Source organism: Neofelis nebulosa, chromosome 1, assembly GCF_028018385.1.
Source record: "Neofelis nebulosa isolate mNeoNeb1 chromosome 1, mNeoNeb1.pri, whole genome shotgun sequence".
NCBI lineage: Eukaryota > Metazoa > Chordata > Mammalia > Carnivora > Felidae > Neofelis > Neofelis nebulosa.
In genome coordinates, this window is record NC_080782.1 from 131,576,029 (window position 1) to 131,864,386 (window position 288,358).

At 36.6% G+C, this 288,358-nt stretch overlaps 2 protein-coding genes across 19 annotated transcripts in view; both read left to right on the forward strand.

The window, feature by feature from the left end:
- Positions 1-1,907: 1,907 nt before the first annotated feature.
- FNIP1 (folliculin interacting protein 1) lies at positions 1,908-157,145 on the forward strand. 4 transcript variants are annotated; one of them, XM_058716846.1, is made up of 18 exons: positions 2,563-2,759; positions 69,287-69,413; positions 89,838-89,972; positions 94,465-94,565; positions 94,820-94,894; positions 101,084-101,175; positions 106,733-106,816; positions 107,973-108,044; positions 113,493-113,628; positions 115,466-115,667; positions 119,429-119,514; positions 127,317-127,463; positions 128,637-128,806; positions 131,926-133,354; positions 134,146-134,314; positions 146,970-147,167; positions 151,850-151,965; positions 154,347-157,145. In XM_058716846.1, the coding sequence occupies exons 1-18, from the start codon at positions 2,668-2,670 to the stop codon at positions 154,423-154,425; spliced, it is 3,510 nt and encodes a 1,169-aa protein (XP_058572829.1). In that variant the 5' UTR covers positions 2,563-2,667; the 3' UTR covers positions 154,426-157,145. The 4 variants fall into 4 exon arrangements, with proteins under 4 accessions (XP_058573067.1, XP_058572829.1, XP_058572908.1 ...); XM_058717084.1 differs by lacking the exons at positions 2,563-2,759; positions 89,838-89,972 and adding an exon at positions 1,908-2,136; XM_058716925.1 differs by lacking the exon at positions 106,733-106,816.
- Positions 157,146-162,486: 5,341 nt separating this feature from the next.
- Positions 162,487-288,358, forward strand: part of RAPGEF6 (Rap guanine nucleotide exchange factor 6) — a 191,051-nt gene continuing 65,179 nt past the window's right edge. For 3 of the 15 annotated variants that reach the window (XR_009257722.1, XR_009257730.1, XM_058715760.1), the window contains exons 1-15: positions 162,695-163,177; positions 181,786-181,856; positions 183,797-183,853; positions 188,167-188,250; positions 209,512-209,581; positions 230,053-230,196; positions 255,340-255,471; positions 267,202-267,379; positions 269,528-269,664; positions 271,770-271,928; positions 272,519-272,671; positions 277,181-277,345; positions 280,799-280,906; positions 282,987-283,190; positions 285,883-285,991. Coding sequence is in view for 13 of the 15 variants with exons in the window: in XM_058715760.1 (XP_058571743.1) it covers positions 163,109-163,177; positions 181,786-181,856; positions 183,797-183,853; positions 188,167-188,250; positions 209,512-209,581; positions 230,053-230,196; positions 255,340-255,471; positions 267,202-267,379; positions 269,528-269,664; positions 271,770-271,928; positions 272,519-272,671; positions 277,181-277,345; positions 280,799-280,906; positions 282,987-283,190; positions 285,883-285,991 (1,840 nt within the window). In the remaining 2 variants the exon portion in view is untranslated. The other 12 variants (XM_058716000.1, XM_058715931.1, XM_058716073.1 and 9 more) reach the window with 10 other exon arrangements.

Below are 288,358 nucleotides of genomic sequence, written 5' to 3' on the forward strand. Positions count from 1 at the left end.
GTTATTTTCAATTTAATCTGCATAATTAAGTATAGTTATGTGTCATAACAAACCTTGTGTCATTTCATTGCTTTCTTATTATGTAATTTGAATATTACACTGCAACATAAAGGAAATGTGATGAATGATAGCAAGTTAATTTAGTTTTTTCTGTACCTTTTAAGCATAAATCTAAATGAGACTACAGAAATGAAGTTATTACATGATTAGAGAATACTAAAACAAAGTATCTCTTATGCAAGCAGTCATGTTCTTTCCCTTATTAATATCTATAATTATCCATGAAGTAACTTTTTCCCAAGATGAAAGCACACAAGGTTATTGCATTTAGAAACTTGCTTCTGAGAGGACAAGGAAATACTCTTCTCTCTGCCAGTCATGGACCAGCCACGAGTCCTATGTGTCATTGGTTCTATATACACAGGTTTGGGTCTGTTTCTACTCTAACTAATTTAGTGTAACTTACTAATATAAAAGCAAAATAATATACCCCCAAATGAATGATTAATTGACTTATAGGATGTGCATATTCTCACTTCTAAATATTGCATTGATTTCATTTTTTGTTTACAAAAATTGTATTCCATATTCACATTTCTTTTCTCTCTTTTTTTTTGGAGAAAAATACAGTTAATTCTGAGCAACACAAGTGTGAATCTTATCTGTAGATTTTTACAGTTTAGTATTATAAATGTATTTCCCTTATGATTTTAATATTTTCTTTAACTTACTTTATCATAAGAATACAGTATATAATATATATAAAATACAAAAATATGTGTTAATCAACTGTTTATGTTATTGATAGGGCTTCTGGTCAACATTAGGCTATTAGTTAAGTTTTTGGAGAGTCAAAAGTTATACTTGGATTTTTGAGGTTGCAGTGGTTGGGGCCCCATGCCCCCTGCTCACTTGTTCAGAGGTCAACTCTTTACATAGTTCATTTTGCCTTATTAGAAATCTTTCTGTTTTGGTGCCAGAATCTCAAGGATTATCTTTATACATGTACTGTCCTGATGTTTTGAGCCTGTATTGCCCAATAAACTATGGGGCTTGGTAAATGAATCTTAACCCCAGAATGCTGTATGTCACCTTCTCAGAAAGACCTTCCCCACTTCCCTCGTTTCATTACTTAGTTCTCATTCAGAAGCTAGTCTAAAATTACCTTACTTATTGTCTCCTCATAAAGAAAGTTAGACATGCTTTCTTTGTTTACTTTGGATCCCCAGTACCCAGACCAAGGACACTTAAGCATTTGTGGAATTAATAAATTAGTTTCTTAATCATCTATAGTGCTTTAAAAAAAAATCTTGCAACAGTGAAACTCATGGTAACCGCTGAAATTGTCAGTCTGCCTACTTGTTTTCTTTTTTCTACAGAAGACCACTTGTTTTAGAGTTTAAACTCTAGCTGTAAATTAGTGGGAGTTGGTAGCCACTCAAGGAAAAGACTATTTTATTTTTCTGCCTAATTAAATAAATTTTCAAAAGGGTTTTTAAAATCTAGCCTTCCAACCACATACCGGTCATTTACTGACATCCATATTTGTCGGAGAATTTCGTCCCATGGTACAAAAATTTCTATTATGGAGGGGGAGTGGGGGAATTAATGCAGGTACTGAAAATTTATTTAGACCAGTTTGATCGGAACCCTGATAAATTTTGGCGTCCTGGGTTTAATAAGACTGTAAGGTCATTTTCAAGCCATGTATTTTTCTTTGGGAAGTGGTTTTCCTCCCATCAAATCCATTTGTGTACAATTCCACTGTAGAATTCCTCTCTCCCTTACGTAATAGACGTTAAGATAAAGCTTAAATCCTTAAATCTTGAGCTTCCCATCATTAGCTCTCACAAAAGGCTAATTCCCGGTGTCTGGGTTCGAGGGTTCAAGGAGCCTGTGGTAAACCCTGAAGGTGGCTGCCCAGAGCCCCTGGCCGAGGTCTTCTCTGCTGGAGGTCATGGCTGTGGAGGGTGTCTTGGGCAGGATTCTCCACCAGCCACGCGCTGTCAAGCTTTGAGCCCACACACCTCGCGGCCTGGCGCGGGCAGGCCCGTGGCTCCGCACTCAAAGTCTAGCCTAGGTCGAACACCTTCCCCGCTGAGGGGGCGACCGAACCCAGGCAGGCGCCGGATGGAGGTACAAAACCTTGGAGGCTGAAGAGGGAAGGGCAGGGAAGGGTCGATTGCCCGTGGAGCTCTAAGCATCCCGCTTTGTCGTGGGTGCAGGGAGCCGAAGCCTTCCGCATCGCAAAGTCCCGGGCATCGTAGCCTCAGATAGCAGCAGCCAACGTCACGGAGAAGGACCGTGACCCGAGCGCGTTCCCCCTTCACTTCCCCAACCACCTCTATTCCCCGCCCCTCCCCTCCTTTCCGCGCACACCCCGCCCCGTGAGCTGCCACGTGAGGGAATCCACTCGTTAGCCTATGGGGGCCAGCTCCGCCCCACGCCCCCGCCTTGCCCCCTGCTCTGCGCGCCGCCACGTGATGCGGCTCACCGCCAGCCAATGGACGCCGGTCTTGCCTCGCGCCCCGCCCCGCGCGCCGTGGCCGTTTGAAGTGACTAATTTCTGTCATATGACTGAGGCGCTCATGGGGGTGGCGGGGCGGCTCTAGGAGCGGGGGCCTAGCAATCGCCCTAAGGAACAACCCTGATCTGGCCGTGGTCAGCATGGCCCCTACGCTGTTCCAGAAGCTCTTCAGCAAGAGGAGCGGGCTGGGCGCGCCCGGTCGGGACGCTCGGGACCCAGATTGCGCGTTCAGGTAGGGCGCTGCGGGGCGGGGGGGCGCGGAGACGATGGCCTTGTGGGCTTGGGGCTCCAGATGTGCAGGGGCCTTCGGTGTTCGTGTCCGCGCGGCATTGCTGCGCGGGTGCTTGGACCTGGGCCTCAGTGAGGTGGGGCTGGGCAGCTGGGGACTTGTGCTAGAGGGCTAGAGCGAGGTCCTGCCTCCCCACCACCCCTATCCCTCTACTGGCCCCTTCCCCCTCCTCCCGATCTGTTTGTTTATATCCTGCCCGACTTCCACGCGCGGCTGTGCCTTCCCCACCGACCACCGCGGCCTGAGCGTAGGGTCCACACTCCTTCCTGGAAGCGAGTAGAGTTGGGAGCGGGCTGGGTTGGATCTCAGCCTCCGTCCTCTGGGCCGAGAAGTTCTCCCCTCCTCCTAGCGACCAAGTCGCCCTCTGGGTGTTCCATTCCCCTTGCTTGCTGTTGTGGAGAGAGCTGCACGTTTTGGGCAACCTTCTGAGGGTAGAAGACTAGAGGAGCAAGTAGGCAAGGTGCCATTCTTTCAGGTTTCTTGGAAACGAATACTGGAGGTGTGCAGTTGCCGGAACGAGCGATCTTAGTGTTATCGAAGGAGAAAGATGAAACCTAAGAGGTTATGGTTACTACTGACTGGACTGATCCAGATGAAGCACGGTCTTAGAATTGACCATCGAATCATCCCGTTAGAATTTACCAAAAATAAGTCTAAAAATTGAAAACGATAGCAAAATCTTTTGTGGTATTACAGGCTTTGTTCATTTTTGGTTGCACTACCTGTTGCTGGCAGAAAAAACTTCGTAGAATTGTAAGATTTAATGTAATAGAAACGTGAATTCAAGGTAAAATTTAGTCTCCAAACCTCATTTGAAGAAGAGGTTATGTCTTTCACATAGCCTTCATGCTTGCTGCGGTGTGGAAACTTGTAAATATAACTGGGCTAAATGTCACGTATCACTCAAACCTGGTAGGACAGCAGAGAGCCCAGTTGTTCAGTAGTAGTAGGAAAAAATGAGAGTCTGTTAAATTTTGCAACAGGCAAAAGTTTGAAATGACTGTACCACACTGGTACAAGGTTTTGATATTCTTAAAATTATTCACTCTCTTTGTAATGCAGGTCACATTATTAAACATTGAGTAATACATGTGGAATTGTAGTATTAAATGGAAAGAAATTCACTGACTTTTAGAGGAAGAAAAATCTCAGCATAGACATTTTGGAAAGGTGTTTATTTAGTAAAAGATGTTTTTCTAGGTTTGGGTCTTTTGCACTTGGAAATAAATGCCTTGCCATGCTCATCTAATAACTTTTAAAAAACATTTCTTTCCTGATTTTCTTTTGAAAGATGAAAGTGTAGTCTAGTTAATACTCCATTGAGACATCCAGTAAATCAGGAGTCAGTAGAAAGCAGGTTGAGAATATTATAAAGGTGACACTTGATTAGGCTTTCCATTTCTGGGCAAAGATTGACTTTGGGGTACTCAGGTTTCCAAAGGTCTCAAGTCACTCACTTGTGAAAAAAAATTTTCATGTCTATTTTTAAAAAATGTAAAGCCTACTATATAGTTGTGTAATAGTATTTTAGAGTTGCCAAAGCACTTTCTCATTAGTTATCTCATGTGATATTTCACAACAACCTTGTGAGATAGAACAAGTAGCAATATAGATAACTATGTGATCCTTTTTCCAGTGGAAGTAAGAATTATGTGTAAGCCCAATAAGTGCAGTACAATTTAGAAATGATTGCTTTTAAAAATAAAATGTGTACAAGTGTAAATGTGAGAAAATGAAAACTAGTTAACATTCACACAGCTAGTAACTTGTAGATCTAGTTAGCCCAGGTATTTTTTTTTAAACAACTTCACTGGGCTATAATTTACATGCAATGAAATTGAGCCACTCTAAGAGCACAGTTCTGTGAATTTTGTTATATGTACACAGTTTTGTACTCACTACCCCAGTGAAGTTTTAGAATACTTCCATCCCCAGAAAGTTCCCTTAAGCCTCTTTGCAGTCCATTCTTAAACTATTGTCACTCAAGGCAGTCCCTTATCTGCTCTAATGACAAAAGGTTTGACTTTTCTAAAATTTCCTATAAATGTGATCATATTGTTTATAGCCTTTTCTGTCTGGCTTGTTTTAAATCAGAGTGATGATTTTGAGATTCATCTAAGTTGCACTTATCAGTAGTTCTTTCTATTTTGTTGCTGAGTAGTATTCCATTGTATGGATGTACCAAAATATGTTTATCCATTCACTACCAACTGGCAAACATTTGGGTTGTTTCCAGATTTGGGTTGTGATGAACAATGCTGCTATGAACATTTGTGTACAAATCTTTATGCAGATATATGTTTTCATATCTCTTGGATGGTTACCTAGGAGTGGGATTGCTGGGTCACATGCTAGGTATACGCTTAACTTTTTAAAAACTTGGGGTGCCTGGGTCGCTTGGTTAGTTGGTCGTCCAACTCTCGATCTTGGCTCAGGTCATGGTCTCAGGGTCATGAGATCCAGCCCTGCATCCATCTCTGTCCCAACAGCGTGGAGCCTGCTTGGGAGATTCTCTGTCCTTTTTCTCTCTGCCACTCCCCCGCTTGTGCCTATGCACTCTCTCTCTCTCTCGAAATAAATAAGTGACCTTCAAAAAGGAAAGAAATTTTTTTAAAAAATTGCTAAACTTTTCTGAAGTAATTGTACCATTTTATTTTCCCACCGGCAGTGTGTGAAGGTTACAGTTTCTCTATCCTCTCCAAAAGCTGATATTGCTGGTCTTTCAAAGTTTTTTTTTTTTTTTGTATTGTAAAAAACACCAACAATATTTACCGTGTTGACCATTTTTGAGTCTTTCTGATTATAGCCATTTTAGTGGATGTAGTGGAATCTTATTGTGGTTTTGATTTGCATTTCCCTAATAACAAATGATGTAACTCAGATTTTAGAGTAGATTAAAATTTCATTCCAGTATATCATGCTTTCCTTTCTAGAATCCTTTTTTGGTTTTGTTTTGTTTCAGTCAGCTTAAGTTGTTAAATCTGACTTGGACACTGTTAGCCATTGGCAACTAACCACAGTTCAGCGTCTAAGAGTCAGTTTCTAGAGTTAACAATATACAAGGCTACTGTGGTAATAAGTCACAGTAGGGCTCTAGGATAGGAGAAACTTGTGATGTGAAGCGTTAGGAGCCTTAAAATATTGTGTGCTTATCTAAGCTTCTTGAGCTGGAGATGAGTGTGAAAAATATCACAGGGATATTATTTCAGTAATTTGTAGAATTAAAACAATAACTTGTTTCATAGTTTGGAGAATTTGGGGAAGAAGTTTCTTTTAGGAAAATGAATAATTTTATGTTTTCTCCATCACACCACTTTGCAATGGAAGAATTAAGTGTAAGTCCAATAACTATAGTGCATATGAAATGATTGCTTTAATTTAAAAATAAAATTTCTGGGAAGAAGTCTAATTTGGAGAAGAAGTTTGTTTCAGAGCTAAATGTCTGTAGGACATAATTAATGTTTAGTTAAAAAATTCTGTATTTTTGTTTTATTCTTAATACGTGAACTTTTGCTCTTCCTGTCTGTATCAGAAATTCTTACCCTGTTGTAACAATCTCTTAATTGTTCTTTTTTCTGTTCCTCTTGCCTTTCTCCAGACTATTCTCAACACTTCATCCTTTACAAATGCTAATTCTGATTATGATCAGCATGCAAAGTGTTATAGAATTTAATATCTGCATTACAGAGTTATTTTAAGGATTCAAAGAGATAAGTCATGGTTAAGTACTTAATGCAGTGCTTATTAGCACATGACATTCAGAAACCAGAAGTTGTTGTGGTATGATGATTCCATGTTTATGTGTAAAACCATTCTGTTTGGGCCCAAACTCCTTAAAGTGGCCGTATATTGTGTGGCTTTTGCAAAGTTTCTAGCCTTGACCTTGTTTTTAAATTAACTTAAGGTCATTTTTAAAAACATAGCCATTATTCTATTATTGTAGATATTTCTTAATATCTATTCTTAGGCTATATTAATATTTTCTTAGTTGTTTCAGTATGTCTTTTTACAGTGACTTTGTTTGGATTAGAATCTTTTTTTTTTTTTTTTTAATTTTTTTAACGTTTATTTATTTTTGAGACAGAGAGAGACAGAGCATGAACGGGGGAGGGTCAGAGAGAGAGGGAGACACAGAATCTGAAACAGGCTCCAGGCTCTGAGCAGTCAGCACAGAGTCTGACGTGGGGCTCGAACTCACGGACCGCGAGATCATGACCTGAGCCGAAGTCGGACGCTTAACCGACTGAGCCACCCAGGTGCCCCTGGATTAGAATCTTAAAAGGGTCTGTATATTATATTTGCAGTTACGTTGCTTAAGTAATTTTGATTCTATAACATCCCTCTCACCCTTTTAAAATAGGATTTGTTGCTGAAACTGGGTTATTTTTCCTTTAAAATTTCCCACATTCTTTATGTTTGCTTTCTTATGGGTTTCTTTAATTCAGTGCTTCCCAGCAATGTATGTTTTAACCAGTTCCTTACAGGTTATTCTCATGCTCAAGATTGAGGACCACTGCTTTAGCTTATTATCTATTTCCTGAGAACTGGTAGTTAGATACTTTATTAGATTCAGGTCCAGTTTTTTTTTTTTTTAAATAAAAATATCCCATAGATGTTTTTCGTATACTTCCTTTCCATTAGAATTACATAGTGTCAAGTTGTCCCCCTTTTAGTGATGCTTAGATTGATGAGTAATTTCACATTGTATCAGCCTTGTTTTTCTATTATAAGATTCTCCTTTCCTTAATGGTTTTAGCATCTTTTGTTGATTATTGTCTGAATCCACTATCTTGTTAGGAATTGTGAAATGGTGATATCCTGATTCTTTAATTCTTCCCACATTTATTTCCTGGAAGAGATTTCTCTTACCACCTATTTGGCTACTCTTTGCTATAGGAAAGGTAACATATATTTGATTGTTTGCCTTTATCATTTGTCAGAATAATTTATAATGAATTGTTCGGTGAAAGTTTTCACTTTAATTTTCATTTTTTGTCATCACAAGCTTCTGGATTTTGATGTATTTTAATTCCTTATAGTCCAAATTGTCCCATATTTGGCCCATAGAAGACTTTTCAAGTTGACTTCTCTGCCCTTGTGCCATGATCTTTTTAATCTTTGAAAACTTCTGCTTTCCTTTGGCCTTTTCTTAATCCCCTCTCCCTCTTCTATGATTTTATCACCTTGGACATGTTTTAGATTCTCTGATGTGCTATGATGTCCTATTCTCTGTTCTTGACATAGTCATGTATATCTTTTTTGATTGGCATTTTTTTAGTGATCATCTGGACTTATCCTAATTGTCCTTCCTCCGGGAAGCTTTTTCTGATTTCTCCCAGACTGAGTTGGGTTTCGGTGCAGTTTTCTCCCATAGCTTAATGCATTTCCTACTGTGATATCTGCTAAAATTGTCATTATGTGTCCATATCTCTCTTTTTTGCTTGCTTGTGTTCTCTTCAACTTCAAGGTGGATTTGGAGTTAGAACCCTGTAGAGCCGCCTGTTGGATTGTTTGTGGGAAACAGATACCTAGGTTTCTGCCTGGAGCCTTTAGATTGGTGCCATTTTTTGAGGGAGAGGATAAAGATTGTAGAGGCATGTTTTGACTAGTGTATCAGCAGCAGCTTTCCCCCCTTATTCTGTATCATAAGGCATGATTTATATTCATCACAGCTCTTTTTACAACTTACCATCCATCTCCCCCAAGTTCACATTGTTGTGCCAATATACAGCACAGTGCCTGAACATATGCTTAGTAAATATTTGTAGAATGTATGTATGAAATAATTTCAAAGGCAGAGGGAGAGTCAAAAGTTCTATTTTGGACATTTGGTCTAGTTTTACTTGCCACTGAGATATCCACTTCGAGATGTCCAGTTGACAGTTCAATGAAGTAAATGGAGAATTCATGGCAGAGGTTGATTCACAATAGAGTTGTGACTGGAGATAGGAATTTGGGTTTATGGTCAATATTAAAACTAAGGGGAGGGATGAGATCATCTAGGAAAAGGTGTAGATTGGGTATTGGAAAGAACAGGGCTTTGCTCTGAAGAAATTTTAAAAGTACAGATGTAGGAGAAGAAAGTCTTTTCTACAGAAGAAAATGGCACGAGAAACCATGGAAAAGCCAGGGGTGTGTGGTGTCAGGAAAGCTCCAAGGGGGAAGTGTTTGAAAAAGGATGGTATGATGAACTCTTTTGTATGCTGGTTGCTGACAGGTCTTGTGAGATGACAAAGAGAAAAGTATCTATTGGATTTGTCATGTTGGAGATAATTAGTGACCTTAATTTTTTTTTTTTTTTTTTTTTTTTGAGATGAGCATGTTTAGGGGAGAAAGATAGATGTGGAGTAAATGAGGTGAAAAATGGCTTCACTGCTAACGCTTTTTATTTTTGTAGGCGAAACCTTCTTTAATGCTTTGTTATTTTTTCACTTTCAGTATTCTGATTTTATGTCACATTTTAAGCTTCTGAAGTTCTTAAGCTGGCTTTTTAATGTCAATGTTTGTAAGAATTGCATTTGAGAAATTTTGTTTTTTTTTCACTGTGCTTTCTAAATATTTGCTGCATTTACAAGGGCTTTTGTTATTGAAAAAATACCACTTTTCCATAAATTGTACCTTTTAATTCTATATTAGAAATAGTAGAAAGTTTTAATATTCTTTACAGAGAATCCTGTGGGATCATACTTTTCTTATTAAAGCGAGAAGCTGAGAATTGTAAGTAATTACATGTTAATGCTCTTTGGCAGCAATATTTGGTCCTAAGAGTCTAACTTTGCAGAGAATTGCAAACATATTTTATTGTTAACTTGTTTTGCTTTTCTGTCTCTAAGTAGTAGTATTAGATTTATTTTTCAGAACTATGTTTACTGAAGGAAAATAGGTGATTGAAATACAGCTTCAGTATTCAGATTGTAAAACTTGGACCTCAAAGGAACATTTTAAGATAGAGGTGTAGGAAGATCCTGAACTCACCTTCTCTCACTGGACACAGCAAATCTATAGCTACATTTGAAATAACTTCCTCTGGAAAAGTTCTGAAAACCAGACAAACAGTTCTTCCATAGCAAAGAACAAAAGGGCCACAATGAGATGAGTAGGAGAGGCAGAGATAACACTCTTGCCAGAAATCCCGGCCCAGGTACACTGACCTGCAATCAGGAGGGATCTTAAAAATCTTTCCCCTGAGGAGCAAGTGTTTTGTGCTCCACATCAGGTACCCCAACCCTTGGATTCTTCACCATAGAAACAAGTCCCCAAAGTGTAAGACCAGTGGAGACTATGTCCAGGAGAACCATAGAACTGGAGGAAATGGAGAACCTCCTCTTAAAGGTCTTGCAGGCAGACTCACTCACCCTAGGAGCTAGCAAAAAATGAGCAGATTGAAAAGCACCTGGACCATATGTGAAGGAGAAAGTCTTAGTCTTTATTCTTAAAGGGACTGCCAGAAGGGCAGGAATCTGTTGGTACTCTCTCTGGCCACAGAATTGCTGGTGGGTGCTATTTTTGTCATCTCAGTCTCTCTTGTAAATGCCAGCATTTGTGAGCACCACTTTGGCAATGTCCTAACCTGTTAGTGCAGGTGGGTGTGCTCCACCCCCCATGTGCCATATCACAGTCAGCCTGCAAGCATCTCACACCCCCTGAGCTGCAGCTGCACTATAGCTGGCTGGGCAAGTACCCTGACCCTCTGTGCCACAGCTGTCTGGGTAAGTACACCCCACTCCCCACATTGTAGCTGCAGCTTTGTCATATCCAGATGTTGTATTCAGCCCACATGGGGGGGTGCCCGTTAAGTGCCTAGCTCTGGTTGCTGGGTGGAAGGGGGATTGAGCTTCTGGGCCCCTCATGTCATTTCTTCCAAAGACCATTTCTTTAAGACTGTGAGAGGTAGCTATTTCACCTAATGTGAAGAATTAGAATTGGGTAAAATGAATAGACAGAAAAATATGTTCTAGACAAAAGAACAAGATAAAATCTCAGAAAAAGACTTTACTGAGGTGGAGGTAAGTAATCTACTTGATAAAGAGTTCAAAGTAATGGTTATAAATATGATCACTAAACTCAAAAGGGAAATGAATGAACACAGTGAAAACTTCAAAAAATATACAAAATATATTTTGTATAAAATAATCAAAATATACAAAAAATATACAAAGAAAGGAGCAAAAAGAAGTCACAGAGTTGAAGAATACAGAAACTGAACTGGAAAATATATTAGAGGAGTTTATCATCAAACTGGATGAAGCAGAAGAATGGATCAGTGTGCTAGAAGACAAAGCAACGAAAAGTTACCTAGACAGCAGCAAAAAGAATTTTAAAAAGTGAAGATGCCTTAAGGGAACTTTGCAACAACATTAAGCAGAATAACATCCATGTTATAGGGCCTAGAAGGAGAGAGAGAAAGGAGCAGAACAATTGCTTGAAGAAATAATGGCTGAAAACTTCCTCATTCTGGGTTAGGAAACAGACACCCAGGCCCAGGAATCCCAGAGAATTCCAAATAAGATAAAGAGATCACACCGAAACACATTATAATTAAAATGTCAAAAGTTAAAGAGAGACTTAAAAGCAGCAAGAGAAAAACAACGCTTTCTATACGAGGGAAACCCCATAGTACTAGAGGCAGATTTTTCAGCAGAAACTTTCTAGGCTAGAAGAGCATGGTGTGACCTATTCAAAGTACTGAAAGGAGAAAACATGCAATTAAGAATTCACTACCTAGCAAGGTTATCTTTAAAAAAATTTTTTTTAAATGTTTATTTATTTTGAGGGAGAGAGAGAATGTGAGCAGGGGAGGAGCAGAGAGAGAGGGAGATACAGAATCTGAAGAAGGCTCCAGGCTCTGAGCTGTCAGCACAGAGCCCGATGTGGGGCTTGAACTCACGAATCGCGAGATCATGACCTGAGTTGAAGTCGGATGCTTAACTGACTGAGTCACCCAGACGCCCCAAGGTTATATTTTAGAATAGGATTTTTTCCAATAAGCAAAAGCTGATAGAGTTCATTACCAGCAACCAGCTTTATAAGAAATGCTGAAGGGATTTCTTTAAGGGGAAAATAAATGGCTAATTAATTATGATAAAAATTAATGATAAACATAGTAAAGGTAAAATCTCGTTGGAAAATATAAATATACAGTAAAGGTAGTGGCTTAATCACATAAAACTAGTATGAATATCAAGAGATGAAACTAAGACTACAATAACTTACTCAGGGATACATAAAATAAAAATGTGTAAGCTGCAATGTCAAAAACATAAAACATTGTGGAAGAATAAAAATGTACATTTTTGGAATATATTCAAATGTAAGTTACTATCAACTCAAAATATACTGTTGTATAGAGGATGTCATATGAGAACTTCATGGTAACCACAAAGCAAAACCTTGTAGTAAACGTATAAAAGAAAATGAGAAAGGAATCTAAACATAACAATAAGAAATTATCAAGAAAGTTACCAAGAGTGAAGAAAAAAGAGAAGAACAGAGAGGAATTACAAAAACAGCCATAAAACAGTTAATAAAATGGCAATAAATACACACCTATCAATAATTACTTTAAGTGTAAATGGACTAATTTACCAACCCGAAGACATAGAGTGGCTCAGAGGATTTTAAAAAAGACTTATCTGTATGCTGCCTATAAGAGACTCACTCCAGAATAAGGACACACAGAGACTGAAAATAGAGGGATGGAAAAAGATATTCCATGCAAATGGAGATGAAAACAAAGCTGATGTAGTTGTCCTTCTATCAAAATGGACTTGAAAACAAAGAATGTAATAAAAGACAGGAGCAATGCATAATGATAAAGTGGTTAATTTAGCAAGAAGATACGGCATTTATAAACATGTATGTGCTTGGCATAGAAGCACTAAAATATATAAAGCAAATATTGAAAGACTTGATGAGAGAAATTGACCACAGAATAATAGTAGGCAACATTAATACCCCACTTATGTCAATGGATAGATAATCTAGACGATATTGATAAGGAAACATTGGTTTTAAATGATATGTTAGACCAGATGGACTTAATAGATATATAGAGAGAACATGCCATCCAAAAGTTGCAGAATACACATTCTTGTCAAGTCCACATGAAACATTTTCCAGGATAGATCACATTAGGTCCCAGAACAACTCCGAATAAGTTCAAGAAAATTGAAAGCATATAAGCATTTTTTCAACCACAGTAATATAAAACCAGAAATCAATTACAAGAAGAAAAATGGAAAAACCATAAAAATGTGATTGAGGAAATCAAAGGAGAAATAAAAGAATATCTAGAGACAAATGAAAACCGAAATATGATATACCAAAATCTTTGGGATGCAACAGAAGTGGTTATAGAAGGGAATTTCATAGCAATAAAGACCTGCCTCAAGAAACATGAAAAATCTCAAACAATCTAACTTGACATGTAAAGGAAATAGAAAAAAAAGAACAAGTGATACCCAAGTAAGTAGAAGGAAGGAAATAATAAAGATCTGAGTGGGTATCAATGAGGTGGAGACAAAAAGACAATAGAAAAGATCAGTGATGCTAAGAACCGGTTCTTTGGAAAGATAAAAATGACAAACATTTAGCTAGACTTCCTAAGAGAAAAAGATGGCTCACATGAATGAAATCAGAAATGAGAGAGAAGTTACAACTGATATTACAGAATGCAAAAAATCAGAAAAAAACTACTGTGAACAATTATACATCAATAAATTGAACAATCTAGAAGAGATGGATAAATCCCTAGAAGCTTACAATCTTCCACTTGGATCCTTGGGCTGTTTCCATATCTTGGCTATTGCAAATAATGCTGCCATAAACAGGGGTGCACGTATCCCTTTGAATTAGTATTTTTGTATTCTTTGGTTAAATAACCAGTAGTGCAGTTGTTGGATCATAGGGTAGTTCTATTTTTAACTTTTTGAGGAACCTCTGCTGTTTTCCAGAGTGGCTGAACCAGTTTGCATTCCCCAACACAGTGCAGCAGAGTTCCCCTTTCTCAGCATCATGGCCAACACCTATTGTTTCTTGTGTTGTTGATGTTAGTCATATGACAGGTATGAGGTGATATCTTACTGTTGTTTTGATGTGCATTTCCCTAATGATGAATGATGTTTAGCATCTTTTCATGTGTCTGTTGGCCATCTGTATGTCTCCTTTGGAGAAATGTCTTTTTTTTTTTTCAATATATGAAGTTTATTGTCAAATTGGTTTCCATACAACACCCAGTGCTCATCCCAAAAGGTGCGCTCCTCAATACCCATCACCCACCCCCCATCAACCCTCAGTTCTCAGTTTTTAACAGTCTCTTATGCTTTGGCTCTCTCCCACTCTAACCTCTTTTTTTTTTTTTTTTCCCTTCCCCTCCCCCATGGGTTTCTGTTAAGTTTCTCAGGATCCACATAAGAGTGAAACCATATGGTATCTGTCTTTCTCTGTATGGATTATTTCACTTAGCATCACACTCTCCAGTTCCATCCACGTTGCTACGAAAGGCCATATTTCATTCTTTCTCACTGCCACGTAGTACTCCATTGTGTATATAAACCACAATTTCTTTATCCATTCATCATTTGATGGACATTTAGGCTCTTTCCATAATTTGGCTATTGTTGAGAGTGCTGCTATAAACATTGGGGTACAAGTGCCCCTATGCATCAGTACTCCTGTATCCCTTGGGTAAATTCCTAGCAGTGCTATTGCTGGTTCATAGGGTAGGTCTTTTTTTAATTTTCTGAGGAACCTCCACACTGCTTTCCAGAGCGGCTGCACCAATTTGCATTCCCACCAACAGTGCAAGAGGGTTCCCGTTTCTCCACATCCTCTCCAGCATCTATAGTCTCCGGATTTGTTCATTTTGGCCACTCTGACTGGCGTGAGGTGATATCTGAGTGTGGTTTTGATTTGTATTTCCCTGATAAGGAGCGACGTTGAACATCTTTTCATGTGCCTGTTGGCCATCCGGATGTCTTCTTTACAGAAGTGTCTATTCATGTTTTCTGCCCATTTCTCACTGGGTTATTTGTTTTTCGGGTGTGGAGTTTGGTGAGCTCTTTATAGATTTTGGATACTAGCCCTTTGTCCGATATGTCATTTGCAAATATCTTTTCCCATTCCGTCGGTTGCCTTTTAGTTTTGTTGGTTGTTTCCTTTGCTGTGCAGAAGCTTTTTATCTTCATAAGGTCCCAGTAATTCATTTTTGCTTTTAATTCCCTTGCCTTTGGGGATGTGTCGAGTAAGAGATTGCTACGGCTGAGGTCAGAGAGGTCTTTTCTTGCTTTCTCCTCTAGGGTTTTGATGGTTTCCTGTCTCACATTCAGGTCCTTTATCCATTTTGAATTTATTTTTGTGAATGGTGTGAGAAAGTGGTCTAGTTTCAACCTTCTGCATGTTGCTGTCCAGTTCTCCCAGCACCATTTGTTAAAGAGACTGTCTTTTTTCCATTGGATGTTCTTTCCCGCTTTGTCAAAGATAAGTTGGCCATACGTTTGTGGGTCTAGTTCTGGGGTTTCTATTCTATTCCATTGGTCTATGTGTCTGTTTTTGTGCCAATACCATGCTGTCTTGATGATGACAGCTTTGTAGTAGAGACTAAAGTCTGGGATTGTGATGCCTCCTGCTTTGGTCTTCTTCTTCAGAATTACTTTGGCTATTCGGGGCCTTTTGTGGTTCCATATGAATTTTAGGATTGCTTGTTCTAGTTTCCAGAAGAATGCTGGTGCAATTTTGATTGGGATTGCATTGAATGTGTAGATAGCTTTGGGTAGTATTGACATTTTGACAATATTTATTCTTCCAATCCATGAGCAGGGAATGTCTTTCCATTTCTTTATATCTTCTTTAATTACCTTCATAAGCTTTCTATAGTTTTCAGCATACAGATCTTTTACATCTTTGGTTAGATTTATTCCTAGGTATTTTATGCTTCTTGGTGCAATTGTGAATGGGATCAGTTTCTTTATTTGTCTTTCTGTTGCTTCATTGTTAGTTTATAAGAATGCAACTGATTTCTATACATTGATTTTGTATCCTGCAACTTTGCTGAATTCATGTACCAGTTCTAGCAGACTTTTGGTGGAGTCTATCGGATTTTCCATGTATAATATCATGTCATCTGCAAAAAGCAAAAGCTTGACTTCATCTTGGCCAATTTTGATGCCTTTGATTTCCTTTTGTTGTCTGATTGCTGATGCTAGAACTTCCAACACTATGTTAAACAACAGCAGTGAGAGTGGGCATCCCTGTCGTGTTCCGTGTTCCTGATCTCAGGGAAAAAGCTCTCAGTTTTTCCCCATTGAGGATGATGTTAGCTGTGGGCTTTTCATAAATGGCTTTTATGATCTTTAAGTATGTTCCTTCTATCCCGACTTTCTCAAGGGTTTTTATTAAGAAAGGGTGCTGGATTTTGTCAAAGACCTTTTCCGCATTGATTGACAGGATCATATGGTTCTTATCTTTTCTTTTATTAATGTGATGTATCACAATGAGTGATTTGCAAATGTTGAACCAGCCCTGCATCCCAGGAATGAATCCCACTTCATCATGGTGAATAATTCTTTTTATATGCTGTTGAATTTGATTTGCTAGTATCTTGTTGAGAATTTTTGCATCCATATTCATCAGGGATATTGGCCTGTAGTTCTCTTTTTTTACTGGGTCTCTGTCTGGTTTAGGAATCAAAGTAATACTGGCTTCATAGAATGAGTCTGGAAGTTTTCCTTCCCTTTCTATTTCTTGGAATAGCTTGAGAAGGATAGGTATTATCTCTGCTTTAAACGTCTGGTAGAACTCCCCTGGGAAGCCATCTGGTCCTGGACTCTTATTTGTTGGGAGATTTTTGATAACTGATTCAATTTCTTCGCTGGTTATGGGTCTGTTCAAGCTTTCTATTTCCTCCTGATTGAGTTTTGGAAGAGTGTGGGTGTTTAGGAATTTGTCCATTTCTTCCAGGTTGTCCAATTTGTTGGCATATAATTTTTCATGGTATTCCCTGATAATTGTTTGTATCTCTGAGGGATTGGTTGTAATAATTCCATTTTCGTTCATGATTTTATCCATTTGGGTCCTCTCCTTTTTCTTTTTGAGAAGCCTGGCTAGAGGTTTGTCAATTTTGTTTATTTTTTCAAAAAACCAACTCTTGGTTTCGTTGATCTGCTCTACAGTTTTTTTAGATTCTATATTGTTTATTTCTGCTCTGATCTTTATGATTTCTCTTCTTCTGCTGGGTTTAGGCTGCCTTTGCTGTTCTGCTTCTATTTCCTTTAGGTGTGCTGTTAGATTTTGTATTTGGGATTTTTCTTGTTTCTTGAGATAGGCCTGGATTGCGATGTATTTTCCTCTCAGGACTGCCTTCGCTACATCCCAAAGCGTCTGGATTGTTGTATTTTCATTTTTGTTTGTTTCCATATATTTTTTAATTTCTTCTCTAATTGCCTGATTGACCCACTCATTCTTTAGTAGGGTGTTCTTTAACCTCCACGCTTTTGGAGGTTTTCCAGACTTTTTCCTGTGGTTGATTTCAAGCTTCATAGCATTGTGGTCTGAAAGTATGCATGGTATAATTTCAATTCTTGTGAACTTATGAAGGGCTGTTTTGTGACCCAGTATATGATCTGTCTTGGAGAATGTTCCATGTGCACTTGAGAAGAAAGTATATTCTGTTGCTTTGGGATGCAGAGTTCTAAATATATCTGTCAAGTCCATCTGATCCAAGGTATCATTCAGGGCCCTTGTTTCTTTATTGACCGTGTGTCTAGATGATCTATCTATTTCTGTAAGTGGAGTGTTAAAGTCCCCTGCAATTACCACTTTCTTATCAATAAGGTTGCTTATGTTTATGAGTAATTGTTTTATATATCTGGGGGCTCCGGTATTTGGCGCCTAGACATTTATAATTGTTATCTCTTCCTGATGGATAGACCCTGTAATTATTATATAATGCCCTTCTTCATCTCTTGTTACAGCCTTTAATTTAAAATCTAGTTTGTCTGATGTAAGTATGGCTACTCCAGCTTTCTTTTGGCTTCCAGTAGCATGATAAATAGTTCTCCATCCCCTCACTCTCAATCTAAAGGTGTCCTCAGATCTAAAATGAGTCTCTTGTAGACAGCAAATAGATGGGTCTTGTTTTTTTATCCATTCTGATACCCTATGTCTTTTGGTTGGCACATTTAATCCATTTACATTCAGTGTTATTATAGAAAGATATGAGTTTAGAGTCATTGTGATGTCTGTATGTTTTATGCTTGTAGTGATGTCTCTGGTACTTTGTCTCACAGGATCCCCCTTAGGATCTCTTGTAGGGCTGGTTTAATGGTGACAAATTCCTTCAGTTTTTGTTTGTTTGGGAAGACCTTTATCTCTCCTTCTATTCTAAATGACAGACTTGCTGGATAAAGGATTCTCGGCTGCATATTTTTTCTGTTTAGCACACTGAAGATATCGTGCCAAGCCTTTCTGGCCTGCCAAGTTTCAAAAGAGAGATCAGTCACGAGTCTTATAGGTCTCCCTTTATATGTGAGGGCACGTTTATCCCTTGCTGCTTTCAGAATTTTCTCTTTATCCTTGTATTTTGCCAGTTTCACTAGGATATGTCGTGCAGAAGATCGATTCAAGTTACGTCTGAAGGGAGTTGTCTGTGCCTCTTGGATTTCAATGCCTTTTTCCTTCCCCAGTTCAGGGAAGTTCTCAGCTATTATTTCTTCAAGGACCCCTTCAGCACCTTTCTCTCTCTCTTCCTCCTCTGGGATACCAATTATGCGTATATTATTTCTTTTTAGTGTATCACTTAGTTCTCTAATTTTCCCCTCATACTCCTGGATTTTTTTATCTCTCTTTTTCTCAGCTTCCTCTTTTTCCATAACTTTATCTTCTAGTTCACCTATTCTCTCCTCTGCCTCTTCAATCCGAGACGTCGTCGTTTCCATTTTGTTTTGCATTTCGTTTAAAGCGTTTTTCAGCTCCTCGTGACTGTTCCTTAGTCCCTTGATCTCTGTAGCAAGAGATTCTCTGCTGTCCTCTATACTGTTTTTAAGCCCAGTGATTAATTTTATGACTTTTATTCTAAATTCACTTTCTGTTATATTATTTAAATCCTTTTTGATCAGTTCATTAGCTGTTGTTATTTCCTGGAGATTCTTCTGAGGGGAATTCTTCCGTTTGGTCATTTTGGATAGTCCCTGGAGTGGTGGGGACCTGCAGGGCACTTCCCCTGTGTTGTGGTGCATAACTGGAGTTGGTGGGCGGGGCCGCAGTCCGACCTGATGTCTGCCCCCAGCCCACCGCTGGGGCCACAGTCAGACTGGTGAGTGCCTTCTCTTCCCCTCTCCTAGGGGCGGGATTCACTGTGGGGTGGCGTGGCCCGTCTGGGCTACTTGCACACTGCCAGGCTTGTGGTGCTGGGGATCTGGCGTATTAGCTGGGGTGGGTAGGCAAGGTGCACGGGGGCAGGAGGGGCAGGCTTAGCTCGCTTCTCCTTAGGTGATCCACTTCAGGAGGGGCCCTGTGGCACCGGGATGGAGTCAGACCCGCCGGAGGGATGGATCCGCAGAAGCACAGCGTTGGGTATTTGCGCGGAGCAAGCAAGTTCCCTGGCAGGAACTAGCTCCCTTTGGGATTTTGGCTGGGGGATGGGCGAGGGAGATGGCACTGGCGAGGGACTTTGTTCCCCGCCAAACAGAGCTCTGTCGTTCGGGGGCTCAGCAACTCTCCCTCCCTTTGTCCTCCAGCCTTCCCGCTTTCTGAGCAGAGCTGTTAACTTATGACTTCCCAGACACTAAGTTGCGCTTGCTGTCTGAACACACTCCGTCTGGCCCCTCCGCTTTTGCCAGCCAGACTTGGGGGCTCTGCTTGGCCGGCAGGCTGCCCCTCCGCCCCAGCTCCCTCCCGCCAGTCCGTGGACCGCGCACCGCCTCGCCCCCCTTCCTACCCTCTTCCGTGGGCCTCTCGTCTGCGCTTGGCTCTGGAGACTCCGTTCTGCTAATCCTCTGGCGGTTTTCTGGGTTATTTAGGCAGGTGTCGGTGGAATCTAAGTGATCAGCAGGACGCGCGGTGAGCCCAGCGTCCTCCTATGCTGCCATCTTCCGAGACTCGAGAAATGTCTTTTCATGTCTTCTACCTATTTTAAGTTGGATTATTGGTTTTTTGGGTGTTAAGTTTTATAAGTTCTTTATATATTTTGGATGCTAACCCTTTATCACATATGTCATTTGCAAATATCTTCTCACATTCTGTCAGTTGCCTTTTAGGTTTGCTGATTGTTTCCTTAGCTGTTGATTGTTTTGTTGATTGTTTTATTTTTTAAATTATTTTTAATGTTTATTTTTGAGAGAGAGGGAGAGAGTGCAAGCATGAGCGGGGGAGAGGCAGAGAGGGACAGAGGATCTGAAGTGGGCTCTGCACTGACAGCATTGAGCCTGTGGTGGGGCTTGAACTCACGAACTGCAAGATTCTAAACCTGAGCTCTAAACCCAGGTGAATAAAAGTGGTGAGAGTAGATCTCCTTGTCTTCTTTCTGAACTTAGAGGAGAAGCTATTTTTCCCTTATTAAGGATGATGGTAACTCTGGGTTTTTTATAGATGGTCTTTATTATGTTGAGGTATGTTTCCTCTAAACCTGTTTTGTTGAGAGTTTTTTTTTTTTTTTTTTTTTATCACGAATGAATGTTGTACTTTGTCAACTGGTTTTTCTGCATCTATTGTAATGATCATGTGGCTTTTATCTTATCTCCTGTTGATGTGATGTATCACACTCATTGATTAGTGAATATTGAAACACACTTGCAACCCCTTGACTGTGGTGATTTTTAAAATGAATTGTTGAATTTGGTTTGCTGGTGTTTTACTGAGAATTTTTGCATCTATGTTCATTAGGGATATTGGCCTGTAGTTCTCCTTTTTAGTGGTATCTTTTATCTGGTTTTGGTATCCGGGTAATGCTGACCTCAGAATGAATTTGAGAGTTTTCCTTCCTCTTCTAATTTTTGGAAGAGTTTAAGAAGAATAGGTGTTAGCTCTTTTTTATAGCTGTCTAGTCCTGGACTTTTGTTTGTTGGGATTTTTTGTATTACTGACTCAATTTCTTTTCTGGTCATTGGTTGGTTCAATTTTCTGTTTCCTCCTAAGTTTTGATAGTTTGTATGTTTTTACCCTTTTATTCTAGGTCATCCAATTTGTTGGCATATAGTTTTTCATAATATTCTCTGTTTGTTTTTCTACGGTGTTGGTTATTTCTTCTCTCTCATTTGTGATTTTATTTGAGCCCTTACTCTTTTTCTTGAAAAGTTTGGCTGGAGCTTTATTAATTTTATTGATTTTTTTTTTTTCCAAAGAACCAGCTCCTGGTTTCACTGATCTGTTGTATTGTTATTTTAGTTTCTGTGTGATTTATTTTTGCTCTCATCTTTATTATTTTCTTCATTCTGCTGGTTTTAGGTTTTTTTGTTGTTCTTTTTCTAGTTTGTTGAGGTATAAGGTTAAGCTGTGTGTTTGAAATTTTTCTTGCTTCTTAAGGTAGGCCTGTGTTGTATAAACTTCCCTCTTAGAACCACTTTTGCTGCATCCTAGAGGTTTTGGATTGTTGTGTCTTCATTTTTATTTGTTTCCATATTTTTTTTTTTATTTCTTCTTTGTTTTTTTGTTGACTCATTCATTGTTTAGTAGCATGTTATTTAACCTTCATGTGTTTGTGATCTTTCTAGATTTTTTTCTTGTGGTTGACTTCTAGTTTCATAGCATTATGGCCAGACAATATGCATGGTATGATTTCAGTCCTCTTTAATTTGTTGAGATTTGTTTTGTGGGCTAATATGTGATCTGTTCTGGAGAATGTTCTGTGTGTGTTTGAATAAAATGTGTATTATGCTGTTTTGCAATGGAATGTTCTGAATATATTTGTTAAATTCATCTGTTCCAGTGTGTCATTCAGAGCCATTGTTTACTTGTTGATGTTCTGTTTAGATAATCTGTCTATTAATGTAAGCAGGGTGTTAAAGTCCCCTAGCATTATTGTATTATTATCAACTAGTTCCTTTATTTTATTTATTTTTTATTAGCTGTTTTATGTATTTAGGTGCTCCTCTGTTGGTTGAGTGCATTAATATTTACAGTTGTTAGATCTTCTTGTTGGATTATCTTCTTTATTATTATAATATAGTGTCCTTTTTTGTCTCTTGTTACTGTCTTTGTTTTGAAGTCTATTCTGTTTGATATAAGCCTTGTTACTCTGGTTTCCCTTTGATGCATATTTCCATAATAGATGTTTCTCCATACCCTCACTTTAAATCTGCAGGTGTATATAGTCTAAAATGGGTCTCTTGTAGGCAGCATATAGATGGGTCTTGTTTTTTTTAATCCATTTTATCACCGTGTGTCTTTTGAGGGGAGCATTTGGTCTGTTTACATTCAAAGTAATTATTGCTAGTATGCATTTATTGCCATATTATTGCTTATTTTGTGGTTTCTGTAGATTTTTTTCATTTCTTGTCTTTATTTCATGGTTTTTTGATTTTTAAGTGATATATTTTGATTGTTTTCATTTTATTCTTTGCGTATTTATTAGTGTTTTTTGACAAATGGTTACCGTTAGTTTTTTATATAACCTCTAATGCATATAGAAGTCTATATGATAAGTTGATGGTCATTTAAGTTTGAACCCATTCTTTCCTTTTCTCCCCATGTTTTAAGAGTATGTTATTGTATTTTTTTTTTAACGTTTATTTACTTTTGAGAGAGAGAGAGAGAGAGCGCTAGCAGGGGAGGGGCAGAGAGAGACAGGGAGACACAGAATCTCAAACAGGTTCCAGGCTCTGAGCTGTCAGCACAGAACCTGATATGGCACGTGAACTCAGGAATGGCAAGATCGTGACCTGAGCCGAAGTTGGGTGCTTAACCGATTGAGCCACTCAGGTGCTCTTGTTATTGTATTTAAAAAAAATTTTTTTTTTACATTTTCTCATTTTTCTTGAGGGAGGGATGGAGGGAGGGATAGGAAGAGAGAGAGAGAGAGAGGGAGAGAGAGAGAGAGAAAGAGAGATAAAGAGAGGATGAGTGGGGTAGGGGCAGAGAGCGAGGGAGAGAGAATTCCAAGCAGGCTCCACGCTGTCAGTGAAGAGCCTGACACAGGGCTTGAACTTATGAAACATGAGATCATGACCTGAGCTGAGATCAAGAGTCAGATGCCCAACTGACTGAGCCCCCCAGGTGCCCCATATTATATTTTATATCCTTTTTTTTAATGAGTTCCTTGACTGATATTTTTTTTTTACAGAAAGAGTAATTCATTTTTACTACTTTTGTGTTTTCTACTTCTATATTGTCACTTTTGGTCTCTTTTCCATTGAAAGAGTCTCTTTTAATATTTCTTGCAGAGCTGGTTTGGTGGTCATGAACTCCTTTGGTTGTTGTTTGAGAAATCTCTCTCTTACTTTATTCTGAATGAAAGCCTTTCTGGCTAGAGTAGCTTTGGTTGCAGATTTTTCCCATTCAGCCTATTGAATATATCATGCCACTCCCTTGTGGCTTGCTAAATTTCTGTTGAGAAATTTCCTCCTAGCCTCATGGGTTTTCCCTTGTAAGTTAAGGCCTCTTTTGCTGATTTAAAATTTTTTTCTTTATCACTATATTTTGCAAATTTAATTATAACATGCCTTGGTATGGGTATGTTTTTGTTGATCCTGTTGGGGGGTTCTCTTTGACGCCTTGATCTGGCTATGTTTCCTTCCCCAGATTATAGCTCTTTAAATAAATTTTCTGCCACCTCCTTTCTCTTTTTCTGGAACTTCTCCTATAACATGAATGTTATTACATGTGGTGGTGTCAACTGAGTTCCCTAAGTCTGTTCTCATTTTGCACAGTTTTTTTCTGTCACTTTTGTTCACCTTGATTACTTTCCATTACCTTGTCTTCTAGGTCACTTATTTATTCTTCTGCTTCTTCCATCCTCCTCTTGATTTCATCAAGCGTGTTTCTCATTTCATTGATTGTGCCCTCTCTCCTGTGTTGTTTTTTTATATCTGTGTTAAGAGTCTCACTCATTTCTTGAATTCTTTTCTGGAGTCCAGTGAGTATTCTTATGATCATTGTTTTCAATTCTTTATCAGGCATGTTACTTATATCTCTGACTCTTAGATCGCTCACTGTGACCTTGTTCTGTTCTTTCATTTGGGATAAATTTCTCTGTCTCCTTATTTTGTCTGCATCTCTGTGTTGAAGAAAGTCAGCTGTGTCTTCTCCTCTTGAAAGTAGTGACTTTATGAAGAAAAGGTCCTGGAATGCCCAGCAGTGCAGTGTCTCTTCTTTATCAGAACCTGGCTTTCAGGAGAGTATCCTAAGTGTGTTGCTTATTCCCTGCTTTTGTGCCTGAGTCACATTTCCTTTCATTGCAGTCTCTGCACTGACTCTGGCTGTTGTGGGCTGTACTTTTTCTCTGTGGTGTCATTGGGACTCAGGCAGGTCAGCTCTGGGGTGGCATGCATGTGAGGGAACTTGGGAGCAGGGCGGCAGTGTTAGCAAAATTTGCAGCAGGCTACTAGTCCTGTGCTGGACCCTCTGAAGTACTGAGGTGTCTGGGCCCTGTGTGCCAGGGTGGCCAGGGGAATGTGCCTGTGTGACACACAAGAAAGTGGCTGAGGGTGAACAGCTGGGTGCAGTGGGATGGATGCACACAGTGCACGGTGACAGCTGTGCACTAGGCCTGCTGGATGGGGTGCCCCTTCAGCTTTAACAAAATTTGTCCTGAGCCCAGGGCTGAGGCCAGCAGGCTTGGAGTGGGCAAATTCTCCTTAGAACTTGTGAGCATGGTACGCTGCTAGCAGGTTAGGTAGCAAGTGTCTGTGCAGCCCTGATTCTTGTGTATGTCTCTGTGCTTATACTGTGGGCTGGGAGAGGAAAATGGCACCTGCCACCTCTCTCATTTTCAGAGAAGTCCCCCAACACACTCAGAAATAATTGTGAAGAGATCTGTGTCCTCTTTGCCCCAGTGTTGTGTAAGTTGCCATTTTTTTGGTTGTTGTTGCTGTTGCCTCTCTGTGTAGGCTGCTGTCTCTTTAAGGGTGATGACTGGGCTATCACTTGCCTTTTGGGCTCACTCAGTGCTGAGTCAGCTGACCTCCAAAGCTCCAGGTTCTTAGCCTCACTGGTTTTTACTAACTCACTGAGTTCAGGTCCTCTGACTTTTAAAGCCAGGCATTATGGGGATTAGTTTTTCCTGTGTGCGCTCCCTGGTGCGAGGGCCAGTTTCTCTGTCCTCTGTGCTCGTGCAGCTCCCTGCCTCCTGTGGGCAGCCTCCCTCCACCTTCCTGACCTTCTTAGCCTTTCAGATGCACTTGCTTCTCTATATTTAGTTGTGGAGTTTGTTCTGTCAGTCTTCAGGTGCTGTCTGGTTTATTGACTTGGATGTGGATGGGATCTAGTTGAAAACGTGGAAGGGGCTCAGCTCAGGGTCCTCTTACTCTACCATATTCCCATGCCCCCTTTCTATTTCATAAGGTTCTATATTATGTTTTGAGAATAAAGATATTAACTAAAGTATGAAGTATGCATGGTAAAATTTCAAGGCTACACATCTAAATGAATAAAAGTAGAGTGTGATTTCCAAATTATTAGAGTGAAAATAGAATATAGAAAGAGAACTAAAAAGAATGTAAGAAGGGGTACGAAAAAGAACATAAGTTACAGAACAAGTACAAAGCAATAGAATCATGTAGTAGAAATAAATTCCAGCACATTATAAAAACCACATTAAGTAAAAGCAGACTAAATAATGCAGAGAAGACAAAAATTTGTTGGACTGGAAAAAATAATATCTATCTGTATCTGCTGCTTAAAGAGCATATATTCAAGATATACAAATATAGAAAGATTGAAAGCAAAAAAAAAAAAAACAGAAAAAGATACTTAGACAACAAAAAGAAAGCTGATAACTACAGTCACATCAGTTAAAATAGACATGAAAATTATTAATGATAAATGTAATGATAAAAGGTTAACTCACCAAGAGGAGTATTTTTGGAAATACATGAAGCAGAAATGTCCAGGAGAAATGGACACATCTACTATAGTAGGTGATTTTTTTATTTTTATTTTTGTGTGTGTGTGTGAGAGAGAGAGCGGGGGGGGGGGGGGTGTGGAGAGAGAAAGCATGAGCAAGGGATGGGCAAAGAGAGGCACAAAATCAGTATAGAGCCTGATTAAGGGCTCGAACTCATGAACTGTGAGATCATGACCTGAGCTGAAGTCAGGTGCTTAACCGACTGAGCCACCCAGGAGCCCCATAGTAGGTGACTTTTAAACATATCTCTTCTAGTTATTGAAGGTCTAGCCACTCTAGACCTTCTTGGCCTCCCTAGAAGTAGCAAAAAAAGGTTAAGAATAAAAAAGATTCTGGGGGCGCCTGGCTGGCTCTGTGAGTGGAGCATGGACTCGTGATCTTGTGGTTGTGAGTTCAAGCCCACTTTGGGTGTAGAGATTACTTAAAAATAAAATCTTAAAAACAAAAAGATTTTGAAAACAAAATCAACATGAAACTAGCAATTAGAGGAAACACATTTTTTCCCCTGACATTCATAGAGCAGTTAGGGAAACAACTTATGAGTCAGGGAAAAGAAAACCTAAATGGAAATTTAAAGTAACTAGAATTGAATTATAATAAATACCATATTACAAAACTTGGATGTAGCTAAAGCTTCAATGACAGTAATTTATAATGTTTACATAAGAGAAGAAGGAACTGTTCAAAATATGACTTGAGTGTTCTACTTAAGGAGTTAGAAAGGAGAAAACAGAATAAACTTGAAAAAGAAATAATACAACAAAAGGAAATCAAAGGCATCAAAATTGGCAAAGATGAAGTCATGCTTTCACTTTTTGCAGATGACATGGTATTATACATGGAAAACCTGATAGACTCCACCAAAAGTCTACTAGAACTGATACATGAATTTAGCAAAGTCGCAGGATACAAAATCAATGTACAGAAATCAGTTGCATTCTTATACACTAACAATGAAGCAACAGAAAGACAAATAAAGAAACTGATCCCATTCACAATGGCACCAAGAATCATAAAATAACCTAGAAATAAACCTGACCAAAGATGCAAAAGATCTGTATGCTGAAAACTATAGAAAGCTGATGAATGAAATTGAGGAAGATATAAAGAAATGGAAAAAACATTCCATGCTCATGGATTGGAAGAATAAATATTGTTAAAATGTCAATACTCCCAAAGCTATCTACACATTCAATGCAATCCCAATCAAAATTGCACCAACATTCTTCTCGAAGCGAGAACAAGCATTCCTAAAATTTGTATGGAACCACAAAAGGCCCCGAATAGCCAAAGTAATATTGAAGAAGAAGACCAAAGCGGGAGACATCACAATCCCAGACTTTAGCCTCTACTACAAAGCTGTCATCATCAAGACAGCATGGTATTGGCACAAAAACAGACACATAGATCAATGGAATCGAATAGAGACTCCAGAATTGGACCCACAAAAGTATGGCCAACTCATTGACAGAGCAGGAAAGAATATCCAATGGAAAAAAGACAGTCTCTTTAACAAATGGTGCTGGGAGAACTGGACAGCAACATGCAGAAGAATGAAACTAGACCACTTTCTTACACCACTCACAAAAATAAACTCAAAATGGATAAAGGACCTGAATGTGAGACAGGAAACCATCAAAACCCTAGAGGAGAAAGCAGGAAAAGACCTCTCTGACCTCAGCCACAGCAATTTCTTACTTGACACATCTCTAAAGGCAAGGGAATTAAAAGCAAAAATGAGCTCTTGGGACCTCATGAAGATAAAAAGCTTCAGCACTGCAATGGAAACAATCAACAAAACTAAAAGGCAACTGACAGCATGGAAAAAGATATTTGCAAATGACATATTGGACAAAGGACTAGTATCCAAAATCTATAAAGAACTCACCAAATTCCACACCGAAAAACAAATAATCCAGTGAAGAAATGGGCAGAAGACATGAATAGACACTTCTCTAAGGAAGACATCCAGATGTCCAACAGGCACGTGAAAAGATGCTGAACGTCGCTCCTCATCAGGGAAATACAAATCAAAACCACACTCAGATACCACATCATGCCGGTTAGAGTGGCTAAAATGAACAAATCAGGAGACTATAGGTGCTGGTGAGGATGTGGAGAAATGGGAACCCTCTTGCATTGTTGGTGGGAATGCATACTGGTGCAGCCACTCTGGAAAACAGTGTGGAGGTTCCTCAAAAAATTAAAAATAGATGTACCCTATGACCCAGCAATAGCACTGCTAGGAATTTACCTAAGGGATATAGGAGTGCTGATGCATAGGGGCACTTGTACCCCAATGTTTATAGCAGCACTTTCAACAATAGCCAAATTATGGAAAGAACCTAAACATCCATCAACTGGTGAATGGATAACGAAATTGTGGTTAACGAAATTCACAATGGAATACTATGTGGCAATGAGAAAGAATGAAATATGGCCTCTTGTAGCAACGTGGATGGAACTGGAGAGTGTTATGCCAAGTGAAATCAGTCATACAGAGAAAGACAGATACCATGTTTTCACTCCTATGTGGATCCTGAGAAACTTAACAGAAGACCATGGGGGAGGGGAAGGGAAAAAGAAGTTAGGGAGGGAGCCAAACCATAAGAGACTCGTAAAAACTGAGAACGAACTGAGGGTTGATGGGGGGTGGAAGGGAGGGGAGAGTGGGTGATGGGTATTGAGGAGGGCACCTGTTGGGCTGAGCACTGAGTGTTGTATGGAAACCAATTTGACGATAAATTTCATAGTAAAAAAATAATAAATTAAAAAAATTAAAAAAATAAGAGCCCCCAAAATTAATGAACTAGAAAATGAATGTGCAAGAGAAAATGAAACTTAGTTTTTTGAAATAGGCAAAACTTGCTAAAAATAATAAAAATAAACAAGCCATAGATAACTAATCTAAGAATAAGAAATGGAATCTATCTATAGATAGATTGAAGTTGAAAAGGTAAGAGAATGTTAGCAAAATATTTATGTAGTGCTTTATGATGTTTCAGGAATTGTTTTAAGGACTTCAGATATATTACCTCATTTAATTGTAAAAACAGCTTTATGAGGTAGGTGACGTTACCCTCCTTTTATAGATGAGAAAACTGAAACACCAAGGTATTAGATAACTTGCTCAAAACCTAATAAGTTTTGAGAGAGAATTAAGAACCCAGACCCTGAAACCTCATTGTTATTTGTTGTTTGGTGGTAGTACCTGTGCCAAGTAATTAAATCTCGGTGTCTGCATTTCATTATCTGTTAAATGTAACTAATACTTCACTAGTTCATTGGAAAGATTGAATGAGTTAGGATATGTAAGGCAATTTCAACAGTGTCTGCTCATTGAATTATATAAGTGTTATTTTAATTATTAAAGGAGGAAGACTACATAATTAGTCAGCAGATGCAGACTTATTTCATAAAATTCAACTTCCATTTATGATACACACTCTTAGCAAACTAAGAACAGAATTCACTAATCTGGGTAACTTTTGGTTGGTGAGGGTATCTGCTGATTCCACAGCCAGAATATTTGGGGCAAGAACAGTGCAAGCGGATTGGCATTAGTTTGGCAATGGCCAAAAGTTGGATGGTGCCAAATATTAACAAGAATGTGGAGCAGTAAGAATCCCTGTATAGTCCTCCTGGGAGTATACATTGGTACAAAACAACTTTGGAAAACAATCTGGCATTATTTAGTGAGGTAGAAAATACTCACTTTATGACCTAGCAATTCCATTCTGTGGCATATTTGTTTACTCCTCACCAAATTTCATACACCCTTCTGTATTTCACAGTTCTTGTAGGCATACAACGCCATGTGACTCTTGTGGCAAATTTGGTGTAAATACTATTTACTTGTATTGTTTCTGGCGTGAAGGTTGAAGGATAGTGTGAGTTCTTCATGCTGTTATCTGCCATGGAAATAGCCCATATTCCTAACTCTACCTGTTGGAAGGAAGCTTCTTTAGAGAGCCAAGAGATGGATGTATACTGGAATGTTAATAGGAACTGGAATGGTAAAATTTCTGGGATGCAGTGTAGAAGCTGTAGAGTAGGAGAGTCATTGTTTCTAGAGTCATAGACCCGTCAAGTGGCTGTAATAATGATTTTGCAGGTAAGCAGTTTCTTCTTTTCAGATTAATTGGCTGGGAGCCTATCATTAGAGCTTTGAATTTATATTTACTTTTCTGGTTTTGTAATTAAGATGTAGAAATTTAGTTTCTGTAAATTTTTTTTTAAAGTTCATTTATTTTGAGAGAGAGCATGCGAGCAGGGGAGGAGCAAAGAGAGTGAGAGAGAGGATCCTAAGCAGGATCTGTGCTGTCAGCACAGAGCCTGATGTGGGGCTGGAAAACACCAACCATGAGATCACAACCAGAGCCAAAATGAAGAGCCGAATAGATGCTTAACTGACTTAGCCACTCAGGTGCTCCAGAAATTTAGTTTCTAACTTTTAATTTAGTTTTATAATTTTTTTTCTAGCTTTTTCATATCGTTTTATTTTACTTTTATATTGGATTTTTGGGAGCCAGCATGGCTTACAAAAATGGAAACTACCCAACGCATTATAACACTGTATCACTAGTTTTCCACTATATTTATATTATAATGTGTTTTCTATACTTTGCCTTGACATGCTTGCATTAAAATATCTTATATTTAGATGATGTTCAAATTCAATCTTATGTATAGTAGGAAGTAGTTTTCAACTATAGCTATTCATTAAAACCATTAGGGAAGCTTTAAGAAAATTCTGATGAGGGGTGCCTGAGTGGTTCAGTTGGTTTAGCGTTCACCTCTTGATCTCAGCTCAGGCAGGTCATGATCTCAGTTTGTGAGATCAGGCCCCTTATTGGGCTCTGCACTGACAGTACAGAGCCTTCTTGGGATTCTCTCTCTCCCTCTCTCTCTGTCCCTCCCTCACTTGTGTGTACACAAGGTCTCTTTCTTTCAAAATAAATAAATAAACTTAAAAAAATAAATACATAAAAAATACATTAAAAGATTCTGATGTTAAGGCCCTCCTCCGTACCAGTTTTATGATTCTAATATGTAGCTGGGGCTCGAACAAGAAAAAAAGATGAAGAAGAAAAGTGGATGTCATTGGCTGGATACTCCAGGGATAGGGCCTAGTGATGATACCATACACCTTAGAAAAACAACCAAAAAAAAAAAAAAATTGATCACATCTCTATAAGTACATTAAACTTACTTAAAATTTTTTTAGGTTTATTTATTTTGAGAGAGAGAGAGAGAGAGAGAGAGAGAGAGTAAGTGGGGGAGGGGGTGAGAGAGAGGGAGACAGAGAATCCCAAACAGGCTCCACACTGTTAGTGTGGAGCCCGATGCCAGGCTTGAACTCACGAAACTATGGGATCATGACCTGAGTTGAAACCAAGAATTGAACACTTAATCTATTGAGCCACCCAGGCACCCCACATTAGACTTCTATAATTGGCAAAATCCATATTGTAGAGTAATTCCACATTTAAGTAATGCTACCATTTTAGAAAATTAGGATTTTTTTTTCTTTTAAAACTGAGTAAATACTTTTTGGTGCTGGCAACCTTTTCAGTGAATTAGCCACTTTGATGTTTTATTTATTCTTAAAATTTTAATTTTTATATCAACTTTATTGAAATATGACACATTCAATTAAATGCGTCCTTTTAACTATATATGTGTTAGTCATGCCTTTTTTTGGTCTGTATTTTCTAGTGTTTTGGCATGTGGAGCCTTCTTGATCCTGGAGAGACTGACCTTTCCAGGGTTACCTAATTCTTAGAGATAGCAAAGGATTCCCCTGTTAGCAGTGCATCTTTCATGTGTGAACCAACCAGTTCAGAGCCTGGTCCAACCACCTCCTTTACTGAGCTGTCATACTCTTGCTTTAATTACCCCAGGTCTAGGTACCAGCCAACTAGGGGGTTGTTCTTACACTGTGGAGACCCCTGTAATTATTGAGACTAGTCAGTCTTATGTTTAGCTTGCTTATCACATCTGGCCCATTTTTTTCTCTGGTGAAAACCACAGTAAAGATTTTTGCCACATTTCTCTCTTTCCCCTGCCTCCTGATTGCCCTGGTGCTTCCCATGTGGCCTGATGTGGTGTGGCATGCTTCCTGTTTCTAGGGAACTGTGGGTATAAACTTCTTCCTTCATGACAGTTTTTTCCATGTCTTTGTCTTGCAATACCTGATTAAAACAAATCCTGGGTTCATTTTAAGACAGTATGGTTCGTGGGGCGCCAGTATGGTTCGTGGTAGCTTGTTCGGTTAAGTGTGTGCCTCTTGACTTCTGCTCATGATCTCACTGTTCGTGACTTCAAGCTCCATGTCGGGCTCTACACTGACAGCATGGAGCCTGGTTAGGATTCTTTCTCTCCTTTTCTTTCTGCCCCTCCCCTACACTCTCTCTCTCTAATAAACTTAAAAAAGTCATCTTTATAAAAAAAATAAAATGTTATGTTTCTGAGTTTTGACAAATATATACACCTTTGTAACAACTATTATAATCAAGATATAGAACTTTGTGGGGGTGCCTGGTTGGCCCCGTTGGTTAAGCATCCAACTTTGGCTCAGGTCATGATCTCTCAGTTTGTGGGTTTGAGTCCCATGTCGGGCTGTGTGCTGACAGCTCAGAGCCTGGAGCCTGCTTTGGGTTCTGTGTCTCCCTCTCTCCCTGCTCCTCCCCTGCTTGTGCTCTGTCTTTCTCTCTCTCTCTCAAAAATAAATAAACATTAAAAAAAATAGTGAACTTCGTGTCACTCCCAAAAGTTCTCTTATATCCCTTTATAGTCAGTAACCAACCCCCCCAACTCCCATGACCCCCCCCCCCCAATTTCTGATCTACTTTCTGTCACCATAGATTAATTTTCCCCATTCTAAAATTTCATGTTAATAAAATTCTACAATATGTGCTTTTTTTGTTTCTGGATTCTTTTATTCAGCAGAATGTTTCTTAGATTTATCCTGTGTTTCTGCTTACTTCAGTAGCTCATTGATTTTTATTGAAGATGAATATTCCATTATACTGATATAATAAAATTTGTCCATATAGAAGTTGATGAATATTTGGATTATTTTCACTTTGAGGGAATATTATATATAAAGCTCCTATGAACATTGATGTATGAGTCTTTGTCTGAACGTGTTTTTATTTCTGTTGGGTAGATATCTAGAAGTAGAATTGCTGGGTTATAAGCAAGTATATGCTTAACTTTATAAGAAACTGCCAAACTGTGTTCCAAAATGGTTGCACCATTTTACTTGCTCACCACCAGTATATGATAATTCCAGTTATCACCAACACTTAGTCCTTTTTCTGTTTTCTTTTCAAATTTTTATTTAAATTCTGGTTAGTTAACATACAGTGCAGTATTGGTTTCAGGAGTAGAATTCACTGATTCATCTCTTCCATACAACACCCAGTGCTCATCACAACAGGTGCCCTCCTTAGTACCCATCATCCCTCTAGCCCATCTCTCGCTCACTTCCCTCTATAGTTTGTTCTCTATCATTAAGAGTCACTTGTGATTTGTTTCCCTCCCTTTCCCGTCCCCCGCCGTCGCCTTGCCATATGTTCATCTGTTTTGTTTCTTAAATTCCACATAGGAGTGAAATCCTGTGGTATTTGTCCTTCTCTGACTGACTTATTTCGCTTAGCATAATACATTCTAGCTCCATCGACATCACTGCAAATGTGGTATCAGTCTTACGATTTTAATAATTTTAGTAAGTGTGTAGTAGCATCTCATTGTAGTTTATTTTGTCTTTCCTTCATTCCTAGTGATGTTGAGCAATTTTTTGAGCTCATTTGCTATATATGTATCTTTTTTTATAAAGTCCAAGTATTTTGCCATGTAAAAACTGGATAACTTCTTAGTACGAGTTATAAGACTTCTTTATATATTCTGGACAGAATTCTTGGTTAGATACACTCATTGCTGATTTTCTCCATGTTCCAGGTTGCTTCTGTGTTAGTGATGTCTTTCAAAGATCAGAATTCTGAAATTTGATGAAGTCTAGCTTATGATATTTTATCTTTTTATTTTTTTTAATGTTTACTTATTTTGGGAGAGAGAGAGAGAGCGAGGAAGGAGCATAGAGAGAGGGAAAGATAATCCCAAGCAGGTTTTGAGCTGTTAGTGCAGTGCCCCATGGGGGGCTCGATCTCACCAACTCTGAGGTCATGATGTGAGCTGCAATCAAGAGTTGGAGGCTTAGTGCAGCTGGGTGGCTCGGTTGGTTAAGCCTCCAGTTTTTTAGCTTGTGATCTCATGGTTCATGAGTTCATGCCCCTCATGGGGCTCTCTGCTGTCAGCATGGAGTCCCTTCAGATCCTTTGTCTCCCTCTCTGTCAAAAATAAACATTAAAAAAAGAAAAAAAGATGGGGCACCTGGGTTGCTCAGTCGATTGAACATTTGACTTCAGTTCAGGTCATGATCTCATGGTTTGTGGGTTCAAGCCCCTCATCGCCTGGAGCCTGTTGCGGATTCTGTGTATCCCTCTCTCTGTCCCTCTCCTGCTCATACTGTCTCTCTCTTTCCCCCTCTCTCTTTCTCAAAAATAAATAAATGTTTAAAAAAATTGTAAAATAAAAGAATTGGAGGCTTAACCAACAGAGCTACCCAGGCCACCCCTATGATATTTTTAAAAGTTTATGGTATTAATGCTGAGTGAAATAAGTCAGAGAAGGACAGATATCATATGTTTTCACTCATATGTGGATCTTTTTTTTAAATTTTTTTTTTTTTCAACGTTTTTTATTTATTTTTGGGACAGAGAGAGACATAGCATGAACGGGGGAGGGGCAGAGAGAGAGGGAGACACAGAACCGGAAACAGGCTCCAGGCTCCGAGCCATCAGCCCAGAGCCTGACGCGGGGCTCGAACTCACGGACCGCGAGATCGTGACCTGGCTGAAGTCGGACGCTTAACCGACTGCGCCACCCAGGCGCCCCACTCATATGTGGATCTTGAGAGAAACTTAACAGAAGACCCTGGGGGAAGGAAAGGGGAAAAAATAGTTACAGAGAGGGAGGGAGGCAAACCATAAGAGACTCTTAAATACAGAGAACAAAATAGTGGCGCCTGGGTGGCTCAATTGGTTAAGCGTCTGACTTCAGCTCAGGTCATGATCTCGCGGTCCGTGAGTTCGAGCCCTGCGTCGGGCTCTGGGCTGATGGCTCAGAGCCTGGAGCCTGCTTCCGATTCTGTGCCTCCCTCTCTCTCTCTGCCCCTCCCCCGTTCATGCTCTGTCTCTCTCTGTCTCAAAAATAAATAAAACCTTAAAAAAAAAAATACAGGGAACAAACTGAGGGTGGATGGGGGGTGTGGGAGAGGGGAAAATGGGTGATGGGCATTGAGGACGACACTTGTTGGATGAGCTCTGGGTGTTGTATGTAAGTGATGAACCATGAAAATCTACCCCAAAAACCAAGAGCACTTTACACAGTGTATGTTAGCCAATTTGAGAGTATATTTAAAATATATATATAAAAGTTTATGGTTGGGTGTGTATGATGTAAGAAAATTTTGCCCTACTCCAAGGTCAAGAAAATATCCTGGCTTTTTTGTTTTTTTGTAGAGATTTTATAGTTTTTGAGCTTTCATGTTTAAGTCTATGACTTATTTTGAGTTAATTTTTATCTGTAGAGTGAGATAGGTTTGAGGTTTTTTCTCTGAATATCTGGTTTATCTAGTGCTAATTGTTGAGATGTTATCTTTTGAAAAGCTTTGTCTAATTAGATTATGTTAACATGTGTCTCTCTTTTACAGATACATTCTAGTTCAGAGGGAATTTCCCACTGGGCAATAATAAATGCTATCCATCCTATACTTGAAGTACTGTTGTGAGGGCACCTGGCTGGCTAAGTTGGTTAAGCGTCTGACTCTTGATTTCTGTTGTGGTATGATTTCACAGTTGGTGAGTTTGAGCCCCACTTTGGGCTCTGCGCTGATCTTGCAGAGCCTTCTTGGGATTCTCTGTCTCTCTCGTTCTCTCTCTGCTCCTCCCCTGCTTGTGTTCTCTCTCTCGCTCTCAAAATAAACTTAAAAAATCGTATAAAAAAAAGAAGTACTATTGTATAAGATTAGGCATGTTTTTGGAATGTAGAAAGAGACACAATAAGATTTTATTTTAATAACCAGCCAAAGCACAATGCCTTGTACATAATATGCTTAATAAATAAGAATGTTTGCTTTGGAACTTAGCCTTAACTGCACAGAAAACTGAAAATATTTTTATTCAGGTAGTCTGAGCAGTCTGTGGGGTGAAAAGCAATGGAAGAGTGCTTTCAGTAGATTCTCCTGTCCTTCAAAATTTAGAATCCAGGAGCAAAGATTCTGTATGTATCTAAAGAGAATATACATTTGCTAATATTCGAGAAAGAGAATGACCTTTTTTTTCTAATTTGCCAGTGGTTATCAGCCTGGAGTGTGCATCAGAATCACCCGTGGACCTCTTTAAAAATCCTTCAGATTGCCCTATGTGGAATTAATTCTCAATCTTCTAGAGAAGGTTTTTGGGCAGGTGATTATTTCAACTTGTTTTGAAGCTCTTCAACATGCTTTTTTTTTTTTTTTTTTTTTTAATGTTTTATTTATTTTTGAGACAGGGAGAGACAGAGCATGAACGGGGGAGGGTCAGAGAGAGAGGGAGACACAGAATCTGAAACAGGCTCCAGGCTCTGAGCTGTCAGCACAGAGCCCGACGCGGGGCTCGAACTCACGGACAGTGAGATCGTGACCTGAGTCGAAGTCGGACGCTTAACTGACTGAGCCACCCAGGTGCCCCAACATGCTTTTGATATATAGCCCTAGTTACCTGATACCTTAGTATAACCACTGATTTTACTCTGTCATTTTCTCATTTGACCTCTCAATCACCCAGTCAGACTGGCTCACTTTTGTACCTGAGGAAGATAAAAATGTGATTAAATGTTTTCCTTCACAAGTGATTTAAACAAAATTCACAGTAGACATTTTTTTTAAGGTCTATTTATTTTGAGAGAGGGAGAAGGGGAGAGGAGTGAAGGGCAAAGGGAGAGAGAGAGAGACAAGGCAGAGACAGACAGAAGAGAGAGAGAGCGAGAGCGAGAGAGAGAGAGAGCGAGCATCCCAAGCAGGCTCCACACTGTCAGCATAGAGCCTGATGTGGGACATGAACTCATGAACTGTGAGATCATGACCTGAGCTGAAACCAAAGTCGACGCTTAACCTACTGAATATTTGAATAACGTTTAACCTCAATAACTGAAAAATAGAAATAAAGATAGTATCCTGTCTATAATTTACGAAGCTGTCAGTCTGATAATACTGGAAAGAATAATACCTTATTATGGCAAAAGAAAATAAAGCAAGCCCTATTTTATGTGACAGTATATATGGGTACAACTACTTTGTAGAGTAGCAGTTGTGCAAAGGTAATATATAAGCATATTCTGATGTTCATTGAAGAATTATTTGAAGTTTCCAATTTAAGTTGTTACTGTGTCCATAATTAGGGTGATTAAATAAATTATAGTTTATACATTGGAACACTGTATAGCTATTAAATAGAATATGATAATTATGTATTTCCTAGTAGAGATTTCCACATACATTAAGTTAAAAAGTAAATTGTAGGGTAGTATGCAATATGATTTTACTTTTATAAATGTTTGTTAATTCTGTTAACGTGTATTTGTACATTTATAAGAAAAGTCTAGAAGGGAGTACAAAAATGTTGAAAGTGGCTAGATCTGGGGAATAAGATTGGTGGGATAGTTTTATATTTGTTTAATTTTTTGTATTCCCTTGGCAGTAAAGTAAGTTTGTTGCCTCTATACTTTTAAAAAGATATAAATATGAAAAATTTGACTTGCGCAAGATCAGTATAACTTGGTAAGGGTAGTACTAGAACTTGGAATTGTCAGACTTCACGGGAGAAATTTTTCAGAGAAATATTTACCAGTATACTAAGAATTTTAACTGATTTGCGGTAGGAAAGCAAAGTTTTTATTTTTATAATTTACAGAGAGTAAAATTCTCCCATAGCACTTACAGTCCTACGAGTTTTTTTAAATAAAATTTTTATTGAAGAATAGTATACTTAAGAGAAGTGTACATATTTTAACTATTGAATTAAATGAATTTACACATAGTGTCAGATAGCTACTACCAAGCTCAAGAAACAGCATTGCTTCTGCCCCTGGAGTACCCCTAGTGAGCTTTTCAACCTCCACTATCCTCACCTCTCATATCAGGGGTTAATTTTGCCTGACTTTGAGCTTCCTGTAAATGGAATCATACATATGTATTCTTGTTTGGCTTCTTTATTGCTTAACATTATGTTTGAATTTATCCATATGGTTTGTGTTGTATAGTTCATTCTCATAGGCTATAGGCTAGAATTTCTCAAATTCAGCTCTGTTGACAGTTTGGTTAGGATAATTCTCTCCTGTGCATTTGTGACAACCTAAAATGTCTGCAGACATTGCCAGATATCCTCTGGGGGGAGCAGGGGGTAGGGAGCAAAATCATCCCTGGTTGAGAACTACTGCAGTGTAATATTCTGTTGTGTGAAAATACCAGTTTATTACCCAGACTATTGCGTTGATGGATGTTTGGATCATTTCCTGGTTGATACTGTAATGAATAACATTGCTTTGAACATTTTATTAACAAGTTTGTTTGTTTGTTTATTTATTTTGAGAGAACACATGCAGGGGAGGGGCAGAGAGAAAGGGAAAGAGAGAGAATCCCAAGTAGTTTGGAACTCACGAACTGTAAGATCAGGACCTGAGCTGAAATCAAGAGTCAGACACGTAACTGAGGCATCCAAATGCCCCTGCTTTGAACATTTTTATACTGGCTTTTTTGAGGGAGGTATGTACATATTTCTATTAAATATGTACCTTAGTTTGACTTTATAGGTCATCAGATATGTATATGTTCAGTGTTTTTTTAGATATTGTCACACTATTTTTCAAAGTGGTTGTACCACTTTTCACTCTCCCTCTTGTGTGAGAATTCCATTTGCTCCACATTCTAGTGAGACTTGAATTGAACTATGCATTTTTGAAATTTAGAGTGTACCCACTGATTGTCACAGTAAATGGCACACAGAAGATGCCATTTGCTGAGGGAATAAAGCCATGAATGTTGGCCTTCTGCTTTAATGTCCTCTGTCTTACTGCTCAGCTGTGGCAATTGGGAAACAGTTAGTTACCCATTCTGGGCTGCTCTTTCCTATGTTGGTGACAAGATCTCCCTCCCTGCCAACAGCAGCTTATGGGCCCTGTAACTGGGACCATGTTTTCACTTTCTTGTTGAGTTTCATGTAGTGACAAAACTATCAAAGCCAAATGTCAGTAACTGTGATTTGAAAGGCTAACTGAAATTTTCTGGGGTTTTTAAAAAAGTTTCTTTCTTTATTTTGACTGAGAGAGAGAGAGATCGAGCATGAAGTGGGGGAGGGATAAAGAGAGAGATGGAGAGACAGAGTATCCCAAGCAGGCTCTACACTGCCAGCACAGAGCGCAGTGTGGGGCTTGAACCCATGAACTGTGAAATCATGCCCTGAGCCAGAGTCAAAAGCCAGACACTTAACTGACTGAGCCATCCTGGTGCCCCTAACTGAAATTATTTCATTGTATTTTATTTTTTTAAAGGAAAGTATTGCTTTAAAAAAAATAATAACGTTTATTTTTGAGAGAGAGAAAGACACACAGCACAAGTGGGGGCGGGGCAGACAGAGAGGGGGAGACACAGAATCCTAGGCAGACTACAGGCTCTGAACTGTTAGCACAGAGCCCAACGCGGGGCTTGAACCCATGAACCAAGAGATAATGACCAACCTGAGCCAAAGTCAGACACTCTACCTACTGAGCCACCCAGGCACCCCTGAAATTATTAAGTTTTGTCATTTAAATAAGACTTGCTGGTCAGATGAGAATCTGTGTTTTCCTTTTATGCTGTGACTATATTTTTACAGAGGGATGGAACTTTTTTTTTAAACAGTGTGTTTAACTGTTCTAGGTGTTCTGCATACTCTGTAAATGTTGAGCATGTTGAAGGTAGACACTATGCCCTCCCTGGTTTTTTAAAGTGCATTTCATTACCACTGTAACATCATCATCGTCATCATCATTGTCATTGTCACTATCATTATCACCATTATGTTGCTTATGTATGAAGCTTCATATATATGTATTTATGTGTATAATTTGTTGAGGTGAAATTCATATAACATAAAATTAACCATTTTAAAGTGAACAATTCAGTGGCATTTAGTAGATTCATAGGGTTATGCAACCACCATCGTTATCTACTTATAGTTAGTTCTAAAACATTTCGATGACTCCAAAGTAAATGTTGTTCTGTAAGCAGTTTCTCCTTCCTTTCCCCCTCAATCCCTGGCACCCTCCAGTCTGCATTTGGTCTATATGGATTTATCTGTTTTGGATATTTCATATAAATAGAATCTTATATGACATTTAATGTCTGTCTTCTTTCACTTAGCATAATGTTTTCAAGGTTCATCCATGCTGTGGTATGTTTCTGTATTCCATCTCTTTTTATGACCGAATAATATTTTCTTGTATTTATGTGCCTTGGTTTTGTTTCTTCATTCACTCATTGATGGACATTTGGGCTGTTTCTACTTATTGACGACTGTAAATGTATTTTGCTGCTAAGAACATACATACACATGTACTTCTTTTCAGTCTTAACACATGACTAGGTTATTACAACTGCCAGCACTGATAGTGAACAATTTCACTGCCTCTAGATTTCTCTCATGCTACCACCTCTGTAGTCAGACTCTTCCCTTCCCCTCTAACTGCTGGCAACCACTGATCTCTTCTTTGGCTTTATAGCAGTAAGACAGACACTTAAGCAGTACCCCAACGTACTCTGGCTTTCTTTAAGTATAGAATGGATTTTTCATGAGTTAAATTTTTAGAATTAGGGACAATGTTTTAGAAGCCAGGGACTAGCAATACTTTATATGTACGTCCTAAATTCAGTTTCTTCACCTTGCTAATTATGGTAAGAACTGAATTAAAATTATTAGTAAATAATTTTTTATTTACCTACATGGCAGAGATAACTGTCAAAGATATTATCTTACAATATTTTATAAATTGAACGTGCAAGTATTAGGTTAGATAGATTTTTTTTTAATAATTTTTTTTACTGTTTTATTTGTGTACAAAAGATACTTTGCGAGTTTACACTTTCTTCCTGCCAAAGTCTTCAGTGAGATATGTACTGGTATGTTTACATGTTAATTTTAAGAGCTTAAAGGAAAGATTATTCAGCTTTCTGAAACCATAGCATGCACAATAAAATAACTGTTTGCCAGGGGGGAAAAAAGCCCTGTTGTCTTCTAGTACCAGTTGGTATTACGTAGGTTTGTTTCGTGTCTCATATCTTATTTATAGTAGTTTGGAAATAGAAACTAGATACTGAACAAACACTGATGTTCCATTGTAGCTTAACTATGCATTAGAGTCTTTTTATGATCATTTATATGCTTTTTTTAAATTGTGTGTATATTTCTCTGAAACTTGGAACTTCTGAGAAACTGGCAACCTTCTGGAGTCCAGTCCATTTCTATATAAATACAAAAATAATAAGTCACACATCTAAATGCACTCGTTTAGATGATATTTATAAAAATTTTGTAACATTAATAAGTTATGAATTAATAGAAGGTATTTAATGATTATCCCTAGTTACTAAGAGCATGAAAAAACATTTATTAGTATTGTTTGTGGAGCTGTAGAAGCTTCCCAGACTCCTCTTCTCAAGAAAAGAGCTGTTTTGGGAAGAATTTCAAATCTGATGACTGTTCCTTAAAGTATTTCAGATATATACTAAATATTCTAGGGCACTGAGAAGTTGCAAATGTTTAAAATCATATTACTGGATAATTTTAATTGTCCATTTATCCTTTTCTTGGTATTTAGCTGTTGTCTAGCCTTGCTTGCCTCCACATGCACACCTGTGCTTCAGAATGTGTTTGTTTTATACTGGGAGTGACCTTTATTAGTTGGCTTGATTACTCCTTCATAATAACAAAGAGCGTTTGTAAATTTCCCCAAATCTTAAAGAACATAATGGAAAAGTATGAAATGGAAAAAAAAAATAGGCATCAGTAGTGTGGCTTTCTGTCGGTGTTTTGGCTGTGACATCTGTCACTGCATTGATCACCAGGTTTGATTTGGCTGATCTGGCTGGCTAGGCAGTGTCTCTGCCTCCCTCACTGCTCCATGTATGTCCCTCACAAAGCTGTATACTTGGTCAGAGAGGATCACCTTGGATAGAGGAGGAACATTCTTTGGTCAAGAGTATACGAGTAGCTGCTGTCCCCTGCTAGAACCTCCAAATAAGCTCTTAAAAGTTAATCTTAAAGTTAGAGCTCTTAAAAATCCATCACCCAAGACTAATACAATGTTACTTTTTTAGAGGTAACTTAAGATGCTTTATCTGAGTTTTGCCCTTAGACTATTAAGAAAATAAAGACTCTGTGTTTTAAAAATGCAAAGGAGTTAAAAAATTGATTTCAAACATATTGGTTCATTCATTTAGTGAGCACATTTTGGATTTTTGTTGTTGTTTTTATGCCAGATACTGTGCTGGGCCTTTGGAGACAAGTCAAAACCTGTGGGACAGCCTGAACCTTTTGCAGCCTGGTAAAGCTTAAGAGACCTCTTCTCAGAAAGATGTTTATAAATGCTTAAAATTCATAGGATTATAAAGGAAACTCAGTATCTTGAAATAGTTGTCGAGATGCTAAATTTATGATATAGTAGCATGTATACAAATTAACTCATTAAATATTAAAAGAGTTAGCAGTGGAGGCACTTGGGTGGTTCATTTGGGCGTCCGGCTGTTGGTTTGGGCTAGGGTCATGGTTCCAGGTTGTGGGATTGAGCCCCACATCGGGCTCCACACTTCTTGGGATTCTCTTTGTCTCTCTGCCCTTCTAACCCTGCATGCATGAACTCACTCTCTCTTTCTCTCTAAAATAAAATGTAAAAAATTTTTATCAAAGAGGTAGCAGTAGATCTAATAAGTATTGTAATTTTGAAGTAATGATGAGCATAAACTTTTTTCTAGATTATCTGCATCAGCTCTCATGTGGTGAAACTGAATCCTGTTAGTGATCAAAGTTACAGGAACTGCTAATAGTGCTGAGATTTGTTGCCTATATTTTAATTGAGGGAAATACTAAATTGTTGTTAGAGGTTGGTGAAAGTGAATGTATCTTTTCCCCCTCTCTATCCAAGTTCATTTTCTACACTGAACTACATACCCCTTGTGTGTCCCCAGACTTGACCTTAAGCTCTCTTTTAGGAGCTATGAGACTGACACTTAAGTACTTAGTTATACCTGAAGTCCGAGCAGGGATTTTATCTCTTTCTTCTTTGTATTTTCATAATTCCGGAATGCCTGGTAAACATTAGGCAGATGACTGTAACATGCTCTAATAGAGCTATATAAATAAGTCTGAGAGTGCCGAAGAGGAGATAACCTTTGCTTAGTGGTTTCTTCTGTTTCTGTTACAGAAGGTGGCCTTGAGCTGCATCTTGAATTTAGGATACATTGGACTTTTCAAGTTGAATAAAGTAAGGAAGAGGCATGTTTATAGGCATAGCCTAAGAAAAGGATATGGCAAGTTTAATGATTATTGAGAGTTTCAGGATATGCATATAAGGGAATGGCAGGAAATGAGAAATTGGGATTATGGTGGATCTCAAATTATAATCACAATTTTGTATGTTCTAGGCAACTGGGAGCTAGAAGTGATGTGATATAGTCAGCTTTGTGTTTTAGGGTATTATCTCAGATGGAATTGTGACAAACACATGGGACAGAGAAGGAGAGAGTGGAAGCTGATACTAGTGAAGACATTGTTACATTTGTAACAGGCTTAGAGGAAGGAGGTCATGATAGTAGTAGGGTGAGAAAGGAAGAGCTTTATCTGTGAGAAAAGGATTCAATCTTTGACTGAATATGGAAGAAGAAGTTGTGGCTGAATCTACTTGGATGAGAGACTTGGGGCATGGAAGATAGTAGTGCCATTAACCAAGGTGAGAAATAAAGGAGGGAAGAGTAGGCATGGTAAAGAAGATAACGAAGTTTGTAGTTAGTAAGTGTGAGCTACCTTGGGATTCAGGTAACAGTTTTTTAGTAGACAGTTGAGACTAGAGATAGAGATTTTGAAATCTTTGTATCAGTGCACTGCTAGTCACTTGTAATCTTTTTTTTTTTTTTTTTTTTTTTAAGGTTAGTTTTACTGAGATGTAATTTTCATGCTTTAAAATTCACTCTTTTTTAGACTTGGAGTTTTTTTTTTTTTTTTTTAATGTTTATTTATTTTTGAGACAGAGGCAGAGCATGAATGGGGGAGGGTCAGAGAGAGAGGGAAACACAGAATCCGAAGCAGGCTCCAGGCTCTGAGCTGCCAGCACAGAGCCCGACACGGGGCTCGAACTCACAAACCATGAGATCATGACCTGAGCTGAAGTCTGAGGCTCAACTGACTGAGCCACCCAGGCACCCCTAGACTTGGATTTTTTGATGAGTTTTACAAATATGTAGTCATATAATCACCACCACAATTGAGAACAGAACATTTCCATCATCCCTGCAAATCCTCTTGTATTCCTTGTGTAGTGATTCTCCTCTCTCCCACGTCCGGTCCCTGACAACCACTGATAACATTTTTCTCTCTATAGTTTTTCCTGTTCCAGAATGTCATATAAGTGAAATTACATATTTTGTAGGCTTTTGTATCAGGTTCTTTCACTTAGTATAAATGCTTTTGAGATTCATGTATATTATTGCCTTTATCAGTAGTTTGTTTTTGTTGCTGTATAGTATTCCATTATATGTGTGAAGGTTTATAAAAACACGTGTATCCGGGCTCCAAACCCTAGTATCAGAATTCAGAAAGATAACCAAGAAATGTTAATGTGTTGCAAACAGGATGAGAGTCATTGAATAGAGTGCAAGGATGTGACAGTGCCAAATGTTGTGCAAAGTTGAATGGGGCATTAAGAAATTGTGTTAGGTAACTTTTCAAGTTTGATTTAGAAGGGGTAGAAATGGGTCGGTAGTATCCTGGAAATTTTTAGAGATAAATGGGTGGAAGAAGCAAATCAGAGTTAAAAGAAACAGGCAAGATTGAACCAGAAACCAGAAGGGATAGGATCAACTTCACAGATTTGGAAGATGGAGAGGAGCACCTTTCCCTTTAAGGTAGAATGGGAATGTGTGTGTGGCATGATTGGGCTCTCTTACAGGTGAATCTAAAGATGATGGAAGTTTGGTTATCTTAGAAAATTTGTAAGCATTCATGTGAAAGGAAATAAGGAGTCATAGATTGTTTTGTAGTAGTGGAATGACCTGATGAAGCATTATATTCCTAGAAGACTGGAATGAGTTGGAACAGAGAACCTTAAGTTGAAAAGATGGCTATATCTACTTAGGAAAATTTGAGGGCTTGGATTTTAGGATGGTCACAAGAAATGAAAGTGATAGATACTAGGGATATCTGTATGTTTTGTGGTTCAGAGGTTATTTTGAGAATTGTTAGCAATTTAAATTATGGGTTAAAAAATTATATTGAAAAGATTGAATAATCTAATGGAATTGGTGTTACTGAGATTCTGTTTAATTTTGCAAGTTTTTGCTTTTATTATATGTGCCTTAGGAATCACTACTATAATTCTGAATTAACTTATTTCTAGTTCTTATTTGTGAAGTTTTCTCTGAACAGCCTATATAGCACATAGACTCCTAAAATCTACCTCTGTATTTTAGACAACATCCCAATTTTCAAGTATTAGGCTGATATTGAAAAATGACTCCTTATGATTTTCCTTTTTGGGAATTCAGAATACTTTATGTATGCAAGTTTGTGTATGTATCTATCAGTCAATCAATTACTTTTCAGCTTTTATTACAAAAAGAAGACCATGATTCCTAGCCCCAGTTTTACAACAAAAGTTACTAACTCCAAGTCTGATTCGGTCAGGACTGGGAATTCAGAATACTTTAATATATGACAACTCGGTGATATTTGCTTTCTTTCAGATAACTTCTTGATTCTCATAATTCCAGAAGCATTTTGTGAGTTAAAAGATCTTTTTCAAAACAGTGACCTTCAGGTTGATTATTAAATATATAAAATACTATAGCCTGGTTGTAAAACTTTTTCTTCTGTAACTTAGAAGATAAACTTACTGGCAAGCCACTAGCTAAAAAGGGACATTTTTAGGCTATCTGCCTATTTTTTCAGTTTTTCATATCCTCAAGAATGCTGAGATTATTTTCCCCCTAAAAATAGATTAATTTTTTTAATGTGACGATCGTTTCAAAAGTGGAGACAAAGACAAAAAGAAAGGAAAAAAATTTTTACTCTAGAAGCTGTCAGTTGCCTGGTGCTGATTTTCAAAATTATATCTCTGGTCCTGACTTCACAGCAGACACACACACATTTTAGCTTCCTTTTGGGCATCTTCATTTTGACATTCCTCCACGCTAGGATAATTATAAAATCAAATTGTTTAGGCTTCTTATTTCTACTCTAGGTTACCTTAAAGAACAGTTTGCACAGTCCTAGTATATTATATTTAATTATCCACTAAACCTTTTTCATTCTTGTTTTTGTTTTTTTTAGGTTTATTTTTTTGTTTTGAGAGAGAGCACAAGTAGGGTAGGGGCGGAGAGAGAGAGAATCCCAAGCAGGCTCTGCACTGTCAGTGCAGAGCTGGATGCAGGGCTTCAAATTACAAACCATGAGATCATGACTTCAGCCAAAGTCGTAGGCTTAACCAACTGAGCCACCCAGGTGCCCTTCATTCTTGCTTTCTTAAATCCCTTTTTCACCAGTGCCATTTCCACCATTCTAGGCCCAGTATTGGTAATTTCAGGTTGGTTCTCTCTGTTACATCTTTTTTTAAGTTTATTTGTTTTGAGAGAGCAAGGGAGAGCATGTGCACGTGTGTGGGAGAGGGGCAGAGAGAGACAGGGAGAGAGAATCCTAAACAGGCTCTATGCTCACAGCGCAGAGCCTAGTGAGGGGCTGGGGCTCAATCCCAGGAACCTTTGAAATCATGACCTGAACTGAAGAAATCCAAGGTGGGATGGTTAACTGACTCAGCTATCCAGGCACCCCCTCTCTGTTACATTTTTAACAGCACCTAAATTGTGTTACTCACTTGCTAAAGAATGTGTGATATTCCTGGGTTTTGTGTTTTTTGGTTTTTGTGTTTTTTGGTCATATCTGAAAGTTTTAGAATTCTTATATGTGAGATTTTTGGTGGGTGAATTTTACCTTTTTACCCTTATTTTCCAAATTATGCACAGTCCTTGGGTTTAGTAAGTCTTTGACCCTGCTGCTTATATTTTACTCTGATCTTGTAAGTTCTGGTCAGTGCTGTGTCTGTCTCCTCATATCACACTGCCCCCTCAAGTGTATAAATTTCTAAAAACTTTAGAATGTATCTTATATTGTAAACCCCATTTTGTAAATGATTAATATTTTGGTATATACCCTGTCTTCTTAATTATATTATAGGCCCTTCCAGGGCTGAGATGGCTGTTTTTACCTCTACAGAAGCCTTTGTTTTCACTTTTACTTATAATAATAATAATAAAAATGGATATTTTCAATGATAATATTTCTGTAGCATAGAATAATTATGTATATTTTTATATCTTAAGCTTAGTGTTGTGCCTGGCGCAAAATACGTCTCCAATGTAGGTGTGTTCAGTGAGTAAAATGTAGTTTGTCAGTTAATAATAGCTATCTTTTATTGTATATTTATAGCATCCTAGGAATTGTGCCAAATGCTTTGTACTAAATTAAGCTCCTCTAAATCCTTACACAAGAATGAAATAAGTATTGTTATTTACACTGATAGTTGTAATATTTACCAATACAGCAATAAATGACAGAGGTGGGATTTTGTACCTTGGTCTCTCTGCTTTTAAAATCATTTAACTACTGTGCTGAATTCCTTCCCATAAAGGGTGTTTATTTGAATTTATGTGTTTAAGATTTCTATTAAGCATCCTAAGACTATCTCATTTTTAATGCGGGGTTATGTATAATGAAGCTTGCTCTGTAAATTTTTGCTCCTGAAATATAGCATAGTGATATATCTTATGCATTGCACTGTTAATAAAAAGTCAGGTTTGACAGAAGTCAGAGCAATGTATACCAATAATAAATTCAGAGTTGAAGTTTGTCTTCTATGGATTTTGACCTCAGAAAGGGAAAACAATTTGCCTAAGAAGTGAGGCTCAAACCCAAAGTGGTATAGCTATGTATCAGGGTGTAAGCCAAGCTTGTAACAGAGTCTACAAGATACAGTAAAATAAGATAAAATTGTTTCTTTCTTACATTAAAAAAAAAAAAAAAACTGGATAGGTAATTCTTGGTAGGTTATCAGTGTAGTTGTGTGAACTCAATTTGTGTTCCACACTGGTAGGTTAGCTAGGACAGCTCTGCCATCTTTAACATGTGACTTCCCTTCCTGAGTCCCAAGAGACTGTGCTAGTTATTGTTGTTTCCTAGCTATTAGGAAAGGGGTAAGGAGAGAAGGAAAAGCATTTTGTATTTCAGGAAATGACCTAGAAATTGCACACATCAATAACTGTTGTATTCCATTAACTTGAATATAGTAGTATGACCACACTTAGATGCAAGGGAAACTGGGAAATCAGTGTCTAGATAGGTATCCTCGTGCCTCTGAAAACTCTGGTAGGTATGTTATTAAAAGGAAGGAAGGGAGAAAGGAAACTCCAGGGAACGGTTAACTACAGTCTTATTTTAGTTTTCAATTTGAATGATAGTAGAGATTTTGGGATATAACGATGAACTTTTAATGGTGTCGGATAACAATTGTAGCACTAAACGTGGAATATTTACATAATGAGTAAGAGATAAGTTTGAGGTGTGCTATGCCATGGCAATGGTTCATTAGATCACTGTACAGTTTCTGTTTTCCTGTAGCAAGTCTCTTCAGTTGAGAAAGCAAGTTTATGGTGGGGAATCTGGTGGTGGTAGGGATTCAGGATTAGAAAATAGCCAAGAGTAGAAAGTATGGAATCTGGGAAAATGTAGGTAGTGGTAAAGGGAACATTGAAGTGCCAGGCTGCAGAGATTCTAGCTCAATCAGAAGGCATGTGTACTAGAATTAGTAAAGTGGAGGGCTTGTGTAACTAGAGGGACAGGATAGGATGAAAACATTTATTGCATAACTGAGCAAAAATTTTTTTTTGCTTTTGTTTTTAAATAATACTGGGTAAAGTAGCACTACTTTTGTTTTCATACTGCAAGCTTAATGCCCTTTACAGACATGCATACTACTTATTCCATGAGTACATTTTTTTATTGTGTTGGGGTACTACAAGACCACCCCCCAGCCTTGGTGATTCACTGGAAGAACTCACAGAACTCATTATATGGTCATACTAGAGCTCAAATTTGTTACAGTGAAAAGCTACAAAGTTTGTACAAATCAGCAAAGGAAAAAGCCCATGGAACAAGGTCCAGAGGAAATCAGGTGTACTTTTTCAAGTGTTCTTTTCCAGTGGAGTCACACAAGATGCTTTCAAATCCTATAGCTGTTATGTATTATTACTGGGGACTGATCAGGTAGTGCCTAAGGCTTTTATTGGGGACTGGGCATATAGGTACCTCTGAGTAGTATGGATCAAAATCCAGATTCCCAGAAGAAAAGCAAGTTTTCAGCATAACCCACATTGTACAGGTTAGTCATAGTAAGCTACACTTACAGTGAGGGAACGTTTCATGTCAGGGTAGGGAACTGTTTACCTGTCAAGTTCACAGATGCCAGCCAAAGGCTAATGTTGCAAACATGCCTTTCTAAGGATAGCAGTCTTAGGCCTGCCATATTAAATCTTTTCTACACACTGTTCTCTGGCTTTATTCATGGTAGTTTTCTAGGTTTCTTATAGAATGAATGCCCTGTCCCCAAGTAGACAGAAATGGAAGTAATAGTTTGTAGATTGCTCTCACGCTTTTTATTTGATTCTCCCAACAACAACTCTGTCTGTGATTGAGGTTGGTTGAGGAGAGGAATTTTATTAATCATTTTGTGGATGAGCAAATAGAGATTTAAGAAGCTTAAATGATGTTCAAACCTCATGAAGATTAGAGGCCAGTTTTGTGAGTTACAAATATTTTATTTTTTAAATTTTTTTTTTTCAACGTTTTTTATTTATTTTTTTTGGGACAGAGAGAGACAGAGCATGAACGGGGGAGGGGCAGAGAGAGAGGGAGACACAGAATCGGAAACAGGCTCCAGGCTCCGAGCCATCAGCCCAGAGCCTGACGCGGGGCTCGAACTCACGGACCGCGAGATCGTGACCTGGCTGAAGTCGGACACTTAACCGACTGCGCCACCCAGGCGCCCCAAGTTACAAATATTTTAAATATTCTTTGTAAAAGATTTACACATTAAAATTCGATCAGCACTGAGAAAGAAAATTAAGGGAAAGAAAGGGGATATACAGTTAAATGTTCTCATAGCTTCCCATAAAGTCTGCCTAATATTTGTGGCCTGGACACCCTCTTTCCCAAACTGATCTTGGAGGAAAAGAGAAAAGAGGACTGTGTATATAACCAGTTTATATTGTACTTACAATGATTATTCTCTTTTTTGCGGATAAAGAATTGGGGGAAAGAGTGAATGCATTACCCCTTGAAATAACTATGTACCTCAGAGTAAGTATGAGCAAGTAGGTACTGAAAGGGATGTTTTTATTTCATTCTCATTAAAAAAAGCTACCAAGATCCTGTGGTAGTGTTTTCTTAACATTAATCTCAAGATAAGAAATGTCATCAGAAAATAGTTTTGACTTATTGCCAAGCTACTATCATCCATAGTGCTAGACAGTGGAATATACTTGTGTGCAAGAGAGAAGTATGGTCCTGTCTCGCAGGGCTTATGGTCTGATAAAAATGGAGACAATAAACAGGAAATTACGACAGTAGTCTGTTAAGTACCAAGATAGGGGATGTATAGTGGTACATCCACTGTATATCCACTACGTTGGTAGCTTAGGGCTTTCTGTTGGGGGGAAAAAGACAGTTATGCTATGGAGATTTTTCCCACTCTGGCTACACTGTGGAGAGTAAACTGGAGGGGGGCAGAAGTAGAGGTTGGGAGACTATTTTAAGTAGTTAGATGCGGTAGCTCACATAAGGATTGTTGCCAGTGTGTTTGGGGTGGTGGTCTGATGTGAGACATTGCGGAGGTAGAATAAATAAGAGTTGGTAACTTCTGCATTTTTGGTTGAGCCTCTAGGTAAAAATACTTTAGTAGGTTGACATTAGAGAAATAAGCTAATTCACCCACTGGCTTTCCTGTTTTGGAACACTTCCTTTTTCTTCCATTTTTTTTCTTGGTTTTGTGACACTATGCTGGTTTTTGAGCTAGTGGCTATCAAGCTTTCTCTGATGAGTTCTTCAGTGGAAAAACAGATCATGTCTTTCTGTAAGATTATGATGGTTATCAAGCTATTTGGTATTTCTTAGACAAGAAGGTGTCTTGGGGAGTCAAAGAAGTGCTTATTGAAATGAACGTAAAGTTTTGGTACCCGATTAGAGGTAAAGAACATAATTTGAAAATAAGTGTCTTCCTTCCTTTTTCCACTTTCTACTTTTATTTCCTGGGGGGGGATCACTTTTTTTTTTTTTAACAGGTGCTTGTGTATCCTTTTATTGAGTTTCATATTTATCTTACTTGAAAATCTTACTTTATCTTATTTTACTTTAATGTACCTACGAGAATATTATGTTTATGTTTATTTGCATTCACTATGGTGGTATACATACTGTTTTGAACCTTGTTTTTCTTCATGTAGTAATTACCTTGGAGATCTTTGTATAGAGCTCTGTTTCATCCTTTTACATTCTTGTACAGTATTCTACCGAATGAATGTAGTGCAGTTTACTTATCAAGTCTCCTATTGACGGGCATAATAGTTGTTTCTATTTTTTTCCCCTTTAATACATTTAGTGGTGAAGTAAACATGCTTGTATTACATGTGATTATAATAAACCCAGATTTGCATTACAGGCCTGTTATGAATGACGTGTGAAACCTTAGATCTGTTAGACCTTGTGAATCATTCAATTTGCTTTTGTGTCTGTATGCAGGTTTCTAACTTGAACAATTAAAGATGGATTTTTTATTTTTTATTAAAAATTTTTTTTTTTTCATTTGAGTGTAGTTGACACAATGCTGCATTAGTTTCAGGCATATAACACAGTGATTCAGCATCTCTATACATTATGCTGTGATTTAGGCTCCCAACAAAATTGAGCAGATGATACAGAAATTACTCATCTGTCCCATGCCCCCAAAGATGAAAGATGGACTTTAGGTTTCTGCCTGATGAATTGTGGAGAAATTGCTAGTACCACTGTGGCAGATATTTATATATCTCAACAAGTACCAGGATTGTTAGAATTAATTATAAAGTATTACAATTAAAATAAAGAAAAGTTAGAGTCTTTACAGTCGAGACAAAAAGGCAATGTACTTGGAAGAGACAGGTAGTTCTAGCAGCGTGTTAGTAATTCAGCAAATGTTACTGAATTCTAGATATGTGTGGCACACTGTTTTAAGTGTTAAAGAGATAAAACACAATGCCTGTACTAATCATAGAGATAGTCCTGTCTTACAGTTGGGCATTCTGAGGACCAGAGAAGTTAAGGCATTTTCTAAGATCACATTCAGCCCCTATGTGGCAGAGTTGAGATTTAAATCTAAGTTAGGCTGATTGAGAGCCCGTTCTTTTGTTTCTGCCATGTTAGATGTGGGGAATGATTCTTGATCTTAGCATATTGCCCATTAGGTTGTGGATTAATAGCTTATTGTATTAAGGCATTTGTGTTACTGCAGTAGTCATATCAGCATAATACACAGATGGTCTCTTTGCTTTTTCTGAAAGAACATGCTTATATATGTTAAAATATAAACCCGGTGAAAGACTTTTTAAAGCAAGCTGAAATATCTCTATTTCAAAACCAACCAAGTAATGTGACATGGTAGTTTTATTGAAGTATATAAAAAATATATTTTTATTTTTATATTTTAAATGAATAATCTTATAAATATAAACTTTATAAATTCAGAGGTCATATTTTGTGCTAGACTTGTCTGTCTGAATTCAACACGGCGTTCAGATTAATGAGCCAGTTTACATGTGACCGCCGCTGTGATCATCAGGGTTTGCTTTTCCAGTTGCTTGTCATCTGGGTAGAATACAAGCTTGGTGTGGCTTCCAAGAATGTGTGTGTGTGCTTGTCTGAAATGGCAGAGTTGGGACACAGAGAAGTTAAAAAGGAGCTATTCTGTTTTCTTGTTTATTAGATTAGCCTAAGTTCCTTATAGATGGGGATTGTTGAATTGCTGGAAACTAGCCATGGTTGCCTCTGCGCAGACCAGCTATTGTTGAGTTAAAGCGCCCTTAAAATCGCATTCCTAGGCTGCAGCAGCTGCCAGGGAAGCACTTAGTTGACACAATACTTAGGTTGATTTTCTTTAATTATGTATTTATAGAAGACATAAAGGAATTGAAATGTAGTCATAATATGCTTCTCTAAAAATCTCAGAGTCTTCAGTGCAACAAAAGAATAGGATCCTAGTTGTGAAATGGTAGGACTGAAAAGTTGGAGACTTATGCAAAAATAGACTTTTGTCATGGGCAATAGATTTCCCAAAGACTCTCATTCGAGCATGGTTCTGTTGCTAGGATTAAGCCTTTTTCATTGCAGCATGGAGAAGCTTTTATTTGAGTTAAATTCAGACTTCTTGGTATGTCACCTGACAGTCTTGTGGTTTCAGATGAATATGGTTCATTGCTATTATTAACCTGAGTTGGCAGTTGTGCATAACTGGAGTTTTTAGGGATTTTGAAAAGTGGAACTGTGTAAGAGAAACAGAAATGCCACTAATGTACAGTTTAACTTCAGATGTTATTTTCAAATGTTGTACCTCAGAGTCATCCTAAATCTAGTTATAAATTTGGTGATAAGTTTGCTTCAAAATATCTGAAGCAAAAATTTAAATGCTGAGACTTTTAGCTATACTTATTTTATGAAAAGTAGATTAAAATTGTGATGATAAATTTAATTAGAAGGACTTCTTGAGAATGTTTTAAGCAGATGGTTTTCATTATTTTAAATGTATAATTTATAAGTACTGTATATTGATCATTGGTGTATATGTGTCTTACTCTGTCATTCACTGCTCTTGTTTCTCATGTTTACATAGGAGCAATTATTACAGATATTTGGAAAGCAGTTTGCTGTTGTGTTTGTATTTCATATACATGTATAAGTAAAATTTAAATTAAAATTGATAGTGTATTAATTTATTAATCATAATCTATTTTTTATAATCTTATTATTTTTATGGTTAATATTATTCTTTAATTTTAATGACATGGGGCTGAAGTTTTCTGGTAATGTTTTTTATGCTCTGAACATCTTACGTGTCCCAATTAGTCATTTATGACTGGAGTTAAATAATCTGAATTAGCAGTGAATTTAGACTAAGGTACATTGTTTTTATATTTTAAATGAATCCTACTATGAAGTTTTAAAGTATTTTTTCAATATGTGTAACTCACTTAACAACTTGGATACTGGCCCTTTGAATTATTTAACTCATTTTAACGTTCTTTTGGGGTTCCACTACGGGTTCTTAATTTCTCAGGTATACAGATTAATGTCAGAGAGTTAAAAACCACCTAAGTCAGGTATATTTCAATTAGGCGTATGTGATGCTGAAAAATATTAAGGAACTCTTACAGTAGATGTGATATATGATATCCTCTTATAGAAATTTACTCCTGCTGAGTTCCATTTCAACAAGAATTTATATTGTAGATTATTAATTTGTTTACTTTGAAATACTTTTTGTAAAATTTTAACTTCATGTATGTGACTTTATACATGTTAGATTAGCGGGCAGGTATAAATGGATTTGGGGATCTTTAATGCTGGTAACTGGTTATATTTTTACTTTATGCATAGTAATATTTATATTTTTACTTTATGTTACATATAAAATATATATTTTACTTTATATATAGTATATATTTTTATATTATTTTTCACAAACTAGTAAATGCCTAGTTTGATAAAATAATAGTAACCCTACAGCCAATTAGCTGACTATACTTTTCATTAAAATGTAAATGACAACATTAGGATTTCATCAATATTCTAGGTATAATTGAATTCATTGTGACTTCAATGATAAGATAAACAGATTAAAGGTTATCTAGTGTTACTATAATTTTTAGTTTACTAAAACATAATTGGAGAGAAATACTTGGATATAAACAGCTTATATAAAAATTAAGATTTTTTTGGATAGGAAAAGGCCTAAACTGATAACTGTGATTTCTTTGAACTGAGATTAACATATAAATCATGGGATTATTTTTCTGTCAGGTTAGAGAATTTCAATTTCTTAGAAAGAGAAATAGTTAGAAACATACAATTTCCGGGGCGCCTGCGTGGCTTGGTTGGTTAAGCGTCCGACTTCGGCCCAGGTCATGATCTCACGGTCCGTGAGTTCAAGCCCCACATCGGGCTCTGTGCTGACAGCTCAGAGCCTGGAGCCTGTTTCAGATTCTGTGTCTCCCTCTCTCTGACCCTCCCCCGTTCATGCTCTGTCTCTCTCTGTCTCAAAAATAAATAAACATTAAAAAAAAAATTAAAAAAAAAAAACATACAATTTCCTGGGTGAAATAGGTGATGGGGATTAAGGAGTGCACTTGTAGTACTGGGGCGCCTGGGTGGCGCAGTCGGTTAAGCGTCCGACTTCAGCCAGGTCACGATCTCGCGGTCCGTGAGTTCGAGCCCCGCGTCAGGCTCTGGGCTGATGGCTCGGAGCCTGGAGCCTGTTTCCGATTCTGTGTCTCCCTCTTTCTCTGCCCCTCCCCCGTTCATGCTCTGTCTCTCTCTGTCCCAAAAATAAATAAAAAACGTTGAAAAAAAAAATTAAAAAAAAAAAAAAAGGAGTGCACTTGTAATGAGCACTGGGTGTTGTATGGAATTGTTGAATTGCTATATTGTACACCTGAAACTAATTAACACTCTGTGTTAACTATATTAGAATTAAAAAAAAAAAATAGCTTCTTGAATTGAAATGGTACTTTCTGATACAGCCATTCATTCACTTGCTTGTTAAGGAAATTAATTGAAGGTACATTATATTCCTTATCTCTCTCATCATCTCATAGTACTTAGAAACTGAAACAAGAAAAACCAAAATAATATATAAACTAAAATCTGTGATTAGCAAGTTATCAATGTGGGAGGAATTTTCACTGTTTACAAAATGAGTTTAAATTGTACTGAAAAGTGGAGCGGCTGGGTGGCTCACTCGGTTAGTGTCAGACTTCAGCTTAGGTCTTGTTCTCATAGCTCATGAGTTCGAGCCCTGTGTCAGGCTCTGTGCTGACAGCTCAGAGCCTGGAGCCTGCTTCAGATTCTGTGTCTCCCATCCCACCGCCTCTCTCTGCCCCTTCCCTGCTAGTGCTCTCTCTGTCTCTCTCTCTCTAAAATAAACAAACATTAAAAAAAATTTTTTTTAAATTCTCTTGAAAAGCAGAATTTGTATAATAATGATGCCTTATTACTGATAATCGTACTTTCTTAAGAAAATGTACTTTAAACAGTTCTTTAATGTGTGACTCCTAGCAGAAATGCAGTGATACTCTGACGGTGATTTATATTTTATCTTTTTTCCATACTTTTAAAACTTTGTACAGTGTAATTTTCACATGTATTTTATGGTTCCTGTAATCCTGTATGTGATTTGTTTAATTTTGTATATATCCTGATATTAGGGGTTTCAACCCCTGAGTTGTAGTAGATTTATTGAATTAGGTCCTTGACTTTATAAACACATTTTATATAAACTATCTGTAAACTGAATAAATAACTGTTGAATATATAGTTTCGTTTTTCACAAGTATATAGATGTTCTTTTGATTAATACTGTACTGAGTTCATAGTAGCCTTTAGTCATATTTTCTCAGTTACTGGATACCAAATTTTTTAAAATATTAAAATTGTGTCCTTTTACTAGAAATTATTGGGAATTGCTTATACAGACCCATATGTTCACTATTGTTATTTTTTTTAATTCACAGTAAATATATATCGAAAGGAAAATAAGGTGCTCTGTTATCTGATATAGTTGGAACTTCCAGATTAAAATAAAAAGTTAATTGGAGTGAGGAATTTAAAAAACTATACTTGTTGTGACATTTTATTTTTAGGTTAAGACCTAAATATGCATTCAGTTGCCAGTTCTTTGCTGGTCACTGTGTTTTAGAGGGAATGGTGAATGTTATTTTATTGAACATTGACTAATTGGCAGCAGACTTCTGTAAAGCACAATCTGTCTACAGGTTTTCAAAAACTCAGGTCACCTGCTCCATGTACAGAATATCTTTCTCTAATTGAATATGGTGCTTTTTGACTATTGTGCTTTGGGGTTCTGATGGTGACCACTTCTTGCCACGTTGTTATGTTGAGAAAGATTTTTGATTATCTTTTGTAGCCTAGTTTAGCATTCTTCTCTTTCTCCCTCCTTCCCTTCATCCATTCTTCACTTCTTTCTACAGCAATTCTTTTTTTTTTTTTTTTTTTTTTTCAAACCAAACTCAGAATGTTTGCTAGTATTGGGGGCAATTTCTCTAATTCCTCATGTATAGGCTCCCTTCTCTCTCTATGTCTTGTAAGAGCGTAAGATTTTAATTGTTGCTCAGTGTTAGTTTGTATCACCATCCATGTTTCCATTTCAGTGAGACAACATTGATGGATAAGGCCCAGGAAAGAACAACTAACAGTACCATTTCCATAGTAGGCATTGCAAATGATTATTGAATAAATGAACTTATCATGTCTGATACATATACTCTATAGTAAGAGATTATTCCAGACCCTTTGATTTTAAGAAAAAGTGAAAATATCTGGATGATGAAATGTAAGTAGGAGTAGAGGAAGAGAAGACTAGGTGGTGTTTATCTACAAGTGCATGAAATTTAGTTGTTGAGGCAAAAGAGTTGGTCAAATAGAAAAGAAAAAGTAAAATATTTAGATATTACATCTAAGTGTGACAATCATTAAATGTGTTGAGATACAAACTAACATTTAGCCTGATGTTTCTCAATCTTTTTTTTTTTTACCTTTATTGTTCTCCCCCCTCTAAGGAGCCTTTAAGATTGTTTTGTCTCCTCTTGGGAAGCCATCTTGCTCCCATCGAGAATGCATGATTTAGCAGTGTCATTGTGTTAAGGGACCTCTTCTAGCCTCTTCTAGCATGTTTATTTTCTGTTAGCATTCTTTGAAAGTGTTATATAAAAAACATGCAGAGCAGATAAGCTAACATAAACTATAAATAACATCTGTGTAGAGTCTTTAAATAGTTTGTGGTTTATCGAGTAGTTTTCTTACTAATGTTTAAATTAATATTAAGTTGAACACAGTAGCCTATTACTGAGGAAAGTTTTGCTATAGCAAAAGTTACAGATAACTTTTGTGAATGGTGTGCTTATCACTGTTAATGATTTGACTTAGTTATGTCTTCAGTTAAATTTTGATAAAAAGAGGCAACAAGGTGAAGTAGAAAGCATAGTCGATTAGATATCAAAGATTAGGTTTTGTTATAATAAAGGATCATGCCATACTGTTTGCATGCTGAGTAGAAGTGAATGCCAGTGGAAGATAGAGGTGGGTGTGAATGGAATGGGGGAGACCAGATAGCCTCACCAGAACAGTGATGTTAGGTAGGTCATTTATGCTTCTCTTTTATTTTTCATTTGAAAACTGAATAAATTTAAGATTACTGTTAACTGTTTACAATTATTTGCCTATTAAAGGAGTCACTTTGGGGTTATCATATTTAATATGTTCTTCAAGTATATTTCAAATAGAATTAATTCGTCAGGCACCTTTTTGGTAACAGATCAATTTAGTCAATTTCAGTTTGACGTGTCTATAAATTTCAGGATTCACAACTTGTTTCCATTATAGGATAAGGGAAATCATAACTCTGTCAGTAAAACCTCTCCATTTCAGGTATTTAGTCTTCTAAGTCACAGATCTCTTTCCAGATAACTTAAAAAAATTTTTTTTTAACATTTATTTATTTTTGAGAGACAGAGACAGAGCATGAACGGGGGAGGGGCAGAGAGAGAGAAGGAGACACAGAATCTGAAGCAGGCTGCAGGCTCTGAGCAAGCTGTCAGCACAGAGCCTGATGTGGGGCTCGAACCCACAAACTGTGAGATCATGACCTGAGCCGAAGTCGGATGCTCAACTGACTGAGCCACCCAGGCGCCCCATCTCTTTCCAGATAAGTTAAAAAAAATTTTTTTTTTTCAACGTTTACCTATTTTTGAGAGACAGGAATAGCGCGAGTCGGGGAGGGGCAGAGAAAGAGAGGGAGACACAGAATTCAAAGCAGGCTCCAGAGTCAGAGCTGTCAACACAGAGCCCATTGTGGGGCTGGACCTCATGAACTGTGAGATCATGACTTAAGAGCCAAAGTCAGAGAGGCTCACCAGCTGAGCCAAGTAGGTGCCCCTCATTCCAGATAACTTGATCAGACTTTTTTTTTTTAAACAGTGAATGACTGTAAGACCTTCTGTTGTCAAAACAACTTCACACAAGATTTCTATTTAAATATAAAGCTGTGTTATTTACATCTCTCTTCTTATTCAGGCATATCCCACAGTCTGAGCCCTGCAGGTATTGAGCCTTCTTCATGTCCCCATCATTCCCTTCCCCATCCATTAATGCCTATGCTGCTTTTTCCCTGCACCATTTAGAATTCCTTCTTTGTGTTTTCATTTTCTTTGCAATTTCTCCACATTTTTGTTATCATGGGCCATAATTCCTCCTTTTGCCCTTTCAGTATGGGATGTTTATTTTTCCACACACTACCCAATACTGGCTGTAGGAACTTGGCCCGTATTATTGCTGGCAGATTGTTCTTGTCCTCTCATGAAAACCTCTTCTTTTCTGAGGCCTTTGCCATAAGAACACACTTTGCTCTATTTTGTTGATGGCATCCACTGCTGACCTTCTACCAGATGGCTCCCTGGTATTCTTCAAGAACTTTGACATTTAGGTGATAACGTTTCTTTCCCGATCACTTTGCACCATCATCTTGGGCAACCCACACATCTAACATTCTGGCTTCACAGTACCTCCTTTTACTTTCTTTCTCCTACTCTCTACCTTGATTTGTTCTTAGCTATGCCTTGAGCGTAAGTATGAACTGACTATACTCTCTTTTTGGGATGCTCCTATTCTGACCACAACTTCATATCCTTTGATCTCTCATATAAATTTGCTCTCTAACTTCATTGAGACTACTGTTTTTTTGTTTGTTTGTTTGTTTGTTTGCTTTTTGTTTGTTTTCCTTCTATCACCTCCATCCTGACCATGTGTCCAGAATTTCTTTCTCAATATCACTCTTAACAGCCTTGCCCCTGGTTTTCCATTGCAGCTACTCAGAAGATTTCCTGTTAAATCCATTGTCTACTTTTGCCCCTTCCGTACCTAGGTTCACTTGTGATAGTTGAAAAAATTAGTCCTATCACAGATTTATAGTTTTTAGCTCAGCTGGCTTGATAGTGCTTTGGCTTATGCTTTTCTTAGGTTAGCACTACCCCACCCCACCGCACCCCCTGCTTTTTTTTTTCTTTCTTTCTTTCTTTCTTTCTTTCTTTCTTTCTTTCTTTCTTTCTTTCTTTCTTTCTTTCTTTCTTTCTTTCTTTCTTTCTTTCCTTCCTTCCTTCCTTCCTTCCTTCCTTCCTTCCTTCCTTCCTTCTTTCTTTCTTTCTTTCTTTCTTTCTTTCTTTCTTTCTTTCTTTCTTTCTTTCTTTCTTTCTTTCTTTCTTTCTTTCTTTCTTTTTTTATGACTTTGTCAGACCTTTATCTCTCAAACCCTATACCCCAGTTCAGGCCACACATCTATCTCATATATATTTAGGTACGTGCTTGACTTCTACTTTTTAGAAAAAACAGAAGTGATCAGTATAAATGCTTAGTTTCTAGTCTCTTCAACCTGAAAACCTATCTGCAGTAATTTTCATTTGTAGATCCTTTTTTTCTTGCCTCAGTAAGTGTACTTTGTAGTTCATTAGCCTTACCCAGGATACTGTGTCCTAATTTGTTTGGAATCTTAGTCCAACAGTTTTCTCTGGTTGCTTTTTTAAACTGTTTCTCTGCTACCTTCTCATAAATTTGGAAATACATACATTTAGGTGTATGCCCTTTTTAGATATAAAGATAGATAAAAGAATATATATATGTGTATAAAAGATATATGAAGATCTGTCTACATTTTTTTCTTTAAAAAAAAGCCTCTTGTAGCTTCACCTCTTTTTCTTTTTTTTTTAATTTTTTTTTTTTACATTTGTTTATTTTTGAGAAACAGAGTGAGACAAAGCGCGAACAGGGGAGGGGCATAGAGAGAAGGAGACACATCATCCGAAGCAGGCTCCAGGCTTTGAGCAAGCGGTCAGCACAGAGCCTGATGCGGGGCTCGAACCTGCAAACTGTGAGATTATGACCTGAGCTGAAGTCAGACGCTCAGCCGACTGAGCCACCCAGTTGCCCCTACTTCACCTACCTGTTTGGGGTGACTATAGACTTTGGTTGCCAAGATAATCTCCGTTTACTCCTGTGTGTTTAGCGTCTTCCTTTACATTTAAAACTCTGCAGTGTATGTGGTGAATTATATGGGCACATTATTCCTGTCTCTTCCCTTTTCACAGGGAAACCTTTGCAAATAGCACACATACTTACTATCTTAATTGTCTCAGCTCTTTTCCCTGCATTCCATTGCCATTGCTGTGTGATTACCCCCACCCCATCGCACTTTTCCACTGAAAGCGTTCTTGCAAGAGTACCAAAGACCCCCAAATTGACAAATCCCATGGGCACTTTTAGCCTTTATAAATTTGGCTTTTGGTACTGTACAGTATTCCTTTATCTTAATATTCTTGACTTTTTTTTTTTCCTTTTCTTTTTTTTTTTTTTTTTTTTTAGATCTTCCTTGACTTTCGAAATAACCTCTTACCATGGGTTTTCTCTTTTCTCTCTAGTGGTCTGTCTTTACTGATCTTCCCTGGCTTCTCTGCTTCTTTTCTACCTGTCCTTTAATTATTGCCGTGTCCTAAAATTCTAGTTTATTGGTCCTTCACTTTGTTTTCTCTTTTCAACTAATATGTTCTTCCTGAATAATTTCAGTACCAACACGTGTCAGTAATTCCTTTGTCCAAAACTCTAGTCTCAGCTTTCTTCCTACGCTCCAGACCATTTTTTCATCAGTCTCTTGAACACTTTTCTGCATCTGTGTTTCAGACTCTCCAAACTCAGTCTGTTTATGCCCTTATCCCAAACTTGCTTTCCCCCTGTATTCTCCACCTTGGTTAATGATACCTGTTTTCATCAAATTGGAAACCTGAGAGTCAGCCATCCTCTTTCCTCACTCTTCATATACAGTCTCTCAGGTCATGTCTGTCTCCTAAATAATAACTAACTCTGTCCCTTTCTTTCTGTCTTCATTGTTGTTGTTTTGTTGAATTTATCTTACCTCTAGACCTCCCATTCTAGTCACTTCTCAATGTGATTTTCTGTCAATGTGATTTTCTGAAATGCACAAATGATCTTTTCACCTGTTTGACACCCTTGTTTACTCACTGCCTGAATGATCAGGTTCTTTTGTGTTTCTGTTTCTGTGAAGTGCTTCGGAGTGATCTGGCTCCAGCCTGCCTTTGTAGTTTGCTTGTTGCTTCACTGCACGCTCCTGAGCTACAGTCACTAAGAATTACAACACATGCTGTTTTCTTCTTTCAGTGAAGAGAATGGTTAGCTTTAAGTAGTACTTCCTGCTTAATCTATAGTACAGAATAATCGTTAAGATCCTGTACTCCACAGACATACTACTTGGAATCTAAACCCAGCATTGCTATTTTTAGTAGGTAGCTATGTCATTTTGGGCAAGTTACTTAATCTCTCCCTGCCTTAGTTTTCTTACCTATAAAATAGGAATAGAGGTGTTATGAAGATCAAATGAATTAATGTTGTGAAGATTAAATGAATCAACACATGTAATGCACTTAGAAGTTTGCCTCAGTCATAGACTATATCAGATTGATAAATTGATTATTTTTCTATTAGACTATGAACCTTCTCATGGTATAGTTATCTTTTCCTTTCATGCTTAATGCTTTTAAGTCAGTGAAAGAATATATAGATAAAGAATGTGACAACAGATATATTCCTAGCACCTGGCATTGTGCTTTTAGTGTGGTGAATGTTTAATATCTCTGTTTTAATGAGAAGTCTGTAATGTAAATACATAGTTTGGTTACATACAGTGTTGTTTTTTCTCCCTACAATCCTCTTTAATTTTCAAATTTATTTTTATTATTTTTTAATCCTCTTTTTAAAAATTTACATAAAATGCAAATAATTCTAAGTGTATAATGTGATTAATTTTGAAAAATGTATACATATACCTGTTTAACTAAAACCCCAATCAAGATCTAGAATATTTCAGTTACTCCGTAAAGTTCCTTCAATGCACTTTTCTAGTCTATTCCCCCTTGCTCCCTCCACTCTGACCAACCACTGTTTGGGTTTCTCTCAGCATGGATGAGTTTTATCTGTTCTAGAACTACATATACATGAAATTAACAATATGTATGTATGCTTCTGGAGCACCTGGGTGGCTCACTTGGCTCAGGACATGATCTCTTGGCTTGTAAGTTTGCGCCCCATATCGGACTCTATGCTGATTGCTCAGAGCCTGGGGCCTGCTTCAGATTTTGTCTCCTCTCTCTGCCCCTCCCCTGCTCATGCTCTGTCTCTGCTTCTCAAAAATAAATAAATGTTAAAAAACAACAACAACAATATGTATGCTTCTGTGTCTGGATTTTTTCACTTAACAATGTTTTTAGGGTTCATCTATGTTACTGTGTTATCAGTGGCTCATTGCTCATTATTTTGGAGTGGTATTTCATTGTAGAAATGTACATTCTAGGTTGTTTATCCATTCTCCCATTAATGATCATTTAGGCTGTTCCCAGTTTTTTTGCTATGATGAATAAAACTGGAGGGGGCATTTCTGGGAACATAAATTTTTATTTCTCTTGTCAAGTACTATGAGAATAATTGCTGGGTCATAGCTGCCAAGTAATTTTACCAAATGGTTGTCTCCTTTTATGCTCTTACTAACAGTGTATGAGAATTCCAAGTGCTTCGTATTCTTACCATCAACTGGTATATTAGTCCTTTTAATATTAGCTATTTTAGTAGCTGTGGAGGCTTCTAAGTTGCATTTCTCTAATGATTGGTACTGATAGCATCTTTTCCATGTGCTTTTGATCATTCATTATTCACATACATACTTATGTAAAATGCTCCAGTCTTTTGATCCCATTTTAAAATTGGATTATTTTATTGCTTTGTAGGAGTTCTTTGTATACAAATCCTTTCCTCAGTTATATACATTTGAAATACTTTCTTCCAGTTTATGGCTGGCTTTTTTTTTTTTTAACTCTCTTTTGATATGCAGGTTTTAAATTTTGATCTAGTCCATTTCATCAATCTTTCATTATTTATTTATTTATTTATTTATTCAAGTTTATTTATTTTGAGAGAGACAGAGAGAGCACAAGCGAGGGAGGGGCAGAGAAAAGGAGAGACAGAATCTCAAGCAGGCTCTGCACCATCAGCACACATCCCATTGTAGGGCTCGAACTCAAGAACTGTGAGATTATGACCTGAGCTGAGCTGAGATCAAGAGCTGGATGCTTAACTGACCGGTTTCTTGAGATTATGTTGTTTTACTTATTTAATGTGCTTGGATCTAGGAATTCAAAGATGAGGGGTTCCTGGGTGGCTCAGTAGGTTGTGTCTGACTCTTGGTTTCAGCTCAGGTCATGATCTCATGGTTTGTGAGTCTGAGCCCCAAGTTGGGCTCTGTGCTGGCAACATGGAGCCTGTTTGGGATTCTTTCTCTCCCTCTGTCTCTGCCGCTCCCCCACTTGTGCTGTCCCTTTCTCTCTCAAAATAAATAAATAAACAAAAAACAAAACAAAACTAAACAAAGATAAGTAAGCTTTCCCTATGGAGATCTCTCTTTCTAGTGGAAGAAAATGTGAACAGATAAAAAGTACAGTGTGGAAAATATTATTAGATTTCTAATCTAAAGTCATTGTAATCTCAGAAGTCAACAGCTAACTCTGCTGGTGGAATTACTAAAGAGCTTCCATAGAGGTGACATTTAAGCTAGATCTTTAAGAATGAGTGGGAGTTTTGCCAAGGTGGTTGAGGATATTTCAGGTGGAGGTAGTAACTCATACAAAGGTATGGAACTGTGAAATTGTGTGGTATGTTTTTGCACCTTTGAGATCATTGTGTTGATATTATGGGTAGCATGAAGGAAGTCTGGAAAGGTAGATCAGGGCCGGATTTTGGTCATTTTGACATCTAAGCAAAGGAATTTAGATTTTATTCTTTGTGTATCTTGAGATCACAGGGTGTTGGATGAATGAGATGGTGGCCACTGCTCATTCCAGCTCTGTTGGAATACTCTACATCTAGCAAAGCCTAAGTTTTCATTTTCTTCAGAACAGTTCATCCAGATATGCACTTAAAAAAAATGAATATACCTTACTGACTCACATAGCATTTCCTTACTACCACATTCTATCACAGTTTATTGATTGCTTGTTTTGATTTCTTTATTTCATCAGCTATTTATCTGAAGTTACCATGTCCATTTCTTTTTTACTTTGCTCTTGCTGTTTCTTGCTTCCACAGCAGGTTCTTACCTAACTTGCCCTAACCAGTGCTTGGCACTTGGTAGGCACATATTTGTATTGAATAAATGAATGAATTATTCATTCTGATAGTTTATATCTTAAACCTCTAGTGTCTTAAGTCTAGTATTCTACCCTATAATGATGGTTTTCTAGTCCTTGTCTTCCTGCCTCCCCCCATAGCTCTTCATATTATTTCAGCACTTTGACCTCACTGCCTTCATTTTCTTCTAATCTGTTAGCTTCCCCCCTCCTCACTTTCTTACCTAACGAGCCTAGATTTCACTGTCTATCATTCCAGGTATATTTTTGTCAGTGTTTTGTTCTATCTCCCAGGCTCCCCTTTGTTTTTGTCCTGTCTCCCTATCATAATCCTTGCCTTGGCTCAATCTGATCCAAATTCAAGAATAGGAGTGTTTGTTAGAAAAAATGACTTAACTGTGTAATTGGTGGCAGGTATATATTCATAGTCCTGAACATCATGTAGACTTCCTGAATTTCCCAGAAACCTTATGTTTCCTAGTCATCATAGTTTTCATTCCACATCACTGTTCTTCTCTATTTTACTCTCTACTTTTCCTGCATTTTACAACTTTTATTTCCCTTCATCTATTTTACAAAGAAATTAGAGCTCTTAGAATGAATTTTCTCAACATGTTACCTTTATATTTACAGTTCTTTCTATATGCATGTCCATCTTTGCCTCCTTTCTTTCCATCCTAGTGCATGGATTATCCTTTCTCCTGTTTGATGTGAATCCTTTCACCTGTAGTCTATATCTATCCAACTCTACTTCTTTGGAGGCTTTGCTGTATCCGTCATCATCTCTCTTCCACTTTATATTCATCATCATCAGTATGTAAATATGTCCACATGTGTCCTTTTTAATAACAAAAAAGCTGACCCTCCATGATTTCATGTCTTTATTTCCTTGACACTTATCCTAAATTCGGTATTTTCTCTGTTCCTATTCATTCTTCAATCCTCTGCAATCTGTTGAACTTCCTTAGAAGTGTCCTTGCCATGGTCCCCACAGACTTCTTTGTTCTGTAACTAGTGGGTGCTTTTTAGTGACTGCCCTGGTATTTCTTCTTCCTCCCGAAAATGTTCTTTCTAGTTTCCATAAGACCTCTTTCCTCTTACCTATATGTTGGTGTGTATTCTTTTATAGTTTCCTTTGCATAACAGCAAGCCACAGTTTGGTAAATCAGTTTTTTTTTTATTTTTATTGAAAAAAATTTTTTTAACGTTTATTTATTTTTGAGACAATGCGAGAGACAGAGTGCAAGCAGCGGAGGGGCAGACAGAGGGAGACACAGAATCTGAAGCAGGCTCCAGGCTCTGTGCTGTCAGTCCAGAGCCCGATGCCGGGCTCGAACTCATGAACCGTGAGATCATGACCTGAGCCAAAGTCAGATGCTTAACTGACTGAACCACTCAGGCACCCCGGTAAATCAGTTCTTAATACAGATGTTTACTAAGGATTAGACAGGAGAAAATTAAAATTGTATTTACTGTCAAGAATTTGGAATGAAGATATTTTATGTTGCCAGTTATGGGTCATTTAAGATGCATTAAGCGTTATGATTCTCTTAAGGAGGTGAAGGAACCCAGTCACGAGTTGTAACTGATGGATTGTGAGGAATTGACCGTTCATCCTGACATTAAGTAACAACAAACAGCCCCTGGAATAGCAGTTAGCAACTGTCCCATCAGGTGTATTGTATTCAGTTCACTGGACAGGTATCTTTACCATACAGTTCATTGTTTTCTCTTTTTCTCTCTTTTCCCTTATCTACTCATTTCTTTAATCTTTTTAAATTATGACAAAGAATGCATATGTAAACATACATAAACCAAAGAAGTGGCTTTTTTTAATGCTCTAGAGTGAATATTGATGTAAGCACTGTCCAGTCTAAAAATAAAACGTAGTGCCCAGTCTACCTGGTGTGTACCTTTCTGGTTATACCACCACCACCTCCAGCCTTATCCCCAGAGGTAACCACTCTCAAACTTTTGAAGGTATCCCTTCATTTTCCTTATAGTTTTAAAAACTAAATACGCATCTGTATGTAAAACTTAACCTGATTTAAACTTTGTGTAAATGGAAAAATACAGTAACTGTGTGTGTGTGTTTTGTGTGAGCATATCATTGTCTAATTTCTTTTACTCAGGGTTGATCTATGTTTTTGTCTATAGTTGAAGTTCATTCATTGTATTTATTGTGTCTGAATATATACATATATTCATAGTCTGAGTATACGATAATATGTTTATCCATTTTACTCTTGATGAACATTTGCATTGTTTCCATAACAGTGCTGTTATGAAGATTATTGTGTAATGGCATGGCACGGAATTGCTAGTAAAACTAAAAATCAGTTTTACTAGATTTTGTCTATTTATTATATATATTTTAAGGGGTGTCTGGGGGCTCGGTTGAGTGTCCAACTCTTGATTTCGACTCAGGTCATGATTTTCTGGTTCTGGGATTGAGCCTTGCATCAGGCTCAGCGCTGAGTGTGAAGCCTGTTTGAGAGTTTCCCTCTTTCTCTGCCCCTCCACTGCTCACACTGTCTCTCTCTCAAAATAAATAAATAAACTTTAAAAACATCAAAAAAGCTTGATTGGAAAGGCTCATCAGAGGAACATGGGAACTAAAGAGTTGGATATAGGAGTTTAGAAAAAGTCTACTTACCAGGGTGCCTGAGTGGCTCAGTTGGTTAAGTGTCTGACTTGATTTTGGCTTGGGTCATGATCTCACAATTGGTGAGTTTGAGCCCTGTCAGTGTGGAGCCTGCTTGGTATTCTCTTTCTCTCCTCTCTCTCTGCCCCTACCTCCACTTGCGCACATGCTCTCTGTCTCTCTCAAAATAAATAAACATAAAATAAAATAAAATAAAATAAAATAAAATAGTAAAATAAAGTAAAATAAAAAACTGTTCTCTAAGGAAATTGAGCCAGTTTTTATTCACACGAGCTTTATATGAGAATTTCAACTGCATTTGGTCATTCCTTATTTTTTTTTTTACTTGTTATTGTTTCTATAAGTAATTAGCTGCTGTTACTTAATCTGAAAACTGTTTCTATATTTATATATATTTTTACATTTATATATACATTTACATTTATATATAAAGAATCAGAATAAAAGTGTTTAAAAATGTGGGTTAGCATTAAGCCACCTGGGTCCATGCCATGAAACAATTTGTGTTTTCATTACATTAAGTGTAGCCATGTATTTTTATTAAGTTAACCATTTTTAGATTCATATGGGATGACTATATTTTATATACACTTCCTAGAACTTTTGTTTTTACTTTTTAATCTAAAATGTCATTGCCGTATGAGTTTTTAGTCCTAAACTAACTGATGGTATTTAATAGAAAGAACTGCTATATATTCTATAGCAATACCACAGCTTAGGGTTTTATTATATAGATTTTATTTCTAAGAATTTATGTGGAGTATTTATTAGAGTAACTAATGGATCTTTATTTTTCTTTGAAGTTGGCCTTTGCCAGAGTTTGATCCAAGCCAAATTCGACTGATTGTGTATCAAGACTGTGAAAGACGAGGGAGAAATGTCTTGTTTGACTCCAGTGTTAAGAGAAAAAATGAGGACATATCAGTATCGGTGAGCATCATTATTGGTTGAAATTTAATGTCACATATTATAATTCAAGAAAGAAGGAGTGAAATTTCAATTATGACACTTTTGTCGTTACAAAACATCTTTATCATATTTTAAAAATTTAGAGCTGTGATTTTGAAACATTTTAAAGGAAAAAACTTTATTATCATTCTAGCACCAGAGAACATTTTAATTTGATTATTTATTTTCCTACATAATTGTATTGTGAGATAGGACTAGAACTCCAGAGATCCTTATAGAGGATCTGGTCCAAACTCCCATCTTACAGTTGTGAGAAGTGTGACCTAGAGAGGTGAATTTATTTGTCTGAAAGAGCAAAGCATGTTAAATCTAGCCCTTAGTGCATGATATTTCCCTCTGCTCTACAGTTGTAAAAAGAGCACCTATTTTGTTAACTTTCGATGTCATATTTTGAAATATATTATGACTAGTTTAAGAGTAGTACATGGACATTCACTTGGTTGTCCTAGAAAATGTTAACCTTAAAAATAGATATGCTAGTTATTTTACTAGCAAAAGGTGGGTTTATTTGGGAATAAAAAAAATTGTACTCCGGGACAAATAAGCTGAAGCAAAACCATAGGTAAGTCTAAGGAACAAAGGAGAGACGTGCTTTTTTAAGGAGAAAAAGGGTAAGTTGGGAAGGTGGTTCAGAACAAAAAGTCCATTGGGGTAAACTGGGGAGTTTGAAGTGTCATGGCTTCTCATTGGTGGAGCTACCCGTGGGTGGCGGTGGGGTGAGAAGAATGAGGAACAACGCGTCTATTTCTTGGGTGGAGTAGTGGAGTACCATCCTCATGCAGGGTCAAGTGCCTGTAAGGTCAAGTCTGTCTCTTCCTGTTGAGTCTGCAGTTAGGTATGAGTGCTAGGGCATGAGCGCTACTCCTGCTGAACCCTCTGACTCCATTTTAGTGAGGTTTCCCATCCATTACGAATTTTCACAAAAACCTAGGTGATTGCTATTATCTTTACTTCTACTACTGCTAAAAACTCATTCTGTACATCTCTAATGTGGAAATCAAACCCTGGAACAGTGTTTTCTCCCTTCCTCAAAATTAATAATTTTCACTAACATTTTGCTAAATAACTGGAAACAAAATGCTTTGGGAAAGCTTTTCCTAGAATTGTCTGTTAAAGCCAACAAATACTCATTTTTTGAGACTTAGGAGTTTATATTTGAGATTTTGTGTTATTAAAAATATTTGATATATTGGCCATAGTCTGTTTTATTTACAACTTCATCCTCAGCATCCACTACAGTGGCATATAATAGAAACTTGACTAATTTTTGAGTTAATTTCATTGCCGTGTTTTACAATGTCCCTTCTAATTACTAACACATTTCTCAGTTTTCTGGAGATGGTGCTTTGTTTAGATTTTTTAGCCATTCTTTGGATACTTTTTTCAATCTGATTCGAAAAGAGCATTGCAGAATGTTCTTAAAATATTGCTTATTTGTGCAAATAACTAAGGATTTATAAGTACTAGGCACTTGGAGATTTAGCAGTCTTTGCTCCTTGGTACCTACAATAAGGTATCCTTTTAGGGGAAGTAGACACTGAACAAATAAGTACACAAATAAATAATACCAAATTGTGATTAAGTGCTGTGAATGAAACACACAGAATGCTTATGAGATTCCCTAGGAAGGGAACCAGTTTTCCTCATTTTGGATGTAGGGATATTAAGAGGTCTCATTGAGGAAGTGAAATTCCAGCTGACATCTGAAGAAACCCAAGGCATGGAATAGGGGAAGAATATTCCTGGTAGAAGGACTTGCAAATGCAGACTACAAAGTGACTTAGAAGCTTCGTGAATTGAAGGAACTAAAAGAATGTCAGTCTGGATTGATAGCAAGTAGTATGTAAAGTAGCTAGAGATGAAATTGGAGAGAGAAAGACAGCAGGAGCCAGAGTATTTAGGGCTTTATCAGTCTCTGGGTTAGAAATTTAGATTAAGTTCTAAATGGAGAGGGAAGCCACTACCAGAATCTTTTTAACATTTCAAAAAATCATTTTGGTAGAGAGCCCAGATATAAACCCATGCATATATAATCAATTACTCTATGACAAAGGAGCCAAGAATATACAAGGGAGAAAGGACGGTCTCTTCAGTAAATGTTGGGAAAACTGCACAGTCACATACAAAAGAATGAAACTAGACCACTATCTAACACTGTACACAAAAACTGACTCCAGATGGATTAAAGACTTAAACATAAGACCTGGAAGCATAAAACTCCTAAAAGAAAACATGGGCAGTGACTACTGATGGGAGAAAATATTTACAAGTCTTATATCCAATAAGGGGTTAAAATCCAAAAAATATAAGGAACTCAATAGCAAAAAACAAAAACAAAACAGAAAAAACAATAAACCAGTGCAATTAAGAAATGGACACAAGATTTGTATAGAATTTTTCCAAAGAAGACATACGAGTGGCCAGTAGTACAGGGAAAGGTGCTCAGCATCATTAATCATCAGGGAAATGCAAATCAAAACCACAGTGAAATATTGTCTCACACTTGTCAGAATGGCTATTTTTAAAAAGCAAGAGGGGCGCCTGGTTGGTTCAGTTGGTTAAGTGTCCGACTTCAACTCTGGTCATGAACTTGTAGTTTGTGAGTTCGAGCCCCGTGTCAGGCTCGCTGCCGACCGCTCAGAGCCTAGAGCCTGGAGCCTGCTTCCGATTCTGTGTCTCCTTCTCTGTCTGCCCCTCCCCTGCTCACGCTGTTTCTCTCTCTCTCCCTCTCAAAAATAAATAAAGATTAAAATTTAAAAAATAACAAGTGTTGTTGAGGGTGTAGAGAAAACGGAACTCTTGTGAACTGTTTGTGGGAATGTAAATTGGTGTAGCCACTATGGAAAACAGTAGGGGGATCCTTAAAAAATTACAAATAGAACTACCATGTTATCTAACAATTCTGTTATTGCATATTTACCCAGTGAAAACACTTCAAAAAGATAAATGCACCCTATGTTTATTGTAGCATTATATACAATAGCCAAGACATGAAAGCAACCAAAGTTTACATCATTGGATGAATGAAAGAAAATGTGTTAACATAAAATAGAAGATACTTTTGCCATTTGTGACAGCATGGATAGATCTTGAGGGCATTATTCTAAGTAAAATAAGTCAGATAGAGATAAATACTTTATGATTTTGCTTATATGTAGAATCCCAAAAAAAAGATTAAAGTCCTAAATAGAGATAACAGGAAGTGGTTGCCAGAGGGAGAGGGTGGGAAGTGGGCAAAATGGGTCAAAGGGGTCAAAAGGTACAAACTCCCAGTTATAAAATAAGTCACGGGGATGTAATGTCCAGAATGGTGATTATCTTTAAAAATATTGTCTTGTGTATTTGAAAGTTGTTAAAAGAGTAAAAGTTATCATCACACGAAAAAAAATTGGTGTCTGTGTATATTGATGGATGTTAACTAGATTTATTGTGGAGGTAATTTTGCAGTATCTAAAAAAATCATTATGTTGTACACCAGAAACTAATATAATGTTATATGTCAGTTACCTCTCAGTTTAAAAGATACAGTGAAAAAAATCAGTTGCTGCTGTTAGGAGAATGGCTGGATGTGGGGGATGAGGGAGAAGGAAGTGTTTGGTGAATCCAACAGTTTGGTTTGAATAGTTGAATAATGAGATATAGCCTTATAGTGACAGAATTGTGGATGGTTAGACAGTTGAAATCTAAGGTTGCATATGTGATAAGCATGTCTTCTTTGTATTTAGACTGCTGATAGCTCAGCAGAACTAGACTGAGGCTGACAGATTGATAATTGATTGATATATATTACTTTGATTTTTTAAGGAAGTATTTATTGAGAGTTTTCTTTGCTTGATAGTGTTCCACTGCATTGTAGCATAGGACCTCTCATTTATTATTTATCTTGATTAATGCTTATTCATTGTGTGTTTTTTCAGCATTATTACTTTTTTTCTTACGCAGCCTTGTGAGTCTTGACTCCTGCTGTTACTTGAACCCTCCCTCCCACTTTTTCTGGAATGATGCTTTATTGGTTCTTGTTAGTCTTCTCTCTTGCTGATGTCTTTCACGGTTAACTTTTTTCTTTGCAGACATTCACAAAGCCCCTTTATACAACACCAGCAAAATGATTATCCTTTTACTTTCTCCTTCATGTCTGTGTCGTCTTTTTCTTTTTCTGACTCTTCATTCTTAGCATCAGTTGCTGTCTCAGTCTCTCTGCCTCACCTTCAGGCTGTCTATCCTTTCTGTCCCCTGGTCTCCTTAATGTCTCTTCTTGGTTTGCTTCATGTCTCTTGGTCTTTTCTCTCTCTCTATGTCTCGGTATTAATCTGTCTGCTGTCTCTAATCTCATACCACCCACTCATTCCTCATTTTTCTGAAATTTTCCTGTAAGCCTACTACTTAAAAAACAAACAAACAAAAAACACAAAACTGTTCTTGGTGTGCCTGTGTGTGAAACAGTCATTTAAGCATTTGACTCTTCATTTCAGCTTAGGTCATCATCTCACAGTTCATGAGACTGAGCCCCACCTTGGGCTCTGTGCTGACAGTGCGGAACCTGCTTGGGATTCTCTCTCTCCCTCTCTCTTTGTGCCTCCCCTGTTCATGTATGTACACACTTTCTCTCTCAAAATAAATAAACATTAAAAAAAAGTTAAAAAACCTGTTCTCTGGGTGCATGGGTGGCTCAGTCACTTAAGCATCCAACTGTTGAGCTCAGGTCATGATCTCACGGTCCTAAGACCGAACCCTGAGTTGGGCTCTGTACTGAGCATAGAGCCTTCTTAAGATTCTCTCCACACTCTTTCATGCACGCTTACATTGCACTCTCTTTCTTTCTCTCTCTCAAAAAGACCCCAACAAAAACCCCAAAAAACCAATAAACCTTGAAAAACTAAAACTCAAACTTCTCTAGACTCACTGGTGACTAGAAATCAAACAGCCTTGAATATCTCCAGTCTCTCTTGGCTTCATATGTCCTCATCCTACGTGCCATTTCCCTAGATGAAGATTTATCTACTTTCAGGGTTCATTTTATCAGAACTTTATGACTCCTTTCTTTTTTTTTTTTTTTTTAAATTTTTTTTTCAACGTTTTTTATTTATTTTTTGAGACAGAGAGAGACAGAGCATGAACGGGGGAGGGGCAGAGAGAGAGGGAGACACAGAATCGGAAACAGGCTCTGAGCCATCAGCCCAGAGCCTGACGCGGGGCTCGAACTAACGGACCGCGAGATCGTGACCTGGCTGAAGTCGGACGCTTAACCGACTGCGCCACCCAGGCACCCCTGTGATTCCTTTCTGATTCTTCTAGGTATATTCCTTTTCTCTTCTATCAAAATTCTCATAATCCTTTAGTCATAGTTTGTTCATAGACTTCTATATTATAGCTATATCTTTATGCACATTCATTATTAGTTGGGAAAGAAAGAAAGTAAAAAATTCATCTGTTATTTACCTTAGTTTCCTAAACTGCCCACTGCCTCACATGTGGTAAGAAGTACTCAGGATGTGATTTGATCAATTTTAGTTATAGTTAGGAAGTTTATTATCAAAATCCTGTAAATACTTTCATGAAGATTTTATATGTTCCTTTTGAATACTGTGAATCACATCAAAATACTCATTGTTTCCTCCAAATTGCAAGCTGTTTGAATCTTTAAGTGATTTTTAAAAATCTACAATTACTGTACCTTTGGAACTTCAAATCATGTGGGCTCTACATAGGCAAAGAAGGACTGTGTGAGTAAATGATATATATTTTTTTACTTCTTACAGAATATTTGAGTCCATACATAATGAGATAGTTTAGACATTAGCAGTTTGCTGAATAAAGGTAAATCATTCAACCTTGTCTTTGCAGAGCAACATTCTATTTTCATATGATAAATACTGAAGTCACTTCTCCTATCCTTCCTCTTTCTTAGTTTAAAACAGTCTACCAAAGATAAGGATTACAAATATTAATTTGGACATGTGTTTTTACCAGAAATTTTATTGAGAAAGTTCTCTCTTAAAATTGAGAAAATAATACCATAATTTATAAATGGAGAATTAAATTTTATAGTGTGAGTCATACGAAATTGCTTTACTCTGTTCCCTTTACCAAAAAGAAATTAACATTTTCCAATTTGGAAGCAGCTTTGGGAGACAGCATTTTCCAATTTGGTTTTGGGTTAGGACATGATCTCACGGTTGTGAGATCAAGCCCTGCATTGGGTTTCACACTGGGAGTGGAGCCTGCTTGGGATTTGCTCTCTCCTTTTCCCTCTCACACTTGCATGCATGCCTAAATACACTCAATCTCTCAAAAAAAAAAAAAAAAAAAAATGAGCACTGTAAAAATACTTAATGAGGTCCCTTTAAATAAAACACATGACAGATAGTTTTCTTTGTAAAGGTGATTCACTTTATTCACTTTATTGAGTATTTTTTATTTAGGATGGGAGGGGGAAAGGCAGGTAATATTTTCACAATGGCATACTGATTCATATCTGGATTTGGTTGAACCAAGGAATTCTCTATGAAGAGCATGGCAGCACCTTAGATGGATAAACAGATTTTTCTATATTTCCATGCAAAGAAAATACTGTCTCTTTAGAATATATTTAATGGGTTTAATGGGAAAATGAGGGAACTGTGTATTTTGTCTTTTTAATTTTGTGACTTATAAATTACATGAATGCTTTGATTTTGTGTTAGAAATTAAAGTACTTTGCATGCTAAAATGTCTTATAATGTTAAAATTATATTGATCAGTGTATAGCTTTTCAGAACATGTGTATTTCAGCTTTATTATATTTTTTGAAAATGACTATTGAACTGTAAAGATTAAAATGAATACATTCAATGATTTTAATAAAGTAACTCACTTTGTAAAAGAATTATTTTTATTTTTTGTTTTTTACATTCAGTCCTCAGACCTTATTCATTTTATAGCTGAAATATAAAAATCACTGTGATGTCGTTTCTTTGAACACTGATGTAGCCAAATGTGTCCTGTGTGATTTCATCCTGTGATACTCTCCTTATCCTGGACATTGTTTTTGTTTTAATGATAATGTAATGCTATTTCTTGAGTTCTCAGTAAAATGATATGATCATTTACATGCTTTAGCTTTTAATCATTATATTCAAGTATAAAATTGTATAGCAAATGCACGTAAGTTTGGAAAGGTGAACACAAATTACAGTGTATGAGTTTTGTACATATTGAAGCATTGTATAAGTACTAATAGTTGAGTCTTAATTATGAGACCAAATTTGGAACATTGGATTTTAGGTCGTTGGAGCTATAAAAAAGGTAATATACAGGAATCAGCAAGCTCCATATATACTTACAGGTTTCAGTTAGATGATATGAAGGTAGCTAAGACAACATTTAAAATAGCAACTTAAAAAAGTGCCTTGCATAAATTAAAAAAAAAAACAAACAAAAAACAATTTTGCTTTCAGAACTTTAAAAGTCTCCAAAAGTATATAGAATCTTACTCGAGCAAATGGAAAGGCAAAATATATTTTTGGGTAATACTCACTGTCCTAAAGTTGTCCATTCTCTCTAAGTTGCTTTGTAAAATAATGCAATCCCAATAAAAAAAGACCATCCTTTTTTGGTTTGTTTGTTTTTGGTGGAGGGCATTGTGTGGAACTAGGCAGAGGAATCTGAAGTTCAAATGGAAAAAAAATAAGCAGTAACTGGTTGGAAAAAAAAGGACAGTAAGGATGAGCTAACTGTACCAGATTTGCAAAAATACTTTAAGTTTCAGTAATTAAAACAGTGTGTAATTGGCACACTAATAGGCAAAGAGATTAACAGAGTAAGATAAAGAAACACAAATAGATCCACATACACACAGGTATTTAGTATATGATAAAGACATCATCTTAAATCAATAAAGATCAGTAAATGGTATTGAGTCACATAACTAGAGTAAAGATAAATTTGGATTTGTACTTCAAGTATATTAGACATAATAATGTAAAAAAAAGTAAAACTACAGTATTACACAGGAAAATGTGAGTTCCTATTTTTTTTGTGGAATGAAGGAGACTTTTCTAACTATGACTTAAAATACAGGGGCCATAAAGTAAAGGACTCATAACTTTGACAACCATTACACATGTAATAGGATTTATATTTTCATTCCTAATAAAGGAAACAAAAATGAAAAGTATACTGTGATTTTTGTTCTTTCCTTTTAGATTGGCAAAAACTCAGATGTTTAATCATGATACTTTGCTGTAAAAGTGAATGAGTAAAGTGATACAATCTCCATGGAGTTAATCTTGCAGTGTCTACTAATATTATATCTATTTTTGCTTTCTTTTGTTGTTTTATTTACATTTGATTTATTCCCTGCCACACACAAAGGATGTAAATTGCCTTCCAAAATGTATAAAATGTAAGAAGAGTACATTTTATTTATTTATTTAGTAAATTTTATTTATTGAGAAAGAGAGAGGGAGGGGCAGAAAGAAGAGACAGAGAGAATCCCAAACAAGCTCTGCATTGCTAGCACAGAACCTGATGCAGGGCTCAATCTCACCAACTGTGAGATTATGACCTGAGCTGAAATCAAGAGTGGGATGCTTAACCATCTGAGCCTCCTAGGCGCCTGAAGAAGAGTACATTGTAAATAGGTAAGAAAAATAAGAAAAGGAGTAATTAAGGTGAAGCCTATTATTTTTATATTATCATCATGACATCAAGTAATTAATGGTTCAGAGTATGAGAAACTCAGTGATCCAAAGAGGATGAAGAAACAGTTCCTAAAATAGTAATCTATTATATGAAGATAAGGTACTGCACAAGAGTTTATCAGTTATAATAAGCTCTTTCATAATTTCTTACCATAGCACGATATTGTGGGGAAAAAACATTGACTTTGAAATCATAGTCCCAATCCCCCCCCCCACCCAGCTTTATTGCAATATAGTAGACATACAGCATTGTGTAAGTGTAAGGTATACAGTGTAGTTATTTTATGTATGTGTATATGGAAAAGAGATTGTCACAGTAAAGTAAGTTATCACATCTATCATGTCACACAGAATTCTTATGCGTGTTTGTGATGAGAACTTTTCAGATTTACTCTCTTGGCAACTTTTGTACTGTTAACTATAGTCACCATGCTGTACATTACATTCTCAGAACTTAACTCATTCTTTATCTAGAAGTTTGTACAGAGTTCCAGCTTGGAATCTATGCATACTGTGGTGATGATAATACCTACCTCAAAGGATTATTGTACAGAAAAATTAGACAATGTATGTAAGGCCCCAAACATAGGCACCAGGCAAATTGTACCTTTCTTTTTTAAATTCAATTCTGTTCACAGAAAAATAGAGCTAACTAAAATTTAGGTCATGGGAATGAACAGATTTTTAGAGTAGGAAGAAATTCTATTGATGGTCCTATCCAGTGATTGTCTGTGCATGACAGTGTCCTGGGGCACTTGTTAAAAATACAGATTCTGAGTCTGTATCCCCAGAGATTCTTTTTTTCTTTTTTTAATTTTAATTCCAGTATAGTTAACATATAGTGTTGTATTAGTTTCAAGTGAATAAAATGGTTCTTCAGTAGTTCTATACACTACTTAATGCCCATCATTATAAATGTACTTTTAATCCCCTTCATTTATTTCACTCATTCCTGACCTCATATCTGGTAACCATCAATTTTCTATAGTTTAGAATTTTTTTTGTCTTTTTTTTCTTTGTTCATTTGTTTCTTAAATTACACGTTTGAGTGAAATCATATGGTATTTGTCTTTCTCTGACTTATTTCATTTAGCATTATACTCCCTAGAGTATAATAATCCCATTTATTATGTTATTGCAAATGGCAAGATTTCATTCTTTTTTATGACTGAATATTTCCTAATGTGTATATCTCCCTCACATCGTCTCTAGCCATTCATCTATTGATGGACACTTGAGCTGCTTCCATAATTTGGCTATTATAAATAATGGTGCAATAAACACAGGGTGCATTTATCTTTTTGAATTCGTGTTTTTGTATTTTTTGGGTAAATACCCAGTAGTGGAGTTACTGGATCATATGGCATTTCTGTTTTTAATTTTTTGAGGAACATCCATACTGGTTTTTCCACAGTGGTTTCACCAGTTGGCATTCCCACAAACAGCGCACAAGGGGTTCCATTCTCTGCATCTTTGTCAACCTTTCTTGTTTTTTGTTTTTTTAATTTTAGCCATTCTTACAGGTGTAAGAGATATTTCATTATGCTTTTGATTTGCATTTCCCTGATGATTAGTGATGTGGAACACCTTTTCATGTGTCTTTTGGCCATCTGTATGTCTTCTTTGCAGAAATGTTTGTTCACGTCTTATGCTCATTTTTAATTGGATTGTGTGTTTTTTGGTGTTGAGTTGTATAAGTTCTTTTTATATTTTGGATACTGACCCTTTATCATAGAAGTCATTTGCAAATATCTTCTCCCATTCCATAGGCTTTTTAAAAATTTTGTTGTTTCCTTTGCTGTGCAAAATATTTTTATTTTGATGTAGTCCCAATAATTTATTTTTGCTTTTCTTTCCCTTGAAATAGAAAAATGCTGCTATGGCTGATGTCAGTTTACTGCCTGTGCACTCTTCTAGGATTTTTATGGTTTCTTGTGTCACGTTTAGGTCTTTAATCCATTTTCAGTTTATTTTTGTGTATTATGTAAGAAAGTGGTCCAGTTTCATTCTTTTGCTTGTAGCTGTCCATTTTTCCCAACACAGTTTGTTGGAAAGAGAGTCTTGTTCCCACTGCATATTCTTTCTCCTTTGTTGATGATGAAATTACTGTATCATTTTGGGGTTATTTCTGGGCTCTCTGTTCTGTTCCGTTCATCTTTGTGTCTATTTTTATGACAATACTATACTGTTTTGATTACTACAGCTTTGTAATATATGTTAAAATCTAGGATTGTGACACCTCCAGTTTTATTTTTCTTTTTCAAGACTGCTTTGGGTATTCAGGGTCTTCTGTGGTTCCATACAAATTGTAGGATGTGTGTTGTAATTCTGTGAAAAATGCTGTTGCTATTTTGGTAGAAAGTGCATTAAAACTGTAGATTGCTTTGGGTAGTGTGGCTGTTTTAACAGTATTTGTTCTTCCAATCCATAACCGTGGAATACCTTTCCATTTGTTTGTGTCGTCTTCAATTTCTCTAATCATTGTGTTACAGTTTTCAATCTTCATTTATTTTTGAGAAGGAGAGAGAGAGAGAGACAGCATGAGCAGGGGAGGGAGCAGAGGAGGGGCAGAGAGAGAGGGAGACACAGAATCCAAAGCAGGCTCCAGGCTCTGAACCACCAGCACAGAGCCTGATGTGGGGCTTGAACTCATGAACGGTGAGATCATGACCTGAGCTGAAGTTGGACATTTAACCGACTGAGCCACCCAGGTGCCCCTTGTGTTACAGTTCTCAGAGAACAGGTCTTTCATCTCCTTGGTGAAATTTATTACTTGGTATTTTATTATTTTTGGTGCAGTTGTAAATGGGATTGTTTTTTTACTTGACCTTTTGGCTGCTTTATTATTAGTGTATACAAATGCAATGGATTTCTGTGTATTGATTTTGTATCCTGCAACTTTACTGAATTCATTAATCAGTTCTGGTAGTCTTTTGGTGAAGTCTTCAGAGTTTTATATATATATATATATATATATATATATATATATATATATATATATATAGTATAATTAGTGAAAAGTTTTACCTGCAATTACTGAAAGTTTTACTTCTTTCTTACCAATTTGGATGCCTTTTTTGTTGTTGTTGTCTCATTGCTGTGAGTGGGACTTCCAATACTATGTTGAATAAAAGTGTTGAGAGTAGACATCCTTGTCTTGTTCTTGATCTTAGGGAAAGGGCTCTCAGTTTTTCATGATTGAGTATGACATTAGTTGTGGATTTTTCATATATGGCTTTTACTATGTTTCCTTTAAACGTCCTTTGTTGAGAGTTTTTATCATGAATGAATGGTGTGCTTTGTCACTTTTTTTTTTTTGTATCTATTGAAATGATCATATGGTTTTTATGCTTTCTTTTGCTAATGTGAAGTATCACATTGATTGATTGATTTGTGAATATTGAACCACCTTTGCAACCCAGAAATAAATCCCCCTTGATTCTGGTGGATGATTTTTTTAATGTATTGTTGAATTTGGTTTACTGGTGTTTTGTTGAGAAATTTTGCATCTGTGTTCATCAGGGATATTGGCCTGTAGTTCTCTTTTTTAGTAGTGTCTTTATCTGGTTTGGGTATCAAGGCAATGCTGGCCTCATAGGATGAATTTGGAAACTTTTCTTCCTCTTCTATGTTTTGTAATAGTTTGAGAAGAATAGGTATTAACTCTTTTTTAAATGTTTAGTAAAATTCACCTGTGAAGTCATGTGGTCCTGAACTTTTGTTTGTGAGGAGTTTTCTGATTACCAATAAAACTTCATTGCTGGTATTGGTCTGTGCACATTTTCTGTTTCTTCCTGATTCAGTTTTGGGATGTTATGTGTATCTAGGAATTTTCCATTTTTGATTAGTCTGGCCAGGTATTGTTGATCTTTTCAAAGAAGCAGCTCCTGGTTTCATTGGTGTGTTCTATTGTTTTTTTAGTTTCTATTTTGTTTATTTCTTCTCTAATACTGTATTTTTTATTATATCCTTTTATATCCTATTATATTCTTTCTTCCTTTACTATATCCTTTCTTCTACTGGTTTTGGGTTTTATTTGTTGCTCTTTTTGTAGCTTCATTAGGTGTAAGGTTAGATTGTTTATTTTAGATTCTTCTTGCTTCTTGAGGTAGGCCTGTATTGCTGAACCTCTTTTATTGTTTACCATTGTGCTTTCATTTTCATTTGTCTCCATGTATTTTTTACATTTCCTCTGATTTTTTTTTTTTTCCCAGAGAGAGTGAGAAGGCACATACACACATTAAGGGAGGGGCAGAGCAAGAGAGAGAGAATCCTAAGCAGGCTCCACTCCCAGCGTGGAGCCCAATGCAGGGTTCGATCTCATGACCATGAGATCATTACCTAAGCTGAAACCAAGAGTCAGATACTTAACTGACTAAGCCACCCAGGCGTCCTTTCATTTCCTTTTTGATTTCTCAGTTGACCCATGAATTGTTTAGTAGCATGTTATTTAACCTCCATCTATTGTGTTTTTTCCAGACATTTTCTTGTGGTTGATTTTTTAGTTTCATAGTGTTGTGGTCAGAAAAGATACATGGAATGACTTTGATCTTTTTGAATTTGTTGAGACTTACTCTGTACCCTCACATACGATCTATTCTGGAGAATGTTCTGTGTGCACTTGAATGTGTATTGTGCTGCAGGGACCTTTGCCTGTGTTATCCTCTGAAGCTTTTATTGGTGAGTGGAGCCTGTAGTCAGACCAGGCCCACTGCTAGAGTCTAGTTTGAACTGGTGTGTGTGGTTGTCTTCCTCTCTCCTTGTGCAGGAGTCACTTTGACGTGGTCCTGGCCCCTTACCAAGCTGCTTGCATACTCTCAGGTTTGTGCACTGCCTTGGCTGGCTCTGTCCAAAGGTCTGTTGGAGGAGGCAAGTCTGCAGGAGAAAACAGGGGCAGGCTTCTTAGTATTAGCCAGGTCTGGACAGGTCTGTTGTGGGATGGAACCTGGAATGAGGCATAGTTGGAGGGGGCTTGTATGGAAGAGAATACAGGAGTATGGTACTCTGTTAACAAGTTAGTTGGAGCTTGTTGGGGCTGAGGTTTCTCCCCCCAAGTGTCCATGTGTCTAGTCTGGGGGTGGGAGGGGTGGAGGAGGGAAATGGTGCCTTCCAACTCCTTTCTTCCTGGAAAAGTCTTCCAAGGATCCCTGTCCCTCCAACACACGCTCTGAGATTAGAAAACACCTCTCTCTCCCATATACTTGAGGCATTTTTCAGACTGCTGCTTCTGTGCCGTATCTCCACAGGGCTGTTGTTGGTGCTCTTTATGCATGGGGACTCAGTTTCCTCTGCCCTCTCTGCTCTCCTAGAGCTGAGCCTGCTGATTTTAAAGCTCCAGGTGTTAAACCCCACTGATGGTAAGAACTTGTGAGATTAAGTGCCACTGGTTTTCAAAAGCCAAATGTTATGGAGACTGGTCTTCCCTATATGGGATCCCTATGCTTAGGGTGCTTGGCCTGAAGGTCTGTTTCTTATCCCTCTCTGAGCCTGTGATGTTGGTGTCCTTCCCTTATGCAGACAGTCCCATGGTCCATTTAACTCCTGATCACTTCCCTCCCTTCCTTCCTTCCTTCCTTCCTTCCTTCCTTCCTTCCTTCCTTCCTTCCTTCCTTCCTTCCTTCCTTCCGTGTGGCCTTATCTCTACATTTAGCTGTGGAGAGTCTGTTCTGCCAGTCTTGGGTCATTTTCTTGGTTATTTACACTGATATGGGTGTTAGTTAGTTGTGTTCGTGGGATGACATGTGGTTAGGATCTTCCAACTCCACCATCTTCCCTGGAAGTCTTATCTATTCTTGTTTTAATCCAGCAGTTCCACCAGCAATATCCTTCCTTAACAGATGAATGGTTAAATAAGCTATAATATATTTACACACTGGAATACTATTCAGCTGTATGAAAAAAAGAAGGAGGAGGATTTCTAACAATAAATGGAAAGATTCTCTAGGCTTTTAGAGGAAAATAAAGCAAGGACAGAACTGAATTACTTACCTTTTCTGTAATAGAGAAAGAAAAGTAATACTGTGTTTTTATTTGCAAAAAGAAATTTTAGAAGGATAATAATAAACCAGTAAAGTGACTTATTGGGAATCTGTGGAGTGGGAAATAGGGTACTACAAGAAGGGTTTCTAGATTTCCGTGTGTATACTTACTTATTTTGTTTTTGCTTTTGAGTCATATGAATGGATTACTTATGTACAACTTAAAATTATTAAAAGTCGACTGAACAAGAAAAAAATTGAAAATTTATGTGAAAGACTTGTAAACTGAAAATACCATGTAAGTGTTGGTTACCTATTTGAATTTCAGTTGTGATATAGAATCTGGAACATAAAATATGGTTATGTGTCAAGGTTAAAATTTTTAATCCCCCATGTCTTTCTACCTTCCATCCATTTACCCTTTCTGAACAATTTAGTCCTAAAGCCATTAGGTAGGGCTGAACACTGATGTCAGTTGGTCGAGACATGGTGGTCCAGAGCAGAGTATTAGAACCCAAGTAAGTTAAGGAGGACATCTCCATAGCTGCTGCCTGATACAGAGTGTCAGTGCCCAAGTGGGATGTTGAGGGCACCCATCTTGGCTGGCTGAGCCTGAGGAAAAGAAAATGTCCATGCAGGTGAGGGAGTGAGAAATGAAAGACTGTTTTCATATAAGGTAGTTGATAAAATAAACACATTTGAAGGCTAATGAAAGGCATGTTGTTCTGATTGTTAGAAAAGGGAGTTATAAATGAGAAAACTAGAAGAACCTTGTAGTCTTGGAGTGGAATTGGATTTATTGGTGCAAATTTATGTTTTAATATATATGTACACGCATGTATATATTCAAATGCAATAAATGTAAATGTAAACTTGTTTATGGATATGTTAGATACATATGTGTACTCCTCAGCCCTGTCAGAGCAGTGAGAGCAGAAGCACAATGAGACCCCAACATGTGGGCTCATACCTAGTATCTAGACCTTAATGTCTTAATTCCCTTCTCCATTAGAATGAACCAGGGCTCTTTAGGGAAATGACTGGTCCTTAGACTGGAGCAGGGAAAGAAAAAGAAAAGCCTGGAACTTGTGCCAAAAGCTTAAACAATGATGGGAACATGTCAAAGGGACATAGAAACCAGCATGAAGGGCCTGTCACTGGCTAAATAGGGAAAACTCTAGCATAAAAACAAATAATGATAGTAGCAGATTACAACCCATTGGATAAAATAGAAAACCATGAGTTTATACTGATATAAATAAGTTGAAAGTTTGATGAGAAACAGCATTTTTATGGCATAAAAATAAAATAGCATACGAATTTCATTCCCCCCCCACCCCTTATCAAAATATTATTAATTACAAAGGAGAAAAAAGCTTGTTTACAGTGAGGTTGCTTGGTAGGTGCCGCCTTAATCAAGTGATCATCAGTATTAAGAATATTATCATTAATGGGCACTGAAATCATATGCCACATGAAAAGTGGCTGTATTATGATTATGTAAGGGAATGTCCTTGTTTGTAGAAAATACACATTGAAGTATTGATGCTTTAGTTCATAGCATCTCAGGTAGCTTACTCCCATTTGGTTCAGGAAAAATAATTCTTTGAACTAAGTTTGCAACTTGTTTGTGATTATGTGAAAATGTTAAAAAAAAAAGTTAATAAAAATTATAATCCATTTATAAGAAGCCAGGTTTTTTTTCAGTGGTGTTTATAACTTATTTTTTATGCATAAGTAGAGCATGATTTTTTGTGGGTTAAAAATAAAGTATGGCATCATTCTTTTTGGAATGAAAGTGAGATAAGAAAACTGAATCCTTTTGCTCTGTGGTTGTGCTCATAGAAGGCCTATGTCTGTCTACCTGAGGGTTGCAGACTGTGCCCTCTCCCCTCATTAGACCATCTTCCCATGAAGTTGTTGCTATGTGGATTCAGAAAAGCCATGACTTCAGAATGGGAGGGAGAAAAGACTCTGGACAGCTGAGGAGTTGGTAGGAGAGAGGGGTGTGTGTGTGGGGGGGGGGGGTGGGTGTGTGGGGGAGTGTGTGTGTGCGTGTGCATGTAGTAAGAAATTTTATGTATACTTTTATGCTTCAGTCCTGAAAGTGATGGATGTTTGTCCCTTTCCTCCCTATAGCAGATTGCTTCATGATTCAGAGATTGGATATACTAAGGTCCCTCAGCCTGGAATATCTTTCTAGCCCTCCCACTCTTCCTCTTTCACCTTAACTCCTGTGCTTTTTTGTAGTCCTGGGTTAAATGTCATTTTTTGGTTTCCCTAGACTAGGTTAAGTCCTCTCTTGGACAGTTCACTTAAGTATCATTGATCCTTAACCTCTATTTTAATGTGGGGATAATTATAATAATTCCTAGAGTTGTTGTGAGGAATAAAAGAATAATTGTATGTAAAATTGAATAGTGCCTAGGCACATAGTAAGTACAATGAGTTAGCTATTGCTAACATAAAAGAACATATTTGAAATATTATATTTCATTATACATAGTTGTCTAATTATTTGTTAAATGCCTCTTTCTCTCATTAGATTGTTAGTTCCATGAGGAAAAGGACTGTTTCACTCAACTGTTTCTTAGTTTTTGGTATACATTGTATTCAAATTGAGTTTTATTGACAAATAATTGACATATATCATTCCATAAGGTTAAGATATACAGCCTGATGGTTTGCTTTACATATACCATGAAATTGTTACCAGCATAGATTCAGCTAACATTTATCTTCTCATATAGACAGAATAAAAAGAAAAGAAAGAAAAAAAAGGAAGAAAAAATTCTATTTATGCTGAGAACTATTAGAATTTACTCTTTAAAAAAATTGTTTTCAATTTTTTTTTTTTTTTGAGAGAGAGAGAGAGAGAGAGAGAGAGAGAGCTAGTGGGGAAGGGGCAGACAGAGAGAGGGAGACACAGAATCTGAAGCAGGCTCCAGACTCTGAGCTATCAGCACAGAGCCTGATGCGGGGCTCGAACTCACAACTAGTGAGATCATGACCTGAGTCGAAGTTGGACACTCAACCAACTGAGCCAACCAGGTGCCCCTAGAATTTACTCTGTTAACAACTTTCCTATAATATTATGAAGCAGTGTTATCTATTATTGTGTTGTGCATTATTACATCCCTAGTACTTATTATCTTATTACTGGAAATTGGTACCTTTTGACCACCTTCCTCTAAATCTGCCTCCCCATACCCTCTACTTCTGGTGACTACAAGTCTGAACAGTATTTGCTTTTCTTTGTCTGACATTTCACTTAGCCTAATGCTTTCAGGGTCCATCTATGTTGTCACAAATCGTAGGATTTCCTAATTTTTTGTGGCTGAATAATATAGTTTGTGTACCTATAGTACACAATATAGTGTGTACATGTGTACATTACAAATGTACATTACACATGTACATTACATGTGTACAAAATAATATAGTTTGTGTACAACAAAGAAGTTGTGTTACAACTTCTTTATCGATTCATCTGTCAATAGAAACTTAGGTTCTTTCCATGTCTTAACTATTGTAAATAATGCTGCTATGAACACGGGTGCAGATATATTTTTGAGTTAGTTTTCATTTCATTTGGATATGTATTCCCAGAAGTGGAATTGTTGGATTGTAATATAGTTCTATTTTTAATATTTTGAGGACCCTCCATGCTGTTTTTCAAAGTGGCTGCACCAATTTGTAGTCTTAGCAAGAGTATACAAAGGTTCCCTTTTCTCCAGATCCATGCTAGTGTTTGTTATCTCTCGACTAATTGATGATGACCATTCTAATAGACATGAGGTGATACCTTATTGTGGTTTTAATTTATATTTCCCTAATCACTAGTAATATTGAGTATCTTTCATGTAAAACCACCTGGTTTTGCCTTTAAGCATATTATGTAGTTACTAGTTCTTACAACTTTGGTGAAGTTACTTAAACTCTCTGGGCTTCATGTTTCTTATGCATTAAACTGGGCTATAATATCTACCACCCTGAGTATTAAAGAAAATAGTTTTAAAGACCTAGCATTTCGATGGTGATCATTAAATAGAAGGTTGTTAAGATGTGGCCAAGAATATCAGTACCAAAAATATCAATATTTTAGTAAGTGTTTAAATGAAATAATATACATGGAAATATCTACTGAAGTTCCTGACTCCAAAGTAGGTATTCAGTTATTTTAGCTTCTTACTTCAACTTTTTTCTAATATCATTTACAGCTACAAACCAGTAAGCACATGCTAGTTCTAGATGCTGTATAGAGCACTTTATGTATTTTATATATAAGTACATATGGAGACACACACACACACACACCTTAAGTGTCACAAATACCCTACCCATTAGATAGGGTTTTTCTTTCCCTTAAATAGATAAATTTAGCGAGGTCGGGTAACTAGCTGAGCCAGGATTTAAATTCACATCTTTTTAGTTTTAAAGCCCTTATTCATTTTAGTTTATCATGCTGTCTCTCTACATTTTTGGTTAGAGGTGATTTTGGAATTACCAGGTGTTCTCTTTTACAATGCCCTTGGTGGTGATGGCATCTATAAAACAGTTGATCTTCAAAAACTGTGGTTTCAGTCAGATTACTTCCTCTGAAAACCTACGTGAGGTCTGTTACATGGAAGAATGTACATACTGGTAACTGTGATAAAGCACCAAAATATTTTTAGGAGTATCAAAGTCCTTGGTAGATTGCACCTTTGGTAGTTGTGAGCAGTGAAAGCTCTAGAATCTGGGAGTGGGAGAAAAGCAAGAGAATGAAGAAAAAGGAATAGAAATACATTATGCTTTCATACTATGCCACTGTACAACCTTCTTGTCCTAAACTTAGCTGTTATTAAAAGTTTAACTGTTCAGAGAGGGAAGCAAACCAAGAGACTTAAATATAGAGAACAAACTGAGGGTTGCTGGAGGGGAGTTGGGTGGGGGGGCATTGGTTAAATGGGTGATGGGCATTAAGGAGGGCCCTTGTTGGGATGAGCACTGGGTGTTACATGTAGGTGATGAATTGCTAAATTCTATTCCTGAAATCATTATTATACTATGTGTAAACTATCATGGATTTAAATTTTTTAAAAGGCAAAAAACAAAACAAAACATTTAACTGTTCAACACATGAATACATTCTCATTTCAAAATAATAAACATGTATGTTTAATATATGTAAACACATACACATACATTTAGTAAAATATAAAAGCTTTGTATTTCTCGTCTTATCCCTACATATCTGCATAGAAATTTTCTTCCTTAAAAATATGTTATTTATGTTAACTTGTAATGGGTATATTGTATATTTAAGTGAATTAATATTTTAAAATTTCTCAGCTTTAATGTCTTATATGGGAAAATATTGATGGATCTAACTCACAGAAACAAAAGGCCTAAAGGGAGTTTGAGATCAAATACCTTGAAAACTGCTGCTATCTCTTAAGTCACTTGTAAAGAATATTGTTTTAGACCATAATAATATAGAAAAACTCCCTTGATTTAACAATGTTTATGAGAAAAGCACAACACAAACTCCACAAATATTATTACAATTATGAGACAAAGAATAGAGAACAGTACTGGAGAAAATGTAGTAAAATCAATATATTAAGGCTATATTTTGAATTATTTCATACTTGTTTTTTCTAAAGGCTTTTATACTGTAAATTAAACTTGTATATGGTGAAAAATTTGTTAAAACATGAATGGGAATAATATCTCTATTTCAGAAACTCTGTAGTGATGCTCAAGTAAAAGTCTTTGGGAAATGCTGCCAGTTGAAACCTGGAGGAGACAGTTCTTCCTCACTGGATAGTTCTGTGACTTCATCTTCTGATGTAAAGGACCAATGTCCTAAGTACCAAGTAAGATCATTGATGTCATTTATTTATTCATTAATTTACAAATATTTTTGAGTGTCCGTGATGTGTTATGCACCATCCTAGGGATTGCCGTACAATAGGAACTAGTCCTTACCCTCCTGGAGCTTACATTGTAGCTGTGGAGACAGATAATTAAAGAAGTATGTTTATGCATTTTGATAAATCTTAGGAAAAGTACAGAAAACTATGGTCATAGGTAGCCAGGAGTATTTTCTCCCTTTTATTTACCAGTCAGATTTTTTGGGTTATGAGAATAATTTATTTTAGATATCTTTAATTTATTGAAATAATGAAGATTAATATAATATAATACAATTTGGCTGTAGAATGAAATTAAGTATGATTGGAACTATACACATGCAGAAATGGACATTTTTGTTTTTCAAAAGTAATGTGATTCTTCTTTTAAAATACAAACTTAAACAAAATAGTATCTAATAGTAACTTCTCTTTAAATTTGTTATATTTCACATAAGATAAGTGTTTGGTTTCATACCAAGTAAATGTCATCTATGTGAATTTATTCATGTCATCCAAGCTTGCATGAATGCATCACAAGTATTTTATATTTAGCGGTACCAAAATGGAATCCTGGGCTTTTAAATTATTTGTAATTAGGTAGTCGTGTTTGGAAGGAAAGTGACCCTTATATGATGTCAATATGACAGTATCTATGAAAGAGCTCTGAAGTTATTAAAATCCAGATATTAAGAGGTAGTACATAATTTCCCCTGTCCACCTTTATTCCTCCAGCTTAAGCATGATACATTAATAAGTTCCTAATTGTGCTATATGCTATGTGATATCATCATACTTATACCAGTTTGGATGTTTACTACTTTGATGAATTGTGTAAGCTTGCCTTTCTTCCTAATATTTTGGAGTTGAAAATTAGCACATGGATACAGATTATAGGAACCCTGAAGCATTGAGTGATTGGACTCTTATATTGCATCAATATCTCTAGAGATTTTCTTTAAAAAATTTTATTTTTAAAGTTTATTTATTTATTTTGAGAAGGACAGAGACAGTGTGATTGGGGGAGGGGCAGAGAGAGGGAGAGAGAGAATCCTAAGCAGGCTCTGTGCTACTAGTGCAGAGCCTGATGTGGGACTTGAATTCACGAAACTGTGAGATCATGACCTGAGCCGAAACCAAGAGTTGGATGCTTAACTGACTGAGCCACCTAGGTGTCCCAAGATTTTCTTTTTTAAGGTACAGATTCCTAGGCTTTGTGCCCAGATATTCTGATAGTAGGCTGACTATGGTCCTGGAACTCTTTTTTTTTTAGTAAGAGACATTGAATTATTGTAGCATATAGTTCACTACCCTTGATAAAATGTGATTTCAGGTAACTAGAACATTATCTTTGATTAACACAGATTATTACAGATTAATAACTTCCAACAATGAGTATGTTCAAAAAATTGCCTTTTTAATAAGGGCATTATAAAAAAAGTATTAAAGTAATAGCACTTTAAAATTATAACCTTTATTATAGATTATGTCATATATAAATATGCCAGTGACATTTATGCTGAGTATTTGATATGTATTAGAGCAGGCAAAGAGAACCTTTACTAGCAAACTATATGGTCTGATAAAATTTAAACACCAATTTATTTTTACTGCGTTTTGGTTTCTGAGGTTTCTTTTCTAGTTTAGTATTAAAATCTGTAACTGCTTTGATACTTAAATTCATAATAATTTTAGTCAAAATAAGAATGGAGTTAGCCACGTTATAGTGAAAATGAGCTTGTAAGAGAAGGCTCTCACTTCTGTCATTAACCAGAAGCAGTGTAGTTTGCCAAGTAGGGTTGGCATTAATTTTTTTTTTTTAGATACGGGTGGAACAGTAGCTGGGGAGGGGAAGTAGGAGGGAGAGAGAGAATCTTAAGCAGCGTGGAGCCCAACGTGGGGCTCCATCTCACGACTGTGAGATTATGACCTGAGCAGAAATTAGGAGTCAGAGGCTACGGACTGAGCCACGCAGGCACCTCTTGCATTGATCTTTTTTTTTTAGGAGAAAAAAAAAAGACCCTCCCATTTGATCATTAAAAAATTATTTGTCTCTGTTTCTAAAATGTTACTTTTAGTACCCAAACCTTTGTGTTTTGAAATAAAAGTTTTTTCTTAACCAAATCCCTAGATGAGTTCTTTTATTAAATAGGTATATCAAAAGTGTTTTTTTCTTTAAACATTAGCTTTTTGTCTTTATTAAAACAAAATTAAGGCTAACACCTAAGAGAGAAAAAATATGTAAGTGAATATATATTTAAAACTAATATGAAATAATTATGATGAAATGGCATCTATTTGAATTATGATGAAATAGACATCTATTTGAAGATGTCTGTTTTAAGAAAGGTTGACAAATGTAAATACATAGATTTCTTTAATCCAAAATGGGCAGTACATAAGCAAAAGAGTAGAAGAATCACATAAAAATAAAAATAGTGTACAGATATATTTCGTATCCTCCACGTGTAAAATGAGGGTCCTTGTTACTTTATTGTTAATATCAGAAGAGTCTTTTAAGTATTTTCTTAAAACTCCTAATTCTTGATTTTTTATGATAGAATGGTTTAATGAAATTTGTGAATAATTATTATCTTAGATAGTTACTTAGGTCCTCTTTCTTATCAGTTTTATTATATAACTACAAGTTAGGAATTACATTTTTCCTAGGGATTATTTTCTTCACTGGATGACAGGTCTGAAGGTAGGCCATCTAGGTATGATATTTAGGGTTCAAGATGGCTTTAGAGATCATGGTATCCTTATCTTTCTCCTTACCCAGAGTTAATGTGTTAAATTGTTAAATTGTTGCTCTGTGTTCCTAATATGGTATCTCCATTTCCAGTGACTTTCATTTATATCTCATGCATATAAATGTATAAATTGTGAAAGCTCCAACTCCAGCCATTAGTTTAACCCTCGAAATGTAGAAACCAACTCTAAATTTGTCTTTTTTTTAATTTAAAAAAATCTTTTATTTATTTTTGAGAGAGAGAAAGAGAGAGTGAGTGTAAGTGGGGAAGGAACAGAGAGAGAGAGGGAGACAAAGAATATGAAACAGGCTCTAGATTCCAAGCTGTCAGCACAGAGCCTGACGTAGGGCTTGAACCCATGAACCGAGAGATCATAACCTGAGCTGAAGTTGGATGCCCAACTAACTGAGCCACCTAGGCGCCCCTAAATTTGTCTTTAAGGGAGGATGTGAAATGCAGTTGTTTTTTCTTTTTTTTCAGTTGGGCACATTGCTGCCCTGAAACACATTAGACTTCAAAAAATAAGGAATAAGATATTTCAGGGGGTAATTAGTGATATTTACCACAGTATCTAATTAGTGATGAAATGGATGATAATTAAAGACAGAATGATGGAAAGGAATAACTTTTAATTGGAGTTCTTTGAGATGAGATATTCTCATGTTTTAAATAAGTCCTTTTAAAAAAATACAAAGTAGAGGTAAATTACCGTGTTTGTGAATATCTCTTTTGTACAGCAGGAGTGGTGAAAACTGTTCTGCATGTTCAGTGAATTCTGTTTCTTATTGTCTGTCCTGGAGAAACATTGCATATGCACAAGATGTGGTTAAGAGTGTTCATTTAAGGGGCACCTGGGTGGCTCACTTGAGTTGGCTAAGTGTCTGACTCTTGATCTCAGCTCAGGTCACGATCTCATGGTTTGTGGGATCAAGCTCCATGTCAGTCTCTGTGCTGACCGTGTGGAGCCTGCTTGGGATTCTCTGTCTCTCCCTCTCTGCCCCTCCCCCTGCCTGCCTCCCTCCCTCTCCCTCTCCCTCTCCCTCTCCCTCTCCCTCTCCCTCTCCCTCTCCCTCTCCCTCTCCCTCTCTCTCTCTCTCTCTCTGTCTCTTTCTCAAAAATAACTAAACTTAAAAAAAAAAAAAAAGAATGTTCATTTAAGCAATATTGTAATAGCAAAAACCTGGAAGTAACCTAAAGAGCCCATCAGTAAGGGGAACTGTGGTATTTTCATACAGTAGAATACTATGCAGCTGTTCAAAAGGAATCTTTGTATAACCGTATGGTTAGATGTGTAAGACATTGTGAAATGGAGAAAATCAAGCTGTAGAACAGTGTATACAGTGTAGAATCACTTAAAAAAATCATCATGTAGCGGTGCCTGGATGGCTCAGTCGGTTAAGCATCCAGCTTCAGCTCAGGTCATGATCTCTGGGTTTGTGAGTTCGAGCCCTGCGTCGGGCTCTGTGCTGACAGCTCAGAGCCTGGAGCCTGCTTCGGATTCTGTGTCTCCCCATCTCTCGGCCCTTCCCATGCTCATGCTCTGCCTCGCTCTGCCTCTCAATAATAAATAAACGTTAAAAAAAAAAAAAAACCCATTATGTAGAATAACTATAGCAAAGCAATTGTCAATAAAATTCAATATTGGAAATAGTCATAAGGTTTGACATTCTGCAATTTGATTAATGTTATGGTTATTTTTTTAGGGTTCCCGGTGCTCTTCTGATGCCAATATGCTTGGAGAGATGATGTTTGGCTCGGTAGCAATGAGCTACAAAGGATCTACCTTAAAAATTCATCAGATCCGGTGAGGGCTTTTCTGATTTTTCATTATCCATGTTAGAATATGTAATTTTTAAACATGAGAGAATTTCATATAGTCTTCATGCAGATTGAGCATGTCAGATACTCAGTTTATGATATTTTGTGGGGTTCATGCTACTTCATGACTGTTGTAACTATATAGTGAAATGTCTGTCACTTACATATTTTGATTTATAATAAATTGAGAAGTTCCTTGTCTTAGTTTTGATCTCTTTCTTTCTTTCTTTTTCTTCATAGTTCCCCTCCACAGCTTATGCTTAGCAAAGTTTTTACTGCACGGACTGGCAGCAGTATCTGTGGAAGTCTCAATACGTAAGTGATTATGAATGCAGGGAGAATTAATTATTTAGGATGTGCAAAGTAGGGAAACTAACAGAGTATTCTCGGGGTTGCAGCTTAAATTGAGATTTTCTTCTACTCCTTAAGTTTGAAAGTTCACAGAAGCCAGCCTTTTTTCTTCCAGCTTTATTGAGATATAATTGACATGTAACACTATATAAATTTAATGTGTACAGCACATTGGTTTGATACTTTCATATATTGGAAAATGATTACCACCATAGCATTAGCTAACTAATACTTCCATGCTGTCACAATTACTATTTCTTTTTTGTGGTAAGAACAGCTATGATTTAACCTCTTAGCAATTTTCAAGTATAACAGATACAGTATTATTAGCTATAATCAGCATGCTGTCCATTAGATCCCAGAACTTAACTGATCTTATAACTGAAGTTTGTAACTTTTGACTATTATCTCCTCGTTTCCTCCACTCTCAGCCCCTGATAACCACCACTCTTCTTTGTTTTTCTGTGTCCAATTTTTTTATATTCCACATAGAAGTGATATCATATGGTGTTTGTCTTTCTCTGTCTGACTTATTTCACTTCTCATAATGCCCTTAAGATTCATTTATGTTGTTGCAAATGGCAGGATTTTCTTCTTTCTCGTGGCTGAATAATATTCCATTTTTTGTGTGAGTGCGTGCATGCATGCGTGTGTGTTGTGTATGTGTATGACATCCATTCATCTGTTGTCTCCATTTATTGACTGTTGTCACTAATGGCACATTGAACACCTGAGTGCAGATATGTCTGTGAGATCTTCATTTCAGTTCCTTTGAATATATACCAAGGAAGTGGGATTGCTGGATCATACGGTAGTTCTATTTTTAATTTTTTGAAGAATCTTCATACTGTTTTCAAGTGGCTATATCAATTTATGTTCCCACCAAAAGTGCATAAGGGTTTCCTTTTCTCCATACCCTGGCCACCACTTGATTATCTCTTGTCTTTTTGATGTTAGCTATTGTAATATGTATGAGGTGATACCTTGTTGTGGTTTGATTTGCCTTTGCTTGATGATTAGTGATGTTGAGCACCTTTTCATATACCTCTTGGCTATTTGTCAGATGCCTTCTTTGGAAAACTGTCTAGTCAGTTCTTCTGAATATTCAGAGGAAGTTACTACTTTTTTAGTCAGGTTGTTTATTTTTTGCTCTTGATTTGTATGAGCTCTTTATATATTTTGGATATTAACCTTTTAACAGATACATGATTTGCAAATATTTTTACCATTCCATAGATTGCCTTTTCATTTTGTCAATTGATTATTTGCTGTGCAGAAGCTTTTTAGTTTCATGTAGTCACATTTACTTATTGTTGCTTTTGTTGCTTGTGCTTTTCTTTTTATGCCATGTCCAGGAAATTGCTGCTACAATCAATGTCAAGGGAGCTTTTTCCCTATGCTTTCTTTTAGGAGATTTGCAGTTTGGAAGTCTTATGTTTATGTCTTTAATCAATTTTGAGTTCATTTTTGTGAATGGTGTAAGATAGGGTTCTAATTTCATTCATCTGCATGTAGTTACCCAGTTTCCCATAATCATTTACTGAAGGTACTCTCCTTCCTTTGTTAAATGTTCTTTATATGCGTGTTTTTTTTTTCTGGGCTTTTGATTTTGTTCCATTGTTTTCTGTGTCTGTTTTTCTGCCAGTACTATACTGTTTTGATTACTTTAGCTTTGTAGTATAGTTTGAAATCAGGAAATATGATGCCTCTGGCTTTGTTCTTTTTCTCAGGATCTCTTTGGCTTTTCAGGGTCTTTTGTACATACAAATTTTAGGATTGTTTTCTTATTTCTATGAAAAATGCCATTGGAATTTTGATAAGACTTGCATTGAATCTATAGATGATTGTGGGTAATATGCACATTTTAATAATATTTGTTCTTCCAACCTACTTTTTTGACTTTTTTTCTTTTCGTGGAAAGATGTTGTGTTTTGTCAAATGCTTTTTCTGCATCTAGTGAGATGATCATACGATTTTTATGTTTCATTCTTTTAATGTGGTAATTCTCCTTTATTGCCTGGCATTTATTGAAGCATCCTTGCATCCCAGGGATAAATCCCACTTGATCATATTGAATGATCCTTTTAATGTTCTGTTGAATTTGGTTTCCTAATATTTTGTTGAGAATTTTTACATCTATAATCATCAGGAAAAGTGATCTGTAATTTTCTTATAATGTCCTGGCCTTGGTGTCAGGATCATGCTGTTCTTGTAAGATGAGCCAGGGAATACTCCTTCTTTGATTTCTGGAAGAGTTTGAAAAGAATTGACATCAATTCTTTAAATGTTTGGTAGAATTTACCAAGGAAACCATCTGGCCCTTGGCATTTCTCTGTTAGGAGGTTTTTGATCAATGACTGATTCTACTTTCTTGTTACTGGTCTTTTGAGATTTTTTATTTCTTCATGATTTAGTCTTGGTAGGTTGTATATTCAGTCTTGGGATTTATCCATTTTTTATAGGTTACGCATTTTGTTAGCATGTAATTGTTGATAAGTAGTTTCATGATCCCTTTTTATTTGGTATCAGTGTAATGTCTCTTTCATATCTGGTTTCATTTATTTGAGTCCTCTCTCTCTCTGTCTCTCTCTCTCTCTGTCTCTCTCTCTCTCTTTTTTGAGTTAGTTTGGCTAAAGGTTTGTTGATTTTGTCTCTTTAGAAAACTAGCCCTTAGTTAAACTGATCTTTAAATTTATTTTTCTTTGTTCTCTTTCGTATATTTCCCGTTTGATCTTTATTTCCTTCCTAACTTTGGGCTTTTTTTCTGGGTTTTTGAGGTGTAAATCAAGGTTATTTGAGATATTTCTAGCTTCTTACTGTAAGCATGTATCACTATAACTGCCCTCTTTTAAGTGCTTTTGCAGCACTTCTAACAAGTTTTGATATGCTGTGCTTCCATTTTTATTTGTTTCAGAGTATTTTTTTAATTTACTTTTTGATTTCTTCTTTGACCCATTAGTTGTTCAGGAGCATGTTTTTTAATCTCCCCATATTCTGAATTTTTCAGCTTTCCCTGTGGATAAACTGTTTTATCTGTATCTATATTTATATATCTGTTTGGTTCCATTTAGCCTAAGGTATGGTTCACGTCCAAAATTTCTTTGTTGATTTTCTGTCTGGATGAACTATTTGTTGTTGAAAGTAGTCCTTTACTAATTATTGCATCATTGTCTCTTCCGATCTGTTAGTATTTGGCAAATGAATCTGCTTAGGTTCTCTGGTGTTGAGTGCATGATTGTTATATGTTGTGTCTTCTTGATGAATTGCTCCTTTTATCATTATATGACCATTTTTGTCTCCTGTTACTCTTTTTAGCTTAAAGTCTTCTTTCTGATATAAGTATAGCTATTCCTGCTCTTTTCTGATTTCCATTTACCTGGAGTATCTTATTCTATCCTTTCATATTGAGCCTATATCATCCTTAAAACTGAAGTGAGTCTCTGGCTTGTTTTTCATTCATTGAGCCACTCTGTATGGAGTCCAGATTACTTCTCATTTTAGTTTAGTTGAAGAATAGGAAATGTACTTTCTCTTTTCTCTGATTTGCTTCTAGAAGCTATATCTGGAAGTAAAATGTTGACTGCATTTCCATGTTAGGATGAGATACTGATTTTCCGTTCTGTAGTGCCATGCTGAGTTAGTACCTGTATGTTGTGGTCTTTAGTTTTCAGGTCCCCTGTAGAATTAACTCTGCAATCAGGAGTGGCCTAGGTAAGCCGTGGTGGGGTACAAGGATACTACAAGTTGTTAATGCCAGGATTAGGGTAGTGAACCTGATATGTCATATGCAAATACCTTCTCTCATTCTTTTGGTTGCCTTTTAGTTTTGCTGCTTGTTTCCGTCACTGTGCAGAAGCTTTGTATCTCGATGAGGTCCCAGTAGTTCATTTTTGCTTTTATTCCCTTTGCTTCTGGAGACATGTCAGGGAAGAAGTTGCTGCAGCTGAAGTCAAAGAGGTTGCTGCCTTTTTTCTCCTCTAGGATTTTGATGGTTTCCTGTCTCACATTTAGGATTTTCATCTAATTTGAATTTATTTTTGTGTATAGTGTAAGAAAGTGGTCCAGTTTCATTCTTCTGTATGTCCCTGTCCAGTTTTACCAATACCATTTGCTGAAGAGACTGTCTTTTTTCCATTAGATCTCTTTCCTGCCTTGTGGAAGATTAGTTGGCCGTGTATTTGTGGGTCTTTTTCTGGGTTCTGTATTCTGTTCCATTGATGTGAAAAGATGCTCAACATCACTCATCATTAGGGAAATACAAATCAAAACCATAATGAGATACCATCTCACACCTGTCAGAATGGCTAAAATTAATTCAGGAAACAACAGATGTTGTCAAGGATGCAGAGAAAGGGGAACCCTTTTGTACTGTTGGTAGGAATGCAAACTGGTGCAGCCACTGTGGAAAACAGTATGGAGGTTCCTCAAAAAATTAAAAATAGACCTATCCTACGACCCAGCAATTGTACTGCTAGCAATCTATGCAAAGGATACAAAAGTGCTGATTTGAAGGGACATAGGCACCCCAATGTTTATAGCAGCACTATCAACAGTAGCTAAATCACGGAAGAAGCCCAAATGTCCATCAACTGACGGATGGATAATGAAGATGTGGTGTGTGTGTGTGCGTGCGCGCGCACACACACACACACACACACACACACACACACACACACAGGAATATTACTCAGCATTGAGAAAGAATGGAATCTTGCCATTTGCAACAATGTGGATGGAACTAGAGGGTATTATGCTAAGTGAAATAAGAGAAGGGCAGATATTATGATTTCACTCATATGTGGAATTTGAGAAACATGACAGATGAACATAGGGGAAGGGAAGGAAAAATAAGATAAAAACAGAGGGAAGCAAGCCATAAGAGACTCTTAAATACAGAGAACAAACTTAGGGTTGCTGGAGGGGAGGTGGGTGAATGGGGGCATGAGCTAAAAGGGTGATGGGCATTAAGGAGGGCACTTTTTGGGAAGAGCACTGGGTGTCATATGTAAGAGATGAATCACTAGGTTCTTTTACTCCTGAAGCCAAGACTACACTGTATGTTAACTAACTTGGATTAAAAAAAAATGGAATAGTAAAGCTGAAACAGAGGCACATATGATATCAGATTCTTGGACTACCTGCCAGACCTAGTAAATGAAGAACTGGGGCTAGGATGAGATGTTAGTGGACCACAGTGATGGATTCTGCAGGGACCGTATCAGAACTCTGGCTAGCAAGGGTCTGAGGGATACCCAAAGTCAGAAGCAACAGGAGGTAGTAAGGAGTTTACTCAAAACTAGAAAAATTCTCAAAAGATTCCATTAATTGTAAATGTTCCTAAAGACTTTTCAGGTGTTTTATTATCTAAGGTTGTAATACCTGTAGCTCTTTATTAGCTTTTCTTTTAGGAAGGAAGGAAAAGGAAAGATGTATTTCACTGTATTTTGGATGCTTAAAAAATACTGATGATAAAAGTGCTAATTTTTAAGAATTAAACACTAAAGTAGAAATTAGAGATCCTGTATTGGAATCACTGATTTTAGCTGTAGTCTTCTCACTTTATTCATGTTTTCTAATTTTTTATTGATGGTTCTTAGGACAGATACTTTGTACTAAAAGCATAAAGTAATTTTATTTCTATTATTCTGAGTAATTTATGGACAGGAGTAATACAGTTCATTTATAATGTGTGAACTGAAGATATTTTTTGTATATTTGGTGGATTCTTTTTCCTTTTTTGTCTTTTTTTTCTGCCAGAAGTTTCAAAACTAATGTCAGGTCCAAGATATGAGGGGAAACTTTACAATTTAAATTTGGGTCAGTAATCTTTTTCTGTAAAGGCCTTAATAGTAAATAATTTTAGCTTTGTAGGCCAGACAGTATGTCTGGTTTCTTAGCTCTACCATTGTAACATTAAAGCAGCCATACACAGTACATATATGAATGGGCATGGCTGTGTTCCAGTAAAACTTTATTTACAAAAACAGGCAGCAGGCTGGATTTAGCCCTCAGTGTATAGTTTGCCAACCCCTGATCTAAATGATTAGGTACTTTATAGTCCTATTACGAATACTTAAAACTTAAAAAACTGTTAGATGCTTTAAATTTCATTGTATAAAATGAATTTGCAGTTTATTGTTTCTCTTCCCTTAGGCTGCAAGACAGTCTTGAATTCATCAATCAAGACAACAGTACATTGAAGGCTGATAGTAACACAGTTATTAATGGACTACTTGGAAATATAGGTAAATTATTTCTTTGGTTTTATAAGTTTTAAATAAGGTTAACACTATAACAGGGATTTGCACTTACTTCTTAATAATGTAGATCTTTTATAAGACCACAGAGTTTGACATACTAGAAGTGGAAAAGGCATTTAAATTGCAAATATGTATAACATTTGTATTATTTGAAAACATAATTTTTATATATTTGAATATTTATTTTGTATATGAAAAAAGAAAACTTAAAGATATATCTGATTATCTGATTTGTTTTTTGTTTTTAACTTTGATGCATCTTTGAAAGGCACTGTTACTGATATAAAAAGTCTTTACCAGCTTTTTTGAATATTTCAGCTGAGGAAGACTATTATTATACTTTGTCCCTTGTCTCTTCCATAACCATAGAAGTAATTTTAAAATGGTGCTCATTTTGTGACCTGAATTCACATAAATGGGCAGATATTCAAATGTCATGTTCCTTAAAAGATTTATTAAAGTAACAGCTTATTTAATAATTCAGATAGTTGATTGTTATTGTTATTTAATTTCAACAGACTGTTCCTAAAAGTTCTTGCCATTTGTTTTACCCTAGAAAGCTCATCTGAGTTGCTGCTGACCATATTTCTGGTGCATAAAATATTATAGTATCCCAGAATGTGGACAGCATTTAGACTAGGAGAAATATTTCTCTTACTCTCTATTTAGTGAGAATTTTTATTTGGAATTAATTTTAATAAATATTAGTTATATATATATATAAGTAGAAAAGGTTTTCTTCCAACTTGAACCGTATTGTATTCTATTATTTTTCATAATTCCTGTTTATTCAAATGAGCAACCATTTATTTAGTACATAGTATGGGCTAGTTACAGTGACAGGCATGTACTTTAGAAAGTTTGCATATTTTTTAGAAAAATAGAGTAGTTCTGCTTTTTCTTAACTCACTTGATTATTTTATTGGTTTTAAGAAAGTAAAAATGTGACAGGGAAATAAATGAATCTTTTTTCCTTATAATTTGACACTTTTCAAAGCTTAAGATGTTAATTAAAAGCTGTTTATTTTAATAATACAAATCTATTATCACTTATAAATGGTAAATTACCTTATAGATGCTAGATATACTCATCTTCTCTGTTTTAATGTAGGATAGGAAATTAATCCATTTAACAAAGTATAGACTTTAAATAATGAGTGACTTTAACTTGCACATTTATAATTGTGAATTAAGGATATTTGAGGACCATCTCTTATTTTCTTTACATTTTTAGTTAATCAACAAATACTTATCAAGCACCTATTACCTGCTAAGGACTCTGCTAGGCCCTAAGGATACAGTGGTAAACCAGACACAATTCCTGCCTCAGCGTATTTGGTAATTATAGTTAGTGGGAATCACACAAATAATACAACAATTACAGTATACTACAGTTAATTTTTGGACATGTTAAAGAGCACATGTGGTAGAAATGAGGAGAAGTACCTAATTCAGTCCTAGAGAGTCCCAGAAGACTTCCTTGGAGAAGTGAGACTTAACCTTGAAGGATTAGCCTTATGTTTAGATAGAAATGTTCTAGGAAAAAGCATAATAGTATTTGCAAAGGCCTAGGAGCAAGAGATAATGGCATGAAGAAAGAATGTGTATAAACCAGTGTTGATGGAGCCAAGAATAGGAGTAAAGGAGGTTAAATCAAGAAGTAGGAGGTAGATCACAGAAGGCACTGTGGGACTTACTGAGCAATTTGGATATAGGCTGTAAGCAGTTGGGTAGCAGTGGGGGTATGTATGTTAGTTTGGGTGCTCCGCCTGTTTTTTTTTTTTTTTTTTTTAATTTTTTTTCAACGTTTTTAATTTATTTTTGGACAGAGAGAGACAGAGCATGAACGGGGGAGGGGCAGATAGAGAGGGAGACACAGAATCGGAAACAGGCTCCAGGCTCCAAGCCATCAGCCCAGAGCCTGACGCGGGGCTCGAACTCACGGACCGCGAGATCGTGACCTGGCTGAAGTCGGACGCTTAACCGACTGCGCCACCCAGGCGCCCCATCCGCCTGTTTTTTAACAGGTGCCAAGACATGATTAAACATGCAAGGATATTATTAGGGGAAATGACTATGTGAGAGAAAAAGAGGAAGGAACTGGGAAAGGTTGAGAAAGCCCTCAGATTGTGATACAAATGTTGACCCCAAATGAAAGAGAATAGAAGATTAAATGGAAGTGTCCTATCCTACCATGCAATCCAAGGAAGGTTTGGTAAGGCCATTGACAAGTCTGAGTCAAAGTTTGGTGTCAAAAGTGACCCACGTATTGCCAAAATGTGCCTGTCTTACTACTCCTCCTGTGTTCAGTTACTGACTAGGAGAAGCCTATGGGATATGTGGCCTTGCTCAAACATCACAATAGATTTCAGAATGCAGTAGCTTGAGGTACTTAGTCAATTATAGTCCTTATAGCTGGAGGTCTTTGCAATGTATTCTCAAGGCCACCACAGAGGAGTTGTCAGGATATAGAAATATGATTGGATTAGATTTATATCTGTAAGAGTATTGATTGCAGTGGGAAAGGATTCAAGTGAACCAATGGGATTGAAGAAAAGATCTATATAAGAAGGCTGCTTATGATAATCCAAGTGACAGAGAAGGAGACCTAGAGTAAGATTGTGCCAGTGAGGTAGAGTGTTTTTGAGGGGTTCATGATGGGAAATAGAGTGGATAGGACTTGACTTGGTAATTAGATGGAGTGGGGGAGGAAAAAGGAGGAAGCAAGGGTGGCACTTTGCTATCTGGTTGTATAAATGCTTGGGTATTAGTGCCATTTATTGGGACAATCAGAAATTAAGAATTGGTGATTTTAGGTTTAGGTATATTGGAATGGAGGTATTGGTTGAGTGTTCAAGTAAAGATATCCATTATGGTTAGTTAGTTAGTAGACGTGGTAGATGCTGTAACATAAAAATCCATGGATGTATAATAACTTTAAAGCAATAGGGGTTTTTTTTCAGCCATGTGGAGTTTGAAAGGGTGTTCATCATTGATTAACACTTTTTCTCCAAGCAATGTTTTAGAGTTCCTTCCTTCTTAGAATTCTACCTTCTTCATTGTGTGGTTTCCAAGGTTGTGCTCAGCTGCACTAAGCCAGTGGAAAGGAATTGAGAATGGAAAAGGCACTCGATTTCATAATTAACCTCAGCCTAAACGTGACATACATCAGTTTTGTTGACATTCCATTAGTAGTAACTAATCACATGGCCTCACATACGTATAAGGAGATTTGAGAAATATGATCCCTAGCTGGGCAGCTGCTTCCCACAAACTACTTGATACAGTAGAAGGGAGAACACAGTTCTTTGTTAGACAGTTAGCTGTGTCTGCCATGAATTATGAATCATTAGCATGTAAATGGTAAGTAAAAGCATGAGAATGAATGAGATGACCTAGGAACTGTTAAAGAATGAGAAAGCAAGATTGTTGAAGAAGAAACCCTGGGAAATGCTGGGTTAAAGACAGAGTAGGTGAAGAGAAACACATAAAGAAGATTAAGAAAAAAACTTAGTATGTTATCATTGGGAACTGTGAGGGGAAAGTTCAAAGTGTAATTTAACATCACATATGCTATAAGGTAATATAAGATAGTATGGACTGCATTAATCAATAAGAAGGCTTTTAGTGGCCTACTTGAGCAGTTTCAGTGGGGAGAATAGAAGCCAGAGTTGAGGAGAGACTCAGAGGTTAGACTTTTTTCCAAGATTTAATCAGTGACTCTTTTTGGTCTCAAGACCCCTTTACACACTTAGAAATTATTGAGGACCACAGAGAGTTTTTGTTTTTGTGGGTTACGTTTGTTGATATATACTGTATTAAAAATTGAAACAAGATTTTTAAACATTTATTAATTTATTAAAAAATACTAACATCCTTTTTCATGTTAATGTAAATATGTTGTGAAATGATTGTTTTCCGAGTAAAATTAATGAAGAACAGTGGCATTGTTTTACATTTTTGCAAATCTCTTTAATTTCTGGCTTAATAGAATATTGCCTGTATTCTCCTGCCTGCTTCAACGTTCATTCTCTTGTAATATGTTGTTTTAGTTGAAGTGCATTAAGAAAATCTAGTTTTACACAGACTCCCTGAAAGGTTGCAAGGACCCAAGGAGTCCTTAGGCCACATTTTAAGAACTATTGAACTATTATATAGGATTAGATATATGGAGAGAATAATTTTGTCTGTGTTTAAATATTGATGGAATAGATTATAAGGAGGGTAAGGTTAGAGATAGAAGTGGTACTTACTCGGTAAAGCAAGGTTTTTGAAGGTACTATCTGACATAGAAGAATTTGCTTTGGAAGGGAGGGAGGAGCTTCCCAGGATTTTTCACTGAATAAGTTCCTAGCACACAGTAAGACTTGAATAATGTTTCCTGTTGTTACTGCTCTGGCATCAAGGAGGCAGGTGGGTCAGTGTTTGATTAAGTTTGGAGATAGGGGGGTAGGAAAGGAAGAGTTCCTGTCTGGTGAAATCTGTGTGTGTGCGCACATACGCATCTGCATCTGCATACTTGTGAGAGACAAAGTCGCATATCCTGAGAGTAAGGAAGGAGGTGCTAGGTAAAGAAGGAGTTTAAAGACATTAGATAAGTTTTGAAGTGACTAGAGAAGGATTGCCTTCACGCGCACTATAATTTTAGAAATTTTGTTATAGAAAAATATCTATTAGCAAATTTGAAAAATACATTTGTTTCTTTTTAGAACAGAAAGCCCCCTATTCTTTCCTAGGTAAACCTCCTAGGTGACTCTTTAGGCCATCTTGATTAAGCATAACAGGTGACTCAGCTGCTTGCTTCCCGGCTATAATGTTGCCCCTTTGGGGTCTTTAGACACTGTTATCTTCATTTGGTCCAGTGTGTGGCAGCCATGCTTTGTGGACAGCTGGGAGTCTGGCCCTAATGGGTGCGTTGGTGTTCCTCCTTCCATTGTGGCTGACCCTTGGGTTAGGAACTTTGGTTTCTTCCAAAGTTAGTTACTTTGTAGCTTTACTAGGTTAGGGAAAAACAAGTTTCATACCTGTTTTGCCAGTAAATCTCTTTTCTGCTTTGTTGTATGTTGTGTTCTCTTTCTTCAGCCAAGCACTTAGGTGGTTTTCTCCTTATGACAGTGGCAGGAGAATGCTGTAGTCTTAAAACTGACTTTTTAAAAGATAAATTTATTTGGCAAATATCACATTTTATAGATAACGTTACTGTGCTTTTTTGAATCTTTAAAAACATTGTTTTAGGTTAGAAAAGATTGAACATTTAAAAAACTTTACCTTGTATAGTGGAAGGTTATTTTTATTATTATATATACAGATTTATTAGTAAATAGGCATGAAATTGTTACGTTTGACATCAGCTGTGACCAGAAGAAAACCATCCTGTTTCGAAGAAGGGAACCCTGTTTGAATTATTCTTACTTAGTTTAAAAGTTTCCATCCATATCTCTTGCTGTGCGTTTGTGCTGCCTAAGCTCACCCTTTATTCCTGACGCTTTATGGCTTCTCTAACAGCCTTCTTTCATATGTATTTTACGTTTTTGCCATGTAGGTCTTTCACAGTTCTGCAGCCCCAGGCGGGCATTCTCTGAACAGGGTCCGCTCCGCCTGATCAGGAGCGCCTCTTTCTTTGCAGGTTTGCGATGTGCTGTGTGGGTAGACTAGTTGGTGTGCCCCAGTGGCTAGAATCTGTAGTTTAGCTGTGGAAACAAGAGAGTAGATAAATGCATTTGGGGAGGGTGTAGTTAAGAAAACATTTCTGAGCTGAGAACTTAATTCCTTTTCACTGAATATGTTCTTAAAAGTTTCCAGAAACTTTCAGCTATCAGTGGAATTGACATTTTCATGAAACTCTAGTTTGTTATTTCATATCTCATTATGTAATAAAGATTTTAACTTTAGAATCCTAAACCAAATTTTACTATGAACATTATTTCTTATAATAACAGCTAGAATTTCTAATTTGACACTCTCTTGTTTCCATGGTTGAGTAGCTTTTGTACTCATAGTTCACCAATTGCAGAAAATATCCTATCTTATTATTTTAAAATTTCTGATCTACATTATTTCATAAGAATGATTTTTCTTGGAGCTAAGATTTAGATGAACAAGCACCATTATATTGATGTGTAAAAGGTGTATGTGAGTGTATTTGTTTATATCATTACATTGATGATTATAGTGTATGTTCATGCCTCTGTATTCAGGGAGTTGTATCTGACTTCTTGTTTTAATTGATATTTATATTGCTTATAAATATGAGGCAGGAACAGTACAAATTTATTACAGAAAATTTGTAAAATAGGCAAAAAAATATATATTAGCCATTGTGTCAGCTAGAATTAATCTTTACAAAAAACAAAATTGGGATCATACTATTCCAATTGTTTTCTTAAAATTTTTATTATGAAGAAATTTTAAACATACATTAATATAGGCAGAATAGTAAAGCAAACCATTGTATACCCATCACTTACTGCCAGGACCATCATTCTTATTGTTTAGTAGCATGCTTTTTGGTCATTTAATAGTGTATTGTGAATATCTTCCTTTTAGTCTTCCTTTACTTCTTTAGATATTGTATCATTTTCATATTATATTTCAAATCTTCACATAGATCTCAAAGCTTGTTCAACTGAGTACTAGCTCTTGGTGTTGGGTTTGTGCCATGCTATTGAAAAATATAAAGGAATGCAATAAGATAAGCATGATTTCATTTGCTATATACAAGGAACGGCATCACCCTGAATAGCAGTATGTGTTATAACTGACAGTTTTGTCTTAATTCACAGTTCACAGCAATCCAATGGACATGCCTGGAAGAGAGCTGAATGAAGACAGAGACAGTGGCATAGCACGCTCTGGTAATGTCATGTTTATGTATCAGTCTAGTTTTTTTTGAGATCACTATTAGTCAGCATTGATTTTTATTTTTGCCTTTATCATCCAATTTAATGCACATAGTTTGTTAGTGTTGAGATTAACCTTATAAGAGAATTGTGGCAACAGAGAGAAATATTTTTATTTTGTTTTATTTTATTTTGTTTTGTTTTGTTTTATTATTTATTTATTTTTAGAGAGAAAGAGTGCGCCAGCTGGGGAGAGGGGCAGAGGGAGGGAGAATGCCAAGCAGGCTCCACACTCAGCATGGAGCCTGATGTGGGGCTCAGTCCCACAGCCCTGGGTTCATGACCTGAGCTGAAATCAAGAGTTGGGTGATCAACTAACTGAGCCACCCAGATGCCCTGAGAAATACTTTAAAGTTAGAATTTTCATGTTTACTGTGACATGTACCTGGTGGAGTACCACCTGAATGAATGCACATTGGTTTAGGCTTAGCCAGTACACGAAAAAAATATTAATCAAGAGACTCCTTAAATAGCCTAGTAGAAAAAATACATTTGCTCATATCTGCTTGCTGTTAACTAGTGTTTTAAGTTTCAGACTGTCTCTTGCCCAGAAAAGCTTAGGCATTTTGAACAATACTATACATACTGTTTTCAAATTCAGACTGTCTCTTGCCCAGAAAAGCTTAGGCATTTTGAACAATACTATACATACTGTTTTCAAATATGGACTGACAAACTTCTGTCTGACAAACTTTTATTGCAATATGGTAGAGATGAAAAAAAAAAGAAAGCTCACATTCTACCTTTGAGGATCACAGAATCTACTGAGAAAGGAGTCAGGAAAATTGTCCTACATTGTGTGATATGTTCTGTGATAGACCTGAGCAAAGAGGTTTGGAGACTGGGAACGTAACCTAGCCTGGGCCAGCAGCAGGGGTCCAGTAATGCTTTGCAGAGAGATAATACTTGAGTTGTATCTTGAGAAGTGGGAGTTACCCAGCCTAAGGCATGATTTAAGTAAGGGCTTTCCAGGTAAAAGGAAAAGTGTTTGTCAGGGCCCAGAGTTAGAATAAATGAAAGGAGTATCTTAGGCTTGCATTATTGTAAGGTATGAGAAACTTTATTCACTGTAGTCTGTCCCTATGAGCTGTCACATTATACGGTTTTGCTGTCTAAATTGTTTATAATTCAGTTTTGAGTATAGATGGGAAGTCCAAACTTACCAATACTATAATCCCTAGGTATGAATTAGAATAACATGGTTTCCAAAAAAAAAATAAAGTTCACACAACTGAACTCTACTCTGAGACTCTTATGAAGCCTAGAGAAAGGCTTATTTATGCAACTATATTTGAAAAACACAACAAAATGAAAAACTCAATACCTCATTCTGATAGACAGCTAGAGTTGAGGACCGCTTCTCTAATATGAAAAATCTTCATCTTTAAATAATCTCACCTTTCCTTTCTTTTTCTTTCTTTCTTTCTTTCTTTCTTTCTTTCTTTCTTTCTTTCTTTCTTTCTTTCTTTCTTTCTTTCTTTTTGACAGAAAGTAGGATTTCTTGGTGGGCATGAATAGGAAGGGGGCAGTGCCAAGTTTTTCTTGAGTGCAGACCCTACCATTTGTCCAAGGGGCTATGATTAGGGATATATTTGATCCCATAGCCATCTGGGATGAGCCACTTTTCAGCCAGCTATCATGCCTTCAAATTCACCTGCATTAAACTTAGTAAAGTCCAACTTCTTGGAAATGCGGATCTTCTGGTGGCCAGAGAACTTGAACTTGGCCGCTTGTAGGACCTCATTCACATGCTCCTTGTTCTGCAGCTTGGTACGATGGACATGATGGCTTGGCCAGTGTGGACCCTGTCCATTCTGCCCAGGGGCTTTCGAAAGGCACTCCATATACCTGTCTGGAGCTTAGATTGTAGCTAGCATGATCACCCTTCTTTTCTAATTGAGTTTTTTATTTTTGTTCTTGGGAACTAATCTAGAGTATATTTTCTTTTAATACTCATTGCTTCTGTGTAATCTCGAGATTTTAGTTTTCTCTACTGTGGCAGGAATTTGGTTCTTATTTTATCCAGGTTTCAGAGGTGATAAATTAATTTCTACACTTCATTTTCTTTAGTTTAAATTGAAGGACCAGGCTGGATTGATCTGTAAGACTTGTTCAAGCATTAAATTCACATACTCCTTTTAAATTAATTGTGTATTTTCTTCTTTTCCCAAAGTAGGGTTATTTTTAATACCAGCATTTATTAACACATAGCTCTTCCAAATTTAGGTTAGCATTTGATTTTTCATTGAAGCCATATCCAAGTTAGTTATACATACCCAATCTAGACTACAAAGTTTTAGAATACAATGGTAAAAATGTGGTCTTTTCAAGAAAGTAGTTTAGAATTAATGCATTGATGGTTCAGATAGTTGTATGGCACATAAAGTTCTTGATCATTAAATTTGTTAGTGAGAATTGAAATGAACAGATCTTCATAATGACAGTCTTAGTTTTCACTCCTGATGTCCAAAATAATATATCATCTGATGTGTACCTTTTTATAGATGATAATAATACTTGGCAGTTTTTGATTACCTTACAAATTTTTAGCATGTGGTTGTAATCATGAAGACAGGAATATAAAATCTTGCCAAACAAATGCAAGCTCTTAATGTCTTTTCCTCTCTGGAGCCCGTATAGAGAAGGGGAGGATTCATAGCCTAAGGAAAAATGAAGGGTTGTAGCTTTTGGCACTTTTTGGAAAGAGAGGTTTGGGAAGACATTAAACCTCACAATTAGGGGATTGCAGCAATTATAATCATAATGGGTTCTGTTAGAATGTGTCTGTCACCCATTAGAATGCTCCAGAGAGCAGTCCATAGGATTACTCTTTGGAGCTTAGTAAGTGTAGTCCTGACTGTTATTAAAAGTGGCCAAACTGGGCATCTGGGTGGCTCAGTTCATTAAGTTTTGATTCTTGATTTCAGCTCAGGTCATGGTATCATAGTTTTTGGGTTTGAGCCCAATGTCTGGTTCTGTGCTGATAGTGTGGAGCCTACTTGGGATTATTTCTCCCTCTCTCTCTGTCCCTCCCCTGCTGGTGTGTACTTGAGGGCTCTCTCTCTCTCTCTCTCTCTTTCTCTCTCTGGGAAAAAAAAAAAAAGTTGCCAAGCATTCAGAAGCTTGACTACCTGTACACAAGCAAATCATGAGTACTGTTGACCCTTCAATAACGCAAGGGTTAGGGGCACCAACCCTCTCCTCCAGCCCTGCACAGTAAGAAAACTTTTGACTCCCTAAAAAAATAATAGCCTTACCAATAACATAAATAGTCAATTAACATATATTTTACATATTATATGTATTATATACTATATTTTTATAATAAAAAAGCTAGAGGAAAGAACATTTTATTAAGAAAATTAAAAAGAAGAGAAAATACATTTATAATACTATACTATATTTATTGAAAAGAAAATGTATAAGTGGACCTGCACATTTCAAACCCATGTTGTTCAAGGATCAGTAATATTTTTATTTTATTTTTACTGAAGTATAGTTTTAAGTATAGTTGTAATACACAATGTTGCATCCATTGCATCCATTTCAGGTGTACAACATAGTGATTTGACAACTCTAGATGTTACACCATGCTTACCACAAGTGTAGCTACCATCTATCACCATTCAGTACTGTTACAGTACCATTGACTTTATTCCCTATGCTGTCCGTTTTATCCTTGTGACTTACTCATTCCATAACTGGAAGCTTTTATCCCCCACTCCTCTTTACCCAACTTGCCCTTCCTATCCAACAGCCTCCCTCTGGCAACCATCACTTTGTTCTCTGTGTTAATGCATCTCTTCCTGCCTTTTGTTTTTTTTAGATTCCACATGTAAGTGAAGTCTTCTGGTATTTGTCTTTCTGTGCCTGACTTATTTCACTTAGCATAATACCATCTAGGTCCATCCACGTCGCAGATGACAAGATCTTACTCTTTTGTATGGTTGAGCAATATTGTATGCATCTTACTTGTTCATTCATCTTTTAATGGACACTTGGGTTGCTTTTATATCTTGGCTATTGTAAATAGTCCTGCTCCTAAACTTAGGAGTGTCTATTTTTAAATTAGTGTTTTTGTTTTCTTTGAGTAAATACCCAGTGGTAGAATTAACTGGATCATATGGTATTTCTATTTTTAGTTTTCTAAGGAGCCTCTATACTGTTTTCCATAGTGGCTGTACCAGTTTGCTTTCCCATTACATGACAGTTCTTTTCTCTCCATATCCTTGTCAACCCTTGTTATTTCTTATCTTTTTGTTTCTAGCCATTGTGACAGGTATTAAGATGATGTGCTTTTAAAAGACATCATTAAATGACATTCAGGCACTTATTTTCAAATAAAACTTTTGTTCTTAAAATCTGTCTGCTGCATTAAAACTGAATCGTATCAAACCAGCAATTGCACTACTAGGTATTTACCCAAAGAATATAAAAATACTAATTCAAAGGGATACTTGCATGTTTATACAGTTTACAATGCATGTTTATAGCAGCATTATCTACAATAGCCAAATTATGGAAACAGCCCAAGTATACATCAACTGATAAATGGATACAATATGTGGGGTGTGTGTGTGTGTGTGTGTGTGTGTGTGTGTGTGTATACACATACAATGGGATATTATTCAGCCATAAAAAAAATGAAATCTTGTCATTTGCAAAGACATGGATGGAGCTAGAGAGTATGCTATGTGAAGTAAGTTAGAGAAAGATCAGTATCACTTGATTTCACTCATATGTGGAATTTAAGAAACAAAACAAGTGAACAAGAGGGGAAAAAAAGGGAGGAAGGCAAACCAAGAAACACACTGTTAACTTTAGAGGACAAATTGATGCTTAGGGGGGATGGGTTAAATAGGTGATGGAGATTAAGGAATGCCCTTGTGATGAGCAAGAGGTGTTGTATGGGAGTATTCAATCTCTATATATGTGCACCTGAAACTAATATTACACTGCATGTTAACTAGCTAGAATTTAAATACAAACTTTAAGAAAAATGAAATTAAAAAATTTTTGGAAAAATGGAATCGTAGCATATTTCTTTTAATTTAGGGGCTATTTGGCTATGCTTTGGACACTTATGGCCAAAGAGATAATGCTTTGTTTTAAATGAGCCCTTTCTTCTAAAGTGGGTAGAGTGAGGGTAAGAATATAAAAAGGGGAATGTCTCAGAGTCTCTTGCCAACACACTATTGGTATATGATTTTTCTGCTCTTAGACTTTGTTCCAACAATGACGTTTTTTTTTTTTAATGGAAATTTTTAAGAAGCTCATGAAACAAAATGGAAAATTTGAGTCACTACTGTTAAATTTGTTAAAAAGAAATTTATATTTTTGCTCAGTTTTTATTGACATATTTTTAAATGCTTATATTATACTTGTTTTTATTTTGACTGACAGCATCTCTCAGCAGCTTGCTTATTACACCGTTTCCCTCTCCCAACTCCTCACTTACCCGAAGTTGTGCCAGCAGTTACCAGCGACGTTGGCGACGCAGCCAAACAACAAGTTTGGAGAATGGGGTATTTCCTAGATGGTAAGTTGGAATCTTCACTTTATAATAAAGTAATAAAATTGAATAGTTCCTTAAACACAGTTCTGAAGGCTTTTTTTGTTTTTGTTTTTGTTTTTGTTTTTGTTCTTGAGCCTGGGCTTGTATTTTGTGTATTTTAAGCCTTGAAACTTTTAAAATATATTTTAAATTCAAGTTTTAAGTTTTAACCAGTATTAGGCATACAGTTCAGTGTACCTTCACATTGTTTTGCAACCATCATCACTCTCCATGGTTGGAACTTTTTTATACCCCCAAACGGTACCCATTAAACAGTTAACTCCCTGTTCCTCCTTCCCCTTAGCATCCTGTCATCCTCTGTCGATTTTTTTTTTTTTGTCTCTTTCAATTTGACTACTATAGATACCTCATATAAGTGGAATCATACAATATTTGTCTTTTTATGTGTGGCTGATTTCATTCAGCATGTCTTTAAGTTTCATCTATGTTGTAGAATGTATCAGGATTTTATTTCTTTTTATGGCTGAATGATATTCCATTGTATGTATATATCATATTTTGTTTATTCACTTATCTGTTGATGGACTTTTGGGTGGCTTCCACCTTTTGGTTTTTGCACGTAATGCTGATATGAACATATGTGTATAAATACCTGTTTGAGTCTCTGCTTTCAATTTTGGGGGTGGGTATACCCAGAAGTGGAATTTTCGGGTGATACGGTAATTCTTTGAATATGTTTTTGAAGAAATGCCATACTGTTTTCCACAGTTGCCATTTTACATTTTTGCCAGTAAGTAGTTATTTTTCTGTTTTTTTTGATAATAACCATCCTAATGGATGTGAAGTAGTATCTTATTGTGGTTTTGATTTGCATTTCCCTAGTGCAGTAATATTCCCTAATATTGCCTAATGGTTAGTGATATTGAGTATATTTTTATGTGCTTATTGGCCATGTGTCTTTTGGAGAAATATCTATACAAGTGGTTTGCCCATTTTTTAATTAGGTTGTTTTGTTGTTGTTGAGGTGTAGGACTTCTTTATATATTCTAATATTATTCCCTTATGAGACATATGGTTGGCAGTAATTTCTCCCATTCCATGGGTGGCCTTTTCATTCTGATATACAGTAGTTTTTAATTTTATGTAGTCCAGTTTATCTTTTTTCTTTTGTTGTCTGTATTTTTGGTGTCATATCCAAGAAATAAATGCCAAATTCAGTGTCATAAATCTTTTACCCTATGTTTTTTCCTAAAAGTTTTATAATTGTAACTCTTCTGTTTAGGTGTTTGTTCAGTGTACTCCATGTTTTGATATTTCAGTTTTTCATGTTTCTAATTAGACAAGTTTAATTCATTCTTGAAAGATTTTTTTTAAGCCTATGTCAAGTACAGCTTAGATTAAACGTAGTATAAAATTAATGTACGTAGTACAACGTAGATTAAATAAAGTTTCTTGTTTTCTGTTTTAGTTACTCCCTTTAGTCCTTGATTTTTTAAATTTTACTCTTGAATTCAGAAGGAGATACAAGTAGATCGTAGAACAGTGAATTATATCAGAGTCATTTATAACCTTAAAATTAAGGCATTTTAGGTGGATTATAAATTGGGAATTAACTCCTTTTTTTTAGTGACTTCTAACTAAACAAAAATGTTCCCAATATGACTCTCTGTTAAAATTTTTTATAAAAATGTGAGTATGAAGGAATAGCCAGTAGATTTTTCATAGACAGTTGAGATACATTTTTAGATTTACTTGATAAAACAGCAGAAGACCTTTAGCTTGTATACATTAAATTAGCAAGGAGATGAAATTGTGAATTTATTATTTTTTTTATATTAAAAAAAAAACATTTATTTTTAAGGTCTATAGAAGAAAGCTTTAATCTGTCAGATGAAAGCTGTGGCCCTAATCCAGGAATTGTGAGGAAAAAGAAGATTGCAATTGGGGTAATCTTTTCATTATCCAAAGATGAAGATGAAAATAACAAATTTAATGAATTCTTTTTTTCACATTTTCCTCTCTTTGAAAGCCACATGAACAAACTAAAGAGTGCAATAGAACAGGTAAGCATAGTCATGTTGCTGGTTTGTTAATGTCCTTTATTTTCCTCTGAATCTTACTCTCCTGGTTTAGTATTATGTTTATTCATCTGGCAGAAAAACTAACAGCCATGGGGCAAGTACACTACCAAGTGCTCTGGAGGTGCAATATAGACTTCAACTGTTATTAAGGACCTTACTGCCTAATAAATGGTATAAAGTCATTCATTCATTTAATAAATGTTTGTGGGCCCATAATGTGGCAAGCAGTAACCTAGTAACTGAAGATAATATGGGGAAAAAGCAGCACTCTTGATCTCATGAGATAGCAAATAAATGAATAGATAAGATTTTTGATGGTAAATACCGTGGAGAAAAATAAAACAGGTTTATAAGGAATGTTGGGTGGAGTTATTGCTCATTTTTTATTGGCTAGTCATGAAGGCTCCTGATAAAATGACATTTGATCCAGAGATATGGAAGAAGTGAGATACAACTATCTGAGGGAAAAATTTCCCAGGCAGGGGCAAAGGCTTTGTGTCAAGAGTAATCTTGATGCTTAAGCAAACAGGAGGCCAAAGTGGCTGGGTTGGAAGTAAGATCAGATTATGTATGGACTTTTAGGATATCATTGTAAGAGCACTGACATTTACTCTTAAGAAAGATGGGAAACTATTGGAGTTTCAAGCAGAGGAATGACATTATTTATGAGGATTACTCTTATTGCTGGTGGAGAATAGATTTCTAGGGTCAAACGTGGATGTTGCAGTTAGGAATTTGTTGCAGTGATCCAGGTGAGAGATGGCAGGTACACCAAATTAGTGATGGAATTGCTGAGCAGTGGTTGGATTCTGGATATGTTTTGAAAATTGAGCTAATGAAATTAGCTGATTGACTGAATTAGCTGATGTATGAGAAAGAGAGCAGTTGGCTTGAGATTTTTCATTTAAGCAGTAAGAAGGATGGAGTTGCTAGTACTAAAATGGGAAAGATTAAGATGGAACAGTTTCGGTGGAGGAAAGTCAGCTGATTGTTTGAAATACCTCCTGGATATTATATGAGCCTAGAGTTTAGGAGAAAGCTCCAGGCTAGACTGTCATCAGTGTATGGATGATCTTTAAGGCTGTGAAACTGAGGGATTAAAAAAAAGTAAAGGAGGTCCTAGACTTGATTTGTGTAGCATTTTAACAGTTAAAATCTGAAGAGTTGAGAAAACCCACAGAAGAAACGGTATTGGCCATTCAAATAATAGGAAGAAACAAGATAGAGTACTTTTTTAGGGGGAGCCAAGTGAAGGAAGTGTTTTAAGAAGGTAGGACTGATCATTTGTATTTCATGCTGCTGCTAGTGTGTATGATAAATTTGTATAAAGTAAGAAAATTGTGAATACAAGATAGAACATAAGAATAACTAAAAAAGACAAGCAAAGTTGTTAGGAGTCCACAGGAAAGAAAAATTGTTTCCTGTTGAGAAGATGTTTCATTTGGACTACATCTTAAAGCATGTTTATGATTTTTAAACATAAAGTTTTGAAAATTGGATATAGTAGAATAGCAAGGAAAATAGATATACTTGCCACCCAAAAATAACTATGTAACCTTTTGCTCAAAGTCTTACGCAGGCTATTTCTATATATATTGTACTTTTACTTCATTGGTATTGTTATGTGTACATGTTCTTTTTGTTATGTACATATTTTAAAATACCCATCATTGTAGAGGTGCCTGGGTGGTTCATTTGGTTGAATGTCTGACTCTTGATTTTGGCTCAGGTCATGATCTCATGGGTTCATGAGATCGAGCCCTGCATTGGGCTCTGTGCTGATAGTGAGGAGCCTCCTTGAGATTGTCTCTCTCCCTCTCTCCATGCCCCTCTCCTGCATGTGTGTGTGCATGCATGCTCACTCTCTCAAAATAAATAAACATTTAAAAAATTAAAAAAAAAATAAAAACTCATCATTGTAACATACATATTTCTCATGTCATTATAAATCATTCTTAAATATATTTTAGTGGATTTCCTTAAGTAACAATATTTCTATTAGGTTATTTCTTCTTTTTTACAATATAATTACACTGTAGTTAACATCTTGGTGAATTTTTGGAAGACATTCCCAGGAAGTTAAACTAATATATCAGTGGATATAATTAAATTATTAATCCCTTTGATGGTATGTGGAACTAACCACCACTACCATACCAACCAGCCATGGGTGGTATGGCTGCAGAATTAATGGAAACCAGATCTCAAAGAATGCTTGCCATAAGTTTTGACTTTGTTGTTAAAGCTATCTCCAAATTGTGCTTTAGAATATTAATTTACCGGTATGTTTTTTAAAAGAGAGTGGAATAAGAGGCTGTAGAGGGGAAGACCAGTAAGAATGATCTAGAAAGCAGAGGATGCATTTCAGTAACTTATCAATGACTGAGGCTTATCTGCCTCTAGAGAGTACATTGATGTTTGTTATTCACATGAAGTCTGTCAAAGGACAAAGAGATCATTAGCAGTACACTTTTACGGAACAGATGAGTAAAGGCCATTTTTACTTACTTTTTCAGAAGTTAGACCTTGGTGGCATTTTCTTCAGTTGGCTGCTGTCCCTTTTTTAAAGTATGTTGTTGCCAGAGTCTGTACACATACATAATATTTAGTTGTGGCTGAACTGACATTTTGGGTTACAGGGAAAATTGTGAAGTTTTGTATAAAACTTGATATATTCAGTCAATATAGAACTCATTAAAGATTACTTTTTAAATGTTTTAATGTTTTGACCATTTTATAACCTAAAGGTGTACATTGCAGTACTTACAGTCGTTTGGATATTTGTTCAAGTTTAACATCTTATTTCTTATTATAGCTAAAAGGTAAAGCTTAATGAATACCTTTATGTAAGGTTTTGTCTCTGGGCACTTTGAGAATTATTTTGAAGCCTGTGCTACCTTTTGAGATCTGTAATGTAATCTTAATACTTTACTGCTGGTAAAATTAATAACAGTGTTCAATTCTAGCTAAAGAATATTCACTTTTTTATACATTGGGAATCTGTCAACAGTTTGTGAAAACATAAGTAAGTTTTACTTAGTTTTTGGGTATACATGAACATGATTTCTGACCTTAAAGTAGTCTGATTTCTTAAAAAGATGTTTAAAATTTTTTAAATTGATTTTTAATCATAAAAGTTATGCAGAAGTACATTCCCTTTGAAAAAGCCTAAAAAATTACAAGGTTATTTTTGACATCTGTATCCTAATCCAGATACCCATTTTGTTCACCTAAAGCAAGGCCTCTCAACCTTGGCTAAATATGTTTTAAGAAAGCAAATATTACTAATAACTTGTGATATCTTTCAATAGAATCTTGATGTTCTAGGTTTTATAAAAGGTTTACTTAAGAAGCCATTATCTGTGAAATATTAGAGGAAGCCATGAGCTGTTGTTACTGAGTTATCATTGTATCTTGTTCTGTTTGTTAAAAAAAAAAAAAAAAAAGTAGTTTTATATAATCCAGAAACTGTCAATATCATTTTCTCTTTGTATTGATATTCTTTCATTTGACAGTTAGAGTAAAAGATTTAACATTAGAAAATTTTGAATTTTGTTATAATTGTTAATGATCAAGGGTACGTACAGTAAAGCCACTGTAAATATATGTGCCTTCTTTACATCTTTCTAGACAAGGTTGGTGGTAAAGTGTTGTGGAAATAAGTGACTTTGTCTTTCACTTTTTTTTTCTTCAGTGTTTTGCCTGTGATCAGTGTAAGAATTAACTATTTCATTACTTTCAAGGCTATGAAAATGAGCCGGAGATCTGCTGATGCCAGTCAGAGGAGTTTGGCATATAATCGAATAGTTGATGCCCTAAATGAATTCAGGTATGTATTCTCCAGCTTTTCATATTTAGAGTTGTCTAGCAGTGTATGCAAGATTTATTTAGTTTCTTTAGCTTATTCTAATAAAATTTAATTTTTTGAATTTCTTTGTCCCATGGCCAGATGAGGGTGTATAAATCACTAGGCCATGGCTTTTATTTTATTAAATGTCAAATGGGCTAGGGATTCAGGCACATTTGGGATTCATCAGTGGGATCGTTTTTAGTACCGAACCATTACACACAGCAAATATGAAGAGGAGATCCTCATTCCAGCAGAAATGTGCTTTGTCTTCCCTGTTGGGCTCCTAGAGACTGGTCAAGTGTACCACCAGTAGTTATCATCACCAGTAGTTTATGTATCTGTTTTAGAAAAACTGGCTTCATATTTGTTCATTGATGACTGAATGGTCTATATTGGGGCAGGGATCTCCTGGATTGTTGTTTTAAAAGGACTATCACATTTTGAAGTGAGAACCTGTTTTAGCTTGTGCTATTTCAGGATTGCTATGGTAAACTATAGGCATGTCACACACATACACATATACCCACATACCTTTTGTTAATGGAGATTACTAAGGGGTGGTGTATTTAGTAAATTTGACAGTAAGAGAAAACCTGTGTTTGTTTTCAACTTTTTTATTCTTCATTTTTCTCTTACTGTGTTAAAAGTAAACCACAGTGGAAGTGAATCTGGTTTCTTTGTTTTTTTAACCTCTCTCAAAATGAGAGACTTAATTGCCTGAACAATGTTTTGTATAATATTTGAAACTGAATTACACATAACCATTAAATAGAAATTTCATGGTAAAAATAACCTAACTAATATGGAATGTTTTATCATGTTTTTTAATTTATTTAAATTGAGTACACTTTATAGCTGTTGTGTAGTAATCATCCACTGGTCTCAGCTACTGAGAAGGATAAAATTTTCTAGTCATTCATCTTTTATTTACCATAGTTTTTAGGATAAAAGGCATTAAAAGTGAGTTTAAATATCTTCCATTTTTGTTCATTAAATTCAGTGGTTAGGGAATGTGTAGAGAAAAATTAGAGAAATAAATTTCAACCTGTATTCTTTCTTTTTTTGTCTTAGAAGGAAATAACTTGCACAAGTGAAAATTATATTGGAGGTGATAGTTTTACTAATTTATATATATATATGTGTATATATATACATATACATATATACACATATATATATATAAATGGTAGCATATTAACATCTGATAGGAACAAAATCTGTGTCTTAGATCTCAGTTTGATTCTGATGCTTTCTTTGTCTTTTCAGACTGTGTTTATTGTCTTTTAGCAATTTTTTGTTGATACGATATGGTGGCAAGGTGCTGGGAATGGAGGAGGAAGTATTCTATAATCTTGTTCTTTAATCTTAGTTCTTTTTGGTGAGCTTGTTTTTAAGTAATATTTTCATGTAAGGATACAATGAATTGAAATAAAAAATGATTGATTTTGTTAAAACTCAAATTGATTTTGTTTGGAACTTAAAGTATATTAAAAACTTCCAATTAAAAAGAAAAATGCAGTGCTCAGCTGATCACTAGGCAAATGTAACAAAATGTTTCCCAGACTTGTGGAGTTTGAATCAGGAGGTCTAGAGCCTTGCATTTTTATTTCACAATCTGTGTGGAAATTACTAGGTTAAACTGTTTTCAGGGAAAAAAATTACCGAATCTGTACTACTACAATGTTAGGTATATTTGCAAGCCTTCATTGTACAGCCATACAGCAACTGCAGCTGTACAGTTCTGAGAAAGGATGTCATACTCCACATTTGAGAATATTATTTTGAAATAATGACTTTCTGGCCTTGGAAATTCTTGAGAGAGATTATGCGTGCTATGGGAGAAGTTCTTTTGTTTTATTGAAACCAAGACATGTTGAACATTGTAACCTGAAATATTATCAGCTGAGTACCATGGTTATTTATACATTTCTCCTGGTTTACGACAGCTTAGCTCTTCACACATTCCCTTGTAGCTCTGGTCATCTCTGTTTAGAGGGCTGAAGAATTTTACTCTAACTGCATAACTCAAAGAAATTCTAGAGTGATTTCTCTATGAGAAATCTGTAAAATATGCCTTTGTCATGAATATAAGTGGTTTTCAAGAAATATGAAAAGTTACAATCTTCTCAGTTTCTAAATTTAATCTGTAATTTGCTTGAAAGTTCACTCAAAGATTCTTAAGAGTTCTGTTTTTCCTGAAGTGGATACTATACCTTTAAAGTAAAAGAAAGGTGCTCTTAATGATTGGTTATTCTGTAAATAATTTTTAAAAATTTTTGTTTCAGTTGAGTTGTTCTGTTGACTTTAGACTGGAATTATTAAAAATATATGTTTGAACAGAACTTTTGCTTATTTGCCTAAACGAATCCTGTAATATTCTTTTTGAGTTTCACATTTTAACTATTACAAGGCAGTGTGAATCTTTGCCCTTGCACTAGAAACTGTTTCTTACATTATTGAGTTGATAGTTTTTTCTCTGCAGTCACAAGCTTTGTGGAAAAAGGCCAAGAGTACCTATTTTAGGTCTGAGGAAACTCTGCCATTATAGATCCAGTTGATGTTACCAGAATAGTAATATTGTTATAAATTCATTCCTAGTAGAATACTGATCTTGCTCTTTGGTTATAAAAATTTTTATTCAAAACAATTTTAAATACCTGTGAGTTAATTGCTATATTATTGGGTAGTACGAAAGGCCTCGTCTTAGAATTTTAATATTGCCTAGAATTTACAGTATGTGTGACTTATATAACCATTGAAAATGTAGGTCATGACTGTATACCTTTCCTTTTGTATTAGTTTGATTATTTTACTTCAGTCACTGTACAGATATGAAAGTCTCTGTAAGTCAGTTAAGCATTCTTACAGAATCTTAAAAATACTTTATAAACTGTTACAATTTTTGTTAGGTCTATCATTAGTACTTTAATATATACATTTAATCCTTGTTACATACAGATTGTACATTTGTGAATTCACCTACTTGCTGAAATTTATTTATGACCTCAAAATATACTCAGTGTTGGGGCGCCTGGGTGGCTCAGTCGGTTGGGCGGCCGACTTCAGCTCAGGTCACGATCTCGCGGTCCGTGAGTTCGAGCCCCGCGTCAGGCTCTGGGCTGAGGGCTCAGAGCCTGGAGCCTGCTTCCGATTCTGTGTCTCCCTCTCTCTCTGCCCCTCCCCCGTTCATGCTCTGTCTCTCTCTGTCTCAAAAATAAATAAAAACGTTAAAAAAAAAATTAAAAAAAAAATATACTCAGTGTTTTAATGATCACTTGTAACATGTGCAGAACAGTGAAAAAAATAGAGTAGTCCGATACATTCCTAGATGAGGTTGATTGAACAAGGCATTACTCTGCCTTCTTGTTTCAGCTCTCATTCTGTAAACAAGTATCCTTTTTGCATCTATTTAAAGGCACTTTGTTTTTTTTCATTTTGTGCTTTTTGTTAGTGATTTTGCTATTAAAAATCACCCTCGGGGTTCCTGGGTGGCTCAGTCGGTTAAGCTTCCAACTTTGGCTCAGGTCATGATCTCACTGTTTGTGGGTTTGAGCCCCACGTCAGGCTCTGTGCTGACAGCTCAGAGCTTGGAGCCTGCTTTGGATTCTGTGTCTCCCTTTCTAACTGCCCCTCTCCTGCTCACATTCTATCTCTTAAAAATAAACGTAAAAAAAAAAAAAAAAAAAAATCACCCTCGAGTGTACTGCTGAAATGCTATCTAATGTTCCTAAGTGTAAGAAGGCAGTGATGTGCCTTACAGACAAAATAGATGTAACCTTCATGAATACCTGAGTTACAGTGCTGTTGGCTGTGAATTCAATGTAAATGAATCAATAGTATATTAAATAAGGTATCTGTAAACAGAAACCCACATAAAACAAGGTTATGTATTGAAGAGCTGACAAAAATGTGATGAGAGACTCACAGGAACCTAACTATGCTATGTATTTTCCCTAGGTAAAGTGATTCATTGTTCACTAATTCATTGTTTGCATCGGCTTTACAGAACATTGCTGCAAATAATGAGAATCTGTCTTAATTTTTAAATTAAATGATTATTAAAAATTAATAGGTAGTTTTTAAAGTATGTGATTATTTGAGACCAGATGATTAATGAATTTGGGGTAGTTGGGAAGAGGAAGGAAATGATTCACATGCATGCAGAAGCCATGATACCTAGACAGACAAGAAGCATGTTTAGTTAGCAGAGCGATTTGGCAAAGTTGAGGTTCTTGAACTCTGACTTAGACTTTCTGCATATCAAAGAAAAGTAAATCAGGCCCACAGTTTACTTCCACCTAAAGTAGTCTTTCATTCTTTAGGGACAGTCAGGAAAAATAAGGGGTCAGGTAACTAAAAATTCTTACCTTTCTTACCACTGAAAATTAGGGCATAATCATTAGGGGAGAGGAGAAGAAAGTACTATTACTTCTAGATTGCTAATAACAACATAGAGTTGTGTATAATGAGAAGCTCCATTGCATAATTAATTTCTTTGCCTTCTTTGCATTTGATACACTCTGAGGTTGTAGTACCTAGTCTTAAGCATCAAAACATTAAACCTAATGCCCTCAGTGGACCACTATACCAAGGTTAGTGATCTGGCTCTGCCCCATGACACATGGACTTGTAGTAGTCTCTAATATGCTTAAGAAACTCATGGAAAATGAATCGATCAGCTCATTCATTCATTTATACAGTATTTCTTTTCATCAGAAAGTACATTCACATGGTTAAAGACACAAAATATGCTGAGAAATCTAATAATGAAAAAGAAATGAACCATATCCTCTCTTTCCCATCCCCATTCTTACTTCTCAAGAACACTCTGACCTATTTCTTTTATTTACCTCCACATTACTAAACAGTATACTTACTGTAGATATTTCTTGATTTATCAATTTTGGAGCATTTCTAATTCCTGCCATGAGTTTATACCTGCCTGTTAGGTATAACAGGCCTGTTAGGCCCTTCAGCTTCAGTATAGCTCTAGCACTAGCTTGAGTTCTGGTAAATTTTCTACTTTCTTTGATTATTTATTTTCCTCTGTCTTCTCTGTCTTGAATTCTTTTTGTTAGGTATATGCCTGAACTGACCTTTTATGTCTTTTTCATGTTTTCCTTTTTTTGAATGTATCATTTTCTATTTCCTCTGGAGTCATTTTGTGTGAGTGAGTGTGTGTTTCTGTTTTTCTGGTTGTGTCCCTCTCTCCTTGGAGGCTCTCCCTCTATATCAGGATTTGGGTCGCCCTTCCACAGCTGAGAGTGAAGCACTAAAATACAGGTTGGGAGTTCTGTACATAATTAGGCACAAACTGGAGAACTTTACTTTAAGGTGGTGGTTCTGAACCTGTTTTTATTATCACTTCCTGAAGGAGCATATATAAGACATTTTTTTCTCCTAATTGCTGTCCCTTCTTCCCATTAAATTTTAATATCACAAGATTCATTGTGTATCTATTTACATACTGTGAAATCTTCGAATATCGGTAAGGCTTTGAGCAATGTTATTTCTCTGGGCTAGTCAGTTGCTACATCTGTTCTTCTAGTCTCTAGTCATTCTGTGGAAAAATAGGGGGTGCAGAAAGGGGTCATCAGCCATTTATGGACCTTGAATTAGTCTCCCTGTTTACAGTCCTCTATAACTCCTGCCCTAACTTTACCAGGCATTTGTCAGTCTCGAGCCTCTTCTTGTTTCATTGGAGGAGATTAGCTATGTATGTGTCCCCTTCTGTGAGCACTGTAACCCATATCATCATCTACCTTAACACTTCACTTAACATTCCTTTCTGTGTTTTGTGTTCTAGAATTTTATTACATGTATAATTTAAATTTTAAGTCCGATTATTCCCCATTTTTATTTGCTATAGTAATTTATCTGTTGGGGCTCCTGGGTGGCTCAGTCATTTAAGCTTCTGACTTCAGCTCAGGTCATGATCTTGCAGTCTGTGAGCTCAAGCCCTGTGTCAGGCTCTGTGCTGACAGCTCAGAGCCTGGAGCCTGCTTCAGATTCTGTGTTTCTGTCTTTCTCTGCACCTCCCTTGCTTCATACTCTTGTCACTCTCTCAAAAATAAACAGTTAAAAAGATTTTTTTAAATCTGTCTTCGGATCCTTAACGGATGTTCATTTGGGACCTCAGAACTGAACGGGATAAACATTGGTGCTCACTTTTCCATCTTACTTGGACATCCTTAATAGGCTTTAAAAATAAACATTTTCAACTATTCCTAGTTTATATTTGAATCATATTTTTCTCTGTAAAATGCCTGTAATTCTTTTCCATTTGTTTATTTTCAAGTTCTCAGCCATGATATTATGCCCTACCAAGAACTCATTAATGTGACCTGTGTTTGTCACTTTTATCCATTGTAATATATTGTGTTCATGCTGGGTCAAGATTCAGTAAAATTTATACAGGCAAGATAATTCTTTTCCTTTTTTTGGGTTCTAGGTGTTAGAGAATTATGCTTAGGGTGCTTGGGTGGCTCAGTAGGTTCAGTGTCTGACTTCGGCTCAGGTTATGATCTCACCGTTTGTGAGTTCGAGACCTGTGTTGGGGCTCTGTGCTGACACTGTGGAGCCTGGAACCTGCTTTGAGTTCTATGTCTCCTTCTCTCTCTGCCCCTCCCCCACTCTCTTGTGTGCACTCTCTCAAAAATAAACATTAAAAAAATTAAAAAAAAAAAGAATTATGCTGAAGTAGGTATTAGACCTATGGAGATCTCAGATAACTTTCTAGAGTTGTACTTTCTAATATAGTAGCCATTAGCCATATGTGGATACTTGAATTGTTTTTTGGTACTTAATTTAAATAAAATTAAAGTTAAAATCAATTAGTCATACTGACCACATTTTAAGTGTTAAGTAATCACATATGACTAGTGGGTGCCATCTTGGACAGCACAGATACAGAACATTCCCATCACTGTGGAAAAAAAGGTTCTATCACATAGCACTGTTCTAGAGAGTAGAAAGTAGGACACAGTTCTGTATCTTCCAAAAGATCAACTAGTTTCTTAAGCCTCAGCTTTGTAGCATTTGCTTAATCTGAGTGTATAGGACTTGGCTGAATAGATATTAATGTGGAAGTAAAATGATTAATATTTTAAAGGTGTCCTTGAAGCCTTAAGGAGAGAGTGTAATTCATGGGTCTAGCTGTTGTCTAAGTAAATGCAAGAGAGAGCCAGAAAAGCGTCATCATAATTGTGCAATAATGCTTTCTTCTGTTGATTCAAGGAAAAACATCAGAAGATTGAAAGTCATAAAATACAGAGTGCAGATATAGTGTCCTTAGAACTTTACTAAAGAGTCTCAGCATAGGCAACAAAATGATGCCAATAAACTATTGTTTTGAGTGGGTGTATGGATAAGCTATTATCCAATACAGAGTATTTTTCTCCTCTAGGTTGTTGATTATTTGCATTATATTTAAGTATGGCATATACCTTACAAACGAAGAACTGGAAGGGCTTTAGAAATTATCTGGTTCTATACTTTCATTTTTATGGGTGGCAGAAACTGATGCCTAAAGTAGGGAAGTAATTTACCCAAGAGCACACAGTCATCAGGGGCAGAGACTGCATCAGAACCATCATATATTGAGTTCATGTGCAGAGCATTCCTGTGTTACTATGCTGGTGACAAAGAAGGAATGACTTGATTGATTTTGTCCTTTTGAAAGTTTTTATAATCTACCTGTGAGGCCCAACCTGACAATATAAACTTTAAGAGTATGTAGTTCTGGGAACTATGAATTTCATAATGTGTTTTCCTCTTTTTAGAACAACAATTTGTAATCTTTATACAATGCCACGAATTGGAGAGCCTGTCTGGCTTACAATGATGTCGGGGACTCCAGAAAAAAACCAGCTTTGTCATCGTTTCATGAAGGAGTTCACATTTCTAATGGAAAATGCTTCCAAAAATCAGTATGGCTTTCTCTCTTTCTTTTTGTATATCTATCTTAGTTATTATTTACTATAACGTGATTATCTATATTTTGATCAAACTCAGTTACAAAAGTGAAATAATTAACTGTTACCCGTGATTATCTATATTTTGATCAAACTCAGTTACAAAAGTGAAATAATTAACTGTTATCCTTGGAATTATTTCATATTATTAATAACCAAAACTGAATTCCAAAAGATAGTTAAGAGATAGGATATGGAGTACCCTGCATGGCTCAGTTGGTTAAGTGTCCGACTTTAGCTCAGGTCATGATCTCATGGTTTGTGAGTTAGAGCCCCACATGGGGCTGCTGTCACCTTGGAGCCTGCTTCAGATCCTCTGTCTCCCCCTCTCGCTGCCCCTCCCCTGCTTCTGTTTTCTTTCTGAAAAATAAACATTTTTTAAATATTAAAAAAAGAGAGAAGATATAGAAGTCCACAGAATATTATGAATGAAAAACTGTAAAAAGATCTTTAATTATGTGTTAACTTAAGGACTTAAAGTTCCTGACAACTTAACAATTCTCTGCGGCTTCCCATTTTTTGGTGAGTCGTATCCACTTACAGTTTCATTCTATAGAAAATAAGTAAAACAAACAAACAAACAACAAAAAAAAAACCCAAAACAAAACAAAAACGAAGTGCCAGGATTCCAGTGATACATATTTAATGTGATCTTTTATCATACTTTTTCTTCTAACCATTACATCAGATTCCTAGAATCCAGATGAATAATTTAGATGTTTTATTCTTTTAGATGGTAGACAAAATTTGCTTAAAATGTTCCTTCATTTTCCTATTCAGTAATATGGAAATATATAGACTTGTTGGTTGATTCATTAATTTTGCAGAAACTAGTTTTTCAAGTAAAATGGTAGTTTTGTTTTGTAATTATGATCAGAAATAGCCCTGTGTGAATATTGCTTTTATTTCAAGGATTTTTTTTAACCCCTACCCAACCAAAAACTTTGTTAATATTTATTTTCATCCAGGTGATATGTCTTTTCTTTTTCTTTTCGTCTTTCCTCTCCTTTTTTAATGCTGTTTGGCTACATGAGAATATATAGTCTCTTTACTTTATTCTCTTGCTGCATTTTACATTAGGTCTAATGAAGGCAATTTGGAATATGATAGCTGTGTTTTTGTTTTCAGATTCTTGCCAGCACTCATTACTGCAGTTCTGACCAATCATCTTGCCTGGGTTCCAACAGTCATGCCAAATGGACAACCACCTATAAAAATATTTTTAGAAAAACATTCCTCTCAGAGTGTGGACATGTTGGCAAAGACTCATCCATATAACCCACTTTGGGCACAACTAGGTATGTCTGAAAACCCTTATGTTATGCATAATACTTAGACTTTTGTGTAACTGTCTGGAGTTACTTTATAGCAAAAACAAAAGTAAAGAAATAAGATGTTCTCTTTTACCTCGTCCATTCTAAAGCACTTCTTTACTTGTCCTTTCATGTCTTATTCCCATATTAAGTGGTATCTGTTCCTTAGAGATATAGAACTGCAGTGGGAACAAGAGAAGAAGCAGGATGAAGACTGGTTTACTAGTAACTTCAGGGTCTTGAGGGTGTTTTACATTACATACTTTTCCTGGGAAGCATGGATCACAGTCACTTGTGATAGCTAGACTAAATCTGGTTAACTGAGAGGCAACCCTTGGGGTTCCTGTTTTCCACTTTTGTTTTTTTGTTGAGTAATTTTGGAAAATGTTTCCATTAGTGCAAGGCCCTGTTAAAAAAATGAATAACTGAGGAGAGAGGGGATAGTTGATTAGTTGACGGTCACTAGGCAGGCATTGTAGCATGATGCTTAAAAGTGCAGGCTGTGAGGGCAGGCTGAGGGTGTCTCAGTTGGTTAAGCATCTGACTTCAGGTCAGGTCATGATTTCGCGGTCCGGGAGTTTGAGCCCTGTGTCAGGCCCTGTGCTGACAGCTCAGAGCCTGGAGCCTGTTTTGGATTTTATGTCTTCCTCTCTTTCTTCCCCTCCCCTACTTACGCTCTGTCAGTCAAAAATGAATAAATGTTTAAAAAAATTTTTTAAAAAAGGACAGGCTGTGAGTTAGGCAGACCACGTTTGGATTGTAGTCTCTTTGTTTACAAATTGGGGATAATAATAATAGATAGTACATACTTCATAAAGATGTGGAAATTAAATAAAATAATATGTGTAAAGTGCTTAGAACAGTGTGAGGTAAATATGGCTGCTGTTACTCCTGCTCTTACTCTATTGCTGTTAGGGCATGGGGGAGGAGTCCAATGAGAACATTTTGATGACTTGGTAGAAACTTCCCTTAGGTTGTGTTGATGAGTGAGCTTGTCCTGCAGGTGGTCATGTAACTTATTTATGTAACTTCCCTTCTTTTCTCTTTCTTCCCTCTCTTCCTTCTTCCTTTACTTTCATCTAGTTAATCGTGGAATAATTGACATACAGCCAACACATGTATAAAACACACAATTTTGTAAGTTTTGATATATATGTCAAAATATGAATGCCTCTGAAACCATTACCAAAATGAGGATGGTAAACATACCCATCGCTTCCAAAAGTTTCCTCATGTAATCTCTCCCTCCTTTCCCTACCTACTCTTCCTACTCACCTTCCTTTCCATACCCAGGCAGCTGTTGGTCTGCTTTCTGTCACCGTAGATTACTTTGCAATTCTAGATATAAATGGAATCATACAGTACATGGTTTTTTTTCTGTCTGACTTTTTTCATTCAACATAATTACTTTGAGATTCACCTATGTTGTATATATTCATAGTCAATCCCTTTGTTATGCTAGGTAGTATTCCATTATATGGATATTAACTTTTTTCAAATCAAGTATTCAGTGGTATTTTTTTATTTGGACATATCAAATTTATTTTCAATTCTACAATCACTTATTGAGTGCATGATATATGTAAGGTCCTGTGCAAAGAATATTGGGGGTATGAAAGGTGAAATATAGTTCTTGGTATCAAGAAGTGGATAGTTTATTACTGAAGGTAATAAATAGAACAATAATAATAACAATGACAAATTATCGTCAACAAATACGGGGATAATTCAAAGAGGAACTGTAAGAGAAATGAAAAGTTGAGTGAGAGTTCAGTTAGGGAAGTTTACTTTTGCCCAAGAGAGGATGCTTGGGTGGAAAGCTTTGGAGTGGCAGAGATAACAGGGGAAATGGTAAGTACATAGCATGAGGAAAAGGGGTCTTCATGTTAAAAGTGCTGAGTAGAATGAGTGTTTCATCTTATGTAGTTTGCTTTAAGTGGGACTTTGTGTGAATAATGATGAAAAAGGGTAACTATAAGAAAATAAACCTAGAAAAGTAAAGTAGAACCAGTCATGAAAGTCTCATTTGCCATGCCAGAACAGTTCAGTTTATTTGGTAATTTGTGGGAACCTTAGGAGTAGTTTTGAATAGTGGCATGATGGCATTAGAGCCAGTGTATTAACCAGAGGGGAAGAATTGTCATTATATTGTTTATAGCATATATTTATTTGAGACCTGTTTATGTTTAAACAATGTAGAGGTTAAGTTTTAAAGTGTATATGCAAACAACATGCTAAAATTGAATTAAATTTAAATCAATGACTGTATTCTCCATTTTTAAGTGTACTTTGGCAACTGTGTCTTCTAATTTGAGCTATAGCATAAATACAGAAATTTATATTGATGACTCTTAGGTTCCCCTCCTCCCCTTTTTTATGTAATGGCTGTTTATGTCTCACATGGATGTAAAAGTGAAAATGAACTACATGGCTAAATGTGTTGCCCTTTCTTTTCCTCTTAGGTTAGTTACGTCTCACTCTTCTGGTCCTTTCTGGTCTTTTCTGAGTACTCAACCCTTTAGGGAATGGAAGGGGAAATGGGCTTTTCAAAAGCTAGTTTTGGGTCCTTGGTAGGGCAATAAAAGTTATTGTTCAGGGATGTGATTTAAATCAAGAAAGATCAGATATGTGATGTGACTACTCCAGTTCTGCTCCATTCTACCGTTGCTTCCTTTTTTCCTTGCCCCCCAGTAGAGGTTTTGCTTTTTCTTCTCTGCTTTGAGTGCAGCTATAGAATCCTTTTGCACATAGTCCTTAGGTAGAGCTTCTCTATCCCACTGAAGTGCTCTGTGTGAGGACTGGCACCGAGAATATTCTTGATAAATGTGAGTGTCACAATTGACTCTTTGGTTGAAGTTTCAGAACCAGTAGCTGCCTAAGGAGGAATCTGGAAAACCTCTCTGTTCACCTTTCTCTTTGGCTAACAAAGAGATTCATTCATCTTATCATATCCTCCTGAATAGTTGCTCACGTATGAAAGAACTAAGAGTAAAACCTGAGCTAGCCCTCATAAAATAAGATTAGCTTTCTGATCATTGAAAATAGCCTGCTTAGTTAGCTACATGAATAGACGATGTGTCCATTAACTGGTTTTTCCATTTCAGGGGACTTGTATGGCGCTATTGGCTCTCCTGTACGGTTGGCAAGGACTGTAGTGGTTGGCAAACGACAAGACATGGTCCAGAGGCTGCTTTATTTTCTTACTTATTTTATAAGATGCTCTGAACTTCAAGAAACCCATCTTTTAGAAAATGGAGAAGATGAAGCCATCGTTATGCCAGGCACTGTAATTACTACCACTTTGGAGAAAGGTGAAATAGAAGAATCTGAGTATGTGCTTATCACAATGCACAGAAACAAAAGCAGTTTGCTCTTTAAAGACCCAGAAGAAACAAGGACTCCTAATTGTAACTGTAAATATTGCAGTCGTCCACTCCTGGGACAAAATATGGAGAATGTTTCACAACAAGAGACAGAAGAGATTCAAAACAGCTCTAAGGAGCTATTAGGAATTTCAGATGAGTGCCGTATGATTTCTCCCTCTGACTGCCAAGAAGAAAATGCTGTTGATGTTAAACAGTTCAGAGATAAATTAAGAACTTGCCTTGACACCAAGTTGGAGACCGTTGTTTGCACAGGATCCGCTCCAGTAGACAAATGTGCCTTGTCAAAATCAGGCTTAGAGCCAGCAGAGGAAACATGGCATAATGAGGATTTGCTGGGTTCAGGTAATCACACAGGCAAAGTGTTGAGATCCACGGGAATGGTTGTGGAAAAAAAACCTCCAGATAAGCTTGTGACTGCTGCATTTTCTTGTGAAGCATCCCAGACAAAGGTTACTTTCTTAATTGGAGATTCTATGTCACCTGACTCAGATACTGAACTCAGGAGTCAGGCAGTAGTAGATCAGATTACCAGGCACCACACCAAGCCACTGAAGGAAGAAGGAGAGGCTGTTGTTGATCAGCAGCATCAAGAAACTAAACAAACAACTAAGGACCAATCCGGAGAGTCTCCTATGCCAAACGTAGTTTCTGGAGAGCCCTGTGAACTTCCCTGTTGGAATCATTCAGATCTAGAAAGCATGAGCTTATTTGATGAATATTTTAATGATGATTCAATTGAAACTAGGACTATTGATGATATTATTGCAGTTAAAACAAGTACAGACAGTAAAGAACACTGCTGTATGTTAGAATTTTCAAAAGGATTGTGTACTACAAATAGCAAACAGAACAGTGAATTTTGTAAATGTGTAGAAACAGTTCACCAAGATCCATGTAAAACCTGCTTTCCTCAGCAGGACCAAAGAGATGAACTCTCCATTCTTGTCCCCCATGGGGATAAAGAGACTTCAGAGAAAAAAATTGCTATAGGAACTGAATGGGACATTCCAAGGAATGAAAGTTCAGATAGTGCCCTTGGGGATAGTGAAAGTGAAGATGCAGGTCATGATATGACTAGACAAGTAAGCAGTTATTATGGAGGAGAGCAAGAAGATTGGGCAGAAGAAGATGAGATACCTTTTCCTGGGTGAGTAAGAAGTTTTAACCTATAATAGACTCCCTCTAAATATGTACCATTCTTTTGTTTAGTTGGTCTTTAATATAAAAGAAGAGATCATTGTACTGGACAGATTTTCTTTTATTATCATGTGCTCTTACTCATAGGAAAGATTAAAGGCTAAGCCCTCCAGGCACCCCAGAAAGGCTCAATGAAGGCATTAAAGACAAGTATATTTGTGTGTGGGAAATTCTTTACTGCTTAGGAGTTTTCAAGCCATTAAAGAATGAATTCTGCCCCCAAATATATGCTGAGCCCAGCAACTAGAGAGAGGTAATCACGGAGAAGGTGGGAAATGGCTATTGGAAATAAATTTGGCCAAGACTGAAAGGAAAAACAGGGAATGATACTCTCAGTCAAATATACAAGGAGTAGATTTGTATTTGAGAAATGTTATATTCCAAGCTTGGGGTTTGTGATGTATTTAACTACTTTGTTTTGAATGATGGTTTTCATTTTCTGATTGTATTAAGAATGTATTAAGAATGTCCCAAGGGACAGCATTCCTGATGACTGATAAGAAAGGTTTATACTTACCTCCTTACATAGCTGTTCATCTACCCTCTTTTCTTGATAGGAAGGAGTACTTTGTGATCTGATTGATCACTTAGGCCAGTTTTTACTTAACGATGATTTTACTCTGTATTTTATAGAAAATGATGGTACTAGAAATATGGAGTAGTAGAGTCCAAGAAGTTTTTTATTGATACAATATGTTTGTTACTAATTAGATATGCCTTCTTTTGGGACTTTTATTCCAGGTCAAAGTTAATTGAAGTGAGTGCTGTTCAGCCCAACATAGCCAACTTTGGGAGGTCCTTGTTGGGTGGCTACTGCTCATCTTATGTGCCTGACTTTGTTCTTCAAGGAATTGGTAGTGATGAGAGGCTCCGTCAGTGTCTGGTGTCAGATTTGTCTCATGCTGTGCAGGTGAGTTACCTTCCCTGCTCTTGAATGTATTTAGAATGAACTTTGTTTACTGACAGAACCCCAAATTATCTTGTATTTTTGGTCATACTTTACTATGTACCAGTCACTGTACTCTGAATCTGTCACTTTTGCACCTGCATGTTTGTGCCTGTCACCATGAAAGCAAGTAGAGAGTTTCAGGAATCTATGCAAACAGAAATGTGAAATACGGAGAGTATTATATATATTTATGGATGTTCATCATCAGATAATTTATGGTATCAAAAAAATTGTAAATGCTTAAATGTGAATGCAGTTATTTTCTTAATTTCATTTTCAGATTGTTCATTGCTTGTATATAGAAGTACATTTGATTTTTGTATATTGATCTTACATTCATCTGCCCTGCTGAACTCATTTATTAGTTACTAAAGTTTTGTGTCTGGATTCCTTAGGTTTTTCTACATATAGGTTCATGTCATCAATGAATAGACAGTTTTACATTTTCCTTTCCAGTGTGGATACATTGTGTCTTTCTTGCCTGATTTTACAGCCTAGAACCTTCACTAGAGTTGCATAGAAGCGCTGATCGTGGACAGACTTGTCTTTTTCCTGATATTAGGGGAAAACATCAAGTCTTTCATTGTTTAGTATGATGTTAGCTGTAGGATTCTTATAGATGCCCTTTATCAGATGGAAAAAGTTTCCTTCTATTCCTAGTTTTTTCATCCCCCCCACCTTAAATGATCATTTGGTTTTCTTCTTTAAACTGTTAATGTGATAGATTACATTGATTGATTTTTAGATGTTAACCAACTCTTGTATTCCTGGGAAAAAAAATCCCATATAGTTCTTTTATATATTACTGGATATGATTTGCTAATATTTTGTTACGGATTGTGGAATCTGTATTCACGAGGGATATTAGTCTGTAGTTTTGTTGTGATATATTTGTGTAGCTTTAATATCAGAATAATACTTGCCTTATGGAATGAGGTGGGACATATTCCTTTCCCTGTTTCCTGGAAGAGTTTCTGGAAAATTGGTATTATTTTTTTCTCCAAATGTTTGATAGAATTCACCTGTGAAGTAATTTGGACCTGGACTTTGTAAAATAAGAATTTTTAAATTACTCATTCAACTTCTTGTTCCAGATCTATTCCAATTTTCTATTTCTTCCTGAGTCAATTTTGATAATTTTTGTCTTTCTAGGAATTATTTACATTTAAGTGATCTGATTTATTAGTTGGGATAAGATGGTTCATATCCCCCTTCTTTCATTCCTGATTCTTACAATCTGTGTTTTTCCTTTTTTTTTCCCCTCCTAAAAGTGGAATATTCCAAAGAAGAGTTCATTCATGGCTTGACTTCCTAATAGTTATTTTGGGCCCTTATGTATCAAAGATGAATAGGCTGTGGCCCATGGGACAATAGGCTCGTTACATTGGAACATGACCACACCCATTTATATATTCTGTGACTGTTTTCTTGCTTCACCAGCAGAGTTGAGTCATTGAAACAGAGACCTTATAGTCCTTAAAGCCTAAAATATTTTTTTTCTTTATAGAAAAAGTTTGCTGATTCCTTATCCTTGTGTGTTAATTTTGTTCAACTTTTGTTTTCACTGAGTTTTCTCTCTTTTTCTGTCTTTTGTTTCATTGTTTCCTATCCTAATCTTTATTATTGCTTCCCTCTGCTTGCTGTGAATTTAGTTTGCTCTTTTTTGTTAAGATGGAAGCTTAGGTTATTAATTTGAAGCATTCTTTCTTTTCAAATGTATGCATTTAGCTCTAAATTGTCCTCTGAGCACTACTTTACCCAAAGTTCATAGATTTTGACGTGTTGTTTTTGTTTTCATTCACTTCAAAATATTTTCAAATTTGTCTTCCCATTTCTTTGACCCAGGGGTTATGTAGAAGTATGTTTTTAATCCCCATATATTTGTAGAATTCTTAAATTTCCTTTTCTTGATTCCTAAATTAGTTCCATTGTGGTCAGAGACCAAACGTATGATTTTAGTCCTTTTAAATTTATTGAGTCTTGTTTTATGGCCCAACATGTGGTGTATCCTGTTCGATGTGTGGTTGAAAAAAACAGTCAGCTGTTGTTGGGCAGAGTGTACTATAGATGTCCAGTCAAGTTGGTTGATGGCTTATTTAGGTTTTTACGTCCTTGCTGATTTTGTCTAGTTGTTCCATTGTTTAGTGAGCATGGAGTATTGAAGTCTCCACCTTTGTTGAATTTTCTCTTTCTTTAATCCCATGTATCACTCTAATAATTTTTTTAACAAAACCTTCCCCCTTTCCCCTGTGAGAACAACAGCAACAAGGAATAGAGAAAGTCAACGGGGAAATCATGAGTGAGAAAATATGGCTCAGTGAGCAAGCAGTCCTTTAATTATTAGCCAGAAAGGTTTAAACCTGTTGTGTTGGTAGTAAATTATCTAAAGTTGTAAACTTTGGTGTTTTATTATATAGTAGGGAAATTATGAAAAATCTAGATAAAAACAAAGTTTGAAAGAAAACTTATCAAGACTTTTTAAAATTAATTTATTTATTTTGAGAGAGAGAGAGAGAGAGAGAGAGAGAGAGAGAGAGAGAGAGAGAGAGAGAGTGTGTGTGTGTGTGTGTGTGTGTAAGCGAGGGAGGGACAGAGGAGAGAGAGAATCCCAAGCAGGCTCTGCACTGTTAGCTCAGAGCCCAACATGGGGCTTGCTCCCACAAATTGTGAGATCATGACCTGAGCTGAAATCAAGAGTCAGACACCCAACGAACTGAGCCACCCAGGCACCCCAAAACTCATGTTCTTTATATTTAAAAGCCATCTTGCTCAAACCTTTAACACCAATCAGATAAATGTTTATTGACATACTATGTTCTGAACATGGTGCGAATAGTCCATGGGATATATAGATGAAAAAGAAATAGCTTCTGATCTCAAGTTATTTACTCACTCTCAAGTTAGGGAAGTATATGAATAAGTGTAGTATAATACATAAAAAAATACATGCCTGAGAAAGATAATAAAAAGTAATTTAATGCTTTACAGGAAACAATTTATATCAGTTAGTGGTGTTTGTCCTTCAGAGTACAGCCTCCATTTCTGGTTTTGGGTTTTTTTGTTTTACTTCTGTCCTCCTGCTGCTGATGTAGTATGTAGTAAACATTTGTTGAAATACTTGGTTAGGAAATCCAATGTGGATCCTTCTAATGCACTGTGTCCTCTTGTCTTTATGTCTTATCTTAGTTATTCAGTCTCTTTTTTCCCTTCATCTGTACCCATTAGCACACACTATGTACTTTGATACTGTCTCTGGAAGCCTCACTTTGGAAGGGGTGACTGTCTCCTATTGAAAACAAAATATTTCCGTTTTAAGGGTTTTACCTTAGGAAGAGAAGGAATATTAATAGTAATAAGCAGTTTTTATTGTAGCCTTAATATGTGCAAGGGACTTAAATGTAATACCTCACCTAATTTTATGGTAATAATTTTATGATACTTATTTTTATCATTCGTATATTTCAGACATAGCACAGAGAGTTACATTAGATAGGGAATGGCAGAGCTAGAAGTCAGTCCTGATCTGCCTTTAGTAATGCTTTTAAGCTTCTGTGCTTAATATATACAAAACACTGGGTCACCTGGGTGGCTCAGTTAGTTAAGCCTCCAACTCTTGATTTCTGTTCAGGTCATGGTCTCATGGTTTATGAATTCAAGCCCTGTGTCAGGTTCTGTGCTGACAGTGCAGAGCCTGTTTAGGATTCTCTCTCTCCCTGTCTCTCTCTGTGCCCTTCACTCTGCACATGTGTGCTCTCTCTCTTTCTGAAAATGAATAAACTTTAAAAAAGAACACACACACACACAGACAAAACACCATCCCTGAAACATACCATCTCTAAAACAAATGTACGAAGTTAATGCAAATAAAACAGCAAATTGGCATTACAAAAACAAAGCTTGCAAGACTTTTATTATTAGCGGTCGTACTTCTGTTGCTCTTGGAGTCATTCCACTGTGGTGTAAAAAGTAAGCTTTCTGTCTTCTGCCCTCTCCTTATATTTTCATTTAGTTATAGTTTATAGTCTTTTCTTCTTATATTTTCATTTAGTTATAGAAGATATTTTATTATCAAAGCAGATTACAGTAAAAGTTTTTTAAGTTTATTTATTTTGAGAGAGAGAGAGAGAGCATGTGCAAGAGGGGGAGGGGCAGAGAGAGAGAGTCCCTGAGCTGTCATTGCAGAGCCTGACATGGGGCTCATTCCCACAAACCCAGAGACTATGACCTGAAAGCTGAAATCAAGAGTTCGATGCTTAACGAACTGAGCCATCCAGGTGCCCCAGATTACAGAAAATTTAATGAGGAAGTGAAAACTAAAATACTAAACTTAATCTCAGAATTAAGAGATTGAATCTTCTGTCATTCATTTTTCTGTATTCATGTTTAAGGTTTATATTTGATGGTTTTAATTACTGTGTGCTTATAATTTGTCAACATTACATTTAACATGAGAATGATTTCTCATGCACCTATATGGAAAACCATGTAAGAGTTTTTAATACATAAATCATGAGGATAGTACTTAAAAAACAATACAGTCTTATTCTTCTGAACTATATCGTGGAGTGTCTTTTCTTTTTCTCCTCACTTTCTAAGAAAGAGGCATTTTTCTCATTACCAAATCAATGTATATTTACTATATATAAAATACTGAAATATGTAGGCAGCTGAAAACAAGTTTTCCCAGCTCTACCATGCAGTGGCAGACATTCTTAATATAAAAACCTCTTCCAGTCATTATGTAGTATGTGGCATCTGATAAAACCCAAACTTTGCCACTTCCTATCTGTGAATCCTAAGACAAGATATTTAATCTTATAGAACCTAGATTTCCTTGGCTATAATGAAAGCAATACTAATGTTTATATACCAGAGTTATACTGTGTGGTATGTTGTATATATTAGGTTCTTTGTGTCTTACAGCTTCTTGTCATTGTTGTTATTCTATGTGTGTGTATGTATGTGTGTGTGTATATATACATTTTATATATGTACCTAATTGGGGACTTTTATATATACATATACATATTTTTTATATATAGTATATATATGTATATATGGTTTTGATCATTCCCCCCCACAAACTTTATTTTTTATCTAGATTTGCCATAATTTTTCTGCAATATAGTAAATCACTAAAATTTACATTTTTATGTATAAATACATATTTATATATATTATACATGTATATAAAATGCATATGTACCTTGTGTATATATATATACAGTATGTATATATATGGTATTATATTCAATTTCTTTTTAATGTTTGTTTATTTTTGAGAAAGATGTAGACAGAGTGCAAGTGGGGGAGGGGCAGAGAGAGAGGGAAATACAGAATCCAGAATCTGAATAGACTTCACGCTCTGAGACTGTGAGCACAGATCCTGACGTGGGGCTAGGACTCACGAACCGTCAGATCATGACCTGATCTGAAGTTGGACACTTAACTGACTGAGCCACCCAGGCGCCCCTGTATTTAATGTTTTGAATTCTGTTTTGTTAGTTAACAGTTGATATAAGAGAATTTCCCCATATTATTAACATACTTTGTAAATACTGTTTTTAATGTTTGTTGGTTATTCCATTGTTTTGCTATATGGTTAGTTTTTCTAACCATTCTCCTATTGCTCAACTTTTTTTCCCCAGTTTTATTTCAAAATATGATTCACAACGTATTAATTTAAGGGGTACAACATAATGATTGGATATATGTATATATTGCAAAATGACTACCGCAATAATATGTTTAGTTAACATCCAACTGACTTAGTTCACTTAGCATAATGCCCTCAAGGTCCATTCATATTGTTGCAAATGGCTGAATAGTATTCTCTCTCTCTCTCTCTGTGTATGTATGTGTGTGTGTGTGTGTATCACATATTTCAAAAAAAAATTTTTTTTTAACGTTTATTTATTTTTGAGATAGAGAGAGACACACAGCATGAACGGGGGAGGGGCAGAGAGAGAGGGAGACACAGAATCGGAAGCAGGCTCCAGGCTCTGAGCCATCAGCCCAGAGCCCGACGCGGGGCTCGAACTCGCAGACCGCAAGATCGTGACCTGAGCCGAAGTCGGACGCTTAACCGACTGAGCCACCCAGGTGCCCCTAAAAAAAATTTTTTTTAAAGTTTATTTATTTTGAGAGAGAGCATGAGCAGAGGAGGGGCAGAGAGAAAAGGAAAATCCCAAGCAGGAGGGGCAGAGTGAGAGGGAGAGGGAGAATCCCAAGTAGGCTCTCTGCTGTCAGCGTGGAGGCTAACATGGGACTTGAATCCACAAAACCGTGAGCCAAAATCAAAAGATGTACGCTAAGCCAATTGAGCCACCCAGGTGCCCCCCACATCTTCTTTATCCATTCATCTGTTGGTGGAAACTAGGTTGTTTCCCTGTCTTGGGTATTGTGAATAATGGTGCAGTGAACATGGAAGTGCAGATATTTCTTTGATAGCCTGCTTATGTCTTTTGAATATATGCATACCCAGAAGTGGTATTGCTGGATGATATGGTAGTCCTGTTTTTGACTTTTTGAGGAGCCTCCATGCTGTTTGCCATAGTGACTGTACCAATATACATTCCTGCCAACAATGCACAAGTGTTCTCTTTTCTTCACACCCTTGCCAACACTTGTTTGACAGGTTTGAGGTGATATCTCATTGTGGTTTAGATTTGTGTTTCCTTAACAATTAGAGATGTTGAGCACCTTCTTATGTATCTGTTGGTCATTTGTATGTCTTCTTTGGAAAAATGTCATTTCAGTTTCTCTGCCCATGTTTTAATGAGATTGTTAGGGTTTTTTTTTTTCCTTTGCTATTGAGTTATATGATTCTTTATATATTTTAGATTTTAACTTCTTATCTGATAACATAGTTTGCAGATATTTTCTCCCATTCCATACATAGGCTGCTTTTTCATTTTGCGTCTGGTTTCGTTTGCTGTGCAGCAACCTTTTAGTTTAGTTTGCTTTTATTGCCTTGGCTTTTTGGTGTCAAGTTCAAAAAATCATTGCCAAGACCAGTGTCAAAGAGCTTACTCCTCATGTTCTTCTAGGATTTTTATGCTTTTGGGTTCTTTGTTCAAGGCTATAATCTGGTTTGAATCTTGTGTATGGTGTATGATAGGGATCTGGTTTCATTCCTTTGCATGTGGCTGTCTAGTTTCCTCAGCACCATTTCTTGAAGAGTATCCTGTCTGCATTGTGTAGTCTTGTCTTCTTTATCATAAATTAATTGAACATTATGCATGAGTTTATTTCTGGGTTCTCTATTCTCTATTGCTCAACTTTTAAAAGGTTTTATTCCTTTTACTGTTATAAATAACATTAATACTGTCTCTGTGTTTTAAAAGACTTTAGGATTATTTCTTTTAGGCTAGATTCTCAGAAATGGGGTTATTGGCCAGCTTTTAAGATTAGGATTATTTTCGTGTTCTTGATGTATGTTGGTTAGTTTCTTCTCCAAAAGGCAATGCTAGTTTGTTTGTTTGTTTATTTATTTTTTTAACATCTATTTATTATTGAGAGACAGAGAGAGACAGATCATGAGCATGGGAGGGGCAGAGAGAGAGGGAGACACAGAATCCGAAGCAAGCTCCTGGCTCTGAGCTGTCAGCACAGAGCCTGACACGGGGCTCGAACTCACAGACCGCGAGATCATGACCTGAGCCGAAGTCGATGCTTAACCAACTGAGCCACCCAGGCGCCCCAAAAGGCAATGCCAGTTTAAACAGCAATTTGCAGTGTCTCTAAGACCTGTTTGCTCCGCAGCATTGTGGGTCTCATTTTTATTTTGAAAAGTAATTGAAGAAACTGGCTAGTTTTGAGGACAGTACACTGAAGTTGAGTTGGTACATTTTTAGTTTAAAAGTGCAATTTACAAGGCCATGTTTGAATAGCTAGTAGGCGACTGAATAATGAGGTTTTGTAAAGGGGTGGAGATGTAGGAGTATCTGCTAGAGAAGAGATTTGGGGGTTTATGTATTGACATTCTGGAAATGCCTGGGAGAGAAAAAAAGGCTGGTAAGATTGAGGATGAATGTGTGCTGTAGAAGTCACGAAACTCAGAAAAGAAGGTTTAAGAAAAATAAGACTTCATGGAGCACCTGGGTGGCTCAGTTGGTTAAGCATCCAACTTTGACTCAGATCATGGTCTCATGGTTTGTGGGTTTAAGCCCCGTGTTGGATTCTGTGCTGACAGCGCGGAGCCTGTTTGGGATTCTCCCTTTCTCTCTGCCCCTCCTCCACTTATGCTTTCTCTCTCTCTCAAAAACAAATTAAAGAAAAAGAAGTCTTTATATTTACTGTTTCTCACATAACTTACTTTCCATTTTATGACTAGGAAGTATCTGAAGCAGGATACAAGCTTAATTAAGGTTGTGAAAGAGACCACTACAAGGTCTGCCCTGAGAATATTCTCCCATTTGCTATATAGTCTCTCTTTTCTAGAAGTTGATGATGAAGAGAAAGACTAGGATTGTTTAAATTGAAGTTTTATCAGATTAGAACATTGCATAAGACAGTGCATTAAATGAAAACAAGCAGTCAAAATGAATGACTGTCACTGCCTCCAACTTTGTGTTTTTTTTAACAACTTCTAAAGCAAGTTTGATTTGAATTATTTCTTTTTTTTTTTTTTTTTTTAAATTTTTTTTTTCAACTTTTTTAAATTTATTTTTGGGACAGAGAGAGACAGAGCATGAACGGGGGAGGGGCAGAGAGAGAGGGAGACACAGAATCGGAAACAGGCTCCAGGCTCCGAGCCGTCAGCCCAGAGCCTGACGCGGGGCTCGAACTCACGGACCGCGAGATCGTGACCTGGCTGAAGTCGGACGCTTAACCGACTGCGCCACCCAGGCGCCCCATGATTTGAATTATTTCTGATCATAAGCTTGGAATTTAGACCCTTCTCACTTGGGAGACTACCAACCTGGGACCATTTTCCTTTTCGTTACCAAAAAAATAGCTTTTATAGATTAGGGTTAGATACATTTAAAAACAACAAATATATGGAGAGGCAAACCAAGAAACAGACTCTTAACTATGGAGAGCAAACTAGAGTGGAGGTGGGAGGGGAGGATGGATGAAATAGGTGATGGGGATTAAGGAGGGCACTTGTTGGGGCGCCTGGGTGGCTCAGTCGGTTAAGCGGCCGACTTCGGCTCAGGTCATGATCTCACGGTCTGTGGGTTCGAGCCCCGCGTCAGGCTCTGTGCTGAAAGCTCAGAGCCTGGAGCCTGTTTCAGATTCTGTGTCTCCCTCTCTCTTACCCTCCCCCACTCATGCTCTGTCTCTCTCTGTCTCAAAAATAAATAAATGTTAAAAAATAAAAATAAAAAAAAAAAGAGGGCACTTGTTGTGATGAGCACTGGGTGTTGCATGGAAATGATGAGTCATTAAATTTTATACCTGAAACTAATATTACACTGTATGTTAACTAACTGGAATTTGAATAAAAATTTGAGGGAAAAACAAAAATGAAAAATCTTAGCCACATGCCTTTTGATTGAAGAGCGGTAAGGTTAATTTCTAAGGTTTATAACCTTTTAAACAAGGTATGTTTTATATTAGTTTCCCCATTATCTGTTTAGGCATTTCCTTGTGACAATAATGGATGTATCCCCTTCATAATTTTAATCTCCTAAAGATGCCCACTGCTCTTGAAAGTAGTATCTGCCTTTAACAGTTTGTTATTTCAGTTGTTTTTTTTTTTTTAATTTTTTTAATGTTTATTTATTTTTGAGACAGAGACAGAGTGAGAGTGGGGGAGGGGCAGAGAGAGGGAGACAGAATCTGAAACAGGCTCCAGGCTCTGAGCTATCAGCACAGAGCCCGACGCAGGGCTCGAACTCACAGACCATGAGATCATGACCTGAGCCAAAGTCAGACGCTTAACCGACTGAGCCACCCAGGCGCCCCTCCACATTGGTTTTTTGATCATACCTCCTGCCTTATTTTTCTTTTATAACCATAGAGATACTTACATTAAAATATACATTTATATCTTTTTTTTAAGTTTATTTTGAGAGAGAGAGTGAGTGGAAAGGGGCAGAAAGAGAAAGAGAGAATCCCAAGTAGGCTCCCTGTTGTCAGTGCAAAGCCTGATGCAGGGCTGGATCTCAGAAACCATGAGATCACAACCTGAGCCAAAATCAAGAGTTGGACACTTAACCAACTGAGCCACCCAGGCGCCTCCGTTATCTTGTTTCTTAAAAATGTATGGTATAGCTTACATCTTTAGATGTATGTACCATTTCCAGAATTTTATTTCAGTAATTAAGTTGGTTAATTGAAAAATGTTATATTCTTGGTAAAAGTTGAATAAGAAATATTTGAGTATTATTTCATAAAAACAAATACAAACTTAAGAGCTTCATGGAAAGTTTGCACAGTGTAACTTTCCAGGCTTTTTCTTTGCTATATTCTTCTTCCCCACTTCTCAGTATCATTTTTCACTAATTTAGTCACATGTATCTACTTCTTTCTTTTGAATCTTCTCATGATATTGTCTTTTACAGAATTATCCATATTCCCCTCTGATTGTTTACCAGCAGTCCAATCCATACTTAAAAGTTATGTTCCTTCTATTGTAAAACTCCTAATCACACAGAACCCATTATTGCCCTCCTGCTACCCCCAACTTGATGCCTGTTTTGTCTGTTACACGTAGGTCTTTTTACAGCCAGTTGTATTTATTTTTATCTCTCACACAGGACTGTGAGCTCCATTGTCTTTTTTTACTTAGTGTCAAGCCAAAGGCTTTATTCAGAGTGGTTGTTCTTTAACAGAGGCAAAGGGATATCCTTTCCGTGTGCCAAACCTGGGTTTACTAAGGAGCAAACCTACATTCTTTGCTATAAAATGTGGTAACAGTACAAGTTTGAAAGGAAAAAAGCCATTGGGTTAAAGTATTTCAAATGACAATTTTTAATCTCAGTTTTATTCCTGCTATTCCATATGGCCAGCAGTAAATAAATCCTTAGCTTTTCAAATGTAGAAAGATGTTGAAATATTGAGCACTTGTAGGAGCATCATTTCTTTTTTCTTTCTGTTTTCCTTTAGGACCATTATTTCTTTTTAATAGTGGTGCTATGTACTTGATTGTCATTTTTGGTCTTTGTGTATAAACCATGAGAAGCCAAGGGCATAGCCATGTGCCTTTCGTCCTTTTAATAGTATATGTTAGTTAAAAATATTTTTCATTTTGCCTTAAACTTTCTAATTATAAAAGTGTCACTTAGGTAAATGCTTCTGATAGAAATTCAAACAATATGAAGATACACAAAATCAAAAAGAAATCCTTCTTCATACTCTTAATATTCCATCCACACTTCTTCACAAAGATCTTCATAATAGAGTTTGATTTGAGTATTTTCATTCTTTTCTTTACACATTTTCATTTAGATATAGATACGAATTTTTAAAAAACAACTGGGATATAATATGTATATGGGGTGTATGTGCGTGCATGTGTCGGGGTGTTTATTGACTTTTTTTTCCTACTTCACCATGTGTCTTGGAGAACCATGTTAGTGCTTGGTGATTTGTTTCCTTTTTAATTTGCTATATTCATAATGTGGATGTATATTGTAGTAAAATAGAAAAACCAGGGAACATAGGCAGCAAGGTATTTCATGTAATCAAGTGATAGCCCCTGAGGTGCTCAAGTAAATCAATGTCTGACAAGGTGGGATAGTTAGCACAGAACCTTACCATTAACTTGTTCATTAGAATTCCTTTTGGACATACTTTGTAAATGTTTAGCTCTTTCAAGGTAAAAAATATTTTCTTTCAATTGCCTGACAGTAGCACTCAGTAAAATTACTGAATGATCAAAAGACTGGTGACAGTTAACTTCTGGATTAAAGAATACAAAGTTCAGGGGGCGACTTGGTTGCTTAGTGGTTGGCTCAGTGGTTAAGTGTCCAACTTCAGCTCAGGTTATGATCTCGCTGTTTGTGAGTTCGAGCCCCATGTTGGGCTCTGTCCTGACAGCGTGGAGCCTGTAACCTGCTTCAGGTTCTGTGTTCCCCTCTCTTTCTGCCCCTTTCCCACTCATGTGCATGTGCATTCTCTCTCTCTCTCTCTCTCTCTCTCTCTCTCTCTCTCTTTCTCTCTCAAAAATGAATAAATCTTTTTTTAAAAATTTAAAGAATACAAAGTTCAACCAACTGATGCTTACCAGAATGGAGGTAGGTGGAGAGATGGATGAAACAGATGATGGGAATTAAGGAGGGCACTGGTGATGAGCACCAGGTGATGTTAATGAAGTGTTGACTCACTCACTGTATTTTACACCTGAAGCTAATATTATACTGTATCTTAACTAGAATTCAAATGAAAATTAAAAAAAAAATAGATTTCTGATAATGAATTTCTACCAATGATGATTTGAAGAAAAAAATTTTTTTCCAATAATGATTTCTGTAAGATATCTCAGGGTATTTGTTACTGAGTTAATTAAATATTCCATTTACCATGGTCAAGGATTCTTTGGCAGTAGGTGTCAGAATTTAATATTCTTTCATTCTGTTTTTGTTTAGTATCTCTTCCTTGCCTTATTTTCATTAACATTTATTTGAAAACTTCATTTGCTTATCTTAAGATGAATTCTTCTTTTCAGCATCCAGTGTTGGATGAACCAATAGCAGAAGCTGTCTGTATTATAGCAGATATGGATAAATGGACTGTTCAAGTGGCCAGTAGCCAGAGACGAATGACAGATAATAAATTGGGAAAGGAAGTATTGGTTTCCAGTCTTGTTTCCAACCTGCTTCATTCCACTCTTCAGCTTTATAAGCATAACTTGTCTCCAAATTTTGTAAGTATGTAAGGCTTGAATTATTTAGCACTCTGATAGGTGACTAAACTTTAGTATGTGCCTACATTGAATACTGTTGTTAGCTTCATCACTGTTGCCTGGAAGAAAGATGTTATGGTGTGAATGTTTGTATTTCCCTAAAATCCATGTGTTGAAGCCCAAACACCTGATAGGATTCTATTCGGAGATGGGCCTTTGGGAGGTAATTAGGGTTAGATTAGGTGATGAGGGTGGGGACCTCATGATGGCATTAGTGGCTTTCTAAGAAAAGCAAAAGAGATTGTGAGGATGCAGCTACAGGCAGTGCTCTGTCTGCCTGGAAGAGAGTTCTCATCAGAACTGGACCCTGCTGGCACCCTGATCTTTGGACTTCCAGCATCCAGAAATGTTGTTTAAATCATTGAATCTGTGCTATTTTGTAATGGCAGCCCAAACTCAGAAAGAGATGTGAACATTTCTGTATATTGTATGGTTGCAGTAGCCAGAATTTAGTGCCTGACTTGTGTCATGTAAGGTATGGATATGCAATGCCTGCACCCCTGCCCCATCTTTGTGCAGAATGCCATTGCATTCTAGAGCCTCATTGTTGTGTCAGGACTTTGAATGACCCCTCTTCTAATACTGAATAACCTCTTACTGAGGGCACCATTTCCAATTTCCAAAGTTCTTTTTTTTTTTCTTTTTAGGAGAAATCTAATACAGCTTAGTTAAAAACCTCCATAAATCAACATTATAAAGGCCACATATAACAAATCTACAGCTAACATTATTCTCAGTGGTGAAAGACTGAAAGTTTTACCCCTTAGATCAAGGACAAGGCATGGATGCCCACTTTCACCACTTCTATTGTACATAGTACTGGAAATTGCTAGGCAGAGCAGTTAAGCAAGAAGAAGAAACAAAAAGTATCCTAATTGGAAAGGAAAAGGTGAAATTATCTCTGCAGATGACATAATCTTAAATGTAGAAAACTTAAAGATTCCACAAAAGAACAGATAGAGCTAATAAATGAATCCAGCAAATCTGCAAGGTACAAAATCAGCAAAGATAGTTGTACTTCCATATACTAGCAATGAACAGTCTAAAATGGAAGTTAAGAAAGCACTTAAAATAGCATCAAAAGAATAAATTACTTAGTAATAAATTTGACCAGACCCAAATGGCTTGTATACTGAAAACTAGAAAACATTGCTGAAAGAAATAAAAGACATACATAAAGAGAAAGACATCTAGTGTTCATAAATTGGAAGTCTTAGTATTATTAAGATGACTGTACTACCCAAAGTAATCTACTTACTCAGTACAATCCTTAGAAAAAATCCCAATGACTTCCTTTTTTTTTGAGGAAATAGATCAAGTATCCTAAAATTTGTATGGTCTCTCAAAGGACTTAAAGAGCCAAAATAATCCTAAAAAAAGAAAAAGATGGAGGACTCACACCTCCTGATTTAAAAACTTAGTACAAAGTGACAATCTTTTTATTTTTTTATTTAAAAAAAATTTTTTTTTCAACATTTATTTATTTTTGGGACAGAGAGAGACAGAGCATGAACGGGGGAGGGGCAGAGAGAGAGGGAGACACAGAATCCAAAACAGGCTCCAGGCTCTGAGCCATCAGCCCAGAGCCTGACGCGGGGCTCGAACTCACGGACTGCGAGATCGTGACCTGGCTGAAGTCGGACGCCCAACCGACTGTGCCACCCAGGCGCCCCCAAAGTGACAATCTTCAAAACAGTTTGATATGGCTTTGGGACAGACACATAAAGCAGTAGAATATGATAGCCCCCAAATTTACTTACATGGTCAGTTGGTTTTGGACAAAGGAGTCACAACCATTCAAAGAGGACAAGAGCTTTTGCAATAAATCGTGTTGAGAAAACTGGATATCCACATGGCAAAAGCATGAAATTGCGCCCTTTATGCCATGTACAAAAATGAACTCAAACTTGAATGTGACTTAAACCTAAACTTAAACCTAAACTTAAGTGCTTAAACTGTGTATAAAACTGTTTGAAGAAAACCTTGGGGGATAATCTTTATGACATTTGATTTGGCACTGATTACTTGGATTTAAAACCAAAAGCACAGAGATGCCTAGGTGGCTCAGTTGGTTAAGTGTTCGACTTGGGGCAGGTCATGATTTCACAGCTTGTGAGTTCGAGCCCCATGTCCAGGCTCTGTGCTGACAACTCAGAGCCTGGAGTCTGCTTTGGATTCTGTGTCTCCCTCTCTCTCTGCCCTTCCCCTGCTTGCCTTTCTCTCTCTCTCTCTCTCTATCTCACTCTCAAAAATAAATGGACATTAAAAAAAATTTTAGAAGCACAGGCAAGAAAAATAAAAAGTAGATACATGGGACTTCAGCAAATTCAAATTTTTGTACATCAAAGGACATTATCAACAATTGAAAGGACAATGTGCAGGGTAGGGGAAAATATTTGTAAGTCATGTATCTTCCAAGAGATTGGTGTCCAGAATATATAGAGAACTCCCACAATTCAACAACAAAAAAGAAAAACTCAATTTGAAAGTTGGCAAATAGACATTTCTCTAAAGATGTACAAACAGTTGTTGAGCATATGAAAAGATCTTCAACATCATTAGTCATTAGGAAAATGTAAACCAAAACCACAGTGAGATACTCCTTCACATCCATAAGTATGGTTCCGATCAAAAACAAGAATAACAAGGATTAGCCAAAATGTGGAGAAATGGGAACCCTTGCGCAATGCTGGTGGGAGTGTAAAATGGTGCAGCTGCTGTGCAAAACACTTTGGCAGTTCCCTAAAGAGTTTAACGTTGTATTGTCCCATGATTCAGCAATTCTACTTCTGGGTTGATACTCATAACATTTGAAAGCAGGGACTCAAATAATTGTACTGTCATGTTCATGGCAACATTATTTCCAATGGCCAAAAGTTGGAAATAACTCATGTCCATCAACAAATGAATGGATAAACAAAATGTGGTATAATACATAGAATGGGATATTTGAGTCATAAAAACGAATGTAATTCTAATACCTTTTGATACAGCATGGATGAACCTTGCACACATTATGCTATGTAGAATTAGCAAAAAGGACAGATATTATATGATTCTAGCCAAGTGAGGTATCTAGAATAGGCAAATTCATAGAGATAGAAAGTAGATAGAGATTACCAAGGGCTTGGGGGAAGGAGGGAATGAGGAGTTATTATGTAATGGGTGCAGAGTTTCTGTTTGGGATAATGAAAAAAAGTTCTTGAAATGGATTGTGATGATGGTTGCACAACATTGTGACTGTACTTAATGCCACAGAATTGTATACTTAAAAATGGTTAATATAGTAAATTCCCAGATATATGTAAATTATATGTAAAGCTTATAGGTGTGTGTGTGTATGTATAATTTCTGTTTTGTTTTTCCAAGAAGAAAATGGGTTGTTATTAGCAGTTTTTTTTTTTTTTTTTTTTTTTGAGTAAGCTCCATGCCCAGTGTGAGACTCAAGCTCACAATCCTGAGATCAAGAGTCACACAGTCTACAGACTGAGCCAGCCAGCCAGTCACACTTGTTAGCAGTTTTAATAGTTGATTTTCATTGGAAAGGAATGGTCTGCAAGAATTTAGTGGGTTTTGTTTGTTTTTGTTTTAAATATTTATTTATTTTGAGAGAGAGAGCGTGCACACGCCAGAGGGTGCACAGCAGGGGAGGGGCAGAGAGAGAGAGAGAGAGAGAGAGAGAGAGAATATTCCATGCAGGCTCTGAGCTATCAGGGCAGAGCTGGACACAGGTCTTGATCTCACAAACCGAGATCGTGACCTGAGCTGAAATCGATAATCTGTTGCTGAACCTACTGAGCCACCCAGGCATCCTGAGAATTTAGTGTTTTAACACCTGAAACTCATGTTTTGTCCTCATACATGTATAGCATTAATTCACATGAAAAATCACCTATTGTATTTAATTGAGCAAGTTAGTTGATAAATGGAGTGTGTATGTGTTTTAGTTTTTAATGTTCTAGTCTAGAAACCTCTCTTTTCTAGTAAGGACTACTGAGCATTCTCTGTGAGCTGTTGTAGACTTTTTTCTTTAACTCCCCAGAGTAGAATGCACCCTGTCCTGTGTAAATATGTTTGAAATGTATCATGAGTATTATATTTATCAAATTTGGAATAAAAGTGTTTTTTAAAGCTATGGAAATGTGTAGTGATAGTTTCACATCTTTTTGAATGTACTTAATGCTTCTCAGTTGTACACTTAAAAATGGTTAAAAAGGAAAATTTTATATTGTGTTTAATTTACTGCATTAAAAAACAACAACAACACAGGGTTCCTGGATGGTTCAGTCAGTTAAGCATTTGACTCTTGATTTTGGCTCAGGTCATGATCTCATGGATTCATGATATTGAGCCCCACATTGGGCACTGCGCTGATACTGCAGAGCTTGCTTGGGATTCTCTCTCCCTCCCTCTCTCTGAACCTCCCCTGCTCCCACTCTCTTTATCTCTCTCAAAATAAATAAATAAACATTTAAAAAAATCTCTGTAGGATCTAAATGTTTGATATGAGCAAGAAAAAAATTTACACTCCTTTAGCTAAAATTATGTGCTTTAAAAATGTGCTCAAAATTTTAATTTATATACAAATAACTAAACAGAATTGTCACAAATGTGATGCTTTGGAATTTCTACCTTCACTGCAGTGTGTAATGCATCTCGAAGACCGATTACAGGAGTTATACTTCAAGAGCAAAATGCTGTCTGAATACCTGAAAGGACAGATGCGTGTCCATGTCAAGGAACTAGGAGTGGTTCTAGGGTATGTTTATGGTTTCTTTTCTGGCTTTGTTTTCTCGTTACACTTTCTTTTTTTTTTTTTAATTTTTTTTTTTTTTATGTTTATTCATTTTTGAAAGACAGAGACAGAGCACAAGTAGGGGTGGTTAGAGAGAGAGGGAGACACAGAACCTGAAGCATGCTTCCAACTCTGAGCTGTCAGCACAGAGCCTGACGTGGGGCTCAAACTCAGGAACTGTGAGATCATGACCTGAGCTGAAGTCGGAGGCTCAACTGACTGAGCCACGCAGGCCCCCCTCATTACACTTTCTTTAGAAAAGGAATGTTCCTCAGAATTGCCTTTTTTCATTTTAAGTTATTTTCCTGTTAGAAGCTGAACAGTTACCAGTTGGGTTGCTCTGTACCATATAAAAGCACATCCCTGGCCTCCACTTGTACTATTACAGTAAGTTGAGAATATGGTCAGATAAAAATGAACTAAAATCTGAATTTTCATCTTAGTGAAAATAAGTAAGTATTCATTTTTATTCATTTATGTGTTAAAACTCATCATTCCCAGCATATGACCTGCCATCCACATGAGCTGATTGAAATAACACCATTCTGTGGGTGGTACAACATTATCTACATATTACTTACTATTCATTCCCTATTATCTTTATATTATATCTGTTTACTTTGCAGCTACTCCTGGGGAAAAGACACTTTCCTAAAATGCCAACTGAAGGAGGAACAGGAAGTTGGTGGGAGGCATTGTATAGCCCTTTTCCTTATATTCTGTAGTCACTTTGCCTATGTTCTATGGCTACTGTGTGTGTGTGTGTGTGTGTGTGTGTGTGTGAGAGAGAGAATGTCAATTATTTCTCGAAATCCTGTTGAATAAATTAAAACAGGGTAGAAATTTTTCAAATTAAGCTTTTTAGAAGGGAGGGTAAGTCAACATTAAGTAGCAACTGTGCATCAGAAACCAAATGAAATTCTTTGATTAATGTTAATCCTCATCATCTAGACTGGACGTAGATGATTCTGTGTGTGTCATGTCTTTTTTTTTTTTAATTTAAACTAGCTTTTAATTTATTATGCATATAACCAGATTTTACAGTGCATTTTAACATAAAATTAAAATTAATTCATCAGTGTCTTTTCCTCAACTTCTAACCCTCACCCACATAGTTGATGGATTGTCTCTTCTTACAGAATTTTTAAATGTAGAGGATAAAAAATATAAATTAGTTTGTATTCTACATATCATCCTGCAATTTGCCTTGGAATAGATGTTGAATGTTCATACAAGCACACACTAATTTATTTTTAATGGTTGTATAGCATTTCATTATTTGATAGAATTTAAATCATTTTCAGGTTTTTTGCTGTTACAAATTAGTGCTGAAATGAATATAAATCTTTGAAGTTTGTAGGATAAATTCTTAGAAGTAGAATTTTTGGTTAAAGGACATGTGTATTAAATTTTTGATAGATATTGTTAGTTATTGTGATAGGTAATACTAAAGGTTATCCAAAAAATATCAGAATAGATTCTCACAGACAGCAGGAAGCTACCTCTTCCTACTGCTGCCTATTAGCAAATTTTTTCATCTTTGTTAAACTACTAGCTGAAAAAATGTAATAGGATTTTACTCAGATTTATTCTCTGTGAATGAATCTGCATAACTTTTTCTGTCTTTATTGGCCTTTTTTTCCCCTATAAATTATTTGTGGTAGGATGAATTTTTAAGAAGCATCCATTACTTCTTCCCAGTACTTCTTTTTATAAAAACATTTGTATCCAGGGGTGCCTGGGTGACTCAGTCGGTTAAGCATCTGACTTCAGCTCAGGTCATGATCTCATGGTTTGTGGGTTCGAGCCCCACATCGGGCCCTGTGCTGACAGCTCGGAGCCCAGAGCCTGCTTCTGATTCTGTGTCTCCCCCTCTTTCTACCCCTCCCATGCTCATGCTCTGTCTCTGTCTCTCAATAATAAATAAACATTTAAAAAAAAAACCTTTTTTTTTTTTTTAAATAAGAAAACATTTGTATCCAAAACAGTATGGGTGCACACAATTTTTCTATTATTTATTGTATTTCTTACATACTGTCCCTTGCCCTGATACATGGTCCATTAGCAGGTTAGTGATATGCTTTCCTACATCCATGATCTTGTTGCTGTTGGGTTTCAGAGACTTTCTTTTTAAAAAATCTTTGGCTCTGGTTTTTACTTACTGAAAAATTTCCAGCTTGTGTTATCTTCGACTCTCTTCTTATCCTTTTCCTTTTGGCCAGAGTGCCCTATGTTCTTGACATCTGAGATACAGTGTGACTTTACCCGTAGCACTTACTGCCTGTAGGACACATGTCCTGGGTACAGAATGCCTAACCTGAAATTTTTTTTTTTCTTTATTTCAGGATTGAATCCAGTGATCTTCCTCTTCTGGCTGCTGTAGCAAGCACTCACTCTCCATATGTTGCTCAGATACTACTCTAACACAAAGGTCATTAGAAATTAACTTTGGTAGAAAGTTAAATAGAAACTAAAGAAGCAGATGCAACATGCATTTATGGTTTTTTTTCTCCCTGTTAGACTTCCATCTGAGTGAGTCAAATGCCTGGGTATCCTGCATTGCAGTACATATTGTGTGATCATTGGATTGCTTTTTCCTTTTGGCTGGACTTTTGGGTGGTGGTATATTTTTAACCAAGTGAGCCTAAAGCAGCATAAATAATATTTAGAAAAAGCATTTGAAAAAGCCAAAGTATAGAAATTTCTACAAAATGAATATCATCAAGGTATTTCATATGATCACTCCTGTGTTGCCACACCCATAAATAGCATTGGATATCTCACAATTAAATGACTCAGAAATAGTCATTTAATTAATTTGAATTCCTTATTTCTAAGGTATGGAGACCTATAAAAACTTGATTATTCTTTTGTTTTTCAATTCAAAATAGCTAGAGTATTTCTCAAACTATTTTAAATAGCCTGTTAATTATAATAATTCAGAATAATGAGTGTAAATGTGTGTATGTTATCCATCCAAGTGTACATATGTATCTATTTTTTAAAGAAGCAGAGGTAGAAATACAAGATTGATTGGTAAACATGTCTTTTTAAAAAAAATATTTTCAACTAGTATCAGTTGTAAATAGTGTTGAAATGTTGCTTTCTGGTGATTATCTGTTTCACACACCCTAAAACATAACTAAAGCCAACCTTTTTTTAAGGCTGAGTAATGTAGGTTCCCCAAATAAAAATACTACTTTATACCATTTGTTTTGTTTGTAAGAATAAGCTAATTCTTATAAATGTTAGTATTTACATTTTTGCATCTAATTTAATAAATAAAAATTAGGATTAAAAATTGCACCAAAGCATTGGGAAAAATAATACTGTTTTCTTTAAAAGTGCTCAGGTAGCCAAGGCCTTTGCTTTCAATATCAGCCCTTCTTGAACCCATAGGAACTGAATGTTTGTTTCACTGCTTCATAATAATCAGTTTACACTAATAGAGCTTATTAATTCTTAAAATTACTCTTTTCTCTAATAGCCCCTCCCTTCCAAAATCTAATTTGTTTTCAGAATTTTCACTTTTCAGTTGTTAATATTTTTTGTATATATTGTAGAGTGTTGCTTATAAGAAAGGCTAATATGGAACCAAACTCTTGTAAGTAATGTAAATATAAAGATGGGTAGATAAAGTTTTCATTATGCTCTACTACCTCAGTTTACTTGAATACTACATTATAGTTTATTCTTTACTTACCTGATTTAAGATACTTTTAATGCTAAAAGTGAAATTGGTTTCTGCTTTCATGGACTATTTTCATCATAATTAATTGATTAGCTTAAAAAAACTACTTGCTATTCTCTTACTCAATATAATTACTGTATAATACATTCATTCTTGCTGTTTGAATTTTCAGTAAATAAGGACGATTTCTGTGGTTTGTTTAGTCTTTGGCCTTGAATTTATAGTGTTGGGTCACATTTTGCTTTGTTCTTTATGTATTCATGAACTCTCTAATAGAAAAGAAATGGTTATTTTAATGGAGTGTAAACCTGAAATTGTTGTGCCTGTAATCATTGTTGCCCCTGTGTCCTGTCACCTGGTCCCAGTTAATACCTGAGTCTCCCATGGATGACTTGCTGCCAAGGAGCATTTATAGATCTGTTTTCTTTGGCTTGAGTTTCTTATTCCATTAATTACTGAAATTCTTCCCTCTTTTATTGTTTGGGATTCTATAGTCAGTCTCTTTGGCAGGATTCAGAGTATAGACAGATTCATATGGGGGCCACTGTACATTATTTTTTTTTATTGTAGTTCAAATGATATGTATGTAGCAAGTAGATAATGTCTGATTTTGCTTGTTTTCTTTTTTTAATTAATCATCAAATGATTCACAGTCCTGTTTGAAATCTCTATCATTTAGGAAATCTAGTCTTCAGTAAATGGATGGCCCATGCTACTACCGTTCCTTTTAAAACTAAGCTTTGCTCAGAAGGAAGAACCTTAGTTTCTTAATAGAATCATTAATCCTTATAGGATTCCTGAGTTTTATAATTCCTAACCCTCTGTAATTTCTACTGCCTTCATCATAGTCATGTTTTTCCTTACACAAAGCCCAAGGAATGAGCTGCTACTTCTTTAAAGTGTGATCATTATGATGAATGTGAAAAGAGTTCTGGCCTGTTCAAAATAATTTTTTCAACTTCTTATGGTACAAACAGTTATGTGTTACATATTTTAAAAACCTGTTTGATGCAACAGGGAATAAAAAAACCCTGTTAATGTTGCAACAGGAAATCAAAAAGGGATCTTTTACATTATAGATTTAAAACTAATTTTTCCTTGTATATAAACTAATTGGTTTGTTTTGAAATATTTTTAGCTTTTACTAATGTGTCTTAATTTTGAGTTTGAAAATGTTAAGTGCAATAAACATACTAGCACAGATTTCATTTTGTTGCAATTGGCATACACTGGGGATGATCACTTAAAAAAAAAGATTTTACACCATGCCTACTTCTGGTGGATGTCTTATGAGATTGTTCTGCTTTCTCTTAAGTTATTTAGATGGTGGGATATGTAAAATGTACATACTTGTTCCTTGTTCTGTATACATTTCTCAAATGTACACCTGTATTATAATAACCTCCCAGTTCTAGGGGAAATTTGTGCAATAAATACACGTCGATTTGATGGATGATGTTAGTCTCTTTCATGTGTTAATAAGGTGTATGTAACATCATAGACTCCGATGTCACCTCACTTGGATTCTTTTCACAAGTGTGGCACTTCTACATATATGACCATGTTCATTATGTCCTCCTTTAATCCTAAATTTCTTTATTGGTATATAGTAGAATCTGCTTCCTAATATGGTTGTGTGGATCAAGTGAAATAGTGAACGTCAAAAATTTATCTCAGTGCACGGCACACCCCACATGGTCAATAATTCTTGGCTGCTGCATTATAAGGTATTCTGTCCAGTCTCCCCTGTATGGCACCCAGCTCTTGGGGGGAGAATTTAACATATGTTCTTGTGAATAAAAACCTAGCCACAAAAAATATACTGATATAATGTTACATTTGACCTGTTCCTCATGATGACAGATAGAAAATCTTCTTCTTTTTGAAAACAAACTAAACATCATTTAAAACCTAGAAGAATCCATGTAAACCTGTTAAGAACATGTATTCAATACAAAGTACCATTGGCCTTATAATTAAACAAAAAATTCGCCAGTTGGTTTGGATTTTAATTCTGATTCGTTCACTGATTGTGCGTGTTGGCTCTGAGCAAGTCTATCCTCTTCATCTGCATTATAGGGTAAGTAAGCTCTTCCATCAATCCAGAGTGCCTGCTTTGCGGTAGTGATTAAGCCCTGAGTAAGCTGTTGAGATGCTACCTTATCTTACTCAGGCTGGTCGATTTGGGCAGAGTTATGCCAGGAGATAGGATTAGATCTGTTTTCATATCATTTTATATATATGACTCTTAAATTTGACCAAAGAAAATAAGTGCACTATTTTAAAGCAGAGAGGAAGTATCAAGTATTTGGGTATCATCCGTCAGATATTTTAAAAGTTTATAATTGGTACCTGTGTCTATATGTGCTGTTCCTGTATATAAATGATATCTTGTAACATTTCTGACAAGTGTAGATGAATGGTTTTGGTAATAAGAATCTGAAAATACAGAATTTCATCTGAGATCGTGTAGTCTTTGAGGGTTTGTTTTGTTTCTCAGACGAGAATGGTTTCCAACTACTATGTGGTGACAAATGTATTGTAAAAAATTATTTGGTATTTCTTTGTTTTTGCCAATGTAGAATGTAGGAGTTGGATGGCAAACAAGACCAAAGTGAGTTGAAGGTACAATGGGAGCTGGGGAATTGTAGTTCTGAGTAGGAAGGACTTAGATAGAAAGGCAGAGGTTGGAGAGTATAGAGCTGCTTATCCTTGCTTTGGAGTGCAGACCATGGACTTGGTCATGTTTGTTCCAGGTTTAACATTTGAGACTCCCCTTAAAAAAAAAAAAAAAAAAAAAAAAAACTATAAGCAGCCCTAAAGATGTTTTTAAAGAATATGTGAAGTATTCATTATTTGTCAGGAGAACTTTGGTGGTCTTAAAGCATATGCTACCTCCTGAGACTTGGTCCCTTCTAGTTCTTTTTAAAGGACTCTCTGGTGAAAGTATGAGCCTAGTCTGATCCCTTCATCAGATTGCAGTCTCTGGGTTAACACTGATCAGACCTCCAACAGATAAGATAAGCCTGTATTTACTCTAAGGAGAGTATTAAGTTGAAGAGGCTTGAGCTTCCTTTTTTCCAAGTGACTGTTTTAACAAGGGCAGTCCAAAAATAGATGTATACACCTCAATGCTCAAATTCAGATTCTTGGTAAAGGCAGTGTTACCTAAATAGTCTTCAGGGGAGTAACACTGTTGAAATGTGTTAAGTATAAGGGCGATATTATTTTCTCAAGAAACTTGTGATGCCACTTTTGTGTCGCACATTTAGTCCAGCACTTACAGGTCAGTATTGTTCACTGTATGAAAGGTCTGGAATTAGTTGGGTCAGACTAGTCCAGAACCTGAGTTAGTTTCAAGTAGTTTTCAAACCTGGTCACATATTAGAAATACCTATGTAGCTTTTGAGAAATATTAATTCCTAGACCTCACCCTCAGGTCCTGATTTAATAACCGTAATTGACCTTACTTGAAGATTTGGGCCAGAAAATGCTCTTCTTTTTCATAGTACTCAGACTCCCAGCATATACCAAATCTCAGTTCTTTATTCTAGGTGCTATTAAAAACAGGGCTTTTTACTTGCATGTTTTTGTTGGTTTGCTATTATTTTGGAAGACAGACATTATGAGTATGTCTGCCTAATTAGGATTTGGTTTTGCCTAAAGCATTTGCTTAGTCAGAACTTTCTTTGCCATTGGAGAGCAATCAAGTGCCTATCTTTTTTTATAGCAAAATCCCCTCTTAATTACTTAGTCCTTAGGTAGTTTCATTTATTCATTCAACAAACACTGATTGAGCACTTATTATGTGCTGGGCACAAGTCTGGATGCCAGTGATATGCCAATAAATAACACAAACCTTCTTCTGTGTTCTCATGGAGTTTACATATTTCCCACCAGTGGAAGAGATAGACAAAAATATGGTGTCAGGTTGTGGTAAGTACAATGGAGAAAAATAAGGTAGGGTAAGGAGTTAAGCCATTTTTTCTTTTTAAGATTTAACCATGTTTTGTTTTTCCTAGGAGTTAGTAAACTGTTTGTATTCAGAACCATTATGGTTCCTTTCCTACCTGGTATCTACCAGGTAGTACTGGTGAATCCCATCCCAAAGGTGGCCTTTTCTCTGAAAGTAGCTATTAGAGCTTTCAGTGTCAATTCACTTTTTTCAGCATACCAGAACATAAAAGATGGTAAGGACAAGATAGATTTTGAAAATGTGTGTGGGGTGCCTGGGTGGTTCAGTCCGTTATGCATCTGACTCGGCTCAGGTCATGATCTTATGGTTTTTGGGCTCTGTGCTGACAGCAAGGAGCCTGCTTGGGATTCCCTCCCTGTCCATCTCTCTCTGCCCCCCACCCCCATTTGTGCACAGGCACACACACTCTGTCTCTCAAATAAACTTAAAAAAAAATGTGCTTTAATTTCGATTTGTATAGCTACCATGAACATTAATGTATTGTTTTCACTGTTGTTGTCTTATAGTAAAGCCTAAAAGTAAGTTATTTTTGTATAGTTAATTCATTTTTTCATGAAATATTATATACAGAAAAATGAATATACACTAATGTAACCATCACTTAGGTCAAGAAGTAAATCATTTTTAGTAACCTAGAAGCCCCTTCCTCCACGTGCCCTGTCCTGATATACTCCTCTTTCTTATTTTTCTAACTACCAACCTGACTTTTGTGAACATCATCTCCCTTTTTCTTTATAATTTTATCTGTCTTTGCATCCCTATGTGATAGAATTTAATTTTGCTTGTGTTTGAACAAGCATATAATTATACTTGATATTTTGTGGTTTGCTTTTTTCCCTCTCAACACTCTGCTGGTGATTCATCCATGTATTATGCAGTCGATATGCTACTGAATGCATATACCATAATATACCCATTCTCTTATTGATGGACGTGTTATTTTTTAGTTTTTGGCTAATATGAACAATGAACATTTTTGTTCATCTTTTCTGGTGTACATGGGTATTCTTCAGGACATACATCAAGGATTGTCAAAGGGTATGTTTCAGCTTTACTACATAATTTTTTTGCCAAAGCAGTTTTCCAGTTAACACTTAATCTGCAGTTTGTGAGAGTTCTTCTTGTTCCACATCTTCATGAATACCTCAGTGTGTTTCTGAAAGTTATTTTTTTTTTAATGTTTGTTTATTTTTAAGAGACGGATATAGAGTGCGAGTGGGGAAGGGGTAGAGAGAGAAGGGAGACAGAGAATCCACAGCAGGCTCCAGGCCCTGAGCTATCAGCATAGAGCCCCACATGGGGCTCTAACTCACAAACTGCGAGACCATGACCTGGGCCGAAGTTGGACGCTTAACCAACTGAGCCACCCAGGTGCCCCTGTTTGAAAGTTATTAAAGAAAAAAAATTAGGCATTAAAAACTTTCCAGTTCTTCAAACTCGAATTTCTGCTTTAATCACTTTTCAGAGGTGAAGTAATAGGAATAACAAAGTGCTTGCATTATGCAGGCAACATCCTAAGTACTTCACATGAATTATCTCATATAATCTTGAGAATCCCAAAGCAATGGGGTCCTTTACTATTCCCATTTTACAGATAAGGGAACTGAAGTTCAGAGATACTAAGTAACTTCAAGTGATTCAAATAGAAATGGCCTATTAAAGACACACATTCAGTGTTTGTCCCTAAAGTCCAAGCTCATGGTCATCATGCTTTAATTCCTCTACCTTCTTTCAAAATACTTAAGTGGCCCTAAAAACTGATTCTAGAATAATGGAAGGGCTAAACCTTTATGATCCTAGGCAGACTTTGAGAGGTTGTTTATACGCACAAAAAATGTCGAAAATGGGTCACTGCAATTCCTTGTGATCTCTCCACAATTTATATCCAGAATGGCTGAGCCACAATTTCCCTGGTAAGGTTTTTGACCTATACTCAAAAAAGAAATGTGTTAATGTTATGTTGTAAACTTCAAGTTTGGGCAAGCCCTGCGACCAACGGAAAACAAAACTATTATTAACAGCCATCATTACCAGGTCCCAGATAAGGTAAATGTTGCAGCCTGAATTATTTACTTTCTGTTATTCTAAAATATAATTTTAATTCTTACTACGTCATTAAAAGAGTGAATAACATAATCCTAAATCACTTCGAGTTACTTAGTGAACTGTGCTAATTGCTGTGAGAAATACGAAGATGTACGTAGATGTGGTATAGACCTCAAAAGGCTTCAAATTCAGTAAAAAGGATTATGCCTATGATGGCTACAAAGTGACGCATTTTGAGACCAGTGCGGCCCATCTGTGCGCTAAAAAGACAGCCATGAAAAATACTGTCCTGGAACGATGGATTCTGGAATTCTATCAGTCGTCTCACAGTGAAAACATCACCTGCGGGTGCCTGGCTATTATGAAGTTTGGTCTGTTTTTCTTACCAAGAGACCAGTAGTTTGTAAATGGAAATGTGTTGTATTCTCACTGTTGGGGAACAGGCTAGCATGTAAAATGTAGTGCGAAATTGGTGACTTCAAGTCCTGATGACCCTAAACCCTATCCGCCTGAGGAAAAGGCAGAGTTGAGGGAGGGCTGCCCTGGGCACTCGTTATGTGAATACAGTACAGACTCGACTTCTCGAACCGGCATTAACTTTGAGCGGGCCGCGCCATCAGCGCCTGCCAACCTCTGAGGCTCAAGGCCGCGAGGCTTTTGATTTCTCTGTCCCGATCTCAGTACGTCCGTAAAAGACAGGGCAAGCAAGTACTTCCTGGAGGGTTCCTTCCACAACAAATGTAAAGAAGAGAGGGAATGAACTTCCTTGCTCGCTAAACGGTAGCGGCGAAGTCTGCACTTTGTCCGAGGGAGGGGCGTCGGAGTTGCAGAACTGAAGTTTGGCCCGGGCCTGGCCACGCCCTGAGCTTCCGGATTTGGGCACAAACTGAACCCCCTACCTAGAACGCTTACCCCACCGTTCTGCCCCAACAGGAAACTTCTCTTTAGTCCATCACAACGCATTTCCGGCCCCTGAGCCGGAAGTTGAAACTGCCGAAACCGCAAATCCGAGGCGGATCCTGTGGCCGGTTTAGGTGAGATCTCGCGACGCTTCTTCAAATCTCACGAAGAGCCGGAAGAGTCCTAATGCACCACCCCAGTTTTTACGTCACCCCGGAGACACGCCCTTGGGCGCCCGTTTGCGTGCTCGCCCGTCTTGCGCATGCGCAATATCCCCCCTTCCGCCCCCGTGTGGGCTTCCCTCTGGCCAGTCGCGCGTGGGCTGAGGCCCTGGGCGGGCGTTGCGAAGGCTTGTTTGCTTGAGCGCTGACCCCGGCGCCGTCCGGAGTTCTCTACCTCGGGGTTGGAGGGTGTAGACCCCCTACCTAAGGTGAATGTGCTGTCTCGTGGGCTACTAAGGCCAGGCGGGGAGCACGGGGGCCGGGGCAGCGGCCATGAACTCGCCCGTGGACCCCGGCGCTAGGCAGGCGCTGAAGAAGAAGCCGCCCGAGCGGACCCCCGAGGTAAGGTTGGCGGACTCTAGTTGTCCAATGGACAACATCCCCTTGTCGTCCGAAACCTGCGGCGACTGTCCCCTTGCCAGATCCTCGCACCTGCTGCCAGTGTATCTGTTCTCTGCGTCCCCCCGCCCTCACCCAGGCCCTTCTCGCCGAGGTGATGACCGCCTTTCTTACTCGAGATGCCGCCTTTCTCGTACACCCGTATTTGCCGGTGACTTCCTGGTGTTTTCGATAAGAATACACCATTACAAAGTTGTATTTTGTCAGGGCAAAATGTGCGTCTTGGAGTGAGAGTACCCTTAGGTAGATAGACTTTGAAAAACGAAGTAGACATTATAAGTGAATAGTCATGTTGCTAAGATGTAACTTATTGCCTAGAAAAGAAAGTTTTCAAAAGCACTTTAAAACTGCATCCAGTCGGATGATGAATTCTGGGAGTGGATGATGCATATTTAAAGATCTGTTCTTGTGGTACTTTCTCAAACTGTCAGCGGGGAATTTTACAATATTTTGTGCTTGGATCCAGAATTTGGTATATTGGGTTAGCATCAGTGGCATACGCTTAAATGATTTTCATCATCAGACCTGAAGGCTGATTTTCAGACTGGTATCTGAAACGTTTTAATTTTGCACAGCCTTATAGAGTGCTTAAATTTTGAGGGGGGGGGAGGTTTTCCTTGATTTGGAGAAGTTTCTGTAATAAATGGTATGTTTCCTAAAGCAAAAAGCAAAAACTGGCAATAGCGTGAACAGATCGGTGGATTGTCTTGTATATAGTTGCAATAAATGAAATTAATTGCTTTGATTCTTACTAAGTCACTTTGTAGGTTTTTTCAGATTTATAGTGCTTTGCATAGTGGGTTTCAGTAACTTTGGGTTGACCTTTTGGGACATGACATTAGTCAAGCCGTAACTGTAGTTGTGGTAAGTCAAACTTTGTTTTGGGGGGGGGGGGGTCCTGATCTTTGAATGGAAACCAGGCATATTCTGCCACTTTCCAGAGTTCTCGTTTTGAGACCTACATTTATAATCCCATGTGTTTTAGTTTCCCTGTGATGATTCTTGAAGTCGTTGTGAGCTAATTGAAAGTGTTCACCTTCCCAGGTGAATTTGCTATAGTTTTTATATAATTAGAAACTATTACATAAGGCTTCCAATGCATAATGTAGGTTTTACTTTTTTTCTCTTAAAAATTTTTAAAAATTCTTTCTTCCTTTATTTTTGCTATTTGTATTTATTTATTTTTTAATTTAATTAATTTATTTTGAGAGCAAGAAAGCACAAGTGGGGAAGGGGCGGAGGGAAAGAGGGAGAGAGAGAATTCCAAGCAGTCTCTGTGCTGACAGCATGAGGCTCCAACTCACTATCTATAAGATCATGACTTGAGCTGAAATCAGGAGTCTGACACTTAACTGACTGAATCACCTAGGCACCCCTCTGCACCCCTCTCCTTTTTTTTTTTTTTTAAATGTTTTCACATTTATGTATTTTTGAGAGACGGAGACAGAGTGTGAGTGGGGGAGGGGCAGAGAGAGAGACACACAGAATCCCAAGCAGGCTCCAGGCTCTGAGCTGTCAGCACAGAGCCCAATGCAGGGCTCGAACCCACGAACAGTGAGATCATGATCTGAGCCGAAGTCGGACACCCAACCTACTGAGCCACCCAGGCCTCCCCACCCTCCCCTGCTCTGCTTCTAAATACAATTTATGATAAATTCACACTTACTGGGAATATCACACTTCCCTTTTTTAAGTTTTTATTTATTTTGAGAGGGAGAGAGAAAGTGGGGGAGGGACGGGGGGGAGGACAGAGGATCCTAAGCAGGCCATGTACTGACAGCAGAGAGCCCTTTGCAAGGTTCAGACTCACGAACCATGAGATCATGACCTGAGCCGAAGTCAGATGCTGAACCAACTGAGCCACCCAGGTGTCTCTACTTCTCTTTAATAGCAGAATTTACTAGTTTTAAATGGCCCATTTTTGAGTCTTAGGAAATTTTCTGAACTATTCACAAAATTATGTTGAGCAATGTGTGCCCCATTAAGTACTTTATCTTGTTTTACTGGAACAGCAGCAGCATTGCTTTAAGGGAATGCTGACCAACTGCTGGCGATACAGTCTAGAGTCCAGATATCTAGCAGCAAAACTTGCTTGATTCATTGGCATTGCTTTTGAGTGAGTATAGAATTTGTTTGCAGTACAAAATTGAGTAGAGAAGTGGTAAACCTGAATCCAAGTGATGATTTATTTGTGGTAACTTGAAATTCTCACAGATTCGTTTCTCTTCTCGGGAAATCTTTATTCTTTTAATGGATTCTTAAAATTTTATTCTGTGGTAATTGCTAATTTAAAAAAGATTGAAGGGGTTGGAAGCAAGGGGCAAGGGCTGAGTTGCAGTTTAAATAAGATGTCAGTGTTACAATTTTTGAGAAGACGAATTTTCATTTAAGGCTTGATACATGTGATGGAATTAGCTCTGGAGATATATGGGGAAAGAGCTTTCTAAGTAGAAGGAATACTGATTGCGCTCCCAAGAGGAGAGTATGTCTCTGGTGCATTCAAGGAACAGCAAGGAGCTCTTAGTAACTGGAGGAGAGTTAACAAGGGTGAGAATTCTAAGAGATGAAGTCATGGAGGCAGTTGGTGTACGGGCACCTGGGTGGCTCAGTCGGTTGGGCATCCAACTTTGGCTCACATCATGATCTCACACCTTGTGAGTTCAAGCCCTGCGTTGGGCTCTGTGCTGACAGCTCAGAGCCTGGAGCCTGCTTCAGATTCTGTGTCTTCCTCTCTATCTGTCCCTCCCCTGCTCATGCTCTGTCTCTCAATAATAAATAAACATGAAAAAAAATTGTGGTGTAGGAGGGAGTATATCATTAAGGACTTTGTAAATCATTGGAAATATCTTAACTTCTATTTTGTGTGATAGAGGGGGCTGCCGGAGGATTCCAAAGCAGTGATATTATCCTACCTAATTTTTTAAAGAGCACCCACCCGCGGGTTGCTTGCTGGGTTGAGAATAGACTATATGAGAGCAATGGTACAAAGAAGCAAGCACATCATTGAGAAACTATCATGTTAAAGTCAGGAAGAGCTGATTGTAACTCAGACTAAGTGATAGTAATACAGGTGATAAGAAGTAATCAATTATGGAAATAACTCTGAAGGTTTAGCCAGTAGGATTAGCTAATGAATTAGCTTTGTGCTTTGAGGAAAAGTAGAATCGAACAAGATTTCAAGGTCTTCAGCCTGAAAAGTGGAGTGTTGGAGTTACCATCAAGGTTGGGTGGGGAGAAGCTGCAGGAGTAGGTTTAGGGAGGGAAGATCAGGAATTTAGTTTTGAACATTTCAAGTTTGAAATGTCTATTAGAAATGTTGAGTAAGGAGTTGCATATACAAATTTGTTTTTCTCTGGAGAGGGCTGGGCTGCAGATAGAAATTTTATAGTCATTAGCTTCAGATATTAATTAAAGTCATGAGACTAGATGAAATTACCAAGGCTGTGAGTGTACACAGAGAATAGAAGAGGACCGAAGACAGTCCCATGGCACACTTGAGTACTACGAGATCAGGGGAGAAGAGCAGAAACCAGCAAAAGAGGATGAGTGGCAGCAAACAGTGCAGGAGAAGAAAAGCCAAACCAATGAAGTGTATAATAGAAGGGTATAAAATTCATACAGGTTATTTTTGTGAATCCCTAGTGGGTGCAAAGCGTTATGAAAAAATACACAAATAGATAAGAATGACTGCCTTATAATCTTGTAGTCAGTTGTTTGCATTGTGTAGTTAATGAGTAAAGAAGTCTACTGTGTGTTTCTGGGACAGAACTAGTACTCCCTTTATTTTGAACCATCATCTGTTGTCCTTACATGAAACTATCATCTTAATCTTAGTGACCCAGACATTGAATGTGGAAATGTGTTTTAAAAGTATACCACTTAGAGTGCGTTCTAACAGTTTTTACTTTTCTGGCTATTTCTCCTACTTTGTAGTTCCAGCTTCACAGCACATTGTCTTTCCTGAGCTAGTTCTCTAATTTCCACATCACAGATATATATATTTTTTTTAATGGTAAATTTTAGACTTAAGTACTCTGCAAAGCTTGGTGCTCTAAATCAATGAAAGCTGTTAAGGTACTCATTTTGAGTCTTTACACCAAAGTTAAAGATACTACAGTCAAAATTAAGGCCTTGAATTTGGCTTTTCCTCAGCTCAGTCTGTATCCAGCATCATTCTTGGTCTGTAACCTTTCATTTTACCTCAGAGTTAGTTCCTTAACTCTCTTAGGGTTTCTTTTTGTTAGTGTTTAATATCATGCTTTGCATGTACTAAATAATGGATAAATGTGTTAAAACAAAATTTAGAATTTTGTGTGGTCTTCATGTTAAATAGGTAATAGTTTCTGTCAATTAGAACTGCTCATTTTGTACTTCCTGGGAAGCCATTCAGCACCTTGGCTTTAGTTAATATTTATGTGCTGATACCTGGTCCATCTTAACCACCTTTTATGTGCTTCGGATCCATATATCTAACTACTAAATTGTCCTCCAGGTTCTTCAGTCACTAGTCCTAAATTGAAAACTCATCATTCCTTTTTAATATTCTGTTGGTGACTGCTCCAGTTGCTCAGTCTAGAAATTCATATTTTCACTCTTGATTCCCCCTGCTAATCTTCTCTGTATCCAACTGGCCTTTAAACCTTGTTAATTTTATGTCCTGAATATCTACCTTCTTTTCCCCTGCTCTGTTACCCTAGTTCAGGCCCTCATTTAATTTTACCTCTGAGTATTTTGAGTCATTTTTTTATTATATCACTGCTATAGTGTTCTTTTTTTTTTTTTTTAAGTGTTTATTTTTAGAGAGAGAGCATATCCATGAGCATGGGAGGGGCAGAGGGAGAGGGAAAGAGAATCCCAAGCAGGCTATGTCTGCTCTGTCACCATTGAAGCTCTATCCCACGACCCACGAGACCATGACCTAGGTTGAAATCAATAGTAGGACGCTCAACTGACTGAGCCACCCAGGTGACTGTACGATATTCTTTTTAATACTTACATCTAATCATGTTTCAGTCTTGCTTAGAATTACCATGCTTAGGTAAATTAGCAATATAAGTTATCCACATTATTTTGAGGCATTATTAATGTTTATGTCAATAACAGGTTAAAGAGGGACTGTCTGAGATAAGCTGAGTTGTGTGGTTATATCAACTAGGTAATAACTAATTTATCCTTTCCTTTAATAAGTATGTCAGACACAATACTAAAAGCCAAGGTTGTAGAAAGAAATTGGATATAGTCCCTGTTTTTCAATGACTTAAGAGACAGTCATGAAAACATCAGTAAAATGTTAAGGTTATTAGTGACAAAGGTATGGATAGGATACTTTGGATAGCAAGTGGGAGAGGAAAAGCTTTGAGGAGCAGTTAATTGAATCTTAAACACTGTGAATAGCTGTCTGTATGATATCCAGAAGGGAGGTCTTTCCAGGCAGAGAGGAACAACAGCAAAGGCAAAGTATATGGGTAGAATAAGAACCCTCTCTGTTAGCATGTATTCCTCATTGGGGTGATATCATCCCCAAAGGGACAAAAATTATTTCTTAGGGGCATAGTGAAAAAAATCTTACTGTGGCTTGTAGCCTTCTAAAACTAAGTTCTCCCTGACAGAATTTCATTCCTTAATATTTGATTTGGAGTGGGGGCAGCATTTAGGAAAAATGCCTATAAATGTACTTTGGAAAGGATGTGATAATGAATAAAGGTTGCAAAACATCACATATTGGTTGTGGGGTGTGGTACATGGTGCTGGATGTTAAATGTTGAAGCTGGATATACTAGCTGGGTTGGAACATTTTAGGGATTTGAACTTGATTTTATGAATAAAGGAGAAACATTGGAGGGTTTAGAGCCTGAAGATAAGCTTTACAAAGATTACTCTGGGCATTGTAGAAGATGTATTGGGGAGGAAGTACGGTGCTATAACAAAGGCAGGAAGGCTTATAGGCTTGTAGGGTGAACACGGAACATTTTGTCCAAAACAGCCTACTTTTCTGAATGAAAGATAAGACCTTCAATGATTTTACCAGGATAACAGGGAAACCAGGAGCTCGGGTCCTGGTTATAGGAAACAAATGAAGTAGTTCAAGTGTGAGATAAGGCAGTAGCATATGGGATAATGAGATAGTGAGGAGGTAGAATTGGCCCAAAGTGTTAACTGGCTTTTTTTTGGAAGTTTGAAATTGACTATAATACACGTACGGTAAAGTCCATATACTGTAAGTGTATTGCCAGCTTAATTTTTACATATATATTTAGGTATCTCTGGACTGAACTTTGTACCTCCTCTCTTGGTGATTTCTTTGATCTACACCTCTCTCTCCTTTGTATCTTAACTCATCTTTTGGCTACCCTTTTGAATTGTCTGCCTCACACTGTTCAGACCTACTTTTGAGACAGGTGTTTCTCAGCCCCAGAAGTTGCATTTGAAGGCCAAAATACACCCTGCCGTTAGGTTCCTCTCAAGCCTTTCTAATAGCACCAGGTTAAGTCTGGCAAAACCTTCCTGTCTTCTGCTTGTTGGGAACAGGTTTTGGCTGGGTGCAAGAGCAAAGCAGAAGTTTAGATCATTTCTAGATTCTTGATTTGGGTAACTGCATGTTTAAGAGTGCATTATTGGGGCACTTGGGTGGCTCAGTCAGGTGTGTGTCCGACTTTGGCTCAGGTCATGATCTCACACTTGTGAATTCAAGTCCCACGTTGAGCTCTGTGGTCACAGCTCACAGCCTGGAGCCCGCTTCGGATTCTGTGTCTCCCTCTCTCTCTGCCCCTCCCCTCCTCACGCTCTTTCTGTCTCAAAAATAAGTAAACATTTTTAAAAAATTTTAAAAAAGAGTGCATCATTAAGGGGAAGAATTAGGGTAGGAGGAGATTCAATTTTGGAAGGGGTTTGAGACTCTGTGCAAAGGGATACAGAATAGGGATGCTCATTAAGAATTTTGAGCTTAAGATCAAACCAGGCTTTGGATCTGAGTTGATGTGAGAGTCTACAGCATGTTGATTATAGGTGAAGTCATAAGATTGGTAGGAATGACCAGGATGAAAAGCAGAATGAGAGTAGGACAGCCCCTTTGGTTGCTCTCCTGTTAAAGGGATGGGACAAGGAAAAGAAAACTGCAAAAGAGTGAAAAGAAGTTGTTAAAGAGGTAGGAGAACAGAAGAGTGCTGCTACAGGAGGGCGTTAAACAGACAGAAATCAAAGCCTTATCAGTAATGTCAGATACTGTAGAGAGTTCAAGAAAAGTGAGGACTGATAAATTCTTTGGATTTTGTCTATCAGAATGATTTCACTGGATTGATGAATAAGGATCCTGGAAATAAGTCCCAAGAAATTGAAGGCAGCAAGTACCTTTTGTGATATGTATAAACAGATAAAATCCTCCATGATTTTTTACCTGGCACTATAGCCTTATCATCCCCCACCCCAAACATAGGCCTTTTGACTACTTACAAATATCTTAACGCTGTACTTCTCAACTTAGGCTATGTATATTTCTCAATTTAGGTAATTTTTTTTGAATGCGTATGCCCACCCTTTTTTTTCTTGAATTAGAACCTTGTGGAATGGAGTGTTAAGCATTAGTACTTACAGAGAACTTCTTAAGTAGTTGTGATATATAGATAGCAGTGAGAAGCATTGTTCATTGTGTTACATTCTCCTGTCTCTTTGCTTCACACAAGAGGGGAAAGTATGGTGCAGTATTTATAGCCCTGGAATTTTGGATTTGGACAAGCCTTATGTCAGGTGTGGGTTCCAGCACTGAGACGTTGAGTGACCCTGGGCAAGTTACCTAACTTTTTTAAGACTGAATATCATTTTGGGGTTTTTGTGTGGACTAAATGAGATAATATATGTAAAGTATTTAGCAATGTGCCTGTGATCAACATTCAATAAATGGTAGCCATACGTACTAGCTTGCCATTTCCTTAGTGGAAAGCCATCCTCTGGTTTGGCAAATTCAGTTTGCTCACTTTTCCACTCCTCAGTGTTCCCAGGATATTTGACACCTTCCTCCACCACAGTAATTACTTTGTTATGATTACTTGCATGTTTGTCTCTCTGGCTGGTCTGTAAGCTCCTTGAAAATAAGATATCTTTTTTTTTTTTTTTTTTTAATTTTTTTCAATGTTTTTTATTTATTTTTGGGACAGAGAGACACAGAGCATGAACAGGGGAGGGGCAGAGAGAGAGGGAGACACAGAATCGGAAACAGGCTCCAGGCTCCGAGCCATCAGCCCAGAGCCTGACGCGGGGCTCGAACTCACGGACCGCGAGATCGTGACCTGGCTGAAGTCGGACGCTTAACCGACTGCGCCACCCAGGCGCCCCGAAAATAAGATATCTTTATGTTCCAGTGCCTAGTATGCAATACTTGGTACATAGTAGGTTTCCAGATATTTTTTAAATGACTTTAAAAAGAAAAGCAATGTGAGGCACCTGGGTGGCTCAGTTGGTTAAGCATTTGACTCTTGCTTTCAGCCCAGGTCATGATCTCACAGTTTGTGAGATGGAGCTGGCGTTGGGCTTTGTGCTAACAGCACAGAACCTGCTTGGGATTCTTTCTTCCTCTCTCTGTTCCCCTCCCCTGCTCCTGTGTGTGCTCTATCTCAAAGTAAATAAACTTACAAAAAAAGGAATGTGAAAAATACTCTTCCCCTATTCTTATAGTGGTGGTTTCTTTTGGTCTAATATTTGAAGTGCTGGGATTACAAGACTGATGAAGTTTGGCCAAAATGGCAAACATTTGCTATTAATATCCTCTAATTAAAACATGAGTAAAGTACAGTTGCCATGAAGAGACTGTTTTACCTTGGAATTCATCATAAGTAGTACAGATAGAAACTCCTTTTTTGTTTAGTTTTAAAACACACACACACACACACACACACGAACAAAAAACACATGTGCAGGAAATTTCAGAGAAATACAGATAAATACCAGTTTTAATTTCTCATAGAGTTTCAACCAGATGACTTTAAAACTTTCCTGGGCAAAAATTTCATGCTTAGCTGGATGTTGATATAATTGCCTTTTTACAATCAGAAAAAGGCTTAAAAAAACAAACAAAACACAAATTTTTATTAGAAAAGCCAAAGAGGGAGCTAGGAATGTAAGAAGATAAAATTTTGTATTCTTGTAGTTATTTATCCATTTCAGAATTTAGAATAGTGATCTTTAAATGTAGACTTGTAGAGGTTTTTCCTGAATTGGCAAAAGTGCGCCATTGTACTTGGAGTCATTTTTGAGTGAGTCACTGTGCACATCCCTGAGGGTGGCAGAACAAAGATTCTTTTGTGCTTTTCTACAGCAGATGCACATTCAGAGGGTTTTTTGGAAGTAAAAGAATTTATTTATGCTTGTGGGGCCCTTTGGCCTTCATTTGTAAATTCAACTGGATAGAATAGGAATAGAGATCTGGATGGGGCCTTTATTAGACAATATCTCTTCTGGGCACCTCATTTTACATGTATTGGAGATTCCCACCTAGAGAAAAAACTGTAGCCAATGAGGAGTTGAGACACCCTAAGATTTTGTTTCGGAGAGACTGAGGAGCTTCCCCAAGAGAATTCTGCAGAAAGGAGGAGCATCCAAGCATGATGAGCTTGACTGTGTGACAAAGTCCTGTTCTTTGGAAGGGATGGAATGACTGAGCTCTGTAACATTGTAGTCATTATTTGATTTAACCCTGGACCAGCCTATTTAAACTGAGATATTGCTGTAAATAAGAAGTGAACGAGCCACTTTATTAAGAACATGAGATTCTGGATGCCTGAGCAGCCCTTATTTGATGTTTTCCACTCTCCACTACTTTGCCATAAACTAAAGCTTTGGCAGCTGGAGGGCTTTAGGCTTTGTCATGTGGCAGAGATAGTGAGGTTCACTGGACAGGACACTTAGTACAAAACTAAAGTAGTATCACTGCCAGCAAGTATTTGTGAATGTATATATAGCACTCTTAGAAATACTTTAGCCGGTGAGGTCAAGAGCTAGTGAAATGAGTTGCATACTGATCCAGGAACTAAGCTTCTGAGAGGTGAAATGTCTTGCTCAAGGTCACATGATTCATCAGTGACTTCCTCAGTTCAGTAGCACCCCACTTCTCAGAACAGTGAGGTTTAGGCCATATTTTAAGCTTTGAACTTTTGTTTATCATCTGCATAGATGTCTAATATTTTCCTGAATAAATTGTTACTGTTTTATCTTGCCTGTGATGTATGCAGTATTTTAAGGTGCTGTGTCAGTTCAGTGGAGGATATCAATGTAATGGAAGTTCAGAATTCTCAAGTTTTACGTAGAATGAAAACAGATGTGTTTGATGTCTGTATTGGTGATTTTTTACACCATTCTGTTTGATAACTTATATTTTTGTTTTCAAAAGGTACTAGTGTATTCAGTTTTGGCTTTTTTTTTAAAAGTTTGTTTTTTAGAGAGAGAGAGAGACAAAAAGTGTGAGCGGGGGAGGGGCAGAGAGAGAGGGAGACACAGAATCCAAAGCAGGCTCCAGGCTCTGAGCTGTCAGCACAGAGCCCAATGCAGGGCTCGAACTCACAAACTATGAGATCATTGCCTGAGCTGAAGATGGATGGTTAACTGACTCAGCCACCCGGGTGCCCCCAATTTTGGCTTTTTAAGAGCATTCAACTAATAATAAAAGGCTTTATCACAGATTTTTTTTTTTCTTTTACACAAAAGAGTTGTGTAACAGGTACCATCTGGAGTTTGGAGTATTTATGCCTTAATACCTGCCTTAAATGACTGAGGCAGAGTTGAATACATAATTTTTAAGGAGGAGTGCCTAGTGGATATTTGTGTGGTAAATATTTTTTAAGTACTATTTTTATTTTTTTTTATTTTTTTATTTTTTTTTATTTATTTATTTTTTTATTTTTGGGACAGAGAGAGACAGAGCATGAACGGGGGAGGGGCAGAGAGAGAGGGAGACACAGAATCGGAAACAGGCTCCAGGCTCCGAGCCATCAGCCCAGAGCCTGACGCGGGGCTCGAACTCACAGACCGCGAGATCGTGACCTGGCTGAAGTCGGACGCTTAACCGACTGCGCCACCCAGGCGCCCCTTAAGTACTATTTTTAAATGCCAGGGGTCAAAGATTAAAGTTCTTTCATTAGGGGAGGAGATAGGCAAATACACAGACAATTAAAATACCCTGTTAACTACTGTATAGCTGTAAAAGGAGGCACTCAGGAGTTTACAGGAGAACTCTGGGAGGGAGAAGTAAAGGGTTGGCAGGTGTCATTCTTGTTGTCTTAGAAAAGGGAATGCTGCCTTGAGTATAGATGAGAATATGTAAATGTTAGATGAAGAAGGGACAGTTTGTGTTTCCTGAAAAGAGAACTGCATTTGTCAAGGCCACAAGATGATCTTAACACAAAGGTGCAAGTTGCCTGGGCACACAAGTAGTAACAGAGATGAGCCTGGAGGCATGGCCAGGGTCCAGATCTCGTGAAGAACTGCTTTCTCTTTGTTAAGGAGTTTCTATATGCTTTTTAGAAAGTTAACTCTGGCAGGACCATGAAGAATGGATTACAGGCAGTCAGACTTAGATGCAAGAAGGCTGTTTTCTGTTACCCAGTGAGAAATAATAAATTTCAAAATTGCTCCAGGTGGGATCGTGAACAGAGATACTTATGAAATAGAATTGATAGATTTCTGGCCAGAGCGACTGAAGAAGAGAGCATCACGTAGATCAGGGAACCTAGGAAGAAGACCCAGCCAGGAGTATAAACAATGAGTTTAGCTTTGCATTTATTATACTTCAGATGCTGATGGATCTCCCAGGTGAAAGGGTTCATTATGTTCTAGAATGTGTAGTTTCTAAGTTTTACTAGAGAGCTATGGGCTAGAAATACAAATATTGGCGTCATTGGTATATATATGGTAGTTACAACTATGGATGTGGAGGGTAGAGAGTCTCTAGTGAAGAAAGGGTGGATGTCACAGTGATGGAAACATTTATAAACATTTAACGGAATAGGAAAAGAAGGCAAAGCCTGTGATGGAGACTCAGGAGCCTCTGGAGCAGAAAGGCAGTAATAGCAATAAGAATGGATAAGATTTATATGCTGGGGTACTTATTGGATGCCTGTTACTGTTAAAAAAAAAAAAAAAAAAACAACAACACCTTTATACACCTTTAATCCTTCCAAAACCACTCTGAAACAACGTGCTGTCCACATTTTACATATGGGAAGATGGAATCACAGAAAAATTTGTCTAAAGGCACACAGCTAGGAGACTACAGAGTCAGGATTCAAATCTGGGATTTCTAATTTCACCTTCTGTGTTTCTAATTGTTACTAAATGTTTTCCATTAGGACAAGAACCCACAGAAGACCATATGATAGAAGGGATGGGAGGAAAAGAGTTTAGGAGGGAGGAGTGAATGAATGATGAATATGTCAGCAAATTCTGTAAAACAAATGTGTGTAGAGATAAGGATTGAAAAGTGCATGTGAAACTTGGAATTAGCATATCTTGGATAATTGTGTAATATATAGTGGGATCAAAAAAGTGAACTTTAGCCTAAAGTTTGAATTTAGAAGTAATTAGATACTTGATCTTTTGATGCATTATCATTTCAGAGATTAATTATTGGAGTTCTAATGTTTAAGCATATCATTTGGGATTTTCAGGTCTAAAAATTAAAATTTCAGGCTATAATTTTTTAATATTAAAGTTTTTATTAATAAAACTTAATGTTCAAGTAATTAGCTATATAATGTATTTTAATCTAAAAATAAAATTACCAGTCTGCTATAGCAAATGTATGCCCAAATATATAGTAAGACTAAATTCTAATAAACTGGTGGAATGAGATAAGCTTTTCCAGAGAACATTCTTGGGAGCACTGTGTCATGGACATTGGTCAAAATATGGTGATGATTGGGGATGCACAAGAAAAGATAATGAAAAAAAAAGAATGTAGATAATTAAATAAGACTTGAAATTTAAGGAAAGCTAGAAATGTCTGTAACCCTGTGAATAAGCAGGACATAGTTGTATGTTGCCCACCCCCATCTTTGTTTTTTGAGAATTGCAAAACTATAGAAACATGGGAAGAGTAGTATCTTCCCTATTTTTAGTATCCTTTATTACATACTCTTCATTCAGAGTGATATTTTGCCATATTTATCTTACCTCCATCTCTCTAGCATAAATTTTATTTTGCTAAGCCATTTGAAAGTAAATTGGGGCTTGAAATCACAACCCTGAGACTAAGTCATATGCTCTTCTGACTGAGCCAGCCAGGTGCCCCATGATGTTCTTCAAATATTGTCACATCAGAAGACACATTATCAGTTCTTTCTTTTATGGCAGATGCTAATTTGGATTACCTGTATTTCTTTGTTGTAAAGGTACAGTGCTGCAAGTTACAAGTGATCTTTGAGGTGATATTTTGAGAATGTATGGATATATTGTTTTTTGCCAGTATTTGACAAATACTTTAGCATTCATTGATGATCTTTGCCTAAATAACTACTACTTTGCTGTTACAAAGTGATAATTTTCTAATTGTATATTTCTCCCACAATTATTAGCTGGCATTCTGTATAGAACTTTCCCCACCTTCCCCTGGCCTCTCCCTTTAAAAAACAATCACTCTGATTTCAGGGATTATTTTTGTATTTTTAATATTGTCATTATTCCCTTTGATTATTAGATTACCCCACATTTAGCCAGTGGGAGCCCTTTCAAAGTCTGCTACTATGTCCTTTTGACATGACCCCATTGGTCTGTAAGTAATTTCTTAACTCTCTGGCACAAAAAGATGTTCGAGGCTTGTACTTTCCTTGCTCCAGTACTGAAATCAGTCACTTACCCAAGGAACCCTGGTTCTTATGTTAGAAAATGGTGTTTAGATAGCAGGGACTGGGCTCAAGGTGTGGTAAGTGTGTGTAGCTCTTTATTGCCGTTTTGTAGAATATATTTATACCTTTGTGGGTGAGAAAACCAGTGAGATAGAGTTCTATGTTTGATGCATGGTCTTGTTAACTTGACACTATTGTCAGAAACATTCAAAATAGCTTTAATAGTCTGCTGACTGTAATTTAGTGTTTTATAAATTTATGATCCAAACCTTTATATAAATGCATAATACTAACATTTGTTAACTGTTTACCATGTCATCATCTCTGTGCTACACATTTAACATTTTATATTCAGAGAGAGTTAATTATTCCTATTGTACAGATAATAAAGGTTATGTGATTACTAACTGATAGAGGCGTAATTTGAATCCAAGGCTGTCTCCAGGTTCCCAGGTTTTTAACCACACTGTCTTCAGCCTAACATTGATTTGTAGAAGATTATTCACCATAAGTTTTTATTATATAGACCTGTAGCTGCAGAACATATATATCTTGAAATTGAATCTGTACTGTCCTTAGGATCCACCCTGAGAGATTTTTCATTGTTAAAATTCCAGGGATGGACTTGCTTTCCAAGTAACAAAGATAATGAATAAAATATCTTGGTTAATGAATGTTTTAGATAATTGATGTTGTATTGAAAGTAGTGTGTGATGAATTAAGCATATCATAGATAAGAAATTTGTTATTTGTAGAGTTGAAGAAACAAAAAGCCTTCCAGTTTGAGTTTTCTAAGTTTTGTTTGGGTTTCTAAGCATGTGTAGAATGGCCGTCAGCAGAATTGAAAGGTGGGATTATTCTAGGAGCAGCACACTGGTTGGCACAAAATTGAGGAAGGCGCGACCTCTTAATTTTAAGTGTATACATAAAAGGGTCATTAATTCCTCATACAGAGCTGCAAATAGGAATTAATATATCATTTAAAAATGATATTGAAAACCAGTAGAATGTACGTACAATGAATGCATTAGGTATGGATTGTTTGAAGAGTGTAAAAAGATTTCTGCCTTCTTGTATGATGGCAGTGTTACCACCCACCTCAGTTTGCTCATGTTCATTCACATAACTGGCTTGGAGAGTATGGTTGATCTGTTTTCCGAAATACTGAGTCATCACTACTGCCTCATCATTTTTTGCCCAAGTGGAACCCATTATTTTATTACCTAATCCAGAGCTGATATTTGTTCTTCTCATAGCCTTGGTTAATTTCTGCAGTATGTTATTTTAGTTACAGAATAGGTGGCACATTCTGGTGTTGCTGATCTGGAATGTCATGACTTCCCTCTTTCAGACTCAGAGCAGCTTTCAAGTACTGTAGATTAATTCCTCCTTGAATCTAGCATTTAAATTATTTACTACCAAGAAATATCTGTGAGACTTTTAACCTGTCTCTGTCAAGTTTGTTTGTTTCTCCTTTCTCTATCAGCTTTTATTGATCTTCAGCACACCACGCCTAGTAATAATAATACCTCAAGCCTGTCTCAGAGGTAATTGGTGCAAAAACTACGCAAGAAACCAGGGCATGTGGCTGGTTCATTCGTTAAGAGCATGATAGGATGATCAGTACTCAACTTAAGACGCAAAGGACACATTCTATAGGTTTCCAGAACATAATTTATATCTGTGTAACAGTCTTGTGTTCTGCAAACTCTAGCCACTTTGTTGTCCCTAGACTGCCAGCTCCTTCTCCACAACTAAAGGTACCAGCAGACGGTAAGGTATCATCATTATATGAATCATTTCGTTTGTCCTCTGTCAGATGTTAAACAGTCTTTTGTTTCCTGATGTCTTACCTCATGAAAAATGTATGTCATATATTCATTTTGATCTTTAGTTCTTTACGGTGGAAGATAAGTCCAATTCCCCCTTAGTCTATGTTGACCTAAAGTTGAAGTCCCAACAGTTGGTCAGTAGGAGATGTCCTGAAATGCCCCTGATCGCTGCACACCTAAAAGTGGTAGGCCTTTGCCTCCTCATAGAATTTATTGCCCACTTTCTGGAGTATTAACATGTTATAAGGACTCCAGGGTACCAGCCTCCTCATGGTTATTCTCTTGTTCATTCTGTCCACTCAGCAAGATATCATCTCTGTAATGGGTCAGAAGGTCTAGATGTTTTCAGACTGTATTATGGTAGAGAATTAGAGAGTTAAAATACTCCTAAGGAAAAACTGTAAGTTAATGTTGTCCCACATGAATGCAAAGTGTTTCTGATGATTTTCTGTTATTTATTTATTTATTTATTTATTATTATTATTTTTTAATGTGTATTTATTTTTGGGAGAGAAAAAGAGTGTGAGCCGGGGAGGGGCAGAGAGAGAGGGAGACACAGAATCTGAAGCAGGCTACAGGCTCTGAGCTGTCAGCACAGAGCCCAACACGAGGCTCAAACCCACGAACCATGAGTTCATGACCTGAGCTGAAATCAGACGCTTGACCAACTGAACCACACAGGCACCCCAAGTTTTTGTAATTTAAATGGAAAAGCATATAGTCACCAAATCAATACCCGAGGCTTAATAAGTTCTAACAACTATGTTATGTTGAGAATATTGGTTGCCATTTGGTTAAGTCTCTGGCAGTATCCAGTCACTTTTTAAATATACATCTTTTTTGTGAAGATGATAATATGAGATAGACCCCCACCCCAAATACTTTAAGTCTTTACTGATGGCACTAGTCTTTGCTGTCCTTTCCCTCTCTGGAAGCAATATTGTCATTTATTTCCTATCTTGTTCTGGAGAATGGGCAATTTCAGAGGTTTCCTGTTGGCTTTTTGCACTGTGACTGCTTATACCACATAGGTCCTGGACCCACTGTGGGGGTTATTCTAACTAACAAGTACATGCATTTTAATCATAAACACACGTAGTGAAGAGAGACTATTAGATGGGTCTGTAGGCTCAGTGAGTTCACTATGGGCCAGACTTTTGCCGGAATGCTATTTATTACCTCAGTTCAGAAGGTTCTGGCTGGGAGGTTGGTTCTTTTGCTTCACAGAACTGCCAACTGGGATCTTTCTCTTAGTTCCATTCATTTAGTAGCTACACTGTTTCAAGACCTTGCTTACATATCTGATGCCTTGGTGCTCTTCCATGTGGCCTTTGTTTATCTATGAGGTTAGTGGGCTTCCTCACAACACTGGTGGTCTTAGGACACTTGAATCTTAGAAGTTACACATCCTTACTTCTTTTGATGAGAACAAATCACAGGACCAGCCAGGTCCACGGGGAAGGCATGTAAGATTCCAGTTTTTGATGGGGGGTGGGGGCAAGGAGTGATAAGGTCCTATTGCAAAACAGCCTATAGGATAAGAAATACCATTGTAGCCATCTTTGGAAATACAGTTTACCGTATCACTACTCTGTCTGCTGTCTTCATGAATTTTATAGACCTTCCTCATTTGTTAGGGTTTTTCCTTTGAACTTATCCTTTATATATACATAAAAATCTAATTCACTCCCATTTTCTCAAGGATTTACAGACGTGTGGTCATTGACTCCATCATGGTTAATTGCTGCTTGTAATTTTTAGAATCAAAGATTATTGCTGTTTTAGTGGCTCCATGTTTTCTTAGTAATCCATTAAAATAGTAGTTGTCTGAGGTCTGTGTTTGGGAGCAGTCTGTCCTGGTATAAAGTCATTGTTCTTAGGAGAAAATAAGGAGGTACGTTTTACATAAGAAAATTTAAGGTTGTTTATAATCACTGTGCACCAAAATTCTGCATAAGTGGTAAAGTACACCATTCTGTCAGGACTTTGGACTGCTCCCACATTCTCCCTTTAATCTGTCTCTCTTCTTAGCTGAGGTTATACTATATTATCCTCAGACTTTCAATAGCTAGTTATCTGAGGGCTAGAGAAAGGTGCCCTTCCTTGTTCACAGAGTGAGCAGTAGGGTTGTCCCACTGGACTATTTATTGTTTGTTTATTTGTTGATTAATAATCACTTTGAGCCTCTTTAGAAAGAGATTTTTTAGAAAGTCATATTTAGTAAGAATGTTGACAAACTGGGTCATGTCTATAGGAGGTCAGCCAGGGTACTTTTAAAGATTTGGAACCTGCAGGGGCGCCTGGGTGGCTCAGTGAGTTGAGTGCTTGACTCTTGATTTTGACTCAGGTCTTGATCCCAGGGTTGTGGAATCGGGCCCTGTGTCGGACTCTGCACTGAGTATGGAGCCTGCTTGAGATTCTCTCTCTCTTTCCCTCTGTCCCTCTCCCCTGCTTGCTCTCTCTCTGCCTAAAATTAAAAAAAAAAAAATCTGGAATCTGCCAATACTGAAACTGCATTATCTGGAGAAAATAATAATTATAATACTTAAGATGATACAATAGTTCCTTTTGAATAGTTGGATGTCATTGAGCAAGAAGGGTTACATCTGTTTAGAAATGAAATAGACTTTCATATGAAATAATGAGTTTTTGATTTCTGGCATTGTGTGAGTACAGGCTGTCTGTCCTACTGAAGGGGGAGGGAGGTTTCTGTATGAGTAGAGGTAACTCTTCTCTTATCTTTTCAGATTTATTTTAATTCAGATTTTATTAGTCTTCCTATAGTTAACGGTTCTGTCATAAATGGTTGCTTAAAATCACAATTGTGGGGTGTTAAGATATCTTGAAAGATATATTTGAAAAATAATCTAATTTTTTTTTTTCTGTTCACCAGGATTTAAATACTATTTATTCTTATCTTCATGGAATGGAAATACTATCAAATCTCAGGGAACATCAGCTTAGGTAAGTGCGATGCTGTGTTTTAAAAGCTTGTGCTATGGAGTTATTCAAATGAGTTTGGATAGATCATTGTAGGGGCCACATGATTTGGGGGCTTTTTTAGGATAAGCATAGAAATTTCTGCTTTCTCATCACAGTTTTTCTTAACTATGGAACCTTGACCAAATCTTAACATGTAAGCTATAATTTTGTCTTCTGTAAAATAGGGACGATAAGATTATCTTTGTTACAGTGTTTTGAGGGTAACATGAGAATAACTACCTGAAGCAAAGCATAGTGTTCAGTATTTGCTAGCCAGTGAAAACAAAGCTGTTTACTTTCTGTAGTTCTTTTTGATATTTATTAGGTCATATGTTTAGGATAGGCAAAGTATGATGTAGTGTATGAAAGTGGACGGATCAGGACTCTCGACTTGGTATGAGCCCTTGTGAACAGGACCCATAAACTTTCTGAACCTTATTTTCCTACTCTGTAAAATAAATTTTCTGTCCTGCTACCTTACGTCATTGTCGTTATATTTATAAAAACACTTTTGAGTTTTGCAAAGCACCTAACTTCGCATATCAAAATTTAGAGTGTGTTTTCCTTCCATGACCAGCTTATCCGTTACTTTTTCTGATCATTCTTTAAGTTTCTGTTTAAGGGCCAGATTAGATTGCTAAAATATAATTGTTAGAGTTTATTTTCTTCCTTCCTTCCTTCCTTCCTTCCTTCCTTCCTTCCTTCCTTCCTTCCTCCCTTCCTTCCTTCCTCCCTTCCTTCCTTCCTTCCTTTCTTTTCTTTCTTCTGTTTATTTATTTTGAGAGAGATTGAGAGCCCGAGTGTGAGAGGGGAAGACAGAGAGAGAGAGAGAATCCCAAGGAGCCTCCACACTGTTAGTGCAGAGCCCGAGATCTAATCCCAAGGAGCCTCCACACTGTTAGTGCAGAGCCCGAGATGTCACAGACTGTGAGATCATGACCTGAGTGGAAGTCAACCATGACCTGAGCTGACGCTTAACCAATTGAGCCACCCAGGTGCCCCTGGGTTTATTATTGTCTATTTTATGTATAACGTAATTCAGATGTCAGCATATGTATGGAAGAAGCGTGCTGAAAACGAGAGCATTTAGTAACACTAAAAACATTTTTAATGAATTTTTGTAATGTTTATGTATTCAACAGACTTTGTGTGTATGCTTCTGCCAGTAATTTATTTTTATTTTTAAGATAGAGAAAGAGAGCATGAAGGGGTGAGGGGGAGCAGATAGAAAGAGAAAATCTCAGGCTTGGAGCACAGTGCAGGGGGTTTGATCCCATGACCCTGACCTGAGCCAAAATTAAGAGTGAGACACTCAACCGACTGAGCCACCCAGGCGCCCCTCTACCAGTAATTTCTTTCTTTCTTTTTTTTTTTTAATTTTTTTTAATGTTTATTTATTTTTGAGAGAGAGAGGGAGAGGCAGAGTGTGAGCGTGGGAGGAACAGAGAGAGAGTGAGACACAGAATCTGAAGCTGGCTCCAGGCTCTGAACTGTCTGCACAGAGCCCAATGTGAGGCTCGAACTCACGAGCTCTGAGATCATGACCCAAGCTGTAGTTGGATGCTTAACTGACTGAGCCACCCAGGTGCCCCACTTCTACCAGTAATTTCTTAACCTGATTCAGTAGTGAATCAGACAAATGTGTATTTTTCCATAATAGAAAAGGAAAATTATGCATTGTGAATTGGCAGGTTATAGAATATACATAAGAGATTTTGTTTGTTGCCACTTAATATTATCCAATGGATGTTTTCGAAAATACTGCATTTGATGTCCCTATTTCTAAATTCTTGTAGTTGAGTGAAGAAGTTAGTGGTAGATACGATCATTGTCTACTGAAGTATATAATTATAACACTATTTTTAAAACAAAATTGAAGATAAAATAATTTTAAATTTTTGACTTTTTTTTTAATATGTTAGATTAATGTCTGCAAGAGCACGCTATGAGAGATACAGTGGCAATCAAATTCTTTTTTGGTAAGTATTTTCTTAACTAACTTAAACTAATAGCTTTAATATTTAAATTTTGACTTTTAGCGTTGAAATTCATTTGATTTGGAAGGAATTTATTTACAGCAGATTGTAATATATTCATACACTGAAATAGAAGGTGCATGTAATGTTTACAGTGCAGTGAAGTTTAATAAATACATATAATATTATGTATTAATAACTAATACGCAACTGAACAGAGAGAACATATCTGCTCTCCCGAGGCTCTAGTCAGCTCTCTTAGAAAGGTAATCCATTTCTGACTTATAGCACCATAAATTAGTTTTACCTCTTTTTGAAGTCCACTTAGATAAAAATATTTGGGTCAGGCTTTTTTTACTTGACACATGTCTAAGATTTTTCCAAGTTTTTACTTTAGTCTTTTTGCACTGCTTTGCACCCTGTGTGAAAATAACACAATTCGTTTATCCTGTCTACTGTTGATAGATATTAGGGTTGTTTCCAGTTTTTTCCTTTTGTAGATAGTAAGGTTTGTATGAGCATTTTGTTCATGTCTTTTTGTGCTTTTATATAGTCATTCCTGAACATTTGAGGGCATATTCTTAGGAATAGAATTATAGGAAATGTGTGTGACCAAATTTAGGAGAATCTGACATTAGAATCTGACTCACATACTTCATTTTATTATCTCCTTATGATTTTATTTTACATTTCCATGCTTATTAATAATGAATGATTTTCATGTTTTTGTAGGCTATTTTGATAGCCCTTTTATGAAACCTGATTTGAATTTTTAACCATTTTTTAATTGGGTTTTCTGTAGTTTTTCTGTCAATTAGTAGAAATTGTTTATAAATTCCATATCCTTGTCCCTTGTTGGGATACTTCTATTTCTTGGATCTTCTCCTACTCTGTGGCTTGCCTTTTCACTTTGCTAAAGGCATCTTTTGAAGAGTAGAAATTTCTGACTAATTTTTCTAATTCTGGCTAGTTTTTCTCTTGTGATTAATGCTTTGCATGTCCTATTTAAAAAAGTCTTTCCCATTCTCAAGATGATGAAACTATTTGTACCTGTTTTCCGTCTAAAAATTTTGGCAGTGGTGAGTTCTTTTATTATATAGATTCACCAGGTATTTTGAGATAGTATTGAGTTTAATGTTTCATTACCAGCACATTACATTTACCATTTTTAAAGCATTAAACTGGATTCATAGGAATTTTAATAGCTATTTTCATCCATCTGTTGATCCATTTATTATTAAATATTTTTCTGCTACACTTTATGCTTACCTTGGTGTAGAATGGTGCGAAGACACAGTTTTTATTGAGCTTATTGTTTAGTCAAGTAGAGAAAATTAATTAAAAGTTACACATATTTAAGTGCTATCAAAAAAAGAAAAGTATAGATAAATAGATCAGTGGAAGAGAATTGAGAGGCCAGAAGTAAACCCTTGTAATTATGAACAGTTTGTTTTTAATGGCCTCCAGGTAAGATCTTTGCATATTGTGGCTATAATATGATTGAGGATTAAAAAGGAACCAACCACCAATGTACAATTTATGATGAAGATGTTAAAGCATTTCAAGGAGGTCAGCATAGTTTTTTCAGGAAATAATGCTGTGTTGAGTATTTACTTGCAAAAAGTTAATTTAGACCCTTACATTACACTATACAAAATTAACACAAAAAATTAATGAGATGTCACTCGTACAGAGCTATTTGAATAGTTACATTAAAAAACGTAGACAGTACCAAGTATTGGCACTGATACGGTAACACCTGGAATCCTCATATGTTAGTGATATGGATGTTAAATGGTATAGCCATTGCAGAAAATAGTTTGACAGTGTCCCAGAAAGTCATACAGTTTTACCACTTGTCCCAGTAATTCTACTTTTACTTATTTATGCTAGAGAAATAAAAACACGTGCATACAAAGACTGTACACAGATGTTCTTAGTAGTACTATTTGTATTTCCAGCTTAAAACTGGAAACAATCAAAATGTATCATGAATGGATAAATAAAATGTCATGTATCTGTATAATGGAATACTATTTGGCAGTAAAAAAGGAATAAAGGCAACATGGATTTATAATGCAGCATGGATAAACCTCAAAAACATGCTAAGTGGAAGAAGCAAGACAGAACCTCCACATATTATATGATTCCATTTATATGAACTGTCCAGGAAAGGCAAATCTATGCAGAGAGCATATTATTGGTTAGGAAACAGAAGTGTTCTAAAACCGGATTGTGGTGATCTTTGCACATTTGTTTTAGTTTTCTTGCAAATTGAGTCGTGCACTTCAAATGGGCGAATTTATGGTATTTAAATTTTGCCTTAGTAAAACTTTTATTTTTTAAGTTTATTTATTTTGAGAGAGAGAGACAGAGACCGAGTTGGGGAGGGGCAGAGAGAGGGAGAGGTAGAATCCAAAGCAGCCTCTGTGCTGTCAGCCCAAAGGCTGACTCTGGGCTTGAGCTCGCAAACCGTGAGGTCTTGACCTGAGGCCAAGATCAAAAGTCACATGCCACCCAGGCACCACAGCACTATTTAAAAAATATGAAGAGTTATACAACTCTGTATCTGGTTAATAATAAGATAACTTGCAAAGAATGTGGAAGTTAACTGAAGAATTTAAATTCAGAGGTTGGTAAAGGCAGAGAAAAGAGTGTGTAGTTGATCTTAAGCAACATGGTAGAAAAAGTGAAAGTAAATCAGTGTGTGCAAGCACCTTGATGAAAGAAGCGGAAACAGGAAGAGAAGGTTCTGGAGAATCAGGTGGAGGCCATCTTAAGCGTATTTTGGTCTTTATCTTAGGAGCATCTGAAGCCTTTGAAGATAGAAGATCTGACAACATTAAGTATGCCTTCCTTCCTTGGTCTGGTTCATTCTTTGATTCCTTTGTTTGGCCAAAGGAAGAAGATAGAATGGCCGACACTAAAGTATTTTACTTTGCTTGGGTTTACTTGTCCAAATGCATTACCACACCATGCTCTGAGTGTGAAATTTTTTGTAAGGTCTAAACAGTTTCTTATTCATGGGTTGGCATGGTTCTCTTTGTGGTAGGAGTGAAATTCAGGATTTTCTGCATTTATAATAGAATTAATTGATAACTTTGTGACCACTTCAGCTAAGTGAGATAAAAATTGGAGGCTTGTGGTGGCATCCAATTATAACTTAGTTCTGTCTTAATTTTGGGCAGATTGTTTTTTGATTTTATTCTTTCTTGACTTTGTAAGTCCTCTTTCACAAGAGTAAGGAAGTAGAATTTTAAGCAAGGAACCTTAACTAGGAAATTTGCAGCCATCTACATTTTCCCTCAGTGAAGATTTGAAGAAATTAAAGAGAATTTTGAAGTGTCTCCTGGAAAGTTGACAAGAATTTTCCCTTCTCATGGTGAGCATTAGGATTGACATAGAAAGCTTACCCTGAGTGCTGTGTGGAATGTTTTGGAAGCCTAGGTTTCTGGATGGAGAAGAGCAGTGTTCGCTGAGGACAGAGAATACTACAAAAAATAGAAGCTTGAAGGAAATAATAGGTAGATTTTGTTGAGTTGGAGTTCTCTGTTAGACATTCAAGTTGACATGTCAAGTAGATAGCTAGATAAATAGTTCTCCATGTCAGAGGAATGATTTGTTTTACAGGTACTGAAATTTCCTACAGATTGGAATTAATTAAAACCTTAGGTATGGTAAATAAAGATATTTGAGAGGACAGAAAGATAAGTTTATACACTAAGATCTAACAAGATGCTGGGTTTCCATTAGAGATTTAACTAAAATGTTGAGAGACTTGAGTCATCTGGTATTCTTTTATCCCTGAAACACATATAAAAGGTATTTTGTTTGTGTATGTCAGAATAAAATTTAAAAGAAATAGATAGATTATGGTTCACTTTCTAGTTGAGTGAAGATACAATATTGATGAAGTGGTCAATTCCAAATATTGTCTTTAATATATATAAGTTATTAGTATAGGATTTTATGATATGCATGTGTAGTACAGAATTTTAAGTTTTCATATTCATCAAATATTATCCACTACACAAAATTGAAAAATGTGATGCTAATGATCAAATTAATAAGATTGAGCTAGTAAACATATTCTTCTGAAGTCTGTATCTTAAGATAGTGATTACACTTTTTCCCACGTGAACATAGTCTTATAAGTTGGTACATTTTTTAGCAACAGGCACTATGTCCCAAAATTCCATTAATTTTTAATGATTTGTGATATTAGAATATATTTCATGTTAGGTATTTTGTATTGAATCGATGTAACAGGTGAAATGTGTATGTTTACTTACTCATTAACTTACTTACTTGAACAGTTCAGAAACTGTTGCCCGATGTTGGTATATCCTGCTTTCTGGATCTGTGCTTATGAAAGACTCCATGGTCTTGCCTCCTTGCAGGTATGTTTACATTTGCTGCTTAGAATATATGGCAGACAACGTTAACATTACAACTTTTTATCTCTCGTGTTAAACTGTTTTATGTAGGATGTGTAATTTTTCTAAGTAGGTGATAATTTTTCTAAGTAGGTATCTTATAAATGTGTTTACTTGCTGATTCTGTAGGAAATAGTAGCAAGCAACCTGTATTTCTTATTTCTGAGGGTGTGCTCTTTATGTCTTGACATAGTATCTTCACTTTGATTTGATCTTTAGTTTTATATGGAATTTGTTTGATTTATCTGATGCGTTTTGGATTTGTTGCTAATATTAATGGTTACAGGGAGGGTGATACATGTTAATAGCTAAGAAAATGGTTTTTAGAGTCAGGCAAACTAGGTTAAAGTCCTGATTTATCATTTACTATTTATATGATTTTGTACATATTTTAGTTTCCTTGTCTGTAAAGTGAGTATAATAATAGCACCTACTTTAAGTGTCTCTTTGAGGTTTTTAGCAAGCTCTGCTACTCAAAGTTCTGAACAGAAGTCTGTAAACATTGACCTCCAGAGGCAGACTGCTTGAGTTCATGTCTGTGTTCTACTATTTCTTGGGCAAATTATGTAATCACTCTCCATTTGTAAAATGGGGACAATACTAGAACCTATTTCGTAGGTTACTTTTGAGAAATAAATGACTTAATATATATAAAGCTCTTAGGCTAGTGCCTGGCTATTATAAGTCATTGTTAATTATCACCATCATAATTAATAGGTAAAAGAAGAGAAAGGTGGTTGGAAAAATGGTCACATGGGGTGTTCTTCTAGAATTTGTTCTGTTAGTTCTTAAGATTTGGGGGCTTCATATTAAAATTTGGTGACATTAGGGCACCTGGGTGGCTCCTGTGTCGAGCACCAGGTCGGGCTCTGCTTTGAGTATGGAGCCTGCTTGAGATTCTCTACCTCTCTCTCCTGCTCATGCGCTCTCTCTTAAAATAATTGGTGGCATAAAAATGTAATTTTTTAGTGACTTTTTTCCAATAATGTTTAGAAGAGATTTTTAGACTTTTGAAGTAAGACTTAATTGTAGCTGTTAGTTACAAAACTGTTAAATTTAAATATCAAGGTATAGTCTATTTGATAGATGCTATGGATCATTTGATTTTTTTTTTTTTAACATTTATTTATTTTTGAGACAGAGACAGAGCATGAGTGGGGGAGGGGCAGAGAGATTGGGAGGGAGACACAGAATCTGAAACAGTCTCCAGGCTCTGAGTTGTCAGCACAAAGCCTGACGTGGGCTCAAGCTCACGGAGTGCGAGATCATGACCTGAGCTGAAGTCGGATGCTTAACCAACTGAGCCACCCAGGCACCCCAGTGATTTTTGATGCCACTTTTAAATTCCTGTCTTGGAGTCCTGAAACTTTACATGGTTGCCTTTTGATTTAATGAAGTCTGTGCTTCTTGAACCAGTAGAACCAATAGAATAAAACAAAGCATCTGCTATTTTAACAAATAAAATGCAGAGTCGTTCTTGGTTATTTAAGCCTTTTGGCTATTGTTTCTTTTTCCCTGTGTTTCTGAGATTCACATTAATGAATTTGTAATGAGTTAGCCACTGAAACAGGATAAGCTGGAATAATAGAGATTACAGTTAAGTTTTTGGAATATTAGTATTGTTCTTTTAAATATTTCCTCTCTTTTGTCTGCTGTGATGAATGGTCAAGAATTTGTTAAGACTTTCTGTAGCCATTAATCAACCACAATAACTCACCGTTATTTATATCAAGACAAGGAAGTATGGGGTGCCTAGGTGGCTCTGTTGGTTAAGCAGTTAATCGTTCAACTTTTGATTTTGGCTCAGGTCATGATCTCGTTTTGTGAGATCAATCCCCACATCAGTATTCTTTCTCTACTTCTCTTTCTCTGCCTCTTCCCTGAGCAAACGTGTACTCTTTCCTTCTCAAAAAAAAAAAATAAATAAACATTAAAAAAAAAAAGGACAACAAAGCTTAATTTTTTAATAATAGAAATGGGGATGCCTGGGTGGCTCAGTCAGTTAAGAGTCCAACTCTTGGTTTAGGCTCAGGTCATGATCTCAAGTTTCATGAGTTTGAGTTCTGCACTGGCAGCATGGAGCCTGCTTAGGATTCTCTCTCTCTCCCTCTCTCTCTCTGCCCCTTCCCTGCTCTTTCTCTCTCTCTCTCTCTCTCTCTCTCTCTCAAAAATAAACACTAAAAAAAAAAAAATAAGTGACAGAAATGTGTGACATTTTAAACAACAAACTCATGGTACATTAATCTAACCATCATGAACTTCACAAAAAACATTATAGAAGTTTTTTTAATCATTTAAAGGACAGTTCTGGGGACACCTGGCTTGCTCATTTGATAGAGCATGCAGCCCTTGATCTCAGGGTCATGAGTTCGAGCCCCATATTAGGTGTAGAAATTACTTAGAAAAATAAAATTTAAAAAAATAAACATTTCCGGGTAGGGGATGCACATTTTTCATTTGACACATATTTTTTTTCTTAGGTTTTTTTTTTTTTTTTTTAAAGCTTTATTTATTTTGAGAGGCGGGGGAGGAGAGGATCCCAAGCAGGCTCCACACTGTCAGTGCAGAGCCCAATGCAGGGTTTGAACCCATGAACTATGAAATCATGACCTGAGCCTAAAGGAAGAGTTGGATGCTTAACTTACTGAGCCATATTTGTAATACGTCATTGTAGGGTGATTGTTAGACTTAATAATCAGTGCAGATAAATTTAGAACATGCTTAGCATATATGAAGTATTAAGTAATTTTTGGCTTCTCAATATTATTATAGCATAGTAACATTGGGATATAGTTATTATGATACCAACAGAATATGAACACTGCTTAGTATACGAAGAATGATAGTAGTATTTTAGTTCATAAAAGTATAGCTTATTCTATTAAAAATATTTGATATTCCCTGCATTAGTCAGGAGACAGAAACCACACAGTAATTCGAACATGGACAGTTTAATTTAAGAGATTAGGCACTAAGAAGGGTAAAGGAACTAAGGGAGAGTACCCAAGTAAAGAACAAATTTGGCAGGGGGGCCCTCTCCCCATGATTTCAGATTTTGTTGGAAGTATGTTAGTTGTAGCCCCAGTAGGTAGTGGAGAACTTCACTGGGTTGCCTGTGCCAGACCTTGTCCTCAGTCATAGGGTCAGGGCTGGCAGGAAGGGAACTGCTGACCAGGACTGACCAGAGAACTTCCCCTCCCCCTGCTAGGGTGTGGTTGGGCCCTGAGGCTGGGGACAGGACCTCCTTTGCCTTGATACACGCACACACTGGTGCACTTCTCCCTTCCCTTCCCCTTGAGAAAGACAATTTTTCTATTGCATTGTTCTTCTGCTAGCACCCTCTACTGACAAAGCTTTAACATTTTCAGCTGGCAGAAGGATAGCGTTAACTGAATCTAGATCCTTTATTGGAAAGTAGATTTGAAACAGCATGAATGTATTTCCAATTGAAAGGCAGTGGATAACTGGCACAGTCCACTCTGAGTTCCTTAGCTTCTACATGGATGCTTCTAAACAAATTTGAACTCCCATCCAACAACAAAACAACTCTGTTGTCACCTTAAAAGATACAGCTGTCTTTCGTACCAGTGAAGAATTTCTTACCTTTTCCCTAAAATAAGGAATTGCACAGTCCTGACAATCATTACTGGTTATATTAATTATATAGTGCATCACAGTGCTTTTGAAAATTCTGTTAACCAAAGACTAAAGTTCGCTTCCACCAAACTATACTTAAATAAGGGAAACAGAAGGAAGAAGAAAATGGTTAACATTTACATAAATACAGACATAAATGCAATAAACAAAGGAAAAATCCTGTATTTCTTATTTCTCTGATTGGTCACATGGCTGTAATTGGTACCTCTGGCTTCCTTCTTTAGCTACCCATTCAGTACTTCTGCCCTAAGCCAGACATTCATCCGTTCTGCATCCTTTACCTGATGATGTTAACAAAATCTTCATTTCTGACGGGTCCTTAAATGTCCTGCTCTGTTGTGTTGGTGGTGGTAGTTTTCCATAAACTTTGAATAGTGGACATGGCAGTACGGGAGCCTAAGGGAATCCCCCCATTTTGTGCAGCAACTCAGTTTGTGCTTGTGATTGCGATCAATTACTCAGGCCTTTAGAGTAACCCCTTCCCCTGCCTGTTGGTTCATTGGCCAGGTGAAAGTATCTAATTCAGTGGAACCATTGTGTTTCCTCATAGAAGCAATCTTCTTTTGGGCACTAGGACTCAAAACCAGAACAAAGTTTTTTGGATGGGCAGCAAAAATTCTGAATGAGTTACTAGGTATAGTAGTGAGAAGAGCCGCTCTTACTTCCATGCCTTGAATGTCAGATCTGTGTATTCTGGTTATTGGGGGAGACAGAAACCCTTGCTGTACATAGGCTGTTGCAAAATGAGTGCCTTGATCAAAAATAGTGTTGTCTAGAGTGCCAGGATGGTAGAGCAGGCATTTTGTGAGCCCATGGATAGTGGTGCTGGCAGAAGCATTATGGATGTGGAATGTAGATCATTTCCAGAATATGTGTTTATTCCAATGAGGACAAATACCTGCCTCTTCCATGACAGGAAAGTTCACTGTAAATAATCTGGCCCTAGGTGGCTGGCTGGTACCCATAAGGAGACTTTCTGTTAATCTCTCATGTTGGCAGATTAGGTTCCTAGCAGTAGCATTAGCAGTTAAGCCCTGCATATTCTCCATCTCTGCCACCATGGCCACTGTATTCATGGGCCCATTGAACAAGCACTGGTGTAGCTGAGGGAAGAGTTTGGTTGACTTCCACAGAGCGTGGCATTTTAGTCACCTCATTATTAAAGCCTCCTTCACGGTGGATGCCTTTCAGGCATTCATATGAGATACAGATATATTGAAAGTCTATGCCCATTCTGAAAGAAGTCCTTCTACATACCACTTCCCAGACTTTTTGTTACCAATCTTCCTTTCAATCCTATTCGTTCCTGGTCCCTAACCTTTCAGCCATACCATTAGTAACTTCCCTTGAATCTCTTTTGATCAATAATTCCGGCCATCTCTAAATCCAGAAAAAAGGACAACTAAATGTATTGCTTGTAATTCTATTCTCTAGGTCAATTTTCCTTTACCATCTTCCTTGGGGGTTATGTCTGAGTGACCTCTTGGCTGTCCACTTTTGGGTGCAGACCCATTGATAAAACAGGCTCACAGTTTTTCTTCTTCTGTCAGCTGGTCATAAGGAATTCCCTAGGTAGCCATAAGCATAGATTGAGGTAGAGGAGGCACTGCAATAGGAGTTGATGTTGGAGTCTGATCTACCTACCAGCCCTTGGGTAAATTCAGTTTCTTATTTTCCATAATAGATGGCTACTGCCCTGCCTGGTACTTGTGCCTAACTATGCAGTTCATTATAGGAAGTTCAGGCAGCATTGTCATCTGATGTCCTGTGGTTAGTCATTCAGCGTCTGCTAAGGCCCAGTAGCAAGCCAGAGCTTGTTTCTCAAAAGGATAATAGTTATTTGCAGAGGAGATCATAAGTGTTTCAGAAATTGTAGACATCTGCACTATCATTCTCATATTAGTGCTTGGGAGAGTTTCTGTAGAGCATCTGTGTTTGCCATGGACCCTATACGTACCATTAGATGTGCAGGTTCATAAGACTGCAATGGTTCAGTGGCTTATCCTCCATTTTGAATTTGTTTACAGCCTTGTGGGTGACGCTGAAAATGGGTCAAAGTAGCACACTCAGTATATGTTACCTCTAGAACCAAAAAACCAACCAAGCATTGTGCCTTTTCTCTCTCTCTCTCTCTCTTTTTTTTTTTTTGTTTGGTGATGGCATGAGATACAGCAAGTTGTGTTTCACCTTGGAGGGGAAATTTTGTGTCCCAAATTCTGGAAATCTCAGAAACTTCACTGAGGGCAGGACATTCGAAATTTTATATGTATTTTAAATCAGTAAAGTATTTTTTTACAATTTACTATGAACTAAGTATATAAGTAAAAAATCAAGTCTGAAATGTAAATGTCTTCTGAAATGAATTTAGTCTCTTTCTAGAATTGAGTTCACTTTATAGTTGCTACAGTAAAATCTGTAAGCTCAAGAAAGCCAGGACTGGGGCAATTGAGTGGCTTAGTCGGTTGGGTGTCCCACTTTGGCTCAGGTCATGATCTCATGGTTCATAGGTTCAAGCCCCGCATCAGGCTCAGAGCCTGGAGCCTGCTTCAGCTTCTGTGTCTCTCTCTCTCTCTCTGCCCCTCCCCCACTCATGTGCACGCATGCGTGCACGCTGTCTCTCCCTCTCTCAAATATAAATAAACATTAAAAAAATTTTAAATAAAAAAAAAGCAAGGACTTTATTATGTGTGATTTTTAAATAAAATTTAATGCGTGTATTTATTCATTCAAACATTAATTTATGGTGCAAATAAGTATTGTCATCTCTCTATAAGACTCTACCCTTAAGACAAAATACTGATTTACTTTGGTTTGGGATGACTCTTTTGTTTGAAAAGGGTCTGTTTGGCCTGTAAAGAAAACTTTCTTGGGGAAACAGTTGTGGCAATGGATTCTACAGATCAGCAGGATTAGTTAGGCTTAGAAGAAGGGAACCAACATTGAAGTCAGAGAATATCTCCAGTAGTAGGGCATTAATTCATATAGCAAACACTTAGTGCCTACATGTGTCAGGCACACTGCTAGTCTTGGGTTGGTAAAGTTATCACCTGTAAATAGCATTGTAAATAGTAGTGTTTTTTTTAAAAGACACACTTTCAAGATAGTTTTTTGAAGTAAATTTGTACCATTCAAAAGTGAAAACAGTAGAACAAGAGGTATTTTAAATATTATTATTCCCACTTTCAGTGTCCTCCACACCATTTAATCCATTTACATAGATAACTAACTACATTTATTAAAATCTTCGTGGGTTTTTTTTTTAAATACATATGTGAGTAAGAAATTCTTTTTTTTTTTCTTTTTTTTTTTTTTTTTTCTATTTCTGACCTAATAGGAACCTAATGTGCATATCAGGGAGTTACTGTAATTTCTTTTTTTTTTTTTTTTTTTTTTTTTCAACTTTTTTTTTTTTTTTTTTTTTTATTTTTGGATAGAGAGAGACAGAGCATGAACGGGGGAGGGGCAGAGAGAGAGGGAGACACAGAATCGGAAACAGGCTCCAGGCTCCGAGCCATTAGCCCAGAGCCTGACGCGGGGCTCCAACTCACGGACCGCGAGATCGTGACCTGGCTGAAGTCGGACGCTTAACCGACTGCGCCACCCAGGCGCCCCATACTGTAATTTCTTGAACATTTGCCTATTTACTACCCAGAACAAGAATTTGAACATTGTCAGCACCCTAGAAGCAGCCTGCAGTCTTTCCTCAAATCAACTTTCCTACTCCCCCCACCACCCAAAGTTAATATTTTTTGAGGTTTTAATTAGTCTTAGGTATCTGTAGAGTTTTAGCCTGATGATACATATACCTAAACACTGTAGTTTGGTTTTTGTTTACTTTTGAACTTGGTGTTAATGTAATCATACGATATTCTTTTGTGTATGGCTTCTTTGAGCCAGTGTTGTTTATGAGATGCATCTATGTAGTTAGAGTTAATTCATTTTTCTTTATTAGCATTACATTTTATAGTTGAGGGCTGTTACTAGGAAAGCAGCTGTGAACATTCTTGTACATTAGATGCACATGGGCATGAATTTATGTAGGGTACACCTCGCAGAGAATTGATGGCTCACAGGATGTGTCTATGTTCATATGAACAACATATACATACTGTTGATTACAAGTTATATTCCAAAGCGAATGTACTAATTTACACACTCTGACCAGCATTGTGTGAGAATTTCTGTTGTTCCACATCCTCACCAACATTTGGTATTGTCGAGCTTTTTATTTATTTTTTATCCTGATACATTTCAGTTACTCTGTTGAATTTATATACTTCATTATAGTTTTGATTTGCATGTTACTGATTGCTAATGAGTACATTTTTATTTGAATAATCTTTTTGTTTTTCAAGCGCATCTTCAAATCCATTGCCCATTTTTGTAATGCGTTGTCTTTTTGTTCCTGAGATGTAGAAGTTCTCTATATATCCTGAATAAGCATCTTTGCTTGGTTATTTTTGTTGGAAAATATTTTCCTTGTGTCTTGTATTGTTCATTCTCTTAGCAGTGTCTTTGGATGAATGAAAGTTCTTAACTCTAATACAGAGCAATTCAGTCTTTTTCTTTTTGTCTTCTTTGCTTAAGAAATGTTTATGGTACCTGCAGTCATGAAGATATTTTTCTTTATTATTTTCTAGCACTTTCTTGTTTTCCTTCTACATTTATGTCTATAATCTACTTAAAATGGAATTGTTTTTAATGTTTATTTATTTATTTTGAGAGAGCATGACCAGAGGAGGGGCAGAGAGAGGGGGAGAGAATCCCAAGCAGTCTCCACACTGTCAGTGCAGAGCCTGTTGCTGGCTTGATCCCAGGAACCGTGAGATCATAACCTGAAACAAAATCAAGAGTCGGGTGCTTAACTGACTAAGCCACCCAGGTCCCCTGCTTAGAGTGGATTTTTGAGTATGATAATGTTGCATGGTTTTCCATATGGATTCCTATGTATCCTTTTCCCATTCTTGTTGAATGCGACATTTTTTTTTTTTAAATAAATATCCACAGATGTGCCTGTTTCTGGGCTTCTAATCTCTTCCATCCGATTTTGTTCATACCTGCTTGAATACCACACTGTTGTAATTACTATAGCTTTATAATGTGTCTTGAAGGTTAATAGAGAAATTATTTATGAGAAACTGCTAAACTCCATTCCATAGCAGTTGTACCATTTTAAAATCCCACTGGCAGTGTATAAGAGTTCTGTTGCTCTTTCTACATAGTCACAAACATGTGATTGTCAGTCTTATAGTTTAGCTATTCTAGTCACTGTGAAGTGGTTTTAATTTTAATTTTCCTGCTTGGTGATACTGAGCACTTTTTCTTGTGCTTACTGGTTGTGGCTTCCTCTATATTCTTTTGTGAACTGCCTATTAAATTTTTTTTTTTTTTTGCCTGTTTCAAAGCTGAGCTGTTTGTCTTTATTATTTTGTAGGAATCTTTAATACATTGATGCTGCAAGGTGACAGGTTTTGCACACATTTTATCTCATTTGGTCGCTTGCGTTTTTATTTTCTTAATTTTTTAAACAACTTTATTAAGGTATAATTGTAGACTAAACTGTGCATGTTTAAAATAGTTTGGTAAGTTTTGGTGTATGCATACACCTGTAAAACCAGTGCTGTAATAAAGCTAATGAACATATCCATCACTCCCCCCCCTCCCCCCACCCCAGATTGCTCATGCCCCTTTGTAAACTTTTTCTTTCATCCGTCCTTGCTCCCTTGGTCCCCAGGGATTATTAATTACTATTATTATTTTTTTGGTCACTATAGATTACATTTTCTACAATTTTATATGAAGTGAAACATAAAATATATACTCTTGTCTAGCTTTTCACACTAAAATTACTTTGAGATTTATCCATGTTGTGATATGTATCACTATTTCAATATTTCATTTCTTTTGTCTTTAAGTCACTATACTATACATTTGATCACCAGAAGTCACTACTGTTGTATCTGCACATTTGTTCGCTTTGACCTTCATCACTGTAATTTCTTCTCCCCTGAGTACCTGGCAACCACCATTTTAGTCTTTATTTGAAATCAGGTTTTAAAAAAAAGTTTTGGAACTCTCCATGTGACACCATATAGTATTTGTCTTTCTGTGCTCTGTATGGTTTATTTCATTCAGCATAGTGCCCTTAGTGTTCATCTGATTTCCTTTTTATTGCAGTATTCTCTTGTATGGACCACTCTTTGCAGTTCAGCTACTGGTAGACATTTGGGTGGTTTTCTGTTTTTGATTATTTTGACTTGTGGTGCTATCAACATTTGTGTACAAGTCTTTATGTGAACATACGATGTCTTATCTTTTGAGTAAATACATGGGAAGAGAATGGATTATAACCCGTCATGTGTACACATACTTTCATTTATTTTGGGCATATAAGTATATATTTTGGAACAGCTAGATTATGGGGTAGAGGGATACTTAACCTCTTAAAGTGCCATATTCTTCTAAAGTGCCATTTTACATTCCCACCAGCAATATATGAGAATGCCTGTATCACCTCCTCACGAACACTTGTTAAGGTCAATCTTTTTAAGTTACGTGTCTTCGTGGGTATGTGATAGTATCTGATGGTAGTTTAAATTTACATTTCCCTAAAGACTAATGATTGTGAGCATCTTTTCATGTACTTATTTGTCAGTTATATATCTTTTGTGAAGTGTCTTTTTGAATCGTTTGCCCATTTGGGAGGGGCAGGTAGAGTTGTACAATTTCTTATTTTTTAGTTATAGAAGTTCCTTACGCTTTTCACAAGTCCTTTAACAGATATGTGCCACACACATGTTTTCTTCACTCTGTGGATTGCTTTTCAGAGGGCAGAAGAAATTAATTTTGATAAAACTCAATTTATCAGGTTTTTTTCTTTAATGGATTGTAGTTATGTTGTTGTAGGTAGAAAATCTTTGATTACACATAATTTTTAAATAATTTTTTCTGTAAGTTTTTTAGTTTCAGATTATGCTATGATAGATTTGTCTGTGATCTATTTGTGTCTAGTTTTTTACATAGTGTATGATATGTGGATCTCATTTCATACCTATACATACTCAATTGCTCTAGCACCGTTTGTTGACAAAACTGTCCTTTCTCTGAATTACCTTTGCATCTTGGTTGAAATTTAATTGACGGTGTGGATCTGTTTCCCAGTTGTTTACTTTGTTTCATTGACTGATTGATTTTTTTTGTGGTACCATTGCTACATTGTCTTGCTGACTCTAGCTTTAAATCACAAAATGTATGGGTCCTCCCAACTCTGCCAAATTGTTTGGGTCATTATAGGTTCTTTGCAGTTGCACATGAATTTCAAAATAAGTTTATTAATTAAAAAAAAAGAAAAACCTGGGGCATTTACTTTTGAGTACCCCCTCTCTGTAAAGAGAACTTTCCTACTGTTTTTCCTTTCTAATCTTACATTCTTTGCCTGCTGCTCAAAGCCTGGGAGTTTGATTGCACCTGCACTGAATCTGTTAGACCATTTGGGGTAGTATTGACATCTTTTTTTTTTTTTTTTAATTTTTTAATGTTTGTTTATTTTTGAGAGAGAGAGGAGACAGAGCGCTAGCAGGGGAGGGGCAGGGAGAAAGGGAGACACAGAATCTGAACCAGGCTCCAGGCTCTGAGCTGTCAGCACAGAGCCTGACATGGGGCTCAAACCCACAAGCTGCAAAATATGACCCAAGCCGAAGCTGGATGCTCAACTGACTAAGCCACCCAGGCACTCAGGGTAGTATTGACATCTTATCAGTTTATCTTTTAAACCAGTAACAAGGTGCATCACTCTTTTTGTTTAGGTCTTTAATTTTTTTCAACAGTGTTTTGTAGTTTTCTCTCAGCAGTGTTTTGTAATTTTCACTGTTGAGGTGTTGTATGTGTGATTTTATATCTTGTAGCCTTGCTAAATTTCACGTTATTCTAATAGCTGTCTTACAGATTCTTTAGGATTTTTCTGATCTCTTGTCTACTGATGTGTGAATTGACAGTTTCTTTTTTTTCCTCTAATTTAAATGTGCCTTCTCCCCATTTTCCTGTCATATTGCCCTGGGAAGAAATTACAGTGTTGAAGAGATGGGCTGAGAATAGCGGCGCCTGGGTGACTCAGTTGGTTAAGCGTCTGACTTCAGCTCAGGTCATGATTTAGCAGTTCGTGAGTTCGAGTCCTGTATTGGGCTCTGTGCTGACAGCTCAGAGCCTGGAACCTGCTTCAAGTTGTTTCTCTCTTTCTCTGGTCCTCCGTTGCTCATGTTCTCTCTCTCTCAAAAACAAATAAACATTAAAAAATTAAATAGAAAATACATGTGCTGAGGACAGTATTTACTTGTTCTGTATTGAAGGGGAATTAGGGATGAGAAGGTAGAAGCATTCAATTTTTCACCAAGTGTATTCATAGATCTAAATTTTTTGTAGATGCCATTTGTCTGGTTGTCAGTTTATAATCTATAATATATTGTACCCTCATCATCAGGCAACCACTCTTCTGCTTTCTAGTAAATAGATTACATTTAGCACTATTTTTTTAAATGTTTATTTATATTTTTGAGAGACAGAGAGTCTGTATGTCCACAAGTGAGTAGGGCAGGGACAGAGAGGGGGGACAGAGGATCTGAAGCAGGGTCCCTTCTGCCCAGTTCAGGACTCAGAGTCACAAACTGTGAGATAATGACCTGAGCTGAAGTCAGACACTTAACCATCTGAGCCACCCAGACACCCCACATTTACCACTATTTTTTATAAATGGAACAATAAGTTGTCTAGCATTTTGTATTTAAAATATTTCACTTAGCATAATGTTTTGGAGATTCCTTCATGTTACTCTGTATATTGATAATTCATTTTATAAAATTGTTCATTAGTATCCCATTGTATGGATGTACCATTATGTGTTTATACATTCTACTGTTGAAAGACATTAAGGTTGTTTGCAATTTTTTGCTATAATGAATAAAGCACCTATGAACATTTCTGAACAAGTCTTTTTTGAACATGTGTTTTTTTCTTGGAGTAAATACCTAGACTTCAGTGACTAAGTTGTATGGTAGGCATGTTTAACTTGTTAAAAGAACTGCCAAATGTTTTGTTGACTGATGTACCATTTATATTGCCACCACCAGCTTATGAGTTCCCATTACTTATCCTTTTCAGTGCTTGATATGGTTAATCTTTAATTTTTGCTCTTGTGCTATGTATGTAATGGATTGTGTGGTATTAATATGCATTTCTGTGATAACTACTAGCATTTTTGCATGTAGTTATTAACCATTCACATACCTTCTTTTGTGAAAAGTTGGTTCAGTTCTTTAGAGGTTGTCTTTTAATTTTTGAGTTATATGAGTTACTTATCATGGATAAAAATTAACAGATATATCTGTTGAATATATTTTTCCTCGACTATTTCATGCCTTTGCAGTTTTCAGTGGCAACTTCTTTAATTGTTACAAAGCCTCAAGGATGATTTTTTCCCCTTTTATTGTAATACTTATGTGTTCTAATTAATCTTGGCATACTCCAAGTTGGTAAAAATTTATTTCTGTTTTTTAAGACAGTTTTCTTGAAATAGCTTTATTGGAGTATAATTTGCATACCATAAAATTCATCCATCTTAAGTTCACAGTTGAATAATTTATGGTAAATGTGTACATTGGTACATGACATTTACAGTTGACTTGCATTGCCTGAAAAAGTTCCCTCATGCTCTTTTGCGGTTAATCTGATCTCCTTTCTGTCATTAGATACTTTCTGTAGATATTTAGAAGTAGTTTTTTGTTTTTGGCTTCTGTCAGCATGTTTTTGAGATTCTCCCATATTGAGCACGTCTCACTTGTAACACGTATTTTTTTAAATTACTGAATCGTACTTCAATCTAGAAAGATACCCCATTTTGTCTAGCCATCCATCTATCTTCTTTCCAGAAGATAGAAATTTTTAAAAATTAGAACTTTTTTATTATTTAAGTTTTGGAGTTTTTACAAATAATGCTGTTACCAAGATTTGCTTACAAGTCTTTATATGGGCCATGTGTTTTCATTTATTGTGTAGATTGTTCTGTTGTATGACAAGCATATATTTAACTTTTGGAAAGCACCAAATTGTTTAAAAGATGACTGTACTGTTTCACATTCTGACCAGCAACATACAATAGATCTAGTTTATCCATATCCTCTCCATCACCTGGTATTGGCAATCTTTGATTGTTACTGTTTCAGTGTATACTTAATGACATCTCCATGTGATTTTAATTTGCATTTCAGTAGTGACCAGTGCTTTTGTGGATCTTGTGCTTAGTAGGCATTTCTACTTTGTTGAAAAGCGTTCACCCCTTTTCTCTATTTTCAGTTGTATTGTTTGTCTTAATATCAATTGTAAGAATTGAAAGTTGATTCTTGAACAGCTGATATAAACATCCATGTGCATCTTTTTGTGTGGACAGGAGTTTTCAGCTCCTTTGGGTAAATTCCATAGAATGTGATTACCGGGTCATATGGTAAAAGTATTTTTAGTTCTCTTCTTGTTCACTTTAGAGTTCTTTGTGTCTTTGTATTTTGGATAACAAGCCTTACTCAGATGGAGATTTTGCAAATATTTTTCCCAATCTGGGGCTTGTTTTCTCATTCTCTTGACTTTGTCTTTTGTAGAGTAGGTTTTAATCTTAATGAAGTTGAGCGTATCATTTATTAGTTTCATGCATCGTTCCTTTGATGTTGGAACTAAACGGTCACTGCCATACCTAGAATCATTTAGCTTTTTCCTATGTTTTATAGGAGTTTTATGTTTTACATCTAGATCTGTGATCCATTTTGACTTAATTTCAGTGTAGAGGGGGAGTAAGATGTGTGTCTAGATTCAGTTTTTTGACGTGTTTTCAGCACAATTTGTTGAAGAGACTGTCTTTGCTCCACTGTATTGCTTTTGCTCTTTTGTCAAAATCAGTTGAGCATATTCATGGAAATCTAATCCTGGGCTCTCTGTTCTGTTTTGTTGATACCTTTATTTTTTAACCAGTACCACAGTGTCTTGTTTCCTGTACCTTTATGATACATTTTAAAGTCAGTTAGTGTCACTCTTCTGACTTAGTTCTTCTTCTTCAGTATTGCATTTGCTATTCTAGGTCTTTTGCCTGTCCATGTATTCTTTAGAATTGGTTTTTCAGTACAGTATTTGCAAATAACATGATGAGATTTTAATTGGAATTGTACTGAATATATAATTCAAGATGGGAAGTAATGACATTCTGACAATGAGTCTTCCTATCCACGAACATGGAATCACTCTTCGTTTATTTAGTTATTTTTTATACTTTTTAAAATTAATGTTTATTTATTTATTTTGAGAGAGAGTACAAACGGGAGGGGCAGAGAGTGAGAGAGAGAAAGAATCCCAAGCAGGCTCCGTGCTTTCAGTGCAGAGCCCATGTAGAGCTCGAACTCATGAATCACGAGATCATGATTTGAGCCGAAGTCAAGAGTCGAGCAGTAAACTGATGAGCCACCCAGGCGCCCTATTTAGATCTTCAGTATCATTGATCAGAGTTTTGTAATTTTCATCATATAGGTCTCATACATTATTCTGGTAGATTTTTACCATAGAATTTCATTTTTTGGAGGGCAGCTAATGGAAATGGCATTGTATTTTTAATATCAAATTCCACTTCATTCAAAGTGTATAAGAAAGTAATTGGCTTTTGTATATTAAACTTGTACCCTGTGACCTTGTTGTAATTGCTTATTCCAGAAGTGTTTTTGGTGTTTCCCCCCTTACTCCAGATTTTCTACATAGGTAAACATGTTATCTGAACAGGATGGTTTTATCTTTTCCTTCTCAATCTTACACCTTCTCTTTCCTTTTCTTAGTGTGTTTAGCTAGGTCTTCCACTGTGAACTTACTTGAAAAGCAGTGGTTGAGGGGGACATCCTTGCTTAGTTTCTGATCTTAGTGGTTATTAGCTATTAGTTTTTTTAAATAGTCTTTAACAAGTTGAGGGGGTTCCCGTGTACTTCTGGTTTACTGGCTTTTTATCTCGAATGGGTTTTGGATTTTGTCAAATTTTTTTTTGCATCTATTGATATAATTCTGTAGTTTTTCTTTAGCCTGTCGATGTGATGGATTACATTAATTGATTTTTGAATATTGAACTATCCTTGTATACTTTAGTTAAATCCTCCTTGGTTGTGGTGTATAATTTTTACTATACGTCCTAGCCATATCATAGTCTAGTTCTGATGCTTGATCTTTTTCGTCTGTGTCTTTTGTCTTCTAGTATTGCCTTCTCATGATGTAGATGTACTGGGTAAGCCAGACATGATGTACTGGGTAAAAGGAATTGCTATAAATAGGCCTTTAGTAATATACTGGTAAGGTGTGAGAGGAGGGGGCCTTTAGTAATATACTGGTAAGGTGTGAGAGGAGGGGAAGCATTTCATAGTCCTGTGATGAGATCTCAGTCTTTTGGTGAGCCATTACCTCTGTATTTTGAACTTGCCTTGTATTTCTCAGTTTCTACCCCCTCCCCACCATCCCCTTGAAGTGGGTCAAGATTGGTAGAGTGGGCTGGAGTTGGGCATTCCCTTTCTCCTTATGGAAGGTTGAGTATTTTCCTTTCTAAAGGTCACTTAGGCTCTGATGGGCAGACCTTGAAAAGAAGTAAAGAATACTGTAGGATGTTTCAAAATGGTCCTCTGCCCCCGCCCCCGCCAGAAGTACAAGGGTCTCTCTTATATATTCTGAGATCCTGGTAGAGATCAGTGAGGTAAAACTCAAAAGTGTCGAGGCCCCTTCAGTTGACTGTATCTCTGAAGTTTTTAACTCTCAGAGTTGTCCACACTGAGCTTCCAGCAGTTCATCAATTATAGTTTGGTTTTTCTTATCCTGGCGCTAGTGCCTGCAGAAATTGCTATTCTGGGTTGTAATTATCTATACTTGTCTGTTCCCTTCAATTTGGGGGCAACAGTTTGCTCAGTTATCTCAATTCTATTACAGAGGTAAGAAAGGGTGGGTGACTTACTAGTTAGTTCATTTTTTTACTTGTTATTAGGACAGATAGCAATTTCTAAGATTCTTATATGCCAGAACAGAAACTGGAAGTCTGGAAATATTTTGAATCTTTAGATTACTTGGGGGACATTTGTAATCTTAACAACATAGCATTATCCGATCCATGGACATGGATTGTTTCTACTTACATTTACATCTTTCATTTCTCTCACTTATATTTTACATTTTTCAGTGTGAGGTCTTATGTTTTTGTTAAACTGTTTACAAGTATTTTTCTTTTTGATCCTATTCTGGATGGCATTGTTTGCTTCATTTCATGTTTATTTTATTCATTGCTAGTATATAAAAACATTGCTAGTTCGTTTTTATATGTGGATGTTATATCCTGTGATCTTGATACACTCTAAGTTTTCTAAGAAAGTTTATAGGTCCTTAGAGTTTTGCTGCACTCAGAATGAGTCGTCTCTGGTAAAGACATTTATTTCTTTGTACCCATTGTTTATGCTTTTAATTTTTTTTCCTTGTGTTACTACACTGGCTTTAATCTCCAGTACATTGTTGATTGGAAGTGGGGAGAATGGACAGCTTTGCCTTGTTGACGATGCGTAATGTAATCCCTAGATTAACTATTAAGAATTTAACAACAGCAGGGGCACCTGGGTGGCTCAGTTGGTTGAGTGGCCGACTTCATTTCAGGTCATGATCTCACGGTTCATGGGTTCGAGCCTCATGTCAGGGTCTGTGCTGAAACTTCAGAGCCTGGAGCCTGCTTCCAATTCTGTCTCCCTCTCTCTCTGCCCCTCCCCTGCTTGAGCTCTGTCTCTCTCTAAAATAAATAGACATTTGAAAAATAAAAAAAAAAATTAACAACAAAAAAGCATTTAAAAATCATCACAGGAATTAAAATGGTACACTGAAAACACTTGTTTAATAGAAATGATGGCAATAATGTGGAAGCAGAGGCACAAAAAAGATGAGGCATTTACAAAAAAAGTAGAAAACCATGTCAGTAATTTCATACTTGTGGTCTAGGCAGTCCACTTAAAGGACAGATTAACAGATTCTTTGGTAATCCAAGATACAGTTCTATGCTTTAGGTTCAAAGCACAAATACATTTGTAGTAAAAGGATGGAAAAGAATATAGTAGGCAAATTATATTCATAAGAGAACTGGAGGGGTAATATCAATATCAATCAAAATCAATTATAAAATCCAAAATATTACTAGAGACTAAGAGCAAATTTTCATAGTGCTAAAAGGATGAGTATATTAGGAACATAAAACGGTTTTTACCATCTATATATTCTCTGATGGGAGCCCTAAAATAAAAGAAGTAAAAACTGACAGAATTGAAAAGATCATTAGAAATTCAACTCTTACAGCTGGAGATTCAGAACTCTGTCTATAATCAGTAGAACCACTAGATTGAAAAATTAGAAAAGCTATTTAGCTTGAAAGGTACAATTACCACTTTGATACATTGGTGTTTTTTTTTTTTTTTTTTTTTTTCAGACTTCTAGATCATTCTCCAGGATAGAGCATATTCTAGGCTATCAAACAAATCTCAGTAAGTTTTAAAAGGGTGAAATAATTCAGGGTTTGTTTTCTGAGTATGTTCGAATTAAATTATAAATCAATTCCAGAAAGAAATGTGGGAATTTAAACAACATATTTATAAATGACCCATAGGTCAAAGAATAGTTGACATTGGAAATTAGAAAATGTTTTGAAATGAATGAAAACGAACACATGTTAAATATTGAGTTTCACTTAAAGCATCCTGGAGGGAAATTCACAGCACTCAATTTGGAGCACCTTCATGAGAAAAGAAAAATGGCCTCAATTCAGTCATGTTAAGTTTCCATCTTAAGAATAAGAATAGCAAAGTAAATTTGAAAAAGAGGTAAAGCTTGAGTAGCAATCACTGGAATAAAAACCATAAAAACAATAGAGAAAATCAATGAACTGAAAAGGTCAACAAAGTTGATAAACTTTGGGATAGACTGACCATTTTAAAAAGAAAACACAAATTACCAAAATGAGGCTTGAAAGAAGAGAGATTATTGTCCTACAGAAATTAAAATATTAGAAAATTTTATGAGCCACTTTATAACAAATTGGGCAAATCTTACAAAGACATATATTGCCATAAATAGAGTGTAAGAGAAACTTTGATTATACTTATAAAAAGTAAAGAAATTGATCATTACATTTATGCCCACATAGAAAAGCCTAGGCCCAAAGAGCTTTAGTGGTAAATGTTTTCAGGTATTTAAGAAACCACTGTTAATTATCCTGTGCAGACTCGTTTGGAAAATAGGGGAAGAGGGAGCACTTACAACCTATTTTATGAGTCCAATATTATCCTGACACACCAGACAAAGACATCACAAGAAAACTATACATTGTTATCTCTCATGAACATACATGCAGAAATCATTAACAAGATAACAGCAAACCAAATCCAGGAATATATTAATAAAGTATTAAAAACTGAGTAAGTGGATTTATTTTGGGAATGCAAGAGGGTTTACTATCCATAAATCAATTAATACAATATACTCTGTTAGTAAAATAAAGGACAAAAGCCATATCCTTTTAGTAAACAAAAAAAAATTTGAAAAAAAAAAAAACTGTTCATGATAATTTTTTTTATGTTTATTTATTTATTTGGAGAGAGAAAGAGAATACCAGCGGGTGAGGGGCATAGTGAGAGAGAGAGAATCCTAAGCAGGCTCTGCACTATCAGCTCAGAGTCCGATGCAGGGCTTGTGACCTGAGCCAAAAATCAAGAGTCAGACACTCAGCCGACTGAGCCACTCAGGCTCCCCCTCATGATAAAAATTTTGAGCATACTAGACATAGAGAAGGAAATTTCCTAATTCTGATCTAATGCTCATATGTAAATGAAGGTTTTTTAATTTTCACTTCTAGGGATCACAGCCCTGTCCTTTCTGTTTTCCATTGTCTTGAAACTGATGTTTTATATATTTTGTCTGATGTTTTAGTTTTTTTTTCAGGTGGGAGAATAAATCTAGTCCCTGTTTCTCTATCTTCAGTAAAAGCAAACTTTGACAAATTTACTTCTAATTATTTTATGCATAAGATGATTAGGTGATGTTTTGGGGAAAAAAACAAAAAATAGACTGTTCTGCTTAAGAAAAAAAAAGTGAGTTTTATGTTTAGAAGTAATTTATTAGATATTAAGATTTTGTTGCAAGATTGACATGATGCCTACTGTGCACTAAGGAGGCACCTTAGGATTTTGTTATGAACCATTATTTGTATATAACTTTATGTGGAGAATTAAAATTTTTATAATACTGAATTTTTCATAAAAGTACATGATAGGTCGGGGCGCCTGGGTGGCGCAGTCGGTTAAGCGTCCGGCTTCAGCCAGGTCACGATCTCGCGGTCCGTGAGTTCGAGCCCCGCGTCAGGCTCTGGGCTGATGGCTCGGAGCCTGGAGCCTGTTTCCGATTCTGTGTCTCCCTCTCTCTCTGCCCCTCCCCCGTTCATGCTCTGTCTCTCTCTGTCCCAAAAATAAATAAAAAACGTTGAAAAAAAAAATTAAAAAAAAAAAAAAAGTACATGATAGGTCACTTTCTTTATTCAATCTCTGTTTCCAGTCTATCTATAAAATTGCATAATGTTTTATAAAGGACTTCTGTATTTCTTTATTAAGTTTACTTTTCGATATTTTCTATTTTGCATGATTAGTGGAGTTACTTTTTAATTTGGTTACTTTGGAGCAATATTTTAGATATTTTATAATTGGCCATGGTACTTAATTTTCATTGATGTAATATTTTAGATTGCTTTTATAATTTTCTTTAAGTGTGGTTTGCATATTAGGTATGTTAATACTGTGTCTCTTAGATAATTAACAAGTATTCTCTTCCCTCCTCCCCACTTTTTAAAATTATCAGTTTCTCTTTTCAAATGGAAACATTGTTTTTCCTTTATGAGTGCTCGCTTTTTTGATTTGCTGAGAAATCTTTCTCCCAGGTAAAGAATGTAGAAATATATTTTCTTTGAAAACTAAATCAGTTTAGTTTTTATGAAAGAACTAGCCATGGACTCCCAACACTGTTTTTGAAAAATAAATCATCTCTTTATCTTACTACATTTATTTATGTATTTAAATGTGGCTATATTTTCTAAGTTCTTTGTATCTTTTGTTTATTACTGCTCCCAAAATATTATAATAATTTATTTTCATAAAAGTACTCTATAGTGGTGGCTTCATTTTTTATTAGGTGTTTTTACTTTAATTCAACATTATACCAAAATCAAAACTTGAGATTAGGCAAGTACCTTTTATGATTAGCTTTAGAGACAAGTTGAAGGCAGATAGTTTAAAAGAATTTTTACAGAGAATTTTGTTGAGATCACTTATATCTGTAAACAAGAAGAAAGGTGATTTTGTTTTTAAGAAAATCTTATTCACATATGTGATAGGGTTACAATTTCTTGGTTAACATCTAGGATTTTGGGGTTTTTTTTTCCTATATGATATATTTTATCTGTAATCTTTGCTAAAGAAATTGTTTTTTTTTTTTTTATAGTTTTGGTAAGCAGTTTGGAGGAAAAAGAGGATGTGATTGTCTTGTATTAGAGCCTTCAGAAATGATTGTGGTAAGAACTCTAAAGAATGCTGAATTGTTTTTTTCTTTGTTTTTTGTTTTATATACTTGAGTTTCAACTTTAAATGTAAGCTTTTAAATACTGAAGGAGGTTCCATTACTGTGACATTTAAAATATTAAGTAGCATCAGACCTATATACCAAATTTGGTATGTTTTTATCTACTTTAAGTTTTTCCTGATCCTTGAGAAAATTTGGAAAATGATACAGTTACAACATTTACAAATTTGGTGATTTCTTTTACTAGTTTTACCAGAAATTTTAAATGAAGGAACCCTGATTTTTCGAGTGTTTTCTCTTTTCCTGTTCAATTTAGTTAAAAATCTTTTAACATCCATCACTGTGTGCTGGACTTGAGGGAAAGAGAGACAAAGAGACACAAAATTATAACCAAGTAAGAAGTGGTTTAGATCTTAATATTTTTACTTAGAGTATATTTAAGGGATAATCCTTTTTCCTAAGAAATCTAGGTAGTTGATGTAAAGTTAGAAAATCTAACTTTATTTTGTTTTCTAAGCATTAAAAGAACCAAAAACACAGCTTTGTTTTAACCTGTTCTGAGATGACTTCGATCGACTCATTGTCCTCCTAGCATCTCATGTAGATGATCCTGTCATCTAATTTGATTTTAAACTATTGAGAAGTGAGATTGCATTCTTAATGAAGGATTTTATTGTCAGGCATCAAAACTAAACCATTTCACCATTTCATGGTGCTGTTGTCATGCACATCTTCAAATAGTTTCTGTTTTCTACAAACTCAATCACCTGCATTATCATGCACTGACTATCCTAAATTTCATATTTTAACTCCTAAAGACAAAAATTAGGTCTTAATTAGTTTGTGTCTTTGTTAGGATTGCAGAGTGCTGCTTGCATAGTAAGTATTCAGTGAATGTTAAGTCCATTGAAATTTGCTCAAGGCTTGGACTATGTATTATGTTTAAGTGTTGGTATATATAGTGTATCTAGTAAGGCCTCAGAACTCTTTCCCTTTTAAATAAATGTATTGAGGGACATGGCAAGAAAACTAGCTCAAGAAGTACTGGTTTTCTCACTGATTTGTCATTTGATCTATTTTGTATTTCTTTTACTTTATCAGGAAAGAATTGTGCTTTTTACTGCAGTATTCTCATGTGCATTTTGTTGTTGATGTTTGGTTCTATTGTGGTAAAAATACGCAACATAAAATTTACTATCTTAACCATTTTTAAGTATTTAGTTCACTATGTTAAGCTAATAACGTAGAAATTAATCATTCATATATTATTAAATTAATTTTTCCCTTAGGTCAAAGGGAAAGCTTTTTTCTTCCCATATCTGAAGTTAGCCTTTTCTCTAAGGACACCTGCTTGCTTTTACTGGAGGATAGTATTTAAAGCCATGATGTGGCTGCCAGTTGTTTTCATTGCTCCAAGCACCTCTTTGCTTATAGGGCCTCTCAATAAACAGAGTTAGAAAATATATCTGTGAGTGTATGTATACCCACACACTTACGTGTACATATATCTTTCTTTCTATATGTGTTTGATACCTAGAGTTTATTCTGGCCTTTCCTCTTAGCTTTTTTGTACCTCCTTTTTCTACCCGTGAGAAACTTGATTTCTATTATCATTATATTTATTTACACAGAGTGGCTTAAGAATTGCTTGCTCATAACATTGGAGACAGTGCACAGTGCTGCTAGCTAGAGTGATGTGCACAAATACATCTATTTTAAGTGTACAAGTTGTTGAGATTTTACAAATGTATAATCCTTATAACTTACCTCTATATCAAAGTATAAAATATTTTAATCATCCATCCTAAAAGCAAGGAAATACTCAGAGAATTATAGGAACCTGGCCAAAGACAGAGGAACCAGATTAAAAGGACTCCTGTTTGCCAAATCTGGGACAATTTGAGAATCCACATAAAAATTCATATTAATTAATCATACCCCTGTATATAACATAAGAATTTATAAGTTCTCCAGATATGGATGAATGAATGAGGGAGATGTTCTTCCTGATAATGTAATATGAACTAATAAATACAGAAAAAATGAGTTTAGAAAATCATTAATGAATGCTAAGACTTGGGGGCTAATGTTTGAGAAACCAGAATACTTACATAATCTGAACATATCTCTCCACATATCATTTATGAAGGGAAAAATTACCAAATTTCTAATGGGGTAACATGGAGGATACCCCTAAAATGAATATCATTGCTACCACCATCAGTCTGGGCACAAGCTGATAACATACTAGTCCTGATATGATGAACTGAGAAGGACAAAATATCACATTTGTGAGAATTTCCTGCCAGAAATGCATGCCTGAATGTAGTCATTAGAAAATACCAGACAAAACAAATTGAAGACATTCTACCAATTGATTGGCCTATACTCTAAACATTCCAATGTCAAAAAACACAGAGAAAGACTGAGGAATTATTCTAGATTAAAGACCAAAAAAAGACACATTACTAAACACAATGCTTGATCTTGTATTAAACCTTGGACACAGAGGGGCAATGTGGCTATAAATGCATTTGGCACAATTGATGAAAATTGAATATGGACTTGTGGATTAGATAATACTGAATTTGCTGATTTTGAGAAATATACTTGGGTTGTGTGATACAAAATCTTTGCGCTTAGGAAATATATATTGACATATTTTGGGGTCAATTTATACTAAGATGTTTCAGAAAAAAAATTGTGTGTATATAATATCTTAAAAATTACCAAAAAATCACATCAAATATTTATTGATTGATTGTTGGTTGGTTGGTAATTTTTAAATTCCGAAACCTCATTTCATTGACGAGCAGCATAGAAAAAAAAAAAAAAATGCTTTATAAGTTATAGGAGAAGATAATACAAAATAGTTTTAAGATTTTTATTTCTGATATTTCTGAAGGATTTTATCAAAATGTCCTATGAATCTTGATTTTTTTTTTTTTTGGTTTATTACCATGACAACATCTTTTTTTATAAGTATGCACCACGCCCAACATGGGGCTTGAACTCACGACCCCAAGATCAAGTTGCATGCTCTACTGACTGAGCCAGCCTGGTGCCCCAATATTATATCTTTTGATATATAAAAATGTATTAAATATTTTGTACCAGTATAAATCTTTGGTATTCTGTATTTTTTTAGATGAAATTATTTAGCATTCCTTAAAGGTAGAATTGCAAATATGATAGAAGTAAATGTTTCTTATTTTGATAAGTTCTTTCAAATGGTTTGACTGTATATTTGTACAAATTTGAGTAACTCCTCTAGTGATTGGGAATGCCTCGTAATGAACATCTTCCTGATCACCTGTTAAGTTAGTCTTCTTAATCTGACATATTATAAGGAAATGTCCCTCTTGCAGCTTACTTGTGCGTACTTTCATATACCTATTTATGGGCATTTTTTTTTTTCTTACTGTTATTCTGTCTTGCCCATTTTCCTACCTGGATTCTTCTTCTTTTTATTTAAAAAAATGTTTTTATTAAGAGCTTTTTATTAAGGAATGAGCCCTTTTGCTTATACAGTGTTGTAAATATATCATTTTCTCACTGAAGTTAAAATGAATTTTACATCAGGTTTTTTTTTAATCTATAAAGGTATTTTCCTCTTAGAACTTTCTGGTTAGGGTCATGCTTATTAGTAGAAAGATCTTCCCCATGACAACATTATTTAACTTTTAACCTGCATTGCTTTCTAGAATTTGTTAGTTCCTTTTTAAAAAGTTCTAGAACTGACTCCTCTAGGTAGCAGAAGACAATGATAACCCGTTAACAAAGTGTCTCCCAACATTTCCTCCAAATACAATGCAGAACTACAAGAAGAGTGAAAGAATTGTACACATATACCATGCTCATGGCATAACTTGGAAGCAGAGAATGACAAATATTGAAAGTAATAGTAAGTAAAAGGAGAAAACCCACCAATTCTCAGCATGTTATCTCTCCCACTCTATGTCTTTTCCCAACCCTCAGCCATCCAAGGCTTTGTGGTGAGCAAAGGCCAACCAAGCAGATTTGCAGAAAACACACAAGATGGAAGCTAACAAGTGGACTAAGGTTAACCTGCACTGCCAGAAGGACTAACTGCACACAAAATGTAAAATCGTGTGTGTGTGTGTGTGTGTGTGTGTGTGTGTGTCATAGATCAGAACACGGATTACAGGGAAGTCATTTAAAATGAAATGATTTGCTAAAGTCGTCTTCTAAGTGTGTATCTTCGGGGTTAAGACAAAGGTATTTAAGTGCTAAAGAAGAAAGAAACACATTGGGAAATTTTAGGTTTCTGCAAGACAAAGTGAACACAAAATTACAGTCTTACGATGCCTTTCCCCACCTCCCACCCTGCAAAACAAAAGGAAAAAGTATCCTAAAATACCTGGACCTCAAAGTATTTGATAATTTCCTATTAAACTAGGAATCTTGTAAAACATTCCAGTATCACAAAAAGATAAAAAGGGAAGGTGAATAAATGCATATAGTTATTACAAAAAAAAAATGAGAAACAGATTCATTACATACCAATTATCCCCACTCTAGAAAAAAAACCATGCTGGGGCGCCTGGGTGGCGCAGTCGGTTAAGCGTCCGACTTCAGCCAGGTCACGATCTCGCGGTCCCGGTCCGTGAGTTCGAGCCCCGCGTCAGGCTCTGGGCTGATGGCTCGGAGCCTGGAGCCTGTTTCCGATTCTGCGTCTCCCTCTCTCTCTCTGCCCCTCCCCCGTTCATGCTCTGTCTCTCTCTGTCCCAAAAATAAATAAATAAATAAATAAAAAAAAAAAAAAAGAAAAAAAAAAAAAGAAAAAAAACCATGCAGATGAAAATTGACCATACTTTAGAGATAAACATATTCAGTCAAGCATTCAAGGACACTTTTTAAAAACATAAAATCAGGAATTCAAAAACCAAGAAAAGAAAATGAGAAGAAAAATAGAATCAAAGAGTATAAAATCAGTAAAGGAATTGAAGATACAGGAAAAAATATTTTAGAAACAAATTAAGGATGCCTCAGGGAGAATACACTCAAATGAAAGTTTAATAAGGTGCATTGAACATATCAAAATTACAGTGAGATATCATGTTTTACCTATCGAAAAAGGCAAGAAATAAAGGTTAGTGAGGATGTAGAGAAAAGGAATCCTCACATACTGTTGGTCGGAATGTAAATTGTTAACAGCCAGTGTGAAGAATAGCATGGAGGTTCCTCAGAAATTTTTAAAAAGTAGTACCATATGATCCAGTAACTCCACTGGTCGGTATTTCCGCAAAGAAAACAAAAACATTAGTTTGGAAAGATACATTCACTCCTATGTTTATTGCATCACTATTTACAGTACCCAAGAATTGGAAGCAACCTAAGTGTCTATAGGCAAATAGATAAGGAAGATATGGTATATATGCAATGGAATATTACTCAGCCATAAAAAGAATGAGATTTTGACATTTGTGATAACATGGAAGGTCCTAGAGGATATTATGCTTAAGGAAATAAGTCAGACTGAAAAAGACAACTAACATTTCACCCATGTGGAATGTTAAAAAAAAAAAACAAACAAAAAAAACAAAAAACAAGAAAAAGCAGAATCAGACCTATTAATATGGAGAACAGACTGATGGTTGCCAGAGGGGAAGCAGGGTGGGAGGTGGATAAAATGGGTGAAGGAGGGGAGTGTGAGATGGAGGCTTCCAGTTATGAAATGAGTAAGTCATGGGAATGAAAGGAATGTAGTCAATGATATTGTAATAATGTGTATGGTGACAGATGGTAGCTCTGAGCATAGCATAATGTATAAACTTGTCAAATGACTATGTTGTGCACCTGAAACTAACCTTGTGTGTCAACTATAGTTAAAAAAAAAAAAAAAGGAAAAAACTAAATGAAAATGACAAAAAGAATGAAGTACAAGGTGTCAGAAGTATTAATGTACTTGAAAGCTGCTGAGAGAGCAGATCTTAAACTTTGTCACCCCAGAAATGAAATGGTAGTTATGTGATGGAGGTGTTAGCTACGGCAGTGATGATAAATCATTTCGCATATAAATGTGTTGAATCAGCACATTGTATACCTTAAATTTACACAATCTTAATTTTTTTTATTAAGTTTATATATTTATTTTGAGAGAGAGCGAGCACAAGCAGGGGAGGGGCAGAGAGAAGAAGAGAGAGAATCCCAAGCAGGCTCCACACCATCAGCGCAGAGCCTGATGCGGGGCTTGAACCCACGGACTGTGGGATCATGATCTGAGCCAAGATAAGAGTCGGATGCTTAACCAGCTATGCCACCCAGTCATCCCTGAATTTAAACAATCTTACATGTGAATTGTATCTCATAGCTGGAATAGAACAAGTGTCAGAGAAAATAGTGAAAATTAAAGTTAGGCAATGAAGGGATAATGTTCATAATTTTAACACTTCCAAGACAGAGAAATCCATGGAAAGCAACTATATTTAAAACAATACTTAATGAAAATTCTTTAGAAATTAAAAAAGATTCAGATCTATACATGCAAAGGGTCTGCTGGGAACTGGGGAAATGAGCCCATAACTACCATTTCCAGGACATTTCCTGATAAAACTATTTGATTTCAAAGAAAAAATCCTTGAAGCTTACAGTTAAAAACCTCACATAACTTTCAAAGGCAAACAAATTGAACTGATTCAAACATTTAAAATACCACTGGGACGATCAAAACAAGGGACAGTAGAGCAGCATTTTAAAAAAAGGAAGTATAGCGGTGCCTGGGTGGCTCAGGCAGTTAGCGTCTGACTCCAGCTCAGGTCATGATCTCATAGTTCGTGGGTTTGAACCCTGCATTGGGCAGGGAGCCTGGAGCCTGCTTCGGATTCTGTCTCTCCCTCTCTCTCTCCTTCTCCCCTCTTCTTCCCTCTTCTTCCCTCTTCTTCCCTCTTCTTCCCTCTTCTTCCCTCTCCCTCACTTGGAGCCTGCTTCGGATTCTATCTCTCTTTCTCTCTCTCTCTCTCTCTGTCTCTCTCTTGGGCAGGGAGCCTGGAGCCTGCTTCAGATTCTATCTCTCTTCCTGTCTGTCTGTCTGTCTGTCTGTCTCTCTCTCTCTCTCTCTCTGTCTCTCTCTCTCTCTCTCTCTCTCACACACACACACACACACACACACAAAACTAAATAGAAGCATTCAAAGGTTAATAAGAAAAATAAAATTAAAAAGAAAGTATGAACTAGTGATTTTATATCAGCCACACTATCTTTATCAGGGTTAGGGGAAAACAGTTTTCAACATAGAAGAACTTAGGGAACACACCCATGAGCTGTTTTTAAGGAATCTGCTGGAGGATATTTAATCCACCTGAGAAATAACTGGGAAAACCTCAGTAAAAGAAACAAAGATGAATGTTGAAAATCTATAAATGTACTGGTAAGACTAAAACACAGGTAGAGATGTGAGGGAAACACTACAGTTTTATATGTTGTGATAGAATAGAAATAATACAAATGAAGGAAAAGGGAGAGTGAAATAGGAAAAAGAATAAGCTTTATTGATGTTATTGATTGCATAAAAATGGGTGAGTGTTAAAATAGCAATAAAAATGCTAAACTAGATAATTATCACGTGTGGGATTTGATTACTATGTAATCTGGTAGTTTACTTATTTCATATATGTTGGCAGAAGACTTAAGACTTGTGGGTCAGAAACAGAGAACTTTTTTACTTGTAGTTTAGCAAGCAGCATATCATTAGCATATTTCTCTAGATTCCTCTTGCTTCCCAGGTCCCACAGAGGCAATGCTGGGTGGCCCATACTGATGCCACACACATAGTAGGTTTGCATCGCAACTGAGAATCACTGAGCTTGGGGAATGACTGCTTTTATAGTGAGCAGCCTGCTTTTTTTTTTTTTTTTTTTTCCCAGCAGGAAACATTATCTCATCCTTCAGGATTGCTAACTACAAGCACAGCTCTGAGAAATGGCCCAGTTAATGAATGGTTAGGACTCTGCATTCTTGGCCAATGCAGCAAAATGTGTGGAAGCACAAGAGGCCCAGGGAAGACTTTGTTTCCCCACAGATAGTAAAAGAACAGTAAGAGAACAGGTGGATCATAATAAGTATTGGCAAGGGTGTAGAGAAATTCAAGCACTCATACATCGCTGGTAGAAATAGAAAGTGATGCACTGTCTTTGGAAAACAATTTGACAGTTGATGAAATAGGTAAAGTCTCCATGGAGTACATCAAAAAGTATAGAGAAACCAGAGGGAAAATGGGCAGAAGGAATAAATTCACAGGAGATCCAAATATCAGAGGTAACATGCAGATTTTAAAACAGCTGATGGGTATTACAAGGATTTAGTGGAGAGATTTAGAAGATTAGAAACTGTAAAATGAAAGAATGAATTCCAACTTCTACAACTAGAAACATCTATAAATGAAAATAACTCAGTAGGTGAGTTTTACAGAAGATAAAACTTGGCTGAGTAGTGGGTTAGGGAACTGAATTATAAGCAGGAAGAAAATGAACAGATGAAGAAAAAACTTTAAAAATACATGATGGAGTGTAGGAGACAGATAATAGAAAAGGTCTTACATGAGTAATTGGATTCATAGAAGGAAAACATGACAGAAGTAATGGAAGAGAGAATGGCTGAGAATTTTCCAAAACTATCAAATCAACTCACAGATTTTAGAACTCTACAATCTCAAGGCAGGATAAGTACAAAAAAACTTTGGCATAAGCACATTACAGTAAAACCGGAAACCAAGAACAGAGTTATAAAAAGAAAATACATTACTTTTAAACCACCACAACTGGTAAAACACCTACTGACAGCAAAAATTTAAGGTACGTTTGTTAAGGATTGAACAATTTTCCAACAAAAGCTAAGAACATTTTCATCTGTAGACAGGCACTCAGTTTACTAACTGGGAGTTTTTCAGGCAAGAGGGAATCACAGATGGAAGCATAGATAGATAGAAAGAAAGAAGGGCAGTGTAAAGAATTTATATGTGTACTGACTACAGAAACCAGTTTTAAGTGTCTTTTCCACATTAAACACATGACATAAGAAAAGGAGGGATGGAGTGAAGAATACTAAGATGTTTGCATTTTCTAGAAAGTGGTAAGTACACTAATAGTGGATTTTAATAAGTCAAGCATATATGTCATCTAAATATACAGCTTACAATTATAGGAGGAGAATTGGAGGGCACCTGGGTGCCCACTTGCTTATGCATCCAGCTGTTGATCTCAGCTTGGGTCTTGATCTCAGGGTTGTGAGTTCAGGCCCCACATTGGGCTCTGTGTTAGGCATGAAACCTAGTTAAAAAAAAAAAGAAATGGAATAATAAATGAAAATAAAACACAGGAGAGAAGAAACAACATAATAGGATCAAAGAACATAAGATGTTAGATTTCCCTTCAAGTATATCAGAAATTACAATAAATGTAAATGAAATAAGTATTCCAGTAAAAAAGCAATTATCAGATTAATTTTTTTAAGTTTATTTAGAGAGAGAGAGAGAGAGCGCATGCGTGCACATGAGTGGGGGCAGGATGGAGAGTGGGAGATAGAGAATCCCAAGTAGGCTCCATGCTGTCATTGCAGAGCCCAAGGCAGGGCTCCAACTCAGGAACTGTGAGATCATGACCTGAGCCAGAATGAAGAGTTAGACCCTTAAGTAACTAAGCCACCCAGGTGCCCCAGATTAAAAATTTTAAAACACAATTATATGCCACTTGAAAAAAAATAGCAGTGTAAATATAAAGTTTGAGAAGAAACAGAACTTCTCAGTCTTCTGGCTGAGAATTAGTGGAGGAGGAAAAAAAAAGAGCAAGGGGAAAACAATTATATGGAAGAAGTTGTGTCTTAAAAGCATTAACCGAAAGAGCTGGTGTGTCTCCAATCCTCAAAGTGTACTTTAAGGCAAGAAGCATTATTTAATGCAAAAACAGTATTTCCTAATGATAAACATGTATCAAGGTTAAACACTCCTAGATTTTTACATCCCTTATTTACACAGCTATAAGATGTATAAAAAGTGGTCATCAGTAAAAAGAAAACTTGACAAATCCACAAGGACAGTGAGAGATTTAAACATCCCTCTAAAAGTGATAAAGCAAGCATGAGGAATCAGAAAGGATTTTGAGGATTTGAACCTCTGCCCAATAGTTCTGTAGAGAACATTACACCCATTAATAACAGAATGCATCTACTTTTCAAGTGCACATGGATTATTTTTAAATGTGGCTATTCTCTGGAACATAAAATAAATCTCAAGAAAGAATTTAATTTTTAGTTTGTTTTTTGACCACCATGGAATTAATCTAAAAACCAATTACAAAAACAACTAGAACAAAATGCAACTTGTGAAATTCAGGAGTATACTTTATTATTTTTTTAACGTTTATTTATTTTTGAGAGACAGAGTGTGAGGAGGGGAGGCAGAGAGACAGAGAGACACAGAATCCAAAGCAGGCTCCAGGCTCTGAGCTGTCAGCCCAGAACCCAACGTGGGGCTTGAACCCATGGACCGCAAGATCATGACCTGAGCTGAAGTCTGATGCCTAACTGAGCTACCCAGGCACCCCCAGGAATATACTTTAAATCACTTGTCAGAGAGTCACTATGAAAATGAGAAAATATTTGGAGCTGAATGAAGATGATATATCAAAATGTATGAAATTCGTCTTGCATCTTAGCTGAGCAATTTAAGCCTTAATGCTGTAAGGAAAGGCTGAGACTCAATGAAGCATCCACATCAAGAAATTAAAGAGCAGCAAACTATACCTACAGAAATTAGAAGCCAAGAAACAAGATAAATTAAAAAATCAGTGACATGTAAAGCAAACTTAAAGAGAATCAATAAAAGTAAAAGTTGTTTCTCAGAACAGAGTAATAAATTTGATAAACCTTTGTCAAAAGTAGTCAAGAACAAAACATGTTGCATAGCTTAATATCAGGCACCTGGGTGGCTCAATTGGTTGAGCATCCAACTCTTGATTTCATTTCAGGTCACATTTCCAGGGTGATGGGATTCTCTTTGCCTCTCTCCCTCTCCCTCCCTCCTTCCCCCCCTCCCTACTTCTGCTCCTGTTTCCCGTGCTCATGCACTCACATTGTAAGATAGAAATAAAAAAAATTATTTAAAACTTAAATTTTAAATTTTAGATCATCAAATTCCTTGAAAAATACAGCTTACCAAAACAAGCTCATGCATGCATACACACAGAAAAGCTTCATGATCCATTATAGGAAGAAAGTGAATCTGTAATTAACAGACCTTTTCATTTGGAAATATCCACCCACATTGTTTCACTGGTGAAGTTTTTCCAACATTGAAATAAGAAAGAATACAAAAAGTCTTGAAAGAGAAAGGCTAATTGCCTTTTTTTTTTTAATGCATCCAGTTTAATTTTATTTTTATTGACACATAAGTGACAGTAAGTGTGTGAGAGCCCAGTTTGATTGTGATAGCAAAACCTGACAAGTACATCATATCACAGAAAGGCATTATCACAGGTTAGTGGGGTTTTTTTGTTTTTTAATGTTTATTTTGAGAGAGAGCTAGTGAGCAAGCAAGCGAGCCTATGAGCAGGGGAGGGGGAGAGAGAATCCCAAGCAAGCTCTGTGCTATCAGCTCAGAGCTCAACACAGGACTTGGACTCACAAACCCTGAGATCATGACCTCAGCCAAAATCAAGAGTTGGACATTTAACCAACTGAGCCATCCAGGCACCTCAGCTTGTTTGTTTATTTTAATGAAAAATCTAAAAATTCTAAACTATTAGCAAATCAAATCCCAGTGGTACATAGGATAAACTATCACGACTATGTTGAATTTATGTCTAGAGTTGCAAGCTTAATTGAATTAGCAGGTGGTACTCTGTTTTATTGCAGTTTGCTTTATTGTGCTTCTCAAATACAGTATTTTTACAAATTAAAAGTTTGTGGAACCCTTGGTGAGCTATTCTTTTGATGCCATTTTAAAACAGCATTTGCTCACCTCTGTGTCTTTTTATCCCTTCTTGGTAATTTTTTGCAGTATTTCAGACTTTTTCATTATTATATTTGTTACAGTGATCTGTGATCAGTGGTTACAGCTTACTGAAAGCTTAGAGGATGGTTATCATTTTTTATCAAAGTATTTTTTAATTAAGGAATGTACTTTGTTTTTTAGACATAATGCTGTTGCACACTTACTAAACAACAGTGTTTTATAAACAGAAGTTATGCATTGGGAAGTGAAAATTTTTATTTGACTTACTTTATTGCAATATTTGCTTTATTAAAGTAGCCTGGTACCAAACCTGCAATATCTCTGAGGTATGTCTATATTTGAAAATTAGAGTAATGTAATTAAAGAGTCATATGATCATCTATATAGATACAGAATAAGCATTTGGTAGTACTCAAAACCCATTTATGATTTTTGAAACTTTTAGCAAATTAGGAAAAGAAGGAAACTTTCATAACCTTATTAAAGGTATCTGTGTTAATACAGTAAATATTGAAAATTTTATCCTGGAATTTGGGAATATATGGAAAGCTCAGCATTACTAAAATCCCTGGCTAAGAAGTGCTTAGGGGAATTTAGGGAAGGGAAGGAGGATACATTGGGAAAGAAATATAGAACTGTCGTTAACAGATGAAATGATTTGTATGTAGGAAATGAAAAAATATATACACATAAACTTTTAGAATTAATAAGTGATTTTAGCACGGTCACAGGATGCTTATTCATATACAGAAATCAACTGTATTTATATTTATGAGAAACAGGTATTTAGAAAAATGTAATTTAGTGAACATACCAGTTGTAAACATTAAGAAGTCCATATACATTAGAATATATCTAAAAAAAGTTGTAGGAAACATGTATATAAAACATAAATAATTTTGAAATCTTTAGATCTAAATCAAGAGAGTGAGGATTTTTGAGAAAGGAATATTGCCTAAATTCCTGTAAAATTGAGTTCAATCCCCATCAGAATCCCAGCAGATTTTTTTAGGGAGATGAAGCACTTGACCTGTTTTATACACACATACACATACATATCACATAAGAGAAGAATACATTGACATAAAAATACTTTGCTGTAGGGTCGCCTGGGTGGCTCAGTCAGTTAAGCATCTGACTTCAATCGGGGTCATGATCTCATGGTTCATGGGTTTGAGCCCTGTGTTGGGCTCTGTGCTGGCGGCTGGGAGCCTGTAGCCTGCTTCTGATTCTGTGTCTGCCTCTCACTCAGTCCCTCCCCAGCTTGTGCTGCGCTCTCTCTCTCTCTCTCTCTCAAAAATAAATAAAAACTTTAAAAAAAATTTAAAAATACTTTGCTGTAAATTTAAGAAATTTGAAAAAAATGAGATAACCATGTTCTTAAATAGTGAGTTCCTATCATAAAATTATTAATTTTCCTTTGGATACCTTGTAAATTTGATGAGATCCCACTGAAAAATACCATCAGGTATGGTGGTGATTTTGTCAAAAATACATGTGGAAGGATAAAAAAGAAGAGCTAGAAGAAACCTGAGAAAGAAGACTGACCTCATTAGTTCAGCCATACAAAGATTTTTATATACTTAAAATAATTTATAAAGGAGGGAAAAAATGTAATCTTTAATCAAAACCAAAACAGGTGAATTTCATATATGTAAAATTGTTGGTATAATTCTACCAAGATTTATTGTTTCTAGTGACTTTGAAAGGCAGTATTTTGTCTGTGCTTTTTTTTTTTTTTTTTTTTTTTTTTTTTTTTTTTTTTGGTGGAGAAAGCACAGGAGTGCAAGCCGGGGAGAGTCAGTGAAAGAGGGAGAGAGAGAATCTCAAGTAGGCTCCACACCCAGCACAGAATCCAACACAGAGCTCACTCTCCCCACTGCTGGATCATGACCTGAGCCAAAATCAGGAGTCATTGCTTAAATGACTGAGCCACCCAGGTGCCCCTTGTCTGTGCATTTCTAATGGGATAAGTCATAAGGACAGAAAGGGCCAGTGGTCTTATTTTTAGTAGTAATGGCAATGTTAAAAATTTTGTTTGTGTGTGTGTGTAGATACATACATTATTAGACATACATAAACATGTATCACATTTATGTGATAGTATGTAATTACTATTACTACAGTATATGCATAAGTCATTAGGAAACAAGACTATGTAGTACCAGGATGTTGGTGGTAATATTGATATTGTTAAAGCTGTTATATATGGATAGGTAACATGTATATGTATATTATGAAAGGAAATTCTGCACCTTAAGATACATTTATTTGGGGCGCCTGGGTGGCTCAGTCGGTTAAGTGTCCAACTTCAGCTCCTGTCATGATCTCATGGTTTGTGAATTCAAGCTCTGCTTCCGGTTCTGCTGACAGCTCAGAGTCTGGAGCCTGCTTCAGATTCTGTGTCTCCCTCTCTTTCTGCCCCTCCCCTGCTCTCACTCTGACTCTCAAAAATAAATAAACATTAAAAAAAGATTTTTTTAAAGATATATTTGGACATAATTGAAACTTGTAGCTTATTGTTAATATAGTGTAGTTACTAATATACATATAAACAAACATCATTAGTAATCAGATTTTTTCCAGTGTGAAAGAGTTGTACAAAATCATAGATATTAAGAAGAAGTCTAAAGTTTGACTACAAAGTGTCAGCATCAAAACTGTGTTTGCATTCTTGAGTATTGTTGTGCCATGAATGCAATTTGGTGAGGAGAATCCTTTTTTTTCTCAGCAGTCAATATAGTCCCATTCTGTCACTTATTTATTTATTTTTTTGAGAAGTCAGTTACTAATCTAGTTGACCTTCCTTTATAGAGGATCATCATTTTCCTTCTGGCTGTGTTAAAAGTCTTTTTATCATTGCTGTATGAATTTGTATTTGTATTTTTCAGTTATCCTGCTTGGGATTTGTTGGACCTCTTTGGGTTTTGTTTTTGGTTTTTTTTGTTTTTTTGTTTTTTTAATTTTTTTTCAACGTTTTTTATTTATTTTTGGGACAGAGAGAGAGCATGAACGGGGGAGGGGCAGAGAGAGAGGGAGACACAGAATCCGAAACAGGCTCCAGGCTCCGAGCCATCAGCCCAGAGCCTGACGCGGGACTCGAACTCACGGACCGCGAGATCGTGACCTGGCTGAAGTCGGACGCTTAACCGACTGCGCCACCCAGGTGCCCCTTGTTTTTGTTTTAATCAAAGTTTCATTTTTTTTTTTTGGACATGATCTTGTTCTTCTGTCATCTCCTTCTTGAAATTTAAGTATAGGTTAAATATTTTCAGCCTATCTGTATCTTCTGTGATTTCCTTTTTTTTTTTTTTTAATCTCATCCTGACTTTACACTGCATCCTGTATGATTTTTTTTGGCCTTATCTTCCCAGTTTCGTAATACTTTTTTTAGTTACATCTCAATACACTGTTTACTTCCCTCATCTTTCTTTTTTTGCTGTCTCTCTCTCTTTTTTTTTCTGTATTTCAGTTTGGGTAATTTTTTTTTTGTCTTTTAAGTTCACTACTTCTTAATTCAGTTGCATAACATCTTTTTCATCTTTAGTACCATGTTTTTTGTTTCTCACATTGTAATTTTATTCTATTATTTTCTTTATTTCTGCTGAAATTTTTTTTTTTTTTTTTTAAATGTTTTTTATTTACTTTTGGGACAGAGAGAGACAGAGCACGAACGGGGGAGGGGCAGAGAGAGAGGGAGACACAGAATCGGAAACAGGCTCCAGGCTCCGAGCCATCAGCCCAGAGCCTGACGCGGGGCTCGAACTCACGGACCGCGAGATCGTGACCTGGCTGAAGTCGGACGCTTAACCGACTGCGCCACCCAGGCGCCCCTCTGCTGAAATTTTTTATCTGTTCATATTGTCTACCTTTCTACCTTTATTATATCATTCATAGTTGCTTTAAATTCTCTGATAGTTTCCGTATCTGGGTCATGTCTGATTTTCATGGATTGCTCTATTGTTTGCTTTGTCTTGTAGCAGTGTATTAGATTTTTGTTTTTGCTGTTTGTTTCTTTACCCTTTTTATATGACTCATTATTTTGGATTTAATGATACACATTGTGTGTAAGGTAATAGAGACTTAGGATAGATAGTGTTTAAGCCTGCCACACCTCTTCTGCTAGAGTTGAGCTAGGTTTGGATTTTTTTATTATTACAGTTACCTTTAGTTCACTAATGCTTTCAAATTCCTCTAGTTTCACTTTGTGGTTAGGATTGGGATTGGTTTCTTGGAAGATTTTTCTAAGTGTTCTTGTTCCACCCCCCCAGTTTTAGGCCTTTCTTCTGCTCTTATGTTTCAGACAGGCTCTCCATGTTGTGATCCTTTTCATAAATGAACACTGCTTTTGCTTATTCCTCATTGTTCACTAGCCTGGCACTGGGAGGAAGGGCACTTGAGAGAAATTTTTTTTCTTTGTCCATGTCAAGCCTTATCTTCTTAGTTGTTATTTATAATCTCTGGCTCATTTCCAAATTTCTTTCTGTTTGAAGGTTTTTTTATTATAACTTTATATTTTCTGATACTTAAAATACATGGGAGTATTTGCAAGTATGAGTCTGTTGTCCTTTTCTGGCAGTTATTGTTCATCATGTCTATTATTTGTTCTCGTGTTGGGGTTTTGTTGTAGTTGGGGTTTTTTTTCCCTTGTTTTTTGAGGGAGAAAGTATGTTTGTCCATGAGGTCATATGTCTTGAATTTTAGGTGTGGAAAGTTTTTGAGGTTTAGGTTAAAGTTGCATTCTTGCAAAGAGGTTTTAGGTTTGTTTTTACCCATTGCATATGTACATTACCAGTCCTGAATGCCTTTAAATTTACTTACATGGTTAAGGTATTAACAGATTTAAAGTACAGACCTGCATGAGGGATGACTTACGTTTTAGATTCTTAGGGAAAATGTTTTTTGTGTGTTTGGTTGCTTTCCACCTGCCCCCCGACCCCCCTTCTCTCAGTGCCAAGCAAGTTTTCTTACTGTCTTCCTCTGCAGAGTGGGCCCTTTCCTCCAGACCCCTAACAGTGAGGGTTCAAGTAAGTGGGTTGAACTTCACGAGTAAGTCTCCTGTTGGATTTCCCATTTTTGGTGGATTTTCTATTTCTTGACTTTCTCACTTCCTACAGCCATCAAAGTAGAGGGTCTAGTCTCTAGAGTTGAGAAATCTGGTAGCCTGTCTCCTGGTATTTGCTTTCACTTCGTTGTTGGCCTTGATTTCTTACCTTTGTGCCATGCGGTATGCATTTGCTTGCTTTTATTTTTTTATTTTTATTTTTTTTAAATCTCACACTTCAGTTGTATTTGGAGGGAGATTTGTTAAGGGTACTTAATCCTTCATATATTGTTTGGTTTTTCTTTTCATTTGGTACTTAAAATTTTGAGGCTTAGAAACTCCTTTCCTAGATTTAATTTACTATTGATATTTTGAAAAGCCTTTATTGTGTATCTCTGCTACTGCTCAACAATTGGTAGATATTGGAAGATTTAAGGGTTATATGATATTGAAATTTCACCTAAAGTGAGTGATCTAATTCATCCCTTGAGATAAGGCAGTGTGAAGGAGATGAACTTTTAAGTAGTCACACGTGGGTTTTGAGTCCTTAACTACCTGTATGAATTACTTAAGTTTCACAAGACTCTGTACCATGTATCAAAACAGAAGGAGTAGCTGTGTAATAGGGCCATGTGAACTTTAAATGATATAACTTAAAGTTTCTGGTACATAGTATTGTGTAGTGATTCTGTGGTAGTTCTCCCATCATTTTTTAGAAGAGCAAATTGAATCTCAAGGAGGTAGCATATATTGCTACCTATTCAAAATTCTTTAGTTGTTGAGGTGGTTATTATTCCTCTCTGCCTCTGGATTTTACCGTTCAGAATAGTAACTTATTCTCCCTACCCTCATATTTCTTGAGTACATATTTCCAAGGATCTAACATGTCTGATGAGAAAGAATCTAATTTGTTGCCCAGTTTGGCAAACTTTTTGAATGCAAAGTAAACAAAGATGAATATATAATACATTTCCTGTCTTAGGAAACTTGTTAGTGAGATGAGCTTATCTAGTAATAATTATGGTTGATCTGCTTAGTGCTGTAGAAAGGGTAGCAGCTTTCTGGGGCAGAGGAAGGGTTGTTTAAACCGGGTCATGTAGTATGTAGAGGATGCCAAGATGTTGGCAAACGAGTAATGGGCTTTGTGGCAGTAGGAACAGCAGCATATGCAAAGGCCTGAAGACACTGGAGAGCATGTCCTTTTTTTTTTTTTTATAAAAATAATTTGTTTTTAATGTTTGTTTATTTTTGAGAGAGACAAACAGAGTGCAAGTGGAGGAGGGGGAGAAGGAGGGGGGAGGCACAGAATCTGAAGCAGGCTCCAGGCTCTGAGCTGTCAGCACAGAGCCCGACGTGGGGCTCAAACTCACAAAAGGTGAGATCATGATCTGAGCTAAAGTCAGATACTCAACCTACTGAGCCACCCAGGTGCCCCAAGAGCATGCCCTTTTAATGAGAAATCTAGGTTGTGTACACAGAATAAACTAATTATGATCTGGAGGAGAGGAATGTTTTTTCTGGTTATGGAAGAGATGGTAATTGAAATGTGTCTTAAATGATTGGTAGTATTTCAGCAAGTGAAGATAGAATGAGTAGGGTAGCACAAATTAAGGAAGTTGAATATAAGTTACTAATAGGGACCAGTGAATAGTCACATTGACTTGGCCACTACTTTTGAACTCTCATACCTCTCATAAGTGAAGCAGACAGACATCAACTCTTTCTGAGAAATCATCAGGAAATTTTGCATATCTCATTAGAGCTTTTATGTGAGAGGGATTTTTGTGTGTGTGGGGAGAAGAATAAAGAAGCAGTTTTCCCAGGCCTACTTGTGTAAGATAAAGTAATAAAAACATTTTGGAGATGGAGTATATGTGGCTTTTGAATATCAGTTTTAATGGTTTAAAATTTATTTAGTAACTATTAGAGGTCCATTGAATAGGAGACATGATGATTTATCTGGGGGATTTATTGGACCATATAGGATGGAATTGGAGAGGAACAGGACTAAAGCAGCAGGATCAACTGTTATATATTGTAGTTCAGGACTGAAGTAAGACTTGAAAAATGAATGGTGGTAATGGCAATGAAAGAAAGGGCAGTGTGAGAAGAATTTCTTAAAACAAAAATTGAGAAGTTCTGAGAAATGATTGAAGATAAGATTTGGAAGACAAGCAGGGAAATTAGGATTATTCATGAAATTTTCACACTTGGGTAACTAGAAATTTTTGATAATAGCAAAGGATAGAACATTTGAAGGAAAACTTGTGGGGGAAACTGAAATTATTATGTATGTGATGTGAAGTTAATTTCATGATTTACTTTTAGAACATCAGTATGCCTTTTTAAAAATAATTTCAAAAAGTATGGTTTAGTCTGACTGGACAGGCAATGTGGTCTTGTGTCAGTACCATAAGCGTTGGAGACAGACCTATATTCCAACTCACCTTTAAATTTTTTTTTTGTTTATTTGTTTTTGAGAGAGAGCAAGTGTGAGTGGGGGAGGAGCAGAGAGAGAGAGGGAGACACAGAATCTGAAGCAGGCTCCCAAGTTCTGAGCTGTCAGCACATAGCCCGATGCAGGGCTCGAACTCACGAACCACAAGATCATAACCTGAGCCAAAGTCAGACACTTAACTGACTTAGCCACCCACGCACCCCACCAACTCACCTTTAATAATGACCGTTTCAATGTGAGAGTGGAAAGTTATCAGTCTCTTTGGATTTTACTTTGTTCATCTGTAAACTAGAGATAGTAATACTTGCTTACAGGACTGCTGTGTGAACTCAGTAGTATGTTTATGCATGCTGGCCCATTTTAAGGCCTCAGTAATTATTAGTTTTCACTTCTTTCTTAAAAGATGCCAGACTTGGGGTGCCTGGCTGGCTCAGACGGTGGAGTATGCAGCTCTTGATCTTGAGGTTGTGAGTTTGAGCACCACATTGGAGGTAGAGATTACTTAAAAATAAAACCTTAAAAAAAGATGCCAGCCTTACTCTTGGCCGTTGTCATACATTAAGATGGACACCAAAGAAGAATTCATAACATTTTTGTTTTTCCGTTTAGCATTTCACTGAAATCATAACCATGATTGTTCCCTAAATAAATGTATAATCAGGCAGCTTATAATTGGATTAACTCAGAGGTAGTAATTATTGAATGCGTAGGTGTAGTTAACAGCTGTCATTTCTGGTAAGTGACTTTACTTAGAGGTTATATGTTTATGTGAGTGAGACTATTTCCTGGAAGGAAACTGTGGTCTACAGATCTTTATTATAATGTCATCTTTAATCTTTAACTCATGAACATTGTCCTATACAGACTATTTTCTTGAGGCAGTTTCTTGCAAGAAGTAAATGAATCCTCCTTATGAGCCTGTTAAGACTCCATAGACTGTCAGTAATATGGAAAAATTGGATATTTAATCAGGAATGTGAACATGTGTTTCAGGTAGAAAATTCCAAAGATAATGAAGATAGTATTCTACAAAGAGAAATTCCTGCCAGACAGTCTCGACGAAGGTTTCGGAAAATTAATTATAAAGGAGAGCGCCAAACCATTACCGATGACGTGGACATTAACAGCTATCTTTCTGTGAGTATATGTAGGAATAGTTCATGGATTTTCCTTAATTTTTATACATAGTATCTTTAATTTACATATATTTTTGATAATAGCATCACTTTGGGCTTAATGGATAAAATTTTGAGACAAATATATTTCATTTGTTAAAATACTTCTCACTTGAGTTCGGTAGAAATGCTTGTATGTACCAGTGGAAGTTTTGTTTTACTTTTGGTTTTGTTTAAATAATGTAAAAAAAAAAAAAAAGTTCTTACCATATCTTTTTAGAACTTACTTGTGGATTTTCTTGCCTTTTTATTGCCTGAATGGAATATAGATTAGAGTTCTAGCTGAGAACTCAGGTAATAGACTCGTTGGGAGCTTTTTTCCTGATAAGCTGTAAGACATATAAAGAAAGAAAAATATGTCACTTTTTCCCTTGTGATATGAGAGAAATACAAATACTTTGTGTTAGTACAGAAACATGCACAAGTGTTAGCGATAAGTTTTCACATGCAAATATTGAAAAAAGAGAAGCAGATGAAATAATTAGCTTTTGTCACACCACAAGAAACATAAGCTGTTTCTCCAGAAATCTTCAGTTTTGTAATTGTAGAGAACTTCATTTTAAACTAAAAAGTATTTGAATCAAGAAGTAAGAATAATCTAAGAAAGACTAAATCCAGGTGTATTTTATCAGTTTTCAAAGAAAACAGTCTAGAGATTGATTGCAAAATATAAAATATAAATATAAAAACATTCTAGAGATTGATTGCAACAAAATTCCCGAGAGTATGTTTAATTCATTTGGTTGTCAGAAACAGAAATGCTTCCTTCCATGTTAGGAGTAAGGAGGATTATTTAGGGAGTTTTGTATAGTGGAATAAGTGTTACATTTAAGACAGCTCAAAGGATTTAGCCATGCTTGCCTAACTTCATTGATTACATACATTCTATTTTCAACCACAAAGAGTTACATGAAATGATCCCCTATTTTTTTCACCACATCCAGAGGTACACAGTGTTCATTTCCTGTTCTTTTTATTTAATCATTTCTTTAAAAGAATAATTTCTTTTTATGTAATAAATTCCCCCATAAAGAATTAATTTAAATGAACATGTTTTGCATTATTATGCAAGTAATACATGCCTGTTTTAGAAAAATTGAAAGTTGACTAGTCATTACCACCCAGTTATGTAACCGTTGATGACATTTTGTATATTCTTGGATAAAGGTTCTTTCTACCTAAAGATAAATATATAAGCTTTTTGGCCAACTTGTAAAACTTAAACATGTGTTCTGCTTTATAACTTTTTAAAACTTACATGTGTAATCTGAACATCTTTGAATGCTATTAAAGAAAATTTTTTTACATTACCCTTAATAGTGTCTCTTTATAGTGTCCTAATACTCCATTATAATAATTGTCATAATTTATTTACTTCCCAATATTTGGTCATTCAGAATTTTTAGGTTTTTTTTTTTTTTAATGCTAATTATCTTTGTGGTTACATGTGTCTAGTTATTGGTTTCTTTAGAAAAGTTCTAAGAAGTAGAATTTCTAAATTAAAGTACCTTTAATTGCATTATTTGGTTTTCCTTATATGAGCTAGAGTGCATAGTTTGTATGTGTGTTTGGATTACTTACTCCAGTCTCAGCTCTAGTGTGTTCTTAGATTATTTGTGTCATGTCATGAAGCCTAATAGATTCTATATTTCCTCTAGGTAGCTATAGCTTATGCTCATGTCATTTACTTGTAACTCTCATGTGTGCTGAAAGTTGTTGTCTTGGGGTTATGCTGGGTTCCTGAGTGGACCAGAAAGAGCAACAGGCACACTGCTTGGGATTCAGTCCATTTGATGAGTCTAAGTGAAGTGTGGCATTGTTGCATTTAAAGGCTTCTATTGCTAGTTTTAAGTACTCAGCCTCCTAGGTACTGTCAGGGATTTGGCAGAGGGAAGAGCTAAGTTGATTCAGGGTAGTTAATAACTATGAGATTAGATTTTTGGTCATGATACTTGCATTTGCTGTTTCTTGAAATAATAGTGTGTGTTTGCTTTTGATTCTAAAAGGGATATATTTCAGGCAACTTGGAAAAGATTTTAAGAGCTTTTCATTTACTTTTCATTAAAGTCACCAGTATGTAAAAACTATGTGTCTGTTCAAATACCTATATATTGATAGTTGGTCTAGATAAGGATGCTGCTGTGTAGCAAAAATGTTAATTAGTATTTGTGAAAACATCCAGTAGAGAATTGGTTTTATGGCTACTCTGGGGCCCTTTACTTCTTTTGTTCTTCTGTCAGCGATTCAGAGAGATCAAAAGGAAGCATTTTTTCTTTTAGACAGTAGCTGAGTTTATCTTTTCATTTGCAAACTATCATCAACCTTTTCTTGCTAAACTGCTGAAGGTCAAAAATTCTTAAAGATGTACGGAACAATTTGTTACTATCCTTTGTCATAAGTATTATTAGTATATAACCTATACATCAAAGTTTTGTGAGTACTAAAGACTTGGCATGTTTTATTCTGTAACTGAACGCTTAGAATGATTGAAAAGAATGGTTTATTTTTATGAATTATTTTCATATTTTTGTCATATATTGCTTTATGTAAAGATGAGAACCACAATGGGAAAGGGAAAGGTTGTTTTTCTTAATGTTAAAAGAGCATTCCTGACAGTTATGTTTTTGAAACTTCTTTGGGTATTCCTCTCAGAGTTTTCAACAAATTTAAATGTTTTCAGATGCTCTCTGTGAGAATATTTTAAGGTTTGGATCTTTGAGTAAGGTGTGTTTCATATTTAGAAATAGCAAAAAGGTGATTGGGAGTAATCAGTGAATAAGATGGGTAATTATGCCAACTGGACATAGTCAAGCAGTTATAGGAGACATCTGTCTTGACTTCTTCCTTACTTTCCGTATGATTGGGGCATTTCATCTAAATCCTTCATGCTTTGGTTGCTTTCGCTCAGAAACTGAGGTTAATATTTGTCTGCCTGTGTTACGGGGTGGTTGCTGAAGTACATGGGAACATGTTTGTACACTCATAGTCTAATCAGTCAGTAATATCTCTAGACACTTCCTTTCAAATGTTTCAAGATGTATACCCTCCTCACCTGTCAGTCTCTCCATGTGATTGCCTTAGTGTTCACTGCCATTCTTTCTAGAACTCTTGTAATAACATCTCTCATACTACTCCAGCCCACTTACACTGTAAAGGGAGTATTTTTTTCATTTTAAGAGATATGGAAAATTTTTTCTAAATTGGAAAGTGTTTCATAATCTCTTCATTAAAAGATACCTAATTAATGACTGTGTCCATGAACCATGAGATCACAGCCTGACTTGAAATCAAGAGCCACACGTTGAGCTGACTGAGCCACCCTGGTGCCCCTATTTTCAGCTTTACTGAGATATAATTCACATATAACACTATGTAAGTTTAAAGTATACAGCATGATATTTGATATACATATTATATTGCAATATGATGACTGTATATGTGTCGATATGCATGTGTTGAAGGCTGAGAAACCTGTTGGTATAATCATCTTTTACATATACTGTTCCTTTTACTTAGATTGTTCTTTTATTTTTTGTCTTTTTGGCAAAAATCTTAATTGTCCTCAAGACTCAATTCCATATCATTTCATGGGAAGCCTCTGTGATTTTGGGGAAGAATTAGGTACACATCTCTGTATCCCATGTATATATTTGTGATCTTTCATGAGACTGTATTGTAATCATTTGTTCAGTTGTCCACCTCTCACATCAGATACTTGCCTTGAAAATGTGAACAGAACCATCATCATTGTGTCCTCTGAACTTACTATCTTTCAAAATAAGATTGCCTTTTTTTCCCCCATCAGCTTCTTTAGATTCCTGTGTAACTTTGGGCACATTTTGTAACTTTCCTGCATCTGTTTTGATAAATAATCTATAAATTTATGAAAGGATTAAATGAGAGAATTTATGTAAAAGTTTCTGCCTAGTGTTTGGTGCTCTGAAAAACTTTCATTATGTCAGCAACTTCTGTTCCTCTTGTTATTGTAAATACTCAGTCTTTGTTTTTGTTGCTTACAAAATGATTTTCCTATTTATTCTGTAGCTGAGTATGAAATACATCCAAGATATTTAAGCATGTTGGGGAGCCTGGGTGGCTCAGTCAGTTAAGCATTCGGCTCTCAGTTTCAGCGCAGGTCTCCATCTCACGATTCATGAGGTTGAGCCCTGGATCCAGCTCTGTGCTGACAGTGTGAAGCTTGCTTAGGATTCTCTCTCTCTCCCTATCTCTGTCTCTCACCTACTCGCTCACTCTCAAAATAAATAAATAAACTTTAAAAAAAAGTTATTGAAAAGATATTTAAATATGTTAATATAATCAAAAACAAGCTAAAGAATTAGAGCAAAGGTAAAGGAAAAAGAAAATCAAGCTGGCTTGAGGTTAGGACAACCAATAGTCAGCCAACTGCCGCTGTCCTCACCACACCCCAATTATTTTTGTAGTGTGTGTTCATAGTTGCTCACTTCAAACAAGGTAATTTCTTTGTCCAACCTTAAGAGGTAAAGTGGTTACTCAATGTATATGAAAGTCACTGAAAGTGTGCTTTTCTGTATACAGTAAGTAGCTAGAGTCCAATTAAATGACAACAGGAGATGTCTGCCAAAAACTGATCACTGGTTTTGGGATTACTGATTTGAAGGGCTTCTTTGTGATAGTAGTTAGCAAAGCCAGTAGTTTAGCTCAAGTGTCTTAAAATGTAAATTGCAAAACAGTCCTCGGACATGGGAAGAAAATAGTTTTTATTTATATGTAGTATTATCCTTTTAAATTTCTGGCAAGTTTTGTGTCTATTTCATAATGAACACAAAATATTTTCGAGGGGTGCCTGGGTGGCTCAAATGGTTAAGCATCTGACTCTTGGTTTTGATTGGGTCATGATCTTGTGGTTTGTGGGATCATGCCCCTCGTGGGGCTCTTTGCTGACAGTGTGGAGTGTGCTTGGGATTCTCTCTCTCCCTGTCTCTCTACCTCTTCCCTGCTTGCATGTGCTGTTTCTCTCAAAATGAATAAACTTTAAAAAAAAAATAAAAAGTTTGAGATTAGTTGGTTTTTAAATGTCTTCCTCACTTGGCACTAGTTTACTTTTTTAGCTTTCTAGCATCATTATTTTGTTGGAGGTCCCTTCCTTTGGTCCTGTTTTTCTCTCTCCCTGTTCTTAGAGCCTTCTTTACCTAAGGTAATTCCTTTGATGAAGCAGTTTGAATTTTAACATTTCCTCCTTTTGTCCAGAATGGCCTCCTACTGTGCCTTCCAGAAAACAGTGAACAACTTATTTAAGAATTTCCTGAATGTCTGTATTTTTTTTACGTAAAGTTGATTGCTGTGTTTTAATTGCCATCAGTGGTGAAAATTTTTCAAATCTAATGAGTTGAATTTTTAATACTCGTGTATATATGTGAAGTTAAATGGTAAAATTAAAGCAGGATCAGTAAGGGGGAAGTATCTTGGTTTCACCAAAGTCAAGCACCAAGTATGCCTTTAGTTAACTTGAAATGAATTTCCAGAATACCAGAGAACATTCATGCTCATTTTTGTGAAAACATCAATAACTGAAATGTAAATAGGGACATTCTTCAAAGGTTTAAAAAAATCTTGTTGGTGTTCTGGTACTTCATTTATGAAATTAGAGCCCTTTTTATTGATTTCTCCTTGCTCCTGCTATATTTTTGAATAAGGAACACTATGGTTGTTTGGTGTGCTTGTTATCTTCTCTTAACTAGGTCCCACGTTCCTCAGTAGACAACATTTTTTTCTTTCTTGTCCCCTATGTTGCTTTTTACATTCTCAGGCACAGGATAAGCCACTGGTCATGCTTTTCTCTTTCTCCATCATGGCACCTGCATTTAAGTGGAACCATCAAACTGTTCGCAAAAAGACACATGGAAAGAGGGATTTCCATGGAAGCATCATGGGTCATGGTTTTAAATTTAGAGGGCTTCCTTTTGGTCACCTTTATAGATTTTCTTTCTACCTAGTTCATTGTTCTAGGAACGTATGCAGGTGGTAGGTATGGTATGATACTCTAGAATCTGATTTTAGGTGCACAAATTATAATGAGGCATGCAGCTCTTCCTCTTCTGCACCCTCTTTGATTTCATCTTAAATTTCCTGCTCTCCTGCGGTGCAGGCTGTTGAGTTTGGATTCAGAGCATATTTAACAAGATTAAGACATAATTGTCAGTACAGCTGAATAGGAGGTGATTATTAGGATCAGATCATGTAACCACCTTTATGTTGGTATCCTGAATAATGGCTCTATTCTTGTACTGGTCCATGAATATGACATCTTAAGTTTTTTAGCAAAATGTGTTCTGCTTTGGTAGAGACTGTGAGTGTCTTATTTATCAAGCCATTCCTGTGGTAAGAAATGAGATCCTGCCCCCTGAAAGCTCATCAGAAATTAGAGGACTTTGGTCCACACATATGATTCCTGAAATCTCCTTATGGAGGATGTCTTAGTCCATTCAGGCCACTGTAACAAAATGCCACAGACTGAGTGGTTTATAAATAACACAAATTTATTTTTCACAGGTCTAGAGGCTGAAATTTTAAGATGAGGGTGCAGGCATGTTTGGGTTCTGGTGAAAGCCTCTCAGCTTACAGACTCTGACCTCTCACTGTCTGCTCACATGATGGAAAGGGCTGGGTAGCTTTGTTAGGCCTCTTTTATAAAGGCTCCAGAGTGCTTTTTTTTTTTTTTTTTTTTTTTTTTTTTTTTTTTTTAAATTTTTTTTTTCAACGTTTTTTATTTATTTTGGGGACAGAGAGAGACAGAGCATGAACGGGGGAGGGGCAGAGAGAGAGGGAGACACAGAATCGGAAACAGGCTCCAGGCTCTGAGCCATCAGCCCAGAGCCCGACGCGGGGCTCGAACTCACGGACTGCGAGATCGTGACCTGGCTGAAGTCGGACGCTTAACCGACTGCGCCACCCAGGCGCCCCTCCAGAGTGCTTTTATAGCGGTGGTGCTTTGTACCTTCATTACAGAAGAGGACTATCCTCTCAATTCATGAGTGTGTAACATCTCCAAGTAGGAAAATTCTTCCCATTTGCCTCCTGAGAAATAATGTGGAATTCTTGACAGGAAGTTCTTGTACCTAGTTAGAGGGTGATGAGTCCACCAATGGATAGAGAAAAAGCAAAGGGGTGATACTGTAATCGAACTAAGGACAGATGCCTGCCTGGAGCAGTTTAAAAAAAAATTCTGAAGAAAAAATGCTCATTGTAGAAATGTAAAAACATGCAAGAACATTAAGAGAGAAACTTGCTGTAATCCTCAAACCAGAGATAGCTAGTGTTGCTAACGATTTTTAACTATATCTTGATTAATTCAGATCTTCTAATTTAGATAGTGCTGAATTTTTATATCTCCTACCTTTCTACTACACATTCAATTTTTTCCCAAAACATATAATATTAATATTATATCATACAAGTGTAACAAAGGATTCCCATGCAGCTTCTACTTTTTCTCCCTATTACAAACAACGTGTATGAGTAACTGGACTTGGATTTTTTTCTTAAGGTTGATTAGTAGAAGTTAAATTACTGGATTAAGGATATAAAAATTATTTTTAAGGCTCTACATAAGTATTGCTAACTTCTAAATGGTCGTTTTAAGAAATTGTCTTGATCAGTCACTTTTTATGAACTTCAGGAATGTTGGGAGCTCAAGGAGTGCAGGGTGTGCTCTTTTGGTCTCCTTTGTCTTTTAAGGTGACACTCATTCATATGGATCTGCTCAGGGAACCAGAATTGGAAAATTGTTTTTTTTTTTTTGTTTTTTTTTTAATTGTTTTTTTTTTTTTGTTTTTTTAACGTTTATTCATTTTTGAGACAGAGAGAGACAGAGCATGAATGGGGGAAGGTCAGAGAGCGAGGGAGACACAGAATCCGAAACAGGCTCCAGGCTCTGAGCTGTCAGCACAGAGCCCGACGCAGGGCTCGAACTCACGGACCGCGAGATCATGACCTGAGCCGAAGTCGGACGCCCAACCAATTGAGCCACCCAGGCGCCCCTGGAAAATTGTTTTTAACTTACTTGAAACCTTATGCAGTAGCTGCTAAAGAAACCTCTTCTGAAGATTGTTTGAAGCAACTCTGATATTAATATATACCAGTGGCCCAAGGTAATGATTTTCAAGAACATTTGGGTTGGAAGAATTATAACTACTGAGACATAGCAAACACATTAATGCTGATTTTTATTGCTTTTTAGTTTGATTTGTTATCTGTTCAGAAACTATGCTTTGTTCAGCATTTGGCTTTTATAGTACTAGAAAATGCATTATTTAAAATTAGAGAAGTGAGGGGCGCCTGGGTGCTCAGTCAGTTAAGTGACCCAACTCTTGATTTTGTCTCAGGTCATGATCTCCTGGTTCAGGAATTGGATTCCCACATTGGGCTTTGCACCGACAGTGCGGAGCCTGCTTGGGATTCTGTCTCTCTGACCCTCTACCACTTGTTCTTTCACTCTCAAAAAAAAAAAAAAAAAAGAGAAGTGATTTAAAGGTGGTCTCAAATATAATCCATGAATCTTCAGATGGAGAGAATATTCTCAATAGTTTAATCTTTTAAATGAGATTTATTTTTCCACTTATCTTTATATATAGCTCTATTTTAATTATGGGTAGACCTTATTTTTAAAGAAAATACAGTATTTTAAAACTTTACATTAGCTTTGCATATAGTATATAGCACATTTGACTGTTTACTATACACATAGAATGTATTTATTTGCATGTGTGTGTAGGTGATTGAATGAGTGAAAAATGCTTCATATAACTGCACAGTGTAGGGGAAAGTGGAAGCGTGGTGTGCCTTTTTATTGTTCCTTCAGTTTCACTGATTCTAATTATAGAAGCTTACATCACCTTAGTTGGTGATGAAGGCTTCCCTCTCCTTTGCTTTTTCTTCCTTGATCACTCCCTAAGGAAGGATCATATTTCATAGTGCTTATATGTCCTGCTGGTAGCTTTAACAAAGTTTTCAACAGCATGGTGCTGACCATTTAGTGGACATAGATGATCATGTGCTGAAGCACACTTTTCTTACAAAAGAATAGGAGGAGAGTGTTGATACTCTGGCTTCCCTATTTTCAGAAAGGCTGACGAATAGATAGAATGCAATTTGAAATCAGGAATTCCTGAGGGGCACCAGTAATCAGAGTTAACTATGTCTGGTAACTTAATGAAGATTCATTTCAAATGTTCAAGTTAAGCAAGGGATGAGGAAGAGGTGGGAAAGCTTGCTGTGATCATTTTTTTTTAAATTTATTTATTTATTTATTTATTTTTGGGACAGAGAGAGACAGAGCATGAACGGGGGAGGGGCAGAGAGAGAGGGAGACACAGAATCCGAAACAGGCTCCAGGCTCCGAGCCATCAGCCCAGAGCCTGACGCGGGGCTCGAACTCACGGACCGCGAGATCGTGACCTGGCTGAAGTCGGACGCTTAACCGACTGCGCCACCCAGGCACCCCTGCTGTGATCTTTTAAAAGGGCTTGTATGTTACCTCTGCCATTACGGTAAACGGTCATTCATCTTCCAAAAGGATTAAAGTGTTTTTACTATATAAATCCATACATTTAGCAATTTATATTTTGAAGACCAAATGCATGAAACTGAAATACAGAAATTAGTGGCCTGTTTATTTTATTTTGTGAAACTCCATAATTTTTCTTTTGTTCACATGCTTTTGAGGTCGGTTTCTCTTAAGTTGTGATTGCAGTATTTCAATGTGCAGATGGGAAATAAACGGTATGGCTTTGCCTGACATTACTATGACCTGGTTTTTCTTATTGTTGTTTTTTTGTTTTTATGTCTGGAATGTATATTCTCTGATAACTTACCTTTATCCCTAGTGACCTTTTTTCTCCTCCTTTTCAGTGTTGTTGCTTATTAAGTACAAAGTATACTTCTAGTTTAGCATCTATCAGAACTTCATTTTTGGCTTTCTATGCAATATGAGTTCAGATGTTTTTGGTTTGTATTTTTGTTTAGATATAGTTTATACAGTTAACATACATTTTATATCTTAGCTATATAGCATCTAGATTTTTATAAAAATAACTTTGTAATGCTTTGAAGCTTTCAAAGCCAATATAGGTTGATTGCTTTATTTTATGGTGGTGCAGAGGATCCTCCTGAAGCTAAAGATTTCATCTTATGTGGCTTAGCATTATGGCGTTTGATGTACAGGGGAAATGTATTCTTAAATGGCTATCCTGTGGTGATGATTCCTAGATAGTGGGTGGATCAGGGCATTCTCCTTGCTGCAATTACTTCATTTGAATTGGTAAGATAATGGAATGAGATCACAATAAAATTCTAAAAATGATGGAAGTGAAAAAAATGTTCTTTCACCTGATCATATTTTTAGTGATTTGACAAATTACTGACTATTCTCTTCAAAAGATGTTTGTTTCTTCCTTCATTAATTAAGAGGTCATGTTGTTCTTTCTGAAGAAGTAATGTGGTCTGGTGTACCATCAGAGTGCTGGTGGATTCATAGCTGAATATAGGACTTGGCCTATTTGTTTCTTTCATGGTATTGTTGCACAGGGAGAGTCTGCATGCACGAATCGCCATAGGGTTCCCTAGAAGGGCACATAGTATGAGATGTTGTGTAGAACAAGGAAAAGGGTGATGTCATCTTCACTTCCAGGCCACACTGAAGGAAAAGAGAATTGTTGCTTTATTGAATTGGTGTTTACAATAGTAGTTTCTAACATATGGCTTTTAGTGGATTGCATTTCACACACAGGGCAGCAGTTTCTTCAAGCAGCTAAGAGATAGCTCTCCCTTGCTCAGCTTGAGGTCCTTCTTTGTGTGCCATCAGCATGATTTATTATAAAAAGGGGAAACGTGACCATTATGATTTTATTTTTGATTTGGTAATAATTTATCCTGTTGGTACTGTACATGAATGTAATTATTATCTCCCACTGAAACTGAAATACTCTTTTAAGTCATGTTACAGATGTTTATGTACAAAGGCTTGTCTTTTAGAAACTTATCTTTAGGAATTGTTGGGCTTCATTTACATACAGTGCCTGCTATCATTTTTCTGTTTTAAAAAATGAGTGATTAAAATTAGATTTTAGCTAATTTATTCTTGAATGCTTAACATTATGGTGAAACTCCCAACTCATTGTAGTTTATTTAAAATAATTGAAAAAAATATTTTGGTGTTTGAAAATCAGCCTCTATATATTTTCCATGTTTTATGTTTAGAAAGCTACTCATGCTCATTTGTATTTTTGAAATTTAATTTTACATTTAAACACAAAATTTTTACATGTATTCCTTTGAAATTTTTGCCAAAAACATAATTCTTAAGTTTTATAGAATTATGAAGTGATCACATATTTTGAAAGCATGAGTTGTCTTTGTTCAGAATAATATTTAGCTTTACTAAAGTTAATTGTACTTTTGTAAGCAACAGCATAATTCAGATTGGCAGCATAGTATTGTTGAGAAAGTGACTCATACTTTGCCCAGAGGTATTGAAGACCTCTTTTTTGGGGTATGGGGGTGTGTGTGCTAATGACAAGATGTTTCTTTGACAGTGGAGTCCTTTGTAGTAACACCTATCTCTCAGGTTATAATTTCTTCTCTTATGTTGCATACCACTTGTCTTCATAATAGTGTTAGGTTAATAAAGCAAAATAATTGTGCTCCTCTGCTTTGTTCATCAGTTGTAAGTCTCAGAATTTTATTGTCTGAAGGTGTACCAAGCATTTTACCGTTGGAAACTGTGTCTTTTTTTCGCCATTGGGAGGCAACATTACCACCTTAAGTGCAAGCTCCTCATAGGAGTATCTGCAATAGATGCCTTGTGGCAGAACTGTGAAGAGTAAGGGTGGGTACTAGAGGAATTGTGTTTTTAGATTGGACAGGGTGTGGCAAAAATTTTTTTTCTGTAATTTTTATAGCAAAATGAGGTTAATTTTTTGTCCAAGCTCAAATTTTTAAGCAGTTATAATTTCATTCTTCTCTTATGCTTCTGAGTTTTACTGGCTTCCTGTGTCTTTCTAGGAATTGAGCATTGGGCTGCAGGAAAGTACCATATTGCATAGATTATTCTTCCTCAGAGGAGTTGGTACATGCTGCAAGTCGGCTGTTGTGCCTGTGATGTAAAAGCTTTCCTTTGCAAAATGCAATTGTATTGTTTCCACTGAAATGTACTAATTACAGAAAACCTTAGTGCTAGTTTTGATATTTGATGTTAATTTAGAGTATCTTGAAGGTTACGTTTTAGAACAGTTAATTGATAAATAGGAAGTTTTGCAGGCAGAAATCCCTGAATGAGTAGTGTAACAAATACATGTGTGATATCTGAGAACTGAGCTGCCTTATGTATTTGTAATGCAAGTATCTTACCAGAGCTAATTATTTTCCCTTGGGAGGACAATCCTGTGCTAAATTTGAATAATAATATTAGGAAATCTGTCTTCCTAAATAAAGCTGTGTATCAATGTACAGAATTAAAAATCAAGATGGATTTTTTAAAACTGAAATAGAGAGGTGCTGCTTGCCAATTTTTTTTTTCTTATAGAATTTAGCTTGCTGACGTGTCTCATGGAAGGGTGTGTGTGTGTGTGTCTGTGTGTTCTCAGTAAATTGCTTTTTGGGCTACATCTGCAGATACAGTAGCCAATTGATCTAATGCAGTTTCTGAAGGCTTTCTATACAGGTGATGTCATCCTTTTAGCTCTATTCTCCTCCCACTCTCTTTCCTTCTTATTAGATATTTCATCTTACTGCAGAGCATGGAATCAATAGGAGCTTCTCCTTAGGGAGCTGCTGTGAAACAGGCAAGGACAGTAGGAATTAAAACACTAACATATAGTCTTGTTTTAGCAGAAGATGTAGGGTTTTTGTATCATATCCTATATAAATTTTCAACCAGAAAAGCCAGAGTTAGATCAACATTACTGTCTTACTGATGCATTAGAACAAGAAGCAATACTGCTGAGCTGTAAATAGTGCATGTGAAAAGAGAACATTTTAATTTTGGAGATTTTCAGGCATTCTCCAGGACAAACCTGTTAGAGCATATCTATCTTTTAAGTACCATTTGCTTGCTCATCGGTTGATTTTCTTTTTTTAAACCTTTGGTGATTAAGAATATCAAGAAGAAACTTTCATTTTAAGGATACAGTGTTCTGGTTTGCTTCTGATGCAGAAGAAATACTGCAGTGCTTGCTCTACAGAATGAAATAAGTTGAAGAAGAGACAAAGCTGTGTTACAGACAGGAAAGGTTTCTCAGGATCCAGGAACACAGATTTGGTGCATGTTGCCTTATTTGCGCTGATTGATACCGTATTAACTGTTGTGTTACCGCTGTGCATGTCTGTGCCAGATGCCTGAGGAAGCATGTGTATGTCTGTATGTACTGAGCCAGAAATGTAAACATCTTAATTTGCTGTGATTTGCTTGTTAAAAGTGAACCTTGTGATGAAAACTGTTGCAGTTATTTAGAACAATACTCTGAGCTACTGAAAGCTCCTAATTTCAGTGTGAAAGGGATTTGGAGATCTGGGATCTGCCTTTATATAACACTGCAAATGGCGTATGATTTGTAAAAAGAAACTTAACAGAATTTTGTCATCATACTCATCCGTGTGGCTCTGGTTTGAAAAGGAAACTACCCTTTCCAGCCCAGGAAATGGCTTTTCTTGTTCGCTGTTATGCCAATTGTCTTCAGCCATGGGCCTCCAAAGTAAGTAATGTGTATTATTTTCTTAGAGATTGATATAATCTAGTTATTAAATTTAAATTCTATTTTGAATGGTAAATGAGCCTTATTGTGCTGTTACATTTTCTAAACTGTAAAAATAAGAACTACAAAGCAGTCTTAAAAGCTAAATCTCATGGCCATTTTGTTTTTCAATTTAAAGGAATCTCTAAAGTGTCCTAATGTACCTCTAAGAGGATATGAAAAAACCTTCTTAATAATCTGTAGACTTAAAATGTAATGCATTTGAGGTGTACTGTCTTCAGACTGAATCATTTGGTTATAGCTATTTCTGTACTTTTCTGTGAGTGTACTCTTTAAGTTGATGGCATTGTATTGCCTCATTTTAAGTGGTTGATGTATATAGCTATGTTAGTCTAATCTCTAGCTTATGCTATACAAATTTTTATCACACAGAAATTTTAGGAAGACGGGGTAATTCTTAACCAGTGGAATATGAAGAAAATTATTATTAAAAGGAACTATATGAAAATTTTTTATAATGTTCTTAAGCATTTTAAAAATAGTAGTAAGTGAACTATTAGTAGCTTGAGACATTAAGATAGCATCTGTTATATTTGTCATTTTTTTTAAAGCAAACATTAACTCACAGTAAAGCAGAATGCTACACAAAAGGACATGCTAGGTTTTAGGAAAATGTACACTGTAATTTAATAAATTGTATTGTTTATATTGGCTGTTTATATAGATCTGGAATCTGATGCCACTCAAGTTCTCTTTCCTGTGATATAAATTTCAAAACAAAAACAGAGTAGTATGAATTTTTAGTTTTGTCTTATAAAAACTAAATGTGTTAGTAACACTTTAATTGACTCTTAAGATTTCTTTATGGTTTTGTTGAATAGAGACAGGCACAATAGAGGCATTTCCTAGGATGAAATCATGTCTTTGTTTAAAGGTTGTCCTACTGATGGTGACTAAGGGAGAAATACTAGGATAGTGTCGTAGTATATACAGTTTTATCTGAAAGATGGCTCACTGCCTATCTTTCTTAAATGCAGCTTCTGGAAAGACATTGACATTCATTATCAAACAACTGATTGAAATGTAAAGAGATGGAAAGAAACATAGGTATACTCTTCATTTGTACTATCTGGTAAGACAAGGGTGGCCTCTGTAGTACAAATGCCACCTGTGGGGTCCATGCTTTGTGGATGCTTGATGGCGACACTACTGAGATTTAAAACATACAGAAGGGAAATGGATGAGACCAAATGAATAAGCTTTAAAGAAAATCAAGAATGAGATATAGGGGTTGTTTTTTTTAGAATAACAACAAGAAATAGACCTTGGTGGTACTGGTAATCAACTTTTAAGATTTAACAAGTGTAGAAGAGCCAAAGGGGATTTAAAAAAATCAGATTTTAAGGTTTGATTCGATGCCAGCAAATAACATCTGAGCAGGATTCTGTGATTAGTACTTGACTATGTAAATTAAGTATTTATAAAAGAGTACATGTCTCCTTTTCCCCTCCCCCATCTTTCATGTTATTCCTGATGGAATTTTAACTCTGGATTGTGATTAAACACATTAAACCTGTGATTAATTTTTCATACTTGGTACTTTTGATTTTCCAGTACATCCTACTGATTTTTGTTTATTCATGTATTTTGCCCACCCTACTACTTGGATTTCATTACTTCTGAATTCTTTTATGTTCTTAACAGAATAAGTGGTTCTAGCAGCAAGAGAAGGGGGAAAGCGGAGTAGATGAACTTAAATGTTCAAAATGCCTTACTTTATATTTATAAAATAATTGTTTATTATATAAAATAATAAATCTAAAGTCTTTTCTTTTTAGCACTTTGAAAAAGTTAATGCCTTGTCTTCTGGCATCCAGTGTTAGTGATGAGAAGTCTGGACTCCTTTTAATTCTTATTCCTTTGTCAAGCAATCTGTTTTTCTTGTTGTTTGTGGTTAGTTGTGTTTTTCTTTGGATTTTATTTTTATCCTTTATGCCGTGAAGTTTTACCATGGATTGTTGTAATTTTTGTTTTGTTTTGTTTTCTTGGTACCTGGAAGTCTCTCTCAAGCTGAAGATTCCCCTGGGTATTCATTTATGGGAAATTTATTTTTTGAAAACTGCAGTTCTCGTCTTATTGCTACAGATGTTAGAACTCTGGATCTGTCCAAAATATCTCTAAACATTTGTTTCATACTTTATTTTCATTCCATGCATTTTCAGTCTGATCTTCTAGCTCACTGATTCTCCACTTGTGACCAGTTGCTGTTCTGCTCTTCATCTTTTAAATTTCTAATTGTAGTTATCATTTATGAAATCTCCACTGATGATTTTTCACAACCACCCTTGTTTAATAACTTGTTTTCCTTTTATGGATACCATTCATTTACCTCATTGTTGTCTTAGCTTTTTCTTCACGTTTCAGTTCTTCTCTTAGTTGAGTGTGTGTGGATTTTTTTCAGGAGGTTGATGTTCCTTGAGTGACTGAGAATTCACCTTCCTGGTCTGTGGAAATTGCTTGCCCAAAGGAACTGTTTACTGGATGGAAGACGCATTACCTCTTTGGCTTCTATTTGCCTTCTCTTAGGTGCTCTTGGGTCACAGGTCAAGGAAGTGCTTCCATTTTCTTTCTTTTTTTCTTAAAAAATTTTTTTTAATGTTTATTTTTGAGAGAGAGAGAGAAAGAGCACAAGTTGGGGAGGAGCGGAGAGAGAGGGAGACACAGAATCTGAAGCAGGCTCCAGGCTCTGAGCTGTTAGCACAGAGCCCGATGCCGGGCTCAAACCCACAAACCATGAGATCATGACCTGAGCCAGAGTCCGTCACTTAAATGACTGAGCTACCCAGGCAACCCCAATTTTCATTTTTAAACACAACTAAATCTATAGGTTTTTTTTTGTTTTGTTTTGTTTTTTGTTTTGTTTTGTTTTGTTTTGTTTTTGGCCCTTATCTTACTTGACCTGTCTGTAGCTTTTGACACAACTGATCACTCCCTTCTGAACAGACTTTGTTCAGACTATAAGCCAAAGTCTTCACCATGAGTCACTAGACAGTGTATGACTCTTCTCCCTTTATCTTCTGGTACATTCCTCCTCATTCATTGCATCTATTCTAGTTTTCTTGCTTGTCTCAAAGTTGCCCACTCTTTTTAACTTTTTTTTTTTTTTAATTTGAGAGAGAGAGTGAGTGTGAATAGGGAAGAGTAGAAGGGGGAGGTGGAAAGAGAGACAGACTTAACCAGGTTCCATGCTCAGTACTGAGACCAACACGGGGCTTGATCCCCCAACCCTGGTGTCATGACTTGAGCCAAAATCAAGAGTCAGAAGCTCAACTGACTGGGCTACTCAGGCCCAAAGAGGAAACTGATTTCCTTTTTTCTCAACAAGTCTGTCAATACTTTAAATAAACTTACTATTAAATGCAAATATTGAATGAAAGCTGCTCTTTGCTTTTAAAAATGTTAAAGTGGGGAGATACATGTGTCTTAGAATGGAAAAACTCTAATACTTACTGTTGTTTAACAGTATTCCTTCAAACTTCATCTTTTAGTAAAAATAATGAATTTGAATTAGGCACGCATGCTTCCGCTATAGTTTGACTTGCCTCAGGCAGAGTGCTGGTGTAACATACCCAAGGCTTGTGTGATTAGATAAAGCTTTTTCCTTTAGGGCTTTTGAAAAATTTTAGACTGTCTCTCTAAAACAGGTTCCAAACTGTGCTTTTGGGGTCTTAGAATCTATTTTTAATTCTCTCTCATTGTCAGCAGATATTTCAAGGACATGTCACTCTCTCTAGTCCTGGAAACTCCTTTATAAATCTGCTTTTAATTTCATAAGGCTTCTGTCTTCTTGTGCCTTGACTAATGTTTCATGTCTCCATATGTATGTCTTCCATTTCATCTTCTATGATGCTAGAGTAATCTTTTTAAAAAGCAGATCTCTTCTAGTCATTTTCTTGCTTTGAGTTCTTTAATAGCTTTTTTTCTAGTAGAGGAAATCTAAGAATACTACTTCTGGCTCTACGTATATCCCTACCTGAGCTACCCTGATTTCCTTACTGTTTTCTGATTGCATCATGCTCATTCAAGCTTATCTAGATGGGTAGATAGGTAGGTAGGTAGATATAGATACACATACACACACATATACATAATAGGAATAGAGAGAGCATGAGTACTGCATTCAAAGGAGTAGGGTGAAAACATAGAAGTAAGTTCACTTTCCACTCATTTTCAGCTTCCCATATAGGCTCTGATGTTGAGAGACCTAGTTTATGTCACTTTGTACTTGGTTTCTGATGGTTTTAAGTTACATGCTCATTCTTAGCTCTGTTTTGTATGTCAAGTATGTTAGCACTTACCATGTTCTCATAAGGGATTCTAGTAAAACTCATTTTTGACCCTTATTTAATTTTTCATCATAAAATGCCAGAATGTATACTACTATGTGTATAGCTACCCTTACAGAGTAAGGGCTATAGAATTTTACCACATTCCAGTGTTTGTGGCCATTTTTTAAGTGGGAAGGTAAGAGAAAATTACCCTCACATACATGGATTTATATATATTTGTTTTCAGTTTTGAAAACATTTCAAATAACTTATTCATAGAAATAATAGAGGAATGTTTTCTTCATGCTGAAATTCCTTTTGGACTACCAGCCTTGATCTTTCTCTTTCACTGGAGAGTACTACTCTTGATTGTTTGGTATATATTTCTCCAGATCTTTTCTCCCACCCTTAGATAAGTTTGTACCCAGAAAATATGTAATGGTATTTTTAGGCTTTTAAAAAAATGAGTCTTACATTTATAATGATAGTTACCCTTTTAATCAGTGTATCAAGGAGACCTATTCAACTTTGACTATACATGTCTACCTCATACCTTGAACTGTTGCACAGTATTCCATAATAGGCTATAACAATTTAGCCATTCTCCTTGTGATGGTTGGTTTTCTTTAAACTGTTACAGTTTGTTCATAATGAATGTTCTTGTACATTCCTCCTTACACACCTGTATGCTTTTTTAGGATAGATACCGGAAGAGGACTTGTTGAGTCATAGGTGCATGTAGTTTAAATGTAATACTTCTTAATGTTTACTTTCCAGAGTGGCTACTCTTCAAATCACTCTCCAGAGTGGCTGTCCCAATTCATAACTCCCATTAGTAATTTATGAGAATATTGTGTTCCTCCATAGCCTTGCCCATATTTTGTATTATCCAGCTTTCTTTTTGCCAATTGATGAAAAAAAGGTAGTTGTTTAAATTTTTATTTCGCTGGTTGTTGGCAGGGTTCACCAGTCTCTTCCAGCAGCCTTCTTCTCCTGCTGCTGTGACTTAATTGGTCCTGTATTGATATGGCAGAACCAAAAGCAAAGCAGTATTGGGGTCTGCATATAAAGCACTTGCCCCAGCGACGCCTGGGTGGGTCAGTCGATTAAGCATCAGACTTAAGATCAGTTCATGATCTCATGGTCCGGAAGTTTGAGCCCCACATTGGGCTCTATGCAGATAGCTCAGAGTCTGGAGCCTACTTAGGATTCTTTTCTCTCTCTCTCTCTCTCTCTCTCTCTGCCCCTCCCTCCCCTCCAACTCCGCGTCTCTCTCTCTCAAAAGTAAACATTAAAAAAAATGAAATTTAAATCACTTGCCCCAAATTGTTACCTGGACCTACAGAGAACTTTGAATCCATGAAATACACACTTTGGTAGGTTAAGTCTATCAGAGACATAACAGCAGCTGTCTGTCACTGCCCTTCTCAGAAGCTCTCTGTTACCTATCGGAATCAAAGTTAAAATACATACTTTGTTCGACATAGAAGATTATGCTCTACGTCTAGCCTCTTTTAATGCATGCTTTCTCCTTTATATGTACACAGTCTTCAACAGACTATGTACTTTTTCATAATCTTTGTATTCAAGCTGAATAACCTTTCCAACCTCCACATAAAACTTTGATACTGGTCCTTATGGACATTTGAGCTCCAGCAGAGCCCAGAAGTTCAGGTATAAAAAAATGGATAAAGGAACTGTGGAAATTAGGAGAGATTGAAAGACCTGGTAGGCTCCAAGGATCGTGGTGAATTGAGATTGCTCATGAAAGGTCAGCTATTAGGTCCCTTCTGGGATCAGGAAGAAAAGAAAAGTCAGAGAAGGTTTAAGAAATTAAGAATTCCTGTGGGAGGAAACTTTTTCCCTTCTGCCTCTTTTGTTAGAAAGAAAATAGGAACTGTTAGGTGTTAGGAATTCACAACTTAGTATCAGGAAACAACTTAGTAGGAAAGAGCAACTGATATATAGTCAGGCTGTCTGGATTTCAAATCCAGTTTCCCTTCTTCCTAGCTATGTGACTGTGGGCAACTTGTGTAACTTCTCTGGGCCTTGGTTTTCTAATCTTTGATAATTAAATTAGATGATCTATGTAAAAAAGTATGTAGAAGGGAATGTTTGCTAGTTTACATATTTGGCACACGTAATGAGCAAACATTAGCTGCAGTGACCATCATTATTATTCTCATCAGATAAAAAAGTTGAAAAGATTCCTATATGTAGATCTAAATTTTCTTCATGAGGTAGAAAGGAGATGCTGTGTACTTGTAAATCTGTGTGCACTCTTCACTCTTAAACTGTGGTCCTTGAAGGTGGTACCTTTCTGCTTTCATCTTTATGTTACCAGCAGAGTTGCTGGTACAAAGTAGAATATAGCGGAGACTAATAGACTCAGATAGACCTGGGTTTGCATTCTAACTCCACTACTTACTTGAGTGAGAGATCGCCTCAGTTCCTCATTTGTAAAGCAGGGATGATAATAATGCCTGTTTTTAGGGTCTAGTGAGGATGAAAAATTGCTTAGTAGATTTTAAGTATTACTACCAAGCCAGGACTTGCTCTTCTGGCTTTGGTTCATTGTGTTACTTTTATGGATGACCTCCTTCTCTTTGGTCTTAACCTCTGTAGGAATCTTGGAATATAGATTATCTCCCACTCCTGACACCTGAACCAATCATCTGACCTTTGAAAACTATTTTCATTCTTTGGCTTTTCATCTACTTCATTCCTGTGTAAGAATTTTTTTCTGTCTCAACAGTAGAAACTAAGTAAGAGGAAGATCTTTGACCTGAGACATTCTCCTCTCACTATTTTTGTATTATTATAACCAGTTATAGTTAGCTCATTGATTTTCTGCTGCTTTTTAAAATACACACAATAGAGCCACAGAATGGCCTCTGAGCATAGCTTTAGTTTATTCCACATTTTTTGATCATAGCATTTTAATTTGTTTTTGTTTTTTCTTTGTTTTTTGTTTGTTGTTTTTGAGAGGGAGAGAGTAGGAAGAGGGGCAACGAGAGAGAGAGAGAGAAAGACAGAGAGAGAGAGAATCCCAAGCAGGCTGCACCCCCGGCTTTGAGCATGATGCAGGGCTCCATCTCACGACTGTGACATCAAGACCTGAGCTAAAATCAAGAGTCGGATGCTTAATGGAGTGAGCCACCCAGACACCCCCACTTTTTTACTAAATTTAAATCAGAGGTTACAACAATGCATCCTTCATCTATCAAGTCTGTTGCCACAGTTTCATGGGCATTGCAGAGAACTTAAAGTACTTTTATAACTTTGTTTACTTTTTGCCAACCTTACATTCTGTTGTTAAAACATATTTTAATTGTATGTATGTATTATGAACTTTATGGGAACTTAATGTTACTATTTATGTAGTCACTATTCATGTAGATTTACCCACACATTTCCTGGTTTTCATTGGTTTTCCCTTCTTTCCTGCATCTAGATATTTCCGTTTGGAATTGTTTTCTTTCTCCCAGTGGATTTTCTTCATTCTAGGTCTGTTGGAGAGTATTTCTTTTCATTTTTGTTTCTCTGAAAATGTCTTTACTTTTGCCTTTTCTTTGAGGACTGTTCTTGCTGGGTACAGAATTTTAGCTGTTGTAGATATTATTCCATTGTCTTCTGGCTTCCAGATTTCTGTTGAAAAGTCAACCATCAGTTTTATTTTGGTCTTGTCAAAGTAATATTTTTTTCCTGACTGCTTTTAAGACTTCTCTCTTTTTTCCCCCTACCAGTTTTACCCTAGTATGCATACCTATGGTTTTGTAATTATTTATCTTGTTGGTAATTTTTAAAGCTGTGTGATCTGTAACTATCTATTCTGTCATTTGGGAAAATGCTCAGCCATTATCTTCTATGCCTTGAATAGCTTTCCCCCACCCCCTCTTTTGACTCTGGTTATTCAGATGTTAACTTCTCGCTGTATCTCTTGTGGTTTTTCCCCCTTCTCTCCCAACTTCATTCTTTTTTACCTTCATGCTTCATTGTGGATATTTTTTCAGGTCAGTCTTTACTTATTCTTTTTTTAAATCTTTGATTATTTTTGAGGGAGAGAATGCGCACACGTGCATGTACCCATGCAGGCGGAGGAGGGGCAGAGAGAGAGGGGGACAGAGGATCCAGAGTGGGCTCTGTGTCGACAACAGAGAGTGTGACGTGGGTCTTGAACTCACAAACCATGAGATGAAGCTGAATTCGGATGCTTAACTAACTGAGCCACCCAGGCGCCCCTCCCCTTTACTTTTCTAATTCTCATCTTAGTTCTGTCAAATCTGTTGAGTCCATGTTTGACTTTTTAATTTCCATAACTTTAATTTTCAATTTTAGATTTTTGATTTTATTTTTGGTTAATACTTATTTGCTAAAGTTAATTTTTCTTAAGTCTATCTCTATAGACATGACCCTTGAACAGGGGTTCAAGCACCGCTGACCCCTGTGCAGTCGGAAATCCATGTATAACTTTTAAGTCCACAAAAACTTAAGTACTGACAGCCTATTGTTGAGTGGAAACCTTACCAATAACATAGTCAATTAAGACATACTTTGTTTGTTATATGTATTATTACAATAATGTAAGCTAGAAAAAAGAATGTTATGAAGAAGATCATAAGGAAAATATATTTGCAGTACTACAATGTATTGAAAAGATCCACATGTAAGTAGACCCATTCATAAGTGGAGCCATATAGTTCAAACCTGTGTTATTCAAAGTGCAGGTGTCTTTACCATGGATTGCTATACTAGAACATGTATGGCCAGTGAGCTGTATCCCCTGAGAGCTAAGAATGATTTTTACATTTTAAGGGGTTGTTTAAAAAAAAAAAAAAGTCAAAGGAAAGTATGTATAGAGATTATATGTTGCCTACAAAAGTCTAAAATATATACTCCTTGGTCCTTTAAAGACAATGTTTGCCAACCCCTGCTATATATATTAAATACAGTTATTTTAGGGGCGCCTGGGTGGCGCAGTCGGTTAAGCGTCCGACTTCAGCCAGGTCACGATCTCGCGGTCCGTGAGTTCGAGCCCCGCGTCAGGCTCTGGGCTGATGGCTCGGAGCCTGGAGCCTGTTTCCGATTCTGTGTCTCCCTCTCTCTCTGCCCCTCCCCCGTTCATGCTCTGTCTCTCTCTGTCCCAAAAATAAATAAAAAACGTTGAAAAAAAAATTTAAAAAAAAATAGTTATTTTAAAATCTGTTTACTGCGTTATTTGTAAGTTCTTCATTGTTGTCTGAAGTTTATTCTGTTTTCATCAGTGCTGTCTTATAATGTGCTTAGATTTATTTGAGCAATGTATGTTGTATATGCAAAATTTTTATGGTAAAGATTCATTTGCTTCCAGTAGTTAACTAGAAGCACTAGTAACCCTGTATAACCTTAATACAACTTCAGGGATTGAGATGGATTCTAAAATGAGCATCAGTTTACTTTTGGATCACATTCATTACTTGAGTGTAATGTTCTTTCCAGGGTCCCCTTCCAGAGAACAGCCCTTACATGCTAGGCCTTGGAATATAGCTTTTGTCTCTTTAACCAGTGACTCAGAAGTGCTTCTGAATCTCTTGATCTCATCTTTATGAATCAGCAAAACCTCAAAGGTCATATTGTGTGTGTTCCCGTTTTTCTGTTTACCTTAGTTAGAGAATTCATCTGAGTTAGTTACCTACTATTATCAGCAGGGGCATATGTGATACCATTTCTGTGTGTAGTTTTGATAATTGCAGTGACTACTGTTAAGATAATAGAATTCAGACTTGGCCATTTTTTCCTTTAGGGTTTATTTAGTTTTTAGTAAAACTAAATGCATGTTTCCTTAATGTTTTTTTGCACTAAAGCAATGAGAACCCCTGTTTTAAAAAGTAAGTAGAGGGGCGCCTGGGTGGCTCAGTCGGTTAAGCAGCCGACTTCGGCTCAGGTCATGATCCTGCAGTCCGTGAGTTCAAGCCCCGCGTCGGGCTCTGTGCTGACAGCTCAGAGCCTGGAGCCTGTTTCGGATTCTGTGTCTCCCTCTCTCTGACACTCCCCCGTTCATACTCTGTCTCAAAAATAAATAAACGTTAAAAAAAAAATTTTTTTTTAAGTAAGTAGATTTCTCTTAATGTTCCTGAATAGCAGGTTGCAGAGGAATTATTTGGAAAATAGATCACCATGCCTCCTATCTAATACTTTCTTTCACTACTCTGCAGCATAGTGGTTTGTTTTTTATCTTAATTCCTATTGCATTTATTTTGTGAGGTTTGTGTTGTTGTGTTGTTTTTTTTTTGGTATGAAAGGTATTGTACAAACTTGCATCCTTTATAAAAGCATAACCGCACTAAAGATAATGTAGAATAATTTCCTTCTTAAGTCTCTTGTATTCTTGCACCTAGCATAGACATTCATTAAATCATGATTACTAACAAACTTTTTAGGGACCAACTACAAATTGGTACAATATTATGTGAAAAGAGGGTATAAAATTTTTGAAATTTGGAATGCAGTCAACTATTAAGTCTTGCTGCCAGATGCTGTACTTTAACCCAAGATACTGCTCTTTTTTTTTTTTTTTTCCATACTAATGACTATTTTGTGTTAGTGGTGTGTGTGTGTGTGTGTGTGTGTGTGTGTGTTCACATTGTTAACACTTCAGGGTGGCAGTAGCTGATAGTTTTATTTGAAACAAAAGAGGGGCAAAGTTTTTCCTCTGAAATACCATTACTAATGGTAATCTCTTCTGGAATCTACACAGTGAATTCCTGTCTAGGCTTGGCTAACAGTGTCATAGTACTAATTTGGTTCTTATTTCCGAAGATTTTTCCTAAAAGTGGGGAATTTGGGTTAGAAATGGGGTTGCACAGTAATGTACATAAAACCAAACTTTGTTGCAGAAATTACAGTATGTCAAGAATTCTTGACAAGTTCTTATTTAATTTTTTTATTGTTTCTTATTTTAATTCCAATATAGTTAACAGTGTTATATTAGTTTCAGATGTACAGTATAGTGATTGAACAATTCTATGGTTATATATGTTCAGAATATATTAAATTATTTTTCTTCTTCAGCTTCCAGCCGATCTTACCAAGATGCACATCACAGACAACCCTCATCCACAGGTGACTCACGTGTCTTCTAGTCAGTCTGGTTGTAGTATCGCCAGTGACTCTGGGAGCAGCAGTTTATCTGATATCTACCAGGTAATATCTTAGGAGTTTGTGTGCTGTACATACGGCTTTTTTATTTTGCCAAATATCCCATGGTTGTGCTTTGGGTGATCACTTATCTTTTAAGTAGTGTATGAAATTCAGGCAGAAGGTCTTTGGGAAAATCTGCTATATTGTTTCAAAATTGTAAGCCTAATTAAAGAAGTGATCTATCATTTGAGAGTGATTAAATACGGTTCAGCAGTGTATGAATATAATGGTTTTTTTTTTTTTTAAGTTTTTATATATTTATTTTGAGAGAGAGGGAGAGCACAAGTGAGGGAGGGGCAGAGAGAAAGGGAGACCAAGAATCCCAAGCTGCCAAGCAGGCTCTTCACTGTCAGCACAAGGCCGTGATGTGGGGCTCAGTCTCACAAACTCTAAGACCATGACCTGATCTGAAATCAAGAGTTTGATGCTTAACTCACTGAGCCACCCAGGTGCCCCAATGTAATGTTCTTTTTCATTACTTTTATCCAGGGGAATTCATAATAATATATAATCCTTGCTTTGTTAAAAAATAGTTCTTGAAACAGCTGAACTTAAATTTATAAAAAGGCTGAATTTTACTGTAATTGACTAAGTTTTTTATAAGTAGTCTTGAAGAAAATAAGAGTTGCTATTTTTTTTTTTTTTAAGTTCTAGGTGTAGAGTGGCTTTTTATTGTAAAGGCTTTCTTAAATTTTTAGTAGCCCCATTAAAAATGTAAAAGGAAACAGGTAAAATTAATTTGAATAATATATTTTATTTAGCACAATATGTCCAAGTATTATCATTTCACACATAATCAGTGTTTAAAAATTAGGGGTTACTTAATTTTTTATCCTGTCTTCAGTAGCCCGAATTCTTAAATTTACTTTAATATAAATTTAAAGTAAACCTGTACATGTAGAAATTAATATGATAAAGTTAATTTACTAGGTGATTTTTATTAACAGTGATAGTATTTGATATACAACTTAGAGGTTGTTTAGTGTTGGATTTGAGAGAAGTAGTGGACTTTTCAAGATGACTTCACAAATGTGATTCTGGGTTATTTAGGATGCTTCTAGCACAAGTAATTGAAGAGGTAAACGCCACTTGTTTAAACAATAAGGATAGGATATCAGCAAAAATGGCAGAGTAGAGAACTGTAAATAATCTGTCCTTCCAAAAATAAACTTTGGCTGACCATCAGGCTTTATTCAGTCAAGCAGGAAGTGAAGGCTAAGGTAGGGTTGTAAACTACCTCGCTGAATGTTAGAGGCTTGCTCCATCACACAGAAAGCTCACCTTTCTGGGCTGCTAGTTACTAGTGGAGTTCCAGGTGGAGTTTTGGGGGGTGTTCTCCTAGGTTTGTTGTGGCTAGTGGTTCCATGGTAACCGGGCAGTGCCACAGAGGAGTTGTGATTTTCTGTGGAGCTTGGCTTTGAGCTGATTGTTGGGAAGCTGGTTGAAGTGGTGCATTTGCTGCCCAGTGACCTGAATCCACAACCAACTTTCTAGAGCCTCTTGGGCTGCAACATTCTTACTGCCTGCATTGCCAATCCTGCAACAGGCCAGGCAGCAAGATGGAGCAGCAAGGGTCTGCCAGCCCAGGCTCTGGTGCCGCTGGCTCCAAGGTACCACGCAGCGGAGCATAGCGTACATGCACAGCATGGGGATGTGACAGTCTTTCAAAGCCAGAATTTAATATAACCTTTAATATAACCTTACTGTGCATCTCAGTTCAGACTAGCCACTGTTCAAGTGACCAATTGTCACATATGGCAAGTGGCTACCATGTATTACTGGTCTTTTGAAATGAAATCATTGTTGTCTGAGGAAAACGTTACAGACATTATAGTTCTACTGAGTTACGCAGATTCAGATATTTTAGGGAAATAAGCATTTCTCTCTCTTTTTAAAAAATTTTTTTTTAAATGTTTATTTTTGAGCAAGAGAGGGAGACACAGAATATGAAGCAGGCTCCAGGCTCTGAACTGTCAGCACAGAGCCCGACGTAGGGCTAGAACTCACGGACCATGAGATCATTACCTGAGTCAAAGTCAGACACTTAACTGATTGAGCCATCCAGGTGCCCCAACATTTCTCTCTTATGGGAAGCTTATAGGCAGAGACAAAATGGAAAAGAAGCTCTATTTTTGGATTATGCATAGCTTTTCTCCACAAAGGTCATTGCTTTAGCCATGTATATGTCCCTGTTTACAATTTTATAGTAGACAGAACAAGGAATTCTCTCTCATTACCATTGTGTAGTACACAGAACAAGGGATTTTTAAAAAGTCCAGTTAAAAAATGCAGCGGCTCTGGAGACACTCATAGTGTGCTCCATGGATTCTGGCTTTCCCCAAAGGAAGTATCATGTGGAAGAAATAAGAGGTCTTGCACACCTAGGGGTGCCTGGGTGGCTCGGTCAGTTGAACATCCAAGACTCTAGATTTTGGCTAAGGTTATGATCCCATGATTGTGGGTTCAAGCCCCACATTGAGCTCTGTGCTGAGCATGGAGCCTGGTTGAGATTTTCTCTCTCTTTGTCTCTCTCATGCACATGCGCTCTTTCTCTCCTTCTTCCCTCCCTCCTTCTTCCTCTTGCCTTTGCCTGCTCACTCTCTCTCAAAAAAAAAAAAAAAAAAAAAAAAATTTGTTGCACACCTAAAAGTCAAAGTAGAGCTGTATAGCTTTTATGGCTTCTTTGTTTTTCCCAGAGAAGACTTACCATGGATTAATGAATTTCAAGGATGTGGCTATAGATTTTTTATAGGATAAGTGAGAATGTCTGGACCTTGCTAAGAGAAATCATATAGCAGACATGTGATGTTGTCAAACTATAGGTACCTGATCTCACTAATGTATCCGTTTTTTGTTTTGTTTTGTTTTTTTAAGTTTATGCATTCATTTTGAGAGAAAGAGCATGTGCAGGAGGGGCTGAGAAGGAGGGAGAGAGGGAGAATTCCAAGCAAGCCCTGCACTGTCAGTGTGAGGAGCCCGATGTGGGACTCGAACTGATCAACCTGTGAGATTATGACCTGAGCCCAAATCAAGAGTCGGATGCTGAACCAACTAGCCACCCAGGCAACCCAAGTATATCCATTTCTAAACCAGATGTTACCAACTTCTTGGAGCAAGGAACAGAGCCCTAGATGGTTGTGAGAGAAAGGACAAAAGGATAGTGCCCAGATAGAGATCAGGGTCTTTTGGAGAGGTCCATGCTTTACTACACACTAGAAGATGAACTATACACAGCAGAGTCCTGTATCTTTGGCAGGATCCTGGAGGAGCTCCTGAAACATTGCACTTGTATCTACAGAATGTCTACCTACTGGTTTGCCTACCTGAGTCTGAGACTGGAGCACCCTACTTGTGTAGTTGGAGGTCTTCTGCTGTACTGTTAGGCCCTTGTATGTGGCTGCCCTGCTCCACCCTCCTGTATGTTTTCCTTGCTCAGTGGCACTCTATACAGCTCATTCTACCTTTTATAAGATTAATTTTAACGTGGATAAACTGTGGGCAAGTATCCTTGCCAGCTGTCCTGCATGTGAAAGGACTCCCTCCATTACAAAGTGAGGAAGGCACCATCCCTGAAACCTGAAAGTTATCATTGGCTCTTGTCCCTTGATCATAACATTTAGGGGCACCTGGGTGGCTCAGTCAGTTAAGCATCTGACTGTTGGTTTCAGCTCAGGTCATGATCTCACAGTTTGTGAGTTCAAGCTCCACATCGGGCTTCATGTTGAGGTTGTGGAGTCTACTTTGGCTTCTGTCTCCCTTTCCCTCTGGCCCTCCCCTGCTTGCTCTCTACCTCTCTCTCAAGAATAAATAAATAGGCATTTTAAAAAAAAAATCATAACTTTCAGCACCAAGTCATATTCGTTCTGTTTCCTACATCGTTAATTGTGTTTGTATATGTTTGATGTTAACTGACATGTATGTTTGATGTTATATGTTATATAAAATTTAACCCCCATAGTAGAGCCTACGAGAAGACATAGAACGTTTCCATCACCTCAGACAGTAGTCTTTGCCCCTTTGTAGTCATTCCCTTCTGATCTCCAGCCACTGGCAACCACCAGTCTGTTTTCTGCCTATACACATCTTCTAGGAGGTCACATGAATGGAGTCATAGTTTATTATTTTTCGGAGATGTACAGTTTAAAAGGTGATGCAATTAAACATAGAAAGTAAACAGTAAGATAAAAGTAGGTTTTAATGAATTTAGGAAGAGGAAACAGACAAAAACAAAAAAACAGTGAAATCTAGAACCAAAACAGGAATTCAGATATTGAAAGGAGAAAATTATAATACCAAAGTCAAATATGTAAAAAGTTAAGATAAAATCTTTTTAAGAGTGGCCAAAGAAGGTAAACATCCTCAAATTTGAGGACTTCCTTTAAGAGAATAGCCAGTGGATAGAAACAGTTTATGTTAAAAACAAAGATAAAAACAGAAGAAACCACTATGTTAAAATAAATATACTTAAATACATAATTACATATGTTGTGTATATGTTATACATGCAATGTAAATCTGAATGAAAGAGGACCAAATGGTAATAATGTTTTCTATTAGTGGTAGGTTTGCGAGTAGTTTTTATTATGTTAGCTAGGTTTTTCTTACCTTTTTTCTCTGTGAACATTAGTATTTCTCTAACACATTTTATGAAGGATGTAAATAGAGTGTACAGTTTTTAAAAAATTGAATAAAATTTTGAAAAAGATTAAAGTTAAATACTAGAGAATAAAAGGAATAAGTACAGAATATTAGATTGATAAAATGTTACCCCCAAATGCAGAATTTCTAGACCTACAATTAAAACACAGATAAGGTAAATAACAACCAATTTGTGTGTGTGTATCCAATCAGATCCTCAGACTAAAACAAAGGGAAGAAGAGTGCTTAGAGTTAAATTCAGTAGTGAACCTTAGTCTTTTCTTGACCTCAGTCCTTGTTTGGAGTACCATTCAAGCTGTGAATACACCGTTAAGTTACAGGCTATGTTGTCTGTGTATGTATACATTGGCCAGCAATAATTGAGGTAGTCTGGTTATCCAAATTTTGGCACTTGAAAGATTTTAAAAGTGAACACTTAACCTAGTCATGGCTTCTAACAGTATAAGCAAAGCGTTGTGACGTAATGCAAGTTTTTTTTTTTTTAATGTTTATTTATTTTTGAGAGTGAGAGAGAGACAGAGTGTGAGAGGCGGAGGGGTAGAGAGGGAGGGAGACCCAGAATCTGAAGCAGGTTCCAGGCTCTGAGCTGTCAGCACAGAGCCCGAAGTGGGGCTTGAACTCAGGGACCTTGAGTTCATGACCTGAGCTTAAGACCGACGAACAACTGACTGAGCCATCCAGGTGCCCCAGGTATTTTTTTTTTTTTTTTAATGCACGTATTTTTAATTTGGAGATTTGAGGAGAAGAGAGAAGAGAGACATTTGAACAGCACTTCTTAACAAGATCATTGTTAACACCATTTTATATGGCCACATATGTGGCTGTGCTCCTATGCATTTCCTTCTTAACAGTTTTCATGTTTTCTGGTTTAAATATAACAGTCCTTGGCTCTCAAGGAAACTTTAAAATAAAGCATTTACCACAGTCTGGGGAAAATGCAAGTTACCATTTTGATATGAATATGTTTCTAATCAGATAAGCTTAAAATGTAGGTAAGCTTATACATTAAGATGTTAAATTGTTCTTGGAATAAATATTTTATGTATCTTCATAGAATACTCAAATAAGGAATGCTTCTTTCTAGATTTCCTTTTTCTATTTATTTCAGTCTGTTTATACCAGCAAGAGCTGGAATATTGTGAAATAAAGCACTTGTCTTTTCGTTAACTTCTTTTTTAGAAACCTCAGGCACACGTTCATCACCTATCTATCTTTCTTAGTTTTTCTGCAGGAAGTCAACATGGTCCTAAAAATCCCACTGCTTCAGTTACTCTCTCTATGGTAGCATGAGTCCTTATTTCATGACTCTACTGCCAGTCTCTCCAGAACTGGGGCACCCCATTGCCACTGGGATGGTCATTGGACATTGACCTAGCTTTGCCATACCACGTGCTTTCTTTTGCTTTAATATTCCCGTTAAAAATGTGTGTCCTGGGGCGCCTGGGTGGCTCAGTCGGTTGAGCGGCCGACCTCGGCTCAGGTCATGATCTCGCGGTCTGTGGGTTTGAGCCCCGCGTCGGGCTCTGTGCTGACAGCTCAGAGCCTGGAGCCTGTTTCGGATTCTGTGTCTCCCTCTCTCTCACCCTCCCCCGTTCATGCTCTGTCTCTCTCTGTCTCAAAAATAAATAAATGTTAAAAAAAAAATAATAAAAATGTGTGTCCTAGTCATAATCTCATTTATCTTTGACTACTCACATTTTATAAACTCCCACGTGAAATAAATTCTAAAAATAGTATGACTTTACTCCTCTATTTTATTTATTTAGTTTTTTTTTTTTAAGTTTATTTATTTTGAGAAAGAGAAAGCGAGAGTTAGGGAAGGGCAGAGAGAGAGAACCCCAGGAAGGCTGCACACTGTTATTGCAGAGCATGACACAAGGCTCAAACCCACGAACAATGAGATCATGACCTGAGCCGAAGTTAGATGCTTACCGACTCAGCCACCCAGGCGCCCCTACTTGTATATTCTAAAAGCTTCAGTGCTTCAGGGTGCCTGGGTGGCTCAGTCAGTTAAGCGTCCGACTTCAACTCAGGTCATGATCTCACGACTCAAGAGTTCAAGCCCTGCGTCAGGCTCTGTGCTGATAGCTCAGAACCTGAAACCTGGTTCCAATTCGTCTCTCCCTCTCTCTCTGCCCCTCTCCCACTCATGTTCTGTCTCTTTTGCTCAAAAATAAATAAACATTTAAAAAAATTTAAAAAACAATAAAAGCTTAAGTGTTTCACCATTATCTGATTTATACTCTTCATTTCATTTCAGATTTGTATTCACAGTCTTAGTCTTTGACTTCTAACCGCAGTCTGCAAGTCTGGCTTTATGTTCCACTATTCCCCACTTGAACATTCTAGATTCTGGTTCACAACAAATACATATGTTATTCCCTGAACATGTTTGTTTTTTCCTAGCCCTGTGTTTTGGTTATGCTCTTCTACCTGCCACTTCACCTAGATGACATTTTCACATGGTCTCTCAGATCTTGGAACCCCACAGCAGTTTTTCTGTGGGTCATGAGTGGAAAATTTGTGGAGGCAGAGTTTATTTCGTGTGTATTCCCTGATGAATTAAGCACACTTTTGGCACTTAGGAAGTAATCTGGATTTTTTTTTTTTTTTAGTTGAATTACACTTGAAAGTAGAAACCAATATTGTTTCCAGGGAAAATGCAGAGGATCACTACTGACTAAAGCTTGATTATCTAGGGCAAAGGAGTCTTTCCTTGACCTGCCTGACCTATTGCAGAGATTATGGAATGGGCTCTTCCAGACAGTGTTACTGTGAAGGATCAATTTCACAGGCTTCTTCCGCTAACCAGAGAGACAGGAAACAAGGACTGAGTGGTCCATGAAAAAGATAGAATGAAGTACTCACAATGAGAATGCAGCAAAGAGAAGCGCTGAAAATTTAAGGTTCTGGCTTAATATTGGCTCTGAAATTGAAAACGTGGTTTTTGTTAAGTCTGTATAACTTTTCGTTCCAACCTGTAGTTCCCCTCATTCTTTATCTAGATGCAAACAGGAAAAGGATATCCTCTGGTGGTTTATTTGGGGAAGGCAAAGTCATCAGAAAATCTCCTCAGACTGTTAGCCTCACCAAATTCTATTTACACATATACACAGAGACGCATTTACACTGCAGGAATGGAAAAACAGAAGTTTAATGAACTTTTTTTTTTTAATGTTTATTTATTTTGAGAGAGAGTGCATACATGAGCAGGGGAGGGACAGAGAGGGTGCAAGGGAGTGAGAGATAATCCCAATCAGGCTCTACCCTGTTAATACAGAGCCTGCTGCAGGGCTCTAACTCAGGAACCTTGAGATCATGACCTCAGCTGAAATCAAAAGTAAGAGGCTTACCCAGCTAAGCCACCCAGGTGCCCCTAAACTTGTTCTCTTAGCTCTTTTACCAATATACTTTTTTCCCCACTACACATAACTTACTTGTCATTATCTTCTTGAGGTTCTGCTGTATTCCAGGTGCTAGGATAAAGTAGTTGAAAGGCCAGGGCTCTGATTTTCTGTGTACCCTGCCTTAACAAATTTGGCATATCTGTTGACCTACATTTTTTATAACAACTTTTGATAATGATTTTATTAGTCTCTTGGACTCTGGTAAATTTTCTTTATGGCTCTGTTCTTTTCTTCAGTTGGGGTAGTTTTTATTGACCCCCCCCCCTTTTTTTAAATAAATGTTTATTTTTGAGAGAGAAAGAGTGCAAACAGGGGAGGGACAAAGAGAGAGGGAGACGAAGGATCCCAAAGCAGGTTCTGCCCAGACAGCAACAAGCCCAATGTAGGGCTTGAACTCGGGAACCGTGAGACCACAACCTGAGCTGCTCAACCAACTGAGCCAACCAGGTGCCCTTTATTGCCTCTTTTCAAGTTTACTCTTCTTAGAATTTACATTTATTTAGATTTCCCATTTTCACCCTACTTATATTTGTATTTCCTTTTATATCTTAAAACTTACTTACAATGTTGGAAGTTGATGTCTCCTAATTCCATCTCTCTCATTCCTGGGTCTCTTTATATTGATTGATTTTTCTCTTGGTTATGTATTACATTCCCTCCTCCTTCTTCTCTCTTGTAAGTTTTTGTTATATGTTGGACATTTTGAGTAATACATATTTAAAATTCTCACCTAGTTATTAGAGAATTAAACTGTTTCCAAGGCCTGCATCCTCAGAAGTATCATGCAATGACTTCCACTCCTGATGGTCATTTTATCTAAAATGACCTAACTTAAAAAACCTAACTTCCCTTTGCTTAGTCAAAGAATTAGACCTTGGATTCTCCATAGCTTGTTTTATGTACTTATTTTTAAATTACACGATTCTTGGGGCGCCTGGATGGCTCAGTCGGTTAAGCGTCCAACTTCAGCTCAAGTCACGATCTCGCAGTCCGTGAGTTCGAGCCCCGCGTCGGGCTCTGGGCTGATGGCTCAGAGCCTGGAGCCTGCTTCCGATTCTGTGTCTCCCTCTCTCTCTGCCCCTTCCCCATTCATGCTCTGTCTCTCTCTGTCTCAAAAATAAATAAACGTTAAAAAAATAATAATAATTTTAAAAAAATAAATTACAAGATTCTTTTGTAAGAAGAAGAAAATTCTTTTGTAAGATTCTAGCATGTTTTTGACCTCTCTTCCTTTTTTATTTTTAATTCTTTGCCTCATCCTTCTGGTATACTTGTAACATTTTATCAGTTTAATCTCTGTTAAATGATATTATTCATTCTTTTTCTTTTTATTCTACTTTCGAAAAAGTACAGTTAAGACAATTGTAAATATAGGTTATATTCTTTATTTTGCACATATCCTTAAAAGCACCCTTCTCACAAACTGTACCCTTGACTTCCATTCTCCCTTAAGAATTTTCTTTTTAAGGGGCGCCTGGGTGGCTCAGTCATTTAAGCGTCAGTCTTTGGCTCAGGTCATGATCTCACAGTTTGTGAGTTTGAGCCATGCGTCAGGCTCTGTGCTGACAGCTCAGTGCCTGGAGCCTGCTTCAGATTCTGTGTGTCCCTCTCTCTCAACCCCTTCTGCCCTCGTGCTCGCTGTCTCTCTTTCTCTCTTTCAAAAATGAACACTAAAAAAAATTTTTTTTAAGAATTTTCTTTTTAGGTATCTTCACTTTTTACACAGATGACAATAGACCTTGCCTCTTATCCACATACGTGAATTGAATCTTGCTTATTTTTGCTATGAGCTATGTTTTTATCAGGTATAATATAAAAGGTTAGGAGACTGTTGAAATAGTCCGGATCATAGGATGAAAACTTGAAATTATGATGAAGATAGTGGTTTAGGAACCCAAAGGTAGATTGTTCTTAAAATTTGATAAAATGGAAAAAAGCTATTCTGGGGTTGAGCTTCTATAGTCTGAAAAATTAAATAAACTTGTATGAAAAATACTGCTTTAGTATTTTTTCACACTAGTTTCTTGGATTAAAATCATTACATGTAAATAAATTAGGTTTTTGAAAGTCATGTTAGCATGTACACATTTTAAATCTTATTTTTTGAAATTAGAACTTGCTTGCAGTTCTAATGGTTCCAAGGGTATTTTATTCAGAAATATCTCCCCTTAAACTCTAAAGTTCCGTAGCCAGAAAGCAGAGGCAGCTTTGGCCTCAGGGAACCTGGTTGCTTGCAGGTGTGTGCCCCTGCCTTGTCTGTCTAGTTCTGTGGCTCCCTGCAACTTGCTTGCCTTTGCTCCTCCTCCTCCGCCCCCAGCACTTTCAGTCACAGGTGCTCTTTGCTTCACTTGCTTTGCTCTTGCTGTCTCTATCATGCATGTTCTATTTGTATTGGTTTGTTGCTCTGTATCTTTCCATGTCTGTCTCTTGTTCAGTGTCCTTCCTTCTCATTCCCTTGCCCCTTTCCGTGCCAATTGGTTCCATTCTCTCATCACAGAATGGCATTCCCATGTAGCTGTTATCACATTCTTCCCAAGCAGTAACCAGAGACAAAAGAATGCTCTGCCCTGTAGCTCCAGTTATAAAAATGAAGACAAGAGTTCTTTCTGCCTTAGCTTCCATAGTCAGGGGCAGAACATTGTTCTTCACTGGAATCTCTTGGTTAAATTAGAGAGGAACAGTAAGTCCCTAACAGAAGAAAGGGGCTCTTCTGAGCAGTCAAAACAGTAAATGTTTAGTATAGGTGATGACACTTAAATATTTGAATGAAGATGCCATACTCTTCACTCATACCTGTTGTATGCTTATTATTATGAAATTCCTGTATGTTCAACCCATTGTTTCTGTAACTGCTTCAGTATTCATGCTTTTTCATTTTTAATATGAATCAAGTGAGTATAATGTTTAGGAGTATTAAATAATCATTTCAGGATAATTTTATTTTCTGTAAAATATTATCATTGTTTTCTCTGAATGACATTTAAATTTAGTTTTTTTAGAAATCTGCTAGTTACTTCACAGATATCTGAGACATTATATTTACAAATATATTTCCAAAGTTGAGGTTGTAAATATAAGTGTACTTCAAACATTGATTGGGATAATCTCAACTCATCTTTGCATACTGTTAGGTTCACCAAAAGGGTATTGGGACATTGTAAGTATGTGTTCAGTACTTCACAGTTGGTCTATTTTAGCACTTTTCAGTTTTACACTTCTGTTCTTAATTTACATGATTGCCTATTTACTGAACTCTGAATCTTTGTGGTAAAAGAATATCTTATTTACAACGCCCAGCAAAGACGAATAGATACTCATGAAATGATTGTTAGTAAACTCCTTCCTGCACTTCCTGGTTTAGGAAATATTTTACTTTTAAAAAATACACGTGTTGGTTAGAAAATAGTGATGAATGCATTTAGTGGTGTTTACATCTCCTGACCATTTTATACTTGCTGGCTCAGATTTGAGCCCTGGATGTTATACTATGTAACAATCAGCCCATATTTTTGAAGAGTGAAACCTTTTACAAATAAGTATCATTTTGTTTTTGATAGAACACAGTATTCCCTGGTTGTTTATATTGTTAGGAGGGGTAGTTTTGATTAATTCAGGCTGTGACAAAATTTTTACAACATGAATAAGTGATCAAGATTTCTTTCTTTAGGCTACAGAAAGTGAGGTAGGAGATGTAGATTTAACACGTCTTCCAGAAGGACCTGTTGATTCTGAAGATGAGGAAGAGGAAGATGAAGAGATTGATCGAACAGATCCACTACAGGGGCGAGATCTTGTTCGAGAATGTCTTGAGAAAGAACCTGCAGACAAAACTGATGATGACATTGGTAAGAAATATATGTATTCACAATTAGAATTTTATATTTTAATTCATATGTAGTTAACCTCTTGTGGCGTAACAAATTATCTGGAGCTTAGTGGTTTAAAAGAACACACATTTATTTTCTCATAATTTTTGTGGGTCAGGAATTCAGGAGCAGCCTAGCTGAGTGGTTCTGGCTCAGTGTCTCATGAAGTTGTAGTCAGAATATCAGCAGGGTTGCAGTTCTCTGAGGCTTCACTGGGCTGAGCTAGAGGATATACTTCCAAGGTGGCTACTCGCATGGCTTTTAGTACAAGACCTCAGTTCCCTGTCAGGTGGGCCTCTCCATAGAGAGGTCCACAACATGGCATTTGGCTTCCCCCAAAGCAGGTAATCAAGAGGAAGAGTAAGGCAGATGCCACATTGTGATTTGGCCTCAGGAGTGTCACAGAAAGCAATCCTAATACAATATGGGAGGGGACTGCACAAGATTGTGAATAACAAGAGGTTTAGAGCTGTCTTTGAGTCTAGCTGCCCCAACTGCAGAGTTTGTTTGGAGTTTCCAGCAGGAGAGTACAGCTTTTGGTATACCCTTATACCCTTGACTAAAGAACAGTCAGTTATCCCCTATCTGGGAAGTTGATCCTTCCACTGAGCACACTGCTTGCAGAGGGATGCCCATGGAGCAGTCAGGGAGGAAGGGGACACCTGCCTAGCCAGCCAGATCATCTGAATCAACTCTGGTGAGTATTGGGGTGATAGATTTCACAGCCATGTAGCCCTCACCTTGTGGCTGCTCCAGTTGATAAAAGCTTGACTGCATTAAAGTAATTTCCTCCTTCATGTCCATGAGATATTTAAAATACAGTACATCAGTGTCTGATGTCTAGCTTTTTTTAAATTTCAAATGTTAGCAAAAGTCATGTTTTTACTTCTAGCTTGAAAAAAATGTTTATATGTAATTTGTAGATAAAAGTTTATGAATTTTCCCTTTTGTAATTTCTTACAGAACTAATTACTTTGGGAGATTAAATAATACTAAAAATGGTAATGTTACCTTTAAGAGCAAAGATTACTTAGTGTCATTATAGTGCAAACAGAGTGGTGCGGTGGATGGAAGCATGCTGGGCCCATCATCCAGAGGTCGATGGATTGAAACCATCCTCTCCTAGACTCACTTAGTGTGTCATTATATATTGTTATGATTCAACTAAGATTTTATCCTAGATTTCCCTTCTATAGCAGTCGTATTACTAATTCAAATCAGAAGATGCTGCTACTAAATCATAAATCTTTGTGAGTAAAGATCACTACATTTGAATATTCCTTGCCATTCTAATGACATTCTAATGACATAATGACATAGTTATTCTATGCCATTCCAATGACATAATGACATAGTTAATTAACTTGCAGTTTAGACTCATGTTATGGGCATTGTCTGGGCAGAAACTGAAAATGCATTTTTAATGATAAAGAATTGTATACTGTGCTATTTGCAAAGTTTTTTTAAAAATTGAAATATAATCAACTCCCAATTATCTGGGCAGATACCACTTTATAGTTATTTCTGTTTCATCACTTAGCTGACTGTATGTTTGTTTCTCCCTTATATTTATGTTTATTACTCTCATATCTGTGCCAGAGAATGTTGGCTCATTAGCATTTGTTGGTTATAAAGAGAGGTATCTTGAAGTTGGTTTGACAGTTTGGAACTAGAATTCACATTTGTTATCCTTAATTACTTAATTGTTGACATTTATTAATAACATTTCTCTAATTCTGGCCTGATAAGAACTAGATCAAAGACTTTTTCACTGATGAGTTAGATTGAAGGACATCACTAACTTAACTACCATGGAGTGACATCTCAGGCTAGGAAAATTACTGCATTTGAATCTGTGGTTTTCTGTGAGGTTGTGAATCCTGGTTATCTTCCAATTTGCCTATATTTTTGTGTGAGTTTGAATATATCTATTAAACAAATCATTGATTTTTTTTTTTTTTTTTTAGCCAGCATTCATCTATACCTTGGTTCCTGTACATTGGCAGCATAAATTCTTAAGTTGATTAGAAAATTGAGTATTCAATTCTAGATTTTACTGAATTTGTAAAGTTTAGTCTTTGATGGTCTCTATACCAAAATTTCTGTTGTTGTTGTTTTTTTTAATAGAACAGTTACTGGAGTTTATGCACCAGCTCCCTGCTTTTGCAAACATGACCATGTCTGTAAGGAGAGAACTCTGCTCAGTAATGATTTTTGAAGTGGTAGAGCAGGCCGGAGCTGTTATTCTGGAAGATGGGCAAGAGGTAGGCTAGCAAATGTTACCTATTTTTTAGTGTGGGAGGTAATTTTTAGAATGATTTAATTTCCTTAGTCTTTTGTAAATCCTGAGTTTTGAAATGTATACAATTTTTTACATGAATATTGAGTTTGGCTTAGTTATGATTTGTGAAGATACAAGTTTTTACTTTTGATTTTGCTTTACTTTGTTTTAATTTTTACTTCCCAGCCATAGACTTACCTAGCATAGAATAGATGTTCAATAAAGAACATTTATTGAACCAAATTTGCTCTTCTCAAATTAAGTTGTAAGACATTAAGAAAAATTTTCAATCATTCTATTTGTATATCATTATTTAAAATATTTATTGAGTATTACTCTCTGTATCCATTTTCTATGTTATACTTCAAAAAAAAGGTGAGGAAAATGTATTGATACTTATGGCTCCTGGTGGGCTGCTATCAGGCGAGGCATTTATGTGGTAGCAGGTTGTTGTTAAGAAATGCTTGGCTGGCAACTTTGGGTGGGTGGAGGAAGGATGCAGAGCACTTGAAAGGTATTACTGCTGCTAGGAATCACTTCACTGTTTTTCTTATCAAACTGATAAAAATTAATGCTGACATGTCAACTGATGAAAATTGTCATATCCTGCTAATAGGAATATGAACAATATTTCTGGAAAATCATTTAGAAATTTTTAACACGGGCCTTGAAGAATTAACAGGTTCTATCCTATTTCACTCATTATGAGTGTCTTTGCTCAGTACATAAGGTAAAACTCAGAGTTATGCCAAAAGATGTTCATTGCAGCATATTTCTAATAGTAAAAATTAGAAATGACTAAACTATAATTCGATAATAAGCAATGCTTAAATAATTGTTATACTCACACAGGGTCTAATATTATGTAGGTGGTGTTCAGGTTATTGTAAAATTTGATAGAAGCTCTTTGAAGGCAGAGGCTATGTCTCTAGCTTCATTTACGTGCTTTCTCCCCATATTCTAAACATCTGGCTCATAGGATATGCTCAAGAAAAAAACTTTCATGAATATACAATTAAATTTTCCTAAAACACAAGACAAGTATTTCAACAGTATAAAGTAATATAAACATAGAAAAACTAAACTGTTAGCAACAACTTTGTAAACAGTGGAGTTTTGAAGAACTCTTCTTTTCCACAAATTTTTGTATTCTCTTAATTTTTCACAGTTTGTCAGCAAAACTTTGGTGTATGCCTAGTTTGTGTTGGGTACTGTTCTCGATAAAGGAAGTGTTGTGGTGGAAAAATCTGACACAGTCCCTGTCCTCAAGTAATTTATGTTATCCATAAATTCCATAGTGAGTGAATTTTATATTTGAAATAACCGAAACACACTTAAAAAAATATTTCTTACTGCTACTGATTCTCCTTTAGAACTAATAATCCAGATTTCCCATAAATCACACTTAAAAGTTTAGGCTGGTAAGAGCCTAACTGAAGGAGAAAAGTGTTCTTTGATGACTACATATTGAGTTGTCTTCTAGGAGCATTATATGTTGCTGTATAAATGAAGGCAGTATTTTCTTAACATTAGGAGAAATTTTGAATGTTTTGTCATCTCTGCCTTAAAAATCAGAATTTCTGAATTAATTACCAGCTACTTTTTTTTTCTTTTGAGTGCTTGCTATGTGCCAGGCACTGTACTAAGCACTTGGTATGCATAAATTCATTTAATTAACAGAAAGGCCCTAATAGGTCTGTTGTTAAACCCATTTTAGAAGTAGAGAAACTGGAATTCTGAGAGGTTAAATAACTTGCCCATAGTCACTCACCCAGTTAGTGGCATGGTCTGGATTTAGATTTCAAGGTTTGTGGTTTTAACCATTACATAATTTTTCTCTGAGTGTTTGGTCAATTATGAAAGTCCCCTGATGTCTTTTGGTGACTAAAAGAAGAAAGACTAAAATGAGCTTTTATTAGTTTGTGTAGATGGGCATAGACTGTTTTCTGACAGAGTATAAAGTAATATGTAATTAGATCTCTATTTTTCTTTTTTAAATTATATAAATTCAATATGTTGATTATTTTTCAAAGTTAACTGTAACTATATTTTTAAAAAGATTCTTAAAACCTGTCTTTTTCTTTGTAGCTTGACTCATGGTATGTTATTTTAAACGGCACTGTAGAAATCACTCATCCAGATGGAAAAGTTGAAAATCTCTTTATGGGAAATAGTTTTGGAATTACTCCCACTCTGGATAAGCAGTATATGCATGGAGTTGTTAGGACTAAAGTAGATGATTGTCAGGTAAGGTTATCTGTTGAGTCTTGTAACTCTTGTTTGTTGATTTAAAGTGGCTGAGCCTGTTTTTTCTTCCTCAAAATAAAATAGGTTGACTTGAGAATTGAGAGTTGTCAAAAGCTCACAGTTAATAAAGGAAACTAGATTTTGTGTGTGACTCAAATATTTGTGGATTTGAACAAAGCATAAATTTTTAGAAGAGAACATTCGAAATTTTGGTTTGTTAAATTTATATCTGACATTAGCCAGCTTATTCCTTTTTCTGTTCTTCTCTTTTTTTTTTTTTAAATAAAGGAAAGAAATAGGAACTTCTGAGTTGTTTGTTTCTAACTTACTACTGCTTCATGTTTTCTTTGCCTAGTGTCAGTTTTGAGAGTAGATGTTCACTTCTTCTTTGAGAGCACAATTCAGATGGATTTGACTTCTTTGGTCTCGTTGTATATGAATTATTTCACCTTGATTTTTATTAAGAGTTAAAGGGACTGAATAAAAAAGTGATGCCACTCGATTTCTTACCTTTGTGCTCTACCTTGGTGCATAGTGATATATTTATGTACTACAGTTTCATTAACTGTCCCCATGTTATTCTCGGACAGTTTGTCTGCATAGCCCAGCAGGATTATTGGAGAATTTTAAATCATGTGGAGAAAAACACCCATAAAGTTGAGGAAGAGGGAGAAATTGTTATGGTGCATGAACACCGTGAACTAGATCGGAGCGGAACCAGGAAAGGACACATTGTAATCAAGGTGGGTGTTTTTATTTATTATATTAGTCTCTGACAGAAGCTTTCATTTTGCTTAAAAGGCTTTGAACCACTTTTTCAGTAGTGCAAGATAATTAACACTAGAATCTAATTTAAGCAAATGTGTTGGTTCTTTTGCTTCTCCATTGGTTTTTACACATTTTAATAATGAAGAATGGCATTGCCATTTAATATCAGTATGGATAGGATATTATTTTAGAATATACCAGTCATAGTTTTTCAAATTTATTTTATGATCAATTGATAAGGGGAGTTAATTTCACCAAAGACAGCAATAATTAGAAACAAAACAGAAAATGAAAGTAGTAGATGAAAATGCAGAGTGCTTACTGGTTATTTATGGCTTTAAAATAGACATTATCTTCTCTGACACTCATTTTTCTTATCTGAAAACAGGAATGTTATGGCAGGGTTTTATTGGGGCTAAATGAGGTAAATCAAAAGCCTTAGTACATTGTAGAGTCTGAATGTTGATCCCCATATTGTTTTCTCTAGTTCCCTTTCTCCCCTACCCTTTGCCCATTTGCCCCTTGCCTCCCTTCCCCCCCATCCTCTTCACTACCCTGTCTCTTTTAAGACCTCCACATGTAAAATAGAGAAATTGTAGTTGAAAGAGGAAATAAAGACGTATAACCGTTTCTCTTTCCAAGTTAGTCCTGGTTGCAAAATTAGTAAATGTGTTATTATTCATTACAAATGCTTGAGCTTATTATTTAATATTGTGAAGGACTGATGTCAGGTGCATTTTTCCCCAGGAGTCAGGCTATTCTAGAATGCGTTTTCATTTTCTAAACTGATAAATCTAAGCTTTCTATTGTAGAAAAGATGAACATATGGGTGGATTGCCATAGGCTATCTTTTTATGGGGGCTCATGTTTTTTAATTCTTTATTTTTAAATAATTACAAACTTAGAGAACAGTTGCAAAGACAGTATAGAGAGCTCCTTCCCTCAGATTCCCCACCTATTAGCATTTATTTCACTGCATTTTCTCCATTTTCACCAGTCTTTCTCTGAACCATTTGAGAGCAGTCTGCATATGTGATGCCTCGTCCCTCTGAATATTCTCTTGTATATTTCCTAAAAGCAAGAATACTCTCCTACATAAACACCATAGAACCTTCAAGTTGAGAAATGAAAATTAATAAAGTACAACCATTCAGCCTACAGACCCTGTTTAGATTTTCACCAACTATCCCAACAGTGGCTCTCTTTCCTTCCTCATCCAGAATCTTATCCCGGAACAAAGTTGCATTTAGTTGTCATGTCACTTCTTTCCACTCCAGGAACAGTCTTTCTCTGTTCATATTCTCAGCAGTTTTAAAGAATACAGACCTTTTATTCCTTAGGGTCACCCTCAGTGTGGATCTTTCCAGTGTTTCCTCATGCCCAGACTCAAGTCGTAATTTTCTGGCAGGAATCCCACAGAAATGATGTATTCTTCTCTGTGCACCATGTCAGGGAGCATGTAATGTCAACCTGTCCCACCATTGGTGAAGTTTACATTAATCACCTGGTCATATTGATGTCTGTCTGCGAAGTTTCCTAACTATAAAGTCACCACTGTGTTCTTTGTAATTGATAAGTGTTTAGATGGGAGATGTTCTGGAATAGTGTCGGTATGTCCTGCAAACCTCTATTTACCGGTCTTGCATTGACTCATGCCTAAAGTGGTGTTCTTTTGGGGCTCTGGGTGGTTCAGTCTGTTAAGCGTCCAGCTTTGGCTCAGGTCATGATCTCACAGCTTATGAGTTTGAGCCCAGCGTTGGGCTCTGTGCTCACAGCTCAGAGCCTGGAGCCTGCTTTGGATTCTGTGTCTTCCTCTGTCTCTCTCCCCCTTCCCAGCTCTTGCTCTGACTGTCTCTCAAAAATAAATAAATATTAAGCACATAAATAAACATGTTATAAAAATTTTTTTAATAAAATAGTGATCTGCTATTTCCTTTTTTTCCTACATTTATTGTCATTTTTTCTGTAAGGATGAACCTTCTCCTCTTCCCCATTAATTCATTTCTACTGCTATGGATTTGTGTGTTGTACTGTTACCATCATTGTTGACCCGTTGGTCAGGTTGTCCCAGATTTGGTGGGAACTTAATAAGGCTGACTCTGTATTTATTCTTTTGATATGTCCCCATTGGTTTTTAACAGCTTTTTTATTCTCTGCAAAACAAGATGCTCCAGTGTCATATTGTGCTTTTCCTTTTCCAGCTTTGGAATCAGCCATTTCTCTGGAGAGCTCTAGATCCTACTAGTCGAGAATAACATTTTTTAAAAGTTTATTTATTTTGAGAGAGGGAGTGCAAGCAGGGGAGCAGCAGAGGGAGAGAGAGAATCCCAAGCAGCAAGTTTCATGCTGTCAGCGTAGAGCCCGACACAGGGCTCGATCCCACGAACTGCGAGATCATGACATGAGCTGACATCGAGTCAGATACTTAACTGATTGAGCCACCCAGGTGCCCCGAGATTAGCTTTTAAAAGCCACCGTGTCTCGGGTGCCTGTCTAGCTCAGTCAGTTGAAGCATGTGGCTCTGGGTTGTGAGTTCAAGCCTGCATTGGGTGTAGAGATTACTTAAAAATCTTTTTTTTTTTTTTTTTTTTTTTAAATCCAAGATACGGGCGCCTACTCTGTTCATTGCTATTTAGGTGTCATTGCTTCTAGAGCCTCTGATCAGACAGAGCTAGGAAATAATATGTATGTATTTACTATATTGCATTCACATCTGTAACATTGTATGTGTCTCTGTCTATTTGTAATAATCATAAGTTCATAACAGTAATCCCAGTTCTGATACCACAGTTTTGCTTATCCTTTCCCTTCTTATGTTTGTAAATACCTTCTCCGGTCAGTGGCTCTTGTACGTTTTTTGTATTTACTTATTTATCATAACGAGCCTCTGTCCTGCCGGTGTAACCATGGCAGTCATCTCCTTGGCCTGCCAACTCTGCTCACCATGTCTCCCAGAATCCCACCTTGTTGAATACTAGTGAGCACTTCGGTGATGTGACTTTGCATGCCTATGGGGGCTCACCTTTAAAAAACAGTTCTTGATATGCATCTTAGTCTCTGCAGGCATCCTGCCCCAGTGTTTAGCCAGTCAGAATAATGGCCTTTCTTTAACATGTTCGTCAGTTCCTCCAGATTTAAAGGCTTCAAATCGAGGGGTGCCTGGGTGGCCCAGTCGGTTAAGTGTCTGATTCTTGATTTTGGCTCAGGTCATGATCTCATGCTTCATGAGATCCAGCCCTGTGGCAGACTCTGCACTGACAGCATGGATCCAGCTTGGGATTCTCTCTCTGCCTCTCTCTTTCTCTGCCCCTTCCCCTCTTGAGTGCACGCGCATGCACTGTCTTTCAAAATAAAGAAATAAACTTTAAGAAAAAATAAAGACTTTAAGAGTGGCCTGCAAATGATAAACCCAACTTGGTACTCTTTTTGACTTAGAGTGTTGTGAAGGGTAGAAGAATAGGAATGACCTGTGGTTGCCTTGTCCCTTAAATAGGTTATATGAAGATGCTTAGTTTGACTTTGTTCTAGAGAAGTGATTTGCATACTTTTTTTTTTCAATAAACTCTTAGATAACATTGTTAGTATGAATGTATGTTTACCATACAGTTATTCTGACCGATGACATTGTTTGGAGGAATGCAACAAATTGAAATTGGGGATTATGGACAATATTTTCTATATTTGGTTTAACATCTATTTTTATATTTGTTCTCTGTATACAGTTAGGAAAAGGCTGCAAAGGTAATAAATTTTAACATTGATTCAGAAGCTCAAAGCAGAGCAGCAGATGAATGTTTACATTCCTTTTTATAAACTTGGAGACAGGCAAGTGGTTAAAACTCTGAATTAATGTAAAAACTATATATAGAACTTGTGTTTCCTCTCAAGATGGTGAACTAGCATGGAGAAACCATTGAAGAAGAAACTTCTTTTCTAGGAAGTTAAAACAGTGAAACACACGGTCTTGTGTATTGTTTCTATATCCTGGGCAGAAGAGATTTAAGGATAATTAAATTTGGAGGAAAGCTTTTTTTTTTTCTTTTTTTTCTTACTTAATTCAAGTTTAACTTGTACTACTTCTCTCTGGTGCCTTAAGACAGTCATCTTCCCATTTCTACCAGCTGTAGAAAAATGACATTATTGTCGTTTTTTTACCCCAGGCCACATCAGGGGTAAATCACTGAAATTCAAAAGCCCTCCTATGGTAAAATGCCAGGAAAAACAGCTATAACTGAGTAAATGCTTTTGGATATTTTCATTCCTCTGCCTTTTCTGTCTTCCAGCCTCTGGGTGCTGGTGGATTACAACCTATAAAGACTACCGTCTCCCAGTATTAAGTGTTTTAAGGGTAAAACTCTACTTTGAGAACTTGTGTAATAGAGTGACTACCAAGGGAAGTCACTCTACAAAGGGAACTCAGTAGAGTTCTTTGTTTCCTGAGCTATTGATTTATTTAATAATCTTTTGTATCCTTGGATTTTTAGGCAACACCTGAACGTCTCATCATGCATTTAATAGAAGAGCATTCCATCGTGGACCCAACTTATATAGAAGATTTCCTACTAACTTACAGAACATTTCTTCAAAGTCCTTTGGATGTTGGGATCAAACTGTTGGAATGGTTTAAAATTGACAGCTTAAGGGATAAGGTTGGTTTTATAAATATGAAAGTGATTTTAACCTTTAAATTCTATTTATAAAATCTTTTGCAATTGATAAATACTTATTTTGATAACAGGATTCACTTAATCTAAACAACATTTCTCTACTTAGTTTTGTGACAAAACAGCATGTTAAAAGTGGAAATGAGCCTTAAAAGTTAAAAATTGAAATAGGCTGTAATAAAGCTATAAACTCAAAAAACATGATAGCTGCATGAGAGTGTTTTGAACTCTATCAAAATGTTTGTTCATGAAGATCAATAAAACACTTAAAAGGTGATTAATAGTTAGAAAGACTATTCAGCAAGTAAATTATTATTATTATTATTATTTTTTTAATTTTTTTTCAACATTTTTTATTTATTTTTGGGACAGAGAGAGACAGAGCATGAACGGGGGAGGGGCAGAGAGAGAGGGAGACACAGAATCGGAAACAGGCTCCAGGCTCCGAGCCATCGGCCCAGAGCCTGACGCGGGGCTCGAACTCACGGACCGCGAGATCGTGACCTGGCTGAAGTCGGACGCTTAACCGACTGCGCCACCCAGGCGCCCCAAGTAAATTATTTTCAAGTGACCTTAGATTGATTGTAAGCCCCAAATAGCAATATGTTGATTTGGGGGGTTTACACTTTTATCATTTTAAAATAATCTTTTTGTCCTTAATATATCCCTGCAGTGATTTATTTTAAATCTACCTTTGAGTATTTTTTTCTTTTCATTAAACATTGTTTGCTGTTGTAGATAATCTTAGCTTATTTCATGGAGTGTTTGTACATTTAATGGGAAGACTTGCAATACCTCAGCAAATTGGTAGGAAGTTAGTTATTTTAAGAAAAATAAAAGAAGGGCCATAATTGCTTGGTGTATCTTTCTGAGTTATATTTTAAGTGAAACAATTAGATGTGGCTAGACTGTAGAGTTCTCTTGTTTAGGAAACTAAGGTGTTCAGAACGACAGGCTTGCCCCCCCATCCCTACCCCCCCAATGCCCTTTGGAGTTATGTGTAGGTACTTCAGTTGCTGAAGAAATAAAGGCATGCTAAATAAAGAATGAGCAAAAATATAAATGAGGGACAACTAGATATTTACATGCAAAAGAATGAAATTGGACCTTTACCTTACATTATATACAGAATTAAAGTAGATTAGTGACCTAAATATGAGAGCTAACACTATAAAACTCTTAAGAGATTTAAAATCATTGACTGTATTAAACTTTTTTGTATCCTTATGTATTGTTTAAATCTTTTGCAGTGATCATGTGCTATTTTTACAAAAATAAAACTTTTTTTCACTTAAAACTTAAAAGAAAAATCATGACCTTGGATTTGGCAGTCGTTTCTTAGATATGATATTCAGAGCATAAACAATAAAGGAAAAAAAACATAGATTGAACTTCATCAAAATTAAAACAGTAAATTAAAAGGAAACACATGGAATGGGAGAATATATTTGCAAATCTTCTATCTGATAAGGGTCTAGTATCCAGAATGTGTAAAGTACACTTATAGTCCAACAATAAAGATACAACACAACTTAGAAACAGACAAAGGGCTTTGGGGAGCCTGGGTGGCTCAGTCGGTTAAGTGTCCGAGTTCCACTCAGGTCATGATCTCACGGTTCATAAGTTCGAGTCCCGCATCAGGCTCTGTGCTGACATCTCAGATCCTGAAACCTGCTTCAGATTCTGTGTCTCATTCTCTCTCTGCTCCTCCCCCTGCTTGTGCTGTGTCTCTCAAAAACAAATAAATGTTAAAAAAAAAAAAAAAAGAATCTTTTAAAAGAAAAAAGAAATAAAGGGCTTGAATAGAGATTTTTCCAAAGCAGATACTTAAATAGCTAGCAAACACATGAAAAAGATGTTTAAGGAGCACCTAGCTGGCTCAGATGGTGGAGCATGCAACTCTTGATCTCGGTTCAGGAGTTCCATCCCCACGTTAGGGGTAGAGATTAAATAAAAAACTAGAATCTTAAAAAAACGTTTAACATCATTCGTTATAAGGAAATGCAAATTAAAACCACAGACAGAGGGGCACCTGGGTGGCTCATTCTGTTAGGCGTCCGACTCACTTTCGGCTCAGGCCATGATCTCTCATTTCATGAGTTTGAGCCCTGTGTGTTGGGATCTGCGCTGACATTGCGGAGCCTTCTGGGGGTTCTGTGTTTCCTCTCTCTGCCCTCCTACACGTGCACGCGCTCGCTCTCTCTCTCTCTCTCTCCCAAAAATAAACGTTAAAAAAAAAAAAAAAAAAAAGCTTTAAAAAACCACAGTGAGATCCTGCTTCACACCCCCTAGGATGGCTTTTCAAAAAGGAAAGGAAATAACAAGCATTGCCAAGGATGTGACTGGAGAAAATGAAATTCTCAGACATTGTTGATAGTAATGTAAAATGTTATAGCTACTCTGGAAAACAGTTTGGCATTTCTTCAAAGAGTAAAACAGAATTAGCATACAACCTGGCATTTACTCTTAGTATTTTTTCAGAACTGAAAGTAGGTGTGCAAACAAAAATTTGTATACCGACATTCATAGCACTATTGACTATAGCCAAAAGGGGGAAACAACCCGAATGTCTATTAACTGATGGATGGATAAACAAAATGTGGTATAGCCATAATGAAGTATTAATTCAGCCATAAAAAGGAATGTAGTACATGCCACAACATGGATCAATCTTGAAAACGTAATGCTAAGTGAAAGAAGCCAGATACAAAAGGTCACAGTTTGTATGAAATATTCCACATAGAAGAGAGGGCAGAATGTGAGGTGACTGACTCCTTAATGGGTGATAAAAATGTTCTGGAACTAGGTAATGGTGATAGTTGCACACCTATAACTACGAAATGCCACTGAATTGTATACCTTACAGTGGTTTAAATGGTGGCTTTTGTGTGTATCCTACCAGAGTTTAAAAACTAGATGACTTAAATTATTTCCATTGTTAGGTACATTATTCGGTTCAACTTCATTAATTTTTCTGTTAATCTGTGGTACAAAGTAATCAAACCACTTTACAATTTTGAAGACTCACAGTATTTCTAACAAAGTAGGTTTCAGATGTGGTTTGTTAATAATTTTGATTAAACATGTTCTTGACTATGTAAAGGCTCTTGATATGATTGCCTGCCCTTTAGAAGCTTGTATTTTAGGATACTGTCTGAGGTATACATCCTGTGTACTTCTTATAGCTTAGTAAACAGGCTTGTGTTTTCTCACTGTGGGTCCAGTCTTGGCTCTCTATGTTGCTTGTGCACCCAAGGAAGCAAAAACTCAGACCAAACCATGCCTGCATATTAGAATGAACCCTTTGTGTGCAGGATAGGGGGCGAAGGGGTTAGCCATATAGCTCAGTTCCCCCTCAGTTTTGGACATGCTTTTGTAATATACTTCTACAGAAAGAATGCCTCTCATAACTATACTGTCTCCTTCATGTTTCTACAGGTAACACGGATTGTGTTATTATGGGTAAACAATCACTTTAATGATTTTGAAGGTGATCCTGCTATGACTCGATTTCTGGAGGAATTTGAAAAAAATCTGGAAGATACAGTAAGACTCCAAAGAATTTATTTTCTTCAGGATTTAGGGATTTCCCTGATCCTCAAATAACAGTACCTCAGAACACTTCCATTCTCTCCTGTGTCTTGAATGTCTGCTCTAAGAACTTCGAAATTTATATTTTAGATTCTGCTCATTCTCTGCCATTAACCCAAACAGAAATTAGGCTTCTTCCTGACTCTTCTATGTTCGTTTTAAGGCTGATGATGTTGCTGTCTCCAGCCAGTCAGCCAGTCTTATGATCTCTAGTGTATATGTGGGCTACTTCTTTCTCTGCCTTGAATTCCCTGGCCAAGATGTCCATTCATTTGCTGTAGTCACCTGTGTCACTAATTTTAGCATACGCCTATTTCCTATAGCCCCTCTCAGCCATTTCTTTTTCACTCCGCATTGAGGGGCTCATTTTATTATGCCTAATCTTTTATAATGGCTAATTTTAGTTCTAGTATTTCTTTGTTCTAGCGATTTTGTATGGCCAGAGATTGTTTTTAGGCCACAAATAAGATGAATATTTCTCTCTTTGTAAATAAGCTAATGTACTTCCTACCAAAGTAATTCCTTGTCTATATATTCAGGTACCTCACCTACATCTTCAGTATTTTTTCTGGGTACCCTTGATTTTAGCCAACAGGATTATTTTATATTCTTCACTAATTCTTTGCTTCTCCTCTTGCTATTTGAACTCTGTGCAACCTTTAAGGCCTGCTTTATATATCAGATCTACATTAGACTTTATGAGTTTCCCTTCTGCATGTGATTTCACTTGTTCTAAATATATAACACCTAAGATAATCCCCTCAAGGTCCTGTTAACTTTGACAGTGGCTATTTATAATTAATTTACTCTGTGTCAAATATAAAACTATGAACTGGAACTGAATTGTCTGCCCCAGGCACCTTGAGATTTTAGGAAGTAAGTTAATAATGCAGCTCAGGAGTTAGATTGCCTGAAATAGCATTCAAACTATACCACATGTTAGATATGTGAACTTGGACAAGTTGCTTAACCTTTTTATGCCTCAGTTGTTTTATGTATAGTAGTCCGTAGTTTCTGTTATGAGGATTATAATGAGCTATAATGAAGGTAACCATCTGAAAGGAAAACCTGTCACATAGCAAATGCCCAAGAACCATTGATTTTACTCAAGAGTATAAGTGGATGGAGTTGAACAAAGGGACAGAGCAGCAGATTTTCGTCTGTTCCCATATCTTTTAGTTCTGTAGCTTTCCCAGCAGCACTCCAGCTCTGTGAAGAATGGGAAGAATGAACAGAGGCTGGGGAACTTAAGAGGCCATAGGAGCTCACCACCATCATTATGGGTTTTCCAGTGCTCACTGTGTAGATAATTCGTGGGCTGATGGAGAACAGAAATTGCCTTACAGTTGTGGGATTTCTTTTTTGGTAATCATTCAGTCATGAGATATTTATTAAATTCTACATTGTACTCCAAAGTGTTGCATAGGATAAGAACAGGTGTAAGCTTACGTCCCTGCCTTGAAAAAACTTTAGCTGCTTTTTATGGACATAAGATATACACATACTATGCTATTGGAGAATAGTTGAATATTAAATTGGTGTTAAAACCTGAAAGTTAGAATATTATCAGGCATAAAAAAGACCTAAAATAATACAGGACTAATGTACCTCGAAGAGGCAGAGACTTGAATGTGTCTTTGACTGTTAGATATTATTCAGAAGGGTGATTCAGGTCCTGCAAGATTCTGGATTGATATAACAGCCAGGAGATAAGCAAGATAGCACTAGAATATGTATTAGGAAAGTTCAGACCATGAGAAGTAATTTTTTTGTCTTCCCTTTCTAAGTGGGACGTCATTTTGAAATCTCTTCTGACCTGTGACTATCTAGACGTTTTAAAAAATAACTATTGAGAAATCTTGAGAGTGCTCTCCTGCGGAAGCTTTCCCTCCTTCAGTTTTATTTACCCTGACTCGTATGTGTTTTACTCTGTATTTAAATGTAACTCTAACTCTGATGATTTTAGGTGATTTTTAAAAGCCTATAGGAATAAATCCATACATTTATATACATTCTACCCTTTTTTGCTTTTTAGAAAATGAATGGTCATCTCCGGTTATTGAATATTGCCTGTGCTGCAAAGGCCAAGTGGAGGCAGGTTGTGCTGCAAAAGGCTTCCCGGGAGTCCCCTCTGCATTTCAGCCTTAATGGAGGAAGTGAGAAGGGATTTGGTATTTTTGTTGAAGGAGTAGAACCCAGTAGCAAAGCTGCTGATGCGGGACTGAAACGTGGTGATCAGGTAAATAAATACACAACCACTTGAGTTAAAAGCCTTCTTATAACTAAAATGTCTGCTACTTTTTTTCTCATGTGATATTTCTTCAAGTAAGCATGACCAATGTAAGGAAATTTAATTAACATTAAAAGGTAAGTGGCCAAAGATTGCCATAAATAATGGTTTAGCTTAAGTACTGGTCCTATGGTAACAGAACTACATCCATAAGTAGAGGAAGCCGGGCAAGGGACTACGAAAATGAAGAAGACCCCGGGAGGAAGTTGGAGGGGATTTATTCTCTCTGTATACGCATTAGATAACTGTAGAGCAGTGTATTCCAAAATGTGATTCCTGACAACCTTGTTACTAAAAAATGCAATTCCTAAGCCTACCTCAGTTCTACTAATTGTACTAGTGACAGTCTGCCATGATGAGGTCCAGGAATCTGTATTTTTAACAGAGCTCTCTCTCTAGGTGATTCACATGCACACCAAAGAGTCATTTTTCAAATTTAGCTAAATCACTTGGGAAGGTTATGTTTCCCCATTTTAAAGTTTTGTTTGTTCATTTAGAGTGTGGCTTTATTTGACTTTTAACTAAACTATACTAGCGCTTTTCTTTTTAAATTATGAATGCATTCACACTGTAAAAACTTCCACACTGCAGAGCAGTGCTTCTCAACTGGGAGTGATTTTTCCCCCCAGGAGACATTTGGCGTGTCTAGAGATAATTTTGATTCTCATGATCCAGAAGTTACTCTTAGCATGAAGTGGTTAGAGGCCAGGGATGCTGCTAAGCAGCCTCCAGCACCCCACAGCAGGACACCCGCACAACAGAGACTTACCCGGCCCAAATACCAAGAGTGCAAGGGTTAAGAAGCTGGTTTAAAATTTTAATGAGCCCCTTCTTCCACTAAGGGAACTTTTTAAAAACAGATTTCTGGGCCTAACCCCACACCATTCATTAACAATTTCTAGTAGCTAGAATTCCAGAATCAGTGTATTTAATGTTCTAGTATTTTATTTTAAACTCATTTGAGCATCTCATTCTTCACAAGGAAGGAAAAAAACAATGAAATCAGATTATTTCATTTTTGAGAGAAAATTTATCTGCTTTTTACCTCTTCCTTCAAGTCTTCTCAGTTATTGTTAAAATGATCTGAAATGTTAGATCTAGATTATTAAGTCATTTTTAACATTATTTATCTTTTGAGAATACTTTTGACATTGGCATTAAGTTTCGGAGGTTTATCACTAATAACCATGTACACATTTACACCTTCCTTACTGATGTCATTGATCACCTCCATTTCATCTGTGCCACATGCCCCCATGATTAAGATTCATTTCACCAGTGTCTTCTAGTACTTTTCAAATCTCTTTTAGTTCTTGTCTTATATAGGGCCTATAAATATTATAGTTTTTTGTGTCCCTGCATGTTTGATAATGCTTTTGTTCAGTGGGGTATAAAATTCTTTGTTCACAGTTATTTATCCCTCAGAGCATTGATGTTATAGAAAAGTATCACATCATTTTAGTATTGCCCAAGAGAAGTCCAAACCAACCTTTATTTTTTCTTTTCTAGCTTCCTTTGTTTGTCCTCCTACCCATCCCCAACCCCCCCAACTCCACAGTGGTGCTTAAAGATTCTTTGTTCAGTGTCCGTGGAATTCAAATTTTTCTTTGGGATATGTTAAAAAATAGATCTCTTTATTATCTTTGCACAATACTCAAGCCATTTCAATGTGTAGACTCAAGACTTCTTTCAACTCCGCATTTTACTTCTGTGGTTTCTCTTTCTTTTCGTATTTTGTTTCTCAGTCTTTTTTTTACCGTGTTGGAATCATTGTGTGAGTCCTGACATCTGTCCTCTGTGCTGCTTATCTGTTTTTTGTGGTTTTTTTCCTCATTATGTTTATCTCTTTATCCTTTTTTGTTAGATTTAGTATTTTTTAAATAAGCTTTCTGTACGATTTGGAGGTACAGCCAAGTTTGGGAAGCCTTCTGTGAAGGGTCAGCACATCATATGCAAGAATCCATCGCAGTTGTACTTGCTGCTTTTCGACTTCCTGATTCAGCATCAGCAAAGGATAGTAGATATATTTAAAGTATCACTTTTGAATGAATTCTGTCTTTTAAAAGCAATAAATTTGCATTTAGAGTATTTCAGTAAAATTTACATATACATACACAAGCACTAATTTTTATGAGCTGATGTGTCTTGATTTAAAATTCTCCTTCATATATAGGGGCATCTGGGTGGCTCAGTTGGTTAAGTGTCCGACTTCAGCTCAGGTCATGATCTTTTGCTTCGTGAGTTGGAGCTCTGCATCAGGCTTTGTGCTGAGCTGGAGCCTGCTTCAGACTCTGTGTCTCCCTCTCTCTCTGTCCCTCCCCTACTCGTGTTCTGTCTCTCTCAAAAATAAATAGACATTAAAAAAATTTTTTTTATTTTTGTTTCATATATAAACCATCCTGTTTCTTAAAATTTTTTTCTTTGATCTCAGAGGGAATGAACTTTCAAAAAATGTTTTTAGTAGTGATTTGGGGAAATAGAATATAGAGAAAAAAATTAAGTGGTAATTCCACTTCTCGTAGAGATGAACATTGTTCACATATGGGTGCATTTTGTTCCAGTGTCATTTTTTTCACCATTACACCTAAGGTTGCAGAAGTAGATAATATTGTTTCTGTCATAATTTGTATTTTTCTTCAAGATAATGGAAGTAAATGGACAAAACTTTGAGAACATTACATTTGCGAAGGCCGTTGAAATTTTAAGGAATAATACTCACCTTGCACTTACTGTGAAGACCAACATTTTTGGTGAGTTTTGTTGTAAAAACTGAAAGGTTTTTTCTTCTGCTTTTTGTTTACTGTTTTTGTTTGTTTTGTTAATTAAAAGCAAAAGTCATCAATGAAAAGGAAAATAATAAAATACAAACATGTTTCTTTTTGAGCTCCTTGATCATTTTTAGAAACTTCAGTGTTGAGGTATAGTAAGTACTGTGTATTCTAGAATTTTCATTTTTCATCGTTTGCATTATTTTGGTATCTTACAAAAATAAGTTTTAAAAGAGGTGTGCACGTACATTTGGTTAGACGTGTGAAATGTCTACTGAAGAGGTATTATGTACTATACTTTGCTGGGAGATACTGAGTGAAACTTAGAATGACCTGCATGAAGCATAAAAATCATAATCAGGCTTTTATTCCCCCTGCTAATGGGCAACTCAGACTATTGCTAATGTTTTAGCTAGCTTTCTGAAATAATAATACGAATGCTAGATTGGCTGTTTCATGAAACTAAATTGAGTAAAAGAATTAAGCACTGAATTCCAGATTTTTAATAACAGTATACTCTGCCTTTCTCTCTAAAAATGTTGATTACTGTATCTGCAGAGTATTTTGATCATGTTTCTATTTGAAGCAAAGACTAAAGCTTGCGCTTGCATTTTTTTTTTCTTTGTTGGTTCCCCCTCCCCGCCCCCCTGCTTTTTAGGGAAGACTTATTGTAACTGGGTTTCCTTAGATACCATAGGGTATTCAATGAAATTCTGAGAAGGGCGATAATAAAAACAGCATAATAGTTTGAAAATTATCAAAGAAAATTTAAGAGTCTAAATGAAGTTAGGGGGGAAAATTTCTTCAGGTCATCTGGGTTGCATTTTGAAAACTAGGAGTTGAATTTAAAAACTGCCTATGGAAAAGGAAGTATGTTTTATTTTTTCACTTTCACTGCTCCTCATACTGCACTTAGTCATAATGAAAAATGAAACATTGGGTATTTTTCCTCTTTTCAGTGGAGTCCTTTTTACTGAATTATGTCCTGTTAAGTCTGATATATAACTCCTTTGGCAATTTCCTAATATTACATTAGTTTAGCGTCAAATAAGTGAGCCTTCACAGTTCCTGGGTTTCCTGGAGTTTGGACTAGTATCTAGAAACATCAACTTTTGGATTAAATCAAAAAGATTCTGATTTTAAAAAGTAAGAAAGCAGAGCTTGCTCTGTCTCTTAGAGCATCTGACTTAGTGTCTCCAAGCTTGACTTTGTTCAGATGTATTTCATAGGCCTCTTACAAGGATCAAAGACCTTGAACTTTTTGTGCCCTCACGTAATAATTATTACCTGGTATCACATACTATTATGTATAAAAATATAAAGATAGTACTATTTGGTGATTAATAACATGGCCCATGGGAAACAGAAAAAATAGATCTGAAAGGTACAAAAGGCAGGGAAGCCACCACTTCAGGACTCCTTGAGTGGTGAGAGACATTTGCCCAATAGAACTCTAGATGGGATGTGGTAGAGGGTAGGTTGTGGTACTGCAAAAGAGGGCCCATGTCCTCAATACCTCCTTCCTTACCCTTGGCAGAGAATGGTCAGCCAACTCTATCCCAAGCAAAACACCAAAGAGTATCTCAAAGTAATAGTAATAAAGCATTTTTAAAAATGGAGCATTTTAGTATGGATGTGGTATCTGGAATGAAGCCCTGGTAACTCTGACATTACAGTGAAGCAGAGATGAGCACTTAAGTTGTCCTATATGGAGCTCACAGTCAGAACACCTACAGACAGGAAAACTGTGACCAGAACACAGATTTTTTTTGTGTGTTTGTTTATTTCTGAGAGAGAGAGACGCGAAGAGTGTGAGTGGAGGAGAGGCAGAGAGAGAGGGAGACACAGAATCTGAAATAGGCTTCACGCTCTGAGCTGTCAGCACAGAGCCCAACGCGGGGCTCAAACGCACAAACTGTGAGATCATGACCTGAGCCGAAGTCAGATGCTCAACTGACTGAGCCACCTAGGTGCCCCTAAAACTGACAGCTAGGTGTAGGAGAACAAGAATCATTGAGGCATGGTGGGAAACATAATAACTGAGCTTATGGAATCTGAGGAAAGTAGTTAATTTAAGGAAGAGAAGAAAAACATTTCTAGAACCGTGCTCAGATTTAAAGAGTTATCCCTTAAAATAAGAACAGGATATTAGGAAAAAAAAAACAGTCATTGAAAAAGAAGTAACTCAGAGTGACTTACAGTATGGTAGCAATGACAAAAACAAAATGTAAAGTAATGTCGATGCAACAATAGCCGAGACTTTTCCAGAGTGAAAGAAGGATGCGAATCTTCTAAATCAAAGGGCACCTGAAATCTGAGCAAAATGAATTAAACTTGTTTTAACTTTCT

Excerpts from the sequence above, each read along its gene's own strand:
- FNIP1 (XM_058716846.1), top strand. The coding sequence starts at position 2,668 with ATGGCCCCTACGCTGTTCCAGAAGCTCTTCAGCAAGAGGAGCGGGCTG. Across the intron at positions 106,817-107,972 it reads GAGCGCCTCTTTCTTTGCAG|TTCACAGCAATCCAATGGAC; the intron begins GTTTGCGATGTG and ends CTTAATTCACAG. Across the intron at positions 151,966-154,346 it reads GAACTAGGAGTGGTTCTAGG|GATTGAATCCAGTGATCTTC; the intron begins GTATGTTTATGG and ends TCTTTATTTCAG.